The sequence below is a fragment of the Callithrix jacchus genome, chromosome 4 (assembly GCF_049354715.1).
Source record: "Callithrix jacchus isolate 240 chromosome 4, calJac240_pri, whole genome shotgun sequence".
Taxonomy (NCBI): Eukaryota; Metazoa; Chordata; class Mammalia; order Primates; family Cebidae; genus Callithrix; species Callithrix jacchus.
The window spans coordinates 61,354,334-61,642,691 of NC_133505.1; the positions used below are offsets into that span (position 1 = coordinate 61,354,334).

Below are 288,358 nucleotides of genomic sequence, written 5' to 3' on the forward strand. Positions count from 1 at the left end.
CACACACACATACACACACACACACACACACACAGATGCCATCTGTTTTCCTAGTTTCATATGTATCCTAGTTTCTTTATGCATAATCAAGCAAATCGAAATGTAAACTTGTTTTCATGTTTCTATCCACCATGTAGCTAGCATACAATACATACTGTTTTTGACCTTGTCTTTTTCTCTCTTGACAATCTGCTCTGAAGTTTCTTTCCATAAGAATATGTGGAGAAGTTTTCTCATTCTTTTCCACAATGCCTTACTGTTCTGTTGGATGGTTGTATGAAAATATTCTTAACTGGTCTCTATCAATGAACATTTGGTTGATTTTTAATCTTCTATTCAAAGAGCACTGCAATGGTTAAACTTGTCTACTCATCATTTCACACATATGCCAATGTACTGTAGAATAAATCTCAAAAGTGGAATCGTTAGAGCAAAGGGGAAATCCATTGGTAATTTTGATAAATATTACCAAATTTCCCTCCCTGTGGTTGTACCAAGGAATACTCCCACCGTCAATGTATATCAGGGCACTTGGCCACCAGGCTGTATGGTCAAAATCATGGATTGTTCCTAGTCTGGGAGATGAAAAAAGAATCTTAATGTAGTTTTCTTTTGTACTTCTGTGATTATAAGGTTGAATATCCTGAAAAAAGTTCAAAAGAGATACTGAAGTAGGATATCAAAAATAAACTTGTGTAATTCGAAAATGTATTCCAGGCTAGCCTTTAAATATATATATATATATATATATACATGCTCTATTGTGCAGGTATTTGGTCTATTGCTCAGTCTAAAGTGCAGTGGTGCAATCATAGCTCACTGCAGCCTCAAACTCCTGGGCTCAAGCCATCCTTCACCTAGTGCACCACCACACCAGGCTACTTTTTGATTTTTTGTAGAGAAGGGGTCTTCCTGTGTTGCCCAGACTGGTCTCTAACTCTTGTCCCCAGGCAATTCTCCTGCCTAACCTCCCAAAGTGTTGAAATTACAGGTGTGCGCCCCTGTGCTTGGCCTCCAGGCCTTGAGCACAATTACTTGCGGTAGCAAATACCCCTGCCAATTCCTCTTCAAGCAAAGACTGCCTTGAAAATTTTTCCCAAAATTGAAAAGAAAAGCGTCTGGGAACTCCATCCACCCCCTCACACACATACACATACACGGCAGTACTGCCTGGTTTGAAGACTGAAGTCTCACACTCTTAACTAACCATTACTCATACTCTCTCTTAGGCATCCTTCTAAGTTACCTCCTTGTATCTCACAGATCCGTTTCCTTGTTTAAGTGAGGAAAACAACATGTTCTTTATCATCATTATAAGGATTAAGTAATTATATAAAGCATTTGGCCCAAGGTCTGCCACACTCCACACTTTAAATAAAGTATTGGAATATTGAACCTCCCATCCCAACCTCCATAGAAACGTTTAGCATCTCAAAATGGAGTTTTGAACTCAGAGACTTGAGTTCCTCAAATGAACGTTCTCCAGCTCTCTTCTGTTCAGAGCAAATACCAGTGGGTCCAAACAGCCTGGAAAAAACCAGTCCTGGTCTATTGAGGGCACGTAAAAACTTGCTGTATCTAGTTCCCTGGACTGACAGGGAAGTAGATACAAGCTATTTATTATCCTCAGAGAAGAGGATAGCAATTCTGTTTTTGTTGTACTCACAAAGAGAAAAATGCTAGCATGAAGTCCTACAAAAGGAAGAGGAAGAAACAAGAACCCTCAGACTTTTACATCTTCCCCACCATCAGCCCCAAAACCCTAAGTCTCTAGATTACCATCCAATTATCATTTTATTTTAAACCAAAAGGAACACAGGTGCTCTGTGACAAATCAAAAATCCCAAGGCATAGCAGGGAATGTTTAGGTTCCAAAATCACTTTTTCCTGGCAAGGCAAAAAATATCTGGGAAAAGAACTCTCTGGAGATGTGTCTTCTCTCCTGGTCAGAAAAAAAAAACTGTTGTGGAAGGTCCTCTATGTAAATATTGCAGAATGAGCAGATAAACCGCTGAAATCACCCAGGGACTGACACTTTCTCTTTTCCCAGGACAATGCTCTAAATTTGAGGGAAGGATTCTAGTCAGTATCTGAACTTTATTCTTTCTGTTTTGAACATCAGAATTGAAGTTTAGAAATTGGTTCTGATTTTAAAATTTGCCCCATCTTTTTTCCCCTCCATCAGGACATATAATTGTTTAGCTTGTACTCTGTCTCCCTGAGTCCTCCCCTCTCCCTGCTTTTGAAGGTCTCTTTCTCTCTCACTCATCCCAGGCACTTGGGAGGACCCATTTGACCACCAAGACAGCATTTCCACCTACCCACCCAGCCCAGATGTCCAAGTCCAGTTTAGCTTTGACCCCTCCTGGTGGACTCCATGGCAGAGGCAGGTGGGCAAAAGCAATGACCGTTAAGGTGCCACCTGGGGTCAAGGCCACTTACAGTCTGGCAACACCTCAGCCAACTGTCTTCGTCCCCATCCTACCCCATTGACAAGGCCAGGAATATCTTCTCCCTTGCCTCTCAGCTCAGTCCTCTCCATTTACCCATTTCCTGATTAAATAGGACCCACAAATGAAAGCACTCCCCTAAACAGAGAACCATTAGTGCCCTCGGGATCAGCTAATAAGTCAGTAGTTTGTTGAAAAATACTGAATAGTAGCACAGCTGTTACTATTTGTATTTAAACACAAATGTTGACCAGGCATGGAGACTCAATCCCAGTGCTTTGGGAGGCTGGGCGGGAGGCTCCCTTGAGTCCAGAAGTTCGAGACCAGCGTGAGCAACACAAAAGACCCCTTTTTCTACCAAAACAAAACCAAAACTCTCCACAAATGTTATTAATCATATGCAACTAACAACATAAGCCATTAAAAATGTGAGTGTCAAATTTACATTAAGTTCGTCTAGTGATTTTTATTTCATTTTTGTTGAATTTTTCAATAAAAAACATTTGTACATGGTTAAAAAAAAATACGACAGTACAGCGTTTATACCAAAAAGTACTGCCCACTCAATGCTCCCCAAGACACAGCAAATTTAAACCTTTTCTAACTTTGGTTTTCTGAGGTAACTCTGATTATTCTAAATCACGTGCTTATTCCTCAATTTCTTATCAAATCTAGATCACCACTGAATGCCCAGGATAAAAAATGAGGCTTGAACTCGCTTGCATTGTTACTCCTTTCCCTGCCTCTACCTTCTTCCTTACTTTTTGCAGTCATATGCTGCTGTATGATTACTCTCCATGCCTCTGCTGCATATATTTGCAACTTAAAGTAACATTAAACCACTGTTTATTATTCTACCCTTAGTCAGTGTCTCTTCATTCCCTCCCACACAAAGATGTGTTGACCCTACCCAAGTCCTCTTCCACTTTTTTTCTCTTTTACTTCTGTCAACTACACCTTTACCACACTGGGATTCTGTGCTGGAACTATTGTGGGGCCTTCTGTATTTCATCTGCAGTTAAATTAAAAAGTTGGAACCCGATTATTGTGTCTACAAAAATAGCTTAGAACATGGCTGCACAGCAGCAAGGGCCATCTCTTCCTACCTGTGGCTCTAAAGTTCACAGCATCAGGATAAAATATCAGACAGGCTTCGCTTCACCGTGCCTTTAGATCTTCACCTCCAAAATGCAACAACAAAAAGTACTTAATTCTAGGGAACAAGCACCCTAGGAGAAGCCTCAGTTCCCCTAGAATAGTTCATTCAACTTCTCTTGAGACAAGTCTTACTTATAATTTTTATTATTTTTTGACTGTTTTATTTCCTGGGATGCATGTTTGGGTGAAGTCCTAATTGGTAGCAGTTGATCTGCAGAAAGCCTCTTAAGTATTGGCCCTGTTTCTGGTGACCATCTCTTCTCATTCCTACCCTTCAGCTCAGTGACATCGGCCCACAGCCTTTCCAGGGTCCTGCCTTTCCATTTCACTTCTTTGTGACCCCTCATTATAGGTCAATATATACTCCATCCACTTCTCATCTCCCAGAAATGTGTTGACATTTCTGATGCACTTACTATGTTCTCTTGGCTTATTTTTTTAATACTTCATTACTGACATTTAAGATCTTAGCAAAGGCATACATTCAGTCTGCCACCATAAGCTAAATAATAAATGACTTTTTATACTAAATAGGCAGTGAAACAAGTCCCTACTTTGGATATCTTATTCATACTACATTTTTATTAAGATCAGAATAATAGTTACAACAGTGGGTTTTGTTGTTGTTGTTGTTGTTTTTGAAATGGAGTTTTGTTCTGCCACCCAGGCTGGAGTGCAGTGGCATGATCTCAGCTCACTGCAACCTCCACCTCCTGGGTTCAAGCGTTCTCCTTCCTCAGCCTTCCAAATAGTTGGGACTTCAAGTGCCACCATCACTCCCAGCTAATTTTTGTATTTTTAGTAGAGATGGGGTTTCCCCATCTTGGCCAGGTTGGTCTCGAACTACTGACCTCAAGTGATCTGCCTGCCTCAGACTCCCAAAGTGCTGGAATCACAGGCATGAGCCACTGCACTTGGCCCAACAGTTGCTTTTGATTGGCCTTTGATACTTCTTTACATTTGGGCCATTCTGAGGCAGTTATGCACACTGAGCCTCTCTAGGAGGCTGGCATTGAGCCAGGTGCTAAACAGGAGATGATTTACACATACAAATGAAGACAGTATCAAATGTAATACATTTTAGTGCTGTAATAATATCTGTGTTTCCATTTTATTTGCCTTTCATATTTTTTTTCTTTTGTTTTTTTGAGACAGAGTCTCACTCTGTTGCCCAGGCTGGAGTGCAGTGGTGGGATCTCAGCTCTCTACAGTCTCCACCTCCCGGGTTCAATCAATTCTCCTGCCTTAGCCTCCCAAGTAGCTGGGATTACAGGCATGAGCCACCACGCCTGGCTAATTTTTGTATTTTTAGTAGAGATGGGGTTTTACCGTGTTGGCTAGGCTGGTCTCAAACCCCTGACCTCAGGTAATTCACCCACCTCGGCCTCCCAAAGTGTGGCTCACGCCTGTGAGCCACCATGCTCAGCCCCTTTTATATTTTCCTATTTGTACTTTATCTTAATTTTAACAGATTTGAATCCTGACAGTCAGGTGTAATATCCTGTAACATTCTCTAGGCCCAAGTGTGGTTCTTGCCCTCAGGCAATGCTCACTGAACAGAGCAGCCCACACAATCACAGTGCCCAGGATTAGGGCATTCTTAGGTGCTCCACGAAAATTTATTTAATACAATACCCATCTGAAAAAAGTTCCAAATAATGAGAAAAAAGAAACAAATATTTTTGAAAAAAATAAGAACATATCTAAGAGCTTAAAAATATGAATTATTATATTGAAAGCCTCAAGGCCTTATACAATGAATAAGAAATGAAAGGGCCCATCCCAAGGCTTATTGTCATGAGATTTCAAATAACAAGACATAGCAAGACTATCTAAAAGCTCCTAGAGATAAAAAGCAGGCCACACTCAAAGGACCAGAAATCTAAATGACATCCAGACTTCTCAACAGCAGCTCTGAAGCTAGAGGACAATGAAGCGGTAACTTCAGATTTTTGAATGAATTTTTTTTTTTGAGACAAAGTTTTGCCCTTGTCACCCAGGCTGGAGTGCAATGGAGCGATCTCGGCTCACTGCAACCTCCGCCTCCTGGATTGAGAGATTCTCCTGCCTCAGCCTCCCCAGTAGCTGGTCCTAAGGCGTGCACCACTACACCCAGCTAATTTTTTGCATTTTTAGTAGAGACAGGGTTTCACCATGTTGACCAGGCTAGTCTTGAACTCCTAACCTCAGGTGATCCGCCTGCCTTGGCCTTCCGAAGTGCTGGGATTATAGACATGAGCCACCGCACCCGGCCATTTTGAAGGCAAATTACTTTCAACCTAGTCTTCTAGTCTCAGGTAAATTCTGTGCCAAGTTAAAATACAAAAACAAAAACCAAGTATTTGATTAAGACATTTCCAGACATTCAAGGGCTCCAAAAATCTTTTCTCAGAGAACTAGTGGGGAGTGTGCTCTATCAAAACGATGAAATACACCAAAAATGAGAAAGACACAAACCCAATCGAGAGGAGAGGAATGTAAGCCTAAAGATGAAGGAGCAACAGCATCAGACAGGAGCCTGCCCACACTTGTTCAGAGATAAAAGCCTCCAGGAGTTGCTGGGGGCTGGGGATCCCAGAGGAAATTGACTGAAAAAAGCACAACAGGACTTTTCAGGGAACTGCCGTGTTCTATATCTTGATTTTGGTGAGGCTTCATTGTGTAATGACCACATGTACAGCATTCAAAACTCTGTAAAGTCATTTGAGTTTTATTGTATGTAAACTGTATTTCAATACAACTGATCTTTGTAAATTGCTGGAACAGTGCGTGCGAGGAGTGGTGCGTATGTCCTAAATCCTAATCTATGGTCGGAAAACAATAGATGTATAAAATCAACAGTGAGTGGGATTGGAATCCACAACCATGGCACCTTCTGTAATGCTAGTAGGTCCTATTTCTTGGTCCAGATGATGTTTACCCAAGTATGTGCTTTACAATTCTGCTGAACTGAATATATAAGGTTTTTATTGATTGATTGATTAAGACTGTCATCCAGGCTGGAGTGCAGTGGCACAATCGCGGCTCACTGATTTGATAAGCATCAACTTCCCTAACTCAAGTGATCCTCCTGCCTCCCAAGTAGTTGAGATTACAGGTATGCATGATGACATCCAGCTAATTTTTAATATTTTGTAGAGATGGGGTCCCGCTATGTTGCTCAGGCTGGTCTTAAACTTCTGGGTTCAAGCGATATACCCACCTTGGCCTCCCAAAGTGCTGGGATTACATCTGTGAGCCTCCATGCCTGGCCAATATGTTTTACAAACAAATCTAAATGTTTATCAATAGGGACTATTTAATTATAATTGTCATTTAATGCATAAAGCACCATTAAAAATGAAACAGCTGTGATCCTATATGCTTAAAAGAACCTAATGCTCAAATTGGGTCCTAAAATGACAAAATTCCATGTTAGAAATGAATCATGAATCTGATATCATACCACATATGTCATCTTTCTCTCTCTATATATGCATATTATATATAGAGAGAGACACACATGCATATATATAAAATATGTGTGTATGGGCCAGGTGTGGAAGCTCACACCTGTAATCTCAGCACTTTGGGAGGCTGATGCAAGTGGATCACCTGAGGTCGGGAGTTGGAGGCCAGCCTGACCAACATGGAGAAACTTCGTCTCTCCTAAAAGTACAAAATTAGTTGGGCATGGTGGTGCATGCCTATAATCCCAGCTACTCAGGAGGCTGAGGCAGGAGAATCGCTTTAATCCGGGAGGCAGAGGTTGCAGTGAGCCAAGATCGAGCCATTGCACTCTAGCCTGGGCAACAAGAGCAAATCTCCGTCTCAAAAAAAAAAGTGTATATTTTATGTAATATATTTCATACATATTATATATAATTATATATGCAGAGAACTTCCCTAATATCTGGAATAATAGACAAGAAACTGGTCAGTGTTGCAGAGAGGAGACTAGAAATAGGAGACTTCTTTTTTCACTTTTGAATTTTGTATCACGTGCATCTGTTAATACTTTAATAAAGGAGAAGGGATCATTTACTTTGAAAATATTTGTTTATTGCATAGTTCTCTCCAGATTTTATGTCTAGGCTTATGTTTATCATAAAGTACTTCAGCAAAGAAGAGGAACTGGCATTCAAACATGGCCGGCCAATCATTGCCAGGCTAATTGCACAAAAACTTCTCTAAGCAAACATTTCTCACCTATTACAAACCCCACATTGATATATTCAATAGGTGCCATAAAGAATAAATGGAACAAAACAAAAGCCCCTGTGCAAGGGGAAGTCGGTGAGGAAGAGGGAAGGAAAGGGGAGGTGAGGAGACCGCGTACATCACTAGTATTTCTCTTCATATGGCAATTTAACATTGCCGTTCTTTGTCTTTACGAAAAATGGGGTGACGTTGGGTTCCTTGTCTTCACGAGTCTTGGAAATCATCTAGAAAACATGTATTTTATACACTAATCTCAAACTTACAAAATGTGCGGTACTTCAGTGGTGGAATCTTCAGCTTTTCACACCTTAGGTAGTTCTTCCACTATCCATTTCTGTTTCTTCATTCTCAGTTCTCAAGAAGGCATAGAACAGATCCTAGGTAGGTGGGCATTTCACATGTCGGCTCCACTAGATTTGCAACAGTGACAATGAAAACCCAGCATGCAATGCAGATGAAGTGCCACTGGGAGCCCCAAACAATGTGGGGGAAAAGCAGAGGGCATTTCACATCCTAGACGAGACAGGTTTCCATTCCAATACTTACCAAGGGTAGAAGTATTAGAGTGAAGGAGAAGGAGCCAAAGGATTACTCATGTTAAGAAAAAATTCTTGTCAGCTGGATGTGGTGGCTTACGCCTGTAATCCCAGCACTTTGGGTGGCTGAGGCAGGCAGATCCCTTGAGGTCAGGAGTTTGAGACCAGTCTGGCCAACATGGCAAAACCCTGTCTCCACTAAAATTAGCCGGGCACAGTTGGCAGGTGCTTGTAATCCCAGCTACTCGGGAGGCTGAGGCTGGAGAATCGCCCGAACCCAGGAGGCAGAGGTTGCAGTGAGCCGAGATTGTGCCACTGCACTCCAGCCTGGGTGACAGAGTGAGACTCTACCTCAAAAAAAAAAAAAAAAAAAAAAAAAGAAAAAGAAAGCCTTGTCTACTGCTTATCATGATTCTCATTTATCTGTGGTTATGTTTTAAAAATTATTTCCTAAGGAAATTCTTTCAGCCCTTCCCCATTTTTGAGGGCTGAGGGCGCACCTAATGGAAGAGTTGAGTCATCTTAAAGGACACAGGTTCAGAAGCATCTCATTGCTGCAGTGATCCAAACCCAAGTATGTCATTTCTTCCTCAAAATCCCATTTGCTGCTCTTGCTTGGCAGTGAATATTGCTGGTGAGGATGAGAGGTGTAGGTGAAGAGAAAGGGGTCTTCCTGAGGTGAATGGTATGCAGGGGACTGGACGTAGCTGTTAAAATCCACATGTACCTTCTCTTCATAAAGATTACCCCCTGGATTTGGCCATAATGGGGGACAGCCAGTTTTGGCTGCAGATGGCTCCAGTGGAATCTGCTGGTAAAAGGGTTCTGAAGAGTTTTGGGAAGAAGAGAAGTTGCAAGACCAGCTGGTCAGAGAAAAAGGATAATTGGAATAACAGTTGTCATTAAGAGGATTTCTCCCCAAAGCAGCGTTTTTACTCCACGTTTGCAGATCGCCATGATCAGAGTAGACTCCAGAGGCAGAAGGCGGAAGCAGGTCTCCACTACTGTAGGTTCTGCTACTGGACAATTTGCGCTTTTCGTAGAGCTTCGTGGGGTCCACAGGGGAAGTCTGGTCAGTCAGATCTGTGATTCCTCCCAGACCATAACTCTTGGAGAAGGAAAAGCAATCATTTAGTGAGTTCTGTTGAGGAGTGTTAGCTATTAAATGTCCACTGTAACTACCAGGCAATTGGACACCTTCCTGGAAAGACCAAGTCAAAGGTAAACTCCCCTGACTTTGTGTTTCACCTGGAAGAGACTGGAAAGGAAAGTGAAATGCTCCTGTTAATAAGTTAAGCAAATCAAAACCACTACCATAGGCATCTATGAGTTACTCTGCACAAATAAGAGCTCAGTCAGACTTTCCTCATTCTTTACATATTAATACTTGACGTACAAACACATGCAGCAGCTTGACCACAACCATGAAACGCTTGTAAAAAGCAGAGGCAGCCAGGCGCGGCAGCTCATGCCTGACAAATCCCAGCACTTTGGGAGGACAAGGTGGGAGAATCACCTGAGGTCAGGAGTTCAAGACCAGCCTGACCAACATGGAGAAACCCTGTCTCTACTAAAAATACAAAATTAGCTGGGCATGTGGTGCATGCCTGTAATCCCAGCTGTTTTGGAGGCTGAGGCAGGAGAATCACTTGAACCCGGGAGGCAGAGGTTGTGGTGAGCCAAGATTGCACCATTGCACTCCAGCCTGGGCAACAGAGTGAAACTCCATCTTAAAAAAAAAAAGCAAAGGCTGCCTCTGTTTCCATGTTAAAATTTACTAACCAGTTAAGAGCTGACTTTCCCTACCCTCTGTAGCAACATGAGTGTGTTTAAGATGTTTCACACTCAAACACAAAACACAAATCCGATATCCTAATTGCCTTTTTTTTTTTTTTGAGATGGAGTCTCGCTTCGTTGCCCAGTCAGGCTGGAGTGCCATGGCACGATCTCGGCGCACTGCAACCTCCGCTTCCTGTGTTCAAGTGATTCTCATGTCTTAGCCTCCCAATAGCTGGGATTACAGGCATATGCCACCATGCCCAGCTAATTTTTATATTTTTAGTAGAGATGGGGTTTTGCCATGTTCAGTCTGGTCTCAAACTCCTGACCTCAAGTGGCCCACCTGTCTTGGCCTCCCAAAGTGCTGGAATTGTAGTCATAAGCCACAGTGCCTGGCCCCCTAATTGCCTTTTTGAGAAACTTATAAGGAACTATTTACAAAAAATCCAAGTAAAACTACAAAGATTTATATCATACTCAGTACAGATCTCAGGGGTCTCTTGCTCTCATCACTTCCTCCCTTGACTTTTCTATTTCTCAGTGCTGGTTGGAGTGTGAGAAACCATAGTTGCTGCTGCTGTTTTCTTTTTCCTTTCCTCAAGAGATTTTTCTCTGAATTCATGGGGATTTTGTTGAACCATAAATCAGACCTCTAGAATACAAGTGGTAGATTTTTCTAAATGGAGGAAGTATATTGTTCTTTAGTTAATCGTTAAGAAAAGAATCTGGATGAGAATTAAGTTATGCTCTTGTTTAGGTAAAAGAACTACCTATTAAGGAGATAGTTTCAGGGGCTACAAAAAAAGGGCTGTGACCAGGTAGAGTGGATGAGGGACTGAGATGCCCCTTGTCTTGTCCTATGGCTGGGAGAAAGGATAAGGGAACAGCCATTTGGGTTTGGGGGACTTACATTTCCCTACAACAGACCCAATTACAATTTTTCTTTATAAAGTACAATTAGAGTCTCTAGGAATGGACCAGCTCCATCTCTGTTCTCCCAAAAAGAAATGTGCAGTTTGAACCGTAGAAAAAGTATAGGAATTACTATCCATATTAAGCAGACAAACGTAAAACCTATGATCTGCTGCTCATAAAGCCGTGGGCTTCATGTCACAGTTTGTCTGTAGGGAGTCGCCTCCACTCCACCATTGCCACCCTGGGATAGCCATCATTTTCAGAAACTACTTGCTTATTTCATCTTGGTAGAGTGTGCTAAGAAAACAATCTGTTTGAGGATGTAAGGAAATTTGGGGGGTGGGTGGAGGCGGGTGGTGAAATGCAGGTGCCTGATAATCCGTGATTTCTGGCTTTCATGTGTCAGCAAGGTACCCTGGAAATCTACTGCCCCCAACATAGGCGTGGCAAGCTACTACATGTGTTGAACATACATGATGAAGGGTTACCCTGGTCTCTGAGCTCCCCTTCAGGCTCAAGGAAACGGAGGAAGGTGTTGTGTGCACTTTCTTCATGGCTCTTCTTGCCTCGGCTTCCAACTTGGTTTCTGGTTTTGGATGATCATGCTCTCCCTTTGACTGAAAGGAGACAGGGAAGTCAAAAGGAAACGAGGTAACACTGCTTCATGGTGCATCCATTTTTACTGTGTCGTCCTCCTGGGTGGTGTGGCAGTTGCATATTGTAACAGGACTCGATGAACCTCTGAAGAAGCTTCCAAGCCCACCGTGTTCCCGCCTGCCTGCCTCTCACCCACCCAGCAAAGCCATAATCACAGTGATAAGTAACACTTATTGAATGCTTCCTGTAGTATGGGCAGGACACTGATAAACACTCTGTGTGCCTTATATCTCATTTCATCTTCAGCACAACCCTTGAAGTACATACTATCATTATCACTCCTGATTTACAGAACAGGAAACTGAGGCATGGAAAGATTATGCCCACTGGATAACCTCCTCCAGAGGTGAGGGAACTAGGATTTCCCTCCCTGGACCTGGCCAAGCTGAGAGTCAATAGATAAACATTCAGGAATTTTGTAGGCTGATTTTTAAAAATGACTTCTGGCTTGAAATCAGCCATGGTGGGAATATTTCCATTACAGAAGTTGGCAAATGCTAGAAATCTGGACATTTTCTTTTCTGGAGAGCTGGTTTACCAGCATCCCACTAATTCAAACCCAGGTAGTCTGAGTCAGGGTCCATTCTTTACCACTGTTGATGCCCCTGCCCCATTAGTACTTCTTACACATTCTACAGAAACCTGGGACTCGGAGGAAGAAAGTCACCTGCTCAGTCAGGTTTACAGAGCGAGTGAAAAGTCAAAGCTGGTATTCGAACTCAGATTTGCTGAAGGCTAGCAGCAGCAAGCAGCATGCTTAGAAGCACTGTGCTAACCTCAGTGTGACTTCTCCTGAGGAGTGGAGGCAGAGACAGCCAGCTCCCCTTCTAGAGCTCCCCAGCACTTCAAACATCTATTAGAAGTGCAGGGGACAGACACTTGCTGTCTCAGAGTGTGAGCCCTCAGGCTTGGTGCAGGATCTCATTTATCTGTGCATCTCCAGCCTCTAGTGAAACTCCTCAGTAATGAAAGGCCCATAACTAACTCAAATCCAACCTGGAAAAATATAAAGCGTCCATCGTGTCTCCAGAAGTTGGTGACCGGGAAGCCCCCATGACCTCGGCACGGGATGAGCTTCAGAGGCCCGTCACAGTTGGGACAGCGTTTCCCTACAAAAGAGCAGAGGAAAATGACCACACCTGGCTGAACTATGTCAGTTGACTCCTATGCAGCCCTAAAGATTTTAGGCCTGACTCTAGGATGGCAGAAGATAAATCTGGGCAGAGTTTGATGGGCTTCCATCCACTAGATATTACCCCTGATCCTAGGAAGCCTGGACTCCAAAATGGCCCAGATGGGTCTCACACATGGATAGGGGAAGTGGTTGCCTACCAAGTCAGATATTTCACAGGTCAGGGAAGAGCTCTTCTGTGCAGAAAACCCCTCCCTACTTATTTAGTGATATTTGAAATTCTGGCTGGCATGGTGGCTCACACCCATAATCCCTACACTTTGGGAGGCCAAGGCAGGTGGATCCACTTGAGGCTGGAAGCCTAGGCCCAGCTTGGCCAACATAGTGAAACCCCACCTCTACTAAAAATACAAAAGTTAGTGGGCATGGTGGCGGGTGCCTGTGGTCCCAGCTACTCAGGAGGCTGGGGCAGGAGAATCACTTGAACCTGGGAGGTGGAGGTTGCAGTGAGCCGAGATCGCACCAATGCATTCCAGCCTGGGTGACAGAGCAAGACTCTGTCTTAAAAAAAAAAAAAAAAAAAGAGAAATTCTTTCACCTCCTAATTAGAACTAAGGGTCTAAGGGTCAAGAGGCCAGGGTCTAAGGGTCAAGGAGCCGAGCCACATGGGAGAGTGAATGCAGCTACTAAATTTTCACAGAAGCATAAATGACTGATACCAGGTCCTGACAGAGCAAGTTTTGAAGACAAACTACTAGAAAAAATATAAAGTAACTTGAGGTTTGACATGGGCAAAGTACAGGGCATGCTGAATATATCGATTTCATAATCCAGTGAATTTGTTTTTAAAAATGAACAAATATCTCAGCATGTGATTACAATGTGAGCCTAACTGAATGGAATTGATCTAACCTCTCATTTAATCTCACAGCTGCCACTCCACATCAATGCACACATTGAGATCACTCAGGGACCCATAAGAGGTCCAGTGGCAAGTCCAATAAACTACTTTCTTCTAAATTTTACATCAGTCGTTGATGAATTAACATTAACACCTTAAGTGATACATTTTTCCTTTTTTTTTTTGTTTGGAGACAGAGTCTTGCTCTGTCACCCAGGCTGGAGTGCAGTGGTGCAATCTCAGCTCACTGCAACCTCCACCTTCCGGGTTCAAGAGATTTTCTTGCCTCAGCCTCCTGAGTAGCTGGGATTACAGGTTCCCGCCACTATACCTGGCTAGTGTGTGTGTGTGTGTGTGTGTTTTAAAGTAGAGATGCGGTTTCACCATGTTGGCCAGGCTGGTCTCAAACTCCTGACCTCAGGTGATCCTCCCACCTTGGCCTCCCAAAGTGCTGGGATTATAAGCATGAGCCACCACGTCCAGCCGCTTTTCCTTTATTTCGGAGTCAGGATCTCACTCTTGCTTGGGCTGCAGTGCAGTGGCTCCCTTATGGCTCACTGCAGCCTTGACTTTCCAGGCGCAACCACTCCTCCTGCCTCGGCCTCTGGAGTAGCTGCAACCACAGGCACATGCAACCACACCCAACTAATTTTTAAATCTTTTGTAGGGATGGGGGTCTCTTTATGTTGCCCAGGCTGGTCTGGAACATCTGGGGCTCAAGCAATCCTCTCATCTTTGCCTTCCAAAGTGCTGAGATTACAGGTGTGAGTTACCACACCTACCATCTTCCCTTTATCAGGAGTGTTTAGTCTGGTGTCCTAACCCTTTTGGTGGTGGGCATTCTGGGTATGGCAAATATGTGAGGTCCCTGCTGGGGCACAAGAGGTCTGGTTGGTTCCTCTCCATATGCTCCATGTCAGAACAGCCTTGGCCTCCACTACACTCCAGGGTGAGCATTGCATCCTTGGGCGGTGCTGGGATACAGTGACCCATCTGGCAGGGGCATCTGCTGGGTGCCAGCTTTTTGCTGGTGCTACCAAGCTCTACTCACTCTGCTGCTTCTGCCGGGCCTTGTCACAGATGGCAGGTCTCAGGTAGATCTTGCGCCCCTCCTCTGCAAGGCAGTCGCGGCCACACACCACCACACCAAGGCAGGACTTCTTGAGGATGCGGGAGTTGTGGTTGTTGGTGTTGCGCATGGCCCAGCTGCTCAGGTGCCGCTGCGCATTCTTGTCCTCCGAGCTGTAGATGTGTTTGGCATAGGAATCTGGCCACTCCTGAAACCAGTCTGTCTTTTTCACATTCTGATAGAAACACAACAAATACAACTGTAGTTTAAGCTGGAAAACACAGCTGTCATCTGACTGGGCGCGGTGACTCATGACTGTATCCCAGCACTCTGGGAGGCCAAGAGGGGTGGATCATGAGGTCAGGATTTTGAGACCAGCCTGACCAACATGGAGAAACCCTGTCTCTACTAAAAATACAAAAAAGTAGCCAGGCATGGTGGTGCATGCCTGTAATCTCAGCTACTTGGGAGGCTAAAGTAAAAGAATCGCTTGAACCTGGGAGGTTGGGGTGAGCCAAGATCACGCCATTGCATTCAGCCTGGGCCACGAGAGCAAAACTCCATCTCAAAAAAAAAAGTCAGGGACACAGGACACTCAGTCCTTAGAGCACACATTATTTTGCTCTCTGTGCCTCTGTTTTTTCATCTATAATACAGGAATGAGACCTGCCTACCTGAAGAGTTCTTCTAAAGATTAAATAGATTATATATATTAAATACTTAGCACAGCACCTAGCACGCTGTAAGCTCTAAATAATTGTTAGTGTGATGTCATATTCCAAGGCCCTACATTGTTGCACAGATGCTGCATTTGACCCATCCTGCCCAGTTCTTAGAATGAGAGTCAGCAAGCAGTGTCAGCAGTCAAACTTAGGCTGTACCCATCCCCTACGGCTTTCAGAGACTTGGCCTGGTGTAAGAACATTTTTCATCTAGAAGGTCCTAGAAGGTCAAAATAGAAGATTCTAGAAGGTCCAGAAGAAACAACTAGGGTCAGGCTAGATGGGCTTTTATTGAGTTAGACTTCAAGTGTAGAATGTGCCAAAGAACTTTGTAACTTGAGACTCTGGGCAAGTAGCTTCGTTTTTAAAGCCTTGTTTAGCTCTTCTCTAAAACCAGGACATTGATTAAACCTGCCTCACAAAAGTGTTGTGAAGAGCAGATGTTTTGTAAACTATAGATTCCATATAATGATACTTGTTGAATGGAATGTCATGTGGCCTGAGGTGGTCTGAGGAAATATAAATGAGAGAGTTTTATGTAAATGACTGAGTTTTATGTACCTGCAGCGTAGTACTATATAGTGGTTAAGAGCTGTAGTGTGCAAACTAGGGCCCATGGGCCAAATCTTGCCCCTTGCCTGCTTTTTGTAAATAAAGTTTTATTGGAACACATCTATGTTCATTCACTTCGGTGTTGTCTATGGATGTTTTTACACCACCGCAGCAGAGACAGTACTGCCCACAGAGACTACAATGCTAACTATCTGGCTCTTCACAAAGAGTCTGAGACTCCTGGCTGTAAGCTTGGACTCTGGAGGTACACTGTCTGCCTGGGTACAAGTCTTAAGGAAGTTCTTTTCTTCTCAGTGCCTCTGTTTCCTGCTCTGTAAAATGGGGTAACAGGAGTACCCCACAGGGAGGTTTTGAGGACTTACTGAATTAACACACGCAATGCACTTGAAACAGTGCCCTGCATGCAGTGGGTTCCACCTCAGTGTTAACAGTTATTCTGCCAGATCTGGAACCACCCTCAGTCAGTCAATGAGGTTGTAAGAGTCAGTGGCTTTCGGAAAAGAGAAGAGGTCTTTTTATGCTTTAAACCTTGCCAAGCTGAATGCAAGACAAGAGTCCAAGTCCCGGCTGGCACGGTGGCCCATGCCTGTAATCCCAGCACCTTTGGAGGCCAAGGTGGGAGGATCACCTGAGGTCAGGAGTTCGAGACCAGGCTGGACAACACGGCGAAACCCTGTCTCTGCTAAAAATACAAAAAATTAGCCAGGGCAAGGTGGCGGGTGCCTGTAATCCCAGCTACTTGGGAGGCTGAAGCAGGTGAATTGCTTGAACCCAGGAGGCAGAAGTTGGAATGAGCCAAGATCGTGCCACTGCACTTCAGCCTAGGCAACAGAGTAAGACTCCATCTCAAAAAAAAAAAAAAAAAAAAGAGTCCAAGTCTCTATAAAACAAAAGCTTAATTGGTACACCTCTTGTTCTACAACCTTCCTTCTCAGGGCACAACAGTGGCTGGCCCTTTGTGTGCTGTGCTATAACTACTGTGGTTTGGGAAGGGGAAAGGGTATACATAATAGGAGGGTGGCATCTGGAGAAGTTCCCTGTGGTCCATTAGGCAGTTATGGCAGAGTTTCCTGGATGGCCAGGCCAGGATGCTGGTTGGACCATTTGCTTTTTCCAGATCATCCCCTCTGCTCCCCAATTCCCAGGTAATTCTAGGCCTGCTAAGACTCAATGCCTGGGGTGAGAGAAGTTCCCTCCCTCCCTCCCTTCCTTCTTGTGACCCAAAGCTGCAAACAACACCCCCTTTCTTTTCTGTCACAGAAATGCCATAGAATGCATATTTTATCTTTTGAAATAATAATTAGGTTAAAACATTAAAATGTGTACTTTTGGCCAGGAATAGTGGCTCACCGCTATATTCCCAGCACCTTGGGAGGTCGAGGCTGAAGGATCGCTTGAGGCCGGGAGGTCGAGACCAGCCTGGGCAACACAGTAGAATCCACATCTCGCTACTAAAAAAAATTTTTTTTGAGTGTACTTTCCTCTGATATTGGACTGTAAAAAACTACTGGCGCACTTGAATGATTCCAATAAAAAGCACAGTTAGCCTAGCAGAGATGAGGTCAAGGTGGACTTAGAGGAAACCTGAGATTTTCATGCTTTAAAGGTGAATGGCCTTTTTAGGCTGGTCAGAGCCATAGACTCCAATAACCAGAAGGGGTGGAATATGTCTGTGAGAACATCTCGGATGTTCTGATTAAAGCAAAGACTCCTTGCCTGTAAAGGAAGAAATGATCTCTACCATCCTTTAAGCTTTTTTCCTGAGAGTCCCTCCACTGGTACCTTAGTTCTCCAGTTCTATTAATAATGCAGTAATACTGGGTGTGGTGGCTCACACCTGTAGTCCCAGCACTTTGAGAGGTCAAGGTGGGTGGATCACTTGAAGCCAGGAGTTCAAGACCAGACTGGCCAACATGATGAAACTCCGACTCTACCAAAAATACAAAAATTGGCCAGGCACAGTGGCACATGCCTGTAATCCTAGTTACTCAGGAGCGTGAGACAGGAGAATCGCTTGAACCCAGGAGGCAGAGGTTGCAGTGAGCCAAGATTGCATCACTGCACTCCAGCCTAGGTGACAGAGTGCTTTGTTTAAAACAAAAAAACAGTAGGCCGGGTATGGTTGCTCATGCCTGTAATCCCAGCACTTTGGGAAGCCAAGGTGGGCAGATCATGAGGTCAAGAGATGGAGACCGTCCTGGCCAACATGGTGAAATCTCATTCTACTAAAAAAATACAAAAATTAGCTGGGTGTGGTGGCATGTGCCTGTAGTCCCAGCTACTTGGGAGGGTGAAGTAGGAGAATTGCTTGAACCCGGGAAGTGGAGGTTGCAGTGAGCCGAGATCATGCCACTGCACTCCAGCCTGGCGCCTGGTGACAAAGCAAGGCTCTGTCTCAAAAAAAAAAAAAAAAAAAAAAAAAAGCAGTAATAATTTGGACAATGTATGGACTGAGAACATCACTAGGGGTAAATATACTCACATCAAGCTAGTCTCTGGGCCATTTATTCTTGCCTAATCTTTGACCTGGATGGTTAGTGAGGTCTTTGATGTCTTTTTACACTGAAATTAAGAGAAAACCCAGATCTCAATAATGCAAAGGAATCCAAGTGTCGGATGATTGTGATCTCTAAAACCTGTTAAACCAAGGCCTCAGAGAGGTAAAAGTTAATAAGAAAGAACAATCATTTCTTCATCATGTTTAGTGAATCCCCACGAAATATTTTCTTCTTTTTAGATCCTTTGTTTGTTTTAATTTCTAACTTTTCATGAGTAACTCTTTGTTTTTCCTCTTAGTTAAGAAGTTTATAATTGAAAGGGAATATTTCTAAGGTTTCCAACATGTAGACCTAACTAATTTATATTTTATAATCTCCTGGGTAACATCATGGGGGGGCAGTTTACTGATATTTCTATGACTTTGGGGGATAGTTTTTTACTAACAGATTTAATCATCTAAATCAAAATCTTTGTAACTCTATGCACTCTTAGAACAGCCTTCATCCACACCTCATTCTAATTTATTCAACTACTTGAAGTTTTAAGAGGATACCTGAAGAAGTTAAGTATGTATTGTTATATAAAACTAATAAATTAAAATACAAATTCTGAAATGAAGTACCAAAAATATCTACATTCTCATATGATCATATTCTAAAATTGATTTGCATTTGTAATATAGTCTGTCCTCATATAATTATCTTCCAGGTTTTCATTAATTATATAAATAGCTTATTCATTGCTTATAAGTAAATGTTTCCAAATAGAACAGGAATAGCAAACAAACATACTTTAAAGCAAATTATATAGAGGTAAAAAAAGTCAGGTATCATGGAAAACAGGAACAAAAATTCAACCAATGTTTTGATTTATACACAACTTTTCAGGAACTTAACCTCTTTTGGGCCAACTGGAAATAAAACTCCAAGTGCTATCATGGAAAGAATTTCAAAGAATTACTCCTTAGGGCAGGCATGGTGGGGAATGTCTGCAATCCCAGCTACCCAGGAGGATAAGGCAGAAAGTTGCTTGAGCTCAGGAGTTCAAGAACAGCCTAGGCAAAATAATAAGACCCTAATCTAAAAAAAAAAAAAAAAGAATTACTGATTACTCATTAGACTAATCTTGGTATTTCTTAGTCAAGCCATCAAGACTCAGGACAATGTTCCTTATTTACTCTGAAAACACTAAGCTAGGCCAAGTTACCCCAGCTTTCAATCTCTGACTCTCATCTACCTGTCTTCCCCTTTCCCTTCCATTTCTACTCCACCCAGCTAAGCAAGGGACCTGCTGCAGGGTACCAGAAGAGTCCCTGCTACCACAGATACAATAATGCTCCTAACTGCATCACACCAGAAGCACAGAGTGACAGAATAATTCTGGCCCAAATAGCAGAGGCCCCAGTGATCATGGGAGCCCATATAGGTAGAGCTGTCTCAGGGAAGTTCAAATGACCTTGAGATCAAGGAGAACATTGGGCAAAGGGGACAAAGTCACGGGAACCCCCACCAGAACAATGACAACGTGACCTGCTCATGCAGGGAGATAATAATTGACAAGAAATCTGGTTTACCTGCTAGCTCCCTAGCACCAAGACACAACTGAGGACTACAATTGGCTCGTTATGACTTCATGTGGCCACATGAATTCAGAGAGAGAGCTCAGATATTCACGTTTGCTCACAATTTTGGGCTTGTCTTTTACAGAGACAAAGGAAATTTGGCTGGCTAAAATCATAGTCCAGAAATTAACTAATCAGAGCTGTGGCCCCTTTGCAGTTGACCCTGCTATTCTATACTAGAGAATGTTTTCTCTATAAAAAAATATACTTATACCTTGTAATTGTGTGAGTTAATAACTTGGTGTGGCTTTGGCCATGGGTTTAATCTGCAAACTGCTCAGTGTGTAGGAACAAAAGGATCCAGGGTGTTTGTCCGCTGTGGTGCTATTGGAACAAACTGAATTCAGAGAAACTGGCTGGTATTTGAAACAGAGTGGGTGTTCTCTTCTCTCTAGTGAAATAGGTACTATTTTAAACTAAGAAAGTAATTCTTAGAGATTCAACGTTCTCTCAAGGATTACGATCAGTATTAACGAGAGTGTGACACTCTCCAGGATCATGTAATCCACATTTAAAATCAAGACTAAATCCACATCAGACATTTGCTGCTTGGATCAAGCAAATCTTAAAGCAGTTAGATTTAAACTTTGTAAGTAAAAATGTAATTTAAGGGAAATAGGAAGGGAAAGCACAATTGGTGCTTCCCTTACATTGGCTTGAAATAAAGACACTTTTAACAATAATGGTTTTAGTTGGCTCATGTGGTGGCTCACACCTGTAATCCTAGCACTTTGGGAGGCCGAGGTGGGTGGATTACCTGAGGTCAGGAGTTCAAGACCAGCCTGGCCATCATGGTGAAACTCCATCTTTACAATTAAAAAAAAAATACACATATATATACTGGTTTAAGTTGGCCAGGCACAGTGGCTCATACTTGTAATCCCAGCTTCAGGAGGCTGAGGTAGGCAGATCACTTAAGGCCAGGAGCTTGAGACCAGTCTGGCCAACATGGTAAAACCTCATCTCTACTAAAAAATATATATATAAATAAATCAGCCAGGCATGGTACTGTGCATCTGTAGCTGCAGCTACATGGTAGGCTGAGGCATGAGAATCACTTGATCACTTGAACCCAGGAGGCAGAGAGGTTGCAGTGAGCCAAGATCACACCACTGCAACTCCAGCCCAGGCAACAGAGAGACTCTTGTCTTAAAACAAAAAAAAAAAGGTTTAAGTTGAGTGCCTGCAGTTCTGGGCTGGCTTCCCACAGATTATACTGAATAGAAATGGAATAAAAAAATAGAGGAATGGCCAGAAACAGGGGAAATGAGGATTTGTAAAGACATACGCACTGGGCGCAGCGGCTCATGCCTGCAATCCCAGCACTTTGGGAGGCTGAGGCGGGTGGATCACCTGAGATTGGGAGTTCGAGACCAGCCTGGCCAACATGGAGAAACCTCATCTCTACTAAAAATACAAATTTAGCTGGGTAAGGTGGTGCATGTAATCCCAGCTTCTTGGGAGGCTGAGGCAGGAGAATCGCCTGAACCTGAGAGGTAGAGGTTGTGGTGAGCTGAGATCATGCCACTGCACTCCAGCCTGGGCAACAAGAGCAAAACTCCATCTCAAAAAATAAAAATAAATAAAAATAAAGGGTGGCTATTATAAAATATATATATATATTTTAAAAGACATATGCAACATAAGCAACATACAGGAAACAAATACAAGAAAGGAAAGGTTTACTGAGGGCAAGTGGAGTTAGATTGAGGCCTTTCTAAGCCCTAGGATCTGATCTTGACACTTTCCAGCCCAACAAGACTAATGGCTTGCCACTAACGATAAAACAACCGAATCCTCTTAGGATGTCTGTTTCCAAACCACCAGTAGCCCCCAAAATCTTTATGCTGAACACTTGTGTACAACTCTCTAAAGTGGGAACATCTGAGTCTTCAGACCCTGGTTCCCTACAGTGACCTTGATAGTCAAAGCCCTTGCCAGGATGGTTATAAGGAAACGCCTTGGGTAATATCAAGCAGAGAGTAATGCAACTCGTTGCATTATGTTTCCTTCCTGCTGTCCGGACCAGCATGCTTCCTAAATTCAGACTGTTGCTATAGTTAATGACATAAATCATAGATGATTGATCTAATTTTTTTTCCTCTAACCTTACACAAACTCTTCTGGCTTTGCTCCCCATGCCAGAGTCATATTGAATTACATACTCCCTCTCTCAAACTCTTCTAGAATTTTTCTACATGGCATTGATTCCCTATTTGGGCAATGATCTTGTTCCACTAGCCCAGAAGATCATGAGCATTTCCATGGAAGTTAACAGAGCTTAATGGCCCCAGTATCCCTGAGCCTACTACAGTGTCTCCCATAATTCAGTTTCTCAAAAATGTCTGATATCTTAGTGTGGACATCACTGCTCACTATTGTCAAAGTTAACCCATAAATCTTGATGTATCTGAACTATTTAAAGACACTTGGAGTTTCTCAGCCCAGAGATGCAATTTGAATTTGGGTAATCATTTTGAAACTTGAAGGCCGGGTACAGTGGTTTACACCTGTAATCCTAGTACTTTGGGAGGCCAAGATGGGCAGAACTCTTGAGTTTAGGAGTTCGAGACTAGCCTGGGCAACATGGTGAAACCCCATCTCTATTAAAAACACAAAAAATTAGATGGGTATGGTGGTGCATGCTTGTGGTCTCCACTGTTCTGGAGGCTGGGGTGGGAGAATTACCTGAGCCCAGGAATTCAATGCTGTGGTAAGCTAGGATTGAGCCTCTGCACTACAGCCTGGGTAATGAGAGTGAGACCCTCTCTCCAAAAAAAGAAAAGAAAGAAAGAATGAGAGAAAGAAACTTGAAACTTGAAGCACTTGAAAAGATAAACAGAAAAGGAATTTTCCTAAATGTTGCATAAGTAATAATTATGAAATACAAACTATAAGTGATCTGGATAGATGGGACAGAGAATGAAATTCGAGAAAGTTATAATCCTCACAAGCCATCGCATTTGATCCTCTGAATCACGTTTTTTAAATGCCAAAAAGGTAGTCTGGGGAACATCAACCACCTGAAGAGCTTCAGGAAAAAAGTTTCATGGTTAAAAATAGGTTGGGGTAACACTGCCTAACAACAGCCTCCTTGGGAGAATCACCAGTGCACAGGCGGGTGAAAAACACTCCAAGCCTGCAGTCAAGAAACCTGTTTAACCTTGTTGAACTTCGTATTTTTCTTTTTCTTTCTTCATAGTACCTATTAAAATTCCATGGAACTGCCTGGCACAGTGGCTCACGCCTGTAATCCCAGCACTTTGGGAGGCCAAGGCAGGCGGATCATGAGGTCAGGAGTTCGAGACCAGCTTGGCCAACATAGTGAAACCCCATCTCTACTAAAAATAAAAAAATTGGCCGGGCAGGGTGGTGCATGTCTGTAGCATCACTACTTGGGAGGCTGAGGCAGGAGAATCACTTGAACCCAAGAGCGGAGGTTGTGGTGAGCCAACATCACGCTAGTACATTCCAGCCTGGGCAACAGAGTGAGACTTTGCCTCAAAAAAAAAAAAAAAAAAAAAAAAATCCATGTAACTTGTACTCTACAGAATATATTTAGGGAACACTACTCTAAACATCTTAGAGATTGAGGCAGGATATGTGGAGAATTACTATTTTCATTCTACAGGAGGTAACTAAGACTTAAGAAAATCAATTTCTCCAGACTCACCCAGATTCTAAACAATGGAGCCATTCATTAATGAATTCCATATTCAACATTTGTTGTTTCATACATGTCAGGCACTGTGCTAGGCACAGGGTGACATTTCTAGAATTTTAGACTATTAGAACTAATAGGTACATACCAGACCATTTGGCACAACCCCCTCATTTTCAGGGAGGAAAGGAAGTTTCAGAAAAGGTAAACAACTCAAGTCTCTACAAAAAAAAGGAGCTGGAACTAGAATTCAAATCTAGGGTATTCGCCTTCAAGTCCTGTGCTTTTCCTAGTACACTCCTCTGCCTTCAGATATGCTCACACAATACAAAATCTAATGTTTGAAAATCTTCCCAAGAGCTCAATTGTTTCTTGATCCAATGACAAAGCCAGCACAAACCCAGAGGAGGATGGTATTCTCTCTACCCAGAAAATATTAAGGAATATTTGCATTTTTGATCATTTCCCCAGTATATTTAACAAATTGAAAGGCACTTGACTACTTCCATGAGCAATCTTAGTACTTTTTAATGAACTATAAATACATTTCTAAAACCAAATGTGCATTTTTGCTATAAATTTCTTAGTTTAATTTCCTGGGTAGCTGCAAATACTTTTGGAAATTCGTGTTGGAATGTGAACTTTTGTAAACCTCAAGTTTCACTATAGGAAAGAGGTTCTTATTTCTTGTTTATAGATCTGATGAAGAATCCTGTCCCAGAAAAAAACTGCCTGTTAAGACACAGTGTCACCACCATTTTACCGGGTTCTCAAGCTCACTAAATCTCTTGCTCTAGAACGTGACATTGTAAAGTCTTCTACATATCAGGAGTTTACTTCAACTCCTGATTTTGTGTCTGTCCAACTTCGACTTGGGTGCTGCAATCACGAAGTTAGAAATAGGTGAAAATATAGGTCCTGGAGCCAAGAGTAATTAAAGTTTACTTTAAGGTTTCCCCACAACGGTGACAATAATTCTAATACAAATTAAGAGCAACAACAAACACAAATCCCTAAAATAGATATTTGCATGATTCAACTGTGGTTTATAGAACCATTCATAAATGCATGGAAAGTGGGGCATACTTTCTGTTCTCCAGCTCTTTCCCAAGACCTATCAGGAAGGGATATAGAGGAGTGGTAGGGGGCAGTGGGAGGGGTGGAGGGAATGGGATTGGAATTTAAGGAAAGGCATAAAGAGAAACAAAAGGAAGTGTTCATTAGAGAGAAATTCTGGAACAGTTACAAAGATAAGGAAATCCCTATTTCTCTTCCCTGCTTCTGATAACTCAGATTCCTTATTACTCAGAATCAGGTAGACCGAATTGATTTTTTTCATGACTTGGTACTGATGATGTCCAGTCCTAGCCTTCTAGGCACCTTTTCAAACAACTTCTAGGGAAAACATCTTAAATGTTAAGAAAGGAAAACAAGGAAGTAAGCAGTGATCCATGTGTTAAACAACTAATATGCGCCTATAATTCCAGCTACTTGAGAAGCTGAGACAGAGGGTTGTTTGAGGCCAGAAGTTTGAGACCAACCTGGGCAACATTGTGAGACTCTCCGCTCAAAAAAACTTTGTTTTTCCATTAGTCAAGTATGGTGGCATGTGCCTTGTGGTCTCAGCTTTTCAGGAGGCTGAGGCAGAAGGATCACTTGAGCCCAGGAGATTCAAGCTGCAGTGAACTACGATGGTGCCACTGCACTCTAGCCCAAGAGACCCGGCAAAACCTCGTCTTAAAAAAAAAAAAGCCAATTTCCAAAGAAAATGTGAAATTAAGTCACTGTATTTCAGTGCATGTATGGTATTTACAAAATAGGAGAAGTGGCCAGGCAGTTTATGCCTATAATCCCTGCACTTTGGGAGGCAGAAGAGGGTGGATTGCTTGAGCCCAGGAGTTCAAGACCAGCCTGGGCAACATGCAAAACTCCATCTCTAAAAAAAATACAAAAATTAGCCAGGCATGTGAGCATGTGCCTATGGTCCTAGCTACTTGGGTGGTTGAGGTGGGAGAATCACTTGAACTTGGGAAGCTGAGGCTGTAGTGAGTTGGGATTGTGCTACTGCACTCCAACCCAGGCGACAGAGCCAGACCCTGTCTCAAAAAAAAAAAAAAAGGACGAAGAAAGAAAGAGAGAAAGAAAGAAAAGACAAGAAAGGAAGAAAAAAAGAAAAAGAAAAGGAGAAAGAAAGAGAGAAAGAGAAAGAGAAGGAAGGAAGGGAAGGAGGAAGGAGGGAGGGGAATGAAAGGAAGGCAAGAAAGAAGAGGAAAAAAGGAAGAAGAGCCTGCTGTATTCCGCAAGAGCACAATATCACTTGGATTTTAGCACATGAATCTTAGTTAAAACCATCATTACAGCAAATAAGGTTGTATGAGGACTTGTGCATAACAAAGTCAATTTATGGCCAAATAAATCATCATGGATTTTAATCATACCATGTAGCAGAATGAGCACAACCTGAGTCAAGCCAACTTTGAAAGAGAGGGGAAGTAGCAATGTCTTTGCATCAGTCTAAAAGTGTGGGAGTCTGGTAAGTAAAGACCCTCTCAAATCATAGGTCTTGCCGCCTCCTCTGAAAATCCCTCAGGCAGCTGTCTAGCTGAAACTCTGGGGGAGAGGAATTTACCCAGCTGGAACCCTCACCAATTTCCTTCCAGGTCTCTGTACATTAATAGTCAAGACTTCATAGCCCAATGTTGAAAGCAGATTTTCTTTTTCTTTTGAGATGGAGTCTCGCTCTGTCACCAGACTGGAGTACAGTGACATGATCTCGGCTCACTGCAAACTCTGCCTCCTGGGTTCAAGCGATTCTCATGCCTCAGCCTCCCAAGTAGCTGGGATTACAGGCATGGGCCACTACACCCAGCTAATTTTTGTATTTTTAATAGAGATGAGGTTTCACCCTGTCGGCCAGGATGGTCCCAAACTCCTGACCTCGTAATCCACCTGCTTTGGTCTCCCATAGTGCTGGGATTACAGGCATGAGCCACCGCACCCAGCCGAAGGCAGATTTTTTTTAGCAAGTACATACCTGTGGAAGTTTCACATCATTAATATCCCAGCTTAATATTTCTTTGTCTTCAGAATCAAAGTCGTCAGGCTCCATGATAAGGTCAGGCCAGCCGAGGTTTCACCTATTTGACTCAGAAGTGCTTGAGAATTTTGTTCTCAAAGGTTCTTGATAATAGCTGGATCGGCCCACTCAAGCACCTTAGACCAGGAGACTGTTTTCTAAGGCTAAAAAGTCAGTTATATTAGTATTGACCATTAAAGAGAGGGGGAAAAAAATCAGTGTTCCTCTGCCAGAAAAACCTGTTTCACTGACATTTTTCCAAGTACCAACAAACCAAAAAACAAAACGTAGGATCCATTAGTGATTTTATTTAAAACTTGACTGTCGGGAGTTAGAAGCATGTGATCATTGCTTTTGCCCTTGGGTTTGGGCTTGCCTTCTCATTGCGAGATCTAGGTTGTAAAGGCCTTAGCAGAGACAGTTATCATCTGTAACCAATGGCTAGGACCTTTTCCTGCTAGGGCAGGAGGAAACGGGTTTGGAGTTGTTTCTACAGAAATTCCTTCATAAATTAGCTAATGTATGGCTGAAGTTGCAAGAAGGGAACATCGCATTGGATTTATCTAGAAAAACGTATATTTTAAAATCAAATCATGGTAAGGATTAGTTTTGGTTTCTGCAGTAAATCCTGTGTGCACTATATATCTTCAAATATTATCAACTAATATGCTTATAACTGATGCCTCTGAAACAGGGTTTCTTAACCTTGGAACTATTGACATTTTGGACCAAATAATTCTTTGTTGTGGGAGCTATTTTGCATGTTGTAGACTGCTTGGCAGTATCCCCAGTCTCTACCCATGAGGCGCTAGCAGCCTGTAATCCCAACACTTTGGGAGGCCAAGACAGATAGATTACTTAAGCCTAGGAGTTCAAGAGAAACCCTGTACAAGAAGTATACAACACTAGCTGGGCATACTGAGCCCAGGAGGTCGAGGCTGCAGTGAGCCAAGATTGTGTCACTGCATGCCAGCCTGGGTGACAGTGAGACCCTGTCTCAATAAATAAATAAATAAATAAATGAGTAAATAAAAGTTTGTTCAAATGGTATTTCTTTCTTCATGAGAAATATTGTTCTAATTTCTAACTATAATTGGTTAAAGGAGATTTACAAAGAAAAAAAGAAAGAAAATTTGAAATCTTCTACCCTGAGGAAAAAAATGAATAATTTTGCAGATGAAAGGTACTTGTTAGTAGGATATGAAGTGAAACATGTTCACATGTGTAACATTTCCATTTACTCTTATAACAAGAGACATAATAATGTTATGTAGAGCTATTTAAAAGTGAACTCAAACTACAAGGTAGATTAATAGTCTAAGCTTTGGCAAGACCCATGAACCCTGTTCTCTGTTCTTTAGTTTTTGGTTTGCTTTGTTTTGAGACGGAGTCTCACTCTTGTCACCCAGGCTGGAGTGTAGTGACACAATCTCGGCTCACTGCAGCCTCCACCTCCTGGGTTCCAGCAATTCTCTTGCCTCACACTCCCGAGTAGCTGGGATTACAAGCTCACACCACCACGCCCAGCTAATTTTTGTATTTTTAGTAGATATGGGGTTTCACCACGTCAGCCAGGCTGGTCTTGAACTCCTATCCTCAGGTGATCCACCCATCTCTGCCTCCCAAAGTGCTGGGATGAAAGGTATGAGCCACTGTGCCTAGCCTGTTCTTTAGTTATTTAATGTTAAATAATCGTAATACTTGTCAATCACTGAACTCTACTAAGCGAAAGTGTATGTATTTAGAAGACTGTTGACCCGAACGCATAAATGAAGCTCTTTTTCTTTTTCTTGTGTGCCCTACATGTCCAGAGAAATGTCTCTACTAACAAACTATAGAAATGATCCCTGAAAGTATAATCTTTAGAAATGGAGTTCTTGACCATTAAATAACAAGCTAATCTGAGACTCTTCCTGTCTGTTCCACATACCCATACTGAGCTACAGCCTAGTGGTTGCAGAGCACGAAGTTTCTGTTCCCCAACTGAATGTCGATTTTCAAGACGAAATCCTCATGGATTTTAAGGAAAGTTCTATGTTTAGGAAACAAACATTGGTGTTACTGAAGAAATGATGCTGCAGATTGACTAATTCAAAGGACTTAAATAACAGGTATAGAAGACGCAGATGTCAAGCAGCAGTTCCAGCTACTTACCTCTCAACAGTAACGGTATTGTCTCTGATGCTGCAGATTTTGTTATAACTAATTGGAATAGGCCTACTTTTTAAAAACCTTGGGAAATAAGGTTCATATTTTCAAAAATCAAAAACATAGTTATAAAGCCTGAGCAATACAGACATAATTCTTTTGTTTTCAGATTAAGAGAAGGATAATAAAGGAAATCTTATTACAGAACAACCATGTGTTTTTTTAGATTTTTCTCCCGATATTAACTTTTGCTAAGTGAATGAGCATTAATTTAATATTTCCCTAAAAGTTAAGAACAAAAAGTAAAAAAGAAGAAAAGACCATATTACAACCTTAAACTCTGTTTTCCTCTTCTAGGATTGAAAAACTAAACTTGTCAAGACTACTTTTTTTAAAGCAACTTGTGTAAAGTATATTCAATTTTCATCATTTCTACAGAAAAATGAACTAGAACAAATGAAACCCTGTAGGAATGGAGTGGTCATTACCGCCTCCCTTACATTGGCCTCTCCCTGGGATTTCTGGCTTCCTTACCTTCGGACTTCTTATGGAGAAGCAGACAGCACTGTGTCGTGAAAATCTTATTGCTGGTTCAAGTCCCAGCAGGTTCTGGTCATTTTCGGAGCAGACGCTGTTCCCTATTCCAGGTCAGGGTACACTATGCTAATGAGTTCTGGCAATGGTCCAATCAAAATCTAGATGCTCTCGGCTCCGGATAGGTAAGAGCAGCCTGGGAGTCACTTAACCAGCCTGATTCTTCTCAGAATGCCAGCAATGTGATGAATATTCTATGATGTGTCTCTGAACCTCCCCCCACCCGACCCCGCTTTATGTTATAAGCACATTTGAACTAAAATGGAGACTGAAAAGAACCTCATGAGGAAGTACAGATGTTTTTCTTCTTGTAATGTTACAGATTGGGCCCCAGGCAGACGATTCACACTAGATCCTAATTCTCCCACTATTTACCCGGCAGGTAATAATTTTCTCTTGTGTGTGCAAGAGAGAGAAGACAGACAGAATGAGATAGAGAGATATTACAGTGAGGAAATTTACTGGAATAGACAGTGGGTAGCCAACATCCTCTATGCCAGAAATACCAAAATGCTATCTTAACCCTAGCAATGATTTCTCACTAATTCTGAGTGTTCTGAGCCCCTAAAAATATATAATTCTTTCTTCTAGAGATACTCTCAGTGCTATTCTTTCTTTTAGAACCTTTTGCGGTACAGCCCAAGCCAGTTCAGTTCATCTGTTGTGTTCTAGGTAGTCTGCTAGGCCTTGGCAACACAAGAGAGAATGAAAGCTATTATAGAAGTTCAGTCTTGTAGGAACGATGAACGAAGCTACTAAATAAGGCCAATTTTGGCTGGGCATGGTGGCTCACGCCTGTAATCTCAGCACTTTAGGAGGCCGAGGTGGGTGGATCACCTGAGGTCAGAAGTTCGAGACCAGCCTGGCCAACACGGTGAAACTCCGTCTCTACTACAAATACTAAACAAAAAAACATTAACTGGGTGTGGTGGCACGCTCCTCTAGTCCCAGTTACTTGCGAGGCTGAGGCAGGAGAATTGCTTTAGCCCCAGAGGCAAAGGTTGCAGTGAGCCAAGATCGTACCACTGCACTCCAGCTTGGGCTACAAAGTGAGACTCCATCTCAAAAAAAAAAAAAAAAAAAAAAAAGCCAATTTAATTTGATGTATAGAATAGAAGTAATATAAATGAGAAGGCTATTAAGCTGGAGGGAGGAGAATCAGAGGAAATCCACCCAAATGGTGTTGGATGAGCCTTTTGAAAGACAAATAGATATTAATCAAGGCATGAAGGACTGGAAGAGGGTGTTTCAGGGAGTGACAATATCCTGGACAAAATAACCAGGGATCGCTACCTGTCAGGAAGGTCCAGACTCTCAGGAATGAGGCTTAGAAGGCAGAGATGAGCAGGCCAGAAGGCAAAAGGCTTGGACAGCCTTAGTTGCATTGGGTGGCCCCTAATAGCCCTTTGGCAATGCTTAAATTTCTCATTTGTCTTTCAGTTCATGAACGAATTCCTCTTCTGCCTGAAGTTTAATACCCTGCTTAATATATATATATATTTTTAGATGGAGTTTTGCTCTTGTTGCCCAGGTTGGAGCGCAGTGGCATGATCTCAGCTCACCGCAACCTCCGCCTCCCAGGTTCAAGCAATTCTCTTGACTCAGCCTCCCAAGTATCTGGGATTACAGGCATGCACCACCACACCCAGCTAATTTTGTATTTTCAGTAGAGACGGGGTTTCTCCATGTTGGTAAGGCTGGTCTCAAACTCCCAACCTCTGGTGATCCGCCCTCCTCAGCCTCCCAAAGTGCTGGGATGACAGGAGTAAGCCACTATGCTCAGCAGATTTTTTAAAAAGTCCTATTCTTATCTCCCATAGGTTTCCACTGTTAACATGTCAGTCATGTCCTTTCAGACTTTCGTTTTCTCCTGCACATACAACAAAAAGATACTGTTTTTATCTGCATAATTGTAATCCTATTGCACATGCTATTGCTTTTGTTTTGTTTTTTTGGTTTTTGTTTTGCTTTTTTTGGAGATAAGGTTTCCCTGTGTGGCCCAGGGAGGGCTCTAACTCTTGGTGTCAAGTCATTCTCCCCACTCAGCCTCCCAAGCAGCTGGGACTCCAGGTACCCACCACCACATCGGGCTATTGCTTTTCACTGTTGATGAGTGTTTGTCCTGGCTCCCCAGTGAGGCTGCCAGCTCCTTCATGGCCACGTTGGAATCTTCCACTTTCCCTCTCCTCATAGAAGACCTGCTGGGTTTCCAGCGGCAGCATCACAGCCATCCTGGTCCCAAGCACCAACCCTGCTTGGACAGAGGAGGGCGCTGAGAAGCTCTGGTTCCACATTGATTGGGCTGTGACATGATACCCCAGACTAGTAAGGGTATTTTTTTTTTTTTTTTAATAATTCGCAAATAAAATACTATTTTTTATTAAGACGGGGTTTCACTATGTTGGTCAGGCTGGTCTTGAACTCCCGACCTCAGGTGATCCATCTGCCTGGGCCTCCAAAGTGCTTGGATTACAGGTGTGAGCCACTGTACCCAGCTGGGTATTTTTGCTTTCTTAAGGCCAAGGTCCCAACTTATTACCGAAATTCTCCTAATTGTTTTTGGGTTGTTTTTTTTGGACACAGGGTCTTGCTCTGTCACCCAGACTGGAGTGCAGTGGAGCAATCTCAGCTCACTGAAGGCTCTTCCTCCTGGGCTCAACCCATCCTTCCACCTCAGCCTCCCAAGTAGCTCAGACCACAGTCACATGTCACCACACTCAACTAATTTTGAATTTTTTTTGTAGAGACAGGATCTCACTGTGTTGTGCAGGCTGACCTCAAACTCCTGCGATCCAGTGATCCACTGCCTCGGCCTCCCAAAGTGCTGAGACTATAGGCATGAGCCACCTTGCCTGATGAAATTCTCCTAATTGGATATCTGTCATTGTTTTTTTTTTTTTTTTTTTTTTTTTGAGACTGAGTTTCGCTCTTGTTACCCAGGCTGGAGTGCAATGGCGCGATCTCGGCTCACTGACAACCACCGCCTCCTGGGTTCAGGCAATTCTCCTGCCTCAGCCTCCCGAGTAGCTGGGATTACAGGCACGCGCCACCATGCCCAGCTAATTTTTTTTGTATTTTTAGTAGAGACGGGGTTTCACCATGTTGACCAGGATGGTCTCGACCTCTTGACCTAGTAATCCACCCGCCTCGGCCTCCCAAAGTGCTGGGATTACAGGCTTGAGCCACCGCGCCCGGCCTGTCATTGTTATTAATAACAATAATTATAGTAGCTTCCCTTGACTGCACACGCACAATGAATCAGGTGCCATGCTTAAATACCTGTCTGTATTATCACCCTCAATCCAGACAGCACCCCTATCAAATAGGTACTATTCTTATCATGCCTTTTTTATGGAGAAGGAGATCAAGGCTCAGACAAATAATGCCACACAGAAAAGTAAGTAGCAGAGCTGGGGTAGAACTCATAGGCACGCCTGTTGACCACGGGACTGCATGAAGACCCCTACATGCTCAGCATCTGGAGTCTCTGTCTCCACTCCTGCAAAATCCGAGTTCTACGTCACACTTTCCACTCCTTAGAGACAGGAATCCTGCCTAAAGCCAGGTGGCTAGAGGCCCTATTACTTGGTAACTGACCTCAACCACTAATGATTGGATTTCTCAGTATCTCTGCTCTTACATTCCCTGACACTCTGGGGCCTGCCTATTGAGATCATTCTGGTTTCTTTTTTTTTTTTTTTTCATCAATAGTGGTTCTTTAGGCATTTTAGGCAGGATAATTATTTGGGTCAGACTGTCCCATGCACAGAATTCCCAGACGCAAGATGCCAGCAACATCCCGTCATAGTATCAACCATAACTCACAACACCTTTGTATTTCTTCATGTTCGGGAACCCGGGAGGGAGGAGGATTGTGCTGCCTCTGGTGCGGGGTAACCATGCCAGACCCTCAGGGCTGACAAGTTTGCCTAGACTATTGCCTATGGTTTCCAATTCATACCCTCAGATACCTTGTTCTACCTAATGACGAATGTCTACATCTACAGTTCTGTCCTTCTGGTACCTACCCTAGCTCAATGGATATTCCAGGCTGTAGTTTCACCCATTTGCCCAGTGCCCAGTTCTTCTACTGTGGACTTTTTTTTTTTTTTTTTGAGACAAGAGCTGGACTGCAGTGGTACAATCTTGGCTCACTGCAACCTTCACCTCCTGGGTTCAAACGATTATTGTGCCTCAGCCTCCCAAGTAGCTGGGACTACAGGCGTGTGCCACCACGCCCACCTAATTTTTGTATGTTTAATAAAGACAGGGTTTCACCATGTTGTCCAGGCTGGCCTCGAACTCCTGATTTAAGGTGATCCACCCGCCTTGGCCTTCCAAAGTGCTGGGATTACAAGCATGAGCCACTGTGCCCGGCTGTTCTTCTGGGGACTTTTATTATCCATTTATTGTATATCTGACATTTTCCCATTTAGTCCTCACAAACACTTCATAAAATATAGTATCAACTTTTAGTTGTACAAATTTGTTGGGTACATATGATATTTTGGCTATATGCATAGAACGTGTAATGATCAAGTCCGAGTATTTGGAGTGTCCATCACGTTGAGTATTTACTATTTCATGTGTTGGGAGCATTTCAAATCCCCTCTTCTAGCTATTTTGAAATATACAATAGATTGTTACTAACTAGAGTCGTCGTACTCTGCTACTAAATATATTAAGAAATATACGGAATGCTTCACTGACTTGCATGCCATCCTTGATAGCTTTCACTGTATCTTTCCAATTTTAGCGTAGGTGCTGAAGGGAGTACTGGTATTATTAAGCTATATGAGTATGAAATTAGTACAAGATAGCCGGGCGCAGTGGCTCACACCTGTAATCTCAGTACTTTGGGAGGCTGATGGGGGCAGATCACCTGAGGTTGGGAGTTTGAGACCAGCCTTATCAACATGGAGAAACCCGGTCTCTACTAAAAATACTAAATTAGCTGGGTGTGGTGGCACATGCCTATAATCCCAGCTACTCAGGAGGCTGAGGCAGGAGAATCACTTGAACCTGGAAGGTGGGGGTTGCGGCGAGCTGAGATCTCATCATTTCATTCCAGACTGGGCAACAAAAGCAAAACTCCATCTCAAAAAATGAAAAGAAAAGAAATCAGTATAAGGAAACTGAGGTACAGAAAGGTTAAAGTAGCTTGATGTTTACAAGATCGTGTCACCAAACTTTTGGCATCAGCAAACTGACATAGGTCAAAGGAAAAATATGAACTGGAGAAGAATGATGTTAAAAGTCATTTCCTTCGTGGGAGACTATGTCTATCTAACATTCTGATCCCTGCTGGTGTCAACATTCCCCTGCCTCCTTACCTCACCATTTTTTAGGAAATTGTTTTTCCCCCGAGGCTGTCCATTAGAACGTTCTGTCCCTTCTGACATGGAGCCTGACCTATTCAGTCTTACCCTGGAATTTTCCAAATTAGAGGTGGAGGAATTGCTTTTTCATCTCAGATGCTAAATTGTAAGCCTGACCTCAGTCTTGCTGATGGTCATCTCTGCTGCACACGGCACAATCTGAGAGAATGGAGACAACAAGAGAGAGAGATGGACAAAAGGGAGGAAGGAGAGAGCACTGAATACAGGCAAGCCCGAGGCCAGCTCCAATCCTCTCTGTTCCAGTTATGTGACCCAACAAATATCTTTTATGATTTCATTCCTTGGAACTGGGTGTCTGCAACTTACCCCTAGTAGAGATCTACTAACACACTTCCCACCCTCTTAATAATCTAGGTAAGCCTGCATCTCATTCAGACTTCAAAGTAAACCACTTACCTTTTCATTGATGTTTCAATGAAAGTGAAGTGGGCATCGAAAGTGACTCATCTGACATTGCTTAAAATTAGAAAACTCTCTGTAATGTCTCACTGGAATCAATGGGCAGGACACAGGGAGCAGTCATTGTAGGCCTCAGTTTATACTCACCCAGCGTGTGCAGTTGCTAAAGCAGGTAATCAAGGTGATGCTCAGAGATCACTTTTCTGTGTTGGGTAAAACTGAACTTTGGATTTTGCCTTTAAGGTTTCTAAATTTGGAAGCCATCTGTGGCTCTCACATGGAGTTTCTACAAGTTCTGTATAATTTACTTCAGCGCTGAAGACCAGACTACATCCTCTTACATTGGATTCTGAGCTGTATCTGTTCTGAGAAACAGGTGTTCTCTTTCTAAATTTCTGGGCAGACAAGACAAGCCTGGTTGACTGTGAAAATCCCTAGTTGATTGTGGGAATGTTCCTGAATGTCATGGTCCTCTTTGGAAAATATTGTGAAACGTTAAAATATTTAATTATAAGACTTGAGAACTGTTTTACCCGTAGAAACTATGACTAACATATATGCAACATCAAATTCAGGGACCGTGAACCCAAGAGTAAACCCCCAAAAAGGAAAACATAGAAAACAAACAAGCTCCCAAATCATAGTGGTAGATATTTCCAATTCTCTGTATATACTTTGCTGTCCTTCTGTTTTGTGCTAAAAGGCAAAAAAAAAAAAAAAAAAAAAAAAAAAAAAAAATTGGGATCCTATAATAAAAACGCAGCTAAATTCAGAATTGATTCAATTTCTTAAATAATTTTGCAAACTAGGAAATCAACACCAACTTTTTAAAACTTAAAAACCATGACCAAACAAAGCGATATGATCCTACCACTTCCATGAGGGAATAACTTACACAGTCCTGGGTATTTTCCATACAAATACGAGTTATAATATCATGGGTTGTTACTGTTACTTGAGATGAATTAATATTTCAAATTATTTTTTCTAATTTCTAGCACCGTAAATATAGATAAAGCCATATAAGTAAAAGCTTTTGAAGTCCTCATGAATTTTTTTTTTTTTTTTTTTTTTTTTTAGATTAAGTCTCACTCTGTCGCCAGGCTGAAGTGCAGTGATGTGATCTCAGCTCGCTGTGACCTCCACCTCCTGGTGGAGAGAGAGCCTCCTGGGTTTAAGCAATTCTCCTGCCTCAGCCTCCTGGGTAGCTGGCACTACAGGCATGTGCCACCACGCCTAGCTAATTCGTCCTCATGCATTTTTAAGAGTAAAAACTGGTCCTGAGAACAAAAAAGTTTGAGAACTGGTGCTATAAAGTACTAAGTACTAAAGTTTTTGTTTTTGTTTTTTTGAGACAGAGTCTCGCTCTGTTGCCCAGGCTGGAGTGCAGTGGTGGGATCTCAGCTCACGGCAACCTCCACCTCCCAGGTTCAAGCAATTCTCCCAAGTAGCTGGGAGCTGCCTCAGCCTCCCAAGTAGCTGGGATTACAGGCGTCCACTACCACATCTGGCTAATTTTTTGTATTTTTAGTAGAGATGGGCTGTTTCAAACTCCTGACCTCAAGTGATCCACCGTGTCAGCCACCCAAAGTGCCAGGATTACGGGCGTGAGCCACCGATCCTGGCTCTAAGTACTAAAATATTAAACCGTCATCATCAAAGGAGAGGGCTGTTTCTGATGATATTCAGTGCTCCAAGAGTAAACTGCCCCGTCTCCTGCCTTCCATGGGCTTTTATCTCAGGACTGGAAAGACACAAGAATGAAAGGGAGGAAGACAAGGAAAAAGAGGTGTTTAAAGTGAAACTGCACACTATCAGTATCTATATGACAACATTTCAATCAATGGGAAGGAGGCCCTGCCCACAGCAAGGCTTTGGGATACCAGGACCGATTCCAATAGACACAGCACCCACCACTCCCATAGTCCAAGCTCCCACCTATCAGCAGTGGAGGCGCCCAGCACAACCCATAGGAGGTGGCACCACCAGGGGTAACTGAGGTATCTCCTTTGGCAAGCCATTGAAACCTTAGCAACCAACATCACCAAAGAGGGCTACAACAGTAGAAGAAGAACATGGTGGATGCTATGTGGTAACTGAGAAGACTCATTGACAAGCACCTAGGTATCCACTGAAGACACAATTTAAAAAACCTGGAACAGAGCTGAGGTCCTGAAGGTGGATCCTAGAGCCAGCAAAATACACTCTCAACTCCTAATATCACCCTAATTTAAACTCTGAAGCCTGGTTAAATTACAGGTTAGGTGTTTACAATTAAAGAACACTGAGAAAAATGCTTTAAAAATGGTATCTTGGCTGCGCGCAGTGGCTCACAGCTGCAATCTCAGTACTTTGGGAGGCTGAGGCAGGTGGTCACTTGAGGTCAGAAGTTCGAGACCAGTCCCATCTCTACTAAAAATACAAAAATTAGCTGGACATGGTGGTGTGCACCTGTAATTCCAGCTACTCAGAAGGCTGAGGCAGGAGAATTGCTTGAACCTGGGAGGCGGAGGTCACAGTGAGCCAAGATCACACCACTGTACTCCAGCCTGGATGAGAGAATGAGACTCCATCTACCAAAAAAAAGTATTGTGTTCTTTACATGATGGGATTACAGATAATGTTTATTTCCTTTTTTATATTTCTCTATAATTTTCTAAATTTTCTATAAGAAGCATACACCCTTTTTAATAACATGATACTTTTTAAAAGTCAATGGTATAAAGTAAAAATATGTACTATTTATATGGTATCTTAGAGCAGCAGTGCTTAATTTTTTTGGTCTCAAGATCAGTTTACACTCTTGAGAGCCTCAAAGAATTTTGTTTATGTGGTTATATCTAACAACATGTACCATATCAGAAATGAGAATTGAAAAAAATTTTTAAAAACAGTTTTTAGATTATTAATCTAAAACAACAGTAACAACACATTACATTTAAACATAAATAACATTTTTATGGAAAATAGTTTACCTCCAGAAGAATTAATGAGAAAAGTAACAATGTTTAACATATTTGCAAATCTCTTGAATTTCTAACCTATTAGAAGACAGTTGGATATCTTCTATCTCCTTCTGCATTCAGTCTGTTACAAATATCACATGTCCCATAGCTCTGGAAACTCCGTTGCATACTTGTGCAGAAAGGCAAATAGGCCAGGTGCAGTGGCTCACACCTACAGTCCCAGAACTTTGGGAGGCTGAGGCAGGAGGGTCACTTTAGTCCAGCAGTTGAGACCAGACTGGGCAAGATAGCAAGACCCTGTGTCTACAAAAGCTACAAAAAATTAGCTGGGCGTGGTGGCACGTGCCTGTGGTACCAGCTACTTGGGAGGCTGAGGTGGGAGGATCACATGAGCCTAGGCGGTTGAGGCTGCAGTGAGCCATGATCATGCTACTGAACTCCAGTTGGGGCAACAGAGTGAGACCTTGTCTCAAAAAAGTAAATAATAAAATAAAAAGAAAGGAAATAACATCTTAATATTATCGTAAAAATTGTTTTGCTCTTGGGGCTAGGTGCAGTGGCTAATACCTGTAATCCCAGCGCTTGAAGGTCCAGGCAGGATTGCTTGAGACCAGATTGTTTGAGCCCAGGAGTTTGAGACCAGCCTAGGCAACATGACAAAACCCTGTCTCTACAAAATATACAAAAGTTAGCCAAGTGTGGTGGTACACACTTGTAGTCCTGTCTACTTGGGAGGCTGAGGTGGGAGGATCACCTAAGCCTGGGGAAGTCAAGGCTGCAGTGAGCTGTGATTAAGCCACTGTACTCCAGCTGGGGTGACAGAGGGAGCCCTTGTCTGAGACAGGTGGCACTGAAGATCAGGAGCTCAAGACCAGTCTGGCCAACATGGTGAAACCCTGTCTCTACTAAAAATACAAAAAATTAGCCAAGCATGGTGGTGTGTGCCTGTAATCTCAGCTACTTGGGAGGCTGAGGCAAGAGAATGACTTGAACCCAGGAGGTGGAAGTTGCAATGAGCTGAGATTGCGCCACTGCACTCCAGCCTGGGCAACAGAGTGAGACTCTGTTTCAAAAAAACAAAACAAACAAACAAAAAATTTGATCTTGAAAACTTCCTGCAAGGGTCTGGGGGCCCCCAAGACTCACTGGGCCACACCATTGCTTTATGCTCTACAAAATACACAAATTTCATTCAACTCTCCCCAAAATATTTTAGTTGGGCATGTTTTGAAACAGATGAAGAACCTGATATTTAGAAAGATTAACCAGTTCATCCAGATCACATGCTCAGATTTCTGTGTTTATACTCTGAATCTAGGCCTGGATTCCAGATAACGACTACATCTCCCCTGTAAAAGCGTTTTCATCACTCACCTTTACCTAGATAAGCAACTGCCTGGGACACTCAAAGAATTTTTGCACAATGATTAGAGAATGGCTAATATTTTAACTCTAGAATGTGGTAGAAAAATAGAGATCCAGAGAAGTTACGTAAAACAGCATGACAACAGAAAAAAAGCACAAGTCTTGGGAGGCAGGAGTCCTGAAGTTTGGATGCCAGTCCCCCACTTGCTGTGTGACTTGAGACAGGTGGCTTTACCTCTCTGGACAGTAGGATTGCTTAATCTGAAAAATGAGCTGATGATCTCTTACCAGCCTGAAGGCATGGGCTGGATCAGATGATTGCCCATGATCCCTCCCAGTGGAAGAGCTGTCATTTACCAAAAATCCCAGTCATTTAGAAGGCTAGGAATATAATTCAACTGAGATGAACTCTCCTTTTGAAAGTGTAGTCCCTGTAACTTTGCCATTTTCTTTAATATTTGGAATTCAGGATTTCTTGAAAGCAATTTTAGTCACTTTTTCTTTAACTCCTTCAAATTTTGTCCAGAAAACTCAGGCTTCAGAATAATTTCAACCTTGAAATCACTTAAAAGCTGCTATGTAGGAATCCAATGCAATTCAACACATCCCACAAGTGTACTGAGTGTCTACTGTTGTGTGGCAGATGTGTAAGACTCCAGAGAAGCATGAACACTCATTTTCTTTTCTTTTTTTTTTTTTTTTGTTGTTCTTTTTTGAGACGGAGTCTCACTCTGTCTCCCAGGCTGAAGTGCAGTGGCACAATCTCGGCTCACTACAACCTCCGTCTCCTGGGTTCAAGCAATTCTCCTGTCTCAGCCTCCTGAGTAGCTGGGATTACAGGTGCTCAACACCACACCCAGCTAATTTTTGAATTTTTAGTAGAGATGGGGTTTTGCCATGTTGGCCAGGCTGGTCTCAAACTCCTGACCTCAGATGATCCTCCTACCTCGGCCTCCCAAAGTGCTGGGATTACAGGCCATGAGCCACTGTACCTGGCCACTTGATTTCATTTATTTCTAAGCTTTTTCTTCATTGTTTATTATGGTAAGATATACACAACATAAAATTTACTCTTTTAAACATTTTTAAGTGGCAGTAATTACATTCACAATGATGTACAACCATCACCAACATCCATCTCCAGAACCTTTTCATCAACCCAAACTGAAACTCTGAACCCATTAATAATAACTCTCAATCCCCCACTTCCCCTTTATCCCCAGCCCCTGGGAACCAGGATTCTACTTTCTGCCTCTATGAATGTGCCTATTCTAGGTATCTCATATAAGTGGATTATATTACATGTGATCTTTTGCATCTGGCTCATTTCATTGAGCAGAATGTATTTAAAGTTCACCCATGTTGTAGCATGTATCATTTCTCCATTCCTTTTATTTTTTTAAAAAAATATGGAAAAATGAAAATCACATAAAACTTCCTATCTTAAACATGTTTAAGTTCAGTAATATTGAGTACATTCACAGTGTCCTGCAACCATCTACACCGTCTCTCTTCAGAACTTCTATTTGCAAAACTGAAACTCTGTCCATTAAATAACTCCCCTTTCCTCCCTGTCCCTGACAATCATCATTCTGGTTTATGTCTCTATGTACCCCATATAGCTGGAATCATACAGTATTGGTGTCTTTGTGACTGGCAAATTTCACTTAATGTAATATCCTTAAGGTCCATCCATGCTTGTAGCATGTATCCGAATTTTTTCCTTATTAAGGTTGAATCATATCCCATTGAATGTATACTTAGTTTATCCAGTTATCCATGTATAAACATTTGGGTTGTTTCTACCACATTTAATTTTTTAAGCCTTCATTGGCAGATGAGAGCAACTCCTGAAAACTGTTAGAAGTACCAGTTTAGTCCGGATATAATGTGCTGTACATAGGTAAAAGAAAAAAACAGAATAGAGTTAATGGCAGTAGGCATGAATCAGAGAAATATGCATGGAGTTATTTCAAGTTTGAAAAGGAAATTCCAGCGTTAAAAAAAATGAAACCAGATTTTTGTCTGTTGTTTTTCTCTTTTCTCTAAAGGGATGTTACTAAATTGTAAGTTTCATAAGGTCAGAGACTGAACAACTTTTAACTGCACATTCCATATTACACCTTGCAAAGTTCCTGGAAAACACCATTAACTTATCTATAAATACACCAGCATAGCATACAATTGAGAAATATCTTCATCTAAATTACATTTGATTTTACGACAACCTGACAAAATGGGCAGGGCAAGTATTTGTGCAATCTTATGGACAAAGAAGCTGAGGATCTCAGCCATTAGCTCATTTCCAGGCAATGTGAGAGCAGGGATGCCAACAAAAGTCTTGTAATGCCATTTCTAGCTCTGTCCCTCTGTTTCCCCATCTCTCAGCAGTTGTGAATGAGCAATGAAGTCACTTCCTAAGTATAATTTCATCTTAAGACACAGAAATATAAGCTAAACAACAGCTTAAGGTCCTTCTGATCATAAAATTTGTGTGTGTGTGTGACGAACTCTCACTGTCGCCCAGGCTAGACTGCAGTGGCGTGATCTCGGCTCACTGCAATCCCTGCCTCCAGGGTTCAAGCAATTCCCCTGCCTCAGCCTCCTGAGTAGTTGGGATTACAGGCATGCATCACCACACCTGGTTAATTTTTGTACTTTTAGTACAGACGGGGTTTCACCATTGTTGGCCAGGCTGGTTTTGAACTCCCAAGTGATCCGCTTGTCTTGGCCTCCCAAAGTGCTGGAATTACAGACTTGTGCCACACCCAGTGATCATACAATTTTATTTGACAGTTTCCCTGAGGGCAAATACCTATTTTTGAATATGAAGTTATGTCTATGTGAGATTAGGCCTACTAACATATATTTAGAAAATAATGAAATGACCCCAATTTCTGTCAAAGACCCTGCAAAATAAGGGGAAATCAACAAAAAGTGACAGGGAAAGAAAAGGGGTATATAGGTTAGATCGGAAGAACATTTATTGCTCTTTGATCCTGATGCTTAGTTTAGAAAAGGTAGGTATTAAATTGACCATAGTTATGATGGTTGGTTCAAGCAGGGTTTCCGAGAGCAAAGCTATGAGTGCCCCTTGAAGGCTGCTCCAGCCTTCTTGGCTTTCCTCTCTGCAGATCCTTGGAATGCACCTTTCTCAGCTCTACCCAGGGCCTCTATACTTTCAAGCTGCCCAGTATGCCCAGCCCTCCCATGCACCATCTGAGCCCTCTTCCCAGATAAAGCCCCACTTTCTGTTTCCTCATGAAAACTTGCCTAGTTAGAACTTCTGGTTAAAAATGACCAATTGTCCACACATATCTATTTCCCCTCCTTCCCAAAACCCTGCTGGAGTAACTATAAAACAGTGTAAGTTAGTGTTAGGCATCACCTTGAACAGGCAAAAGATAGAGGCATTCCCCCTAAGAACTGGAACAAGGTAAGAATGCCCACTGTCACCACTCCTGTTCCACGTAGTACTTGAAGTCCTAGCCAGAGCAGTCAGGTAAGAGAAAAAATAAAGGGAACCCACATTGGAAAACAGGAAGTCAAACTATCTCTCTCCACTGATGATATGATTTGATACCCAGAAAGCCCTAAAGACTCCATCAAAGGACTCCTAGACATGAAAAACAACTTTAGTAAAGTCTCAGAATACAAAATTAACATACAAAAATCAGTAGCACCAATAACATTCAAGCTGAGAACCAAATAAGAATGTAATCCCTTTTACAATAGCCACAATAAAATAATAAAATAAAATACTTCAGAATGCATCTAACCAAGGAGGTGAAAGAGCTACAAGGAGAACTACAAAACACTGCTTGAAAGAAATCAGAGACAACACAAAAGAATGGAAAAACCATTCCATGCTCATGGATTGGAAGAATCAATATTGTTAAAATGTCCATATAGCCCAAAGCAGTCTACAGATTCAATGTTATTCCAATCACATTTCCAATGTAAGTCTTTTTGAGACAGAGTCTTTTTCTGTTGCCCAGACTGGAGTACAGTAGCATGATCATAACTCACTGCAGCCCCGAACTCCCTGGCTCAAGCAATCCTCTCTCCTCTGCCTGCCGAGTAGCTAGGACTAAGGTGCATTCCACCACACCCAACTAATTTAACAATTTTTTTTTCGAGACAGAATCTTGCTCTGTCTCCCAGGCTGGAGTGCCATGGAGTTATCTCAGCTCACTGCAACCTCTGCCTCCCAGGTTCAATTGGTTTTCCTGCCTCAGCTTCCCTGGTAGCTGGGATTACAGGCATCTACCACCATGCCCAACTAATTCTGGTATTTTTAGTAGAAACAGGGTGGCACCATGTTGGCAAGGCTGGTCTCGAATTCCTGACCTTGTGATCCATCTGCCTCAGCCTCCCAAAGTGCTGGGATTAAAGGCGTGAACCCCATGCCCAGCCAGCAATTTTTTTTTTGTTTGTAGAGAAGAAATCTCTACAAAATGTTGCCCAGGCTGGTATTGTACTCTTAGGCTCAAATGATTCTTTCATCCCAGCCACTCAAAGTGCTGGGATTACAGGTGTGATCCACCAGGCTCGACCACAGTTTTTCACAGAATTTGAAAATTCGTATGGAACTAAAAAAAGAACTGGAATAGTCAAAACAATCCAAAGTGAAAAGAGCAAAGCTGGAGGCATCACATTACTTGACATGAACTATACTACAAGACTATAGTAACCCAAACTGCATGGTACTGCTACAAAAATACACACACAAACCAATGGAACAGAATAGAGAACATAGAAAAAAAGTGACACATCCATAATGAATTGATCTTTGACAAAATCAACAAAAATAATCACTGGGGAAAAAGATACCCTATTCAATAAATGTGCTGGGAAAACTGGCTAATCATATGAAGAAGAATGAAACTGGACCCTTACCTATCACCATACACAGTAATTAACTCAAGATGGATTAAAGACTTAAATACAAGACCTCAAACTATAAAAATCCTAGAATAAAACCTAGGAAATACTCTTCCGGAAATTGGCCTAGACAACAGACAAAGAATTTATGACTAAGTTCTCAAAAGCAAATGCAATAAAAACAAAAATTGATAATTAGGATCTAATTAAACTGCACAGCAAAAAAAAATTAACAGAGCAACAATTAACCTATAGAGTGAGAGAAAATATTTGCAAACTATTCATCTAATGACAAATATCCAGAATCTAGGAACTTAAACCAACAAGAAAAAAACCAAATAACTCCATTAAAGAGTGGACAAAGGACATAAACAGACACTTCTCAAAAGAAGACATACAGGCCAGATGTGGTGGCTCACTCCTGTAATCCGAGCACTTTGGGAGGCCGAGGTAAGTGGATCACTTGAGGTCAGGTGTTCGAGACCAGCCTGGTCAACATAGCGAAATTCGATCTCTACAAAAACAAAACAAAACCCAAAAAACAAAACCCACAATGAGATACCATCTCACACCAGTCAGAATGGCTATCATTAAAAAGTCAGAAAATAACAGATGTTGGGAAGGTTGCAGAGAAAAGGGAATGTTTATACACTGATGAGAGGAATGTAAATTAGTTCAGCTTTTGCAGAAGCAGTTTAGAGACTTCTCAAAGAACTAAAACTCGAATTACCATTTGACCCAGCAGCCTCATGACTGGGTATATAACCAAAGGAAAATTAATTTTTCTACCAAAAAGACATCTGCACTCATGTTTATGGAAGCACTATTCACAGTAGCAAAGACATGTCATCAACCCAAGTGCCCATCAATGGTGGATTGTATTTTTTAATACTACACAGCCATAAAAATAATTAAATTATGTTCTTTGCAGCCACATGGATGCAGCTGGAGGCCATTATTATAAATGAATGAATGCAGAAACAGAAACCAAATACTGCATATTCTCACTTAAAAGTGGGTGCTCAATGTAGAGTACACATGGACACCAAGATGACAGGAACAGGCTGGGCGCAGTGGCTCATGCCTGTAATCCCAGCACTTTGGGAGGCCAAGGCAGGTGGATCACCGGAGGTTAGGAGTTCGAGACCAGCCTGACCAGTATGGTGAAACCCCATCTCAACTAAAAATACAAAAGTTAGCCAGAAATTGCTTGAACCCAGAAGGCAGAGGCTGCAGTGAGCTGAGATTGCACCACTTCACTCCATCCTGGCTGACAGAGTGAGATTTCATCTCAAAAAAATAAATAAATAAATAAGGTGACAGCAATAGACACTGAGGACCCCAAAAGAGGAGAGGGTGGGAGGGAGGAAAGGGCTGAAAAACTGCCTATCAGGTCCTATGTTCACTACCTGGGTGATGTGATCAATAGAAGCCCCAGCTGCAGCGTCATGTAATATATCTGCATATGTAACAAACCTGCACATGTGCCCCTTGATCTAGTTTTTTTTTTTTAAATGGTGTTAAAGCTCTTCCAAAAAGAGGCTAGAGGGTCACAGTGGAAGAAAGATTTCAATGTTTTTGAAAGACAAAGTAGACACCAGAGGAGCCAACTGACAGGGGATAATGTTACAACTTAAGCAGAGCTAGATATGGAAGAGGATAAAGCCGGTTGGTTCACTGACTTAGTGCCTGGATTTCCCAAGTGCCGTGAAGGAAACGCTGAAATGAAACTAAAGCACTGGCTGAATGTTGAAGGTCTGAGCAGTTGGGTCATTCTCCCTATCCATTCATAAAACAGTAGTCCCTCCGTGACCCGTAGGAGAGCTGAGCATTGTTCTCTTGGGAAACTGAATAACCAAAGCTTTGGATTTGGAAAAGTTCTGAATTTAGGGACATAAAGAACAGGGAAAGCCAGGCATGGTGGCTCATGCCTGTAATCCCAACACTTTGGGAGGCCGAGGCAGGCAGATCATAAGGCCAGGAGTTCGAGACCAGCCTGACCAACATGGTAAAACCCCAACTCTACTAAAAATACAAAAATTAGCTGGGCCTGGTGGTTCATGCCTGTAATTCCAGCTACTCAGGAGGCTGAGGCATGAGAATAGTTTGAACCTGGGAAGCAGAGGTTGCAGTGAGCCAAGATCATGCCACTGCACTTCAGCCTGGGTGACAGAGTGAGACTTTATCTCAAAAAAAAAAAAAAAAAAAAGTTGGCCAGGTGCAGTAGCTCATTCCTGTAATCCCAGCAGTTTGGGAGGCCGAGGATGGTGGATCACCTGAGGTTGGGAGTTCAGGACCAGCCTGATCAACATGGAGAAACCCTGTCTCTACTAAAAATACAAAAATTAGGTGGGTGCGGTGGTGGGCACCTGTAATCCCAGCTACTCAGGAAGCTGAGGCAGGAGAATTGCTTGAAACTGGGAGACAGAGGTTGCAGTGAGCCAAGACTGCACCACTGCATTCCAGCCTCGGTGACAGAGCAAAACTGCATCTCAGAAAAAAGAAAAAAAGTCAAAGGCAAGAAATGTAGAGGATCAGAGCAGAAAGTCCACTCAGCTAAACTTAAAAGCTATCAGAGAAAGAAATCATTGAAAGTGAAAAAAAGAAATTAATAAAGTGATACAAGACATTTTCTTGATGGACATGAGATTCCAGAATGAAAATTCTACTGAGTGCTCAACATAGTAAGTGAACAAAAAAACCTGCCCCTGACATGTAACTGTGAAAATTAAGGGCACTGGGAATCAAGAGGAAACATTCTTAAACTCTCAGAGAGAAGAAGGAAGTTGTAAGCAAAAGGTGGGAAATCAGAATTTCGTTGGATTGTTCAAAAGCATGAGCTTCAGAAAAGAAGAAGAAAATGGCTCAATTCCAAAATTCCAAGGGAAAAGTATCTTCAACCCAGAGCTGCCAGAGTGAGCTATGATTCTGGAGTGATCCATGGCAGTTAAGTGTGAGGGAAGAATAAAAATATTTTGAATTTTTCTTCCAGGCAACTTGGCAAAGAAAAAAAAAATTAATAAAAAGAAAAAATATTTTGCAACATACGATGGCTTTGAAAATTCACTTTCTGTGCACTGGAAGCTATTGGAGGATATGTTCCACCAAAATGGGGTAAGTGATTGAAAAGAAAGCATTCCAGAGAGCACTGAGGAGAAGCTCGGGATGTTCCAGCAGGGCAGGAATGCAGAAGGCCATATTCACGAACAGGGAATCTGGGAGAGAGGTCATGATGGTTAATTTTTTTTTTTTAAAGCTACAATGGTTGATTTTATGTGTCAACTTGGATAGGCCATGATAAATAGATATTTGGTCAAACACCAATCTAGATGTTGCTGTGAAGGTGTTTTTAGATGTGAATAACATTTAAATCATTAGACTTTAAGTAAAGCACACTACCCTCCATCACGTGGGCTGATCCAATCAGTTGAGGCCTTAAGAGCCTTCAGAGACTGATGATCCTCAAAGAAACAGAACTTCTGCCTCTAGGCTGCCTTTGGACTGGAGCTGTAGCAGCCAGTCTTCCCCGGGTCTCCAGTCTGCAAGCCTACCCCGCAGAGTTTGCACTTGCCAGCCTACACAATCATGTGAGCCAACTCCTCAAACTGAATTCCCCTTTTTCTCTACCACCGCCACACACCCTCCCACTGCTCCCCCTTCCCACAACACACACTCCATTAGTTCTATTTCCCTGGAGAACTCTGACCAATACAGAAGTATATATAGGAAAAAAAAAAAGGAAAGCAAAGCTTTGAGAGTATAGAAAATATTACTGCTGGGCCAGGCGCAGTGGCTCACTCCTGTAATCCCAGCACTTTGGGAGGCTGAGGCAGGTGGATCACCTCAGGTCAGGAGTTCAAGACCATCCTGGTCAACATGGTAAAACCCCGTCTCTACTAAAAAATATAAAAATTAGCTAGGTGTGGTGGTGTATGCCTGTAATCCCTGCTACTCAGGAGGCTGAGGCAGTAGAATCACTTGAACCTGGGAGGTGGAGGTTGCAGTGAGCTGAAATTGTGCCACTGTACCCCAGCCTGGGTGACAGAGTGAGACTCTGTCTTAAAAAAAAAAATTATTGCTGGGCATGGTGGCTCATGCCTGTAATCTTAGCACTTTGGGAGGGTGAGGCAGGTGGATTGCTTGACTCACGGTGTCTCAGGAGTTTGAGACACCATGTCTCTACAAAAAATACAAACTTGGCCAGGTATGGTGGCTCATGCCTGTAATCTCAGCACTCTAGAAGGCTGAGGCGGGTAGATCACCTGAGGTCAGGAGTTTGAGACCAGGCTGGACAACATGGTAAAACCCTGTCTCTACTAAAAATACAAACATTAGGCATGGTGGCAGGTGCCTGCAAGCCCAGCTACTTGGGAGAGGAGGCAGGAAGAATTGCTTGAACCTGGGAGACAGAGCTTGCAGTGAGCTGAGATCCCACCATTGCACTCCAGTTACTTGGGAGGTTGGGGTGGGAGGATAACCTTAGCCTGGGGATGTTGTGCCTAGGCAACAGAGTAAGATGAATAAATGAATGAATGAATGGAAGGAAGGAAGGAGGGAGGGAGGGAGGAAGGAAGGAAGGAGGGGGGAGGGAGGGAGGAAGGAAGGAAAAAGAAAGAAGAAAAAAAGAAAATGAAAGAAAATATGATTGCTCAATATGGGTCAGAACGTCACAAAATTAAATTAATAATGTATACATGGAAAAGTAGGTAAATGAAAAAGTGAGGCAATTATTAATTCCAGGAAAAACAAAGAATCATATCTTAGCAATGAACAGTATTTGTCAAAGTGGTGTAAATGCTAACCACTAACTAACAAAAGTATTTATATAATTATCTTGGGAGGGGCAAATGAATCAGTAAAGTCCAAAACTAACAAGTTGAGAAACACAATATGAGTACATTATTCAGAAACATGAAGATAAATGCTTAGGGAAATTGCTAAAAGAGATAAGGATAATTTTCTGTGGGTGCAGGGCTACGAGATAAGAAAAGGCAGTTAGCTGGACAGGTGTGGCAGCTCACACCTGTAATCGCAGCACTTTGGGAGGCTGAGGCAGGAGGATCACCTGAGGTCAGGAGTTGGAGACCAGCCTGGTCAACATGGTGAAACCTTGTCTCTACTAAAAATATAAAAACTAGCTGGGCGTGGTGGTGCATGCCTATAATCCCAGCTACTCAGGAGGCTGAGGCAGGAGAATTGCTTGAGGAGGCAGAGGTTGCAGTGAGCCAAGATCACACCATTGCACTCCAGCCTGGTCAATAAGAGCAAAACTCCATCTTAAAACAAATAAATAAAATAAAAAAAGAAAAGGTAGCCATCTGAAGTTTTTCATGACAAGCCTTTTTCACTACTTGAATTTATATGCAGGTATTGCTTTGATAAAATATAAAAATAACTTAAAAATACTTGCCCACTTGCAGTTCTGTCTCTTCTGGGCTGTGGCATCAGGTAAGTAATCTGATATATTAGTAAAATTAAGTCTGATATATTGTCTAGCCCTATCAGATAATTCACTTAATTTTTCAAGGACTCCAATACTTCTATGCTAAAATGACTAATTGTAAAAATTTTAATAAACACAGAAAATAAGTGTGAAGAGTGGAGAATATGTGACGTTTCCAAAACCAAATCACCAGGCAATGAGTCCATTATCCAGAGCCCGGAACATCATGGATTCTCAACTAACATCTAATGGGAATTGTGACAGAAAAGCACAAACCTCATCACTCTGAGTGTGGTACCCCATCTACGGGGTAGGATACTGGGGGCAGTGCAGACCCTTGCGTCTAAAATATTTCAGGCATTTGTATACCACAGATGCTTGAAATTCAATGACTATTTCATTTCGTTGGTTCTCGAGGGCTTTTTGATATTTACAGTTGTCTGCTAAAATGGGAACTTTCTCAGGAAAGCAACACCTCTTAGTAAGGGGGGTAATTTGCTTGATACTGAGAATAAGAAGGGAACGAGGTATGGCAGCTGTGGCCGTAATTTAAGTCACTTGTGAGGCTGAAGCAGGAGGATAGCTTGAGCTCAAGAGTTTAAGTCTAGCATGGGCAACATAGCAAGGCCCTCGTCTCAAATAAATAAATAAACAAGAGAAAAGAAGCCGGGCGTGGTGGCTCATACCTGTAATCCCAGCACTTTGGGAGGCCAAGGCAGGTGGATTACCTGAGGTCAGGAGTTCAAGACCATCCTGGCCAACATGCTGAAACCCAGTCTTGAAAAAAAAAAGAGAGAGAGAAAAGAAATATCTATAAAAAACTTATTTTAAAAATAAGTAAAATAGAGTAAGAATGGAAAAGTCAGCTGGGCACGATGGCTCATGCCTATAATCCCAGCCAGCACTTCGGGAGGCTGAGGCCGGTGTTTCATGTCAGCAGATCGAGACCATCCTGGTCAACATGGTGAAACCCTGTCTCTACTAAAAATAAGAAAATTAGCCGGGCATGGTGGTGCCCGCCTGTAGTCCCAACTAGTTGGGAGGCTGAGGTAGAATTGCTTGAACATGGGAGGCAGAGGTTGCAGTGAGCTGAGATTGGGCCACTGCACTCCAGCCTGGACAGCAGAGTGAGACTTCGTCTCCAAAAAAAAAAAAAAAAAACCAATGGAAAAGTTAAGGGTAGGGAAAGGGAGAGGTAATAGCCACACAAGACTTGCCTTTGGTAGGTTCATCTTTTCTACTAGTCACCAACTCAGGGCACTGAGAAGTCCAGCAGCGCCTGTAAGCCTCGTGTATTTGCAGTAGCAGGGACTGGCCGGGAGATGGCAGCCCTGTCCTGAGTGGCGCCTCAGCCGCAGTTCCCGCCAGAGCCATCAGGAGGCAGTGCAGGAGCACGCAGATGTGTAGCAAATCAGCCTAAAAAGCAGTTTTATTATAATACATTGCTGCTGTGATAAGCACTCAGCGAATATTTGTTTGAGTGAGTTGACTATATGTCAGTCATTAAGATCACTCTCTTGAATGCACCCTTAACACCTTTGCAGGTACCGCAATCCTTTAAACCCCCGTCCATAAACTTTACCCTATATTCCCCGAGTCCATTCATTCTCACACCGTTTCACACTTGCAGCTTACTCAGCTGAGCTCCTCACTCTGCTCATGGCCTTGCTTTCCAGTTTACTGAGAAAATGAAGCAGATAGACGGAACTTCCATAGCACCCTACCATGACCGTCTTTATGGTCGGCCTTCCTGCTAGCAAAGGTAGGTGAACTGTTCTGGCTCTTAAGGGCAACACTTCCCATGCCCTAGGTAAAATCCCTGCTCACTACCATCGAAATACGACTCCAGAAAAATTTCACCCTTTCCCCACATCATCAATTTACCTTTCTCTACTGGGTTAGCACAGAAACCTGCTGTTATCTATCCCATCATCATTTATGATTTCTCTTTGGTCCCAATTTTCTTTTCTTTTCTTTCTTTCTTTCTTTCTTTTTTTTTTTTTTTTCTGAGACAAAGTCTTACTCTGCCACCCAAGCTGGAGTGCAGTGACGTGATTTTGGCTCACTGCAACCTCTGCCTCCTGAGTTCAAGCGACTCTCCTGCCTTAGCCTCCCGAGTAGCTAGGACTACGGGCTCACGCCACCATGTCCAGCTAATTTTTGTATTTTTGGTAGAGACAGGGTTTCACTGTGTTGGCCAGGATGGTCTCGAACTCCTGACTTCATGATCCACCTGCTTCAAATCTCCCGAAGTGCTGAGATTATAAGTATGAGCCACTGTACCTGGCTGGGCCCCAATTTTCTATCAGCTATGAGCCTATTTTTGTTTTCTTTTTTCCAGTAAAATTCTTGGGGTTGAGCCGGGCATTGTGGCTCATGCCTGTAATCCCAGAACTTTGGGAAGCAGAGGTGGGCAGATCACCCAAGGTCAGGAGTTCAAGACCAGCCTGACCAACATGGAGAAACCCTGTCTCTACTAAAAATACAAAATTAGCTGGCTGTGGTGAAGCATGACTATAATCCCAGCTACTCAGGAGGGGTGAGGCAGGAGATTCACTTGAAGCCAGAAGGTGGAGGTTATAGTGAGCTGAGATGGTGCCATTGCACTCCAGCCTGGGCAACAAAAGCGAAACTCTGTCTCAAAAAAAAAAAAAAAAAAAAAAAAAATTTCTGGGGTTTTCCATACTTGCCAATACTCACCAACTCCAAAACATTTCCTGCTATTCTTGGCTACACCCACTGTAATCAGCTTTTGTTCAGACCATGCCAAAGGAACTTCCCTTGCCCTCTCCATCACTTACATCCATTGGTCAACCTGTCCTCATCTTCACCATGTCAGCACTTGATTGCTGGTTCCTTCTGAAGACACATACTTCACCGATGGTGCCTTGAGGCACCATCAACTGGCTTCTCCTCTCCTCTTAGTTCTTTATGGAGTCTGCCTTTTCTCCACAATCTATCATTACCAAGTTCTCTAAAGCATGGTCCTCGTGCTTAATTATAGCTCTAGCTCAGACTTCTCTGACACCCAACTGTTCAACTTCTTCACATGACCATTTAACTACTCCCAAACTGCTATCCTCATTTTCCCCTGCTCTGTCTACAGTCCTTCCTATCTCAGTTAATGACAACCCATCCCTCCAGGTTCTCAGGCCAAAATCACTGCAGGTATCAGTGATACCTTTGTTTCTCTCACACTCCATAATCAACTTCCTCAGGAAATACTAGTGGCTGTACCTTCAAAATATATTGGGATTCAAGTCAGGTGAGGTGGCTCATGACTGTAATCCCAGCACTTTGGGAGGCTGAGGTGGCTGGATTACTTGAGGTCGGGAGTTTGAGACTAGCTTGACCAATATGGTGAAACCCTGTCTCTGCTAAAAATACAAAAATTAGCCCAGTGTGGTGGAGCGTGCCTATAGCCCAGCTACTTGGGAGGCTGAGACAGGAGAATTGCTTGAACCCAGAAGGCGAAGACTGCAGTGAACAGAGACTGTGCTTCTGCACTCCAGCCTGAGCAGCAGAGTGAGACTCCATCTCAAAAAAAAAAAAGAAAAAAAGAATATATATATATATATATATATATATATATATATATATGGATTCTGACCATGTCTCACCACCTCCACCCACTACCTTCCTGACATAAGCCACCAATACGTCTCCCCTGGATTACTTAATAGCCTTCTAAGTGGTCTTCCTACATTATTGTCAATTGAGCAGCCAGAGTGATCCCTTTTAAAAAGGCCAGATCAAGTCACTCCTCTGCTCAAAACTAGCTACATGCTCCCCAAATCAGTCAGAATAAAAGCCAAAATCCTTAGAAAGACACGCAAGTTTATAGAGCAGCAAAGTCCAATCGAAATGGAATGCAAGCCACATGGGGCATTTTAAATTTCCCAGGAGTCACAATGAAAAAAGTAAAAATAAACAGGTGAAATAAAGTTTAATAATATATTTCATTTAATTCCGTATCTCTAAAACACTATTTTCACATGAAATCAAAATTAAAATTGAGACAAATCACCACTCGTTCTCAAAGTCTTTGAAACATGGTGTATCATTTCCTTTTGGCTAAGATCAAGTGTAGTATCTGTTCTTAAAAAAAAAAAAATGATGCAACAGGCTGGGCGCGGTGGCTCAGACCTGTAATGCCAGCACTTTGGGAGGCCAAGGCAGCTGGATCACCTGAGGTCAGGAGTTCAAGACTAGCCTGACCAACATGATGAAACCCCATCTCTACTAAAAATACAAAAATTAGCTGGGTGTGGTGGCATGTGCCTGTAGTCCCAGCTGTTTGGGAGGCCGAGGCAGGAAAATTGCTTGAACCTGGGAGGCAGAGGTTGCAATGAGCTGAGATTGCACTCCAGCCTGAGTGACAGAGTGAGGCTCCATTAAAAAAAAAAAAAAAATTATGTAGCCCATGTCAATTTGGGCTAGCCAGATTTCAATGCTGAGAGCCACCTGCGGCCCAGAGATTACCATATCAAGCGGCACAGCCAGAGACCACATTTCTCAGATCATCTCTCTGATGGTGCCTTCAGCTACCCTCTACCTGGCTCACTCTGCTCCAGCCATGGGACATGCTTGAGACTCAGCATTGACTGTTCCCTCTGTCTCTACTGTTCCTTCCCCCAATATCCATAGCACTTTCCTCTTGACATCTCATTGTCTGCTCACATTGCCCATCTGTTTAAATGATAGCCACCACACCCCTGCTTCTGACACTCCTCATTCCTCTTACCCACCCTATTTCTCCCTCTAGCATTTATCATCGTCTAAAAGAGTGTATATTCACGATGTAATCTCTGTTTTCTCATGGTAGAAGATAAATTCTGCAAGAGAAGGTGTCTATTTTGCTTAGCAATATGGGCCCAACACTTACAACAGTGCCTGGTACATAGCGGGCACTCGATAAACGCTTCTTGACTGAACAAATTAATGAGAGGCTAAATCAATCTTCCCAGAGGGTTTTCAGGTCAGGGCTCAGAGCCAGCATCTCACATAGCACAAGAGCAACAGTGACCTTGGCATGATTGAAATGCTATTTTGTTAGGAATCATTGCAAGAAAGGGCAAAGCTATATTCAATGCAGCAAGCATTTTCTGAGTGTCCACTGTGTGCAAGGCTGTAACTTTCACACATGCCTGTGGGGAGCCATCACTAGGATGTAGCCTCACCTTCAGGCTGGTACTGGATTTCCTCTGGGCAGCTCCAGAGACGAGCCCCAGCACCAAAAGCATGAAATTGATAGAAAATCGATTTCAATGTTTTTTTTTTTGAAATAGGAACTTTTGAGTAACCAGCTCTATTCAAAATGAACTGGACTGTCTTAGGTACAAAGATTGTCCCAAATCTAGAAATAACTATTACTGAGAAGATTCCGGCACTGAGTGGGAGGTTAAATCAAACCTCAAAAGCCAACTCTAACTTTAATATTTGAAGATATAGTAGAAATAATATGGGTTTTAGTATCACACAGTCTGGGTCTGAAATCCTCTTCCATCACCTAGCCTGCTTCTGCTTAGCCTTTTGCATATGTTACATTTTTTTTTTAGAATGCTGCCTATCCCCAAGGATTTTTCCAATATCAGATGAGACAATGTATATAAAACTGTCGCCAGGCACAGTGGCTCATGCCAGTAATCCCGGCACTTTGGGAGGCCGAGGTGAGTGTCAGGAGATTGAGACCATCCTGGCCAACATGGTGAAACCCCGTCTCTACTAAAATACAAAAAATTAGCTGGGTGTGGTGGCGCATGCCTATAGTCCCAGCTACTTGGGAGGCTGAGGCAGAGAATCACTTAAACCCAGGAGGCGGAGGTTGCAGTGAGCTGAGATCGTGCCACTGCCCTCCAGACTGGTGACAGGAGCAAGACTATCTCAAAAAAAAAAAAAAATTGTCTTCCATATGAGTTGACATATAATAGAAAATAAACAATAAACTTTACTTGAAAATGTTTCTCTTAGGTTCCAAGATTTCCAAAACTTTTTTTTTTTTTTTTTTTAAAGATGGGGTTTCACCATGATGGCCAGGTTGGTCTTGAACTGCTGACCTCAGGTGATCCATCCACCTCGGCCTCCCAAAGTGCTAGGAATACAGGCGTGAGCCACAGTGCCCGGCCCAAGATTTCCAAAACTTTTAAAGGTTTTGCTTTTTTAAAAAAGTTCTGGTTTCCAACAGCATGGCCTGGGGAACGGGTGATAGGTGTCATGTCTGGCTTCGAAGTGGGAAGAAGAAACCCCTGAAACAACCCAGGAAGCAGGCCAAGGAGATGGCCGAGGAGCGTGAGGCCTTCAAACAGAAAACAGAAAAAAGGAGAAGCAGAAGAAACTCAGGAGCTAAACGAAAGCCAAGGCTATAGGGAAGGACCCTCTCCCTCACCATGGGTGAAACCTGGCAATCCCCATCTCTTTTCCTATCAATAGGAAGAACAAAGTGTTAGGTGCTATGTCATTTAATCTTTGCAAAAGGCCAAGAGATGTTGGCCAAAGTCAGTCTCATTTACATGAGGAAACTAAGGTTCAGAGAGGCTAATTAACTTGCCCAAGGCCAGTATCTGGGTAAATGGCCACAACTAGCCTAGGAGATTCCTAAGGTATCCTTTCACTACTTTGTACTCATTAATTCACTCAAAAAGTATTTATTGGCCAGGCGTGGTGGTTCATGCTTGTATTCCCAGCACTTTGGGAGGCAGAGGTGAGAGGATCACTGAAGCCCAGGAGTTTGAGACCAGCCTGGGCAACATAGGAAGGGCCCTATATCTACAAAGATTTAAAAATTAGCTAGGGCATGGTGTGCTCCTGTAGTCCCAGCTACTCGGGAGGCTGAGTCAGGAGGATCACGTAAGCCAAGGAGGTCAAGGCTACAGCAAGCTGAGATTGCACCACTGCAATCCTGCTTGTATGACAAGGTGAGACCCTGTCTCAAAAAGAAATATATATATATATATAACATATATTAATATATATAAATATATAATTATATTTAGATAGATCTCCTGCATCAAGAGCTCTGTGCAATTGAAGACACAGTTGTGCACAAACGTCTTCTCTGCCCTCTGGGAACTTAGTCCCTAGCGTTAGGCTGGAGGGTCCTTGACAGTCACCCATTCTCTTTTGTTGCTTCCCCTCCAGGCCTCATGTCTGTAGATACTGTTGGTTTTCTGCTCTTCTGCTATGTCTGTAGCATTTTCCTGAAATTATTTTACCTTATAATTATGCAACTAACTTATGGAAATAAGTTGGAAAGAATCATTTTCCATTTGTGATTGGATGCTAAGATGGATGTTACTTTTTTTTTTTTTTTTTGAGACATAGTCTCGCTTTGTTGCCCAGGCTGGAGTACAATGGCATGATCTCGGCTCACTGCGACCTCTACCTCCTGAATTCAAGTGATTCTCCTGCCTCAGCCTCCGGAGTAGCTGGGATTACAGGCTCACACCACCACACCCGGCTAATTTTTGTATTTTCAGTAGAGACAGTGTTTTGCCATTTTGGCCAGGCTGGTCTCAAACTCCTGACCTTTAGGTGATCCACCCGCGTCAGCCCCCCAGCGTGCTGATATTACAGGCACGAGCCACTGTCCTCAGCCTATTTTATCTTACCTGGCCATACATCTTAGCCAGCATCTTGAAGAGCAAACTGGAATTTGGAAAACTAACTTAAGCCCCCTCCATGTCCTCCTTCAACTTCCAGTTTGTTTCAAAATCCCAGTCACATCCTGAATACACAGTGTGGCAGGGGGGCGTGTACACACTTAAGCAGTGCAGAGTCCTTCATTAGTAAAAAATGTCGGCTTGCTCCTTCCCTCTCCTGAGGGGCCTGAACCTACACCTCCCTGTTCAGGTCACAGACCAAGGGCTTGCTGACCTCTCCCTTAGCCCTCCTCAGAACAACCTTACAGTACCAACCACACCTATCCAATGCATATTTTAAGGAATCAGCCTTCCCCTTTTCATTCAGTCTGATTTTAGTCATTTGTTTTAAAAACAAAGAAGCAATTGGGGGGAAAAGGGGAGGGTCAGTGGGAGGGGGAGGTGGGGAGGGATAGCCTGGGGAGAAATGCCAAATGTGGGTGAAGGGGAGAAGCAAAGCAAAGCACAGTGCCATGTGCGTACCTACGCAACTGTCTTGCATGCTCTGCTCATGTACCCCAAAACCTAAAATCCAATAAAAAATTAAAAAACAAAAAAAACAAAGAAGCAAAAAAGGCTGGGTGTGACGGCTCACGCCTATAATCCCAATGCTTTCCTAGGCCAAGGTGAGAGGATAACATGCGATCAAGAACAGCCTGGGCAACATAGTGAGATGCAGTCTCTACAAATAATTTTTTTTTAATTAGCTGGGTGTGGTGTTGTGTACCTGTGGTCACAGCTACGCTAGGGAGGCTGAGGCAGGAGGATTGCTTGAGTCTTAGGAGGTCAGAGCTGCAGTGAACTGTAATGTGCCACTCACTGCACTCCAGCCTGGGTGACAGAGTGAGACCCTGTCTCAATAAACAAACAAATAAATAAGAAGGAAAAGCAAAAGACATGTCCTTATTTTCTTTTTCTTTTTTTTTTGAGACAGAGTCTCACTCTGTCACCCAGGCTGGAATGCAATGGCAGGATCTCAGCTCACCGCAACCTCCGCCTCCCAGGTTCAAGCAATTCTCCTGCCTCAGCCTCTTGAGGAACTGGGATTACAGGCGCCCACTACCATGCCCGGCTAATTTTTTTATTTGTAGTAGAGACGGGGTTTCACCATGTTGGTCAGGCTGGTCTTAAACTCCTGACCTCATGATCTGCCTGCCCTTGGCCTCCCAAAGTGCTGGGATTAACAGCTGTGAGGCCCTATGCCCGGCCCTCTTATTTTCTTAAAAAATAAAAAAAGCAACCAGAAGACTATGAAGGCCTAGAAAAAACTCTCCACAGTTTTTCCAATCCCAATTTACGTGATTCTATAACACACATAAAACAGAGGTATAGGCCAGGCGCGGTGGCTCAAGCCTGTAATCCCAGCACTTTGGGAGGCCGAGGCGGGTGGATCACAAGGTCAAGAGATCGAGACCAACCTGGTCAACATGGTGAAACCCCGTCTCTACTAAAATACAAAAAATTAGCTGGGCATGGTGGCGCGTGCCTGTAATCCCGGCTACTCAGGAGGCTGAGGCAGGAGAATTGCCTGAACCCAGGAGGCGGATGTTGCGGTGAGCTGAGATCACGCCATTGCACTCCAGCCTGGGTAACAAGAGCGAAACTCCGTCTCAAAAAAAAAAACAAAAAAAAAAACCAGAGGTATAGTTAATGCTCGAAACCCCTGTAGCAAGATTATACAAGGCAATAAAACCAAGAACATGCACTTGGAATGTCTTACCTGGAGCTTTGGAATTAAAAGGCTCAGGGACTAGGAGAAATATGTTTTGAATATTTAAAACACTCTTAAATTCAGGTATGCCAAATAAGATGGAGATGTGCTGATTTAATTGGGTTTGCTATTTTCTTTATAGGAAGGAGGGCACTATTAAACTTAAATTAGTGATACTAAAATTTCTTAGCATAACATTCAAAGGCCTCCCTAATCTAGAGGACTTTGTCAGCCTCTGTGCATTCCACAGGTCACCCTAGATTGGAACACTCTTTATTTTTTTTGAGATAGAGTCTTGCTCTGTTGCCCAGGCTGGAGTGCAGTGGCATGATCTTGGCTCACTGCAACCTCCACCTTCCAGGTTCAAGTGATTCTCCTGCCTCGGCCTCCTGAGTAGCTGAGATTACAGGTGTGCACCACCATGCCCAGCTAATTTTTGTATTTTTAGTAGAGACGGGGTTTCACCGTGTTGGCCAGGATGGTCTCAAGCTCCTGACCTTGTGATCCACCCGCCTTAGCCTCCCAAAGTGCTGGGATTACAGGCATGAGCCACTGCACCCAGCCTGGAACACTCTTACTAATAATTTTTATTTTGTGTTCCTACACAGCCCTGGTCATACGATAAGCATGCAGCTATTTCAGTCATTTTATGGCATTATCAATACACTATCCCTGTAGACGAATCCTCTGAACCCTCAGTTCCTTGAATTCCTTACCTCCAATGATCTCCTCCTCCGCCCAGTGCCTCCCACTAACCCTCATGGTTGGAACCTAAACCTTATCATGACCAGTAACTGCAACTGGTCAAAATGTCGAAGTCAAGCATCCGATCCATGCCTCCCATCTTCTATCATTTCAGATCAGCCTTTCCAGTAACCCGATAGCCCTCTTCAAAAATCTGCCCCGACTAGAACCTCGAATCCATTGATCCTCTAACTCATAACACTCCCTCATCCGCTTCACATTCTCTCCCTCCTAACCATGGAACACTAATTTTTATACTAAAAATTACCGTTTTTCTGAAATTCACATTTAAGGAGGGATCTTGTTTTGTTTTGAGAGGCAGGTCTATGATGCCCAAGCCAAACTCGAATTCACGGGCTCAAGCAATCCTCCTGCCTCAGCTTCCTGAATAGTTAGGGCTACAGGTGTGTGCCACTGTACCCGACTACTCTATTTTTATCTGCTACACCTGGCAACCCTGCAATCACTGTAATCACTCCCTTACAATAACTCCCAACCTCCTTGGCTCCCTCTGACTTGAAACTCCTTCAGCAAAACCACAGCTGAGGTTAAAGCCCAGCTTCCTGACCACTCTGTGTCCCCCTCATTACAGCAGACTGGCTGCAGGAAGGTGAAACCCGGCTGGGCAGGTCTCACTTTAAATTCAGGATAGCAGCCCTCAAATGGGGGCTTCCCGCTGCCTGGGGAACCGTCCTACTTAGATTCCCCTACTCCATTTACACATATTTCATGCCTGTGCCTCTGTCCTCAGATCTCTCCCTCATCCCCATCCTGAGTCCTATTCACTGGGAAAACTGAAGCACTCAGGAGAATTTCCTGATTCCTCTCACCACATTCATCCAACGTGTTTGTACTCATCTATGTTAACTTCTTGTCCATGACGTAGATCAGTGTCAGTAAACTATTGGCCATGGGCCAAATCCAGCGCAATTGCTGGTCAGCTAAGGATGGCTTTTACATTTTTAAATAGAGAAGAATTTTTTTTTTCTTTCTGAGACAGGGTCTCACCCTGTTGCCCAGACTAGAGTGCAGTGGTGCGATCTCAGCTCACTGCACCCTCTGCCTCCTGGGTTCTAGCGATTCTCTCACTTCAGCTTCCCAAGTAGCTGGGGATACAGGTATGCACCGCCATGACTGGCTAATCTTTGGATTTTTAGTAGAGACGGTGTTTTGCTATGTTGACCAGGCTGGTCTTGAACTCCTGACCTCAAGCGATGTGCCTGCCTCGGCCTCCCAAAGTACTGGAATTACAGACGTGAGCCACTGTGCTCGGCCTATTTCTCCAATCTTTAAACAAAACAAACTCTTCCTTGGCTTCCCCCTGCCACCATCAGTTTTTGGCATCATTTTTTGGCAGCAAAAAATCCCTAAAGAATCATCTTTACCTGAGGTCCACAATTCTCCAAATTTCTCTGAAACCATCCTCCATCACTTTACGGAAACTGCTCTCTAAGTTACCAGTGACCCCCACATTGCTAAATCCCATGGCCATTCTCGGTCTGCTCTCACCTTACCTGATCGATGGGCAGGCAGCGTGTGACACGGTGGCTCACTCTTTCTGCTTCCAAGCACTTTCTTCGTGCTGCTTCCGAGACACCACGCCCTCTTGATTTTTCTCCTCGTTCCTGGATGCTTCCTTGTTCCTCTTTTTCCCTTGTTATCACTGGAGGGCTCCAGGACCTCTTGTCAGACTCTTCTTGCTCTCCCCTTCATAGACTCTTTCTGTCACACCCTTTAAATTCTCTGTCTCATGCTGACAACCCCCAAACACATGCCTCCAGCCCAGACCTCACTCCTGAGCTCCCTGCTTCACTGTTCAGCCGCCTACCTGACATCAGCACAGGGACCTCTGCCAGACAATGCAAAAATCGCCATGCCAGGAATGACCGGGGCATCCAAACTTGATTAACACTCCACTTTCACCCCTGACACTGTAGCCCCATCCCCTAAAAGGATCACTGCCCCCAAATAAAGTATTTCAACACTGTGATGTGATTTTTTTTTTTGAGATGGAGTCTCACTCTGTCACCCAGGCTGGAGTGCAGTGGCATGATCTTGGCTCACTGCAACCTCTGCCTATTGGGTTCAAGTGATTCTCCTGCCTCATCCTCTCGAAAAGCTGGTATTACAGGTGCCCTTCACAGTGCCTGGCTATTTTTGCATTTATAGATGGGATTTCACCATGTTGGCCAGGCTGGTCTAGAACTCCTGACCTCAGGTGATCCGTCTGCCTTGGCCTCCCAAAGTGCTGGAATTATAGGTGTGAGCCATTGCACCTAGCCTGTGATGTGATTTTTAAGATTTTCTTTCTTAGGCAATTTCCAAGCAAAGCTTAATTGGACCATCACACCACATACCACACTGCATATTTTCCATATTAACATTGTGGATGATTTTTAATCAAAAACTGGAGATTTCCTCTCACCTGTCTCTCCACTTGCCCAAGCTGCCAAAAACCTGTGGTTCTATGTGCCGGGCCTTTACTTTGCAGTCAAGGATGAAGTGAGGGAACTCCAAGGGCCTCAGAAGGTGGGTGCCAGAGAGGGGACTGCAGGGCTTACCAGTAGGCAGCCCCACCTGGTCCAGAGGAGCTGGAGGCAGAAGCAGGGTCTCTGTCCTCTTGACTGTCTGGCTAACTTCAGGCCCTGAGGTGCGTGTGCAGAGCTCAGGGCTCCTGTGGTGAGGGGAGGATGTTCTCGACTCTGAGCATTCAGGTGAAGCTGATGTGGGAGTGCTTACCAATTCGAGCAGCAAGAGAGGGGGTTCTGGGAGCTTCCAGCCCAGTATAGAAACCTACCTGGTTTCCGGCAACTGTATGTCCAGACCCAGGTAGTAGGGTGATTTTGTTGACAACAGCATGCCCGTCCCATTGAATGTTATTCCCCTGAATGGAGATTTGTGGGGTAGGGGTGAAGGACTCAGGGCTGGACCTATGTGACCTGATGTGAAATTTCTGTCAAACAACAAAACTTTTCAATGGTTTGCTAGGATTATTTCTATATTGACAGTTTCTGGCTGGGCGAGGTGGCTATTGCCTATAATCCTAGCACTTGGGGAGTCCAAGGCGTGTGGACCATTTGAACCCAGTAATTCAAGACCAGCCTGGGCAACATGGTGAGACCTTGTCTCTACAAGAAATAAAAAAAATCAGCCAGGTGAGGAGGTGTGTGCCTACAGTCCCAGCTACTCAGGAGGCTGAGATGAGGGGATCACCTGAGCCTAGGGAAGTTTAGGCTGCAGTGAGCTGAGATTATGCCATTGCACTCCAACTTGGGTGACAGAGGGAGACCCTGTCTAAAAAAAATAAAGCTTCTAATAATACTTTAAAAACTGCTAAAAGTTCAAGCCGTTCCCTCACCAAAAACACAAAACAATATTCTAGTCCAACACTTAAGTCCAGTTTCCTCTCATCCCCAACCTGCCTTCTTTCCCTCAAATACTGGCAACCATCCATTATTCCCCACTCCCACATCGTTGCAATCTTCTCTGGCCACTTTCGCTCAAACTCCACCTAGCATCTGTGAGGACACTGTTGACTCTCCATTCACAATGTATGCAGCGCCCCACATTTCTCACCTGATCTCGCCTCACCTCATCAGTCTGGATGAGTTCAGATGACTGCAATCCTTCCTAATAGTTCTCCCTGCCTCCGCCTTTGTTTGGCAGTCTCCTCCCTGCCAGAGTAATCCTTTCAGAAGGACATCAAAGCCACATCCTGCAGTGGCTCCCCATTTCACTCAGAGCCAACGCCCAAATCCCTCAGATGGCGCCCAAATCCCTCAGATGGCATCCAAAGCCCTGCTCCATCTGGCAGGCAGCCCTGCCAGCCCTCACTTCTTCCCGCCCTGTCATCCTCCCTAACTCACTCAGCAGGACACGATGGCCTCCCTGCTGCTCAGGAATGAGACAGGCCAGCCTCCACCTGGAGTCCTTTGTGCTGGCTGTCCCACCTGCCTGGAATGCTTTCCCCTAGACAGCTGCCTGACTCGCCTCTTCAGCACCTTCCAGTCTGCTCAGATGTCCCCTTTCAGTGTGACCTACCTTAGCCCCCAACCCCTCAGCCATGCCCACTGTTTTGACATCACTCTATCAACTCGTAATATATTACACAGCATACTTACTTATACAGTTTAATAGAAATTATCTTTACAAGGCCGTATGTTTTTATCTATTTTGTTCGTTTTGATTATTTTGGTCCAAGTGCTTGGAACTAGAAAGCATTCAATAAATATTTTTGGAATGAATGAATTGAATGTCTACTTGTTGAATGATTTCACCTTCATGCTTTTACTTAAATTTCAGGCACCTTGAGAGGTATGTGTTACTCCATTTTACCTATAAGGATAGCCACCTTTGGCCGGGCGCGGTGGCTCACGCCTATAATCCCAGCACTTTGGGAGGCCGAGGCGGGTGGATCATGAGGTCAAGAGATCGAGACCATCCTGGTCAACATGGTGAAACCCCGTCTCTCCTAAAAATACAAAAATTAGCTGGGCATGGTGGTGCGTGCCTGTAATCCCAGCTACTCAGGAGGCTGAGGCAGGAGAATTGCCTGAACCCAGGAGGCGGAGGTTGTGGTGAGCCGAGATGGAGCCATTGCACTCCAGCCTGGGTAACAACAGGAAAACTCCGTCTCAAAAAAAAAAAAAAAAAAAAGGATAGCCACCTTTAAAAGGTTTAAGTAACTTGTACAAGTCACAAGTTACTAAGTTGAAAAGTGAAATTGGGGACCAAGGTCTTTTTCTAAAATCTCATAACTAGTGTCGTTTTCAGCTCTCTATATGGCTGCCTCCCACGTTGGTATTTGTGAGACTCAAAGGAAAATCAAATTCATTCACACCAAACTGTTGCCCAGGAGTAAAGCAGATTTCTGTAAATGAAGGCAGAACTCCAAATAACTGCAAGAAAAAATTAGAAATGGGCACTTACTCATAACTGTATTTGTTCTTAAAATAATTTATACATTTAAAAAACAAAAATTTAAAAGTATTTAAAGTAGAAATTATAAAGAAATATATAAAGAAGTAAACATAGAACAAACCACTTACATTCATCAGGTTTAAATATTTCCTTGGCCAGGTGTGGTGGTTCACACCTGTAATCCAAGCACTTTGGAGGCCAAGGCGGGCGGATCACCTCAGGTGGGGACTTCAAGACCAGCCTGACCAACGTGGTGAAACCACGTCTTTAAAAAAAAAAAATTCCTTGATAAGAGTTGTGGTTGAAAAGAATCAAGATAAACTTCATGGGCTGGGTACAGTGGCTCACTCCTGTAATCCCAGCAGTCTGGGAGGCCTAGGCTTGGTGGCAGGCACCTGTAGTTCCAGCTACTCCGGAGACTAAGACAGGAGAATTGCTTGAACCTGGGAGGCAGAGGTTGCAATGAGCTGAGATCACACCACTGTACTCTAGCCTGGGTGACAGAGTGAGACTCTGTCTTAAAAAAAAAAAAAAAAAAGAAGATGAACTTCATGAGGCTTGACTGGAGGGATTTTGGGCAAGGGAAAGTGATACAGAATTTTTTTTTAAGAGTGAAGGAAGATGAAAAGAATAAACCAAAAAAAAGGTCACCTAAATAATTTGGACAGATGATATTCCCTAGTCTGCTGGAGGCTGATGATCTCAGAGAATCTTCCTTTGTTTTAAAAAATCTAATGCCTTATTAGCCTTTGTCTTTGGGACAGTCAAAGGATGTATGGTCCAAATAGAGATTATCTTTACTTAGAATAGAAAACTTGCACAAAGCCAGTAGAAAAGCTATTACCCTCTCATCCCAGAGCCGGTCAACCCCAAACCCAAGCTCCTTCCATTCCTGTGCCTGGAAAGCCCTCACATTTGCATCAGAAACTATGGAGCAGGTTTCCCTTGGTTAATCTGGCAAATTGAAAGTGGCTATGCTAAAGGGTACACACATCCCACCAATTTGTAGGTATGGCTATGATTATAGGTATGGCGATGATTAATTTGCCCCAAGATTTATAGGAAAAGGGGAAGGAGACAGTTTTTTTGTTTTTCTGGTTTTTCTTTTTTTTTTAAACAGAGTTTCGCTCTTGTTACCCAGGCTGGAGTGCAATGGCGCCATCTCGGCTCACCACAACCTCCGCCTCCTGGGTTCAGGCAATTCTCCTGCCTCAGCCTCCTGAGTAGCTGGGACTACAGGCACGCACCACCATATCCAGCTAATTTTTTGCATTTTTAGTAGAGACGAGGTTTCACCATGTTGACCAGGATGGTCTCGATCTCTTGACCTCGTGATCCACTGGCCTCATCCTCCCAAAGTGCTGGGATTACAGGCTTGAGCCACCGCGCCCGGACTGTTTGTTTGTTTTTTGAGATGGAGTTTTGCTCTTGTTGCCCAGGCTGGAGTGCAATGACACGATCAGCTCACCGCAGTCTCCGCCTCTCAGGTTCAAGTGATTCTTCTGCCTCAGCCTCCCAAGTAGCTGGGATTACAGGCATGCACGACCATGCCTGGCTAATTTTGTATTTTTAATAGAGACAGGGTTTCTCCATGTTGGTCAGGCTGGTCTCGAACTCCCGACCTCAGCTGATCTACCTGCCTTGGCCTTCTAAAGTGCTGGGATTACAGGCATGAGACACTGTGCCTGGCTGTTTTGTTGTTGCTGTTTGTTTTTTTGAGACAGAGTCTCGCTTTGTGGCCCACAGTGGAATGCAGCTCACTGAAACCTCTGCCTCCGCCTCCCAGGTTCAAGGGATTCTCCTGCCTTAGCCTCCCGAGTAGCTGAGATTACAGGTGCCCACCACCATGCCCAACTAATTTTTTTTTAGTAGAGACAGGGTTTCCATGTTGGCCAGGCTGGTCTTGAACTCCTGCCTCAGGTGATCTGCCTGCCTCGGCCTCCCAAAGTGCTGGGATTACAGGCGTGAGCCACTGTATGTGGCCTGAAAAGGAGTTTTATATGTCACCATGACTTCCCACTTAAAATCAATATAAAAACTGTAGCATCTCTGCTGGTTAATAATTAAATACAAGAAGTATTACTGGTATAACAATATTGGTATGATGCCTTTTTACATCACATGCTGCTAACTGAGTTAATGCAGCTATTGCTGTAACAATGCAATGCATGAAAGGATAGCCAGGACACTTGGCTGGGCCTCAAGAGCCTCTAGCTGTCGTTCTTCCTCATTCCTCCCAAGCTTACTTGTTGCAGGTAGAAAATCAAGAGGCAGCTACTTGGGAGGCAGGAGAATCACTTGAACCCAGGAGGTGGAGGTTGCAGTGAGCTGAGATCGTGTCATCGCACTCCAACCCGGGCAACAAGAGTGAAACTAGAAAAGAAAAAGAAAAAAACGAGAGGCAGCCATCTAAGTAACTCAATGGGATAGGAGGGTGTGGGGTCAGGGCCATTTAGCCTGAACTGCCCCACCTGCCTAAGATAATTGCATTTGAAGGGATCCTTGAAATAGTTAAATACGCACATTTCGAAGAAGAATTTAAGTGATTTCCAACCTGGGACTGCGGATGCTTCAATTTCCCTACCCAAGGGAATGAGACTGGACTATTACTGACAATGCCTGTACTCAAAACCACAGTAATGCCTGCTTCTCCGTGGTTTCAGTTACCCAAAGTCAACAGCAGCATGAAAATATTAAATGGAATATTCCAGAAATAAACAATTCATAAGTTTTAAATTGCACCCCATTGAGTAGTGTGATTAGTTCTGCTGTCCCGCTGTGTCTTGCCCAGAATGTGAATCCTCCCTTTGTCCAGCATATCTACACTGTAGAGTTCCTGTCCCTTCCCTCCGGCCACTTAGTAGTCCTCTGGGTGATAAGGTGTCAAGTATCTCAGAGCCTGTGCTCCAGTAACCCTTATTTTACCTAATAATGGCCGTAAAACCCAAGAGTAGTGAGGCCAGCAATTCAAAAATGCCAGAGAGGGCCTGTAATCCCAGCACTTTGGGAAGCCGAGGTGGGTAGATCACCTGAGGTCAGGAGTTTGAAACTAGCCTGGCCAACATAGCAAAACCCCCTTCTCTACTAAAAATACAAAAATTAGCTAGGTATGGTGTCGTGGGCCTGTAATCCCAGGTACAGGCAGGAAAATTGCTTGAACCAGGGAGGTAGAGGTTGCAGTGAGCCTAGATTGCACCCCTGCACTCCAGCCCAGGTGACTGAGCAAGACTCCGTCGTTAAAAAAAAAAAAAAAAAGTCAAAGAGAAGCCGGAAGTGTTTCTTCTAAATGAAAAGGTAAAAGTTCTCAACTTAATAAGAGGAAACCATCGTATTTTGAGGTTGCTAAGATCTGCAGTAAGAAGGAATCTTGTATCCCTGAGATAGCGAAGAAAGAAAAAGAAATTCATGCTAAGTTTTGTTGTTGCATCTCAAACTGCAAAGCTCATGACAACAGTGTGTGATAAGTGCTTAGTTAGAAAGAAAAAACCTGTGCTCACTTTGGCAGCATATATACTAAAAAAATTGAAACGATACAGAGAAGATTAGCATGGCCCCTGTGCAAGGATGACACACAAATTCGTGAAGTGTTCCATATTTTAAAAAAAGAAAAAACAACAACCCATTAAAATGTGGGGGTGGAAATCATAAACAGAACTGTGTTCCACTTGATGGCGATGAGGTTAGGTACTGCAGGCAGTTTCAGGCTCTGAACGGATCCCCTGTGGATAAGGGAGCAGGAGGGCTACCCTAGTCCCTGTTCAGCAATCAGTTGTAGAGGAGACGTCTCCAGCACTCCTCCAACCAAGGCGAAGCTCCACCCAAAGCACCAAGAACCATAAAACTGGTATGTCTGATCTGCTTTTGTTTTTGTTTTCATTTTATTTTATTTTATTTATTTATTTATTTATTTATTTTGAGACGGAGTCTGTCACCCAGGCTGGAGTGCAATGGCGCGATCTCGGCTCACTGCAATGTCCGCCTCCTGGGTTCATGCAATTCTCCTGCCTCAGTCTCCCGAGTAGCTGGGACTACAGGTGTGCACCACCATGCCCGGCTATTGTTTTCATTTTAGAGACAGATTCTCACCCTGTCACCCAGGCTGGAGTGCAGTAGCAAGATCACAGCTCACTGCAGCCTGAAACTCCTGGCTCAAGAGATCCTTCTGCCTGAGTCTCCCAAGTAGTTAGGACCACAAGCATGGACCACCACACCTGGCTAATTTTTTATATTTTTTGTAGAGAGGGGGTCTTGCTTTTGTTACCCAGCCTGTGATCTGTTTATTAAAATATGTTACTAGATGTTAGAGCTACATCTCCTACTACCCTGCCTAACAAGCATAAATATTCACTAAGTATAATTAAGTATTCGTTTAGTGAAATAACAGAGTAGGAATCTAAGAACTAGGTGCTGACCTGATCTGTACCTAATGTGTAAGATATTACATGGGATCAGATCCTTAGCAAATGTCTTTAGATTGATCCACAGTAGACCAACAGGATATATATATTTTAAAATCTGTTCAAAATTTTAGACAACATTTAGGGCCAGGCCCAGTGGCTCATGCCTTTAATCCCAGAACTTTGGAAGGCTGAGGTGGGTGGATCACCTGAGGTCAGCAGTTCGAGACCAGCTTGGCCAACATGGTGAAACCCCATCTCTACTAAAAATACAAAAATTACCCAGGCATCGTGGTGCATGCCTGTAATCCCAGCTACTTGGGAGGCACAGGTTGCAGTGAGCTGAGATCACACCACTGCACTCCAGCCTGGATCACAGAGTGGGACCCTATCTTAAAACAACAACAAAAAAACCCTAGATCTTAAAAAGTTAAAATATAACTTTCTTGAGAGTCATGATTATATTTAGCAACCTTAATCATTGCCACTGAAAAGCTTGGCTTTAGTTTTAAGCAACCACTGTAAAAGCTACGGCACAGAGCTTGCAAGGGGTGGGCTCTAAAGGGTTACATTACATAGCTAAATCGTATAGTTGCTTGGCTGCCTTTATGCTAGACATCATGTCAGACAACTGGAATTCAACTATCTACTTAGCTCTTAGACAAGTCACTTAACCTCTTTGCATTTCATCTGTAAAATGGAAATGATAATACATTCCCGTCTCATTCGCTGGACCAATGTAGGTCAAATAACATAAGTACGGAATTACTCTAAGAGTCTATGGCTCTGTGCAAATGTTAATGGTTTTTAACATAAACTACAATGATGGTCAAAATGGCCAATATTGGCCAAAGTCACGCAGGATTCTTCCCAATCCCTTGAAATCACCTTCTGATCACATTCTGTATTATTATATTTTATATATTTCTAGTAGATGGACAGTAAGACTAATGTCTTTCAACTCTATTTATGACCCTTCAAAGAAAACAATGTGGTAGTCTTATGTTTTCATTGGAGGTATAAGTGACAGTAAAAGCTTGGAACCAACCTAATTGTCCATCAGCAGGGGCTGGTAAAAGAAAGTATGACTATTTCATCCTACAGGATGCTATTCAACTTTCTGCCATCCAAGTAATAACCAGGCCCGACCCTGCTTAGCTTCTAAGATCAGGCGCGTTCTATGGCCATTCAGATGAGATTGGGTGCATTCAGGGTGGTATGGCCATAGACTCAACTTTCAAAAAGAAACTAGGGAAGCTCTTTAGGTATAGTTATCAGAAGACCTCAAATGTATATAGTTAAGTGAAAAAAGCAAATGCAGACCTGTGTATGTAGTATGCTACTATTTAGGTTTAAAAAAAGGTGAGTAGGCTGGGCACAGTGGCTTATGCCTGTAATCCCAGCACTTCGGGAGGCCGAGGTAGGCAGATCACCTGAGGCTGGAAGTTCGAGACCAGACTGACCAACATGGAGAAACCCTGTCTCCACTAAAAATACAAACTTCGCTGGGTGTGGTGGTGGATGCCTGTAATCCCAGCTACTCAGGAGGCTGAAGCAAGAGAACTGCTTGAAACCTGGAGGTGGAGGTTGCAGTGAGATGAGATCTCGCCATTGCACTCCAGCCTGGGCAACCAGAGCAAAACTCTGTATCAAAAAGAAAAAAAAAAATATGGGAGCATGGTGGCCAGTGTGGTGACTCACGCTTGTAATCCCAGCATTTTGGGAGGCCAAGGCAGGAGGATCACCTGAGGTCAGGAGTTCAAGACCAGCCTGGCAAATGTGGTGAAACCACATCTGTACTAAAAATACAAAAATTAGCTGGACATGGTTGTGGGTGCCTGTAATCCCAGCTACTCAGGAGGCTGAGGCACAAGAATCACTTGACCCCAGGAGGCCAAGAGTGAGCCAACATCATGCCACTATACTCCTGCCTGGGCCACAGAGTGGAACTCTGTCTCAGAAAAAAAAAAAAAAAAAAAAAAAAAGACAAAGAATAACAGATGCTGGTGAGGTTGTGAAGAAAAGGGAGCATTTACATACTGCTGGTGGAAGTGTAAATTAGTTCAGCCGTTGTAGAAAGCTGTGTGGCAACTCCGCAAAGAACTTAAAATAGAGCTACCATTCAACCCAGCAATCCCATTACTGGGTGTATACCTGAAGGAATAGAAGTAATTATTAAAAATATCCATGCACTCATATGTTCATTGCAGTGCTATTCACAATAGCAAAGACATGGAATCAACCTAAATCAACTGGAAAAAGAAAATGTGGGTTGGGTGCCGTGGCTCACTCCTATAATCCCAGCGCTTTGGGAGGCCGAGGTAGGCGGATCACTTGAGGCCAGGAGTTCAACACCAACCTGGCCAACATGGCAAAGCCCTGTCTCTAATAAAATTTTTTTAAAAGGCTGGACATGGTGGCTCATGCCTGTAATCCCAGCACTTTGCGAAGCCGAGGCGGGTAGATCACCTGAGGTCAGGAGTTCGAGACGAGCCTGGCCAACGTGGTGAAACCCTGTCTCTACTAAAAATATAAAAGTTAGCTGGGCATGGTGGTACACGCCTGTAATCACAGCTACTCAGGAAGCTGAGGTGGGAGAATTGCCTGAACCTGGGAGACGGAGGTTGTAGTGAGCCAAGATTGCACCATTGCACTCCAGCCTGGGTGACAAGAGCAAAACCTTGTCTCAAAAAAAAAAATTTACCCAGGTATGGTGGAACATACCTGTAGTCGTAGCTACTAGGGAGGCTGAGGCACAAGAATCATCTGAACCCAGGAGGCAGAGGTCTCAGTGAGCCAAGATGGTGCCATTTATATTCCAGCCTGGGCAACAGAGTGAGATTCTGCCTCAAAAAAAAAAAAAAAAAAGAAAAGAAAAGAAAAAGAAAGGAAAAGAAAAGAAAAAAGCTGGGTGTGAGGTGGCTCACACCTGCAATCCCAACACTTTGGGAGGCTGAGGCGGGCAGATCACCTGAGGTCGAGAGTTCGAGACCAGCCTGACAACATAGAGAAACTCCTTCTCTACTAAAAATACAAATTTAGCCAGGCATGGAGGCGCATGCCTGTAATCCCAGCTACTTGGGAGGCTGAGGCAGGAGAATTGCTTGAACCTGGGAGGCAGAGGTTGCCATGAGCTGAGATCGCACATTGCACTCCAGCCTGGGGAACAAGAGAGAAACTCCATCTCAACAACAACAATAATAATAATGATAGAAAACCTGGTTACATATATACCATGGAATACTATGCAGCCATAAAAAATAGATCATGTCTTTTGCAGCAACATAGATGGAGCCAGGGCCATTATTCTAATCAAACTAATGCAAAAACAGAAAATTAAATACTGCATGTTCTCAGTTATAAATGGGAGCTACAGAACAAGAACACCTGGACACTAGGAGGTAAACAGCAGGCACTGGGGTGTACTTGAGGGTGGAACGTCGGAGCAGGGAGAGGATCAAAAAAAATACCTATTGGGTACTATACTCATTACCTGGGGACAAAATTTTCTGTACACCAAACCCCATGACACACGGTTTACCTATATAACAAACCTGCACATGTATCCTGAACCTAAAATAAGGAAGAGTGGGAGGAAGAGAGAAAAGAATCTGGTGGGTCAGGTGAGGTGGCTCACGCCTCTAATCCCAGCACTTTGACAGGTTGAGGTGAGCTGGGCACAGTGGCTGGAGTGCAGTGGTATGATCTTGGCTCACGCCTGAAATCTCAGCACTTTGGGAGGCTGAGGCAGGTGGATCACCTGATGTTAGGAGTTCGAGACAAGCCTGGCTAACATAATGAGACCCTGTCTCTACTAAAAATAGAAAAAAATAGCTGGGCATGGTGGTGCACACCTGTAATTCCAGCTACTCTGGAGGTTGAGGCAGGAGAATCGCTTGAACCCAGGAGGTGGAGGTTGAGATAGGCCAAGATCACACCACTGCACTCCAGCCTGGGCAACAAGAGTGAAACTCCGTCTCAAAAAACAAAACAAAACAAGAAACAATTTAAATATGAAATGAAAGTAACTTTCTTCTAAATTTTTTTTTTTTGAAACAGAGTCTTACTCTAATGCCAGGCTGGAGTGCAGTGGTGCGATCTTAGCTCACTGCAACCTCTGCCGCCCAGGTTCAAGCAGTTCTCCTGCCTCAGCCTCCTGAGTACCAGGGATTATAGGCGCCTGCCACCATTTTTTTGAAGTAGAGACAGTGTTTCACCATCTTGGCCAGGCTGGTCTTGAACTTCTGATCTCATGATCTACTCAACTCAGCCTCCCAAAGTGCTGGGATTACAGATGTGAGCCACCACACCCAGTCCTAAAATTCTTATAGTGTGGTTTCTTGGTCACCTAAACTCTTGTCACAAGAGGCAGTATTTTGTTAACAAAGTGGTTTATTTTGCTGTTTAATCAACTTTAAGTCTTTATTTATTTATTTTTATTTATTTATTTATTTATTTATTTTTGAGATGGAATTTCGCTCTTGTTACCCAGGCTGGAGTGCAATGGTGCAATCTCGGCTCACCACAACCTCCGCCTCCTGGGTTCAGGCAATTCTCCTGCCTCAGCCTCTGGAGTAGCTGGGATTACAGGCACGCACCACTATGCCCAGCTAATTTTTTGTATTTTTTTTAGTAGAGACGGGGTTTCACCATGTTGACCAGGATGGTCTCGATCTCTTGACCTCGTGATCCACCTGCCTCGGCCTCCCAAAGTGCTGGGATTACAGGCTTGAGCCACCGCGCCCGGCTGACTTTAAGTCTTTAACAAGTACACTTTGATCTCTTGAAAATGACAACTCAGCAAAGGATTCAGGGTTGTAATTCAGGATGAAATGAACAGATCGTGAATAGGCAACAAGAGCAAAACTCTGTCTAAAGAAATGAGCCTAATAAAGTTTTCTTTCTTGATCTAGGATTATAGGATTATATTCACTTTAAGAAAAATTATTGAGCAAATCACGTACAGTTTGTGCACTTTTTCCTCTAGAAGTATATACTTTTAACTCCTGACCTCTGATGATCACATAATCCTGTAATCCTAGACAGATTGTGATTAGACAGCTCCCCTGTCTGAGGGGTGTCCTGAGAGAGTCAGAGGCTCCAGTCTAGGGAGATATGAAATGCATTCACCAAAATAGAACTTTAAAAAATGTTTAACTTTTATTTTAGATTCAGGGGATGCATGTAGATTAGTTACATGGGTATATTGTGTGATGCTGAGGTTTGGGATACAGATGATCCCGTCACCCAAGTAGTGAGCATAATTTTTCAAACCTTGTCCACCTTTCCTGCCTGCATCCAAAATAGAAATTTGAAAATAATTCTCCACACGCCGGGATGGACGTTGGCAAGGGAACACCGTTATTTCCTACTTAACCCTTACTGGATGTTTTTTTAAGAATTGTTACCAGATTGCTGGCAGTAAAAACACTAATGTATTCATTCATTCGTTTACTTAGATCAGTACAATCCGATTCTTTGCCAAAACCCCTGTGTAACTGATTGTCCCATCTCTGAACAGGCTGTTCTGGTCAAATCAAGAGGAGATCAAATGTCCAGCCCTCCACTTTCAGCAGCCGGAACTGAGTTCGGAGACTGCCCTCTGAAGCGAGACGGTGGAACCAAGGTGAAGGGAGAGGGCCACCAAAGGAAAAAGGGAAGCTGAATTTATCTTCTTGTTTTTCTCCCTGAGGCGATGGAAACAGATCTCCAGGCGGCTGCTGTGCTTGCCTGTCAGTGTGCCCAGAGTGCTCTTCCTCCAGCCCCAGCTTCCTTCCTCCAGCCTCCCTCCGTTAGCTCTTGGCTTCATTGTTTTTTTTTTTTGTTCGTTTTAAATTGTTTGTTCTTCATTCTGGTTTTTTTTTTTTTTTGTTCTAAAAGACAGGTTTATTAAAATCTAACTTACATAAAGTGAAATTTACCCTCTTTAGGTGTACAGTTCTATAGTTTTATAACCACCCAGACATAGAATATTTTCTTTCTGGTCAGGCGCGGTGGCTCACGCCTATAATCCCAGCACTTTGGGAGGCCGAGGCGGGTGGATCACGAGGTAAAGAGATCGAGACCATCCTGGTCAACATGGTGAAACCCCATCTCTACTAAAAATACAAAAATTACCTGGGCATGGTGGTATGTTCCTGTAGTCCCAGTTACCTGGGAGGCTGAGGCAGGAGAATTGTTGAACCCAGGAGACAGAGGTTGTGGTGAGCCGAGACCGCACCATTGCACTCCAGCCTGGGTAACAAGAGCGAAACTCCATCTCAAAAAAAAAAGAATACCATTCTGTAGTTCCAGCTACTCGGGAGGCTGAGGCAGGAGAATCACTTGAACCCATCTCAAAAAAAAAAGAGAACAAAATTAATATACATAATATACACTAACATACGCTAAGATACATAAGTTGTCTTCAAAGTCAGAGTTATTGTGCAATTAATCATGTTTATACAAGGACGTCAGCTGTGGAAAATGATAAAAGCATCCCAGTAAGCATTTCTAGAGACGTGCTTTACTTAAAAATCTTGTTTTGGGATTAAGATAGTAAAAGATCCATTCCATTTCTCTTCTACGATGCAGCATCTTTTTATTTTAAATCCAATGATTCCTGAAACATAAATATCCAAACATAACTCAATCAACTCTTCTCTCCTTTTCTGGTTTGTACGGATTGGAAGAGCCCTTTGAACTAGCTGCACAGGCACCTTGGGCCTTGACATCACTTACATCATCACTGGACTCCAGGTTCTCAGATATGGCATTACTCTGCCCTTCCCCACAATGCCTAGCACACAGCAGGTGCTCCCTTAAGAAAGCAGGAAGTGTGTTGGCTGGACGTGGTGGCTCACACCTGTAATCCCAGCACTTTGGGAGGCAGAGATGGGTGAATCACCTGAGGTCAGGAGTTTGAGACCAGCCTGGCCAACATGGTGACACCCCATCTCTATTTAAAAATAAAAAAAAGAAAGAAAGCAGGAAGTGTGAAGAAAGCAAATGGCTTGTTTTATAGAGCTCTAAATTTATTCAAAGTGTTAAAAGATTTCACTCTCCCTTTCAAAATATTTTACAATTAAAAATAATCAAGGTCAGGCGTGGTGGCGCATGCCTGTAATCCCAGCACTTTTGGGAGGCCGAGGTGGGTGGATCATCTGAGATCAGGGGTTTGAGAACAGCCTGGCCAACATGGTGAAACCCTGTCTCTACTAACTATACCAGAATTAGCCGGGAATGGTGGTGGGCACCTGTAATCCCAGCTACTTAGGAGGCTGAGGCAGGAGAATCACTTGAACCCGGGAGACAGAGGTTGCAGTGAGACAAGATGGCACCATTGCATTCCAGCCTGGGTGACAGAGCAAGACTCCATCTCAAAAAAAAAAAAAAAATCAAAACTATTGTGTATTTTGTCAGCCAGTGTATGAGTTCCTTTCTCACTCAGCACCAGCTCCTGCCTCTCCAACTATTTCCCTCCCTCTCTCTGCTCTCAATATTGCTATTTCCTCTTCTCTCCCGGAAAGCCCTCCTCAGAGTGGCTTCTCCAGTTTTAGGCTGCAGATGAGGCTGCCTGCAGAGACGAATGTTTGAGGGGCAGAGAATTCTTTGACTTCTGAGAGAACAACTCACTAGTTTTTTTTTATCGGTCGAGTGGGGAATTATTGTCCTTTTTGTCTTATGGACACTTGCCCAGAGCCAAATATTTGGTTTGGAGTTGTTGGGACTCAGAAAATGATACCCCAAAATACGGAACTAAAGAAACGACCTTAAGCCGGGCTCCATGTCTCATGCCTGTAATCCCTGCACTTTGAAAGGCTGAAACAGGAGGATAACTTGAGGCCAGGAGTTAGAGACCAGCCTGGGCAACATAATGAGACCCCATCTCTACTGTTAAAATAATAAAAAAAAGAAGCAGCCTCAAGGTCTCTCCGACCTGCCCCCTTCCTGTCTCTCTGATCTTTTGTCTCTTCCTAAAGTGCAAAATGAGACCATTCTCTGAAGTTCCCTTATCCTAGAAACTGGGACCCTGAAGAGGAAACATAATTACCTTCAATTTCTTCCTTGAAATTTGTTCTTTTTTTTTGGAGATAGGGTCTTGCTCTGTCACCCAGGCTAGAGTGCAGTGGCGTGGTCACAGCTCACTGCAGCCCCAACTTCCAGGGCTCAAGCAGTCCTCCCATCTCAGCCTCCTGAGTAGCTGGGACTATGGGTGCATGCCACCACACCTGGCTGATTTTTAAAGTTTTTTGTAGAGGCAGGGTTTCACCATATTGCCCAGGCTGGTGTCACACTCCTGAGCTTAAGCGATCTGCCTACCTAAGCCTCCCAAAGTGCTGTGATTACAGTGTGAGCCACTGCACCCGGTTTGAAATTTCATTAACAAGAGAAGATTAAAACTCATATCACAGAGGAAGAGTCTGTGCCACAGCTGGAGCCCAGAAAAATTATCCGAAACCATTGTTCTCCAGTCCCATTCAATCCCCAAAGAATATGATTTACTTGCCATTCTCTGAGCATTGGGTCCATTCTTTCCCCCTGAAAATCATTTTCTCCTGGACCTCCCATCTTCCCTTCCCCTATGAAGTAGGGCATATAAGTACCTGTACCCTGCGGAGTCACTGGGTAATCATTCTCTTGTGATTCCCCCATGCTATGCACATTGAAATGAACTTTGTATGCCCTTCTGCCTATTGTCAGTTCATCTTCAGCAAACCTTCAGAGGATGAAGTAGAGACTTTTTCTGTTTTTCCCTACAGGGTTCCTCTGCCTCTGGTCTCCTCAGGCATGGGTTCATGACGGCTGAGTCTGATGATTGTACCAGGTATCTGCCTGTGGCTGTTAGGGACAAGACAAATGGCACATGGCTAGAGTGTGGCTTGATCAAGCCCTGGCTTCTGAGAGCATGGACAACAAACCCCCAGGGGCAATGTAATGTTTTGATTTTTTCTTTTTATTTGAGATGGAGTCTTGCTCTGTTGCAACCTCTTGGCTTACTGCAACCTCTGCCTCCCGAGTTCAAGCAATTCTGCCTTAGCCTCCCAAGTAGCTTGGATTACAGGTGCAAACCACTATGCCTGGCTAATTTTTGTATTTTTAGTAGAAACAGGTTTCACCATGTTGGCCAGGCTGGTCTCGAACTACTGACCTCAAGTGATCCACCTGCCTCGGCCTCCCAAAATGCTGGGATTACAGACTTGAACCACCGTGCCCAGCCGCATTTTGATTTATTGATAGGCGAAGCCAGAACTGCTGGCACCATGAAAGGTAGGGACATGGGAGGAAACTTCTAACCACTTAGCTCTGGGGTGAGCAATGCTCCTTCTGACAAACTCCATCTCTTCTTTCATCCCCTACTTCATCCTACAGGTCCCAGGATTCCAGAAAGAAGTAAGAAAAAGAAGAAAAGGATTCTGTTGTGCTGATGGGAAAAAGGCAGATGACAAAGTGCTCAGGGAGAGGGAAGGCCTGCAGGAAACTGTAGCTGTCATTGCTTCCCTGTTCTGCATGGAAGGTTCTGGGGCCATGAACCAGTCACTCAGAGGCTCTATCAGCTCCACTCCTTGCTTTTGACTAATAGAGGACCACACGGTTCTCCAGCGCTTTGTCTATCACCTCCACCAAGCTGCAGGCACCTTCATCCTGTCCAGAGCCCAGCTGGTAGTTGCTGTCCATGTCCCGGGCAAAAACACATCCATCACTGATCACAGTTTACCCCACAGAGGCCCAAAGCCACTGAGGAGACAGCACCAGCCTGGAGATGAGGGTGGGCATGTTCTTCTCCTTAGCACCCATGAAAGGCCCACTGTCTATATTCAGCCTGACCCAGGCTTCGTGCTTTCCCTTCTGAATCTGTGAAGACTGTATGGTGCTGCCACCAGCGACTCCCACCTGGCCTGGGTAGAGTTCTAGAAGCATCCCAGGTTCTGGGGTATGAAGCAAGAATCTCTGCCTGGGGTTCCAAGCTGACGGTTGTTGAAAAGGCCAAAGCCATATACTGTGTATGTACCCCTCACAGGGGATGGAATGGTGAAGCCGGGGCCACAGAAGGCAACCTGGAATCTCATACGGTCCCAGCTTCCCCGGAATTTCAGCATCCTATCCAAGGGACCAGGAATCATGCCCTGTTGGCCATCATGGTTGGCGCATAATTCAGGCACAGGGCCCAGATGGCCCTGCGCCCACAGCGCAGGGTACAGAGGTCGCTGTCAGCTGTCAGCATCACCAAGTGGCCATTTCCTGGGGCCACCCTCACAGTGAGCACGTCCAGCTGCACTTGCACAAGCATCACTCTCTTCTATGTGGGTTCCAACAGCCTGATGACCCTGTAATTGTTCTGGAAACAGCCCCAGAGGAAGACACAGCCATCTTCGGTGAGGACCGCTGTGTGACTGTCTCCTGCTGATACCTGTATTGTCTTCTTTTGCAGTTCCACTTCCCCGGGGACCATCCCTGAGCCCTCCACTGATGTGCCCCTTCCCACAACACCCTCATCATGGCAGCTGAAGCACTAGACCCGGTCATTTTGCTCAGACACATGATGGTGTGCATGTCCCCACCCTCAGCCTACACAGCATCCTCTGAAACCAGCACCAGGGCTGGCTACTTTCTCTTTTGAAAGTTGATTATGCAAATTGGGTCATTCTTGTGATACCCAATTAAATCAGAGAGGACAGACTGGAAAAGCATCAGGGCGCATAGCACTGATCCAATAACTGAATTCTCCACAAGCCCAGTTGCTGCTGTAGGTAAAATCAGTTTCACCAGTAGTTGCTGAAATGTCCTGCTGTGACTCTAAAACTAGCTTTACCTACCACTGTCACTCACCAATCAGAGCTTGCCAGCTCCCAAAAGCTTCTCCAATGCCAACAAGCTTTCTTTCAAAACACATGTAATATTTCCCTTTCTTTTTTTATTCTTTTCCTTTTGTTTTTTTCATTTTTTTTAAAGATGGGGTTTCACCATGTTGGTCAGGGTGGTCTTGAACTCCCGACCTCAGGTGATCCACCCACTTTGGCCTCCAAAGTGCTTGGATTACAGGCGTAAGCCACCACGCCCGGCCCTAATATTTCCCTTCCTAATAAAACTCCCAACCTTCTCTTCGTCCTTCGGACACACTGAAGACCACCTCATCTGTGTGTATGCCCCAAATTGCAATTCTCTGATTCCCAAGGGAAAAACATTACATTTAGAGATTTGTCTTTATATTTTTCCTTTCACTTTGACTCTCTGTCATACTCTCACCCAGCTCTGGTGGGCCCACATTGCCCTGGCCCAGTGTTCAGCACCAAGCCTGATTCAGTTTTACAGGGTCTCTGTGAGACTGAGGGGTGAAGAAGGTGGCCCTGGTGAGGTTTCCTGTTCAGATGGGCTCAGCTGGAAGGGGGAGGAGCTAAAAGCATGCAGGAGGCAGTGCCCCTCACTGCCTGGGTACAAGGGTCCTTCAACTTCTTGCTTTTGGGGACGAAATCTTCTGGGAGTGATCCTCTCTTAGTTACATACTTGGGTGAAATATTCTGGTGCTCAGCACAGGTTGACCTCAAGGAATGCCAGTGCTCACCAGCATGGCCACTGACCACCCAGAGCATCTGCTCTGCAGGCCTCATCCCAACCCTGGATGAGAAAGGACATGTATATGTTCTTAAAGATTTTCTTTTCTGTTTTTGAATTGAGACGGGGTCTTGCTCTGTCACCCAGGATAGAGTGCAGTGGCATGAACAAGTCTCACTGCAGCCTCAATCTCCCCAGCTCAAGCAATACTCCCACCTCAGCATCCTGAGTAGCTGGAATGACAGGCATGCGCCACCACGCCCAGCTGATTTTTCTATTTTTGTAGTGATGAGGTTTTACCATCAAATTGTACCTGGCCAAGGTTTTCTTACTTAAGCTTTCCAAGTCTTAAAAAATGCCTACAACTAACTGGGCAATGGTGGCTCACACCTCTAATCCCAGCACTTTGGGAGGCTGAGGCAGGTGGATCACCTGAGGTCAGGAGTTTGAGACCAGCCTGACCAACATGGTGAAACCCCATCTCTAAAAAAATAAATAAATAAAAATTAAAACAAAATTGCCTACAGCTACTGAGTGTGCTCTCTCTCCTATTCATGCCCAGCTTGGCAAACATTAGTTCTACTTGAATAAACATGTTTACACTGTTACAGGCTCCGTTTATTTGATTCTTGAACAAGTTTGGATTGTTGTATGCTATCTGGAGACAAGCTGGCAATACATATCATCAGAGGTCAAATGTTCTCCTAAATTCACTTTTTTTCCCCCTTTCATTTATTCTTTTCTTGATATTAAATTTATTTTTATTTTTTAAAATTAATTTTTCTAGAGACAGGGTCTCACTATGTTGCCCTCTTCCCTGATAAGAGGTATCGATAAACAAAGCAGATACAAATCCCTGTCCTCAAGGAACTTATATTCTAATGTCTCTAAGGGTAACATATATAAGGTCAAGCCTCTCCTTTTCTTTTTTTTTTTTGAGACAGAGTTTCACTCTGTCACCAGGCTGGAGTGCAGTGGTGCGATATCGGCTCACTGCAACATCCGCCTCCCATATTCAAGCAATTCTCCTGCCTCAGCCTCCCAAGTAGCTGGGATTACAGGCGCTCATGCCCAGCTAATTTACCATCATGCCCAGCTAATTTTTTTATTTTTAGTAGAGATGGGGTTTCACTATGTTGGCCAGGATGGTCTCGATCTCTTAACCTCGTGATTCGCCCTCCTCAGCCTCCCAAAGTGCTGGGATTACAGGTGTGAGCCACTGTAGCCAAGGTCAAGCCTCTCATATGACACCTTATGCTAGTAAGGATTTGAATTTATAAATGTTTGACTGTAGAATGCTCTGAACCTTAGGGAGAGCTTGAAAACTTCTCAGGGGCGTTAGTGCAACCTAGATACCAATGTGAACCACAAGAAACACTAAAGAGGAAGCTGCTACTGTCTGTATAACATGCTATTTTCACAGTAAGTGTGTTTTAGAATTTAAGTTTTTTTTAAAAAGCACCTTTACAATGATATCATAGAAAGTATATGAGAACAACAGGAATGGCTACCTCTATCCATTGCCCCACACCTCAATCCAATTTGTTTTGTTTTTTGTTTTTGAGATGGAGTCTTGCTCTGTTGCCCAGGCTGCAGTTCAGTGGTGCAATCTCAGTTCACTGCAACCTCTGCCTCCCGGGCTTAAGCTATTCTCCTGCTTTAGCCTCCTGAGTAGCTGGGACTACAGGCACAGGCCACCATTCCCAGATACTTTTCGTATTTTTAGTAGAGACGGGGTTTCACTCTGTTGACCAGGCTAGTCTCGAATTCCTGATCTCAGGTGATCCGCCCACCTTGGCCTCCCAGAGTTCTGGGATTACAGGCGTGAGCCACAGCACTTGGCCTCAATCTAATTTGGAATCAGGAATATAGGACATACTGCCCTGAAGAGTCAAACTCTGTACCGAACAAGGGAAATGGGAAAAGTTGGTTAGATGCTGCTAAGTACGCTGTTTAATTGTGTGAACACAACTAAAGAAAGAATGTGTGAATCAGAAGGAAGGGGGCTTTGATCAGCAATGGTAGTGAGGGAAAGAAAAATGAAAGAAGGAAATATTTGCAGTGGAAGGAGAGGTGACAGGCACAGTTTCAATTCTCAAGGCAGGTGTTGCCAAGGAAGTTTTAGAACATCCTTTGCGGATTGGCCTTTGGAAATGGGTTCAGTACCAAAAAACATTTGCTGCTATTGAAAGATAAGCTTAGGTACATTGCAATTTTATTGAGTTTAGAGTATAAAGTTACAGTTAGTAAGAGAAACAAGTTCTGGGTTCTATTGCACAATAGGGTGACTATAGTCGATGATAATATACTTCAAAATAGCTGGAAGATGGCCAGGTGCAGGGGCTCACACTTGAAATCCCAGCAGTTTGGGAGGCCAAGGCTGGTGGATCACTTGAGGCCAGGAATTCAAGACCAGCCTGGCCAACATGATGAAACCCTGTCTCTACTAAAAATACAAAAATTAGCCGGGTGTGGTGGCACATGTCTGTAGTCCCAGCTACTCAGGAGTCTGAGGCAGGAGAGTCACTTGAACCCAGGAGGTGGAGGTTGCAGTGAGCCGAGATCACTCCACTGCACTCCAGTGAGACTCTGTGTCAAACAAACAATCAGAAATAGCTAGAAGAGAGGATTTACTTATTTTAATTTTTAATTTCTAATTTTAAATATTTATTATTATGGGTACTTAATAGGTATATATATTTACGGGTACACGTGATGTTTTGATACAGGTATGCAATGCGTAATCATCACATTGGAGTAATTAGAGTATCCATCATCTTAAGTATTTACCACTTCTTTGTGTTAGGACCATTTCCATTTCAGTTCCACTTTTTTTGTTTTGTTTAGTTTTTTGAGATGGAGTCTTGCTCTGTCACCCAGGCGGAAGTGCAGTGGTGTGATCTTAGCCCACTGCAACCTCCTCTGGAGTTCAAGCAATTCTGTGTCTCACCCCCCTCAACCCACCGAGTAGCTGGGATTACAGATGTGCACCATGATGCCCAGTTCATTTTTGTATTCTCAGCAGAGATAGGGTATCTCCACATTGGCCAGGCTGGTCTTGAACTCCTGGCCTGAAATGATCTGCCCTCCTTGGCCTCCCAAAGTGCTGGGATTACAGGCGTGAGATACAGTGCCCAGCCAGTTATTTTTAAGTATACAAAAAATTATTATTGACTATAGTTACCCTGCTGTGCTATCAAATTCTAGACCTTGTTGATTCTATCATTTTGTACCCATGAATCCTCCTCACTTTATTCGCTCCTCTCCACTACTCTTCCCAGCCTCCAGCAACCATTATTCTACTCTCTCACTCCATGAGTTTAATTTTTAACTCCCAGATATGCAAAATTTGTCTTTGTGTACCTGGTTTATTTCAGTTAACATAATGTCCTCTGGTGTTGACTTGCATTTCTCTGATGATAAATGATGAGCATTTTTTATATACCCATTGACTATTTGTAATGTCTTCTTCTGAGAAACATCTATTCAAATCTTTTGCTCATTTTAAAATAAGATGATTAGATTTCTTTTTCTATTGAGTTGTCTGAGCTCCTTATTTATTTTGGTTATTAATCCTTTGTCAGATGTGTAATTTGCAAATATTTTCTCCCATTTGGTGGGTTGTTTAGAAGATTTTGAATATTCTCACCACAGAGGAATGACAAGTGCTTGAAGTAATGAAGATGCAGTTTATCCTGATTTGATCATTACACAATGTATGTATGTATCAAAACACTGCACTGTATCCTATAAGTATGTACAATGAAGTGCCAATTAAAAATAAAAAACTTTTTTTTTGAGTTGGAGTTTCACTCTTGTAGACCAGGCTAGAGTGCAATAGCATGATCTCAGCTTACTGCAACCTCCACCTCCTGGGTTCAAGCAATTCTCCTGCCTCAGCTTCCTGAGTAGCTGGGATTATAGGCACCTACCACCATGTTCAGCTAATTTTTGTATTTTTAGTGGAGATGGGGTTTCACCATGTTGGCCAGGCTAGTCTTGAACTCCTAACCTCAGGTGATCCTCCTACCTCTGCTTCCCAAAGTGCTGTGATTAAAGGCCTGAGCCACTGTGTCCAGCCAAAAGAAAACTTCTTTATTTGCGCATATAGCAATGCATGAATTGGGCAGCACCAGATTGCATGTGGTTCAAAGGTGCCACCAAAGCGGGATCAGGGAGGAAGACTTTTATGAGGTGAAAGCAGAGAAAACATTTGATTGGCTAAAGTGAGCAAGCCTTATTTGAGTCATTCTGGTGGAAAGTCCCTAGCTAAAGTCTAGTTGGTAGTTTCTGATTGAAGCTTAAGTTTTTTTTCACTATTTATACCTAGCAGGATTTCAGTTTGTTTCTGTAGGAACCCAGGTGCTGGAGCCACCTCACCCTAATGGCCTCCAATTAATTATTTTAACACCTTCTGTGTGAATGTTCACCAAAATGTGTACCCACAGGGAAGGCTCTTAGTAATGAGGTTGAAAATAGGCCAGGCACTGGATTCTAATCCAGATTCTACATTTACTAGCTGCATGGTCTTGGGCCAATGGATTTAGGAACTCTGTGTTTATCCCTCTAAAATATTAATACCTTCTCATAAAGTTTTAGTGAGGATTAAATGAGGAAATAAATATAAAGCTCTTAGAACAGCTTTATATTTATTTGGTTAATGCCATAAGTATTTGCTATTGTTAGTACTAATGTCTGTCAGGTACTCTTTAGTGGAGCTTGCACTCTCACTGTGAGGGGATGGTGGGAGACAGCAATAAACAATCACAGTGATTACACAGTACAGTATATAAGAAGAGAATAGTGCTGAGGGTAAACCATCACAGTGATTACATGGTACAGTATATAAGAAGCGAATAGTGCTGAGGGTAAACAATCACAGTGATTACACGGTACAGTATATAAGAAGCGAATAGTGTAGTGCTGAGGGTAAACCATCACAGTGATTACACGGTACAGTATATAAGAAGTGAATAGTGCTGAGGGTAAACCATCACAGTGATTACACGGTACAGTATATAAGAAGTGAATAGTGCTGAGGGTAAACCATCACAGTGATTACACGGTACAGTGTATAAGAAGTGAATGGTGCTGAGGGTAAACCAACACAGTGATTACATGGTACAGTGTATAAGAAGTGAATAGTTCTGAGGGTAAACCATCACAGTGATTACACGGTACAGTGTATAAGAAGTGAATAGTGCTGAGGGTAAACCATCACAGTGATTACACGGTACAGTGTATAAGAAGTGAATGGTGCTGAGGGTAAACCAACACAGTGATTACATGGTACAGTGTATAAGAAGTGAATGGTTCTGAGGGTAAACCATCACAGTGATTACATGGTACAGTGTATAAGAAGTGAATAGTTCTGAGGGTAAACCATCACAGTGATTACACGGTACAGTGTATAAGAAGTGAATAGTGCTGAGGGTAAACCATCACAGTGATTACACGGTACAGCATATAAGAAGTGAATAGGGGCCGGGCACGGTGGCTCAAGCCTGTAATCCCAGCACTTTGGGAGGCCGAGGCGGGTGGATCACGAGGTCAAGAGATCGAGACCATCCTGGTCAACATGGTGAAACCCCGTCTCTACTAAAAATACAAAAAATTAGCTGGGCATGGTGGCGTGTGCCTGTAATCCCAGCTACTCAGGAGGCTGAGGAAGGAGAATTGCCTGAACCCAGGAGGTGGAGGTTGCAGTGAGTCGAGATTATGCCATTGCACTCCAGCCTGGGTAACAAGAGCGAAACTCCGTCTCAAAAAAAAAAAAAAAAAAAAGAAGTGAATAGTGCTGAGGGTAAACCATCACAGTGATTACACGGTACAGTGTATAAGAAGTGAATAGTGCTGATGGTAAACCATCACAGTGATTACACGGTACAGTGTATAAGAAGTGAATAGTGCTGAGGGTAAACAATCACAGTGATTACACAGTACAGTGTATAAGAAGTGAATAGTGCTGAGAGAAAGGTAAAGGAACTGGAGGTGATAACTGCTCACAGTTGCCCATCTACACTAACATTCTCTTACTACTGGACTGTCTTAACTAACATAGCTTTTCTATTCTGCTTTTTCTTTTTTTTTTGAGATGGAGTTTCGCTCTTGTTACCCAGGCTGGAGTGCAATGGCGCGATCTCGGCTCACCGCAACCTCCACCTCCTGGGTTCAGGCAATTCTCCTGCCTCAGCCTCCTGAGTAGCTGGGATTACAGGCATGTGCCACCATGCCCAGCTAATTTTTTGTATTTTTAGTAGAGACGGGGTTTCACCATGTTGACCAGGATGGTCTCGATCTCTTGACCTCGTGATCCACCCACCTTGGCCTCCCAAAGTGCTGGGATTACAGGCTTGAGCCACTGCACCCGGCCCTTCTGCTTTTTCATCAATATGATTTTACTATTCCAGGAAACTCTTGCAAAGGAGACACAAGTTGCAAATAACCTTATCTTTTATTTTAGGAACTTCCCAAAATACCCACTTAAGTAATGGTTTGATCAAAGACTACTGACTTAACTCAAATGTTGGTTCATCTCAAAGCTTCACCTTGCTGTGTCCACCAACTGTAAATTATATCATAATATTATGCGACCCTAAGCAAGCCGGCACAATAAAACATCTGCCTTAAACCTGACTCGCATACCTCACAAACATCCCAACTTCACCCCCTGCAGGTTCCAAGACTGTCAAGGTAGTGTACACTCTTTCTGTCTTATTGTATTATGAATGTAGTCAGCTTTGTCTTATCAATAGGTTATTTCTGTGATAGTTTTTGCAAGCCAGTATTTGACAGGGATACATCGCAGTTTTAAATATAGTCATCAAAGTAGGCCTTGACAGGGTTCAGAACATGCAACCCCAAAGTATGACACTTTGACATTTGAGAAAACAACAGAAGCAGAAAGGTCCCTCTGCCCTCCTTCTACTGTTCTCTCCTGAGACAGGCCATAAGAGAATTCTCGGACCTTCCTTTAAAGCAGGTCATAAGACCCTCATTTCCGAAAGGTCCTCCCTGTACCCAGAGGAAATGAATGAAGACACAGAGAAAAATCTGAACAAATAGGCCTTGCTAAATCCCTCCCAGTTAATTACCATTAAATCAAATCCTTTTGTTCTCCAATCATACTTCTGCATGACCATCCACAAAAATACAGTTTTCCCTGTTTCCCTAGGTCTTTATTTCCGAAGTCTCCCATGCCATGTAAAACTTACATTAAGTATATGTATACGCTTCTCCTGTTAGTCTGCTTTTGTTATAGGGGTCTTTGTGATGGGTGAGAAAAAGTTGTTACTTTTTTTCTTTCTTACAGCCTCCTTAAGAACGTGGTATTTGGACAAAGACTCAAAGACAGTGAATTCACTCTAGGGGGAGGGTGTTCCAGGAAGAGAGAATGGCCAGAGCAAAGGCCCAAATGGGGCCAAGGCCTGTCTTGATTGTAGCCTAGTGAAACAGAAGAGTCATGAGATATGAGGTCTGAGATTCTGTGTGAGCCTCAATGCGTGTGTATGTGGAGAAGCTATTTATGTAGGGTCTTGAAACCAAGAATATGTTTTGTTGTCGTTGTTTTTTGAGATGAAGTCTTGCTCTGTCACCAGGCTGGAGTGCAATGGTGCAGTCTCTGCTCACTGCAATCTCCGTCTCCTGGGTTCAAGCAATTCTCCTGCCTCAGCCTCCTGAGTAGCTGAGATTACAGGTGTGTGCCACCACACCCAGCTATTTTTTGTATTTTTAGTAGAGACAGTGTTTCACTATGTTGGCCAAGATGCTCTCAGTCTCTTGACCTTATGATCCACCTGCCTTGGCCTCCCAAAGTGCTGGGATTACAGGTGTGAGCCACCATGCCCGGCCAAGAATATGTTTACATATGTTTCCTTAAAATTATACCTAATAATAATTTTCTCTTTCAGGAGATGGATTACTTAGATCCAAGCCATCCTAATTTTTATTTCTCTTAGTATTTTGTCCAGCTTCCTGCAAGCCTCAGCTCCCTCAGAATTTCCCCACCTCTACTACTGTATTTTCTTTGCACATTTAGCCCGGTCCTGTCTCCAGGGGCATCACAGTTCTGTCACTTGAAAAGCACTTAGTGAGTTTGGTAGAAAACTAGGAATTAATAGTATCACAGAAGCTGAAAATTAGTTTCAATACAAAGAAAATGGTTACAGTCAAGTCCCCTTTTAGGGCTTTATAAGGCAAGCCCAGCATCCTTTGGTTATAGAACTAACATTTCTATTTGACAGGGAGGATTTCATTAACTTAAAGAAATGAGGGCCTGTGGAGCAAAAGATGAAAACCAGAAAGCCATATTGTCTAGAATTAAATGGTTAAAATAGAGAAAATAACCATGAAATGAAAAGAGATGGGGCATCAACTGGAAAGACAGAAAATCTAAAGATTTTTCTAAATAGGTAACTTAAATGTATTAAAATATGATTAAATGTTGCATATTAAATATGGAACAGAACAACACTGATGACTGACAGTTTGGGTGGTTCTAATAAAAAGATTTTAGTCTATTTTAATAATTAAAATCTTATTTTGACTGATATATTCATTACTGGTTCAGTGAAGTTTTAAAAGGGTCATTTTCATTTCCAAATATGCTGACCTGGAGCACGCCTGATCTGGGTAATATAAGACTCATCCCAGAAAGTTCAGTGGTGAGAAGGTTAAACAAAAATTCTAGCAATTAACTGTCAAAAAGTTTCACAAAGGCTTCTGGGCAGAAAATCTAATTATATCAGATAAAAATGCAATGCTATCAAGAAGAGAAAAAACCTTGTTGATGTTGTAGACTGAATATTTATGTCCCACCAATGTTCAAACGTTGAATTCTAACCCTCAATGTGATGGTCCTAGGAGGCGGGGTCTTTGGGAGGTAATTAGGTTGTGAGCAGAGCCCTCATGAATAAGATCCTTGTTCTTATAAAAGATACCCAAGAGAGATCCCTGCCCCTTCTGCCATGTGAGGACATAGCAAGAAGATATTCATCTATGAACCAGAAAGTGGGCCCTCACCAGACACCAAATCTGCCAGCGGCTTGATCTGAAGACTTTCCAGACTGTGAGAAACTTCAGAACTGTGAGAAATAAATTTCTGTTGTTTAGAAGTCACTCAATCTATAGCATTCTGTTATAGCAATCTATGTGGACTAAGACACTTGATATGTCACATATATCATATCATATGGAAATGTTATCAAGAAGATAAAAGTTGATGATATGGGCTGAATATTTATATTGAAATTCAATTTTTTTTTTTTGAGATAAAGTCTCACTCTGTCACCCAGAATGGAGTGCAATGGCATGATCTTGGCTTACTGCAACTCCACCTCCCAGGTTTAAGCGATTCTCCTGCCTCAGCCTCCCTAGCAGCTGGAACTACAGGCGCCTGCCACCACACTCAGCTAATTTATGTATTTTTAGTAGAGATGGGGTTTCACCACATTGGCCAGGCTAGCCCTGAACTCCTAACCTTGTGATCTGCCTGCCTCGGCCTCCCAAAGTGCTGGGATTACAGGCATGAGCCATGGCACCTGGCCAAAATTTAAATTTACATTGGAAATATAGCTGAAGAAATTCCTCTTCTTTCAAAAGAACAGAGAGCAGACAGGTGGAAACATAAGTACACTGTGAGGAAATGTGATACGTCTCAGTAGAGGCCAAATACAAGGTGGTCTCCTTGAGGAAACATCCCCTGCATGTTCCAGCCAGACCAGATGATCGATCCTGTGTCTCATGGTGGCCCTCTGGCAGCATATTCCACATTATGCTGACTTTGCCTATTTATGTGCTTGTCTTCCTAGTCAGAGTGTAAAGTCAAGGTCAAAGTGTGTCTTATTAATTTCCTGGTATCTAGCCCAGTGCCTGATCCATGATAGGTAACCTGCAATGGAAGGGGAACTGAAGTGAGTAATACTGACAGAGGTCAGTTAGGGGAGGTCTTGCACTTCCCTTGAATCTTTAACCTACCTCCTTATTGACCCCGAATTAGAAGCATTTACATAAAAAAGAAACTTCCAACCATTATATTCATGTTTTTCCTTCAGCTCATTTATGGGCAAGTATTTCTAATGCAGGAAACTTAAAAAACTTGAGGCATTCTAATGCCTGTTAAACATACAAGTACAAGCTAAATGATTTGCTATATATTTTTTTACAGTCTAGCTAAGGTATCTACATTATAAGCAGAATGGAAGATGGCCGATTGCTAACATCCCGGGATTGCAGCTCTCAGGGAAGGCGTGGAGCACTAGAGGACGCCCCACTTTCAGACAAATTCTGGTTGCTCATGGAGCAGAAGATCCCCCAGTGGAGGAAACACATGGGTGGCCAACGCGACTCTCGTGGCCTGCACAGCGGTTCCGCCGACACCTCGGCGCGGCAGCTCTCGGAGCAGAGTAAACAGGTTCGGAGGACCCACAAGGGCCCCCAGCAGGACACCAGAGCCCGGCGCAGCGGCTGTGACGGCACCTCCGTGCGGCAGCGCTCGGCGCAGAGTAAACGGGACCGGTTCCCCTTCTGACCGAGGTTTGGAGCCCTGGAAAGGCAGAGTCACCTACTACGGACACAAGAAGGAAGCCAGACAGGAGAATCCTGGGCAGAAAAGCACCATCAGTTTTAACGCCGCTGCTCTGGCCCTGGGAACTAACAACCTGGACGTCCACTCAAGAGACCTAATCTGAAAGTTGGTAAATTCAAAGATGACAGGAGGATAAATTTACAATGACGGGAAGAAACCAGCGTAAAAAAGCTGAGAATACTCAAAGTCAGAACGCCTCTCCCTCTAAAGATGATCACAGTTCCACATCAACAATGGAACAAGGCTTGATGGAGAACGAGCACACCCTGATGACAGAATCACTCTTCAAGGAATGGATAATAACAGACTTCGGTGAGTTAAAAGACCATGTAGTAGCCCAATGTAAAGAAACTAGGAACTTTTTTTTTTTTTAATTTTTTATTGGATTATAGGTTTTGGGGTACATGAGCAGAGCATGCAAGACAGTTGCGTAGGTACACACATGGCAGTGTGCTTTCTTTTCTTCTCCCCTTCACCCACATTTGGCATTTCTCCCCAGGCTGTAAAAAGTCTAGGTCATACAATTATGTATAGTACATAATACTTGATAATAAATGACTATGAATGGCTTATGTACTTACTTTAAAAAAAAAAAAAAGAAACTAGGAACTTTGAAAAAAGGTTTGATGAAATCCTATTGAGAATAGACAACTTAGAGAGGAGTATGAGTGAATTAATGGAACTGAAGAATACAATACAGGAACTCCGAGAAGTATGCACAGGTTTAAACACTCGAATTGTTCAAGCAGAAGAAGGGATATCAGAGGTCAAAGTCCAACTTAATGAAATAAAACGTGAAGAAAAGATTAGAGAAAAAAGGATAAAAAGGAATGAGCAAAGTCTCCAAGAAATGTGGGACTATGTGAAAAGACCAAATTTACGTTTGATAGGTGTACCTGAATGCGACGGACAGAATGAATCCAAGCTGGAAAATACCCTTCAGGATATTATTCAGGAAAATTTTCCTAAACTAGCAAAGCAGGTCAACATTCAACCCCAGGTAATACAGAGAACACCACAAAGATATTCCTCAAGAAGAGCAACCCCAAGGCACATAATCATTAGATTCACCAGGGTTGAAACGAAGGAGAAAATACTAAGGGCAGCCAGAGAGAGGTTAGGTTACCCACAAAGGCAAGCCTATCAGACTTACAGCAGATCTCTCAGCAGAAACTCTACAAGCCAGAAGAGACTGGGGGCCAATATTCAACATCCTCAAGGAACAGAACCTTCAGCCAATAATTTCATATCCAGCCAAACTAAGCTTCACAACTGAAGGGAAAATAAAATCTTTTATGAACAAGCAAGTACTCAGAGATTTTATTACCACCAGGCCTGCTTTACAAGAGCTTCTGAAAGAAGCATTACACACAGAAAGAAACAACCAGTATTAGCCTTTCTAAAAATACACCAAAAAGTAAAGAGCACCAACATAAAGAAGAATTTACACCAACAAATGGATAAAACAGCCAGTCAACATCAAATGGCAGTAACCCTAAATTTAAATTGACTAAATCCCCCAATCAAAAGACACAGCCAAAACCCAATGGCATGTTACATCCAGACCTGTTTCACATGCAAGGATACACAAAGACTCAAAACAAAGGACTGGAGAAAGATTTACCAACCAAATGGAGAGCAAAAATAAATAATAAATAAATAAAAAGCAGGAGTTGCAATTCTCGTATCGGATAAAATAGATTTTAAAGCAACAAAGATATAGTGGTAAAAGGATCAATGCAACAACAAGAGCTAACGATCCTAACACCCAGATACGAGTCTTAGATTCAATGAGACAGAAAATTAATAAGGATATCAAGGACTCGAACTCAGATCTGGAACAAGTAAACTTAATAAATATTTATAGAGCTCTCCACTTCAAATACACAAAATATACATTCTTGTCAATACCACATCACACCTACCCATAAGTTTAAATGAAACATTGATTGGCCATTATTAATACCCAATTTTTTTCAAAATAAAGCAATATTTCCATTTACTCTCCGTCTTTTTCTTCCTCTTTCTTCCTCTCCTTTACTTATTTTTTTTTTCTTTCCTTCTCTCAAAAAAAAAAAAAAAGAAATCAACTTGTAAATCTCTAGATCCAGGTCGGCAATGTCTCTCTCATTGCTTGATTTCCTTCCTTCCCTTCCCTCCCTCCCTCGCCGCTTCCTCCCTTCCTTCCTTCCTTCTTCCCTTCCTTCCTGCCTTCCCCCCCAAAAAAAATAAAAATAAAAAAAATAAGCAGAACGGAATCCTAAACTTTGGATAGTAAAATAATTAGCTGGTCTATGAGTATGTATATATGTATGTATTGATTTATTCTGAGACAGTCTCACTCTGTCATCCAGGCTGGGTGCAGTGGTCTGACCTCGGCTCACTGCAACCTCTGCCTCCCAGGTTCAAGTGATTTTCCCACCTCATCCTCCCAAGTAGCTGGGCCCACAGGCATGCATCACCACACCTGGTTAATTTCTGTAATTTTTGGTAGAGATGGATGTTTCACTATGTTGGCCAGGTTGGTCTTGAACTCCTGGCCTCAAGTGATCTGGCCACCACAGCCTCCCAAAATGCTGGGATTATAGGCATAAACCGCTGCACCCAGCCTATGAGTATTTATTGAGGGCCTGCTCTGTGTGGTTCTCAGTACTAGGTACAATACGACAAGATAAAGTCCCTGAGCTTCATAAACTCGCATTCCAGAAAACAAACAAATGAAGAAAATTTCAGATCAGGATGTGGCCATGGAAGTTGGAATCCACTAAGGAGTGTGTAACAACTCACCTTCCTGAAAAAAAAATTCAGATAATACGAGCTGTGAAAAGAAAAATGAATGACTTGAAGGAAGAGGTGCGACAGGGAAGAACTCTTGAGGAGTTGATGTTTGGCTGAGACCCAAGTAAAGAGGAGGCAGCCACATGATGACTCATAGGAAGACCGTTCCGAGCAGAAGTCCCAACAATTTGAAAGCTCCTGGGGAATTTGAGGGATAGAAGACCAGTGTGGCTGGAACCTGGTGGGTGAGCAGAAGAGTGTGGCGAAGACTGAGCAAAGAAGGCACGGTCAAGCCACGGACCATGCCAGGGGCTTGGTTATTACCTAACACATAATTGGAAGCTATTGGAGGAATAGCGATGTGGTTAAGTAAATTTTGTTTTTATTTCTTTTGAGACAGAGTCTTGCTCTGTCACCCAGGCTGGAGTGCAGTGGCATGATCATGGATCACTAAAGTCTTGATCTCTTGGGCTCAAGCAATCCTCCCACCTTGCCCTCTCAAAGTGCTGGGATTACAGATGTGAGCCACTGTGCCTGGCCTAGTAAATATTATTAAAATATTACTCAGACTGTCATCTGGAAAGGGGGCTGCTGGGAGGGCAAGAATGAAAGTAGGAAAAGAGGACTCTAGGAGGATTCCAGGAAGAGAGGACTCCAGGACTCTAGGACTCCAGGATTCCCTGAAGCCTAGAGAAGAAAGTGCTTCTAAAAGGATGGAGTGGTCAGCTTGCCACATCCCACAGAGAGGTCTAGTAATGTAAGGACAGAGAATGGATCATTGGCTTTGGCAAGATATAGGTAGGTCACTGATGACCTCAATAGGAGCTGTTTAGTAGAGGGATGGCACAGAAAGCCTGATAAGAGTGGACTGAGGATGTGAATAAATCAACTACAGCCAACTCTTTTGAGTTGGAGTCCAGTTTCATGCCTAGTCTGAAATTCAAGATTCATAATGAAGAGTTTACTTTTTTCAAGCATTGACAGGAGTTAAGCATGCCTCAAACCATATTTTAAAATACAGTCACATTACAATGTTATCGGATTCTGTGGTTGCCGATAACCCGATTCATACTAGTGACAGTCAGCACTTGGACTAGAGCACTCAAGCTGCTGAGAAGGAAAACTGCCTCCAGGTTCTTTGCTTCCTACAAAGATGCACCAGGACCAGAGAAGAAAAGACCAAGTTCTGAGAGTGTTAAGAGGAGTGCTAGGAGATGATGCCCCACCCTAAGACCTTTGACCAGAGGTTCTGAGAAGGCTTGGAGAGGGACAGGGATGCTGGGCCCTGCAGCTGGTGACAAGAGAGAAACTTTAATTATATTGGGTGAAATTCTCCTGTAGAGAAAAGAAGGTAAAACTATATATATATATATATATATATATTTTTTTTTTTTACCAGAAATGCCCAAGAGAGTTCTGCTACCCTCAAGAATCTATTCTTCCTGAAAATGTGAAGACAATGGCTTAGATCTGGAGACCAAAAGTATTCTCAGATGTGGCTGTGCATTTTAGTGGATGGGCAATGTGGGGTAGAGTGGGGATGCAGGGCTACTGTGGAAAAGGCAGCCCAGCCTGCTCAGAGGTGTCTATACAGACCCACATTGCTGGCACAAGCAACTCATTTTAACTACCATATAATGCTTTTTTTTTTTTTAGACAGAGTCTTACTCTCTTGTTTAGGTTGGAGTTTAGTGGTGTGATCTCAGCTCACTGCCACCTCTGCCTCCTGGGTTCAAGTGATTCACATGCCTCAGCCACCTGAGTAGCTGGGATTGCAGGTGTGGAGCACCATACCTGGCTAGTTTTTATTTTTATTTTTGTATTTTTACCAGTGTTTCATCATGTTGGCCAGGCTGGTCTTGAACTCCTGACCTCAAGTGATCTGCCCACCTCAGCCTCCCAAAGTGCTGGGATTACAAGTGTGAGCCACTGCGCCCAGCCACAATGTTTTTTTGTTTTTGTTTTCTTTGAAACAGAGTCTCACTGTTGCTCAGACTGGAGTACAGTGGTGCAAACATGGCTCCCCATAGCCTAAACCTCCTGCACTCAAGCACTTTCACCTGCTTCAGCCTCCTGTGTCGCTGAGACCACAGGCACACATCACCGTGCCTGGCTAGCTTTTGATTTTTTTTGTAAAGATAAGTTCTCACTTTGCTGCCCAGGCTGGTCTTGAACTTTTGGGCTCAAGTGATCCTGCCACTTTGGCTTCCCAAAGTGCTGAGATTCCAGGTCTGAACCACTGTGCCCAGCCTTTCTACAGTTGAAAAAAGACCAATGAGCTGTAGAGGGAGAAATTCCACAAGGCAAACAAATACACTAATCTTATATCATCCAGGGCTGCAGAAGAGCCACAGTTGAGGAAACAGGCTATGGCACACAGTGAGGGAATTCATTCTGCTAACTAAAGCATCTCCCCTCTGGGACTGTCATTGTGAGGGTATGGCCTGGCCGGAGTTGAGACTGTCAAGTGGCTCTCTGGATAGTTGCAAGGTCTAATAGAGAAGGAGCTAATGAACAGGGAAGTTGCTCATGAATGCTGACCCACTTACTTTAAAGAGGTAAGTCGACAAGAACACTAGGTGGGATGGCCAGGAGATAGGATAATTGTTGCTGATTCAAAAGGAAATTTGCAAAATTGTTAAAATAAAGGCTGGAAAATAATCACTTATGGTGGATGTATGACTGCTTATTTAGGTTTTCCTCTACTGTTAGACACATAGAATGTTTCCAAACCTTGTTGATATGGCCTCAGCGTGGTTATCATGCTGCTGTGGAATGGCACAGAGAAGCAGATGTGGCAGTAAGACAGGCAGGACCACTTGGACATGCACTCTGATTGCAGCAATGTGAAAATCTCATGGAGAAAGATCAGAAAGGGACATTGAAAAATGAAAATATTGGCCAGGTGCAGTGGCTCACATCTAATTCCAGCACTTTGGGAGGCCGGGGTGGGCAGATCACGAGGTCAGGAGTTCGAGACGAGCCCGGTCAATATGCTGAAACCCTTTCTCTACTAAGAACAATACAAAGCTTGGTGTAGTGGTGCATGCCTGTAATTCCAGCTACTCAGGAGGCTGAGGCAGGAGAATTGCTTGAACCTGGGAGGCAGAGGTTGAAGTGAGCCAAGATCGCCACCATTGCACCCTAGCTTGGGCAACAAGAGCAAAACTCCATCACAAAAATAAAAAAAAAAGAGAGAGAGAGAGAGAAAAGAAAAATGACTGTGGGCTTATGTATATTTTGAAAAGTTTAAATTAATGTTATGTATTTAAATGTTCAATAAATTTTTCAGGCAACTGTTTTTTGAGACAGAGCCTCACTCTGTTGCCCAGGCTGGAGTGCAGTGGCAGATCTCAGCTCACTATAACTGCTGCCTCCCACATTCAAGTGATTCTCCTGCCTCTGCCTTCCTAGTAGCTGGGATTACAGGTGCGCACTACCACGCCCAGTTGATTTTTGTGTTTTTAGTAGAGATAGCGTTTAGTCATGTTGACCAAGCTGGTCTTGATCTCCTGACATCAAGTGATACACCTGCCTTAGCCTCCCAAAGTGCTGGGATTTCAGGTGTGAACCACTGAGCCCAGCCCCCAGCAACTGTTTTAATAAATAGTTTTGGTAATGGTAGTACATGAAGTTGTGAGCTGCTGGGCAAATGGCAGTGTGAACTCATCCTTGTTGCCTTTGCCCACATCTCCAGTCCAAACTCTGTACTTCTCCTGAGCCCAGAGGATGCTGGGGCCTGGGACCCTCCTCCACAGTTTCCTTCCTTGGCTGAGCCTGCTGAGAACTGAAGATCAGCCATGGAGAAGCCCTGAGGTGAAAATCAAACCAAACTCTAGATGCTTGAGAGATGGGAAGGGGTAAGAGCTATGCTTGTCCACTCAAGAATTCTTATTTTTGGCCAGGTGTGGTGGCTCATGCATGTAATCCCAGCACTTTGGGAGGCCGAGGCTGGTGGATTACCTGATGTTAAGAGTTTGAGACCAGCCTGGCCAACATGGTGAAACCTGTCTCTCTCTATATATATAAAAAGAATAATAATAATTATTTTTATTTTATTTTTTTTGAGATGGAGTCTCACCCTGTCACCCAGACTGAAATGCAATGGTGCAATCTCGGCTCACTGCAACCTCAATCTCCTGAGTTCGAGAGATTCTCCTGCCTCAGCCTCCTGAGTAGCTGTGATTATAGGTGCGCGCCACCACACCTGGATAATTTTTGTATCTTTAGTAGGGTCGGGGTTTCACCATGTTGGCCAGGCTGGTCTCAAACTCCTGACCTTGTGATCTACCTGCCTCAGCCTCCTAAAGTGCTGGGACTACAGGTGTGAGTCACTGCGCCTGGCCCACTTGAGAATTCTTTAGGGATTGCTCTCCTATGCCAAGGAGTGAGGGAGCTGAGTTCTTTCTTTCTTTTTCTTTTCTTTTTTTTCGTTTTGAGACGGAGTGCTGCTTTTGTTGCCAGGAGTGCAATAGTGCGATCTCGGCTCACCACAGCCTCCGCCTCCAGGGTTCAAGCGATTCTCCTGAGTAGCTAGGATTACAGGCATGTGCCACCATGCCCAGCTAATCCTTTTGTATTTTTAGTGGAGACGGGGTTTTTCCATGTTGGTCAGGCTGGTCTCAAAGCCCCAGCCTCAGGTGATCCGCCTGCCAAAGTGCTGGGATTACAGGCATGAGCCACCGTGCCTGGCTGAGCTGAGTTCTTTCTACCCCCAAGGCCAGTCAGCTGAGGAGACTAGGGGGAGAGATGCTTCCTCCTGCTGCTCAGGTGGGCTCTGTCACCTGGGCAGTGGGTGCACAGCTGAACCTTGCGGGCAGATAGTAGTGTTCCTTTCACCACTCATGGGACTGCTGCCTGCTATGGTCTGAATGTTCATATCCCTTCCTGACAAAGTCACATTTTGAAACCTAATCCCCAGTGCAATTGTTTTAAGAAGTGAGACCTTGGGAGGCGAGCCCTCATGAATGAGATTAATGCCCTTTAGAAGATACCAAAGGGAGCTCATTCACCCCTTTTACCATGTGAATACACAGATAGAAAATGCCTTCTATTAAGCAGAGAGTGAGCTCTCACCAGACACTGAATCTGTTGAAATCTTGTTCTTAGAATTCCCAGCCTCTAGAATTGTGAGAAATAAACTCTTATAAGCCAGTTAGTTTATGAGACTATATAACCATAGGGAAAATAAAAGGCAATCAATAGTGGAATAAAAACATTACAATAAAACCATCAGGTCAGTGAAAGGAAAAAAGAGAATGAAGAGCAACTTGTCAAAACCATAAAAGCAAAGACAAAGAAAAGAGAAAAATTAAGTAAATAGTAAATATGATGAAAAAAAGAGCCAGGCGCGGTGGCTCACACCTATAATCCCCGCAGTTTGGGAAACTGAGGCGGGTGGATCACGAGGTCAAGAGATCGAGAACATCCTGTTCAACATGGTGAAACCCCGTCTCTACTAAAAACACAAAAATTAGCTGGGCATGGTAGCGCGTGCCTGTAATCCCAGCTACTCCAGAGGCCGAGGCAGCAGAATTGCCTGAACCCAGGAGGCGGAGGTTGCGGTGAGCCGAGATCGCGCCATTGCACTCCAGCATGGGTAATGAGAGTGAAACTCCGTCTCAAAAAAAAAGAATAAAATTAAAAAGTCAATTTTACTAAAAATGAAGTAAATTAATTTTTATATTAACAAATGCTAAAATATTTTAACAGAAAACAACCTCTATCTCTAAATTATTTATGAAAAAGACATTTTACATGGGGTAAAAAAGTTCTGAAAACAAAGTGATACACCGAAGTAATAAAAATAAAACAATAGAAAGCTGGACATTATGTTAGTGTATAGCTTACAACGTATAAAGGAATTACTACATCGTAAACCTGTATGCATCAAACAACATGGAGCTAAATTTAAGGAAAGGAAAGGTGATAAAATATGATGATTTTTAAAATTGTTATTGGGAAATTTTATTTTATGGGAGATTTTAATATACATTTTTGAGAATCAGAGAAACTTAATAGTCTAAAGGTAATAAAAGGCTGGGCATGATGGCTCACGCCTGGAATCCCAGCACTTTGGGAGGCCAAAGCAGGTAGATCACTTGAGGTTAGGAGTTCCAGACCAGTTTGGTTAACATGGTAAAATTCTGTCTCTACTAAAAATAAAAACAGCCAGCATGGTGACACATGCCTGTAATCCCAGCTACTCAGGAGGTTGAGGCAGGAGAATCGATTGAACCTGGGAGACAGAGGTTGCAGTGAGCCAAGATTGCGCTTCTGCACTCCAGCCTGGGCAACAGAGCGAGATTCTGTCCCAAAACAAACAAACAAACAAACAAACAAACAAACAAACAAACAAAGTGAAGACACTGAGAAATTGAATGATACACTCAACAATTTCAAGTTAGTAGATATGGTCTTTTTGTCTTTTAAGTAAGGGTGTGTGTGTGTGTGTGTGTGTGTGTGTAATGAGAAGAAATGTATATTTCTTCCCATATGTCCATAGATTATTTATAAAAATTGTTTGGTAATTAGTCTCAAAGAAAAACTTCTAACAAAATTTAAAATTTTTAACAAAGTTTGCAGGCCTTAAAGAAAATCTCACACCAAATGTTAGAAAGCTTAGACTATAACATAATAAAATTAGACATAAGTATAAAAAAGATAAACAAAAAGACTTAATTACCTATAAATTAACACATTTCTAGGCCTGGTGTGATGGCTCATGCCTATAATTCCAGCACTTTGCCAGGCTGTAGCAGGTGAATTGCTTGAGGTTGGGAGTTTTTGATCAGCCTGAGCAACATAGTGAAAACCTGTCTCTATAAAAATTAAAAAAAAAAAAAAAATTAGACAGGCTTGGTGGTGCTACTTGGGAGGCAGAGGTGGGAGGATCACTTGAGAACAGGCGTTCAAGGTTACAGTGAGCTATAATCACGTCAGCTTGGGTGACAGAGCAAGAATTTGTCTAAAAAAAAGTGAAAGAAAGAAAGAAAGAGGGAAAAAAAGGAAACACATTTCTAAAAATCTTGAATTAGTGAGAACATCAAAACAGATTAGACATATGGAATGCAATAAAAAGGAAAATACTTTATGCAAAATGAAGGGAATAGAATACAGTAAAAGCTGTTTTCTGAAGGAATTCTATAGTGTTAAATACATTAATTTCCAAAGAAGAAAGACTAATAAGAACAAACTTGGGCTGAGAGTGGTGGCTCACGCCTATAATTCCAGCACTTTGGGAGGCCGAGGCAGGCAGATCACGAGGTCAAGAGATCAAGACCATCCTGGCCAACAGGGTGAAACCCCTTCTCTACCAAAAATACAAAAATTAGTCGGACATGGTGGTACATGCCTGGCATCCCAGCTACTCGGGAGGCTGAGGCAAGAGAATTACTTGAACCCAGGAGGCTGAGGTTGCAGTGAGCTGAGGTTGCACCACTGTACTCCAGCCTGGGAGACAGAATGATACTCCATCACTCTGTGGAGAAAAAAGAAACCCAAAAAAATCCCCCCAAAAAACCTGATAGTAATCTTAATAAATTAGAAAAATCTATAAAATATTCTTTTAGAAAGTATGAAGGGAGAATAATTAAAAATAAAAGCTAAAAATAATAGCATATAAGTAGAAAAAAATAATTTAAATGTTGATTCTTTGAAAAAATAGTAAGAGAGAGAAACTTTTCCTAAGCCAGATTAATTTTTTTAATAAGGAGAGAAGGAAGCAAAAATACAGAATAAAGATGAAAAAGAAGATAATCACAGACTCCTCACTGATGAATGAAATTACAAGTAACAGCCAGGCATGGTGGCTCACACCTGTAATCCCAGCACTTTGGGAGGCTGAGGTGGGCGGATCTACTGAGGCAATTTTGTATTTTTGTATTTTTAGTAGAGACGAGGTTTCTCCATGTTGGCCAGGCCAGTCTCAAACTCCTGACCTCAAGTAATCTGGCTGCCTTGGCCTCCCAAAGTGCTGGGATTACAGGTGTGAGCCACCAGGTCTGGCCTCAAGAAAGATTTTGAAAGGCTTGATGCACTATCTCATTTTTTTTTTTTTTTTTTTTGCCTCCAAAGAACTATACAATGTGAACTACATTATGTTATTCTGACTTCCCCTAAGTGAGACTAGGATGGGATTTCCCCCAGTCCTCTGGTTATTCTAGTCCCAAGCATTTTTTCCCAGAGCCTACAATGTCTGAGGCACTGGCCTATGCACTGGAGACACAGTGTCAAATCTAAACAGATTCACCTCATTCCCTGCCCTCATTGGAGGTAAGGTTCTTGTGAGGAAGACAGCTCACCACACAACTAACTTGTGACAAATGTCACGAAGCAGACATTAAAGAGGCAACGAGAGAAGTGATCCTAAGCTGAAGAAGTGATATTGAGCTTTGGTGACTTTCAGCTGAAGTTGAAGTGATACTGAGCTTTAGTGCTCTTCAGCTGAAGCAGAAGTGATATTGACCTGCGATCTTCAGCTGAAGTAGAAGTGACATTGAGCTCTAGCGATCTTCAGCTGAAGTTGAAGTGACACCGAGCTCTAGCGATCTTCAGCTGAAGTTGAAGTGACACCGAGCTCTAGCGATCTTCAGCTGAAGTTGAAGTGACACCGAGCTCTAGCGATCTTCAGCTGAAGTAGAAGTGATACCGAGCTCTAGTGATCTTCAGCTGAAGTTGAAGTGACACCGAGCTCTAGTGATCTTCAGCTAAGGTTGAAGTGATATTGACCCTTAGCATGTGAACAAGGTTCCCAACATTGTATCATGGCAGTGGTCTTCAAGTTGTACTTTCTAGAATAATTTTTGGATCCATAAAAGAGAGTGGGGAAAGGGGAAGAGACCTGACAGCTCAAAGTAGGGTAGGGTTGAAAGGCAATAGATGTGTTTACCCAAGACTTACTTTCTCTGAGACTCATAGCTGCAGCAGAGATGGGATGAATTTGCCACATCTGAAAGCAAAAAGATATGAGAGTTGCTCATAAGGGAATAAATAAATACAACCTGATCTATTCCCTGGTTTTGTGTCACCAGCTTATCTATAAACTTAGAAACTTCTCATGATTCCTGGAACCTCTCCTGGTCTCTGGCACCCACACCTTCAACTCCAGTTTCCTGGGTTACGATATGCTTATTCCCAAAAGCCTAGCTGCGTTAGGACACTCTGTCCTACCAAAATGGAAGAGTGTCCTGGTAGAACTGAAGCTCTGCTTCTCCTGCATCATGCTGCAGCACCTTCAAGTCCTGCTGTCTCCAGAAAGCCACACTTGCCACTTAGGCCTTCTTTCTCCATCTCTCTCAGAAAGGGGGCTTAAAATAAGAGGAGGTGGTAGACAGTCTCTTTGTTAATAACAACCACTTCTATTTACTGCATGCTTACTGTGTCCCAGTATTTTATTTTTAATATCACAGCAACCCCATGAGAAAAGAAGTATTAACCCTGGGACCTAGTTGTGAAACCTGAGGTTCAGAAAAGTTAAGAATCTTGCCCAAATTTAAACTGCCAGTAAGTGACAGTGCCAGGTGTAAGCCCTTTGTGTGTGCTCCAAACAATTCAGTGAAAAAAACAAGAAGTCAGCTGGGTGTGGTGGCTCACGCCTGTAATCCTAGCACTTTGGGAGGCCGAGGTGGGCAGATCATGACATCAGGGGTTGGAGACCAGCCTGGCCAACATAGTAAAACCCTGTGTCTACTAAAAATACAACAATTAGCTGGGCATGGTGGCACATGCCTGTAGTCCCAGCTACTCAGGAGGCTGAGCCAAGAGAATCGCTCTAGGTATGCCACTTCTCTAGTGAGGCAGGAGAATTGCTTGAACCCGGGAGGCAGCGGTTGCAGTGAGCTGAGATCATGCCACTGTACCCTAGCCTGAGTGACAGAGTGAGATTCCACCTCAAACAAAATAGGCAAGAAGTCTTCGGTCACCTATCTAGTGGTAGGCACAGAGATTCATTCAGATAAGGCCATTAAAAAAGAAGGTGGAGAGGGAACATTGAGTTAGTACTTGAAATTCTGCTGTCTTGACACAAATAGCCTGTCTCAAAATGATAAATGTATTTGTTAATGGAATTTACACATTTTCTACATAGCACATGTTTTGTATGTGGTGTTGAGCATAGAGGTCTTCATTATGACTCAGGAAATGGAAGTTCCACTTCCAATATGTGCTGCGTCTCTGTCACAAATGGCTTTATTATTCAAAATGTCCAGACCCCAGTTTCTGTCTTCACTTGACTGAGAAGAATTCAAGGACAGAGAATGTTCTAATCTCCTTTGTATCTCTAGTATCTAGTACAGGGCCCCAAAATGTTTGAGGGTGGAATGACTAGGGAAGGAGGGGAAAGAAGGAGGAAGAGACTTGTGTTGTAACATCAGTCCTGGTGTTAGCAATATGAATTAAAACAGTTTGCAGGGTTTGTTGAAAAGGTCTATTGTCCATCTTGGTGGCAAACTAGGAGGAAATGGTACCTAGCAGGGGCCTCTTTTGCATTAAAGGCCCAGAATGCGAAACTGACATGTACACACAATGGAATGCCTTTTTTTGGCAGCCTTTCCTTTCCCCTTGTTCTTTCCCAAGCAACTGACACCCAAATGAGAAGAGGTGGAACAGGAGGAAGGCTTGCCATAGTGACTTATCTGACTGCTTCCTTTTCAGTTACCTTTGTGGACAGACACAAGAATGCAGAGGTCGGAGCTGCCCCTAACACAATGTGGACTTGTGAGCTAGTTTTGTGACACTAAACTCACCTGATACATGTTCTTCAGTGTCCTCAATTCTTTTTACCTTTGCAGAGCTAACACTTATTTTAGGATTGTGCCAGGATTTAAACTGGGAGCATCAGCTGCAGAGGGCAAATAAGTCGAGCTAATAAGCTCCTCCAGTTCAGCTTCTTGCAGACTGCTTCAGTTTTGAAGGAGAAGTCGTTATTTTTAGAATTCCTGCTTGCGTTCACCCTGTGCCCTGAATGATTAACTCGTAGTGTGTCCCTTAAGTTTAACCCATATTCCCCCTGTGCTCCTGGGAATGTGAGCACGCTTTCCACCCAATGACCAGGATTTTAAATTTTAAATTATTTTCAATCTGCCTCCTCTTCCTCTCCCACCTCTCCAGTGGCAGCCCTCACCCTCCACCCCTCTCCTATTAAAATCATGTCCGTTCAATCTCCAGACTTGTTTGGGGAGGTGGCAGCATTGTAAGATAAACCTTAAGTAATTATTATTTTAAGTTCCAGGGTACCTGTGCAGGATGTGCAGGTTACATAGGTACACATATGCTATGGTGGTTTGCTGCACCTATCAACTTATTGCATAGGTATGAAGCCCTGCATGCATCAGCTATTTGTCCTGGTGCTCACCCTCTCCTGGCACCCTGGCCTGAAGTTATTATTAAAGTTCAGTTCAACTCTTCTGGTGTCTACAAAGTGTGCCTTTGTTGAGTCTTCAACAGACTGTAGCATTACTCACCTTATGTCATCCAACTGCAGAGGCTGGGGTGATAGGATAAGGGAATCACACAGCTCAGCATGTGGGGAGTTTATTTCAAACTCTAGTGGTCTTTCATTGAGCAGGCATATGAAGTCATTGCTGACTGATAAATCAACAAAATACTTTTAAAATGTAACCTCCGGCCAGGCATGGTGGCTCAAGCCTATAATCCCAGCACTTTGGGAGGACGAGGTGGGCAGATCACAAGGTCAGGAGATTGACACTATCCTGGCTACCATGATGAAACCCTGTCTCTATTACAAATACAAAAAGTCAGCTAGGTGTGGTGGCACGTGCCTGTAATCCCAGCTACTCAGGAGACTGAGGCAGGAGAATCGCTTGAACCCAGGAGGTGGAGGTTGCAGTGAGCTGAGATCAGGCCATTGCACTCCAGTCTTGGCAACAAGAGAGAAACTCCTTCTCAAAAAAAAAAAAAAAAAAAAGTAACCTCCTTTCATGGTTTGTTATAACTTACCCTTGACTACTCTTTAAAAAAAAATCACAAGAGAAAATTATAATTTTCCTTCATTGAGTTCAATACCTGTGAGCATCTTTCAGGTAAATTAAGATGAAAAATATATACATACAGTTACATTTTGGAAATATTTGCACCTACAATAATAGAACATGTTCTATGAGAGTAATGAGTAGTTCCTAATGTTGACTTATTTACATGTATTTTCTTTTTCTTCTTCTTTTTCTTTTTTTGAGACAGACTCTTGCTCTGTTGCCCGACTAAAGTAGTGGCGCTGTCTTGGCTCACTGCAACCTCTACCTTCCAGGTTTAAGAAATTCTCCTCCTGCCTCAGCCTCTAGAGTAGCTGGGATTATAGGCATGTGCCACCATGCCCATTGGCTTTTTTTTTTTTTTTTTTAATGAGACAATCATGACCAGGAAAGGAGCCCAAAAAAAAAAAAAAAAAAAGATTTGAAAATAAATGCAAAACTTTAAGTAGCGCACACCTGTAATCCCAGAAATTGGGCCCGGGGAGGTGGGGCAGTGGCTGAGGCTGGAGGATGGCTTGAGCTCAGGAGTTTGAGACCAACCTGGGCAACATAGCGAGATCCTGTCTCTTTTTTTTTTCCTTCGGATCTGCATCTTCTTGCAGATCCTGTCTCTTTAAAAAAGAAATAAATTGGCTGGGCGTGGTGGCTCACACCTGTAATTTCAGCACTTGGGAGGCCAAGGTGGCCAGATCACCTGAGGTCAGGAGTTCAGCATGGATGACATGGCAAAATCCCATCTTTACTAAAAATACAAAAATTCCAAAGTGAGTTGGGTTTGGTGGCAGGCTCCTGTCTGCCAGCTACTAGGAAGTCTGAGGCAGGAGAATTGCTTGAACCTGGGAGGCAGAGGTTGCAGTGAGCTGAAATCTGGCCACCCCATTCCAGCCTGGGCAACAGAGCAAGATTCTGTCTCAAAACAACAAACAAACAAAAACAATAGATAAACAAATAAGGAAAAAAGGAAGAAGGCGAGAACTTGCAATGAAAAATGAATGCATTTGGTAACACTGCCCAAATTGGGTGATGTGTTTTTAATTTTTTTTTTTTTTTAACTTTTTACTGGCAAGAAAGATTCTCCAGCATGAACCAAAGGTGCTCTCTTTTCTGGGTGGTGTGTTCCGCCCCGCCTCCCTCGACGGAGTCTTACTCTGTCCCCAGGCTGGAGTGCAGTGGCACAATCTCAGCTCACTGCAACCTCGGCCTCCTGGGTTCAAGCGATTCTTTGCCTCAGCCTCTGAGTAGCTGGGACCACAGGCGCATGCCACCACACCTGGCTAATTTTTGTATTTTTAGTAGAAATGAAGTTTCACCATGGCCAGAATGATCTCGATCTCTTGACCTTGTGATCCACCCACCTCAGCCTCCCAAAGTGCTGAGATTACAGGCGTGAGCCACCACACCCGGCCTGGGTGGTGCATTTTAACATTGTACTGAATCTGGTTAGGGTGGCTCTTGAGAAGATCATATATATATATATATTTTTTGAGAGAATCTTGCTCTGTCAGGAGGCTGGAGTGCAGTGGCACGATATCAACTCACTGTAACCTCCGCCACCCAGGTTCAAGCAATTCTACTGCCTCAACCTCCCAAGTAACTGAGACTACAGGTATGTACCACCATGCCCAGATAATTTTTGTATTTCAACAAACCCTGCAAACTGTTTTAATTCATATTGCTAACACCAGGACTGATGTTACAACACAAATCTCTTCCTCCTTCTTTCCCCTCCTTCCCTAGTCATTCCACCCTCAAACATTTTGGGGCCCTGTACTAGATACTAGAGATACAAAGGAGACTAGAACATTCTCTGTCCTTGAATTCTTCTCAGTCAAGTGAAGACAGAAACTGGGGTCTGGACATTTTGAATAATAAAGCCATTTGTGACAGAGACGCAGCTCATATTGGAAGTGGAACTTCCATTTCCTGAGTCATAATGAAGACCTCTATGCTCAACACCACATAGAAAACATGTGCTATGTAGAAAATGTGTAAATTCCATTAACAAATACATTTATCATTTTGAGACAGGCTATTTGTGTCAAGACAGCAGAATTTCAAGTACTAACTCATGTTCCCCCTCCACCTTCTTTTTTAATGGCCTTATCTGAATGAATATGCCCACCACTAGAGGTGACCTAAGACTTCTTGTCCCCCCCTCCTTTGAGACAAGAGTTTTGCCCTTGTCGCCCAGGAGGGAGTGCAATGATGTGATCTCAGTTCACTGTAAGCTCCACCTCCTGGGTTCAAGCGATTTTCCTGCCTCAGCCTCTCCAGTAGCTGAAATTACGGGCATGCGCCAACACGTCCGGCTGATTTTTTTGTATCTTTAGTAAAAACAGGGTTTCACCATGTTGGGGGCTATGGTTGGTCGTGAACTCCTGATGTCGTGATCTGCCCACCTCGGTCCCCCAAAGTGCTGTGATTACAGGCATGAGCCACCACTCCCGGCCTTCAATATTTTTAAATTTAAAAAAATATATAGTATTTACTTAGAAGCATTCAGAATGTCAACAAAACAGCTGCAACTTTTTTTTTTTTTGCAATTAAAGTGGTATTCAGTTAATGGAACAACAATTATTTTGTATAAGCTGCATCAAAGACAAGATGAAAAAACTACCATCCTCATATGTAACTAATTTGTGCTGTGCACCAAGATGAACCTGCTTTAAATTTCCATGGCAATTTACAACCCCCATATTGTACCAGGCAAGGTTAGTGGTTATTGAATATACCATCAGCGCGTGCTGGCTCAGGCCTGTGATTCCAGCTACTCAGGAGATGAGGCAGTAGAATCTCTTGAACCCAGAAAGCAGAGGGTTGCAGTGAGTCAAGATTTCGCCACTGCACTCCAACCTGGGTGACAGAGTGAGACTCTGTCTCAAAAAAAAAAAAGAGAATACCACTAGGACGAGGCTATCTAAAGACACATTTTGGTAGTATGTTAATTACATAAAAAAAGACACTGTACAGTTTAAAAACAAATTTTACACAGCCTTACATTTTAATTTTTTTCTTTAAAAGGAGTGAGTTGTATATGGGGGGTTAAATGCTTTATAGACAAGAAAAAAAACTTCAAGAACCAGCTTATTCATTATCACCATCTTCTTCATCTTCCTTCTCCTCATCCTCTTCATTTTCCTCAGCTTCCTCCTCTTTTTCTTTTCTTCAGCCTTGACCACTCCCTTTTTTGCTGCATCAGCCTTGCCTTTAGCTCTATATGCAGCAAGATCCTCTGTATTTATCCTTCAGTTTCGCAGCTGCTTTTTCTTTTTCTTTCTTTCTTTTTTTTTTGAGACGGAGTTTCGCTCTTGTTACCCAGGCTGGAGTGCAATGGCGTGATCTCGGCTCACCGTAACCTCTGTCTCCTGGGTTCAGGCAATTCTCCTGCCTCAGCCTCCTGAGTAGCTGGGATTACAAGCACGGGCAACCATGCCCAGCTAATTTTTTGTATTTTTAGTAGAGATGGCGTTTCACCATGTTGACCAGGATGGTCTCGATCTCTTGACCTTATGATCCACCTGCCTCGGCCTCCCAAAGTGCTGGGATTACAGGGTTGAGCCACTGCGCCCGGCCCGCAGCTGCTTTTTCTAAGGCTGCTTGTCATCTGCAGCAGTGTCATTCCACGTCTCTCTCAGCTTCTTCCAAGCATCACCAATGGACAGGTCAGGATGTTCTCCTGTAACTTTTGGGCAATACTCAGAACAGGACAGAAAAAAGGCTAAAGGAGGCCTCTTGGGTGCCTCGGGATCCTTGAACCTCTTTTTTGTCTCCCCTGTAGGAGATAACGGTTTTCATTTCTCTTTCATCATGGGCCTTGTCTGCCTTTGCCGTATCTTCAAATTTTTCTTTCTCTTTAGCAGATGGTATTCCACCTCTCTGAGGACTTCTTAGAAAACTCTGAGAAATTGACTGAAGCATCTGGGTGCTTCTTCTTATGCCCCTCTAGACAAGTTTGCACAAAAAATGCATATGATGACATTTTGCCTCTTGGCTTCTTAGGATCTCCTTTGCCCATGTTGAGTTTTTTTCCCTCAGTAAGGCAGAGTTGCCCAGTGCCCGACCAGCTCTCACTTGCCCTTGTGCTATCTCTATGGAAAGGATAATAATTTAAAAGTTTTAAATAAGCATGTCCTATCCTTCAGTTATCTAAAGCAGGTTTTTGTTTGTTTTTTTCTTTTTTAAATCACTGCTTTGTCTTTATTAAAGAAACTTAGAAAGAAACCAGACCTGGCAACCAAGGGGTGAGGTACTGCCCAGGAAGGTGAAGTGGGTGCAGGCTCTGGGGATTTCAAGTGCAGCCTGATGGCCTGGGAGGGGCCAAGGAGACCAGATCCTGGCAGCAGCTGATGAGGTACCCAAGGGCACTTTCAGGCATTGGGGACATCAGCTGGTTCTGTGGGCAGGGGTTGGGGGTTGGGATGCAGGGTAGGTTGGGCTGGCCTGGAATCTCCCTGAGGCCACCCTGCCTTGTCTACCCAGATCATCCACTGGTCCTGATTCTGTTCATTGCCTTCCATGTCCATCTCATTGACCTCTCTGTCATCAGGTGACTCACTGTAGTCATTCATCTCATCCATGTCCTGCATGTCCTCATCGTCCTCTGAGTCCTCTTCACTATCCTCATCATCTTCATCATCCTCTTCTTCCTCATCATAGTGCTCTGATGCTGACTTGCCAATAGGAACCAGGTTGTTTGTTGTCTTTCTCTGCGATGCTTTGGAGCAAGGCCTGATGCTGCTGTTCCTGATGCTGCAGCTCTGTCCCTTCCACACAGGGTCAATCCAGATTAAACAAGTGTTTCAGTCACACGAGGGAAGAGTGGGGGGAACAAAGTGGACATGGCTCCTAAATAGCTGTTTGACCTTGGCTGAGTCACTTAACCTCTCTGGGCCTCAGTGTCTTCATCGCGTGGGGAGGCGACCTAAAGCAGGTTTTGCAGGAAATCTGAATCTGACTGAGAATCTGACTGTTGATTGTTTTCAAAGTTCCAAGTAGTCAAGCCACAAAAGGAATTTCTCAGTTTCTTCGGTATGGCTCAGGCAAATAAAAACTGGTGGCTAAGACCTAAAGAACACAGTTTTAATCTCTGAAACACAGATGACTTCAGGCAGAAGCCCAACTGGGGAGGGAGAGGGAGGCAAGGGGAAAGATTTCTCTCCCATGATCACATTGTCCCAAAAAGGCTCCTTGTGTACAGTTTATAAGGTCACATGTTGACACAATGGTTGTTAAGACCTTGATGAAAAGAGTTGGAGGAAGCCAGTGTAAAATACCCAAAGACATATCAGTGGTCAGGCCTTGAGGCATATAAAGAAACCCGGCAAAGTTTGCCATCTCTTTTATCTGCTCTTGCCCACCTCTGCCTAGATGTTACAAAGGAAGGAAATACTTGTTGAGAATATATTGCACTCCACAAATGAGAATGTTGCATTAATGAATAACATATATATTGGCTCTTTCAACACGAAGGACCTTGTATAGTCCTTTACTAAGCTTAAGGCTTGTCCAGACAAGATTAAACACACACAAGTAGCCTCCTCCCTCCTCTAGTAAACCCAAATAAATCTAATTAGCTTGGAATGATTCCTACAGTTGCTCTCACGGCTATTAGGATTTAGTTTGATCTCCTGGCAAAGCCAACCCAGTCCCGCATGAGCCCCCCACACTCTGCCTCCATCCTTCTCAATCCCTTACTCCCTGCTGATGTCCCCGCCCCCTGCCACCATGTTAACTGTGAGGTCCTTGATGTGCACACTCCCTCCTCATACTTTCAAGCCTTTCTTTCTCCTATTCCTTTTACCTCCATGTCTGTTTACCCTCACCTGTCCTTCCACATTTAATTCCAACATCACCTCCTCCTGAAGGCCCTCCTGGATTGTCTCCTTGTTCATATCAGGCCTAGTGCCTCACCAGTCTGTGCCCATGCATGCTGTCCAGGCCTCCACCACAGGGTTCAACTGAATGGAAACCCTTTGTCTTTTCCTGTTTACTGTTTCTTTTTCTTGTTGTTGTCGAGAGGCAGTCTTGAGCTATTGCCCACGCTGGAGTGCAGTGGTGTGATCTTGGCTCACTGCAACCTCCACCTCCCGGGTTCAAGCAATTATCCTGCCTCAGCCTTCCAAGTAGCTGAGATTACAGACATGTGCCACCACACCTGGCTATTTTTTGTATTTTTAGTAGCGACAGGGTTTCACCATGTTAGTCAGGCTGGTCTTGAACTCCTGACCTCAGGTAATCTGCCCACCTCAGCCTCCCAAAGTGCTGGGATTATAGGCATGAGCAACTGCACCCAGGCTCCTGTTTACTGTTTCTTTTCTCATAATACAAAACCTGTCACATAGCAAGTGTTTAATGTACATTTGGTGAATGAATGGTTTAATCAGAGTTTGTTTCTAATCTTGTTTCCAGCCCACATTAGCTTATTCACTTGTGTGCAAAAGTGGGTGAGGACAAATAAATCTTAAATCATTTGCTTGACTAAGAATGTTTTCCTGATAGCAAGTTGGCAACCTGAAAATTAGTGGGAAAAGTAACGATGGTTACTGAACAGACTGCCAATTGGATGCTGATTATCTGCTGTGAATCATTTCTTTAACCTTCGAAAGCTTTTGAAATGATTTTTCTGGGTATAACAATAATGTGACTAACTAAAAATGATGAAGATCATGTTTACTGTAGATGTGTGTGAAACATCCTTGTTTTGTCCCAAGTGCTACAATTGCAACCCCTAAATTTATCTCCTTTCTCCACTCTACCCACTCCTAGTATACATGCAGGCACTCACACTCGTGTGTGCACACACACAACCCCCTAGACTAACCCTTACCAGATTTAGTCTTTTTTTTTTTTTGAGACGGAGTTTCGCTCTTGTTACCCAGGCTGGAGTGCAATGGCGCGATCTCGGCTCACCGCAACCTCCACCTCCTGGGTTCAGGCAATTCTCCTGCCTCAGCCTCCTGAGTAGCTGGGATTACAGGCATACGCCACATTGCCCAGCTAATTTTTTGTATTTTTAGTAGAGATGGCATTTCACCATGTTGACCAGGATGGTCTCGATCTGTTGACCTTGTGATCCACTCACCTCGGCCTCCCAAAGTGCTGGGATTACAGGTTTGAGCCACCGCATTCGGCCCCAGATTTAGTCTTTAATGGAGTTCAATAAGACACATTTCACCACATTTCCAAAGTTATAATGGATCTTGGAGGGGAAAGCTATGGAAAACAGTGACAGAGACACACTTATCACACAGCGATAGAGCTTCCTTTTTGTCTCTTCAAACAAATCAAGAAAAAAAAAACGAAAATTATCTAAGAATTCCAAACTGCTGGACTATTCCCATTGCACCGAGTCATGTGGATCTGGGTCAATTACACAATCAGTTGTGCAAGTCAGCTGGCAGACAGAAACGAGTTACTTCAGAAAGATCATCTCAGGGAGCTTATTCTATTCCCTTTTAAGTAATGAGTCTAATGAACTCAAACAGGAGACTTGAAGTCCCTGATTTCTGCTGTCACTGGAAAGGAATTACTTTTGACAATTTTCTATGTAATTTATTGGAGAATGACAAAAGCAGTTGAAAACATTATTAGCTGGAATCTTGGCCTGTTTTGATAAACAACAGATAAAAAGTTTTAAGGGTGGAACTTGCAAGTCTAATTATACAACATTAAAAACAAAAGTCTCCATATCAAACATAATGTGTACATGTAAAATGAACACGAGGAACTGTTAGAACACTTACCTAAAGCAGTTTCATGTTGCAGAAAAATGATGTTATAGATCTGGCATACATTTAGCATAGAAACTCTTCCTACAAGTATAAGGAGAAAGAGAATCAAAACAAGGAGACTTAAGACTCAGTCTTAGCTCCAGTTTGGCCTTTGTGACCCTGGCCGAGTCACTTCAACATGAACTTGGTTTCCTACGTCTACAAAATAAAACAGTTGAGCTACTATTGTTGCTGTATTACTACTACTGATCTATTTGTGCTGGATTAGTCTATATCTAGATAAAGGAGGCCAAGTGTTTTTGGCATCACCAAACACCATTTAAACAAATAGCACTCCCTCCATAGGGGAGGAGGCTGCACACATCTCTCGCTGTCCTCCACTTTGAGAATGTGGATGAATTCCAATCAGCAGCCACCAGCTGACTGATTTGCCCACAGCCCGCTCTGGGTCCATTGGCTGGGAGGCTTCTGGAGGCAGCTGGGTCGTGTCACCCTGACCCAAACTGGTGATATGAAACAACAGTCAGATGTGCGAGCAGGTGCATAATCCATCCTCAGGAGGGAGAATGGGGTGAGGGAACAGTGGTTTAGGAGTGACTCATTCAGGTTATTCGTTCTGTGTAAAACCCAAGGCCTTCCAACTGACCCTGACCTACCTTCCCTGACTCTTTCTTCTGCTTTTCCGACACTTTCTCTGGGCCTCTATTGCCCTTCTTGCTAGTACAGCTGGCCCTTTGATGGCTTATATAGAAGATAAATTACCTAAATCATTCATTACCCCAACCCTTGTGAATAGATTTTCCTTGTTGCCACAACCTGGATTTTATCCCCAGCCCTATGTGATAAAGTGAAGAACTTCCAAGCTTCAGCCTCAAAGGAAAACCAGTCACTCAGCTCCACTGGTAATTGGTCTAAGCCAATCACTGTGCTCCCATGGGTAATCGGTCTAAACCAATCACTGCATTCCTTCTCCCAGTCTGCTTACCAGTGTTTGTCTTAGGTATGGCCATACACTGCAATTTTGGCTAGTGGGGAGTAAGTCAGTTAAGAGGTTTCTGGGAAAACTCACACTGTCCTCTCGGTATGAGATGCTTAGAATGATGCTGCCATCTTTTGAAAAAGAGAACAATCAGCTGACAGGCTGAGTGAGCCTGGCTGAGCAGAGAAATGAAGAGAATCACCTGGGGCCTGAGTGAGCTCACTGGGCTGCTTTGTTAATCAACCCTGGATGCTCTCTACCTGTTGAATTCTTGTTTTGTGAAATTACAATTTTTTCTTACTGTTTGAGTCAGAAGCCCAAACTATGTTTCTATTTCTCATGCTGGCACACTGGAGAGGCCACAGGAAAGCCCCAAATGGGGTTAGTGGAGGAATCAGTTCCTCCACTTAGAATCCAGTACTGAGGAACAAATTACTTCAAAATGTAGTGGTTGAAAATAGCAATAAGCATGTATTGTCTCTCAGTCTCTGTAGGTTGCAAATTTTACAGCAGCTTGAATGGGCAGCCTGGCTTAGATTCTCTCCTCTCATGAGATTGCAGGTGGGTGTGGGCTGGGTATGCCTAATCTGAAGGTTCAGCTGGGGCTGGTGGGTCTGATTCCAAGGAGGCTCACTCACTTGGCTGGCCAATGGGGGCTGGCTGTGGTGGGAGGCCTCATTTTCTCTCCATATGGGCTTCACCACATGGTACTTGAGTGTCCTCTGTTTTAAAATATATGTTTTACTGTGTGTTCTCACTCGTAAGTGGGTGTTGAACAATGAGAACACATGGACACAGGGAGGGGAACATCACACACCGGGGCCTGTCAAGGGGTGGGGGGTGGGCAGGGGAGGAATAGCAGGAGGTGGGGGGATTGGGGAGGGATAACATTAGGAGAAATGTGTAATGTAGATGATGGGGTGATGGAGGCAGCAAACCACCATGGCATGTGTATACCTATGTAACAAACCTGCACATTCTGCACATGTACCCCAGAACTTAAAGTATAATAAAAAAGAAATAAAAAAGAAAAAAGTACATTCCTATTGTTATACAATATACAATCAATTAGATATTAAAAACAAAACAAAAAATAAAATAAAATATAGGTTTTATTATCTAGGTGTGGCAAGGCCATCGGATCAGGAGTGACTACTAATAAAAAGACAGTTTGTTATGCTCACAGATCTCATGAGGAAGGGGTGTGTCACACCATGGGGCCACATGGGAGATGCCAAGGTCAGTCAGGAGGCAGAGAGGGAGCAGAGTAAAAACAGGGGCACGAACTTTTATTGTGGTTTCTGTGGGAAGGAATGAGTGAGGGAGGGTGATCGGGCTTAGGAGTGAATAGTTTGAATCACTGCAGCATGCTCTGGGGCATACTGACTATCCCTAGTTGTCTAGTTCCTACTCCCGGGGTGATTAGGGCAAGCGGATAGTGGCCTGGAGTGTGAGAGCCCATGAAGCACGTGGTGGTGTGTGGGTTCTGGATTGATTGTTTTACATTTGTAAAGCATCCTCACAGTTGTTTGCTATTTCTAAAAACTGGCTAGTCCTGGGAGGGGCATAAAAATAAAAAATGAAAGACATGGTAAATACATTCTCACAGCATGGTGCTGGCTTTGCCCAGAGTAAGCAATCCAAGAGAGCAAAGCAGATGCTGCAATGTCCTTTATGCTCTTCGATTCAGAAGTCACATATCATCTCTGGTGAACTCTACACAGACTGGTCCTAATTCAACATGGGGGGAGACCATGCAAAGACATAAATACCTAAGAGGTAAGGATCACTGGGAGCCATCTTGGAGGCTGGGTACTGCACATCTGGCAAGTTCCTTAACCTCCAAGCATCAGTTTCTTCACTTAAAAAAGATGGTAATAACATTGTGTTACTCTGACGTCTAAGTTGAAAGGAAACACAAAATGCCTCTGGCTTGCTTAGGCAAAAGAGGAATTTATTGGATCAATTTTGGACAATTCACACAATAGAAATCTAGGAAGGCTATAGAACCAGGCTTAGCAGAACCTACGGGAGCTCAGGGAGCAGGGAAAGTCATGCAGGGGGAAGCCTCGGGATTGGCCGGCTGGGAAACTGGTGTTGACATCAACTGGATTGGCCACCAAATACTGTGACCAGAGCTAAACACTCAGCACCACGGCTTTTGAGCAACTCTCAGCTGCCTGTGCCTTGAAGCTTCCACAGTGTAGGGAGAGTGGGGAAACGAAAATCAGGTCCCTTCTGCTTCTGGGATTACAGCAGATGTCCGCTACAAATACTGGCTTCATGGGATTCACCAAAAATATATGAGCACCTTCTTTGGAAAATCAAGAGTACTCAGTAATGGTTGGTTGCTTAATAGAAGGGAGAAAGCAGATAACTTGGGATGGAGTAGAGTGAGTTTGGAGATCTCACGTTGAGAGTGAGAGTGAAGCAGGCTCATAACATTTCCAGCCACACTGAGCATTTCTAATCATACCCTTACTCTGCCTGTACTTTTACGCACATTTGCAAATTCTCAAATTGCTGAGACCTGTACAGATCCTATCTATATACTCTAACAGCCCTGTGAACCAAGTTGGAGGCAAGGAAACAGTATGTTATTATGAAAAGGTAAAGTGAAAGCTTCTTATGCAAATTGCAGTACTGGCCGGTTGCAGTGGCTCACTCCTGCAATCCCAGCACTTTGGGAGGCTGAGACAGGCAGATCACTTGAGGTCAGAAGTTTGAGACTCCTGCCTGGGTAACATGGTGAAACCCCATCTCGACTAAAAACACAAAAATTAGTCAGGTGTGGTAGCGCACACCTGCAATCCCAGCTATTCAGGAGGCTGAAGCAGGAGAATTGCTTGAGTCCAGGTGGCAAAGCTGAGATCAGACTACTGCACTTCAGCCTGGGTGACAGAGTAAGACTCCACTGAAAAGAGAGGAGGGGAGGGGAGGGTGAAGGAAGGGAAGGAGAGAATTGCAACACTGGCCTCTTGGTACCTTGACACAAACCATGATTAACCACATTCTCTAAGTGGTGGTGGCATCCATTTCTGTCATTGTTACCTTTGTAGTACTTCTATCTCAGTTTGAATTGCCAACATAGCCAGACACCGTTTCTCACAAAGTCTGTGCTTTGTTAGCTGTGGGCATGAGTCTTGCTGTTCTAGCTCAACTATTTCATTCAAAGTGTTTTAACTTGCTTGGGTTTACAAATTCATTGAGGTTGAATGTGTAACTAAGTTCAGTGATTCGAAAATGTTAGTATATAAGGAGTACCAGGAGGGCTTGCTAAAACACAAGTTGCTGGGCCCCACCCCTGGAGTTTCAGATTCAGCAGGTCTAGGGTGAGGTCTGAGGATGTGCATTTCTAATACATTCCCAGGTGGTGCTGAGGCTGCTGGTCTGGGCATCACATTGAGAACCACTGACTTGGGTGACTTGATGCTGTTGCTGGCCTGCTTTGTAAACTTTAGACCCTACCCAGTAATCTATCTTTCTTTCCTTCCTTCCTTCCTTCCTTCCTTCCTTCCTTCCTTCCTTCCTTCCTTCCTTCCTTCCTTCCTTCCTTCCTTTCTCTCTCTCTCTCTCTCTCTCTCTTTCTTTCTCTTTCTTTCCTTCCTTCCTTCCTTCCTTCCCTCCTTCCTTCCTTCCTTCCTTCCTTCCTTCCTTCCTTCCTTCCTTCTTTCTTTCTCTCTCTCTCTCTCTCTCTCTCTCTCTCTCTCTCTCTCTCTCTCTTTCTTTCTTTCTTTCTTTCTTTCTTTCTTTCTTTCTTTCTTTCTTTCTTTCTTTCTTTCTTTCTTTCTTTCTTTCTTTCTTTCTTTCTTGAGACAGAGTTTTGCTCTTGTTGCCCAGGCTGGAGTGCAATGGTGCCATCTTGGCTTGGCTCACTGTAACTTCCACCTCCCAGGTTCAAGTGGTTCTCCTGCCTCAGCTTCTGAAGTAGCTAGGATTACAGGCATGCACCACCACACCTGGCTAACTATTTTTTGTGTTTTTAGTAGAGACAGGGTTTCACCATGTTGGCCAGGCTGGTTTGGAACTCCTGACCTCAAGTGATCCACCCGCCTCAGCCTCCCAAAGTGCTGGGATTACAGGCATGAGCTACTGTGCCCGACCAGAGTCTCCTGTTCTTACTTGCAAAACAACATCTGTAGGTGAGCACCAGGATGCATCCCAACAAAGCAAAATTCTGCAGCTTCACAGCTCCTAGAAAGATCAAAGCGATGTTTGAATAAATTTTTGGTAATGGGAGACAGAGGATACATGCACTCCTGTTGGGCAACAGAGTGAAACTCCATCTCAAAAAAAAAAAAAAAATTAAAATTCTTTTAGAAGTCAAGAAGAGTTTTGGGAGGAAAAATCCCTTAATGGAGGATTAAAGCTGTGAGAATGCATTGGTTTTCTCTTGCTGCTCTAATAAGTGACCACAAACTGGGTGGCTTAAAAAAACTATGACAAATTTATTATTGTACAGTTCTGGAGGTCCAAAGTCCAACATGGTCTCACTGGTGTCAAACCAAGCTGTCAGCAAGGCTGTATTCTTTTCTGAAGGCTGTAGGGAAGAATCCATTCTCTTCCCTTTTCCAGTTTCTAGAGCCCACATTCCTTGGCTCATGGCTCCTTTTCTCCATCTTCAAAGCCCTCAACATTGCACCTCCAACAAAACTTCCATGGTCACACCTACCTCTCTGACCGCAGCTGAGAACACTTCTCATTAAGTACAGATGTGTCTATGTGCTATAGATGGAGACCCTGAATAATAGGGTCAGACTAACCCTAACATTGGAGAGTCACAGAGGGCAAGAGTATGAATGGAGGCCTACCCATCAAACATCCAATTTGGTTTCTTTTGAGACAGGGTCTTGCTCTGTAGCCTAGGCTGGAGTGCAGTGGTGAGATCATGGCTCACTCCAGCCTGGGTTCAAACCATCCTCTCACCTCAGCCTCCCCAAATGCTGAGATTACAGGTATTAGCCACTGTGCCCAGCAAATGTCTAATATTTAAATAAAGTTCCTTCCATGCTTGTACCTTGGAAAATATTATTTCATAGCAAAAAAAAAAATGTGGGGAAAGTGAAATTTATGGTTTTTATATGACTGAAAGCTGGCAAAAACAAGAAGAAATAGCTGGACTTCATTATTACACACCTGTAGGTGTTCTGTTAATGGGCTGACATGTTTGAATGAATAATAATGACATATACAATTCATGCATTATAAATTTATCCATAAAATTAATGTTTCTTGCTTTCATTTCAGGAAAATTACAATTATGTTGTTATACTCAATATTTTCACATACTTTGTGTTCTATTGACAGAAATACCTAATTAGATTACCTTTCTTGAATCTTAGTTTTTCTTTTCATTTTTTCAAATTTCCATTTAGAGAAACTGCTCTGCAGAGGCAGTAGCAACTGCAATTGTCATTAAAAGTCTTAAAGCAACCCTTCAATTTGGAAATGAATCATGAATTTTATGTCAATCATCATAATTGGGTTGCATATGGTATATTGCCATTATCACAGGGACTATCACAAAATAGTTTAATTTAATCCCATAAATTGCTATCATTTATATAACGATGTTTTCAAGATTTCTTATACTATCTTAAAAATCTCGGCCGGGTGCGGTGGCTCACATCTGTAATCCCAGCACTTTGGGAAGCCGAGGTGGGTGGATCACGAGGTCAAGAGATCGAGACCATCCTGGTCAACATGGTGAAACCCCGTCTTCTACTAAAAATACAAAAAATTAGCTGGGCAGGGTGGCGCGTGCCTGTAATCCCAGCTACTCAGGAGGCTGAGGCAGGAGACTTGTCTGAAACCAGGAGGCGGAGGTTGCGGTGAGCCGAGATGGCGCCATTGCACTCCAGCCTGGGTAACAAGAGCGAAACTCCGTCTCCAAAAAAATAAAAAATATAAAAAATAAAAATAAAAATAAAAATCTCTACCTAGTTTTGTGCTACATGTTTCATGCTTACATGTGCAAACTACATATACACACGTTTAAGACTGACATAAACTGTTATGAATATTGTTCCGATTCATGAGTAATTTCAGAATCTTACATTGGAACATGAAGGGAAACAAGACTCTTGCATTCAGGCTGAGAGGACGATTTTGGAGAGCTAATTGTCTTTCCTCTTACCAAGGAGCTCCCATTTCCCCAACCCTCCTCGCTCCCCAAGGCAGTATCTGTGTCTGATGTCAGCAGAAGTAACAACCTACAAACCTTCACAGCTTGGAATGTCATCACCTTTTGTTTGGAGAACACGGGGCAAAAGATGAAGAGGTCCCCAGGGATCTAAATATGTTAGTCATGAGTGCTGTTCAGGGTTACAAGTTGCACTGAGCCAATGGTGGATGTGAAGTGACTGACGACCTTCTAAGTGTGGGCCCAGGATCCCTCTACCCCAGTCCTTTAAGACCAATGCTGCACTCCTTGCTAAATCACCATACAAATATTACTGTAGTGGGTTGAATTGTGTCTTCCATTAGAATGTCCACGTTCAAATCCCTGGAACTTATAAATACAACCTTTTTTGGAAAAAGAGCCTTTGCAGATGTGTTAAATTAGGAATCTTGAGATAAGCTCATGCTGGATTATCTGCATGGCTCTGACTTCAGTGACAAGTGCTTTTATAAGAGACAGGCAAGAGGAGAAGGATGGGGCAGGGAGTGGAGTGATGCAGGCACAGGCCAAGAATGACAGTCTAGTTATGATATCATCAGAAGCTAGAGGAGGCAAGAAAGCATTCATAGGCTTCAGAGGGAACAGACCCTGCCAAGAGCTTGATGTTGGATTTCTGGCCTCTGACACTGTGAGATCATAGATGTCTGTTGTTTTAAGCACCAAGTTTGTGGCAATTAGTTACTGCAGCCACAGGAAACCAGGGCTGATGATAACAATGACTAATAACCATGAGCATTTACTGGGCCTGATGATGTGCCAGGCCCTCTGCCAAGCCCTTTAACAAGCATTATCCTATTTGAATCTCATAACAGCCTCATAAGATTGACACGATTATTTACCTCAATTTACAGATGAGGAAATTGAGGTTCAAATGGGACAAGCAGCTTGCCCGAGGCCACATGGCTAGTGAGTGACTGAGTTGGGATCTGAACCTAGATCTGTCTGATGGCAAGACCTACTTGAAACACATGCGGAAGCCTGGCTGCCTGGTCACATATGCAGCTGTTATAGACGAGCCCTATTCTTGGTAGTTCCGGGTTGAGAGTTCTGTGTTCTTTGGCCTCCTCCTTAAAGGGTGGTTCAAATCTTTTAGCACTCGCTCGCCCCCTCAACCCTCAGCTCTGTGCTACCCCTCAGAAGTGATACATAAATTATAATCAACAATTTTTTTAACTCAGGAGACCAAGGGAAAATTTTCCTTGCTACAAAGAAACATTTTAGCCATTCTTAGTCACATACAGTTCTTTGCAGCTGTTTCACCTCTGGGTCATTCGGGTTTATTTGCAGATATTGCCAAATAAATCAGAAATCTTGGGAAACGGTCTGTGGAAAAGGACAGCGATCAGAATGATTTTTGGTTAGTTTTTTCTCCCAGGAGAAACTTTTATTCAGAAATAAGTTTGTTTTCTTAAGATTTAAAACATGTTCTCTGAGCTCGTTAAACTATCAGAACACAAAGTCTAGACTCTGGTAATAGTATGAGTCAGAAAGGGGCTCTTTCCTTGTCTATTTCTGTCCAGCCTTTTGGGGACTAGAAGAGATTGTTCTCTATCTGCTGGACAGCCCAAAGACTCGTGTGTGTGTGTGTGTGTGTGTGTGTGTGTGTGTGTGTGCTGGAGGCGGGGGGGGGGGTCTGAATGAGGTGGTTACTTTTATTTTGTTATTCTTTACTTCTTTCAAACAAAATCGACACCCCATTTTACAGGTAGAAACATTGCTTGTTTCAGTGACTCATAAGATTGACACGAATCTTATGTCAGTCTTAATGACATAAGATTATGTCATGATGACTCAACTATGTAGACTTATTACAAATGCTGTGCTTGTCCTCTCAAGAAATCATTCCATTTAGTGAAAACAAGAGCTGTTATACAATGAGTTTTGAGGCTAATTTTAAAGCAAGTCATGTGGCCCTCCCATTGCTCTGACCCAAATATGAGACAGGGATTCAAAGCTGCACACAAAGAAAACCAAAATCAATCAGGAGGTTCTAGACGAACAATTTAGTGGATTACAGGAATGCAAGCTTCATTTTTCAGCCGCCGCAATGCTTTATCACTTGGAATTTATTTAGTGTTCCAGTTAGCGTCTGGGAGACTGCTGGGAAGGAACCCTGAGTCCCAAGCTGGAACCTGGGGCTGAGCTTGGGTCACTGGTTCTCTCTGCACCTGGGTTTTCAGAGTAGTAAAGAGTTGCTAATTTAACGTCTCTTGCAAAGATGCCTTTGTATTGTGCTAAACAACCGCTGCTAATAAAAGTTTGAAGCCGTGATCAGGAGCATTGGCTTGAGGGCCGACGGTGAAGGGAAAGGATAGAACCAGGGCTGCAGATAATGCTTAATGTGGCCAGGGCTGAAGAGGGGTTGCTGCAGACAGAAGGTGCCAGTGTAGACAAAATGGAAGTTCATCCCTGATTTCATTTGTCTGAACCGTTTCTTTCTGTCCAAAGCTGTTTTAATGCAATCACTGGGCTAGGGAGCTTTCCTCCTCTCTTCTTCCTCCAAACCAAAACCTACTCCCAGGAAATAATCCGATAAATTTATTTGCATCTAAATAATCTGATAAATTTGTTGCGTGGAGAATGGACAGTCATCTTCTGCAAGATAAGTTGAAAATCTTAAGCAAAATAGTGTTCAGTGTTTAATTCCAGGCCACAGAGAAGATGGGGAAGAGAGGTGAAACCTGTGCTGGGGTGGGGAGTGTTGGAGGTGGTCGGGGAGTTTAGGGTCCCAGCAGGACAGGCATTGCCAGAAAAGCAGGTGGAAGTCATTAGCAAGGTATCCAGTGCCTGGTGAAGCAGACCGTGGAAGCTAAGGAGATGAAGAGCAGAAAACCTTGAACAAAAGCTCATAGGGGAAGTGATTTGCTTTTTCCCTCGAGCAAAAGATGCAAGAAAAGCAAATGTATATATAAAGCTCATTCATGCATTCATTCATATAAAATTGTATTTACTATGTTCCAGGTGTCAGAGATAGGAAAAAGATAAAACTGTCTGCATGGAACTTTCTCTCAGGCTAGTAGGTGAGGCTAAGAAAACCAAATAATTTCAGGTGGTTGTTTTGAAAAAAAGTAAAGCAGGATGAGAGAGTGATGGAGCTGGAGGAGGGGTTGGAAAAGGATTCTTATGTATGGCTACCCGAGTTCGCAAATACAATTACAGGACCCCTAGGTAAATCTGAGTTTTAGATAGATGACAAATGGTGTTTTCTTGCTTTTTCTTTTTTTTTATTTCAATAGGTTTTTGGGGAACAGGAGGTGTTTGGTTACATGGATAAGTTCTTTAGTGCTGATTTCTGAGATTCTGGTTCACCTATCATCCAAGCAGCGTACACTGTACCGAATGTGTAGTCTTTTATCACTCATCCCCTCCCACCCTTTCCCCAGGGTCCCCGAAGACCATTGTATCATCCTTCTGCCTTTGCATCCTGGTAGCTTAGCTCCCACTTATGAGTGAGAACACATAATGTTTGGTTTTCCATTCCTGAGTTACTTCACTTAGAATAATGGTCTTCAATTCCATCCAGGTTGCTATGAATGACATTATTTCATTTCTTTTTATTGCTGAACAAGATTCCATGGTATATATACCACATTTTCTTTTCTTTCTTTCTTTCTTTTTTTTTTTTTTTTTGAGATGGAGTCTTGCTTTGTTGCCCAGGTTAAAGCATGCACAGTGGCGCCATCTCGGCTCATGGCAACCTCTGCCTCCCGGGTTCAAGCCATTCTCCTGCCTCGGCCTCCTGAGTAGCTGGGATTACAGGCACAGACCACTGCGCCCAGCTAATTTTTGTATTTTTAGTAGAAATGGGGTTCCACCATGTTGGCCAGGCTGGTCTCCAACTCCTGACCCAAGTGATCCACCTGCCTTGGCCTTCCAAAGTGCTGGATTACGGGTTGAGCCACTGTGCCCAGCCCCTATATATCACATTTTCTTTATCCACTAGTTGATTGATGGGCATTTGGGCTGGTTCCATTTTTTGCCATTGTGAATTGTGCTGCTATAAGCATGCGTGTGCAAGCGTCTTTTTCATATGATGACTTCCTTTCCTCTGGGTAGATACCCAGTAGTGGGATTGCTGGATCACATGGTAGTTCTACTTTTGGTTCTTTAAGGAATCTCCACAGTTTTCCATAGTGGTTGTACTAGTTTACATTCCCACCAGCAGTATAAAAGTTTTCCCTTTATACCACATCCTTGCCAACATCTATTATTTTTTAATTTTTTTTATTATGGCCATTCTTGTAAGGTGGTATCACATTGTGGTTTTGATTTGTATTTCCCTGATAATTAGTGATGGCCATGACAAATGTTTTTTTAGTATCAATATGTCCCATGCAATATTTGGGACATACATGTGCTAAAAAATTACTCATTTATCTGAAATTCAAATTTTACTAGATGTCTTGAATTTTATCACATAACTCTATTTCCATGAGGCCCCCATGAATGAGGTGAGGTTGTGTTCCAGGAGATAACAGTAAGTGCAAAGTTTTCCAGGCAGAAGTGATCCTAGTTTGCTCAGGAAGAAACCCTATGTGGCTGGAATAGAGGGAATGGCAGTGGTAAAGATGACCCAGTGGAGGTGGGCAGAGGCCAGATCTTGCAGAGCTCCAGGCAAGAAGAGTTTGCATTTTATTTTGCTCTTTGGAGTTTTAAAGAAAGCTTGCAGTACTGCAAAGTATTCATTTCCATGAGTATTCCAATATAGTATTGTATTTCACAAAGCAGTCTCCACTGACATCGTTTTAAGAATAGACTTTACAATGGGAGAGAGTAGGTGCCTCGGCCCTGAAAGAAAGAGTGACATCTCCTCTAACTCCACCTGACCTCCCTCCTCCCCCTCCACCCCATTCACAATTTCTTCAGCTTTCCTAACACCATTTCACAAAACCATAATAAATGAGCTTAAAATGTTACTGGGAGAAAAGACTTAGGGGTTCAAATTCTTACTAGAAGGTAAATGACTACTAGACAATGTTTTACAAGTGAGTAAGGGGAGAGCATATAGTATAGATTAAGGGAAGATGAGAAAAGAATGAAAAAGGGAAATTTGACAGTGCTAGTCAGGTGCTGGCAGCTTGGCCAGTTTGCCTAGCTGTGACCCTGAGAGTGAGAGTGTTTGCTGAGTAGAAATGAAATCCGATTCTCCTATTCTCTGTGGTGAGATGGCTAAAAAGCTCTCGTGGAAGGGGGATTCACTGGGAACCAGGCTGGCTTGGAACTCATACTGCCAGATGGCAGAGTATTCAAAACATTTAGCTGTAAAGCCCACACTGTTTTGGAAAAGGCTGAACTTGCATCCGTGCCACAGACCTCTGTGGGCTCCCATCTGATAATGTTTCCTGCCTCCTCTGCCTTTTGCCTCAGTTGATTGTGGGTGACTCACTGCTCATCTCTGGCAATTCGCTCCTTGCAGGGATTTATCTTTCTGAACCAGCCTCCTCTCTGGCCTTCTATTAAAAGATACTCTACTATGTCAAAAGAAGAATCTTGAATGTATTTCTGTGAGAGTTGCTCTACCTTACTTTTCATGCAATGTGGGGTTTTTCAGACCTAATAACAATCTTTTTTTTTTTTTTTGAGACAGGGTCTCACTCTGTAGTCCAGGCTGCTGGAAGTGCAGTGGTACTCAGCTCACTGCAACCTCTGCCTCCCAGACTCAAGTGATCCTCCCACTTCAGCCTCCCAAGTACTTGGGACCATAGGCACATACTATCACACCTGGCTAATTTTTGTGGTTGTTTTGTAGAGACAGGGTTTCACCATGTTGCTCAGGCTGGTATTGAACTCTGGACCTCAAGTAACCCACCGACTTCAGCCTCCCAAAGTGCTGGGATTACAGGCGTGAGCTGCTGTGCCCAGTCCTAATAATAATCTTGTTAGCTAAACGGAAGAGTGACCATGTTCTCCATCTTACAGATAGGGGAAGTGACTGAGAGAACTGACTTGCCTCAGATTGAAAGGGTAGTTAGAGGCAGACCATAAATTTGGACCTCTTATTTGTCTTTCCTAACACAATAGAGGTTGTCAATTTGTTTGAAAAATATTTAATGACTTGAGCAAGATTGCATGGCTTCATGCCTCCCTCTAAAATCAAAATGTTCTTTTTCTATAGAAACCAAGAGGAGCAGCTACAGTGGAAAGAGCATTGCTCTCATTTTTTAAAAAGGTGTTTATTTCAAATAGATTGAATCCCTAGGTGATGGGATGATTGATTCTTTCATAAAATTTAATGATCCCCCCTGTTATTCAAACAATAAATGTTTATTGCAGTAACTTTGGAAAAGTTAGAATGCCACAAAGGGAAAAATAAAAATCATCTCTAATCCTCCCACCCAGATATAATTGCTGTTGACATTTTGATATATATTCTTACTAGCTTTTTCATACACATATAAATGTAGTTTAACAAATTGGAAGAAATGTGCTATAAAATGGTTGATAACTTACTTTTTTATTTAATGATATTTCCATGACCACTTTCTCATGTTGTTAAATTTTTTCCAAAATATGTTTGCATACTGTTTAACCTATGAATGATACATCTACTGCACATAATCTATTGGTACTTCGAGATTATTACCCTTTTTTTAAAATTATAAACAACACTATAGGCTGGGTATGGCAGCTCACACCTGTAATCCAGCACTTTGGGAGGCCGAGGTGGGCAGATCACTTGAGGTCAGGAGTTTGAGACCAGCCTGGCCAACATGGTGAAAGCCCCTCTCTACTAAAAATACAAAAATTAGCTGGGCCTGGTGGTGGGTGACTGTAGTGCCAGCTACTTGGGAGGCTGAGGCAGGAGAATTGCTTGAACCTGGGAGGCAGAGTTTGCAGTGAGCTGAGTTTGCACCACTGCACTCCAGCCTGGGTGACAGAGCAAGACTCTGTCTCAAAAACAACAAACAACAACAAACCCGAAGGAGAACCTGCAATGAACATCCTTGGTCTCATAAAAACTTTGTGGCGTTTCCACTTAGTGATTTGTCTAAATCTTACTTGGAGAAAAGTAAACAATGGGTGAAAAAACAGAGAACATTAATTGACATTAGTTTGATTTTGTCAGTTGGAGAAGGGAAAAGAACGAGGCCGCTGATTTCAAGTATCTGCTCTGTAAAGGTCATTTCCTCCCCCTTACTCTTAGTTCTATTTCCGCTAACTTGGCTCTTGCACTGTCATCCCGGTTGCCTCTACAGTTCATTCCCCAGCTTTCCGTCCTTCCACTGCCTTCAGCAGCAATTCTCTGCTTTTGCCCTACTCATCACCTTGGAGCCTACCTCCCAGGTCTCACCAGCTGCTAATGGATGTTTTCTCTCTCACCTCAGTGCCTGAAAACTTATTTCTCAGGGCAGCTGATGAAGGATCCTTATCACAATATCTGGAGTCATGCCAGTAAAGCTCTTTGGCAAATCATTGAGTACTGTTTTACCTGTGGGCACATCCCCACAACCTGGCTATCATTGACCTTGTTGGGAGTGCTAATTCCAGCAGGTAACAGTAAGCGCAAAGGGATTATTCCCAATAATGTGACTTATGGATTTCTTTCATTTCTTCACTGGACTGAGCTACCATCTCTCCATTCCCTTCTTATTAGGAGCTGTTTGTTAATTCTAATAACAACTAGAAAAACTGTGGTGATCATTATTCCCAAGCTATAAATTGAGGAACAGTTAAGAGAGGTCATAGAATCAAATAAGGCTAGACTAAGTGCCTTTAAAAAAACATCTCATTTGTTGCAGGGTTCTAAAAATAGTTTCCAATGCCATCCTTCACCTTCACAATTATTTTTGTCTTCAGTTCTAAATCTGAAAGGTACAGAGCAGCAGAATTTATACATTAACTTCATAGGAGAACAGAAAGCTCATTAATTCTTAACATTGGTGGGATTTGATGGTTCACCATCATATGCTCTGTTCCGAAATATGTCTGGGTCCACTTTTCTGAGATGATTCAGATGTCCTATTGACAACCTCAGGGTTTTTAAAGTCACAGTGCCCTTCACATGAAAGATAAGGTTATACAGCTCTCACAAGGGAGGGTTTGGGCAACATCGACATTAATCATTGCATGTTCATTCATTCACAAATTCATTTATTACAATATTTGAGACTCTCCTATGTGGCAGGCAAAAGAAAAAGCCCTTTGATTTCAAGGGAGACAAATAAATATGGCTACAACACAATGAAAATATTACAGAGAAAAATAAAACCAAGTCAAAGAAAGGTGTGTGTGGGGAGGGATATAAGGGATGGTATTTTAGACCTGGTAGTTGGGAAGGCCTCTCTGGGGAAGTGGCATTTAAGTGCTGGGACAAGCCATGCAAATAAATATCTAGGGGTGAGGACAAAGGCCTTGAGATGGAAGTGGTTCCTCTAGAGAACCAGGCAAGAGGTAAGGGTAGCTGAATGTGGTGAGCAAGGAAGAGGGTGGGAGACATGAGGGGCCAGGGCCAGCTCCAGGAGCCTGTAGGCTATGGAGAGGCATAGGATTTTTATTCTCTGCAAAGCAACTGCCTAGAGGTGGCCCCAAGACAGAGGGAAACTAACAACCTCAAGGTTGCTCCATCCCAAGAGCTGATTCACTAGACTTTTGCAGTCCCTGATCCCAGCAGTTACAACCTTGGATTCCCAGGAAACTGGAAGCATTTAGTTAGGGATTCTGGGGAGAACCTGTGGGTCCTGTGATAAGGTCCCTGCAGCTACCAGACTCACATTTCGGGAGGTTTTATGATTCAGATCAGCTGCTCTGGCACTCTGGGTCCACTAGCAGCTGATAGAATTTTTAACAGAAACAGATTTTATTCCCACTGTGAATAAAATCTGCTGCGAGGAGATTTTTATGGCCTCACGTGACCATTAACTGTTGTGTGGGGATTGTAATTCTTTCTAAGAGACACCCCGGCCTCCCAGAGACCACATGATCTGTATCTGTTTTCTTGAATCCTAGAGCCATGCTGAGGTTTAGGAGGTTAGGTAACCTAAGAAGGGCACATGGTTATTGAGTGATGGCAGGATTTCAACTCTGATCTAATTGGCTGGTGATATGTTTTGGCTCTGTGTCCCCACCAAAATCTCATCTTGAATTGTAATCCCCATAATCCCCCATGTGTTGAGGGTAGGTCCTGTTGGGAGGCAAGTGGATCATGGGGCAGTTTTCCCCATGCTGTTCTCGATAGCCAGTGACCTCTCATGAGATCTGATGGTCTCATAAGAGGCTCTTCCCTGTTCACTTCTTTCACATGCTCTCTTGCCTGCTGCCATGTAAGTCATGTCTACTCTACTTCCCCTTCTGCCATGATTGTAAGTTTCCTGAGGCCTTCATAGCCATGCAGAACTGTGAGTCAATTAAGCCTCTTTGGTTTATAAATTACCCAGTCTTGGGTAGTATCTTTACAGCAGTGTGAAAATGAGCTGATACAGCTGGAAAGCTTGTTTTTCCCATTATGCGCCATACTAATATTTCCCAAATACTTCCATTCATTCATCAAAACATTTATTGAACGTCTCCTATGTATCCAGTGCTGTGTTGGGCACACACCAGGGATGCAGAGAAAAATGAGACAATCATGCCTCAAGGGTCTTGGAATCAAGTGGGTGGTGTAGAATCTATACTCTATCTTCCATAACACATGAACCCCACACCCTGATTTTAAACTTTCTGAATGGAGATTTATCTCATCCTCATTAAAGAACTTTGCCAGCCGCTAGGCAGGACATGACATACCTGTCCACATCTGTCATTGTCAGTGCATCTGCTGCTGCCATGCATGAAAATCACCCATTCGCCCATCTGTCCTTAGTTACCATTGGTATGTACTACTATTCAGTTGCATTTCACTTACATCTGGATCCTTGTCATTTAAAAAAAATCTTCACGAGATCAGAACTAAACTGAAAAGTCATCAGTGTAGAAGTTGACCATCACACAGGGACAATGCAGCTGCAGGCAGTGGAAATTGCAAAGTCTCTGAGTGCTCACAGAATTGTTAGGACCAAGTATAGGCCTGATTTGTGCATGATGCACTATCATTCAGGTGGAGAACAGAAGCTTCAGATAAAGAGAAGCTTCCAGATAATTTTTTAGAGATGTGAATATTGGTAGAGACAAAAGGAACTACCCATTTAACCACATAGGTAAAACTCTAATATCTTTTCATATGCCTCAAAATTATCTTTACAATGTGGACTTCACAAATAATTTAAAATCACATTGATGTTACTGTAGACAGACTACTGTCCTGGTTAGAAATGAAATTGCCAATAAGAAGAGCTAACTATCCTAAATATATACACACCCAATACAGGAGCACCCAGATACATAAAGCAGTTCTTTTTTTTTTTTTTTTTTTTGAGACGGAGTTTCACTCTTGTTACCCAGGCTGGAGTGCAATGGCGCGATCTCAGCTCACCGCAACCTCCGCCTCCTGGGTTCAGGCAATTCTCCTGCCTCAGCCTCCTCATAAAGCAGTTCTTAATGACCTACAAAGGGACTTAGACTCCCACACAGTAGTAGAGGGAGACTTTAACACTCCACTGTCAATATTAGACAGATCAATGAGACAGAAAATTAACAAGGATATCCAGGTCTTGAACTCAGATCTGGACCAAGCAGACCTAACAGACACATATAGAACTCTACACCCCAAATCCACAGAATATACACTCTTCTCGGCATCACATCATACTTAGTCTAAAATTGACCACATAATTGGATGAAAAACACTCCTCAGCAAATACAAAAGAACAGAAATCATAACAATTTCTCAGATTACAGTGTAGTCAAATTAGAACTCAGGATTAAGAAACTCACTCAAAACCGCACAACTACATGGAAACTGAACAACCTGCTCTTGAATGACTTCTGGATAAATAATGAAATGAAGGCAGAAAAAAAGACGTTCTTCGAAACCAATGAGAACAAAGACACAATGTACCAGAATCTCTGAGACACATTTAAAGCAGTGTCTAAAGGGAAATTTATATGCCCACAAGAGAAAGGAGGAAGGACCTAAAATCGACACCCTAACGTCATGATTAAAAGAACTAGAGGAGCAAGATCAAACAAATTCAAAACCTAGAAGAAGATAAGAAATAACTAAGATCAAAGCAGAAATGAAGGAGATAGAGACCCAAAAAAATCCTTCAGAAAAATCAATAAATTCAGGAGCTGTTTCTTTTGAAAAGATCAGCAAAATAGATAGACCACTAGCCAGACTAATAAAGAAGAAAAGAGAGAAGAATCAAATAGATTAAGTAAAAAAAGATAAAGGGGATATCACCACGATTCCACAGAAATACAAACTACCATCAGAGATTACTACAAACACCTCTATGCAAATAAACCAGTATATCTAAAAGAAATGGATAAATTACACCCTTCCGAGACTAAACCAGGAAGAAGTAGAATTTCTGAATAGACCAATAACAAGGTCTGAAACTGAGGTAGCAATTAATAGCCTACCAACCAAAAAAAGTCCAGGACCAGACGAGTTCACAGCCGAATTCTACCAGACGTAGAAAGAGGAGCTGGTACCATTCCTTCTGAAATGATTCCAAACAATAAAAAAGAGGGGATCCTCCCTAACTCATTTTATGAGGCCAACATCACCCTGATACCAAAACCTGGCAGAGACACAACTAAAAAAATTTTAGGCCAATATCCCTGATGAACATTGATGCAAAAAGCCTCAATAAAATAATGGCAAACCAAATCCAGCAGCACATCAAGAAGCTTATCCATCACAATCAAGTCAGCTTCATCTCTGATATGCAAATCAATAAATGTAATTCATCACATGAACAGAACCAAAGACAAAAACCAGATGATTATCTCAGTATACACAGAGAAGGCCTTTGACAAAATTCAACAGCCCTTTATGCTAAAAACTCTCAGTAAACTAGGTATCGATGGAAGGTATCTCAAAATACTAAGAGCTATTTATGACAAACCCACAGCCAATGTCATACTAAATGGGCAAAAACTGGACACATTCCCTTTGAAAACTGGCACAAGACAAGGATGTCCTCTCTTACTACTCCTATTCCAGTATTGGAAATTCTGGCCAGGGCAATCAGGCAAGCAAAAGAAATGAAGGGTATTCAGTTAGAAAAAGAGGAAGTCAAATTGTCTCTATTTGTAGATGACAAGATTGTATATTTAGAAGACCCCATTGTCTCAGCCCAAAATCTCTTAAGCTGATAAGCAACTTCAGCAAAGTCTCAGGATACAAAATCAATGTGCAAAAATCACAAGCATTTCTATACACCAGTAACAGACAGAGAGCCAAATCATGAGTGAACTACCATTCACAATTACTACAAAGAGAATAAAATACCTAGGAATATACCTAACAAGGGATGTGAAGGACCTCTTCAAGGTGAACTACAAATCACTGCTCAAGGAAACAAGAGAGGACACAAATAGATGGAGAAACATTCCATGCTCCTGGTTAGGAAGAATCAATATCATGAAAATGGCAATATTACCCAAAGTAATTTATAAATACAATGCTATCCCCCTCAAGCTACCATTGACTTTCTTCACAGAATTGGAAAAAACCACCTTACACTTCATATTGAAACAAAAAAGAGCCCACATAGCCAAGACAATCCTAAGCAAAAACAGAAACAAAACAAAGCTGGAGGCATTACACTGACTTCAAACTATACTACAAGGATACAATAATCAAAACAGCACAGTACTCATATCAAAGCAGATGGATAGAACAATGGAACAGAACAGATGCTTCAGAAATAATGCCACACATCTACAACCATCCAAGCTTTGACAAACCCGACAAAAACAAGCAATGGGGAAAGGATTCCCTATTTAATAAATGATGTTGGGAAAACTGGCTAGCCATATGCAGAAAGCTGAAACTGGATCCTTTCCTTATACCTTATACAAAAATTAACTCCAGATAGATTAAAGATTTAAATGTAAGACCTAACACCATAAAAACCCTAGAAGAAATGCCATTCAGGATATAGGCATGAGCAAAGACTTCATGACTAAAACACCAAAAGCAATTGCAACAAAAGCCCAAACAGACAAATGGGATCTAATTAAACTTAAGAGCTTCTGCATAGCAAAAGAAACTATCATTAGAGTGAACCAGCAACCAACAGAATGGGAACAAATTTTTGCAATCTACCCATCTGACAAAGGGCTAATCCCTAGAATCTACAAAGAACTTAAAACAAATTTACAAGAAAAAAAACAAATAACCCCATCAAAAAGTTGGCAAAGGATATGAACAGACACTTCTCAAAAGAACACATTTATGCAGCCAACAAACATATGAAAAAAAGTTCACCACCACTGGTTATTAGAGAAATGCAAATCAAAACCACATTGAGATACCACCTCATGCCAGTTAGAATGGTGATCATTAAAAATCTGGAGACAACAGATGCTGGAGAGGATGTGGAGAAAAAGGAACACTTTTACACTGTTGGTGAGAGTGTAAATTAGTTCAACCATTGTGGAAGACAGTGTGGCAATTTCTCAAGGATCTAGAACTAGAAATACTGTCTGACCCAGCAATCCCATTACTGGGTATATACCCAAAGGATTATAAATTGTTCTACGACACATGCACACATGTTTATTGCAGCACTCTTAACAATAGCAAAGACTTGGAACCAACCCAAATGCCCATCAATGATAGACTGGATAAAGAAAATGTGGCAAATATACACCATGGAATACTATGCAGCCATTAAAAAGGATGAATTCCTGTCCTTTGCAGGGACATGGTTGAAACTGGAAACCATCATTCTCAGCAAAATGATGCAAGAACAGAAAACCAAACACTGCATGTTCTCACTCATAAGTGGGTGTTGAACAATGAGCACATGGACACAGGGAAAGGAACATCACACACTGGGGTCTGTTGGGGAGTGGGGGCCTAGGGGAGGGATAGCAGGGGGTGGGGTATAGGGGAGGGATAGCATTAGGAGAAATACTTAATGTAGATGACGGGGTGATGGATGCAGCAAATCACCATGGCAAGTGTATACCTATGTAACAAACCTGCACGTTCTGCACATGTACCCCAGAACTTAAGAGTATTAAAAAAAAATGATGTTGCCAGGATGATGTGGGTCCCTGTAGCTGTAATTGTGTCTAGAGGGGCGGGTCTGAAGGGCTGTTTTCTGTGCTGTCTCCCTGCCTAGTGAGCTCCAATGCCTAATATCAGCTTTGGACCAGGCGAGCCCATTTGAACACCAGCATCACACTTACCTTGGGCGGGTCATTTATCCTCTCTGGATTTCAGCTTCCTCAGCAAAATGGGGAAGACAGCTGTCAAGAGAGCTCCTTCCTAGATACTGTGAGGAAGGCACCTTGGTGTCTCACACTGCAGAGGCGCTCTGCATCTGACTTCTTTCCAGAATCACTCTGGAAACTGTGTTCTAGATAGAACACCTTCTGAGCCAGCAGTGACTCCCTGGTGAGCCGGCTAGTGGTTCTCAATGATTTGGAAGGCCACTAAGAACACCATTGCTGTTTAATTCAGATCATGAGAAAAACTACTGTCTCTGGAAAAGCACTCCTTCTCTGGTAGTTATTTCATCAACATTTCAGTTTTTTCCTTCTATTTGAATGTTGTACTTCCATCTATTCTATTCCTACCTGTACTTCCTCAGAAACTTCAAGTCCCAACGCAGTTCCTGGGACACAGTCTATTCTCACTTGGATCTTGGGCCACTGTGGACACTTGGGAGGCTGTTTAATCCCTTGATCTTATTCCATAAAGAAACACATTTAAATCACCTCGCATCAATTCTTTTCCCCAAATTGAGGTAAATTTAAAATGAGTTGTAAAGAATTATATAATATTCTTTCCTAAACGTATTCTCCAAACGTTAGGAACCAATTTAAAAGAGCCACATGAAAGTGTGATATAAAGTCAATACAGTGGCAGAGAGTCTCACTTAATTTCACATTCACTTATTTGCCTGCAGGCAGCTTTCCCAAGGAGTGCTGTGGTTCACACAGTCCCAGAGCTGCAGAGGTTCCTGTGTGCAGAACTCCTTGCATTGTGCCCTGTGTGTAATGTTTAACCTTCCAGATGTATAAGAAGCATGTTCTTTTTTTTTTGAGATAAGAGTTTCACTCTTTCGCCCAGGTTGGAGTGCAGTGGTGTGATCTCTGCTCACTGCAACCTCCACCTTCTGGTTTCAAGTGATTCTCCTACCTCAGCCTCCCAAGTAGCTGGGATTACAGGCACACACCACCACACCTGGCTAATTTTTTATCTTTAGTAGAGACGGGGTTTCACCATGTTGGCCAGGCTGGTCTCAAACTCCTGACCTCGTGATCCACCTACCTCAGCCTCCCAAAGTGCTGGGATTATAGGCATGAGCCACCGTGCCCAGCCTACATGTTCTACTTTATGTCAATGTCCTGAAAAGGAAAGGAGGTAGAAGCAAAATAGGGCTATGCTGGAGTGGTACTTTGGAATCACAGAATGTTCCAAGATAGAAGGAAACGGGGCACTCCCATAACCCCTTGTTTCTAGAGGAGACCCAGAGTCCATGATGTACCTTATCAGAATCACATGCCAGTTAGTGTCAAAACAGATAATTTTTGTTCTTGGGTGACCACTTACGACTAGATAATTCTCATATTAAAATCATTTTTGCAAGTCAATTGAATTTAAGACACTCAATTCATCCCTTTTTTTTTTGAGAAATTTGAGTTATCTTACTAAATGCTAGTATTAACAGCTTTAACCAAGGATATTTCAGTGAAAATAATGTGTTCAGTAATAAAATTTTAAATCTGCTGCCAAAGTGATTAACACACATCTTCTTCCTTGCTTACCTAATTGGGAATAAGCCACTCTTGATGATAAGTGACTGTTAGGGTAAAGCCCTGTGCTAAATGCTTTCTGTTTCATTTCTACACTTAATTCCAGCCATAGCTAAGCATTGTATCTCTTTTTTATAGTTGAGGAAACTGAGGTTCAGAAGAGAGGTAACTTGCTATTTACTACTGTGGGACCACAAGCAAGTTACCTCTTTTCTGAGCCTGGCCAATATGGTAAAACCCTGTCTCTACTAAAAATACAAAGATTAGCTGGGCGTGGTGGTATGTGCCTGTAGTCCCAGCTACTCAGAGGCTGAGGCAGGAGAACTGATTGAACCCAGGAGGCAGAATTTGCCGTGAGCTGAGATCGCACCACTGCACTCCAGCCTGGGTGACAGAGTGAGATTCCGTCTCAAAAAAAAAAGTCAAGGATAACAAAAATGGGTTTTAAGTCTACACCTGGAGTAAGAACTAATGGCCAATAATGCAATGCTAAAGAGCAGAGCAAAAAACTGACAGCAACCGCTATTTTGCTCCATCTGCTCCACTGAGGACAATCATCTCCAAATTAAGTGTAGGACAAACTTGCTTAGGATTTGAAGTCCAAGAGTGATAAGGGGATAGCAGGAGACACTTGTTTTAAATGAGTTCTCATGAGACATATCAGTCACTGAAACAACCTGCGGATATGACTGCAGAATTGTCATAGCTCCAGAGAAATAATGAACAATCGAAGTCCCAATACTGATAATACCTGCCCTATTTTCCAAAGTAGACTGTAAAAACTGCAGAATGGGGAATTTAATGTAAAACTATGGCAAAATCAGGAATAATATAGATGAACATTTGACTCCCAAGAATTGCTGATTTCAACGCTGATTCAGCAAAGAAAATGTCACACAAATAACTTCCTTGTCTTTTTTTCATAGGATTACTAGAGCAGCCAACCAGGGAAATAACAGTGAAACAATAGCTTACAGCTGAAAGAGACCAGTGGGGTGAGTTGAGATCACAATCCTGAAGGTTATCACTGATACATATAATTGACTCTGAGCTAGACGTGGTTCCAAAGGCTTTCTTTATACAGTATCATTAGTCATTTATTCAATCCTTTCAAGGACCCTATAACACAGGGACTGACAATATTCCCATTTGGCAGATGAGAAAACTGAGGCAAAGTTTTCTTGCCAAAAGGACCTACAGGTAGGATTTCAATCCAGGCAATGTGGTCTCCAAGTTGTACTTCTCATATTAGGCTACACAATAGCGAGGCTGCTAAAAATAGAGGGAGAGGGGGATATAGGAATGGCCCCTTTTCCATATAGGAAAGAGGAGAGCAGAACACATCCGGTCTCTCTCTGGCCTCTCATCCACTTGCTTCTCTGAAGGGAGGAGGGAAGACTTTGATTGCTGCTTGGGAGATGCACTAAGCACACTTTCTTAGCATGGTAAGGTCATCAGGGTAGAATCTGCCACTACTAGGGGAGTTTACAATTTAAGGCAGGTAAATTTCAGGTCTGATATTTAATATATTTTAATAACCACTTTATCACCAGACCAACCATCAGAGCAACCACTGGTGTACTACTGAGCCCTGGTAAGTTAGGGTAATAGAGTTATCAGGAAGGGTTAGAGAGCCACACGGTAGTCTTCGTTTCACTAATCTAGCCTTCTTAGTAAAAAGCTGTTTTGATTCCTACTGGTCCGATTCCCATGTCTTATTTTTTAAATTTGTTCTTAACTTAGAGGGAAAGACAGAGATGTAATTTATTACCATCAACTCCCCAACAATCCTCTTGAACCTTCTGGATAATATCCCAAGTACTAAAGGCAGTTTTAGGTGACATTTCTCTGGAGTTCTCACAGTTCTGCAGCCATATCCACAGGTAGTTTCAATAACTGACATGTCTTTCATGTGAACTCATTTAAAACAGTATAGGCTCAGTCTTGGCTCTAGGGTGCCTTCTAGTTTGTCAATATCACCATTTTAAGGTGATAATGACAATTTTAAAGTGATATTGCCAAACTAGAAAGCACCTAAAAGCCAAGACTGAGCTTTTATACTGGGACCATATGGTATGAAGTAGATGGAAGGAAGATGGACCATCCATGTCATCCCTCCTGTTGTAGACATGTGTGTACCTGTTTAGTCAAACAGAGTGGGATAGGCTGGGAAGGGCCACAACCTGGGACACAAAATGATCTTTGGGAAAGAAAATGATTGAGCTTTAGGTCAAAGGGGAGGGAACCTCATTACTCAACAGCAGAAAACTATGGGCACAGGCCTTCTGTTTTGTAAGTAAAGATTTTTTTTTTTTTTTAAAGAGATGGGGTCTCACTCTGTTGCCCAGGCTGGAGTGCAGTCACATGATCCTAACTCACCATAACCTGGAACTCATGGGTTCAAGCGATCTTTGGCTTCATCCTGAGCAGCTGGGACTGCTGGTGTATACCACCATGCCCAGCTAATTCAAAAATTTTTTTTTATAGAGATGGGGTCTTGCTGTGTTGTCCGAGCTTGTAAATAAAGCCTGATTAGAATACAGCCATGCCCATTCATTTACATATTGTCTCTGGCTGTTTTTGAGCTCCACGATGACACAGTTAAGTGGCTGCAACAGGGACTGTATGACCTGCAAAGCCTGAAACATTTTCCGACTGGTTCTTTCCAGAAAAAAATTTTGCAGACCTATGGTCTAGACCTAGGAAAATAATTCTAACATTCTTGGGGTAAGGGGAGAGATTGGGACAATGACAGGAAGGATAAAGGAGCATGTTTAGTGCTGGAACGTTTAGTGGGATTACCTGGAGGAGGTAGAGAGGACAGCCTTAGGGTGGAACCTCCACTCCGCCTTATTATGCAGGGTCCCTCCTCATGAGAACTAAGCAATAATATGACCTTTCAAACTGAATTATTTACATCCATTTGTGTTAAGTTCCTAGAGGGTGAACTAAGTGGGTTTTTCTCCAGTTCTTCAGAATTGGCAGCACAAAAAATGTAAAACGCAGGCACAGGTAATCAAAAATGTTTTAATGATTACTGTTTAGACATTTAACAATGTGGGTATATTCAGGTGAGCTAAGCACACTTTGACAGCACACTATTGAATGTTATAATTTCTGTATTGAAATATGTAAAGACACCTGCAAATTAGTACCTAGGAATGAAGACATACATTTATAAATATACACATTCTAAGTTTGATAAGGTAAATGTAAACAGATGCCATGACTCCTTTTCAAACAGAAAACCCACAAGACTAACAGAGAACCAGTAGATTCCCTATAATATGAATGTGCAAAATTAAAGCATGGTAAACTGATATTTACATAAATATCAAACCAACAATTAGTTTATACATTGTCAATGACCTTCTAAGGTATGTCATGAGTGGTTCCATGAATATCTTTCCCCCAGTGGAGAAGGTATTCAGAGGCTAAATTCCAACACTTTAAAATGACACACATCATAGGCCTTATCTGTTTGACTACCGCCTCAAATGTATAAGACATGATTTTATGATAAGCAGTCTATTATTTTTAAACAATAGGTTCTAAACAAATCTTTAGATTCTAAGCAGAAAGAAATTACAAGTACTATTAGATATACATTAAACAAATCACCCCTATCAAATTTCTCAATTCTCTTATGCTGTAGCTATGCTTGATTTTACCTTAAAAATTTTTAAAGTCCTTTTCCCCCCCTTTGTTAATTTTGGTAAACTAGGCACATTTTACAAGGAAGTCTGTGTCAAAACAGATTAACAGTACAGAAATCAATCCAAATTTAGACCCTGGCAACCAGTTCCCCATTGCTCATCTATGGGACTCTATCAAATGGTAAAGACGCAATCATCTCTGCTGAAAAGAATACATCCTCTCTCGTACTGGTGGGAAAGCAAAATGGACTTTTTGTTTGCTGTATAAAAACACTTAGCACTTCAGAAATTAAAAATGGCCTACTCGCCCTACACTCTTCCTAAAATCTTGAGGACAAAGAATATATATTTAAGTTTCATCAAGACTGCTTTAGAGGCCCCCCTTTTTACATTATTAATAGCTGCAATCAAAATAAAAAAATAAGATCTGTTAAAAAGTTAAACTGACTGTTCCACTAGATTTGAGCCTGCTTGATTCAAAGCCAATAGTATAAAACTGAAGGTGCCGTGTCTGGTTTCACATCTACAAGTCACTGGAAATAATATGTCACATTAGTTTCATAAATCACGGTCTTCGATTTTTTTCTAAACAGAGCTATTACAAATTAATACAAACTTGAAACATACCCTAATTTAAACTAATAAGCTTTGGGCCCTGCTTTTTAAACTTTAAGGCATGTGTGTTTCTCTACCACGACAACATTATACAAATTTACATTTACAATCACATGCATGATCTACAGTTAAAAAAAAAAGTTTGGATTACAGTGTTTTTAATTGTGAATCACAATTCAGCACCTATCATGTTATAACTAATAAGGCAACAGCAGTGTTGTATACTACAATAATACTCCCTTTCCACAGTCTAGTGCAGGGGTCAGTGAGAGCCCAGAAATGTTAGAAATCTTATCCCTACTTATATAATCTGTATATGTTTTCTAGGGGTTTTGAATTGATGAAAAGGTCCTACATGAATCACACTATTGTAGGCCAGACTAGTTACAGCAGCTGTTAACGAGCATCGGGGCACAACTCATATTGTGCTTACAATCAGATAACGTGGTCTGGAGCGTTTCATTCTTTGTCCTCAATCCTTCCGCAGCTTCCTTGGCCTCACATTGTTTTCCAGGGGTGAAAAACTGTTGGTGTGTCCGTTCACAGCAGCCACGGACCCATTCTGGTGGTCCTTCAGGTGGTCTTTCCTTCGGGAGGCCTCCTTCTTGTTGTAGGTCTAAAATGTGTAAGGACAGATGAGAGCCAAATGGCCACGGACAGTTTTCTTTACAGGGAACTTTACTGCCAACTGCAACCCTAACACTAGAGCTAGTTTCCTTTTAAGATCAAATCTTATCAAGGAGAAACTCCTGTAGTCAAGTACCCATGATTAAATTTTTTGTCACTGGTTTCAATCATTTTTTTTTTTTTGAGGCTTAGCCTGAGGTAAGTTAACTGAATCATAGGCTGCAAAAGAAATGCCATTTAAAATGTCACATAGAAAATTCAATTTACACTTACTCTGCTTTGCCTTTTAGTATCTGGATGGAGATGACAAGGGTTATGTGGCCACACTGGTCTTTCCCACCTGGCAGTAGCTCTCTCAACACCCACATCCCTTGTTTGTCTTCAAATTTCCTCACTGCCTCAGTGACTATCTCAGCCTTCATGAACGAAGTGCTGTGCTGCTGTAAGCAGTTAGAATAAACGTGACTTCAGCTTCATTGGCTCCTATCCTTTCACCTTCCTTGTACCTGGTATATGTCCCACAGTGCAGCCATGAACTACGAAGCCCATAAGTATATGGCCTCAACTTGAACTCATGCCACACACAGGTGCCTATGGGCACACAGGAGGAAAGGACAAATGTTCTGAGCCTCAGGACTTGCAACTGCTGCCCTTGGTCCTGACCTCCGTGTTTTGCCCAGATGAACAGGCCTTACGGCTACAAGGCACTGGCAACAATGGCAGGACCCACGTCACCTGGGCGTGATGCATGGCAGGAGAATCAGCAGTGGCTGCAATGTGGTCAGGCTCTACTGGAGATGATCTGCCCTAAATGGACCTTACTGTGAGCAAGACCTACGTTACCAGATCAGATGCTTAGGAACGAACTGAATCCTTACACCTGCGGGCTGAATGTGTAAGAAAGCTGGGACAAAAAAGCAGGTCTCAGTATTTGAGGTCTGTGATAAAAATCTCCAAAATTTCATTTAGACATGATGTTCAGGGTAGTGAACTGAGAGATTTCGGACTGAAATCACCTCTCCTGTCTCTGCTGCAGGTCAGAGGGAAGCTACACAGGGTTCTGCTGCACAGTTTTCCATTTCTCAGGGGAATCCCAAGACTTCCTCACCCAGGCTCTACAACAGGGCTTGAGCTGTGAGATCCTAGAGGCAGGGGCTGCCCCTGTCATAGTGACTCCATGAGAGGCCAGAGCCTGTCACCCAGCAAGGGCTCCACATGCCCAATAAGTGAACAGATGAGGGCCTTTGTTGGTAAAGGCCCCAGATACCGAGTGCCAGAGAAGAGTGAGATTTACCTGAATGTAGAAGTTTGTGAAGAGAGCAATCAGGGAAATCATGTATCCAATCTGGAAATACAACCAACCAAGAGGGAACGTGCATGGCCAGATGACCCCGCAGCTGGTCTGGATGATTGTCAGCACAAACTGAAGCTAGGGGAACAGAGGAGATGCAGCTGAGTAGGGACAGTGCATGCAGGAGACCCCACACAAGGCAGACTTTTTACCCAGCATCATCTCAGTTTCTGAATTACTACCCTTTCTGCAGGTACAGCAGTCAGTCACTTCATGAACAAAACACATACACTTATCCTAAACTCTAGGTGTGTTTGTCTTATACATATTCTTCCTCTGCCCTCCAAGCTACTTAAACTACCTTCTCCAAAGTTCAAGGACACAGTATAGAGAGATGAAACTTTTTGTTTTGTTTTTATTTTTGGAGAAGAAGGAAGAGTGAGCGTGTATGTTTAAAGAGCACTGATAACATCACTGCAGGATGTGCCATCTGGCTGGACATTCTTCCAGCTTCTTATCCATGTACTCTTCTGGTTTGGTGAAGGCTGATGAGTAGATTTAAACCCTTACTGGCAAACAACGTTAAGTGCATTGATTATTTTTGATGAATAAAGCTTGAAATGCATGTGAACTGCTTAGGGAAAGGGTGGAAAAATGTTTTAAAAGGTCTAGACTCTGCACACTGTATTTTTGGCAGCTCCAATGTTTCTATGTAGAGTTTTTTTTATTTTTTATTTTTGAGACAGGGTCTTGCTATGTTGCCCAGGGTGGCCTTGAATTCCTATGTTCAAGATATCCTTCTAACTCAGCCTCTCGAGTAAATGGGACTCCAAGCCATAACCACTGTGTCTGGCTGTCTGCCTTCTCTTTTTTAAGGTTAGTACTGCAGGCTGAGGAGTAACTAGGAGTGCTGCTTAAAATAAATCCTGATGACCTGGGTAAGGTTAATCTTCCATCTAAAAGTACAGAGCCTAACAGGAGACCAACTTTGCCAGTTTGTTTGTTAAATTCTGCTTCCACCAGACCCAAAACTGTGTGGTATAAATCAATTTCTGCATCGTTTCTCCGTAAGTATAACAAGGAGCTTAGTCAATGTTTTTCCTTTTTCACAGGTGGGTGAGAAAAAATTAACAAGGACTGTCCAGCAGCTGGCAGAGAGGTGATAATGAAATGTCAAACACTTAAGTTGCTCAGAAGATTTTCTCAGAACTTTTTTTCAGATTGTTATTTTTAAATATTGGAAAATCATAATTGACTTGAAGGGATCTGAATCAGCTTTGTCTTTTTAGAAAATGTGTAAACAAGGCAAGGCAAGGGCAAAAGGTTTAAGGTCCACACCCCTCAGACAGCTAGCTTTGGCCTATTGTCTCAGTGTCATCTATAAAACAGGAACAATAATATAGGGTTTTTTTTGGTAGAGACAGGGTCTCTATGTTCCCCGGGCTGGTCTTAAACTCCCGGCCTCCAAAAATGCTGCAATTACAGGCGTGAACCACTGTGCCTGACCTGGGGACAATAATATGAAATCAGGCTACTGGAACAATCTATGCAAAATAATTTACTTAGTATGAGTGCCCAACATGTGCTCAACACTTAGGGACTGTGAGTGTTTAACATGAGCAGTAGTAGTAGTAATTAGTTCATAAAAGAATTCATGAGAGGACAGAAAGAGGTTACCTATAATATACTGATAAACAGAGAAGGCTTAATAAAGGATGGGGAGAAGTATCAGGTGAAGTGGCCTGGCCCTGGCAGTAAACCAGGGCAGAGACCTGTTAACTGGAGCAAACATGCCATCCTCACCAACAGGTATTCCACTGTATGGGGGCTGAGGGGTCACACATATCTGCCAGACAAATATTCTTGCTGCCCAGTAATAGGCTACAGAGACCCTGGACTCAATACTACTCTACAGTTCCCTCTAAACCACCCAGGAACACGTAATTTTCATTTTGGATTTTGGACTATAATTAGAAAACACACACACACACACACACACACACACGCGCGCACGCGCATGCGCGCGCGCGCGCACACACACACACACACACACACACACACAGAGACATGCATATGTGCTTATGTGCACAAACTCAGAAGAGGTGAACTTGAAGTTGGCAAATTAGATTCTAGCCCTCTTTATACAATTCAACTAGCTGTACACCCATAGTTACAGTTTCACTATCAATTCAAAATAAGAAAATTCCCTAATCTACCCACTTCAAGGAATTTAATTATATCAAATGAGAAAGGGTGGAGAAGAGACAGATTTTTAGATACTATTACATAAGAATAAAGCCAGGAAGAGGTCAGTATCCACCAGGAAGCAACTCCTGGGGGAACGAGGCCAAGTCACTCACCAACTGCCCCTGAGTGATGTACTTCTTCCACCAGAGGTATGGGCGCATGGAAGGGATGGACGACAAACCATAGTACGAGTACATGAGGACATGGATGAAGCTATTAAGTGTGGCACCAAAATAAGCTGCAGGAACAGAGGGATATGGAAAGGAGAATGTATCAGTGTTTTAAACAGAACGGGAGGTGAGGGGGAATCCAAGATTCTTTTTGAAAAAGAGATGATTTCCGACAGGGCTGACAAACACTGCAGCAGTGAGCACCGCATGGATGCATAATGAGAATTACATTTCCATTTGGGCAGGCAGCCACCAGGAGGCTTGGAGTCCAGGGGTCAGCTGTAGCTGCTAGTGGGGCATCTGACACGAAGCCACAACACCACCTGCACCACTCCGGTACCTACAGGCTTTGTGGCCAGATCCCCCCAATTCCCAGAGGCAGCTGCTTTTCTTTACGTGCATAACTGCCTCAGACATGCTCTCTGAAGGCTGGGGGAAGACAGCTGATGGGCAACAAACATACTCAAAAATGGCTGTTTCTATACATTTGCTGGAGTTTAGAGAGGTCTCTGAAGCCAAATTCTAATTATTCCCCAGGACTGCAGTGCTGAGGTCATACATTTTTATTAAAAATAAAGTCAAGAGTCTAGCTCCTTAGAGATAAAAGAGTCATCTTATCACATCATTTTCAGTATCTAGTAGGACCACTAATTCTTTTTCCAGACCCTGTCCTCCTCCACAGTCAACAACCAATCAAAGCTATCTTGCTTTTCTCTGTGCAGCTGGTGTTAGGGAAGTTTCTAAAGCTGGCTATGACAGGAGCTGGCTGTGTGACTTTGGACACATCACATCCACTCCCTGGTTCAGTTTCTCATGGGCCAAGTGGAGCTAATTAAATCTGTCCTCCTAATAGGTCTCCAAAAATTTAAAGCTCTCTTCAAATGTTAGGGAGGGGCTGTTTATATTAGAAAGTTAGGTCAGTTAATCCACCATCACGAGCTGTGACAGTGGGAGGGAGAGGGAGCAGAAAGCCCCAGCTCTACCCACCTTTCGGTGGTCTCAGTTTCCTCCCAAACCCAAAGGATCTGTATTTAGAAAGTTTTTTTTTCCTAGTTCTAGAATTCCATGACATTGTGAATCCTGATGAGCTCAGGTAATCAAGGGCAGTGCTATCCTAGAGAAAAAATATCCACAAATAGACCCATAGGTTCTCATTTAAATTCTTCAGTGTTGGGAATGACAGGATTTTTGATTGAGACATCTGCTAAAATTCCCAGACTAAATCTGAAGGTGGCAATCTCTGAAAATTGTAATTAACTTTAGACTACAAGCTTTCCAAAAACCAGGTACAGCCTTAGATAATTTATATCAGGTTTTGGTGCTTGTTATAGAAGACACCCAGATCACCATGCTTCAGGGAATATGAGGGTTGTGAGAACATGTGGAGACTTCTTAATGCATGACAGCTAAAGCTGTATTTCAAAATGAGCCCTGCTCCCTGGTACTCATGCAACAGTGTGATCCTATTTTCCTTGACACACTGTAGAGAAGGATCAGAAAGAATATGGAACAGTTGTCCTCCAAGACAGAGAATATTGTACCTATTTCTTTTTTTTTTGAGACAGTCTCACTCTGTCACCCAGGCTGGAGTGCAGTGGTGTGGTCTCAACTCACTGCAACTTCTGCCTCCCAGGTTCATGTGATTCTCTTGCCATAGCCTCCTGAGTAGCTGGGATTACAGGTGCTTGATTTTTTGTATTTTTAGTAGAGATGGGGTTCCACCATGTTGGCCAGGCTGGTCTTGAAGTGCTGACCTTGTCATCCGCCCATCTCGGCCTCCCAAGATGCTGGGATTACAGGCGTGAGCCACCACGCGCAGCCTGTATCTATTAATATGTCCCAGTGGTATCTACCTCATCTTGCCCAATCAGCACAGAAAAGTTTACTTTACCAAAAAAAAAATTTTGTGTGCATAGGTACATAAACCATCATTAAAAGCAACTTGAACACAAAGCTGAAAGCCTGACCTAGACATTTAGAGAAACAGCACCTTTTCTGAAAGCCTTTGTTTCAACTCTCTTCCCTGCTCACACCTGCTCCCCAAGTCCCCATGTCTAATACTTACAGTGGCCACAGGGAACCCAGTTCATCACAAACCACCAGATGTTCAGCATTGAGGTGTGGTGGTAGACGTGCAGGATCGTGATCTGGTGGTTGTTCTTGCGCAGGATGAAGAAAAAGGTGTCCATAAACTCTATGAGTTTGGAGAAGTAGTACCACCAAAGGACACGGATAATCTAAGAGGAAAGGGTCAAAGATTTAAGGCTTATCCTCATGGCTTCTCTGGAATATTGCAGCTGACATGTTTCACTAACATCCAAAAATCTGATGTCACCTCGGAGAAGCCCGAGTGGCCCAACGGCTCTTAATGTCCTTCAATGGCTGGACCTCTGGTCACTCTCCAAGTACCTTTAACCAAAGAACATGACTGGGTTGGGAAAGCAGGAGGGGTTTGAAACGACTTCAGGGAATGTTTTAAAAGGGTCCCTGGCACACTTTGAGACTAACAAAAACAGGAGGCTCAAGGTTCGAAACCTTGAAGTCTGTCTATTCCCTCTGGAAGCAGCCTGCAGAGCCATTAACAGAGAAAAAACATCCGAAAAACGCTTTTGATTTCAGGGGCTGGCATGGGGCAGCTGACCTGATATGAGACACAGAAGAAAAGGAATCAGAACCTTCAGTCAGGTCTCTGCCCAATTAAACATGTCAAACAGGTGCTCTAAAGAGATGACTGCCCATGCTGAGCTGTGACTATCAGCCTCTGATTTAAAAGAAACATCAGGAGTGGAAGTCAGATTTTATTTTTAACACCACTACTTGGAAAAAAAGAATGAATGATTTTTTAATTTTTAAAATGATTTAATTTAATTCATTTAATTTTTAAAATGAATGATTTAAAAAACTTAAGACATTGCTCTTATGATTCTGTTTGTGTAAATATACTGACAAATGCATGTGATTTTCCCTGCCAACAGTTAACAGGAGTTATTTTTAGAGAGGGATGCTTTAGTTTTTATTTTATACCTTTCGTGTTCACATATTCATACCACATTTATATATTGCCTTTTTTATTCTTTTAAAAAAGTCAACAGGGATTGCTGGGGCAGTGAGGTTACAGGCCATTTTGTATTTTATACAATTTCTTTATTTAAAAAACCCAACATTTATAAAGTTTCTGAAAAAGAGACAGTACCTTCATATCTGATTCTCCTGCGGTGCGCGTGCCCTGACAGAAGAAGTTGTATTTGCCTTCCCACACTCCTGTTACTAACTAAACAAGAAGAAAAAGCCAGTCACCAACAGTATCAGAGCCATGTAAAGTCCTGATTGAAATTTATTAGTTGCAGAATCTGTGAAAATTTACCTTGGGCTGTGCTGAGCCAAGTTTGCTCTGAGAGAAAACAATTGTAGGGAAGTATAAACAAAAGAAATGCTCTAATGACTTTAGCCTCAATTTCCTAGGGGGTGGGCTTGAAAGGCACTCCCAGGCTGCTGCCCTCAGAGACCCTCCTTTACCATGCTGCCTTTCTGCAAGAACCCTCAGCCTTTCACCCTCTTGGTCCTAGCACATGTGCTCAGACCAATCCAATTACGGGTGACCTGCTCTGCCTCTCAGAGGCCTCTGGCCGCTTTCCCTAAGCCAGTCTTCCTCAAACTTGAGTGTGCAGCATCAGAATTACCTGAGGGTGAGTTATTAACAAAACATGGGTCCCTGTGACTGTATCTGATCCAGTAGGTCTGGGGGCCAAGAATCTGTATTGCTAGCAAGGTCCAGATGATAGTGATGCTGCTGATGTGGAAACCATACTCTGAGAACCACCGCTGCAGGCCCAGGGATAATTTAGTCCAACTTTATCATCATCATTTTCTGTTGTACAATCATCTGGATCCATGAATTAGGCTTCACAGACTAGAGAAATTGGGCCCATGACTCAGAATCACTTGCAGCACAGTAGGCACCGTGCTATCATAGAGAGGATCCCAGAATTGGGGTGCAGGCTCTACATGACAAACTGGCAGTTACCACTGGCCCACCTCCTTCAATGGGCCAGAGATAATTGCAGGGCTGTGATGTAGAGCCTGCACCCCAATTCTTGTGTTCCCTGTCCTGAACACAAGAGTTTAGCTTGGCAAGCAACAGAGATTCTTCCCAGGGAACAAGAGGCGATTATGAGGATCTGAAGATACCATGTAATATTTCCACCCAGTAAGACCCTAGAAATAAATGCCGAAACTGGGTGCAGCTGCTACACTCACACTGGGTATCCTGCCTTCTATCTGATTTTTCTTTGGTTATCTTTCTTCTTGCCATTTTCCTTCTGCTTTGTCACCTTCTACACATAAAAAAGCACTGAGAGTTAACAGGTTTTTCACGGCCAAAGAAAAGCACAAGGATTTAGCACAGGGGAAGCTCAGTTCATGATGAAGAGTCATGGATTAGGAGGATGGCTTGAGTGCTGGCCCAGCACCTAGGGCCAGTCAGCTAATTCCCGTGGGCTCTTGTGTTTACTGTAAAAGGATGAGGTTGAACTAAATTATCTCTGAAGGGTCTGGTCCAATCTTCTGTAACTTCGTGTTAACATTTGAAAAAGAGATCAGTACCCACATGATAATTCGTTAGAAGATATATTAACTTTTTGGTCTTATACCACTTTCTGAAGTCATGGTCAGTCAAGCAGGATCCATGCAGGCCAATGAGAAGTTCTAAGAAGCAAGACACAAAGCCTGAATCCAAAGTGGGGTGGAGTTGGGGGAGGCTGGCATGTGCTCTTGACACCTGGGGTCGAGAGGAAAGGGTCAGCTTAGCACAGAGCACTCTTCGCTGCCCTTCTTTCCACCCCAGGAGGAAACTGAAGAATCACCTCCTGCGGTTTGAGGGTACAGAAAGGAAACTGGGGCTTCTTGATGAAACATTCACAGGATGACCGTGAATGAGAAAAATAAGGACAATGCAGCAAGGTTTTCATGAAGATAAATTCGTGCAATGTAAAAGATATTCTTTTTTTTAAAACAGCAGCTTTTCTTGGCAAAATTAAAAACGTACTAACATATGACTGTCTTCATCAGAGATATTTTTGGAAATTTTACCATTTTATGAATCTTAAATCTGGAACCTACCATCACTGTTTTTTCCAGCGACTATTTTGGTTTATGGTGTCCTGAGACATCCTGAGTTGGTTTTGCTTTTGTCAGTTTTAAAATAGGATGGCTGGTGTGTGCGCACGCGTGGAGGTGTGGATGACTGCATTCATGAGTGTCTACCTTGGCAGGGGTGGGGAAAATCAAGGGAGCTCTCTGGAAAAGAAAAGGACAAATCCCCTTTTGTAATTCTGCAGGTGCCTCAATCTCAGGGATGAGTATGAACTGAAGGAGTCTTGTTAACTCAGCAGAAGGGACTCTTGGACACATGCTTCCTTTCTTTTTAAGAAGGAATCCAGGTGGGATTGCCTTGACTCTTTAAACTAGTTAATCTAAAATTCCATTTGCTGCCCCCACCCCATAAACGGGGAAGGGGAATCCATGTATAAAACACCTGCTGTCTTTGGAGGCTAAGGAACTCAAACCCGGGTATTGGGTGGTAAGCCTTTTTCACTCCTGAAGCATACCAGTTATACACACAAGAAGCTGTTCACCTGGTGCCACTCCACTTGACCTAAGCCCACCATTCCTCTGCCACCTGTTGAGGTTCTGCAGGAGCTCCGTCATGCTTCAATGCAACACTCCCTCCATTGCTACTGCCACCTAATACTTCTACTAGGGCCGCTGTGCCCCTCAAACCGCTGAATTCCGTATTTCCATATTTGAAATCCTCCAGTGATTCATCATTGCCTTTGGAATAAAACCCTGAATCATAGGTGCAGTGTGCAGGTATTTAGTCTTCCATAATGTGCTCCCAAGTTTTTCTTCCACTCCTCCCCTCTCTACAGGCAAACTGGACCTCTTCCTGTTCTCCAAACATGCCCTTCCTTAATCACTACACAGTGGCCAAGGGGAAAGATCATGGGTTTGAGTATTTCCCCATTAAACCCTAGCTTTCTCATGTTTTGCTAGGTGACCTTGGGTAATGTATTCCAAAATTTTAAACTTCAGTTTCCTCAGTCTTCAAATGGCATAAACAGAGGCTCCTTCCATGAAGTACGTAATGACTGTCTCACCCAATGTGGTACATAGGATTAAACCTAAGTGTTGGTAGTGACCATTATTTAACTCTTCTCAACTAGAATGTTCTCTGTACCCATGTACCCCATCTCCAGCACTCAAAATCCTATCTATTCTTCAAAGTTCAGTTAAAATTCTATTTTCTTCATTACTTCCTTGAGCAATAGAGCCTGAGGTCTATTCTCCTTCCTCTACCCTCACCTCTCCAGGACCTGTAGCTGTTTGCTCACATGCTCCCTTTGTTAATGGGCCTGTCTTGTGCTCTTCTGTAAGATTTCTAAAGGAGGTGACTGTGGCTCCTGCATCCGCATCAACATATTCCAGCACAAGGATTAATGCACCAGAGATGTCAAACAAATATTTGCTAAACTAATGACAAAGAGTTCAAGACTGTCATTTCTTTCCCCTAAATCTAGGCCTAATGTTTCATGTGCAACAACAAAAGAGAGCTTCATTTCATTTCTGCTTTGTAAATGGAAAAATTAAAATACCAGAAAATATTTTAAATGAGGCTTGACTTTGTGATGGCATTCATCTGAACCCTGTTCACTAGATGAAAACTCTTCATCATCAATTTCATAATGGGGACATGGAAATTCTCAAATCTCCCTGGCTTCAGAGAGGATAGAATAATTTAACAAATCAAGAGCAAGGACCTGAGTTGAAGCTTATCCACCTAAGATCCTCATCAAACCTCCATAAAATGGGATAGTAGTAGAGGGCTCTGCTCCCTCCATTCCCCCTCAGAGGGTAGCAACGTGTCCATGGGTAGTGAACTCCAAAGGTGCTCAAAGCAAAGGACTGACCCCTCCTCTTGCCCCACTAGGAGCACATCACAGGAGACAACCCTCTAGTCAAAGTCACCTTAGCCAGCATTCCCTTAGGGGCTCAGGATTGACTTCTTTCCAAAGAGCTGTTTTGGTCAATTTCCCAGAAATTCTTCAAGTTGCACGTAAGTAGACACTACAGGGTGACAGGACTCAGCAGGCTGGAGAAAGTGAAGTACTGAAAATAAGGGCAGGTGTCTGTCTACCTTGGATTTCTGACCATCAGCTCAAAGGAGGGCAGGACTATACTACAATGAAAAAGCAGGCCATCACAAACACCTACGCGATTTTCCATACCATTGCCAAATCCAAGAATCACTGAGGGGCATTATTTTCATGGCTTTTTCAAAGAACTGAGATACAAACGGTACCACTGCAAAGCTTTACGTGCTTCTTCCACCCTTGGAGTAAAGCAAACCTTAATTAGGCCAAGAGCATGTGAAGAGCTATAATTAAAAGCTAGCTACAAGCTTTCTTTTCTCCATATGATATAAAATTAATAACCCTAATGGTTTCATGCACCTTTTAAATGAAAGCAAAAAATTGAGGTGAGTACCACACCTGGTTCTGGATGACATTAATTCATGGAGTGAATCTTTTTTCTTTGAGATGGGGTCTGGCTGTGTTGCTCAGGCTGGTATGCAGTGGCACCATATCAGCTCACTGTAACCTCTACCTCCTGGGCTCAAGTCCTACCTAAGCTGGGACTACAGGTGTACGCTGTCACCCCCAGATAATTTTTATAATTTTTGTAGAGATGGGGTTTCAGCATGTTGTGCAGGCTGGTCTTAAACTCCTGAGCTCAAGGGATCTGCTTGCCTTGGCCACCCTAAGTGCTGGGATTTCAGGTGTGAGCCCCTGCCCAGCCAGGAGTGAATCATTTTAAATGCTAAGTTGACTTTTCCCATCTAATAACAAATTCAACCACAAACGATTTGTAACCTTTAGCATGATAACCATTTCCATGGCACTTTCTGGAATGCTACTGAAACATCTCAGGAAACAAGATCACTTGAAACACTTAAAGAAAAAGTAGGGAAACATCACCTTGGGTGGCCCTTCTTAGCCATTAACATCAGCATCCCAAGACATCAGAGCAACAAGATAACTCCTTTCCAAAGAAGGCTGGCTGCTTTGAGTGATAAGAGCTTGATGAGCTGTATTTGTACTACCCGCTGAGCAGAAAAGGTAATGAAAAATAGACCATCCATACTCAAGTTCAACTACATCACAGGACCTAAGGTGCTTTTCTAGGCAATATCTCCAAGAATACGTAGGCTTGACCCTTTTCATAGCTTTGTTTCTGTGTGAGTCCTCAAGTGTGTATTTTTTAGATCTGATACAAGCTTATATTTTTAATGTAAAAACAGAGACTGAGAAGTGCGGCCCAGGTCACACAGCTTTTTGGTACCACTGGCATTAGCACAAAGGAATCCTGACTCTCAGTCAAAATGCACCACAAACAGCAGTTCCAAGCATCTTTGCCCTTCTTCATCTGTTTCTGAATCCTTAGTAAGAGCACGGTAGGGATACTCTGTCCATGAAGAATTCTGTGGTTAAGTAGACCTTTAGCTGCATCATTTTCTTCTGCAGATGTTTCGTTTGAAATTAACAATGAGCAACTCAAAACTGAAAGTATCTACTTCCTCTAGGGTCTAGTTGGTCAATCTTGGCAGTGCCATTAGGGAGTGCCAGGTCAAAGCATGTGGTTTTTAAATTTCAAATCTTTCATGTCGAGAGCATAAGGATGCCCATTTAGATAATTTCACACCCATGATCTCCAAAGGTTTTTTTTTTTCTTCTCTTTGTGACCAGGAACACCCTTGGGTTTCAGCTGAATGTAGTACTCTTGGCTAAGTCAAAAGGACAGGTTCTGTACCCTTTAGAAGTCTTTAGAACAAAGCACAAAGAAACAGCCTATCCTCAGCCCAACCTGAAACAGGGATGTCTGGCATTTTCCCTGAACACTCAAGCCCTGCCCTCTTATGCTGGCAGTTCTTCTCCCTGTTCAGGCCTCCCAGAACTTTCCTTCCATAGAAAGGGAATGGTAAGAGTGCAATAAGCATTAGATGAGTGAGCCCAATATGCGGCATACAGTAGGCGCCATCTGTCTTTGCTATGATCTTAGGCAAATGTTAAGTATTTCTGCTTCCAACTAGGGCTAAGGTGGTGCTCGATGTCCCAGCCAAAGTACACTTTGTGTCATTTAAAGGAAGGTCTCCAGCCTACCCACTAACTCCTGCTTTGCAGAGTTAACCCCTTTAGTTGAAGATCTGTAGATGTGCTCTTAGCTACACCAGCTGCAGAGCCAGTACCTCCAGGGGTTGCAAGGCCAGTTTAGAGGAGTGAAGCCTGGCTCTGGACCAGCCGGAAGGCTTCCTCTCTGCAGACAGCATTCCCTTTCCCTCCCCTGGGTAAGGGTGAGGAATGAAGGATGTCTGGGCTATGTCCTTCTCTCCCTTCTCCCTACTGTGAGGCATTCTCTCAGGGCAGTGTCAGATACACAAGGGACAACTAACTGTTTACTTTCAGGTCCTGAGAAAAGTTACTTTCTCAGCAACAAATTTTAGTTGTAAGGAAACTAAGACTGAGAAGTATTTTAGGCAATGATCAGATGTTCTTGTAAGTACTAATTTCACCAGATATTTCAACTATACCTCTGCTACATGGGAAAAAGAACAGCAAAAAGCTTTTTCAAAGTATTTTGGTAAACAAAGTAATTTTTCAAATAAAATTCAATAATGAACTGCCAGGTTGTTTAAGTGTTTTTCCAAAACCTATTTTCCCACAATAACATATCTATTTTAAGAAAGCCTGAAGGGAAAGAAAAACAACGAGACAGTTTAGAATATTGTTTCCAAAGCAACTGCTCTGTGGTTCCATCAGATGGCCTTCAAAGCCAGAGCCGGAGGAGATGCTTTCACAGCCCACAATTACAGAGGTTAGAAAGTACCAACAAGCATCCAGTCACTAAATGCTCAACTTCTTTCATCTTTCCAATAAAAAACCATCAGAAATGTTCAAAAGAAATTCAAAGGAAAGAAAATGACTTCTGGTTCTAGCAATGTAGCAAACTGAACAAAAGCAGAACCAACTCTGTCACTATAAACACAGAAATGTGGTATAAAACGCAGCAGAAACCCCAACACTACCTATAACGTGAGGTCCCCCCAACAAACTCTTCTTTAGAAAAGAGGAAGTCAGGCCGAGCGCGGTGGCTCAAGCCTGTAATCCCAGCACTTTGGGAGGCCAAGGCGGGTGGATCACGCGGTCAACAGATCGAGACCATCCGGGTCAACATGGTGAAACCCTGTCTCTACTAAAAATACAAAAAATTAGCTGGGCATGGTGGCGCGTGCCTGTAATCCCAGCTACTCAGGAGGCTAAGGCAGGAGAATTGCCTGAACCCAGGAGGCGGAGGTTGCGGTGAGCCGAGATCGTGCCATTGCACTCCAGCCTGGGTAACAAGAGCGAAACTCCGTCTCAAAAAAAAAAAAAAAAAAAAAAAAGAAAGAAAAGAGGAAGTCAGCTTAAATTCAACTCCTACCAAAATTTTTCTTTATGTAGAGAAGGCATGTGTACCTGAGATGACTCCAATGATACTAGTTTGGGATGCTTACACAGATCACTGGCAAACCTTTACTTCTGTTTCAGGAGGTAAAGAGATTTAACATAGACAATAATTATCCCAGAGGTGTCACCTCACAGATGTATCTGTAAGCAAACTTTTAACAGAATACTTAAAAGGCAACACATCAAATGGTTACATTTGGAGATCACTGTCATCTAATCTGCATCATGGGGGAGGGGACAATACTTCCATGTTATGGAATAAAAAAAGAGCAAGCAGTGAACTTTCAGAAGTAAAAGATACACAGCCATTTAAACTAAAAACAAAATAGATGGATGAAACAGATTAGAAACAAATGAAGGAAGTAGGAGTGACTGGAAATTTTCAAAGTACCTAAAAAGAAAAACGATTACCTACAAATGAACAAAAGTGGGACCATAGTAGACTTCTCTGGAATAAATCTTTAAAGTGCTGAGGAAAATAACTATTAATCTAGAATTCTATGCCTTGATAAATATTATTTAAATGTAAAGTCAAATAACATGACACTCAGACTAAGAGACTGCCCTTCATAGAAAGAACTACTTAGAAGGCTAGGTGCGTGGCTCACGCCTGCAATCGTAGCACTTTGGGAGACCGAGTTGGGTGAATCATGAGGTCAGGAGATCGAGACCAGCCTGGCTACCATGGTGAAACCCCATCTCTACTAAAAATACAAAAAATTAGCTGGCCGTGGTGGCAGGTGCCTGTAGTCCCAGCTACTCGGGAGGCTGAGGCACGAGAATCGCCTGAATTCAGGAGGTGAAGGTTGCAGTGAGCCGAGATCCCACCACTGCCCTCCAGCCTGGGCGACAGAGCAAGACTCCATCTCAAAAAAAGTGAAATCTTTTCAGGGATGCATGTACATGCTTGTGTACACATACACACACACACCTCACAGGCAGTTAAAAAAAAAGGAGGGCCAGGTGCGGTGGCTCACGCCTATAATTCCAGCACTTTGGGAGGCCGAGGTGGGTGGATCACGAGGTCAAGAGATTGAGACCATCCTCGTCAACATGGTGAAACCCCGTCTCTACTAAAAATGCAAAAAATTAGCTGGGCATGGTGGCGCGTGCCTGTAATCCCAGCTACTCGGGAGGCTGAGGGAGGAGAATTGCCTGAACCTAGGAGGCGGAGGTTGCTGTGAGCCGAGATCGTGCCATTGCACTCCAGCCTGGGTAATGACAGCGAAACTCTGTCTCAAAAAAAAAGAAGAACTACTTAAAAAAAAAATTGAACCAAAAAAGAACAAATCTTTTCACTCTAGCCTAAGCCAATGAGTGTCTGTGGGGCAGGGATGGGTTGCTAAGGGGCGTATCATCAAAGTACTTTGAAAGGAATGCATCCTAGTCCTTGGGAACAATGAGATGGCCAAAAAGGCTGGGGAAAAAAAAAATCACTCTACTGGTACCACTTTTCCAACAGCATGTGTTCCCTTTGTGTTACTGTGTCACGTTTGTAATCCTCACAATTATAAAATATTTTTCAAAATATTTCAAAATTTTCACTCTTATAATATCTGTTATGGTGATCTGTGGCTATTGAACTTTGATGTTACTATTGTAATTGTTTTGAAGTGCCATGAACCGCACCTATACAAGACAGCAAACTCAGTAAATATTGTGTGTATTTTAGCTGCTCCATAGACTCGCTGTTCCCCCCAACTATCTCCTTCTTCTCTGGCCTCCTTATTCCCTGAGATACAACAATATTGAAATTGGGTTAATAATCCTACAATGACCTCTAAGTGTTGAAGTGAAAAGGAAAGTAGAATGTCTCTCACTTTATATCAAAAGCTAGAAATAATCACACTTAGTGAGGAAGGCAGGTGGAAAGCTGAGATAGGATGAAAGCTGGGCCTCTTTGTACCAGGTTAGCCACGTTGTGAATGCAAAGGAAAAGTTATTGAAGGACATTAAAGTGCTGCTCCAATGAACACAAAAATGATGAGAAAGCATTAATAGCTTTATTGCTGAAAGTGTGACTGGTCTAGGGAGAAGATAAACCAACCATAATATTTCCTTAAGCCAAAATCTAATCCAGAGCAAGCCGATAACTCACTTCAATTCTGTGAAGCCTGGGAGAGGTGGTGAAGCTGCAGAAGGAAAAGGAACACTCATGGCTTCACAGAGGAATTAGATCCTTCTGCACGGTCCTCCAAAGTGAGAGGGAAACTAGGCAAAGGATGGCTCATAAGGTTTCAGGGAAGAAGTCATCTCCTTAACACAAAAAGGCTAGGTCCAGCAGCAAGTGCTGCTACAGACGCTGCAGCCAGAATGATTGAATCTCACAGTCTCTTGTCTTTCAATGGGGAAATTTCATTTCATTTTCATTTAGCACGTTAATATTTTATACCTCGGTTTAGTTGAAGATCACTGCAATGAAATGAGTATTGCCATAAAGTAAGTCACACTATTATTATTTTGCTTTCCCAGTGCATATAAAAGTTATGTTTACATTATAGTCTATTAAGTGTACAATTGCATTTTATCTAAAAAACAAATAAACATACCATAATTCTAAAATGCTGGCCAGGCACTGTGGTACATACCTGTAATCCCAGCACTTTGGGAGGCCGAGGCGAGAGAATTGTTTGAGGCCAGGAGTTTGAGACCAGCCTGGGCAACATAGCATGACCCCATCTCTACAAAAAATTTAAAAATTGGCCAGGCATGGCTTCAACTTGTAGTCCTAGCTACTTGGGAGGCCGAGGTGGGAGGATGGCTTGTGCCCAGGAGTTCATGGTTACAGTGAGCTAAGATCACATCACTGCACTCCAGCCTGCGTGACAAGAGTGAGACCCTGTTTCTAAGAAAAAAAAAAAAAAGATAAATTAAAAATAAAAATGCTGCCTGACACAGTGGTATGTGCTAGAAGTTTAGTGTAGCCTGTTCATCAATGATCTTAGTTAAATCTTCCAGATGTCTGACTGCAGCTTCTATAGCAGTACTTGCTGCTGCACCTTGCCCTTTTGTGTTATGGAGATGATCTTTTCCCTTAAACGCTTGAGCCATCCTCTGCTACTTTCCAGCTTCCTTCTGCAGCTTCACCACCTCTTCCAGGCTTCACAGAATTGAAGTGGCTTGCTCTGGATTAGACTGAATGAATGACTGCATTCCCTATGCATTTATCTGGTCAAAAACCTTACCATATTTGCATAAGGAGATATGTCTAAGAAGATTTTACACACACTATTAACTACACAACCTGCATAAACCTACACAGCTGGGCACAGTGGCTCATGCTTGTAATCCCAGAACTTTGGGAGGCCAAAGTGGGAGAATCGCTTGAGTCCAGGAGTTTGAGACCAGTCCAGGCGACACAGTGAGACAGTGTTTCTACCAAAAATAATAAAAATTAGCCATGTATAGTGGCACATGCCTGTAGTCCCAGCTACTCAGGAGGCTGAGGTGGGAGAATGACTTGAGCCCATGAGTTCTTTTGTGTGTGTGTTTGTTTTTTCTTTTAATTGCATTTTAGGTTTGGGGGTACATGTGAAGGACATGCAAGATTGCTGCATAGGTACACACGTGGCAGTGTGATTTGCTGCCTTCCTCCCCTTCACCTATATCTGGCATTTCTCCCCATGCTATCTCTCCCCAACTCCCCACCCCCGGCTGTCCCTCCTCTATGTCCCCCCAACAGACCCCCATGCGTAGTGCTCCCCTCCCTGTGTCCATGTGTTCTCACTGTTCAACACCCGCTTATGAGTGACAAAATGCAGTGTTTGATTTTCTGTTCTTGTGTTAGTTTGCTGAGAATAATGGTTTCCAGGTTCATCCATGTCCCTACAAAGGACACGAACTCATCGTTTTTGATGGCTGCATAATATTCCATGGTGTATATGTGCCACATTTTCCCAGTCCAGTCTATCATCGATGGGCATTTGGGTTGGTTCCAGGTTTTTGCTATTGTAAACTGTGCTGCAAATGAACATTTGTGTGCATGTGTCCTTATAGTAGAACGATTCATAATCCTTTGGATATATACCCAGTAATGGGATTGCTGGGTCAAATGGAATTTCTATTTCTAGGTCCTTCAGGAATCACCACACTGTCTTCCACAATGGTTGAACTAATTCACTCCCATCAACAGTGTAAAAGTGTTCCTATTTCTCCACATCCTCTCCAGCATCTGTTGTCTCCAGATTTTTTAATGATCGCCATTCTAACTGGCATGAGATGGTATCTTAATGTGGTTTTGATTTGCATTTCTCTAATGACCAGTGATGATGAGCATTTTTTCATATGTTTGTTGGCCTCATGTAGGCCTTCTTTTGTAAAGTGTCTGTTCATATCCTTTGCCCATTTTTGAATGGGCCTGTTTTCTTCTTGTAAATCTGTTTTAGTTCCTTGTAAATTCTGGATATCAGCCCTTTGTCAGATGGGTAGAGTGCAAAAATTTTTTCCCATTCTGTTGGTTGCTGATTCACTCTAATGACTGTTTCTTTTGCCATGCAGTAGCTGTGGAGTTTGATTAGGTCCCATTTGTCTATTTTGGCTTTTGCTGCCAATGCTTTTGGTGTTTTGGTCATGAAGTCGTTGGCTACGCCTATGTCCTGAATGGTTTTGTCTAGATTTTCTTCTAGGGTTTTTATGGTGTTAGGTCTTGTGTTTAAGTCTTTAATCCATCTGGAGTTAATTTTAGTGTAAGGTGTCAAGAAGGGGTCCAGTTTCTGCTTTCTGCACATAGCTAGCCAGTTTTCCCAACACCATTTATTAAAAAGGGAATCCTCTCCCCATTGCTTGTTTTTGTCAGGTTTGTCAAAGATCAGATGGTTGTAGATATGTTGTGTTGCCTCCGAGGCCTCTGTTCCATTCCATTGGTCTGTATCTCTGTTTTGGTACCAGTACCATGCTGTTTTGATTATTGTAGCCTTGTAGTATAGTTTGAAGTCCGGTAGTGTGATGCCTCCCGCTGTGTTCTTTTTACTTAGAATTGACTTGGCTATGCGGGCTCTCTTTTGGTTCCATGTGAAGTTTAAGATGTTTTTTTCCAGTTCTGTGAAGAACGGCATTGGTAGCCTGATGGGGATAGCGTTGAATCTGTAAATTACTTTGGGCAGTATGGCCATTTTCACAATATTGATTCTTCCTAACCATGAACATGGAATGCTTCTCCATCTGTTTGTGTCCTCTCTTATTTCGTTGAGCAGTGGTTTGTAGTTCTCCTTGAAGAGGTCCTTTATGTTCCCTGTCAGTTGTATTCCCAGGTATTTTATTCTCTTTGTAGCAATTGTGAATGGCAGTTTGTTCTTGATTTGGGTCTCTTTAAGTCTGTTATTGGTGTATAGGAATGCTTGTGATTTTTGCACATGGATTTTGTATCCTGAGACTTTGCTGAAGTTGCTTATCAGTTTCAGGAGATTTTGGGCTAAGACAATGGGGTCTTCTAGGTATACAGTCATGTCATCTGCAAATAGAGACAATGTGGCTTCCTCTTTTCCTATTTGAATACCCTTTATTTCTTTTTCTTGCCTGATTGCTCTGGCTAGAACTTCCAGTACTATATTGAGTAGGAGTGGTGAGAGCGGGATTCCTTGTCTAATTCCAGATTTCAAAGGAATGCATCCAGTTTTTGCCCATTCAGTATGATGTTGGCTGTGGGTTTGTCATAAATAGCTTTTATTATTTTGAGATACATTCTTCAGTATCAGATAAACCCTAGTTTATTGAGGGTTTTTAGCATAAAGGAGCCCACAGAGCTGGACTCTGTCTCAAAAAACAACAACAACAAAAATCTTAACCACCTACATATCCATCCAAAGAAACACTTATAAAATGGTGTAATAAATTCCAACACTGAAATACTACAAAGCAGTTAATATGAATTAATTTAATTTATAATTAACTATAATTAACATAATTATATAATTATAATTAAATTAGATTTATATGACTCAAGATAAATTCATCAAAAATGACTGAAAACAATTGACTTGAGTTTAATTATATACCATTCATGTATAGTTTTTAAAAAAACTATCTTAGAATATGCTATGTATTGTCATGTATACAGATATATGCAGTAAAAATATATCCAGAGGAAAACTGTACAAACTTTAGAAGAGGTCTGGAAAGGGACTGTACTTTAGATGCATTTTAGTAATATCTTCTTATTTAAATAAACAAAAAATCAAATATTTATCAGGTGCACAGATATTATCTATATGATTTTATTTTAATTATTTTAAAATAGTTCCAAAATTACAATTTAAAATAAAAATTTTAAAGGAGAAGAAAGAATAAGTTTGGATTTATGACAAGCCAGATGCAGCCATCAACTATCATTTTTTTTTTTTTTCAAAATTACATTTTAAGTGTGCCAAATATTTTAAAACTCATTCTCTCACACTATTCACAACATAACAGTTTTAACTGCAAGGGAGGAAACATACATAGATACTCAAAAAATAATCTTGTCTGTAACCCATGATTTATCTTTGACTGCTAAATAACTTGAAAATGTCATTCTTATGTTTACTTTTTTTTTTGTATCCTAATACTCAGGATACATTTGAAGGAGTAATCACCTATAGTGACAATGGGATAAAACAGATGGGGAAAACACCTTTTCATTCCAGCCTAAGCCAGTGAATGTTGGTGGGGCAAGGATGGGATGCTAAGGGGCATATCATGAAAGTACTTTGAAAGGAATGCATCCTAGTCCTTGGGAACAATGGGATGCCAAAAAGGCTGGGGGGAAAAAATCTCTCTAGAGTTGAGTCGTCTTCCTCAGTACACTCATGGCTTCACAAATGAATTGGATCCTTCGGCACAGTCCTCCAAAGTGAGAGGGAGACTGCCAGGCAGAAGAGGGAGTTTTAAGAGGTAGAGCCCAGAAGAATGAAAGAGCCTGGTGTTGCTGGGGTTTGAGTAGAGCTGAGCATAATGGACTGACTAAGCAAGGCCAGAGTGCCTCCTTCTGAGGAAAGGAGCCAACCATCCTTTCAACAGTGTTCCTGGGGGATTCAAAGCCATGTGCACTGCACAACACTGACCCTGTTTCCTGGCAGCTGCTGCTGAGTCCAAGGATCAGTGTATGAGGCACAGGTGGATCGACGGGGTTGCTCCCTTTTGGACTGTAACAAACGCAATTAGATCCTCTCTGCTTAGGGTCTAAGAGGTCAGAGGCACAGCAGGAGAAGAATAGGCACATTAAATGGCTTCACATGAGGACAGAGCAGCTGTCTAAGAGGGAAACCACCTGTAACATTCTAACAAAGGAGTTAAAAGTGGCTTTGATAGCTCACTGGGCGGGTCGGGGAAACCTGGTCCAGCAGATAAGGCAGAGTGAGGAAAAGCCGCCGTTTGGCACCATATAGGCAGAGGTTCTCAATTTTCAGACTGGAGACAAGAGAAAAGACAGATGGATAGTCTGAAAAATCAGGCTTCTCTTCAGAAGACATATGCCCTGAATCTCAGGGGGTTAAAAGGCACACAAGATTTTTATATTTGCTGTAAAGGCACAATTTTACAAAGCTAAGTAACTAATGCAAACTAAGTTGTTTCTCTTCTATAACTTGAAATTTCATTTCTGAGCCTTCACCATGAATAGTGATATTAGACAACCCCTAATAAGCAAAAGCGAAAAGGATTGCTATAAATCCAATACTTTCAAATTAAAACATACTACTAATTCAAATATGTTCCAAATCAGGGATCAGTGACCTTTTTCCTGGAAATAAACACTAAAGTTAATGAGATAATTAGAAGTAATACCTCCTTCTCTCCGTTTGTTTCTAACAAATACACAAACTATGAACAAGTCTGTATTCCTTCTACATTTTATTCTTTTATTTTTAATTTTTTTTGTTTTGAGATGGAGTTTCGCTCTTGTTACCCAGGCTGGAGTGCAATGGCGCGATCTCGGCTCACCGCAACCTCCGCCTCCTGGGTTCAGGCAATTCTCCTGCCTCAGCCTCCCGAGAAGCTGGGATTACAGGCACGCGCTACCATGCCCAGCTAATTTTTTGAATTTTTAGTAGAGACGGGGTTTCACCATGTTGACCAGGATGGTCTTGATCTGTTGACCTCATGATCCACCCGCCTTGGCCTCCCAAAGTGCTGGGATTATAGGCTTGAGCCACCGCGCCCGGCCTACATTTTAAACTCAGTTTCAAAGTTTTAAAATGTGGATTTGGTTATTTTCCTTCTAGTAAATTTAAAGTTTCAATGACCCACTTTCATTTCCTTCCGATTATCTCCCTTCTTTTTTTTTTTTTTATCTTCTCTTTTATATATATATATATTTTTTATTGCATTTTAGGTTTTGGGGTACATGTGCAGAACATGCAAGATAGTTGCATAGGTACCTACATGGCAGTGTGTTCTGCTGCCTTCCTCCCCTTCACCCACATTCGGCATTTCTCCCCAGGCTATCCCCTCCCCAGCTCCCACCCCCCGCTGTCCCTCCCCTATTCCCCCCAATAGACCCCAGTGTGTAGTACTCCCTTCCCTGTGTCCATGTGTTCTCACTTTTCATCACCCGCCTATGAGTGAGAATATGCGGTATTTCATTTTCTGTTCTTGTGTCAGTTTGCTGAGAATGATGCTCTCCAGATTCATCCATGTCCCTACAAACGACACGAACTCACCATTTTTGATTGCTGCATAATATTCCATGGTGTATATGTGCCACATTTTCCCAGTCCAGTCTATCATCGATGGGCATTTGGGTTGGTTCCAGGTCTTTGCTATTGTAAACAGTGCTGCAATGAACATTCGTGTGCATGTGTTCTTATAGTAGAACGATTTATAGTCCTTTGGATATATACCCAGTAATGGGATTGCTGGGTCAAATGGAATTTCTATTTCTAAGGCCTTGAGGAATCGCCACACTGTCTTCCACAATGGTTGGACTAATTCACTCCCACCAACAGTGTAAAAGTGTTCCTATTTCTCCACATCCTCTCCAGAATCTGTTGTCTCCAGATTTTTTAATGATCGCCATTCTAACTGGCATGAGATGGTATCCCAATGTGGTTTTGATTTGCATCTCTCTAATGACCAGTGATGATGAGCATTTTTTCATATGTTTGTTGGCCTCATGTATGTCTTCTTTTGTAAAGTGTCTGTTCATATCCTTTGCCCATTTTTGAATGGGCTTGTTTTTTTCCTGTAAATCTGTTTTAGTTCTTTGTAAATTCTGGATATCAGCCCTTTGTCAGATGGGTAGAGTGCAAAAATTTTTTCCCATTCTGTTGGTTGCTGATTCACTCTAGTGATTGTTTCTTTTGCCGTGCAGAAGCTGTGGAGTTTGATTAGGTCCCATTTGTCTGTTTTGGCTTTTGTTGCCAATACTTTTGGTGTTTTGGTCATGAAGTCCTTATCTCCCTTCTTTAAAGACTTCTTCCTATTGGCCAGATGTGGTGATTCACATCTGTAATCCCAGCAGTTTGGGAGCCAGAGGTGGGTGGATCACTTGAGCCTAGATGTTCAAGACCAGCCTGGGCAACATGATGAAACCTTGGCTCTATGAAAAATACAAAAAATCAGCTAGGCATGGTGGCATGCTCCTGTAGTCCCAGCCACTAGGAAGGCTGAGATGGGAGGATCACTTAAGTTCAGGAGACGAGGATGCAGTGAGCACCACTGCACTCTGGCCTGGGCAACAGAGTGAGACCCTGTCTCAAACAAACAAACAAATAATAATAAAAAAAAGCCCCACTTCTTCCTGTCTTCTTTAAGTGACAGTTAATTTTATTTGTATTAATCTAGAACTCACTAAAGCAGCTGTGAATTTATGCCACAGAATTAAATAACAAAAATACCTAAGACTACTTGTTAAAAAAAATCTTTACAGCCCCAAATATGCAGATAAGCAGAAAGGTAAATAAAAACTAAAATAATGACCATTACAGATGTGTGCCAACAAGAGAATGGCTCTAACTCCTGGGACATTTCTCTAAAATGAGTTCCACGGTAAAACTCCATGACTGCCCTTCTGTGTCTTAAGCATTCAATGGAGTAGAAATGCTAAGTAAAAAAAGAAAAATGGTCGGGCACGGTGGCTCACCCCTGTAACCCCTGCACTTTGGGAGGCCAAGGCGGGTGGATCACCAGAGGTCAGGAGTTTGAGACCAGCCTGGTCAACTTGGTGAAACCCTATCTCTACTAAAAATACAAAATATTAGCTGGGAGTGGTGGTGCATGCCTGTTCCAGCTACTTGGGAGGCTGAGACAAGAGAATTGCTTGAAACTAGGAGGCGGAGGTTGCAGTGAGCTGAGATTGTGGCACTGCACTCCAGCCTAGGCAACAAGAGTGAAACTCTGTCTCAAATAACAAAATGAAAAAAAAAAAAAAAAAACAGAAAAAGAAAAAGGTATAGCTAAAATGAAATTCAAAGCTTGCAAAAGGACACATGATAATGGATTTACTGGGTTTTACACATGTATAGGAGAAAAATCAAATGTAAATACCACCAACTTGGAGCACTAGGGCTTATTTTCAACGTGGGCATATCTGATTGGATAGCTTTTTGTAAACTTGATTTAAGGAAACATTGCCTCGTCTATTCCCTCTTATGGACTCAAAACTGTGAGTTAAAAATGTAGCTTCCCTATTCTGTATATTTCTTAAATTTCTGAATTCAGTGCTTAGTCACTGCTCAAAGTCTTCTGTTCACACCAAGCTATCAGAGGAAAATCTATACTTTCTATTACAATGTATTTAGAACCCCCTACGTCCACTCAGATACACACAGCTGTAATTTATACAGCATCTTCCTTCTCCTCTTTACCAGGAAACCATCCGCTTAAGAGGGGATAAATGATTGAATTATAGCTATATATCCAGGGCTTAAGAAATATGTAAGGCAAATGCTTAAGTTCTCTAAGAATTAATCATATGAAATATTTTTCTCTATAATGTTGCTATGTGCAATAATAAACTCTTACATAAGAGTTTTCTTAAAGAAATGGTTCTATTATCTATCAATTATGGAAAAGTAAACAGTTCACTCTGAGAAACCTGACAGCTTGCTGTGGTTTGTCCCTTGAACACAGAGATGTGCACAGTGCTGGGGCCAGGAGTCACTCCTGTGCACTTCCCCTGCCTCCAGTCCTGCAATCTCCATCTTGGAGGCTAATTAAACTGCCTTCATTCTAGAATAGGACAGAAAAAAAGGAAAAAAAAGAAGGAGTTGTAAATGTTTCTTGGAGTGTCAAGCATAAAACAATGCTAGTAGTGTCTACCATTATAGTCAGAATGTACCCTGGCTTATGAATCATACATGGGAGAACAAGACACAGATATCCCACAGCTGCAACACCTCTGATAATCAAACATGCTTGCACACGCCCACATTCCTGCACTCTACCGCATGCAGCCAGGAAGACACCATCACGGCCTGAGGCTGATGGAGAATTCATTTTTTCCTCTGAACACTAATTTTAAGATTCATGTTTGTATCCACCCTTTCCCTCCCACCTCTACCTTATTCTTTACTACTCCTTGAAGAACTAAAACCAAAATAAAACACTGAAAACCTATACAGAAATGCTTGAACATTTGTTTTATCCATAGCTTAATTCTCCAGAAGACTTGGAAATAGGTTTGTGTTTTAAGCATGAAAAGTGAGTAGGCTTTCCCAGAAAAATGTATACAAACTGCTTACCACCGGAGAGCAGCTTTCCTCCTCCTTATAGCTTTAAAGGCTATAGTGTTATCCCTTCAAAATAGGGAGAAGGGTTTATTCTGATTTTTCTTCCATTTTTAAGCTATAATATTTGCCTTTGAGATCATCAAATGTGATTTTCAACATTCCAGTAATATAAAATAAATAACTGGGCCTGAACTCACACAGACAATTCAAAACCTAAATGTAGATATCACCAGTCACTCTTCTTAGCTTTTAAAACACAACTGTAAGATTTGCCAAGTTATCAGAGCAGAGGGTGATATGCCACAAAACATACCAAACACAAGTACCACCCACTTCCTTCCTCCTCTACCTTCAAACAAGAAGCAAGCACTTATTAATGCTTAATAATAAAATGCTCTCACATGTGTTTTTCACATTTTGTTCATTTTTCACTCTGTATTTTGCTTGCATGAAAGTATTGCTAAAAATATTTTAATTTTGAATATCATATGAAACATAACAAAAGAATCAATAACAAAGGCTTCTATTTTAGCTATTCTAGAAGGCCTACTTGCATAAACAACTCTGACATTTTGAAAAATCAATTTTAAAACACACTCAAAATGCATTAAGATACTTGCTCATCCAGTTGTCTCTACACCCCAAGTGGCCACCTTTCCTCATTTAGGAATACAATTTGGGACAGCAATATGAGTGCATTTAAGTGAGAGGAAGACTATATTAACCTTTGACTTACCTCACAGAACATATAGAGAGACAGCAGCGTGAGTCCAAGGTTATACACCACTAAAATCCCCCGGCAAGAGAATGGCTGTTTATTCCTCATGTATTTTGGTCCCAGCCATACAATTAGTAAATATATGACAGAGCAGATAAATGTAGGTATATAATTGTCCAGTAGAAACCATCCTTTTACTCTGGTATCTGAAAAAAAAATTATATATAAACATAACCACAACTTTTCAAACATTAAAAATAATTTTCTAACCTCGATGATATAAAAGTCATCTGGTGTTAATGTTCCTAATTCCAATAAAGCAATCAGGAGAGGAGGCATGAATTTTCAATACATATCAAACAAGGTGAAGTTCCTTATTACAGCTCTGAATAACAACATATTATTCATGATTTTTGCTCAGTAAAATCATAATAAACATATTATTTCCAAATAATTTAAGAAGAAAACAAAGAAGGCTACATTTCCCATTAACTGGATTTATTAATCAGGTTTACTGGATTACACATAGGGTGATGAAACCCAAGAAATGGCCGTCACTGAACTCGGAAGTCCTCGATCATCTCAGTCGAGTGTCAGCAAGTGTGGCTAGCATGTGCAGACTCAGAAAATGTGCCGCTTAGCCAGGTTAGTGACACTGGTACTGATCAGAAAGGCAGCATCTGCTATGAGTATAATGGTCAACAGCAGAGGGGACAATGATTTATAAACAAAACAAAGGTCGGATGCAGCGGTTCACACCTGTAATGCCAGCACTTTGGGAGGCCAAGGCAGGCAGATCACCTGAGGTCAGGAGTTCAAGACCAGCCTGGCCAACATGGTGAAACCCTGTCTCTACTAAAAATACAAAAATTAGCTGGGCATGGTAGCACGCACCTGTAATCCCAGATACTCGGGAGGCCTAGGTGGGAGAATTGCTTGAACTTGGGAAGTGGAGGTTGCAGTGAGCTGAGATCGTGCCACTGCACTCCAGCCTGGGCAACAGAGCAAGACTCCATCTCAAAAATAAAACAAAAACAAAAACAAAAACAAAACAAAACATGAAGGTGAAGCAGCAATAATCAGATAAGTGCCTACTTAAAGTGCAGTATTTAAGGAACTGAGGAGTAGTAGCTTGAGAGAGACCTAGGTGGATCCAAGAAAGCTACTGGTATAGGAAGGGCCTCCCCTGCCCCATTCCTTTTTGTAGGCAGGGAGGAGGAGGGAGAGGAAAACAGTGTCAAGTAGCTGCCAGCAGCAAACTGACAGCTCTCCTTGGATGGCGGGAAACTCCTTGGCAGCCAGACACCCTAAGTGTTATCTGTCCCCTGAAAAATTCAACTTCATCCTCTGGATGACCCCAGAGAGCTGCCTCTGAAGCATGCTTCCCTTTACAGCCTGCTACGATCATCCCCCAAAATCTGTGGCTCCTCCATCTCAACTACCTGCCAAGGCTCACAACTCCAGAGCTTGAGGCACATGCAGCATTCACCTCCTGCGTTTACGGAGAAGCGGCAGTTGGGAGGACTTTGACCCCTCCCAGGCTGGATCATCTTGTAACTCTCTCCACTAGTTTTCTCCTTGGTTTCACAGAACAAGGCTCAATAAAGCATATGTCCACGTGAGGAACTGACTGTCAGTCTTCCTTTCTTGCACTGTACACACTAAACTTGCCCAGCATTTCTCTCATGGTTTGCTTTCTTTGGCTTCAGAGGAACTTGCCCTCTACACCCTCCCCATTAGTTATGCTAGGGTCACGTGTTACTGTCAGTTCTGCAGAACTGGTTGTTCTTAGAAGTTGTCAGGGAAGTGGCTGGCCCAAGGGACTGACTTTAAGGGGATGCTTAACACCTTTTGTTCTCAGCTTTGGGCCTTGGCTGTCATTTTAAGAAAACCAGTTCCCACTGAGCAACTAACATTAGACTGTTACATGTTTTGTGTGAACACATATATCAAAAACAATAAACACACACAAATCTCTTTTTTTTTTTTTTAAACTTAAAGCTCTGATTTACACTTTGCTTTATTCATTTTGCCACAGATCTTCATCTTTACAAATTGGCAGGTATTCATCCTTCCATACTGCAGAGTGCTTCCAGGGCAGCTGACCCGAATTCCAGCCCCAGGTGGAGAATCCTTAGGATATATAGTCAATCTGTGGCGGTACTAAACCCCTCTCTGGCGACTGGTTCAGGCAGGAGCATGTGAAGCAACTGTGGCCAGTGAGTTTTGAGGGATGACAGCTGGCAAAGGGCTCTGGGAAATGGCTTCCTTATGTTTAAAATCATAGAAATGAAACATTTTTTGCTTCCTCTGGATGTGCTGCTAGGAGCTACCACAGCCATCCTACAACTATATGAGGTGGGGGACACATTCTGAGGACAGAGCTGCTGATACTTGGGAGTGGCAAAGTAGCAAATGACAAGAACAAGGATCCTCGGTTGTATCACATAGTCCCTGAAATAACTAAGGAATTGCCCTGCCTGCTAATGAAAGCTAGTAATTTTCATTATTGTTTTAGCTATTTAGAGTTGAATTTTTTTGTCCCTTATAGCTAAAGTAAGGCACTATCCCAACCTAAGCACATACAGATGTATCTGACTTATTCTTTTTTGTTCTTTTCAACTGGCCATACATTAGTTTACTTAACTTGTCCCCTACTGACAGACATCCAGATGATTCCTTGACAAATAATGCTGTAATGAGCATCCTGATCTGTATCGTTGCTTAACTGATCAAGGATAAAGTTTAGGAGTAGAATGGCTAGGTAAAAGGGCACGTGCATTTTACTTCCATCAGAAGGCAAACAGCCTTTCAGAGAGGTTGCATCAATTTTGACTTTCCCCACACCTTCACTATTATGGCAGGTGACATATTATTTCATCTCTGCCATGCTAATAGACTAAGTCCTTTTATTTCTTTTGTATTTTAAAAATCATGAGAAACTGAGACTCCTTTTGTCTGTTTAAAAGCCATTTCCAGTTTTTCTGTGAATCTTTTGGTTAGCCTAAGAAGTTCTTTCTTTATAGAAAAGACTTTAAAAAACATTTATAGATGAGATCAAAAGAAGGCAATATGGAGCTGATTTACTTTCTAAAACATACAGCAAGTAAGGTCCAGGTGCATATTTACCAGTGAGTTGCCCTGATATAAAATAAGAGGACCTTAAAAAGCCCTTAAAATTGTAAAAGGGAAAGAGTTTTAAACTCCTATTGCAACACTGTATTTTGGAAACTAGTTTCTTTTAGAGACTGCCAAGAATTGAGAAAAACATGCCACTGATAATGGTGAAATCTACCGTAGTCTCATGTAAGCTTTACAGCATATTTTTGACCTCCAGTTCAAGTCAACGAGGACCACCCACAGCAGGTGTCTCTGTCAGAGACTTCTCCAAACCCCTTGTTATCCAGGATAAAGTTTTGGACTTATTATAGAAATACTAACATTTTCTAGAATCTCCTTATGCAATATTTACAAGTGACTATAGGCAAAGAGTAATGCCGCAGAAGGTAAGCGAAACCAAAAACCACCTTACCTCGGGGGCCTAGCAATGCCTTGAAATAGGTACTAAGTGATGCATCAAAATGTTCCATTTTAAAACCTATTAAGAAAAAAAAATACTGATTAATCTCTACTCAAAATGTTTTTTATACAGTATTTTTTTCATAAAAGAATAAATTCTTTTCAAAGAATATGTTACAAACAAGATTAAGTTCCTTAGGTTAAAAGAATTTTTTAAAATTCACTAAAGTAACTTCTGTGCTAGCTCCAACTTGAACATCAAAAGGAAAGACACAATTCTGTGAAGTCACTTTATAAATGAAGTGCCAGTTTTCTGAACTTCTTTTCTCAGTTCCATAAAAACTCTTTCTGTGAAACTGAAATCTCAGGGGGGAGAAAAGTGGAACTAACTGGAATGAGAGGTGGCAGACAGGAAAAGATCCTGTCTGGGCAGCAACTGAGGACTTGGGGTAAGACAAGAAAGAGCCATATGAGGGAATGGAATAGCACAGTGAAAAGACAGTTTTCTTCGCTTCTTACTGTTATCAATTATTATTTTACAGAACTTCCTGTCTACAATTAAAAACAATTCAAATATTAAAAATGAAAAAAAAGGGGCAAAAATCTCATTAGTTCCCTCAACTGCAATCCCTAAGCCACGCGTCACAAGGAACCTAATGGTAACATTTCTGCAGTATACTTCCAGAGATTTCTCCTCTTTTGAGCACCAAGAGGTCATGCTAAATGGGTGTTTTCTCAGTTGTGGGCTGCAACCCATTAGCAGATGATCATGCCAACTTAGCATTAAAAATAATAACCGATCAAAATAGAGAATCAGAACGCTTTGCTCCTAGTGAGAATGAATATAGTTTCATAAAACTTTAGTTTTATTATAATGATGTACTCTGCTGTGATGTAAAATATTTCTTACTGTGGGGATCACAGTAAAAAAAAATGAAGAAAAATACTATTATATATAGAAGTATATATATATTACTTGCTTATTTTCACTTAATAAAATATCTTAGAGATATCAGTTAAACATTTACCTCCATCTTCTAAGATTCTATAGCTCCCTACCTTCTCCCCATTTAAGGTTTACATTTAGAGGGTAGCTAAGCAACTTTTCATATGCATATTGACTAGATTTTCTATATTAAAGTTAGGAGACATACATTTCCAACTTTCCTGGCCATTCTTACAGGAACAATCATCAATATTATAACTTCCCAGGGCAAAGGCAAAACTGATTTTATTAACTAAGCTGTTAATCATTTGGCAATACTTCTCTTCCTTGGCTTGCCACACTGAAGCATATGTATTTTCTGGCTAATTTTAAGATAAACTACTTTATCCACAAAATTATCTAATGGTTGTAGTAGTTACAATTAAGTCAATACAGATGAGATGGGAGGTAGGGATAGGAGGAGCCATAAACGACACTTTCAAAGTAGGTAACAGGGTTCTGTCCTGACAGCTTTCCTGCCCAAGGGAGATTGGAGAGGATGCTGACACCAATTCATGCCTGGAAACGAAGACACTAGCCCCCCTCCCCTACATATCTGCCAACAACCAGGTCAGCCACCTTTGTTCCTCAATAGTTATACAACCTATTGAGGGACACAAGGTCATTTCTGCAGTCCAACAAAACTTTAACATACAGTAGTCCCCTCTTATCCACAGTTTTGCTTTCTGAGGTTTCAATTACCTGCAATCAACCACTGTCTGAAAGTACTAGGTGGGAAATTCCAGAAATAAACAATTCATAAGTTGTAGGTTGTACACCATTCTGAGTAGCACGATGAAATCTCCTGCGGTCCCACTCCATCCTGCCTGAGATATGAATCATCCCTTTGTCACTGTATCCTCACTGTAGACACTTCTTCACCCTTGAGTCACTTAGTAGCCTTCTGGGTTATAGGTAGACTGTCTCAGGATCGCAGTGCTCATATTCAAATAACTTTCATTTTATTTTACTTAATTGTTCTAAGTTATTACTAGTTATTGTTGGTAATCTCTTACTTTGCCTACTTTATAAATTAAACTTCATTATAGGTATGTATGCATAGGAAAAAAACACAGTAAATATAATATAGTGTTTGATACTATCTGCAGATTCTGGGGTCCATTCCGGGGGTCTTAGAATGCACTGCCTCACAGTGAGAGGGTACTAATGCACTGTAATCCTAAGAAAGGCCATTTTGGTCCTAGCCATTTTCCTCTCCTAGATCAAACCACTTCAGAAGAGACAAGAGATTCTAGAAAATCCTGGTGCTAAAGAGAACAGGTTTAGCTTTACATTTAGTAAAGAGTATTCCTTTTTAAAACACAGTTAAATAAAAAATGTCTTATCTATTAAGGGCTATAAGTTCTGCCCAAGGGGGGTTCAGGAAGTGCATTGGCTAAAAGAGAATTTGGCTATGTCTATTTGTTCAACGTCTATTGAAAATCATCTAGAAAATCCAAGTTTTGGAAGACAACCATCATGATTTTGTGACGTCAAAATTACATGAACGGAATTTAACTTTATCCGTGATGTATGGTGGGTCATGTTTATGGAGGTAGCAGGGTTCCCTGCTTCCCACTGGCTGCATCCCAAACAGCCAAAAGGAAATAAGGAGGAACAAGGTCATAAAGGCTATGACTAATGGACTGAATAACTGATGGACAAGCTGCTTGCTGGGGACAGACACCTTCCTCCAAGGTATTTTAAAAGCTAGATCCTGGCCGGGCGCGGTAGCTCACACCTGTAATCCCAGCACTTTGGGAGGCTGAGGCAGGCGGATCACGAGGTCAAGCGATCGAAACCATCCTGGCCAACATGGTGAAACCCCTTCTCTACTAAAAAATACAAAAATTAGCTGGGCGTGGTGGCGCATGCCTATAGTCCCAGCTACTCAGGAGGCTGAGGCAGGAGAATTGTTTGAACCTGGGAGGCGGAGGTGGCAGTGAGCTGAGATCGAGCCACTGCACTCTACCCTAGCGCCTGGCAACAAAGCAAGACTTTGTCTCAAAAAACAGAAACAAAAAAATCCTAGATCCTATTAGCAAATGGGCAATATTAAGTTACTTACTAATGGGTTACATCAAATGTACAATAATCAGGTATTAAGCATGAAAGGATTTTAAGCAGGTTCAATGCTAGGCTCTTTATACGAAACTAGGGTTTGAAACTTTCCATTTTTTTCACTTATTAGCAATGTGACCATGGACAAGTTATTTCACCTTTCTGAAAAATGGGGAAAAGACCAAACTAACTGCCTTTAAGAAGATTAAATAATTTAATATAAATAAGGCCCTTAGAGCAGTGCCTGGCATGTAGGAAGCCCTCAACAGAAGTTTCTCAATGTGTGTCTGCCACAGGACTGGCTCCATGATGAATACTCTCAACCACCCATGGCTGTCTTTGCTTCTCAGCAAGGACACTGCTGCATTCCAGTGGAAACAATCAATGTCCTGTATATTGTGGATCATTAATTGTCCTTGGTCCCTGTTCACTAAATGCCATCAGAAAGCCCCATTCTGACAACCCACAATGTCCACTTCAAAGCCCCAACACATACCTAGAGGGACAGGAATAGAAGGTGGCAGGGTGGGGGAAGTTAATAATCTATCAGGAGAGGAGAGAAACTTATCAGAAAGAGACATTATCTAAACATGAAAGATAAAACTAAAACGAATGTACTAATTAAAGACACAAATATCTAGCACCTACTGTGTATTAATACAAAGGATTGTCAAAATAGGGATAAAGGAGCATACCTGGTGACCTAGAAAAAAATGAGACATTCATAAGAGGGAAAAGAAGCCACATACAGTAAAGCAAAAACAAAATCCAGTTTATAAATGAGCAGACAGTAGAATGATGTACACGAAAACAAGCTGAATATATGTTTAAAACCATGCTGTAACAATAAAATTCAAACAACATTATTCCGAGATCAAACAGGATGAGTATGTCTAACAAAAATAAGGGAATCAATCATTCTACTTTTTAATTATGGGATCGTTCAGAGGGCTGTGGTCAGGGTCAGTTTCTATGTAAGAAGAAAATAGAGAAGCTGAGAACGATAGTGAAGAAATGTTTCAAAGTGACAATGCAGATTGGTGGGGCAGGAGTGGAGAGGGATATAGTGGCCCCAGAAAAATACGAGGCCCAGGAATTGCAATAAATGACCTATTACCATAAGGACAAATGCCTAGGACACAGTCCAATTTGAGAATCTAGACTAACATCATGGCAACAGAAAAGCAGCTTGATTAAACATAAGGTAAAATTTCAGTCCAAGAGTACTGAACCAGCAGCAGGCTACCAAAAGAGACTGTGGAATTTAGTATTTGGAGATATTGAAGAATCCTGTTACAAGCCATCTGTCCCGAATAATCTGAGTCTAAACCATCTTGAACAGAGGCCCTGCGGAAGCTGGCAGGCACAGGAGCACTCTTTCGTCTCTATAAAATGAAATGTGTTCTCTACAAAAGCACACGCGAGAAATGATTTTTGTCAAAAATGGTACATCTGTTCTTAGGCTGCATTTCTTCTCAGCTTGAGAATTTTCCTCTTAGGTTTGCAGAACTTTGCACAATCAAACTTAGGAATATACTGAAATAGCCAGCAAAACATTCTCTAAAAGAACAGATATTTGGGGGGGGAATTATAATAGTTTTCAAATCATTGCTCCTGCTTACTGTTTCTGAAATGACTACAACGAAAAGGGAGAAGGGGCAGGTAAAGGTAGCACCTGGACAATAGGCCCTAATCAGGAGAGTCCTGATCTGTGAATTCCAAGCCTGATTCTGACACATAAAATATTTCCCCCAAACTCTCCCTGACCACACCCACAACTGGACATACACTGTAATCTCAGACAAGGCTGTTTGTTTCTGCACAGGTTACTAAGAGACATCTTCACCAAAAGCTTCATTATTTACTCAATCCAATATCATGTTTGTCAAGGCAGCCACATAACCAGTGTCCCTCAAAATCATGTACTCCCTTTTCATTCATATCACACATGTACCAAATGCCTACCACAAGCCAGGTATGGAGGCCTGAAAGCCCTGGGATTGCAGGCTGGTGAGAAAGACCATAAACATATATTAATTGCAGAAAGAAACACACACACAATATGATATGCAAAATAACTTAGCAAGAAAAAATAAAGCAGAATAAAGGGATGCAATCATGGAGTGGGAATTTATTTTTGAAAACATAGAGAAGGCTGCCCGAGAAGGTGGCAACAGAGCAGAGCCTGAATGGTGACAGCAAGCCACATGCCTACCAAGGGAAAGGGTGTTCCATTTAGAGGGACAAATGAGCACAATGGCCCTGGGGCATGCATAAGGATCAGAGGCCAGGATAGGCATAAGCTGCAATATGGGAGGCCTTCTGTCCTCACCGCCCTACCTGGTGCCCAGGCCTTGCTCAGCAATAGACAGAGGTCAGCCACGAGATACACCTTGCAAAGAGCATGTGGCCAACGGGCTGGGAACAGAAGAAGGTGCCAATCCTATCTGCACACACTGCCACCATCCCCTAACCCTCCTGCCTGCAGCCCTACTGCCAGCAACATGCCCTTTTCAGTCTCATCTTCCTTGCTGAGCCTCATCTGCTATGCCACATGAACAGTACAAAGGTCTCGGCAAATGAATTCTTCATCACCAGGCTGGGCTGGCCTGCCCTGTTAAGTAAATTGGGCACTTGCTGAGTGGTCTGTGAGCTGAGCTATACTCTTTTGTACTAAAGGAATGGGAGGCAGAGGGCTATGCAAAACTCTTGACACTTTGCCTAGCAATCCAGATTTATGGGAACGGCATGACCCACTTTGCGCAAGATGCCCAATCACACTGCCAGGTCTGCAGTAGGCCTGACTGGTGTGGTTTCCCATCTTCTGAGCTACGTGAGCCAATGACATAACTTCTCAATAACCCAAATCATACAACAGGCAGCCTGGGTGAGCCGGGCCACGTGGGAACACAGCTGCTCTGTACAATTGTACTAGCAGGGACCAAGCCCAGGCACTAGGCCCCATGGAAAAGGAGCTTTGGTCCTACATGCAGCAAAAGAATAAGCTATTCTTTGATCTGGCTGGTCTCCCACATACAGGAAAATGGACAGGGCTGGGAGTGGTCAGCATGTCCCAGGAACCAGACCATGCTGACACCAAGCCAAAGCATTGATTCCCATCCTCTTTAACCAGGAGTCTCCCACCCACATTCAACCTAGGGGGTTTCTGCGAATTACAGGTCACAACAGGGAGTAGTAATAGGGCCCAGTGAAAAAAAATCCCAACAAAACAGTCTCCCAAAGCTATTCACTAGTTCATGAGCCACATCCAGAAAATAATAACAGTAAAATAGGATTGTGGGCAGGTAAATTAAACCAATTTTAAAGAATTTCTTTTTAATGCACATTTTCCAAAAGATACTCCTAGTTTAAAAAGCCATTTCCCATTACAAAATTCTGGAGTGTTTTTGGTAACCATGCAACTATATTATAATTGTATCTCATTTTAAGTATCTCACTATAAAACACTGATTGGAGCTGATTATTCTCTTTATAAACTACCCTGTATTTAAAGACAGAACTCAAAGGGGCATGAGAGTGTGAGGTTCAGCACACCTTCATCTGAATCACCCTCCCCACCTTGGATCATTTCTGTGCTCCTGGCTAGTTCCTTCCCCATGTACTAGACTAAGGGTTTCAGAATTTCAGGATCCTTGGGCCTGAATTCGAGAGAAAGACTGGAGCTACCACAGCCTGGAATACAAAAACCTGGAAATGCTAACAAGAACAGAACAAAGTGCAAAACCCAAAGCCCTAGAGAGAGTCCTGCTCATGTGGAAAATTTGTCTGTTCACTGCTGAACTCCCTCCAGGAGCAGTAGATGCCCAGGTGAATCACGTGGGGGAGGTTAAGTCAACATTAGTGCTCACTTTGAAGGAATAATCAAACTAGTTGCTAGAAGCATGTTTGAAAAAAGACAATGCGATAAGCTTTACAGCAAATCAGTCCCCCTCCTCCTCCTTTCCACTTGGCTCCCAAGGAAAACAGAACATGAGGGAACAGGGGTAGGTGGCAACAATGGAAGGAGGTGGCTGGGGTTAATAAGGAGAAGGCACAGTCACAAGTAGTCTCAGGGACAGTGCAAATATTAAGCGTCTTGGCCATTTCTACCTGGAGCAGGTGAGAGTGAGAAAGCTGCCCAGTAAAGGAAAAGTACTGGGATCTTAAGGTAAATATATTTTAAAAGGTATCAAGATTTTAAAAAATATTTATTGTAGTAAAGAGCTGTTATAAGAATTATATCAAAGAAAAGTTTATTTCCTAAACCCACAACCAGGCTGTTTGTTGATCTAATGCAGTAAAGATCTTTTTAGGGCCAAGTCTTGGTTTGTCTGGCTTCTAAGGCAGCAGTCAGCTTGCTTTGAAAGCTCCCTTTCCTGTGAAATCAGTCAAGTCACATTCCTTTTGGTTTAAAAATGTGTTTATTAAAGAAATTTAGCTATTGTCTAGCTTAACTTCATCATATCCTGCTTTATTTTTTTAAATGGTTATTGTTCACCTAAAAATGAGTCAGCTGAGTTCACAAACCCATGTGCTACAAGGTGTCTGAGGAGATTTCCTTGCATTTTCTCTTCTCTCATTCCCGTCACTTTTTTTTTTTGAGACCGAGTTTCACTCTTGTCACCCAGGCTGGATGCAGTGGCATGATCTCAGCTCACTGCAACCTCCGCCTCCCAGGTTCAAGCAATTCTCCTGCCTCAGCCTCCCAAGTAGCTGGGATTACAGGCGCCTGCCACTATGCCCAGCTAATTTTTGTATTTTTAGTAGAGATGGGGTTTCACCAAGTTGGCCAGGCTGGTCTCGAACTCCTGACCTCAGGTGATCCGGCTGCCTTGGCCTCCCAAAGTGCTGGATTACAGGCATGAGCCACTGTGCTCAGCCTCTACCCATTACTTTTATCAGTCAACTTGTGTCAGGCAGGCTTGGGAACATTCTTCAAGTTGGTGGCCAATTACACAAAATGAAAAATTAAACCGTGCTTTAAGTTGGTAGTCACAACTCTGATTGTTGAATATAAAAGGCTTTTTCTAGGTTGGGAAAATCAACTCCCAAATAAAACCACATCTTGCTCAGGAATGTTAAAATACAAAATGTCATCATGAAGACCATAAAGGAAAAACATCCAAATAGTAACCAGCTTTAGAAATGAGAGTAACTTGACAACAGAATCCCTGTTAAAGTGTTGGCATTTAAATAAATGATAACTCTGGATTAAATCTTGGCTCAAAAATATCTACCACACCAACAATGGTACATCTGACTGTGTACTGTCATCCTACCACTGAATCTATCTCTTTTCCCCCCACTGGAGAATTCCTATACTTTCTAACCTTCATCCTAAGGAAAAAACAAACTCTTGTAATTCTCTGATAAAGTCACTTTTTCCTGCCATATATTATACATAGAGGGAAAAAAATCAGAGCCCTATTTGGGGTTTTAGATGAGTCACTGCTAAACTGGGGCACTGATATGTTCTACAAAGCATGGCCACAGGTTAGCTCCACAGTTGAAGAAGGCAGAACAACTTTATTCTGGTATAATGGATAACTGGAAGGGAAAATTTTAAATGTTGCAACAATCAAACTGTTGTACAAACGTGAGTTTAGGGTCAAAAGAGAAGCCTCCAATTCCTGCTCCTTGGTTGCCACTAGTTAATTAAAAAGCATTTTTTAACCATTGCTGGAGGACATTCTTCTAATGAAGTGGAGAGTCACTGCAGTGGCTGTTATCTGTGGTACTTCCTCCCTGTTCTCTCTTGCCTTCATTTCCAACCTTTTCTCCAAGGCCCAGACTATGTGTTACGAAGCCTACCTCCACTCCGCCACCTCTTGTTGCTGTCCTGACGCCTCATTTAGCATACAGGAACTTCAACTAGTTCTTCCCCCAGTTCTCCGCAGAGTCAAGACAAAGACCACTTACAAAAATCCACATAACAAACGAGCACGCAGAAAAGGGTTCACAATGGTAGAAAATTACTCGTCTAGAGTTTTACCATCTTAACGCTGCCCACTTAGTTTTCTCTCGAAAATAGAAGAAATGGTGATAAACTTTTAATTCGGTGAAGCACTATTGTTTGGAAAAGGACACACAGAATGCTCCTTGCTGGTGGGTGAAGGCCGGATTGCTGCAGGTGGACTTAGAACTCTACTGTCACATAGAACTTTGCTGACAATAACTAATTAATGCCCACAAGGCTGCAGTGAAGCAAGGTAAAAAAATCCATCAAGTACAGGAGTCAGTCATCCTCGTGACTGGTTTTTCTGTGCGTTCAATGATTCTCAGAATGACTGCTCTTCGTGCTACCAGACATTTGAAAAGCAGTTGACTCACTGAGTTAACAAATATTTAATGAGTGTTTACTACGGTCAAGCAGTATTGCTTGTAAGGAACAGGACAGTGACAGAGACAGACAAAACCTCTGCCACAGTACAAATTAGTAAGCTGTGGGCAAAGACACCTGTGGCTCAACCACTTCTGGGCAGTAGTGGTTAGCAACACACACTCTGGAGCCAGAAAGCCTGGGTCCAATCCCTGCTTCACCATTTACTAGCTGTGAAACCTTGGACAAGTTACTTAACATTTTGTGCCTTCGTTTATTAGACTGTAAAATGAGGGTAATTACATTAACTTCCTCATGTGATTAAATGAGTTAAGATATGTGAAATGCTTAGCCTAGTGTGTGGCACAGCAAGTGCTGTAAAAACGTTTCTATTATTATCATCATTACATTATCATCATCAGACCTTTGACAATGATCAATTTCATATTCATTGTTCATGGAAGAGTTTTGCTTAGGCATAAACTGGAGTTCCCTGCAAGGTCCATGGGCAGTGAAATGTGCTCACATCTATACCTCACAGCTCTGTTATTCTCTATTTGGCATCAATTCACAATGCCATAATGATTCTTGTGAATCTGGGGATTTGTAAAAGACCCTAAATTCCTCTGGAATGTCAAGAAGATGCTGGTCATTGACTTCTCTGTAAGCAGAAGAGTAGACCCTATCCCAACCTTAGTACAGAGCAGAAATGAATCTGCATCTGATAAACGGTTTTTTTTGGACTCCTGGCAACTAGCATATAGTAGATGGCCAATAAATTTATTCATTTACCATAACTGAAAAGGGGGCTGAGTTGCCAAAGGTCACAGAGCTTGCGAGGAGCCAGAATTTGAACTAGGTCTCGAACACTATTGCCTACCACTCTTAAAATACCCCATGCAGTCTCTCAAGAGGACATCTTCATGTATTTATGTAAAAGATGGTGACAACATGTGTTAGTATTGCCTGAATTCATATAGTTTTATGAGAAAAAGATACAGAACTAATGTAGTTTTAAAATAAGATTATCAAGTTAAAAAAATTTTGTTCATCCAAGATTTTTGGTAATACAGTCCTTAAAAATCTCTGTAATTAAGACCTAGATGGGAAGTAAAGGGGTGGCAATCCCCCCTGACCTCATTTTCATACTCTCATCATCACTTCTACTGTATCTCAATCAGTGATAAAATTACAGGCTTATTTTTTAAGGGCTGTGATTATGTTATATACTGCAATTATCTGTTCATCTGTCCACATCCCATTAGGCTCTAAGTTCTTCAAGGGCAGAACCTCTGGTGTTTCTATTTTATCTCTAAAGTGCCTGGATCTGTGCCTGACCAACTGTTGATTGCTCATTGAAACTATGACAGAATGAATGAATAATGAGTGGATCAACAAATGAATGCCTTTCTAGAGTTTCATATCAACGGGCTCTCAAACCTGGCTGCATCTTAAAATCACCTAACAGCTTTAGAAACAGGTTTCTGGGATCCACTCCTAGAAATTCTAATTCAATAGATGCTGCGAAACATCTTTTTGAAAAGTTCCTTAGGTAATTTTGGGAAACAGCCTGCTTTGGAAACCACTGCTATATATATAAATTGAGCTTTTGGACTCTTAATAAAATCCCCTGACACCCTTTAATTTTTATCACCCAGACAGTATCCATATACTGTATTACAGAGACAGAGTCTAGACTAGGATGATGGTCTCGAGGACAAGTTATTTTTTATTCCAACAAATTCTGTTGCAATTTCCCATTTCCTCTAATTCCACCAGCTGGGGGAAGTAGATGGTAAGCTCTTTTTTGGGGGATGCTGTTGTAGAAAAATTCTGTCAGTAGAGGAGATCCCTAACACCATTACTACTAGGAGTCAACAGTGGCCAAGTCTATAAAGCTCAGTGAGGACAAGGAACATATCTGTCTCACTCCCTGTAATCCCTAGCAGCTGTTCTTGGAACACAGAAGGAATTTAGTAACTCCCTGTTTCATCATATTGATCTCGGGCAGTGTGGAACACTGCTGAGAGGCTGCTGCTGCCAAATCATGGCACATGCTTGGCCAAGGGCAATTTCACACATTTCTTAGAAGGAGGCAAGGTGGGTGATAGGAAGAACCTGAACACTGGTTAAGAAATGTGGGCTCTGGCTCTATTTTAATCAATTCTAAGCTGAGCTGCTTCCTACTATGCTACTTTGATTGCAAAGACTATATGACCTCAAGCTTTCTTCAAGTAAATACGGTATCTATGGGAGGCAGAGTCTCAGAAGCCCTCAAAGATCCTGGTACATCTGATACACCCTTATGCAGTGCCCTTCCCCAATGAACCAGGGTTGTGTGTGTGACTAACAGAATATGGCAAAAGGGATGGTATGTCACTTCTGGGATTAGGTGATAACAGTAATATTGGGGCTTCCATCTTGGTCAGCTGGCATGTTTCTGTCTCTGTTTCTAGAACCATTAGCTCTGGGGGAAGCCATCTCTATGTTGTGAAGAGTCCTAGGGAGAGGAAAATATGGCAAGAAACAGGCCTTCTGCCAAGAGCCACCTGAATGAGCTCAGAAGCAGATCCTCTGGCCTGGTCAGCTTCAGATGACTGCAGCCTCATGGAAGACCCTGAGCCAAAACCACCCAGCTAGGCCTTGCTGGGACTCCTGACCCTCAGAAAACATGTGAAATAGTAAATGTTTTTGCCTTTTAAGTTGGCAAATGCAGGGCTAATTTGTTAATAATAGATAAAAGGCTTAGAAATTAACAAGGTCAGTGAAGTTGGAAGAAGTGGTTCTTACAAGTCAACTCTCCTTCCCCTTGCTAGCCTTCCTTTTGGTTACTACACATAATCAAGGCATCAATTATAAGCATGGCCTAATAAAATATAAATGCTCCCCCTTGATTTAACTGAAACTGGGAAGAAAAGTGAAAAGGCTTATTATCTAAAGCATAGAATTTGGTTATGAAAACAATACTACACTTGTGTTACTAGCCTGAGACAAGGGATCCAGCATTTACTAAGAGCCTACAGAGTACCCAGCTTTTCAAAGACTCAGTAAGGAATTATCCCTATTGTCTAGATGAGGAAACTAAAGTTCAGAGATTTTTATTAACTTGCTCAAACAACAAACAGAGCTAGTTAGTTAACTCTAGGTTTATAAGGCTTAGGGTAGCCAATTGTCCGGTTTTTTTTTTTTTTTTTTTTTTTTTTGTTGGAACTTTTCCTGGGATGAAAGGCTTTCAGTGCAAAAATCAAAAAAGTTTGGGGCATACCAGGAAAAGTTAATCACATTACTTACTATTAAGTAGCTCACAAAGGTAACTTACTTAAATTTGTAGTTGGTCCAAAATTTATGCCTTAACAATGATCACAAGTTGATTTTTTTTTTTTTTTTTTTTTTAATTTGGAGACAGGGTCTCGCTCTGTTGCCCAGCCTGGTCTGGTCTTGAACTCCTGGGCTCAAGCAATCTGCCTGCTTCAGCCTTCCAAAGTGTTAGGATTACAGGCATGAGCCAATGCACCCAGCCAATCACACAGTTAATTGTTAAAAGTACATCTTAAAGCTATTATTTGGCAGCTTATGATTGGCAATGAATTCCAAACTGTCACCTATTAAAGAGAAAACTACAAACGTCCCCAGGCTTTATCTCATATTATACTCAGAAAAGACAGTCGGTTTTTTTTTCTGTGAAAGGGTAAAACAATTGCTATTCATATGATACATACTAGCATGGAAAATTTTCAGCTTAAAGGATTCTGCAAATTTCTGTTCCAAAATAGCAACTAAGTCCACAAAGGACACTGGTAACTCCCCCTGCACCTCAGCAGACTCTCGAGTGTGGCTAAATGAGATGACAGGTGACTGGGTGGGCTCTTCACAGAACTTTACACCAAGTCCGATGCTCTGGCAGGAGAGGTAGGCAGTTACACAATTTTCTCTTCCACAGAAGCCCAGAGACGGCCACCTGACACCACTGTAAACTTCAACATAAACAATGCCCCTAGGGCTGTCATACCTGGTAGGTAAGCGAGGCAGTGTTGCTAAAACAGCTGTTTTTAAAAAAGACCCATGTAATAACCACTGGGGTGGCTATAATCGTAGAAACTGACAGTAACAAATACTGGTAAGGATATGGAGAAACTGAAATACTCAGGCACTTGCTACTGGCAGGACTGTCAAATGGTACATTGCTGTGGAAAATGGTTTGACAAGTCTTCAAAAAGTGAAACACAGAATTACCATATGACCCAGCAATTCCACCCCTAGGTATATACACAAATAAATGAAAACACATATTCACTCCAAAACCTGTACACAAATATTCACAGTAACATTATTTATAATAATCACAAAGTAAAAACAACCCAAAATTTGATCAACTGAAGAATGAATAAAAATGTAGTACATCCATACAATGGAATGCTATTCGGTCATTAAAAGGAATAAAGTACTGACATTTGCTATATCATGAATGAATCTGGAAAACATTATGCAAAGTGGAAGACGCCAGACATGAAAGGCCATAGATGATTCAATTTATGTGAAATGTCCAGAATAGGCAGATCAGTGGTTGCCAGAGGCTGGGGAAACAAAGGAATGGGAAGTCACTGATACTGTTTATGTTTCTTTCTAAGGTAATGACAATGCTCTGGAATTAGATATACTTAAAAAATTAAAAATAAACTTTAAGAAAAGGAGAGGAACTTCAAAAAATAATTAAAAATGTTATACACTCGAGCCCACTTCTATAACTCTATACTAAGGAAATAAAAGCAGATGTGCACTAAGATTGTCTTATGATTGTCATCAGCGGTATTTGTAACAAAAACTGAAGAGTGGTTAGCCTTTAAATATCCATCTAGAAGTAACCTGCTACAGAAATTATAGTAAAGGAATATAATGAAATATCATGCCATAATTCAAATGAAGTTATTGGGTATTTATTTTAGAGAAATGAAAACTTTATGTTCACACAAAAACCTGCACATGAATGTTCACAGGTTTATTTGTAACAACTAAAAACTAGAAACAACTGAGATGCTCTCCAACAGGTGAACTGTTAAAACAAGCCATGGTACATCCACACCATGGAACATGACTCAGCAAAAGAAAAAACCTGATACACACAACAACCTGAATTGCTAGCATTAAGCTAAGAGAAAAGAGCCATGCATTTATAAACACTTCTGAAATGACAAAACTATGAAGATGGAAAAGACATTAACAAGTTGTCTGGGGTCACAGAGGGTGTGAAGGCAGGATGGAAGAGGATGTGGTTATAAAGGCCACATTTGCAGACAGAAATGTTCTGTATCTAGACTGCACTAATGTCAGTATGCTGCCTGTGATAATGTGCTGCAGTTCCATACAATGTCGCCACTGGGGGAAACTGGGTAAAGGGTATTTGGGATTTCCTACAACTGCAGCATATGAATCTACAATTCTCTCAAAAAGTTCAATTTTTAAAAAATCTACAACCATGAGAAAAATAAACCAACAAGACTATTTGATTTTTTAAAAATTCAACTTCCCCAACACAATCACATGTGGTGGTGACTTTTTTGGCATCTGTAACTGTAAAAGAAGGTTTGTGTTGGAAAGGAATAGTCTGAACTATGACTCCATTCACTAAAGTTTAAGGCTTTACTTAAATGCTGGTGTTTCAACTATTCATTTTCACCGAGGTCTGATGAAGCTTCCCAGTAAACATTTATTTACTCAGACTACTCAGATGATGGGGATACTGTTTTGATCAACCCAATGATCTAATTCACTTCAAAGAAGCATACATCTCACAAAGAGGCCTGCTGTTAAACAGCAAGAAAATCATGAAAGACACCAAACAAAATCCTCCTGAATAAAATGTAATCTTTGATGATTCAGAGGCACTTTGTGATTCTGACGTATTTCAGAGTAAGAATTATAAAAGTCAACTCTCACTTTACAGTACTGTAAGGTGAGTAGGCACAGATAATTGGAATTAGAGTCTATAAATGACTGCACTGCTTTATATAAGTTCCTGCAATTAGTTTTCTTGCCATTTTCCTTTCCAATACATAGAACATAGAAAACTTAGTTTTATTTCATTTTTAAGATACAATGTCACTCTGCTGCCTAGGCTAGAGTACAGCAGCACAATGATGGCTCACTGCAGCCTTGACTTCCTGAGCTCTAGCAATCCTCCTACCTCAGCCTCCTGAGTAGCTTGGGACTACAAGCATGTGTCACCACTCCCAGCTAATTAAAAAAAAAATTGTAAAGAAGGGGTCTTGCTATGTTGCCCAGGCTGGTTTTGAACTCCTGGGCTCAAGCAATCCTCTTGACTCAGCTTCCCAAAGTGCTGGGGTTACAGGCATAAGCACCCATGCCCAGCTGAAAACTTAGTTTTAGATTGTCAGATTTCAGATGTTTTTGAAAATGAAAAATAAAAGTTTACCGTATTATAAAAACAAATAACTGTGCTTTCTTTCATCTTTTGGATCATTTTCTTGCAATGCACTGAGCAACAAAAAAGGGTTAAAGCAGCACTTTTACAATGTGCAGTCACCATGTGACTGCAGTTTACTGCAGAGTGATGCCACACTTGTGCTCTGCTCTGGGCTTTTTGCTGCCTGTCATCAGCAAAGAGTTCAACCCCCACAGCTCTTCAGAGCACAGTGGATGTTTCAAAAGGCTGAGGTGACTTCTGTAACACTCCTTGGAAATTCTCCAGCAAGATTAGATCTCTTCTTGGCAATGCTTCTCCACTTTTTACCTAGTGCTACTTTCAACAAATGTGCCACTGTGTTTAAAACCTCCTTGACAATCACTAAAGGTGAAGTACTGGGAATTAGGTCCTAAGGTGATTACATTTTAGTGGAACTGCAAGGATTTTAGCAACTCAAGTTAATGTAACTGAATATTTTAACTAGCTAATATGATTTTTCCTTCACTTCAATTCTTTCTAAGTTCGAATACTTAACTCTAAGCTGTCATAGAGGCATTTAGCTGTAACAAAACGAAGGAAAGCCAGTGATCAAATTAACATGAAGTCAATTAGGTGCCATCTACAGCCAGTACACCAAGGGAGAGACACCAACAGGTCCCAAAATGAAAAGTAAGGACATAGTGAAGGAGAAACAAATACCTATTCCTGTATAGAAATTATAGAAATGCATTCCTGGAGAAGTCAAACGTGAAAATTTTAGGCAAAGAACTGAGATTGTACAATGGCATATATAATCCTTTAACAGTATGCCTTTACTGAGCACTAAATGTGTTTAAGGTTAGGGACAGAGAACCTGGTCCTTTCCTTTCAGCTCAGAAATCTAGCTATTCCTCCAGTCAGGACTCATATTTTCAGTTCATTTCAAAACATAGACATTAATGTCTTGTGTTACAATTTGAGTGAAGAAAAGAAACTAAATTAAAAAGAAAAAAAATCAGCACAAATTAACAGCTTAACACGCACCCACCCTCGAAGGCAAGAACATTTTACTGGTTGGGAGTTAAGAGGATGGATTATAAAATAGTGTATAATAACAGATTTGGAAAAGCTACCACATAATTCCTATGCAGAATTCAATGAAAACAATTATTTGAAGAAAATTAATGTAACTATAGAAGCAGTGACATGTTTAAATGTATTATGTTTTTCTCCAATGATTTTTTTCACATACATGAACAATTTAATAAATTGCAACTGGGTTGGAGAAGAAAAGGACAGGGTCTTAGCTAGCTTGTGCTGCTATAAAGAAAATACCACATGCTGCTAGATTAAACGTTTACTTCTCAGGGTTTTGGAGGCTAGGAAGTCCACAATCAAGGTGCCAGCAAATTAGGCTCCTGATAAGGGTCCTCTTCCTGGCTTCAGATGGCTATATCCTCCTAGGAATTGGGGACTTAGGGACATGGGGACGGGTGGAGAGAGTACTGGCTCCTCTTCCTACTATAAAAATACTAATCCCATCATAGGGACTCCACCCTCATGACCTCATTTAAATTTAATTGACTCCCAAAGGCCCCACCCTTCTAATAGCATCACTTTGGGTGTTAGGGTTTTAAAATATGAATAGGGAGTAGGGGGACACAAACCTTCAGTCCGTAACAGAGAGGTAGTTTTCCATTTAAGAGATAAAGGAACAAGTATTTATAAAGTCTAAAGAAAATTTTCACTTTTAAGAAACCTAGGTCTCTAAGGTGAATCGTTTTCATTCATTTAGTCAAGTTATCAAAACACATAATCTTCATTTTATGAAATTAGTCATCTGGCCTTTGAAAAATAATTTTCAGAAGAAATGTTACATTAGTTGTTCTTAAATTTCTGGGGGTTCTACATTACTTGTGAAAATCTGATTAAAACAAAAGGGAAATTCTGTCTATCTCAAAATGACAGTTTGGATTAAACTGACTGACATTTACAAGGTCCCGCAAATACCAGTAGTCCTCAAGTTAACCCTAGTTGTCAGTGGTGGACAGATCTCCAGACCAGCCCTAAACTACTTAACTCATAATGAAGTGGCACCGACAGGACTATAGATTCTCACCATCTCTATGAGAAATACGTAATCTGTAAAATGTGTAATTTGAGTTAGAGTCCTCTAGGCTCTGAAACTACACTGCAACAGCATACACTGCAATATTACCTTGGGCAAGCTGCTAAACCTACATAGACCTCAGTTTCCCAACTCATAAACCTGAGGACAATAATGCTTATACCTTATCGGGTTGCTGCAAGCATTAAATGAGATCATAAAATTATATGAAGTGCTTGGCACAATGTATAAGCACCTCAATGTGTGGCAGCTATTTTTATCATCATCAGCAGCAAACATTCATCAAACATACATTGTCACAGGCATTGGAAACACAGAAATCCACAAGACCACAAATTTGCCTTCAGAGAGGTCAAAGGTCTCTAGCAATGGAAGGAGAAACAATAAATAACTGTAATAAAGTGATAGATGTGCCATGACAAAGTATGTACAGGAGAAAAGGATGGGTGGGGTTAGGGCATGAATAGAGAGCAGTCAATTCTGCATGGGGACCAGTAGGTCAGGTGAAGCTCTGCGAAGAGGAATGTTTAAGGCTTGCTAGTGGGGATCAGACAGAAGGCAGAGGTGAAAAAGTGGAAAATGATGTTGGAGAAGGAGGTAAAAGCTCCAGAGTTTGTTTTTAAACTGGGGGGTTGGGAGGGTTGGTAAAGAAGGGATGAGAGTGGGGGCAAGAGGCTGAAAAGTGGGTGAGATCAGCGTCAAGTTGTTTTAAAAAGGACTGCAAGAGCCGAGATGAGAGATGGGGGCCCTCCAAAGGCACAGTAGGAGAGGGAATGCAGGAGCCACACAGGAGAGATGTTCAGGGTGTGCAAGGTGAGGGAGAGGAGGGAGTCCAAACTCCTGGTTTCTCACACTGCACTCTGGAGGGTGGTGCCATGTGGTGAGTGAGGAAGCATGGAGGCTGTGGGCATGTGGAGGGGTGGCAAGCAGACTGGAATAAGAGAATATGGAAACTTCTATTTGCCTAGAATTTCACCACTTTACTAATTTTATTAATAAATTGATTTATAGTCTCATGTGTATGTTTCATAGCCTGTTGGAACAGGAGGCATGTCACAGATTTTAAATTAGTGGAGTGCAAATTAGTGAAAATTCACTGTATTGACATATTCTCTTATAGGGAAAAATAAGAAAGATGAATTGTACATTTAAGTTCATAGTGTTAAATGTAAGAAGTTCATCCTTAAGCTAGGACCTCCACCACACATTTGTTAGGGACTTATGTATTCTTGCTGTCCTAAGAAAACTTTAAGCCAGCTATGTAACACACTTCAGGAGGTTGAATTATTTAGCAAATTGCTATTTCCTTCACTAAATGGTCTGCTAATGACTGAATGCTTATAAGGAAGCTTTTTAAAGTGACTTCTCTCATCACATTAATGTCTCTCCAGGAGAACCAGATAACCATTTAAAACCTAATCCAGCCCACTACTTCAAATCATGGGTCCCCCCAACCTGACAGCCTTATTTTCAAGTTCTTTTCTTTTCAGATCATGATAATGATAATAGCAACTAACACTCACTCCGTCCTGACTACGTGCCAGTCTTTCTGCCGTATATCTTCAAGGATAACTTCAGTCCTATGGCCAGCACCCTCACAGATGAGTACACTCAGGCAGAGATCACTGTCACTCGTTCAAGGTTACAATGAGAAGAGGCCAACTGACTCCAGAGCCTACCCCTTGAACCACTACATTCTATTGCCTCCCCATGTTACAATAACATTTTTTTCTACAGTAAAATGTCTACTATAGAAAATATGGAAAGCAGAGAAAAAATACTTATTTCATTTTGAAGTAAAAACAAAACGGTACGAAGAGTGTGGCTGAATCCATGTCACCCCTTCTACCATCTCTAATTAAGTGGAGTGATCTTCGGTGAGTACATGTCTGCAAACCTCAATCTCCTCACCTGGAATATTCTCCTCAAATGGAAATAACAAGAATACCTAATGAGATAAGGTGGTTTGTGTACAGCATTTAGCATAAAAGCTTTGCTGTTACCATATATAAATTTACATAAATAAATACAATTTTATTTCTTGTACCTTTTTTTATGCTTTAAAAAAGCACATGCTTCCAGCCTGGGCAAAATGGCAAGACCATGCCCCATCTCTACAAAAATTACAAAAAATTAGCTGGGAGTGGTGGTGCCCGCCTGTGACCCCAGCACCTCAGGAGGCTGAGTTATTTCCAATAACATTACCTGTGACAAGAGGGTTAAATGCTACAAGCAGGGTCAGTCCTGCAGGTGTCATGCACATCACCATCCACAGTTCTGCATTTGGATCATTTACCTGAACAAAGGCTGCCAGCAATCATTTTCACAAACGTAATTTGACTTTTGGAGCAATATTTATATAAATACTTTTATTTATTCCTCTAATATTAGACATTTAAGGTTTCCAAGGTTTAATTATTTTTAGATAATGCTGCAAAAAACATCTTTACACATAAAACTTTAGCTATATATTAAAGTATTTCCATGGGTGACACTCCCAGAAATTGGCCAGTCTTTTAGGATGCACTGTGAAATTCGTTTTCAAAACATTTTTATCTATTAATGTTCACACTTGCAAGGTCTATGTAAACAGCCTATATAACTGCATCATTGCCATAATTGGACCATCTCATGAAGAAAAAATTCTTCATTAATTTGGTCTAATATAAAACACTATACAAGTCAGAAATATAAATCATACAGAAATCCCAACAGCTGAATACAAATAAACACTAAATATACACACTGAAAATTTGTGTAAATAGCCATTTCAGCTAACATTGGTAAGAGAAAAGTGAATGGCAAATTTTGTGTGCTCTGCTTGCCTAAGGATTAATTTGTGAACATAATCTGGTATTTGTTAACAGGTCACCTATGTTAGGAGCCTTTCTTTCTCTCAGGTTATTAGTATATAGTAAATAGAACTATCTGCATTCCACAAAAACTTCCCCTCAAACCAAGGAGCTCAGTCTAGTTACCAATTTTTAAAACCTCTAAGAAGTATTAAACTTCACATAAACAATAGCAATCCTTGAGAACAAGTATGGATTTTTAAAAAGCACAGTTCAAGCTCATTTGTTAAATACCTATTTTGTCTGGGGACATGGACTGCCTTTTAAAAAACAATCTACAAAGCCATCCACAGCTTTATAGAAACCCTGTAGAAAAATAGAAAATCCACTTCTGGTGAGAGGGGCACAAAAATACCTTTAAAAAGGCCAAATTTGAAGGCTGGGTATGGTGGATTATACCTGTAATCCCATCCCAGCACTTTGGGAGGCTGAGGCAGGCAGATCACGAGGTCAAAAGTTTAAGACCAGCCTGGCCAACATAGTGAAACCCCGTCTCTACTAAAAATGTAAAAATTAGCTGGGTGTGGTAGCACACACCTGTAATCCCAGCTACTCAGGAGGCTGAGACAGGAGAATCACTTGAACCTGGGAGGCAAAGGTTGCGGTGAGCCGAGACCACGACATTGCAGTCCAGCCTGGGCAACAGAGCAAGACTCCATCTAAAAAAAAAAAAAAAGACAACTTGAAGTAAGAAGACTCCTCTAGTTGTTTTTTTAATCATATATATAACATTTTGCAGAAGACAGGCTATTTTTCCTAATCAGTAGCTGAGTCAGCCAAATTTGGTTTATGTTATTAGTATTATTGTCAATAAAGCAGCATAAAACAGCTTGATTTTTCCAATCCCATGTGGAGGCACTAAGTGAGCAGTTGGAAAAATATTTATACTTGCTCACAGAGAGATTTCATACGCATGTCACAGGACACAAATGAGAAACCCCAAAGAGTCCTCTTGCCTGCACTTTTCGGCTCAATCGCCACAAACAGCACAGGACACAACAACTTCCATTTAGAATCAACCAACTCCTACCTGGGCATTAAATTCTCATAAGAACGACCAGCCCACTATCTGGGAATTACATCACACTGAAAAAGAAGACTCCACCAGCAAAACGTTGGGCAAGCACTGAGATAAGCTATCCAAGGTTAATAGGATGAAATGGCATTAACTCTGGCCTAATTTGTTCCAGCATCAAACAAAGCTTACATCATTACAGACCGTAATGCTTCACTAACGAGTTAAGAGGATTTCATTATGAAACCATAATATTCTTCCTTTAGTGAGTCCCTTGCTTCAGGACCATAACACCATTAAAAATAGGAAACACACCAAGGATAATAATCATAGTAGCTAATATTGAACACAATGTGTGCTAAGCATCATACCATGCACTTCATATGTACTATTTAATTTCATCTTCTCAATAAGCTCAGTTACCGAGCCTGCATTTGGTGGAAAATGGGATTCAAACCCTGGATGCTGGCTCCACAACCTGCACTTTTAACTGTCACTCATATTGAGATTAGACTAAATTTAACTTTGCTAGGAAAATACAAAAATGCATCAAACTGGCAACCTACAGATACCTGCAACACACTACTAGGTCCCAAGTAGTCATCTAAGATTTAGGCAAGGAATACTTTATGCCCAAGACAACCTAAAGGGAAGAAAATGGTGTACAAAATAGAATGTCAGTGAGTCAATGGTTTTATTAATTACAATGTTTACGTGACACTTAATTTGGTTTTTCTTTCCCATTCAAATGAATCATCAGATTTTGGCATCCTAGAAACAGGATAAATGAGGTCATGTTAATTCTCGAGTAGTAGGCCTGCTCAGAAATGACATAAAAGCAAAAATAGTGATAACATGATTTTAGTGAAGCTATGACTAAAAAAGTCTCTATAAATAGAAACTTCATGGAAAGAGAAATGGCTCTACCATGTCCAGTATTAGTTTCTAGAGTCAGGACAAGTAACAAGCTTTTCCCGTACCCTTTTAAAATACAGATATGCAGCATTTAAGAAAATCAGTTATGAGTCAGGCACAGTGGCTCACGCCTGTAATCCTAGCACTTTGGGAGACTGAGGCAGGCTGATCACTTGAGGTCAGGAGTTCGAGATCAGCCTGGTCAACATAGTGAAACCTTGTCTCGACTAACAATATAAAAATTAGCCTGGCATGGTGACATACACTTATAATCCCAGCTACTCAGGACGCTAAAGCAGGAGAATTGCTTTAACTTGGGAGGCAGAGGTTGCAGTGAGCTGAGATTGTGCTACTGCACTCCAGCCTGGGTCACAGAATGAGACTCGGTCTCAACAACAACAAAAAAATAAAATCAGCTACAGATCTCTATGGATACTGATTACATAAGTTTATGTAACTAAAAATACATTTAAAAACATAGATTAAGTAGAGTTAAAAGAATGGCAACTGGGCATGGTGGCTCAAACCTGTAATCTCAACACTTTGGGAGGCTGAGGCAGGTAGACTGCTTGAGGCCAGGAGTTTGAGACCAGCCTGGGCAACATGGAGAAACCCCATCTCTACAAAAAAATAGAAAAGTTAGCTAGGTGTGGTGGTATGTACCTGTGTTTCCAGCTACTCAGGAGGCTGAGGCAGGAAGATGGCTTGAGCCCACAAGGTGAGGTTGCAGTGAGCCGAGATGGTACCACTGCACTCCAGCCTGAGGACAAGACAGAGATCCTGTCTCAAAAAGAAAAAGAATCAGGAAAGAGGGCAGAATACTGTTCTACAGCAATGAGTCTGGAATAACTAGTTAGTCTTAGATTGAGAAAGAAACCAGAAGAATGGGCTCGCATTAAAAAAAAATATATCAGAATGTCTTCATCTCCAAAGTGTATCAAAAAGGAAAAGAATTCACTTGAGGTTTGACAGCAGACACTTACCGAAATTCTAGAAAAGGCCTAGAGCAATATTGCATAAGTACGTATCCACCTTTCTTTAACTGGGGCCTACGGATTAACCCGAGGCCAAGGACTTTTTTTGGGGACACTGTACCCCTCTTCCATCTAGACTGAAACAAGGTAGACTAGACTTTTAGCACTGTGCTTAAAGTCACCTGGTCTCCCTGACTCAGTCTAATACCCTAGACCCACTCTCTAACGTGAATGTCCTACCCTACTAGTAAGGTTTCAGGGAAGTTCCTCCACAATTTACTCTCCAAAATGCTACGTTTCACACTCGATTGACTAATGGCCACTTTGGTCACTTCACATGTGTCTAGATGTCCTACCCAAGGACAGAACAATTTATAGATAAAGACAGCCAAGGAGAATCATGTATGATTCTTCAACCTAAAACACAACTTCTAGGCTTAAGATACCCATTACCGAGTCATAAGCCAAACATCTGACACTTGTGTCCAAATGTTGCTTTTTTAAAAAAGTGCTCATATCTTACCTATCATTCATGGAAAACCATGAAGGTGATGTGATGCCCCACCCTGTGGATATTTATGTATTCATAAGCACTCTTCTGGATGCAATGAGCCTGACAGAGTCTCTAACTGTCCAATACAACTAGACTCACATGAAAAGTTAATATCTTACTAGCACCCAGTCAGAGATGGAGAGCCACAGAGCCAAGAGCTGTGCTCAGGAGGGAGATCCAGGCCATCGAGAGTCTTCGCCAGAGGAAGGGGCCTTCAACTGTCACAGAAGAGACTGGTAGGTTTGGGTAGACCAAGGAACAGGGAAAGGAAATAAGGAAACTGCTATTCAAGAAGAGGAGGCGGGAGTGGGCTGCCACAATCTGGGAAGAATTGTGACACTAGGTAGGCCTGAAAAGTGTCTCAAATTTTACCTCGACTTTATTAAGCAGCCACGTTAATTGGCTGGCACGTGTTAAACATTCCATTCGAGCAGAAAACCAAGTCAGCAATGATTTAAAGCACATCAAAATGTGGATGCTCCATAAATATTTGTTAAATGAATTAACTCTGAACACAGCATCAGGGAAGACTTCATGCAAGTGGCATTTGGCCAGGTTATTAAGGACTTCACAGGGTGGAAGGCCTAGGAGGCAGAATGGTTGATGGATATTTCAAGCAGAAGGCACAGCATGAAGAGATATGAAGGTGTGAAAGGACACAGTAGACAGAAGGGATAGGGTATCAGAATAACTCAGTCATCTCTTAGCCTGCTGAAGCTATCCCCTTGAGCATCTTATAAATATCCACTTCTTCCTAGCTGTACCACCAAGGCCCATTTTCTTTCCTGTGGTCTCCCAGCTGGCTTTCAGGCACTCATTCTTGCTCTCTTCTATCCACCTCCACATTATACCTGAGTTCTTTTTAACCACCAAAATCGATGGGGCCACTCTTGCCTGAAGCCTTTTGACCCCTTGCACTGTGGATACAGCCTACAATCCCTCACTTGGCTTAGAGGCCCCTTCACGCCCAGGCCCACACCTGTTTTCCCTAGCCCAACTTCTGCCCCCCTCCCTCCTGCTCACTGCCCCACAATCCCACCTGTTTCCTTTTCACTTTCTCTAGCATGTCCTTGACTCAGGCAGCTCCTACGTGGGGAAAGCTCCCTTACCCTCCTGTCCCACTTCTCCCCTGTCTGTGTACACCAGAGAAATCTTCCCTAATTCCTCCCACAGAGTCTCAGACTAGTCAGATCCCTCTGTGTACATTCTCATCATACCCCAAATACAAATGATTTAACCTATGGTTAACATTTAAGTCCTGGAGGCATTATATATCTGTGGGATAACTGTGAGGCTGGAAAGCAGCCTGGAAAGCAGCCTCGTCCTAACCACCAGCAAGTACGGTGACTCAGCCATAATGGCTTTCCAGAGAAAGCAGAAAGAACCCAAGGTCTGCTTTCCCCACACTGCTTCCAGCAGAGTAGGAGGCAATCACAACAGGCATGCAGCACCATTACCCAGCAGGGCAAGATTATAGAGCTTTCCACCTCACTTGCAACTTTAGAAAGTGTGTGTCCATTACTACTGCAACAGGCAGTTATGGGTGGCGCTGATCTACGAAAAGACGAGATGAAACCTACTTTAGATGAGCTCATGTTTCCACACGCATTCTCTAACTTAGGACCCTAAATGGGCCCAAATCCTTTGAAATAGGACATTCTGCTCCCTCTTAAGACAAGTTTCTATCCAGTCACTCCTCCTGTCTGCCTTCACTAGCAGTCAATCTGCCATCACCAAAGCAGATCTTTGTCCCTGTCCTCCTTGCTCAGGCTGGACCTTACAGTCACAAATACTCTTGATGCCCCATCTACCCCCTCACCGCTAGATAAATCCACCTAGCAGAACTGATGGTTTTGCTGAGATCTGGACAGTCCCTATAAATCCCTTAAAAGTCCTCCTCCTTCAATGGCCACTCTTCACATGCTACAACAGGGGTGGATGAAACTTGAAAACATTATGCTGTGACAGAAGCAAGATACAAGAGGCCACATATTGTATGATTCCATTTATAGAAAATATTCAGAACAGGCAAATCTACAGAGACAGAAAGCAGATGAGTCATTGCCAAGGGCTCAGGAGAAGGAAGAATGGCAAGTGGCTGATAACTGTCAGTGGTCTCCTTTGGGGATGTGAAATGTTTTGGAATTAGAGGTGACTGTGGCAAACAACACTGTGGATGTGCTAAATGCCACTGAATTGAACATTTTAAAAATGGCTAATTTTATATTACGTGAATCACACTTCAATAAAAAAATTTCATATAACTTTTTTAAGAGTCCCTCTTTCCCCTCCCAATTCACAGAGTATCTTTCCATCCCTCTACTTGTACTCTGGATCTTTTCCCATTTCTTTCAAGAATTTAGTCATCTCCCATTTGCCTTTTACCTTCCATTTCTTCTCTCTACTGATCCTTTTTTTCTGCTGACGAATCAGCTCCAGGGTCCAACCTAAAAATCCTTCCCTGAAACTTTTATTTTCCCCCCAAATCTCATTTACAACAATCCCAATACCTCATAAAAATCAGCCAATATTAATAGCCTCCACTTTTCTACCTTCTATATCCCTTTAGTTCCGTTTCCAGCAATAAGGCGGCTACAGATAGTAAAAAATCTACCTGCTACCACACATACAAAAAAAATGAATGAACATACAAATTTAAAAAGAAACTTCCAGATACCCTTGGCATTGCACTGCCCAATGAGACAGATGGGGCAAAGTAGCTATTTAAATTTAAGTGAAATGAAATGAAATTAAAACTAAAATTTCTGTTTTTTTGCTGCATTAACCACATTTCAAATACTCAAAAACTAGTAATAGTGACTACTATACTGGATAGTGAAAAATATATCACATTAAAAAAACTGAACATCTGGAAATACAGCAGCTCAACTGTATTGGTACCTGATTTAGGTATCAAGGAATCTAAGGTTATAAAAATATTAAAAGAATTCCTTAGAGTAAAATCAAGAGGAGGCTAATGTTCTATTTACAGTCCCCAAAGTAGAGCTCTACCTGATCTGACATTATACAAAAAAGGCCCAAAGAAATCTTTTCGTAACACATAGAATTAAAGGTTAAATGGTTACATAACAAGATGGAGATGTGGGACATGATGCAGCAAATTTTTATTAAAACAAAGGCATTTTCCAAAATCAACAGTTTAGAAAAGGTCAAGCGGTATCTATCCAACGGACAGGAACAAAAAAAGAAATCAGCTATTTTAAAACTATTTCAAAAGGTTGCTGATCTGGAAGCCTAAATCCTGTAATATATATATATAGCAAAGAGAAAGGGATGAATTAAAAAAATAAAATGAACATCTACAAAGCTTTTAATGCTACACTGAGACCTTAATGTCTTCATTTACTCCTTGCTGTTTTGGATTTTTATTTTAAAAATTGACCACTACAGCCTTCTTACAGAGCACCAAAGCAAGCAACCAGTGCTGTTAAGAGGACATGAGCTTGCTTTTAAATACTGTCCTATCTACACAGAGTACCCTACAGATACGTTCATTTGATAAAAAGACCAAAATATTTTCTTTATACTCATCCTGTAAGCTTTTTTCTACCTGGAAAAGTTCACAGGTGAAGGTGACACACATAGAGCCTGTGGCATAAGTCAAGAAAACTTAGGCAGAAGGAAACAGGAGGCAATGGCTGTTAAAGAAGGAAAAATGTTTTTATAACTAAGCAGAAGGGTGGTCCTTCTTTAAAAATGCAACAAATAGGACCTATTACAGGGATTCCCAAAGAGAAGTCCAGACATCCCTGAAAGTCCCCAGGCCTTCTACAGTTGCTCTGTAAGATGGAAACTATTTTCATAATACCACCACTATGAGATTACTTTTTCACTGTCACCCAAGTTTTTCAGAGGCTGCATGATGTATGCTATCTCAAAGGACTGAATCAAAAGCAGCTAAGAGAATGCAGCTGTCTCCCATTAAGCCAAATATTTAAGAGACTGAAAAAATGTCAAGTGTTTCCACCAATTTTTTTCTTGCTTTGAAAAATTTTTATATTTTGAAATATATTTTGAAAAATATATATTTCATTATCATACAACAGGTTATTTTTAATGTTTTCTTAATTGTTTTAAACTTGTATTTTAAAACAATTTAAAACTGATTTCTAATAAGGTAAATACCAATAGAAATAATCCACATAAACAAAAGCTCTGAGTTTCTTGGTAATATTTAATAGTGCAAATTTTATCTGTTTTTCCTTTTGCTTTTTTTTTTAAAAAAATGTTTCTCCCTCAGGCCACTTTGTCTAATAGTATGTCTTCAGATCAAAAAGTTTGAGAGCTGTTGTATTTAAAACTGCACATAGAATTTTCCTCTTCTCTCAGGTTTTATTTCTAAAAAGACATTATATATTTAGTTTCTTATCTTAATGGCAAATATCCAAAATACACTTTAAAAATAATAAGCCTCTACACACATGTCACTTAACAATGGCAACACATTCTTAGAAATGTGTCACTGGGTGATTTCATCAGGAGAACATCATAGAGTATATTTACACAAACCTAGATGTATGGCCTACTACACATGCAGGCTATACAGCATAACCTATCACTCCTAGGCTACAGACCTGTTTGGCATGTTACTATACTGAACACTGCAGGCAATCACAACATAGCAGCAAGTATTTGCATAGCTCATCAAAGAAAAGGTATAATAAAAATAGATTTAAAAGATAAAAACCAATACACCTGTACAGAGCACTTACCATGAATGGAGGCTGCTCTAGGTGAGTCAGTGAGTGAGGGGTGAATGACTCTGGTAGCCTAGGACATTACTGCACACTGTAGACATTATAAATACTACACTGAGGCTAAACACTACACAGAGGCTATGCTAAATTTATTTAAAAATTTTTTCTTCTTCAATAACAAATTAACCTTAGCTTATGGTAACATTTTTCTTCTTTATAAACTTTTTTTTTTTTTTAGGGACAGGGTCTATGTTGCTTGGTGGGGCTATCCACAGGTGTAATTATAGCTCACTGCAGCCTTGAACTCCTGACTTCAAGTGATCCTGCCTACTCAGCCTCCTGAGTAATTGAGACTACAGGTGCATACCACCATTCATGGCTTTTACAGACTTCCACATTTTAACTTTTGACTCTTTTGTTATAATACAACACAAACACACTGTACAGCTGCACAAATATTATTTTCTTTATATTAATTCTGTAAGCTTTTTTCTATTAATTTTTCTTTTAAAACTTTTTTTCCTTAAAAACTAAGACAGAAACACACACATTAGCGTAGGCCTATGCAGGATCATCAATATCACTGTCTTCCCTTCTACATCTCGTCCCACTGGAAGGCTTTTAGAGGCAATAATATGTGGTAACAATGCTTTCTTCAGGAATACCTCCTGAAAGACCTGCCTGAAGCTGTTTCACAATTAACTTTATTTTTTGGTAAGTAAAAGGAGTAATTTTTAAAATAATGACAGGCAGTGGCTCATGCCTGTAATACCAACATTTTGGGAAATCGAGGCGGAAGGACTGCTTTAGCCCAGGAGTTCAAGATTTGCCTGGGCAACACAGTGGGACCCCACCTCTACCAAAAATTTAAAAAGCCAGGCATGGTAGTCCCAGCTACTCGGAGGCTAAGGTGGGAGGACTGCATGAGCCTGGGAGATCAAGCCTGCAGTGAGCTGTGATTACACCACTGCACTCCAGCATGAATGACAGAGCAAAACCCCCATCTCCTAAATAAATAAATACAATTTTTAAAAGGATAAAAAGTAAATGCATAAACCAGTAACATACTTATTATCAGTATCAAGCATTGTAGATGGTTCGTAATTGTACATGTGATATTTTTATAGAACTAGTAGTGCAGTAGGTTTACACCGACTATCTCCACAAACGCATGAGTAATACACTACCCCAGGACATTAAGATGACCCTGACTTCACTAGGCAAGAGGAATTTTTCAGTTCCATTATAATTTTATGGGACTACCATTACACATGCAGTTCATCACTGACCAAAATGTGGTTATGCAGTGCCTGACTAAACTTGTCCTTTAGCAGTTAAATGAAACTGGAGTACACAGAGTTTGAAGTTTGTTAAAATGGTCATTTTGGAAATAAGCTAATAATAATGAATACATCTTACACTACATATACCATAACTGTATTAGTCTGTTTAGTGTTGCGATAAAGAAATACCTGAGACAGGGTAATTTATAAAGAAGTTTATTTTAGTTCACAGTTTTACAAACTGTACAGGCAACACAGTGCCAGCATTTGCTTCTGATGGGGTCTCAGGAAGCTTTTACCCACTGTGAAAGGTGAAGGGGGAGCAAGCAGGAAGCAAGAGAGAGAAAAGCAAGAGAGAGATGGAGGCTCTTTTACACAACCAGATCTCACATGAACTCTTCACCATGGGAGGGCACCAAGTCACCCATGAGGGATCAGTCTCCATGACCCGAACTCATTCGAGTAGGTCCCACCTCAAAACATGGGATGAAATTTCAGCATGAGATTTGGAGGGGACAAACACCCAAACTACATCAGTAACTGAAAATACTCTGTGAAATAAGTTTTTACTAGTTCCCTACTAACTCGTCAGGTTACATTTAGTATGGTATTAAGAGAAATTCGACCCAATCAGCCAAACAGGAGTGAGGTGATTTTCACATTATTGGTAGGCATAAAAACTGAGTTTCTTTGGCCACAGTGTGATACTAACTCTCCTTCCAAATGAGGACACTCCTCGTGGCGACTTAATCACCAAAAACTAAAACTGAAAATCATAAAAAATGAGAAGCAAGTTTCCTGTGGTTAAATCACATTAGATAGTACTGCAAATAGAATGTATTCAATTACCAAACACTATGTAAGTGCTGAAGTGTTGCTATACATACAAACATGGACACAGAAAGGAGGGGGAGGAGGAGAAAGAGTTGGGAGAGAGAAGGGAGAGGGAGTAAAATGGAGAGGACTACGAGAGAAAGAGAAAAGGGAGTGGGTAGAGGAGTGGTCACTGATAATGAAAGACAAAAATTCTTCTGACTTCAACTTGCCACAACACACACTTCTTAGAAAGCAAACTTTCATTTGCCTACCATGTCAGTCAGTTTTCAGCAGGTACTAGTTTCTTTGGCTCACTTTGCTAATCAGTTCAAGCTGCTTCATGTAAGAGGTTCTTTAAAACGTTACAAAAACATGAAATCCCCCCCGCAAAAGGATACAAGTGCAGGGCAGCTTGAGCCACTATGTAGCCCCAGCATCAGTGGCAGAAGCTCAGCTGACTCCTTAAAGCAACCACCTGGCTGAAGGAAAAAAAGCAGGTCAGTAAGGCAGAAGGGGGAGAATTAATAAATAAGGTAGGGAGAAAATGACATGACACTCCCTTCTCTAAAATAATCTGGGAGTGACAGTCCACCTCTCCAAGCATGCCTCTCAGGTTTGGGAAGAGTATTCCTCTGCAAGAGGACAGTGTTAAGGAGAGAACAAATCCTGTGTGAACTTCACTACTTAACTGCTATAAAGGTGCATTACATATCCTCATGAGTCATGAAGAAACTCAGTGCTTTTCAAGACCTCTGAGAGATCATCATTAGTTCACAGCCCACAGAAATTAGTTCACAGCCTTATTTCCTTTCTGGAAATAAGATTAATGACAATTGTAATTGAAGCAGTTTTTATGTGTGGTTTATGGAAGTCATTACTCTATTAGTCATACCCCATATCGTTATAGGATTTAATTTTTTGAATTATACTTGGTACAGTATTCATTGAAAAAGTCTTTATCATCTGTAAGCTCAAAGTCCATAGTGAAACATTAGGTACAAGGACAGTGATCAGGGAGAGATAAAACAAATATGATACCACATTGCCTGTCTACTGACCTCTCTGTCTATGGTATCATAGAAAGCAATCTCAAATGTCAGTATGTTCTACAGTTGCTCTAAAACTGTTTCTCTCTCATTTCCCAGGAAATAGGCTATACTTTAATCACTGCCAACAAGTTAATTGTGAAGGACAAAGGACTTCTGAAACCAAAAACTCTTAGGATATAAAATGTCCAAAAAGTGTCTGATGCCAAACTGACATTTTAAAAATAGAAGTTAACGTGTTATAGCAATAGCATCCATCTCCCCTTTTCCAGCACAAGCCATCAAGTTTTGTTTGGGGCTCCACACTTTCAAACTCAGCTGGAGAAATCTTACAGTATGAAAACATAGGAGAGAGAGGCCAGAGCCTAGCCCAAGAGACCAACCAGAGCCAGAAAGGATCCTGGGAAGACCTGCAGCATAGAGTAAAATATACAAGGGAGGGCCACATAACTTTTATCATTACTTATTTTAATTTACTAATTTTTAAGTATTAACCTATTTTATTTTTATTAAATTGTTTGAGGGTACAAAGAATTCAAATTGCAGCAAAAAATCATTCAGGGCTAACACTGGAAAAATCCCTTACTTCTAAGGTACATGACACATTGGACTCAAAAACAGTTGTTGAGTCCCTTTCACTGGAGAAATTTAAAGAAAGGGTATAGAAAAGTTTTGACTAATTCCACCCAACCCTGCATCGCCAATTCCAATCTCAAGGACCAGTTTCTATCTGATCTCTCTCCACCTACACATGGCAGTCCTGAATCTCAAAATCAACAAACTAAAAACTGAATTCATCATCCTCTCACAACTCCCTCATTTCTGTTACCTGCCTTATAACTTTCCCAGGAATCCAGCCCAAAAGTAGGGTGGACTCCTCCCTCTGCACTGGGCACTGGGCACCAGGATTCAGGTCCTGTTTCTGGCTCAAAAATGCCCACAATGCCCTATTCACTCAAATTAGCACATTCAACAGTGACATAAAGGAAAGAGTTTAGATAAGAGAAACGATTTCTGGTGCTGTTCCACAGCTAGCTGTGTGACTCTGGGCAAGCCATTTAAATTCTCATTCTTAATTTCATCACCTGTAACATGAAAAGGCCAAATTATTTCTAAATTCCCAAGCTCTATGAGATTTACAGGATTTGCATCCACTTCTCTTGATCCCCAAAGCCACTATGTAGTTGAGACCACCATCATCTCCCAACCAGTTTAGTACACTCTCTCCTAGAGGATCTTTCTTGCCTCCAGTCTTGTGTTGCCCCTCATCTGCTGAAAGTATCTGTCCAGGTTACTCACCTGCAGAAACCAGTTAAAGACTCCTGGGAAAATGACCAAAACCCTCCCTGAGCCCCAGGTTGCATGTGATCAGAACCCTATTTCCCTCTGGCTTTCCTTGGCTACTTTCTGTTCCTCACATGCTCCTCCATTCCCCAGCTACCTGCCCTCTTTTGCCTCTGAGGCTTAGCTTCAACACTCTGCCCATTTCCTCAGTTCAGAGAGTCTTGCTCAGTCTCCAGGCAACCTTTCCTGATCCCCTCCCCCCAGCACCAGTCTGATTTAGGTGTCCTTCCTGTTTACTCCCATATCACACCTTTGCAGACATCTCAGAGGCCTCGTCACTGTAAATATCTGTTTATTTTGTCAGTATCCTCCCCCTGACTCTCCCTGTTCCAAGTGAGTGGGGGCTGCTGGTCTCATCCACCACTTACCGCACAGACAGCCGGTTCTTGCCCAAATTCTATACACAGTAGCAGTACTTTTAGCTGCACATGGCCACCCAGAATCAAGATGAGATTTTCCAGCCACTTGCAGCCACAAGTTGATATTCTAGCCAATGAGACATAAGCATAGTTGCCTGGAGGCTGTTTCTGGGAACTTCCCCTAAAAAGAAAGCACCATCCATGCTTCTACTTTCTGTTTCTTCTTCTATCCTGCTGCTTGGAAGATGGAGCCTAGACTAAACCTGACAGACGTATGATAAGCAGGAATTTATGCAGGGTCATACTAGCCTGAACGATCTGCGCAGGCTTTCGTAGGAGATACATACTTCTTTGTTTCGGGATCCCATTACTGGAACCACTATTATTTTGGCATGCCCATCACTGCAGCTGAACCTAACTGCAACATACATAGCCACATCCACAGTATAACAATAAATCACCTGTTCATCCTAGTATATACCTCATCATCATTCCTATTGGGTCTTTTTACTGGTAACTGTATTGGCATGTGTCTCTGCAGGGTCCACATCCCTTAGCAGAGGCTAACACAGACAAATGATCAACAGTGAGTGGGTCTGAGTAACCAACAAATACTGACCAACTAGCTACTGAAGCAGATAAGCATCATCCAACATGTATGGTCTACTTTAGCTTGGACTCCATGTTGCTGCCAACCAAAACAAGGTTAAATCACAGTGCCAGGCCAGGAACAATGGCCCACACCTGTAATCCCAGCATTTTGGGAGGCTGAGGCAGGCAGACTGCCTGAGGCCAGGAATTCAAGACCAACCTGGGCAACATGGTGAAACCCTGTATCTACTAAAAATATAAAAAATTAGCTGGGTATGGTGGTGCATACCTGTAGTCCCAGCTATTTAGGAGGCTGAGGTAGGAAGACCACCTGAGCCTGGGAATTTGAGGCTGCAATGAGCTGAGACAGTGCTACTGCACCCCAGGCTGAGCAATGGGAGTGAGACCCTGTCTCCACAACAACAACAACAATAACAACAACAAAAAAGAGTACCGGTTTCCACTATCATTTTATTATGGAGTATCCGAGTGCCTAGACAGCAAAGTTCACTCTATACTGTCCTTGGGAACAGTGCCACCAGACTGGTCTATCATTGGCATATTCCTCCTGAAAGGCCTAACAGGTAATATTCAGGTAAGCAAGGCCTTTAAAATAATAGCACGTGTCACCTCTGCTTCTAGGGCAAGTAGGATGGCTAGCATTTTTTTTAACCTTAAAGACCTTCAACCATTTTTACTATACAAGTAAACTATGATGTTTGTGATGGGCTTACTGGTAGGATTTCTGGTAGAGAACATGGGCACCAGCGCCTTCAGATTTCTTGGATTCATAGCAACAGGGGTCAACTTCCAGCAATGTCCAGTGAGGGTGTCTTTGATCTCTTTGGAAGCCTCATCTACCTATTTTGGGTAACAAGGCACCAGGGCTTTGGAGATGTACCAAAGGAGAGCAAAAGTCTGGACCATCTGACCACTACCCATCACACGAACATGGATGTCCATTCCAGCAAACTGTTCCTTATCCAGAAGCAGACCTAATTCCAGTAGCTTGTAGTGTGAGTAGCTTGATCATCTCCAGCCCCCCGCCCCAACCCGCCCTGTTCACCTTGATGAGGCCACTGTCACATCTGCAGAGCACCACAGCTGTGGCCATTTCCTTGTATCTGAAGATCTACACAGACTGTAGTCAGCGAGCCCTTAGATGGCATGTCTCCAGGAATGGGTAAGTAAGAGCTCCTCATTGCACCATGCCACAACCAGAGAAGGTGTCTAGCAATTTGTATGGTCTGAGAACTGTTGGTATTCTATTCCTTCAGGCTGGAAGCAAGGCAACTGGCCTTCTAAAGTCTCCTGCCCAGGTAGGGTCTTCATTTGTGAAGCATTATATATTCTCAGGCTATCAAAGCATACTCAGCTTCACACAGCCATTGACACAGATTATAGGACTGGTAATATTTGAAGGGTACATATGTATTTAGAAAAATATTCAGGCAAATAATTGCTAGATACTGACACTACATGCCAGACACCATGCAAAGCACTATACAGGTACTGCCTCATCTAATTTTTAGGAATCAAGAAAAGGGAGCCAAGGAGCCAAGGAGAAACGAGGTCTTCCAGGAAGGATCTGATGTGTTATGGTAGGCTGGGGCAATGTGGGGAAGGGGAATAAGCTTAGAAGGACAGAGAGGAGCCTGAATGGGTGATACTTGGTGACTGACAGTTGAGCAAAGTTGGTAAAGAGCATGGTTGATGAGAGAAAAGAACACAAGCATTGCTTCCAGCTGAATGGCTTGGGCAAATAGGCGGAGGATGGTGCTCCAGACTACGTTGGCCAATAGGAGAGGTATGCGGATCATCCAATGATGAAAAGTTGAGTATGGAGCTCAGAAGAAAAAGATAAGAATGGACAGTGGGTGGGTGGATGGGTACTTGAACCCATGGGGCAAGTAGGTCATGCAGTGAGATTTGGTCTTCTGACAGTACTTTGCAATTGTCCACCTACATTTTGAATTTTAGGAGGTGTTTTAAAATATGTCAGTCTGATTTCTTTAAAAAATGGCTAAGTTCAAGCGTGAACTCTGTACCAGGGGGTCAATGAAAAGTACTTACCTTATTGTCACTGTCACTTCTCTTGGGGTCACACTGAGCACATTCCAAGCCCTACTACTCCTCGCAAAGGGAACAGAAAGGAGCTGCTCTGAAATTGAAACCACTCCAGTGTTCACAGCATTCTCCTAGGAACATGAGGTCCTGGGATAATGTCTCTATGGGGCTCTCTGGAAAAGCTCCCACCTGTTTCAAAGGGCCACTTCTTTCTTGGATGAGGCATCCTTGAAGGATGCTTGAGAAGACAATCAATGGCCGAGGCAGATAACAGACACCAAGATACTATACACTCCTCCAAGGGTTCCCTTAAAGCCTGGGCTTAAGCAGTCTGGGCTCTACTTCAATCATATTCTGAACATCTAAACCGAAAGACTGCAATTGCAATAACTGGGAGACAAATATTCAAAAGGCATTTAAGCAACATTTTCTGCTACGGGAAGCTGCTGCTGATTCTTATCTGATTGCAGTCTCTTAACTGATGTGATTACTTGAAATATTCAAAATAAATTATCATTTGAGGAAATTATCACTTGAGTTCTCCAAGCTAATGTGCACAAAATATACAAAGGCAGTGATGCCCTCAGCTGAAATTAAAAGACGGTGGAGAAACATAATGAAGACTAGCTATGCAACCCCTCAAAAGAAAATGTCTTGAAAGATTTTAATTCAAGCCCGTGTAACATAAATAAGGTAAATAACACGAAAACACATTTCTTTTTTAAAACTTGATCTGCATACCCACATTTTATAACTGTTCTTTGAGTGTGAGGGTGAGTGAGGAGAGGGAGAAGCAGAGTTAAATGCGTAAAAAATAGGAGAAAAAGAAGCCTGCTACAATACAGCATTTTTTAAAGGGACACAGTCTAGTAATTGTGTATTCATCTCCTCTATAGAGTGTCTCTGAAACCAACAGTTGTTTTATCACCTGTTCAGATTCCACGTGAATATATAAGCCACCCCATGAATTTTGTGATTCTCTTATTTTAGGAATGCTGATGCTCACAGCCATTGCAATGTTGTCAAACCTAGTGCTTGACATCCAGAAAGAAAACTCAGTTCTGAAAGGGTCTAAGAATCCTAAGAGAACTGAAGGTGGTGGAAAACTTGTCTTTTTAGCCTGAACACCATGGCCCAGCACAGCGACCCTTAATGGGGCCTGTATCAGAACGTTTTCAAAATACAGTCATGCATTGCATAATGACCTTTAAATCAACAATGGATCATGTATAAAATGATAGTCCCATAAGATTATAATGGAGCTGAAAAATTCCTATTGCCTAGTGACGTCATAGCACAATAACTCACATTTGTGGTGATGCTGGTGTAAATAAACCCACCACATAGACCGACTTGTAATAGTATCACCCATAAAATTACGTACAGTACACAATACTTGATGCTGATGATAAACAGCTATGTTATCGGTTTATGTATTTACTATATGATACATTTTATCATTAGAGTGTATGCCTTCTAATTATGTATTTTAAAAAGTTAACTATGAACCAGCTTCAGATAGGTCCTTCAGGAGGTATTCCAGAAGAAGGCATTGTTGTCATAGAGATGACAGCTCCATGCATGTTACTGTCCCTACAGACCTTCCAATGGGACAAGATGTGGAGATGGAAGATGGTGACCTTGATGATCCTGTCTTGTATAGGCCTAGGCTAATGTGTATGTTTATTTTAGTTTTTAACAAAAAAGTTTAAAAACTTCGAAAGGAGAAAAACATGTTGAAGAATAAGGATACAAAGAAAGAAAATATTTTTTATGCAGCTATATAGCCTATGGTTTAAGTATCACAAAAGTCAAAAACTTTAAAAAATTTTAAGTTTATAAAATAAAATTGTTATAATAAGCTACAGTTTACATATTAAGAAATATATATTAAAATTTTATATATATATATATATATATATTTAAACTTTTATTATAAATAAGTAGAGATGGGGTCTTGAGATGTTGCCCAGGCTGGTCTTAATTGCCTGGTCCCACCTTAGCCTCACAAAGTGTTGAGATTACAGACAGGAGCCACCACACATAATCGAAAAATATTTTTTTATAAACCTAATGTTGCCTACGTATACAGTGTTTATAAAGTCTAGACTGTACAGTAAAGTTCTAGGCCTTCACATTCACTCACCACTCACTGACTTACCCAGGGCAACTTCCAGTCCTACAAGCTCCATTCATTCATGGTAAGTGCCCTATATAGTTGTACCATTTTTTATCTTTTATACTGTATTTTTACTGTATCTTTTCTTTGTTTAGATATATAGTTCCTCGCCATTGTATTACAGATGGCTACAGTATTCAGTAGAGGAACTTACTGTACAGGTTTGTAGCCTAGGAACAATATGGTATTATCATATGCCCTAGGTATGTGGTAGGCTATACCATCTAGGTTTGTTTAAGAACACTCTATGATGACCACACAACAAAACTGCCTAAGGATGCATTTCCCAAAAAGTATTCCCACTGTCAAGCTATGCATGACTTGTATGACTTATATACCTGATTTACATTTTTACCCAAGGGAAATCAGACGATCTGGAGATGGAGGTTCCTTAGGGAATATGGATGTCCTTCCCTCCCAGTCCACATTTCTCCAGATTTATATACCTTGTAAATCAAACCCTGATGGGGCTAGAACCAGGTAAAGAAACCAATGCTGGATGCCCTTGACCAGTCACACTAGACCAGTCAGGCTAGTGAACATTGATTCAACTGGGCTTTTGAACATTGATTTGTTACACTAACAAATATAAAGCTATTCTGTTTACACTTCTGAATCTCTCCAAAGAGGTTTAAGTTCAAAATATCTAAAATAAGGAGTAACAAAAGAAAGGTCACCCTTTCAAGTACTGATGATAAATACCTATTAGCTTTCTTTGTCTAAACCTTTAGTTACTGTCAACAGAAGCCATATGTTGATCATACTGTCAACCTTCCACAATGTAACAATGAATAAGAAACTCAACCTTGTTTCCTCTCATGTGTCTACAGCTGCAAATGCAAAGATCACTACTTAGGTGTGACAGGCATACAGCATAGGAGGGTGGCCAAGATTAGAGTCTTTATGCCAGTCTGCCTGGGTTTGAATCCTGGCTCTGCCACCTACTAGCTGTGGATATTTGGACAAATGACTTAACCTTTATCTTAGTTTCCTTATCTGTAAAATTGGGGTCTCTACCTCATGGGCTTTTGTGAAGCCACAATTAATTAATATATGTTGAGCACTTCAGTAAAGTGCCTAGTATGTGGTACCGAGCAGCTGTCTTGAGCACCCACAGAACGGTTTCATTCTCTTTAAAATTTCCAGAGCATTCCATTGCCCAGCTGTAGCACAATTTATTCTTCACAAGGACATTTACTCTACTAAGTCTTCCAACCTTCTGCTATTATAAACAATGCTTTGATAAACATCCTACACAACAGAGAGCTGTTTTTACTGTGCTAATCAAATCAAGTCAGTGCCCCACCTAACTTTCAAGGAGAATACTGATGGTTTTAACACCCTCCAAAGTAGACACAGGACTATCACCTTCCAAGTTCAAGACAGATCCTAGAGTCTCAAGGAGGTAGAATGACTTACCCGCTGAATCCCTCACAGCCATAAGTGGCAAAGGTGGAATCCCACATAGTGCATCGCTGCCAAGTCAATCTGCTTTCTACAGCTTTCCTTACTTAAAAGAAATATAGGAGGTACTCTTCTAAGTGCACCTCAGATCCACAACAGAGATAAATATGCAGAAGCTCAGACAGAAGCAAACTCAAATTTTCACAGAGATACTTATCAAATAACATAGGCTGATGGAGGTGTCAAGGATTTCTGTAAACACTGAAGTATTATTTCTTCTCCCAAAGACTGAAGCAGAAGTACCCTGAATATCACCCCTAGGGAGATACGCCACATTTTCAAACTCTCAGGAAAGCAAATGAATAATTACTGAATTTGGCATCATGAGAACTATTCTTTGGGGAAGGAGAAATTCATAACATTCACTTTGTTGTAGCATTTGCCACGCCAAGATCAAAAAGAAACAAGAACTCTGGGGTTCAGAAACTCTTAAAAAACACAGACCTGAGAGGCCAATTTGCCAGCATGGCTTTAATTAAGTCTGTTCAGCATGGGCTTCTAAGAGATTAATTCTGACAGGATGAAACTGCTGACATGAGGAAAAGGATGGAGTAAATGTGGAACTTAACGGAGATGGAACCTATAATCAACATGTGCTAGCAAGAGGGTGCCTACCTAATATAAAAGATTATAGTTTAAAATCACAGGTATATTTCAATAAAATCATTACTCTCCCAATTACAGAAATCATGCCAGTATCAGCACTAAAATCTTAAAATAAGAAACTTTTTCCTAAATCCCAGTCAACAAATAGACATCAAATAAATGGTATAAAGTCCAACCTAATATCAAAGAATACTAAGACATACTCTTGCCTGAATGCAATTACAACTGTACTTGACACAGAACAGGCAGAAGTGACTAGAATAGCAGAGTGGGAATTCAGTCTTTCTAAAAGGTCACCAAGTATGAATATTCTAAATCCAGGGACCACACAATTGTAAAAGTGAATGTCTTCAAGTCAACTAAAAATGTTACCATAAAGGAAACAAGGTAGTGGGAACCAAAAAGGCTGGTAATAACATTTATGGGTTGAAACTGGGGTCATGGGTGAGGGTTCCTATTGCCGAAACTCAAAATCAGGTCAGGTGTTTCCTGAACAATTCACTTTGCTAGGCCAGAACATTTCCAGCAGTTACATTTTAATCTCATAAAGAGAAAGCCAGCAGCAGGCTGCTGCTGCTGCTGTTGCAATCTCCATCACCAATTCTGACATTTACCTTCCTTTCTTTCTTATTTTGGGACAGGGTCTGGCTCTGTCACCCAGGCTGGAGTACAGTGGCACATGCAATCATAGCTCACTGTAACCTCCACCTCCTGGGCTCAAGTCATCCTCCCACCTCAGTTTCCCAAGGAGCTGGGACTACAGGCACATGCACCACACCCAGCTGATTTTTGTATATATGGGGTCTCACCATGTTGCCCAGGCTGGTCACAAGCTCCTGACCTCAAGTGATCTGCCCACCATGGCTTCCCAAAGGGCTGGGATTACAGGTGTGAGCCACTGTGCCCAGCTGACATCTATCTCTCTAAGATCGAAATGATCTCACTTTCATTCTCTATCCCTGGCCAAACAAAAACAACAACAAAAAAAGAAAAATTTGCTTTGGGCAAAAATGAAAACAAAATTTGATATTTCATTTGAAAGGAAAAGAGACCAATGCTCAGAGCTGATTTTCTTATGGTTGGTGGCAAGTTAGGACAAGAAACCAACGCAACCAGGTTCTATACAAGAATGAGACACTCTAAACAATTACGCCTTCCAATCTTCTCAAATTACTTCAGTTTTAATAAACAGACAAAAATGTATATGCTTTACTATAAACCTGTAACATGAAGCTACATGTGTTTTAAGATCTATTATGGGCCGGGTGCAGTGGCTCACACCTGTAATCCCAGCACTCTGGGAGGCCGAGGCGGGTGGATCATGAGGTCAAGTGATCAAGACCATCCTGGTCAACATGGTGAAACCCCGTCTCTACTAAAAATACAAAAAAATAGCTGGGCACAGTGGCGCGTCTGTAATCCCAGCTACTCAGGAAGCTGAGGCAGGAGAATTGCCTGAACCCAGGAGGTGGAGGTTGCGGTGAGCCGAGATCGCACCATTGCACTCCAGCCTGGGTAACAAGAGCGAAACTCTGTCTCAAAAAAAAAAAAAAAAAAAAAAAAATCTATTATGTGAGTGGAGGTAACCCAGCTGGGTAAAAGACGTCCAGAAGCCTGGCTCTGCCAGCATCTGGCTGCATGACCTTTGGTAATATTGGAGATTTCCTTTTCTTACCAGGGACAAGTGTAGGAGGCATCCCAATTCTGTAATATTAAAATGTGGAAAGTTACCTGCAGCGACCTTAAGATGCCACTGATTATAAGCTGCATCTCTACCCAGATGTGAAATGTGAAAAGCTGACAATGGATGAAATGTGGTAGAAACATGTACTTGCAGAAAGGCAACGAAAAAAATGGATCAGACAAAGGTTGGCCGTGAAGGAATTGGAAGAAATAGCTAGTCTGGATATCTATCTAGGCTGTGGGGCTATTTCTATCTGATCATAAAGCTCCGTCTTCTCTTTAGAAGAGTAAGATCCAATAAGTCTTCAGGTCCTATCCTGGACAGTCTCCCACAATTACCTCTCTCCAGTCTGTGCTCAATTTCACTGCCCTGGCTATCTCTAAAAGCCCCACACCAATCTACCCTACACTCTGACAAGACTGTCTTTCTGGAGCACAGGACTCATCAAATGTTCTCATTCTCATTCAAAAGCTTATTGGTGGTATTCTACCAAACACCTTAGGAGAGGGAGCAGGCCAGGGGGTCAAGATGATCTGAGCTGGAATGCTCTGTGACCTCAATCAAGTGTCTAAACTCTGGGCCTCTATTTCTCCACCTGTAAAATGGGAATGCTCTAGCACCCATTAATAATAGAAATAAGTTATCGGGAGGGGCTCGATGCAGGGTCTGACATACAACAGCTCAGTAAAAGCCATATTACTACATCAATAACTTACCTTTCTCACCTTTTCTTCCACACCTGCCTTCTCAACCAGCTTCTGCCAATCGTGCTATTTGCTTTTTGCTCAATGATTCCACACTTGCTTACTCTCCAAACTCCTTCTTGCCTAGAATGCATGTCCTCCTATTCCTGCCTGTCAACTAAGAGTCCTTTATGAACTGTAAGGCTAAATCCTAATTCAAGTCAATTTAGTTTAATGCAATCATCTGTTCGGTTCTTTCAGTCCTTATAACAGACACTGTAGCTGACTTCCTGTGTTCTGCAGGCCCTTCTTGAGGAAATGTAACTCCACTTCCCTGGTTCTGGGATGGGACCCCAGCTTACCAAACGTCCACTGTTCCAGTTATTGCTTCAAGTAACCAAGGCCTAAGTCAATCACCTCACGGCAAACGACTCTTTGGAGGGTGGAAGTTGGGAAGTCCCCTTGTGAGACTATGGTGGCAGTTGCTGTCAGTCATCTTGGAAAATCAGCCTGGGATATAAGAGACATCTAAGGGGACTGCAGAGAAATGGAGCAGAAGTCCTGCCCTCAGGACTTTTCAGGTCAGATGCACAGGTAAGTCGGGGTTGAGTGTTCTGTTTCTTGCACCAAAAGCATCCTGACCAATTCAGCAGTGCTAGGCCCTGATATATCTAACATGGATAGCTCTGCCATAAAGCTCTCTTAAATATAAAAACACAAGTTTCCCAGAAATCTGCTTCTGACTCTCTTTTGGTCCAAGGTGCAGATTAAGTATGTGTATACACGGCTTAAAGTATGTACCAAATCAGGAAACCCTCTGGAATCCAGAACTGCTGTCCTTCATCTTTGTAGCCAGCCCCTTGCACCCATAATCAGTAACTGAGAAGTCAATTGATTAATTTTAAAAATGAATCAAGTGTGGGATACAAGAAAGGGAACAGATTTCAGGCAGATTTAAGAGACAATAAATTGTTAGTCTTGGATGAATTAAGAGGAACATTTAAAGGTTAGATTTTAAGTTACAGAGTAACAGTGTTACATAATGGCACAGAGCTTACTGGACAAATAATCCTGGCAGCACAGGGATATATGAAGGAGCAAGGATGTTGCAGGAGACAGAGCTACTGGAAATTTGGACAAGTCACTTGTCATCTCTAGAGCTTACGCCTTATTTCCTCAAATCTTTTTTTTTTAGTTCTGGGATACATGCACTGAACGTGCAGGTTTGTCACATAGTATACATGTGCCACAGTGGTTTCCTCCACCTGTCAAGCCTTAAAACCATCACCTAGGTTTTAAGCCCCACATGTATTAGATATTTGTCCTAATGCTCTCCTTCCCCTTGCCTCCCACCACCCCAACACGCGTGTGATGTTCCCCTCCCTGTGTCCATGTGCTCTCATTGTTCAACACCCACTTATGAGTGAGAACATGCAGTCTTTGGTTTTCTGTTCCTGTGTTAGTTTGCTGAGGATGATGGTTTCCAGCTTCATCCATGTCCCTGCAAAGGACATGAAGTCATTCTTTTTTTTTTTAAGGCTGCATAGTATTCCATGGTGTATATGTGCCACATTGTCTTTATCCAGTCTATCATTGATAGGCATTTGGGTTGGTTCCAAGTCTTTGCTATTGTAAATAGTGCTGCAATAAACATACATGTGCATGTGTCTTCATAGCAGTCCTCAATTCTTAAAAAAAACCGGGGTGAAAAAACCTCACAGGAATGTTATAAGAATTACGTGTGGAAAACAACCGTTTCGGTACATGTGCATATCAGTAAGTACCTGACACAGAAAGCATTCAAAGAACGATTTATTTATGGATAACTAATGAGAGGATTATCCTTTTGACACCAGAAGAGCTGGGAGACAATGAAGAAGAATCCAAAAAATAATTACAAAATGTTTCAAAAGAGAGGAACGTGGACTGGAAAAAAAGAGCTAAAACTCTCTCTTCACACTTTCTACTAACTACCTAGGCACCAAAGTTACCCTAAAGAAAAGTAAACAGTTTTGCTTTTATTTGTATAATTCAAGCTGGAAATAAGACACCCAAGGATGGAGGCTCACCTCTAGAAGCAGAAAGACAAGCAACAATTATGCAGGGAGCAAAACAGGAGGCGGTGTAAAAAAGATTCTTGCAAACACTGAACATCCAAAAATTAAGGTCTGTAACCAAGAAGAAACTCTGATCTCAGGGACTGAGAAGGAAACATTTTCAAATCACCATTTGGCAGACCCAATACTGAGCTCTCGCTTGTATTATCTCTTGAAATTCATAATAATTCTGCCACATAAAACCCCCATATATAGACAAGGAAACTGAGTCAAGGAGGTAAGGTCAATGTCTGAAATTACAAGATATTTTTCTTGAAAAACGTATCAAATTTTATTAGACTTTCTACGGTCACTTTTCAGCAAAGTTCTGTACTACATTCTGTAACACCTATCTGTAACCATCAATAAAAATTTTCCCTTTGTCTTCAGTTAGAAACGGAAATGCAAAAAGAGAAACAGTTACAAAAAAGTTTCTGGCAATAAGAAGTTAGAATCTAGGGTAAAAATCTAAAAGGAAAAAGAGTAACATGTCCCTTTCAAGTACAGAGCTTTCCTGGAGAATCCCAGGCAGTGTCTGAGCTACTAGAAAAGTAATCCCACTTGTCCCCAACCACAGACGGAAGATTAAAACGTTTGTCCACGGCCATCTAATGCAAAACCCCCTGTCTCTGTAGATTCTGCACCAAATGCTGTTGACTGAGACATGCAAGTAAAACAAGTGCAGACCAACAGGTTATCTGCCAAGTGGTTAGGAGAACGAGTTCCAAAATCTGACAAGCAACATCAGCTCTTCCATACAATTCTATAAAGCACTTCCTGCCACGGTCCCACTATTTAAAACAAATAAGACTGCTCCCTCCCCACAAATCCCCTCCAGCACCTCTGGGTTCTTCAGTCCAGCTAATAAACCATGCACTGGTTTCTTCCGAAAGAGAACCCCCCCCCCCGCAACCCCGACTTTGCATAACTTGGCCAAATTTTGCAATCAAGGAGTCTAATTCACAACTGCGGATGGGGCAGGAGGTAGGTTTGGGGCGGGGGGTTGGGGGGACTGCCAAGTGCAAGAGTAAGACACAGTTCAGCAAGAACCACTCTTGCCCTAGGCATTACTCCCTCCACCCGAGGTAGCTGTGTGGGAGAGTGGCGTGTAAACAGTACAAAGGCACTTTTCCTTACAACTCGCAACACAACATAGACTCCAGCTCCACAGGCCCAGGGAAGGGCCGCCCGCGCGCTGCGCGCCTCCCCTGCCACCGACCGCTCCCGCCTCTCCAGCGATCAGGCTCCCTGAAAGGGCCGCCCCGGTGGCCCCTGAGTCCCCGCCCTCTCGCTTTACCACCAGCCTCATCCCTCCCTGAGTACCGAGGGCTGCCGTTGTCTGGTTTTAATAAAAACTGAAGTGGTCCCGAGCTAGCAGGCTTCCCATTGAGGGGCGGAGGGAAGGTCCGAAAGGCTAACGGAAGCGGTGAGAAGGGGAGAACAAGAAAAGGCCGGAGCGTCCCCACAGCGGCGCCCGAAGCCCGCGGACCCGCTAAGGCTCTTCGAACTCACCCGGGTTTCGCCGCCTCCAAAGAAAGCGCGCTCCCTCCAAGAGCGCTCCCCCGGATCTCCCGCGCGCTCCGGCCGGCTGGGCTGGAGGACCCCAGCGCAGAGACCCATCCCTCCCGCGTCCGGTCCGGGCAGGGGGTAGTGCCCCGCGGCGCCTGTCAGCGCGCACAGGTGCGACCGCAGCACCGAAGCCGCTCCCGATCGCCTTGCCTCTACCCCAGCGAGGGGCGACCGCCCGGGCTCGCACCCCTTTCCCCGCGCCCCAGGAGCCAGGCTGTCCCCCGGGGCCAATGGGGCTGGCGGCCGCGGGCAAAGCGCGGGCCGCCCCAGCAGCTCTTCCCCGGCACCAGTCCGAGACCTAACGGCAGTTCCCTGCCCGCGTCCCGGCCGCGCGCTCGCGCGGGTGTCATGGCCGAGCGGCGGCCCCCGACGAAGTTTCTCGGAGCGGATGGTTTTACCTCTTGGCCCGAGGGGCGGCAGCAGCTCTGAGCAGCAAGGCGGCCGCGGCGGCGGGAGCGCGGGTGGCTGCCGGAGCCGAGGAGGATGTAAGAGGAGGCACCGGCGCGAGGACCCGCCGCGATGGGAAGAGGAAGGCGCCGGCTGTCTACAATCAGAACGTGGGCTGACCGTGACGTCACAATGGCGCGGCCAGCCAATCAGGACGCGAGAGATGAATCAAGCGCTATGATGTCATGAGGCCCCGGAGCCAATCGCGGGACAATAGAACTTTCGTGATTGTAAATTCCAGAATCCGATGCGGTGGGGAGCCTACGCCGGGGCTGGCCCCCCTCGAGTTCACGTGTCTCTGGGCAATATTTTCCCCTTTCTTCCTAATAAGCCTGCGTGGATCGCAGAGCCTGCGCAATAGCCTCGGTGAAGTTCCCGATGCCCTGAACTCTGGTTCTTTTACTGCCAGGCGTGGCAGGAGTCTGTGGCCGCGTTTGGGTGACAGAAGCCCACCCTCGCTACGGTCTCCTCTGTGACTTCTACCATTCTGAAGGGGATCGGCTTCTTGGTTTAAGCTGAAAGGGTTAAATGCGTACGGAGTCCGCCGGAGTGAAGGTTTGCAGTTGAACGAGATAAAGCAACGAGAACAAAACCACTCAAAACTGTTGTAACCTTAACTCCCTTGCAAAGGATTTACCGTGTATTTTTCTTAGGGATTCTGATTTTTCTTTGGAAGTCACTATCAACTCCATTCCTCCTCTAGAAATTATTTTAAAGGATTGTTAAATGAGGAAAGATGGAATAAGTGTCTTTTGAGCTAAGCAAATTTAAGCACTGAAGATAAAAGGGATTCAAAGCATGGACGGAAGATCCTTGCTGTTTTTCACTGATATTTGGATAATTAAAGACCTTCCTTAGCCTTGTATCCTACTGTTCCTTCATTCAAACCCCAGAGATTTAGCCTTCATTTGTTCCCCTCTTGTTGTATTCTTACTCTTCCATGTCCATTCACCTAACAGTCGACTATTTAATGTAGGCTTTTTTTTAATTTTTTTTTTTGAGACGGAGTCTTGCTCTGTTACCCAGGCTGGAATGCCAGTGCCCAAGTAGCTGGGATTACAGGCACGCGCCCGCCACTTGGCTGATTTTTGTATTTTTAGTAAAGATGAAGTTTCACCATGTTGGCCAATCTGGTCTCAAAGTCATGCCCTTAGGTAATCCACCCACCTCGGCTTCCCAAAATGCTAGGATTACAGGCATGAGCCATGGAGCCCAGCCACCAAATTTATTCTGTTACATATTTACATTGTATGCAAGTATACAAATGATGTACAAATTAAGCAAATTAAACATATACTAATAATCGAGATTGTGGCAGTCAATTATTCAGCTCCACAAACACTGAATGACTTCAATTTGCTAGATACTATGTTAGGCATTCGAAATTTAAAACCTTCAAAGACTTCCTGGGGCAGTAAAGTGGTGCAGTCAGGACAATTCCTCACTCTTCTGCCAGTAGTCCAAGGTCAGGGCTCATCTCTGTTATCTAAGTTTTGTCTTTCCAGGTGTTAAAAGTTTCTAATTTAACTTGAGATTCAAAAAATCTTAAGTTTTACGCCACACTTGTTTGTATTATGCTTACCTGTCAATAAAATGTTTTAAGCCCATTCAACCAAAATATGTTGATTTTAAATTCAGACTTAAATAACTGTCAAGCTCTGCATTAAATATCAAGTGACTTTTTCTTGTTGTATGATTAAATATGAAGTTTTAACATTTTCTTCCCATCCCCCAAAGGCTGCCTTTTTCTACTGTTCTTTGTTGATTGTGTGTATTGTGGTTTTTATTATAGCATCACCACCCTGTGTTGTAGTTACTTTCTGATGGCATCATCTCACTCAATCCCTGGGGTATATAGATCCCACTTTAAAGACTACTACTGCTTTAGGTTGTAAACTCTGTTGAAGGGGAAAACATGTTGAGTTTTGCTCCTTATTGAGCTGTAGATCTTAGTACAATCCCTGGTGTATAGTAAGAGCTCAATAAATATATTTTAGATGAGTGAATGTGCGAACTCTTATTCCCCCTCACCATCACCACCACTTTTCAGCCTCCCAAGTAGCTGGAAGTACAAGTGCCTACCACCACACCCAGCTAATATTTTTGTATTTTTAGTAGAGATGGAGTTTTACCATGTTGGCCAGGCTGGTCTTGAACTCCTGACCTCAGGTGATCCACCCACCTTGGCCTCCCAAAGTGCTGGGATTACAGGCGTGAGCCACTGCGTCCAGCCTTCTATTTATTTTTAAACATTTTTCCTTTTGCTCTTAGTTTTCATCTTTCAGCCCAAATCTCCTCCAACCACACACTTCTAAGTGTATTAGAAGGTTGCTTCAGTATTGCTTTGAAAAGGAAAGTATTTAACATCCTGGGCAATTTGTTTTATTGTTATAGCAGCTGCGGTTGAATTAAAAAATACAGTTGGAAGTTTCATTAGAATACAATTCTGATTAGTGAAACTGTTGTTTCATTGGGAAGTATTTGCATGACATCACGAAACACATCTTTTCAGAAAAGATATAAGCCAATGTTTGCCTCTGGACATGTCAAAGTTGACTAAAATACAGGCCAAGTAGCAGTTATTTTATGCTAAAGATGACACTGCAGCCTCTGTTGGTTCCTACCTTTCTATTTTCCCCTGTAATCTTTTTTTCTTCTGTTCTGATTTGTGTTTTCTATTATCTTGCTGCCCAGAATTCCCACAGGCCTGGCTTGCCTCCATCGGAGGCAGACACGGATTAAAGGCAGTTTCTTGTTCTCAGACCTTGGAGTCAGGTCCACACTTCCATTGGTACTTTGCTACTCCTTCTCTTCACTGCTGTTCAACAATATGCACTGCAGTTCATCTCTATCCTTGTCCTTGAGTGTTCATCTTGATTAACATCAACTACTTGAAGACACTGCCTATGCCTGGTCTGCTATGTTATTTTCTTAATGGCTGGCAGAATTTCTGGCAAATCACAAATGTTCAAATTTTATTAGTGAATAAACAATTTGTACGATTTCTGGCTTCTGTAGCTTTTTCCTTTCTACTTCCTTTTATACTCTTTAGTACTCTCTCCAGGAGTGACTGGGCAAGGAAAGAAGTCTGCATTCTCAGCCTTCTCTATCCACATTTGCTTCGTAGGTCATATCATCCCCTTTCATGAGTTTGGGTTTCATCTGTAGTCTGATGACTCCCAGATGTATTTCTCCAGCCCATATGTTTTCCCTGAATTCCAGACTTACATTATTTGACTATTAGTGACTTCTCTAAATGAGATACATTCATGAATGAGATATCCAAAAGACATCTCCAACTAAGCATAACCAAAAATGAACTCTTAATTGGCCCTCAAACCTGATCTTCCCACAATAGTCCCTAGATTTGTAAATGACAGTTCTATGGACCCAGTTTCTCAGATCAGACACCTTAGAATTACCTTTAGTTCCTCTTTTTTCTAACCTACTGCATCCAGTGCATCAGCAACACTCTACTACTTGACCTTTGAAACACGTGATGAATCTGTTTGCTTTTCGCCATCCCTATCATGACCACCTGGTTTAAGTTACTATCAACAATTGCTTAATGTTGTAATGGCCTCATAACCAGACTTCTACTTCTGCCTTTGCCGCCTACAGTCTATTCCCAAACCAGGTGCCAGAGTTATCCTTTTAAAACCAAAGCCAAATCATGTCACATGTCTGCTCAGTGTTGTCTAGCAGCTTCCCATCTCCTTGAGAGTGAAAGTAAAAATCTTTACAATGGCCTATGAGATCCTTCACGATTTTGCACCTTGCCATTTCTCTGACCTTGGATAGCTGCTCTATCAGACCACCCACAATGGCCTCCTTATTTCTTGAACACACCAAGCACTAGACTGCCTCAGGGCCTTTGCATTTACCCTTTCCTTCATGCCTAGAATGATCTAATCCAGAAATTTCCAAGACTTATGCTGGTTGCTATATTCCTGTCATTTTCTCAGGAAGTTCCCCTGGATCATTCTCTTTAAATTTGCAACACCTCCCTCCCTGCCTCCGACACTCTGGAACACTTTGACTCTGCTTTATGCTTCTCCTTAGCACTTAACATTCTAGCACACTACAGAGTTACTTTTTAATATTTGTGTATTATCCCCCCAACTCCATAAGCTCATTGAGGACAGAGACTTTGTTCTGTTCACCACTGTTGCCCCAGCACTTAGAACGCTGCTTGGCACTTTGGTAGAAGCTCAATAAATATTTATTGAATTAATAAAAGAACAAATGAATTAATGTAAAATTGAAATGCAAGTCAATAATGTATGTTTTTACTAGGTATCATTTGGTCAAAAATTAAGTCAAAGAGAAAGAAAATACTAACTACAATCGTTTAAAAAATACTATATGTGAGTATAATTTTTCTGTTCCCTGTTACAGTAGAGATAATAAATTTCTCCTTTTGCCTTTCTGAAATTTGAAAATCTGAAAAATTAATATGCTCTGAAGGAATATCTAACATTTTAAAGTGCTATACAAAAAGAAGACTGTAACTATAGTTTTAATGAAAAGGAAACATTATTTAGCCTTAAATTGCTATGAATTTGGGATATCTTACCCTTTCCATGCATGCACCAGTTATCTTGAATATCAAGCATGTTCTCTTGAAATAGAAACTGTTATATTTATTTCAGTGATGAATCCAATTTGGTAACAATTCTTTCCCTTTTTATTATGCATTTCTATGGACTTTCTCAACAAACTCATTTTATGCTTTCAACATTATAATAAGACAAACAAATTGAGCCACAGAAGACTTAAGTGACATGACCAAGTATACAAAGCCAGTTAATGCAGAATTAAGATTTAAAGTCTCAGTTCTCACCTTCTTTATATGCTAAGATATGCTGAAGATAAGATTTTAAGACAGATGGTCAATGTGTTGTTACTTTGCTGGTTATTCAAAGATACATTTCATAATTGATTTATTTCATTCTGAAACATATTAAAGAGCTAAAAGATTTCCAGGTCTTTTAGCTCTTTAACAAAAGTAGACAAAAGCATAAGATAAACTTTTAGCCAAAAAACTAGCTGTGCACAACTGACAAAGAACAGCAATGTGGTTTCTATTGTTAAGGAGTATGTTCTGGTTAGGTAGGAAGTTTTGAAAATGCTTTGTGAGATTTTTTGCAGCTGGCTATGCTTTGTGCTAATTCTGTCATTTGAAAAACATGTTTTTTTAAAACTTAGCCATAAGTGAATTAGTTATTCTAAGTTATGGGATGTTTTAGTTATTAGTATAATGTGTCATAAAAGGCATTGCTTTTGTGTACTTGCAATATTAAACATGATCTTATATTTCAAAAACTGGTAGTGCAACTGATTTTCACAGTCTCAAGTTCACTTTTGCCAAGAGTGAATGTGGCATGTTAAGTTTCAAGGGAAATTCTACAAGTTTGTGTTGCAGTTTATTTTTGAAAACTATTTCTTGGCCTTTGATTGTAAAGCACTTTTTTCTTCCCAAATTCATATATCCCTTAGTTCATTCTCTGTTGGGTTAAATAGCATTCTATTGAAATTCTATTGTAATACATCTGATAGAGAAGATCTGAAATTCTATTGAAATACATCTGATAAGAGAAGACTGTTACAAGGTATAAAACGTAAAAGTTTTCAAATACCCTAGGAGCATAAAATTGGGAAAATTTTAGATGGTTTACAGTCTAGAAAATATAGAATACTATTTGTTAATACTTTTTTTGAGACATGGTGTCACTCTGTCACCCAGACTATAGTGCTGTGGCACCATCTTGGCTCACTGTAGCCTCTGCCCTCCAGTGATCCTCCTACCTGAGCCTCCTGAATAGCTGGGACCACAGGTGTACTCCACTAAGCCCAACTATTTTTTTTTTTTTTTTAGTAGAAAATGTTGGTGAGGCTGGTCTCAAACTCGTGAAGTCAAGGAATCCATCCACCTCACCCTCCTAAGTGCTAGATTACAGGCCTGAGCTATGAGGCCTGGTCAACTTTTACTGAGTCTTTTTTTTTTTGAGACCAAGTCTCATTTTGTTGCCGAGGCTGGAGTTCGATGGTGTGATCTCAGCTCACTGCAACCTGCACCTCCCAGGTTCGAGTGATTCTAGTGCCTCACCCTCCCGACTAGCTAGGACTACAGGTGTAAGCCACCACGCCTTGCTAATTTTTGTATTTTTAGTCGAGATGGGGTTTCCCCATGTTAGCCAGGCTGGTCTCGAACTCCTGATCTCAGGAAATCTGCCCATCTCTGCCTCCAAAAGTGCTGGGATTACAGGCATAAGCCACCCCGGCCCAGCCTTTACTACATCTTAATTTAAACATAATCTTTTCATTTTTTTCTTCACTTCTCTGAACACTTTTACTTCCCTGAATGTGATGTAGAACAAAATGTTCCTTCCTTCTTTCCCCATGACCAATGTGCTCTGCGCAGGCTTTTATCATTTATAATATTAATGTTATAATTGTTTGCTTATACCTCTCTTCCCCAAGTCAAGTGACGAATATGTGTCATTCATCTTTGTGCCTCTAGCATGCTGTTCGAGTTACATAGCAGGCATTCAATAAATGTTTATTGAGCTAGTCTCTCAGAAGACAATTTATTTTCCTCATGATAAAGATAGCAAGTTAGACACAGGCTGTTTCAGAATGTACAAAAAAAAAATGTTGAAGCACCCAGTTCATAACATAGTTTATCGTACTTTAATGACAAGATAGGCAGCTTCTGACATGGCTCCCAATAATCTTTGCCAGCTGATATTTATGCTGGTGGGTTGGACCTAGTAACTTGTTCCTAACAGATAGAAAGGCAAAAATGATGGAATGTCACCTAAATTGTTAGAAAAGAAGGTGTGACCTGTATCTTATTGGCGCTCCCTCTGTAACTTCTTGGCTTTGTGTACTTTCATGAAGGAACGTGCTATGGAGGTATCTCTATGTCAAGGAACTATGGCTGGTCTCTAGTCCACAGGGAGCTGGGAAGTGAGGTTCTGAAACTAACAACGCTTCAGAAACTAAATCCTGCCAATCACCACATGAGTGAATTTGGAAGTGGATCCTTCCTCTGAAAAGACTTGAGATTACTCCGTGCTCGGTGTATATCTTGACTGCAGTCTGTGAGAAACTCTGAGGTAGAGAAAGCTGCTAAGGTAAACAATGCCCCAATTCCTCATCTGCAGAAACTTTGAGGCAAAAAATGTTGTTCCAAACCACTAGATTTTGAGATAATCTGTAATGTAGGAATAGATAACACTTTTTAAAACAGAATCAGACATGGAAGAATTGAAATAAAGTTTATTTACTTTACTTATCAAAACAATCAAGTTATGCCTAGTGTTTGATAACTATGTCAATATATCAGTCATGAGAATTTACTTTTCACAAAATGATTTCCTCATATCATGAAAAACATACACACATATGGGTATAGGTTACTCAATTTTAAAAAGAAGAGGTCAAGGCAGGCCACTTTGTAAACAAATTAAGCAGCTTTTTCATTGGTTAGGGAACTTATTGGTAAGGAATCCTCATTCCTCAACCCATGTCCACCTAATATCAGTAAACGTTTTCTCAACTCAGGGATAGTCAAGTGCCTCAATTTCTCACTTCGTTTATTATTTTGAGTTAAGGCATTGCAGCTTACTATAACACAAACCAAAACACAAACTTTATATGAGGAAGATAATGCATTGAACTTTCATTCACTAATGGGTAGACCCAATTACTTTATTAGATCAGCCAAGCAAGGAGTGACTAGACTCTGAAAGTCTGAAAGCCTGGAAAGTTGTGTTGTAAAGAAAAATTCCCAAAAAGTAGGGATAAAGATAAAGGGGGGTACAGTATGGAACAGGCATTAAAGGACAGAATTACTTTTCAGAAAACATTCATTCATGAATGGATTCACTTGTTAATTTATCGTCTGCACATAGCAAGAAATCTGGAAGTCAGTACATGTAATGACTATTCTCTGGGGACTCGGTACGTGCCAGGAATTGAGGTGATAAAACTTTTTACCAATATATGGTAAAAGGTGATGTGCCTTAGGAAGTATAGAAAAAGTGCTATGGGAATCCCGATGTCAAAGAGGATGAGGAAAGGGCGGTGTAGCAGTGGGACATTTGCAAAGGCTGTATGCTCTCTCTTTAAAACTGCTCACCTCTCCCCTTCCCAGGTCTCAATTTAGAAATCATCTTTTTAGATAGGTCTTTCCCATACCTGTCTAAAATCAGTTTCTCCTCTTTCGATTTCCTCTTCCTTAGCCACGACCGTACTTTGTTCACAGCACTTAGCACAATCTCTAATTGTTTTGGTTACTTATTTTTACCTCCTACTTTCCCTATTACCCTTCAGGATGGCAGAAATAAGTTTGCCTTGTTCACTGGGGTGTGCCGGGCATAAAGTGTGCGAGCATTTTTTTTTCCTGTTTTTAGAGACAGGTCGCTGGATCGCCAAGGCTGGAGCGCAGTGGCGCGATCGCCACTCACTGCAGCCTCGAAGTCCTGGGCTCAAGCGATCCTCTTCCTTGGTCTCCCAAAGCGCTGGGATCAGGGGCGTGAGTGACTGATTCTAAAACAAGGAGTCACAAAGGGGTACTGGTGTAGGAGGAGAAAAAAACTAGGGGTCCAGACACGAATTCCAATCAAAAGAGCCGGGCCTTCTTGGCAAGTCCCGCTCCAAGAACCCGAGAGGGATCCACAGGGGCGGGGACGCCCTTTGTCGCCGGCGGGAGGGGCGGGCGTGGGTTCCCCTTGCACCCTCCCGCCCCCCCATCTGGACTGTAGGCCCTTGGGGGCTACCATCACGTCTGGGTCCCCAGAACGCGGTGGGCATACTCGCGCCAGGCCCGGATACCAGGGCCTGCCCGGGGGCCCCCTCCTCCAATCGCGCAGCGTGGGGACCGTTAACTGCCCGCGGCTCAGGGCGGTGCCGCCGCCATCCCAGCGCCACTCGGCTCCGCTCTCCCGCCCGACGCGCCCTCGGCGGCCCCGCCCCGCTCCCCCGCGGCGGTCACCCCATTCATCCCGCGGCCGCACCCACCAATCACCGCGCACCAACAGCGCCGCATCTGGCGATGGGGCGGGGCCTCGCCAGGCGCGCGCTCGCCCCCTCCCTGCCTGGAGCTCGCGCCCGGGCCGGGTCATTCCCGGGCAATGACCGGACCTTGTCCCCGCGCTGACCCAGCTTGGGGACATCGAGTGGGGGCGGAAGAGGCGCTAAGCCAGGGAAAGGAGAGTTGTGCGGCCCGGACTGCGCAGCCTTGGGATCGGAGGGTGGTCGAGGCCTTGAGGGAAGAATGGAAGGCGGCCTTGACTTCTAGTGCTCCCACGCTCTCAAGATCCACAGCCCAGAGTGTCCAGGCTGGAGCCTAGGACGTTCCAAGTCCCGAGACGCTCGAGTGGGTGGAATCGCGCGGGGCGAGAGAAGAGACGGAGATGGGCTGCAAGAAAACGGTCCCCTTGGGCAGTTCAGTCTAAGCCTGGAGCTGGGGAAGGGCCTCTGGAGAGAAGCCTTAAATCGTTACTCATCTTTCATAGTCTTTTATAATCGTGAATGAGCCCTCCGTTGTAGACTGTTAATGCGTGTCCAGGTTGCCCGAGAGTGAGGGTAAAACAAAGACTGCTGCGCTTGTGATTAAAATTATATTTGCTTTTGTATCCTCATTAGTTTCATGATATTGAAAATGTTTATTTTTAATAATTGAGCTTTAAAAAAATTCTGAGATATTTGCCAAAAAGTATCACTTACTCACCAGGGAAGGTAACAAGAGGAAACCTAGTGGCTTTTTTGTTGATGCCAAAGGTTACTCCCTCTTCCTCACCAAAAAAAAAAAAAAAAAAGGAAAAAGAAAAGAAAAAAAAAAACCTTAAAGGCACAGAAAGCAGTTTGGTTTGATCGTAAAGTCTTGCTAGATATTTTTGCTTCTCATAATCCTTTTAACAAGTCTGTAGGAATAGATGGGTATTACCACCAGTTGTAGATGTTGAAACAGGCTGACATTCATCTGGCCATAGTTTGTAAGTAACAAAGTATGGGCCTGTCACCGGTAGAGGGTCATGACTGCAAGTTGTCCAGGTTCTTGACGTTTTGAACAAAGAATTGGACAAGACGCCCAACAAAGCAAAGAAGGAAGCAACAAAAGAACGAAAGCAGGGATTTATTGAAAACGAAAGTGCAATCCACAGTGTGGGAGCTACCTGGGAAGCGGCTCAAGGGCCTGGATACAGAATCTTCCTGGGTTCAAGTACTCCCTAGAGTTTTCCCATTAGCCACTTCATGCTCACCTCATGTAAATGAAGGGGTAGCCGGCAATCAGTCTGATTGGTTGTGACAACAACCCTTCCAGAGGCTGGAATGAAGTTACAAAGTTGCAAAGGAAGTCTAGACCAGAAATCTGTCTGATTTGTTGCCCCAATCTTCCATCTGCCCTAAGATGAAAGAAAGTGAGTGGTCTCTTCCTTTTGTCACTTAAGAGTGGAAAGTTAAGGTTTTCCTTTCAATTTAGTTCTAGGAATTCCGTGTGAAACAGCTTTAGGTTCTCTGTCTCCTGCCTCAGGCCCTTTCCATACTTCTTTCCCTTAGATCATGAAATTTTAACCCACAATAAAGGCAAGGTGAAAAGGAATCTAATGATTCTGGTGTCCTTAGCTAAGGACTCTGCAGCTAGCCAAGTACAAGCACCTCTTGGAGATAAGTTGTGCATTTTGGGAATTCTGCTAAAGTACATAGTTTTTGTGCCGATATTATGAAAGGTAGAAGGAGAGTCCTTGAGATTCTGAAGTGCCAGGTCACACAAGTTGATGACTTTTGTAACACTAGGCTGACCTGAAACAAAATAAGACCTCTTTTGGTTGCTAGGTATTGGCTGCCAGGATGCTGGAGGGCTGCCCAGGTCTTGTTCAGGACTTCAGTCTTTGTGGCAAGTAGAGTATAGAGCAGTTGGATCAAAGACAGAGTTAATTAGGTCACAGAAGGCTTTTTTATGGGGGTAAAGCAGCAAACTATGATGGGACTTTTAGCTCAATCTGGTTGAACAGATTGGCCAACTGTATCTGCTCCATGCACCGTGCTGTGGGCACACAATGATGACTGAGAAATCTTTTCTGCCCAAAGGAAAAGGTTACAGTTGGGGTAGGGTGCACCGTGAGTCAAGTCTATGAATAACTAGGAAAGGAAAGCAGCACATAAAGTAACAATAGGGAAGTATAAAGCAAGAATTATAGTGGGTGCAATGAGTTTTGACAGAGCAACTGAGGTCAAAATCCAGAGCAAAGAAAGGAGACCCCTTTAGGCTGCAAGTTGAGGAGTTAGAGCTTTTCTGCATCAAGCTGCCAGAGTGGCCTTTAAAAAGAAATGCCAATGCAACATCCTGAAACAACCTTTAATAGCTTTCCCATTGCAGTTGGTACAAAATCCCAAATCATTACTGTGGCCTAAAGACCTGCCTGAGCTGGGTCCTTGCTTACCTGCCCAGCCTCCCTGGCACCACTCTCTACACGTGTGCCATACTATTCCTCTCCCTGTGAGTTTAATCTGGGTCTTTTACACATGCTGTTCCCTCTGCCCAGTCACCTTACCACCCTGTCCCACTTTTGTACCCCTTTATCCAGGTCATCTTTCTATCTTGGCTTCAAACTACTTCCTCTGAGAAGCTTCCCTTCAAAATAAAGTCCACTGTCATCGTATCCTTTACTTTTTTCCCCATGCACTCATCGAAATTTGTAAGATATTGTTATTTGTGTGATTATTGATTACCTCTTTAAATCTGCCTGTTCCTTAATGACACTCTTTCCCCATAGATCATATAACAATTTATAATATATATTTATTTGTGCAGTTATCGTGCTTCTGTCTGCTGGCCTAACCTGTTTTTAGGCTCTATGTGGATGTTGTTTCATTTCTCATGATATCCAGTGTTTAGCACAATGCTTGGCATATGGTCAATGCTTGATAAATATTTGTCAAATTAATATTCCAGATCATTTGGTCTAGGACACATGTTATGGAATGGTGGGCAACAGGCTGGGTAAAATAGGATGAAGGCAGATTGCAAGGGGCCAAGCAGAAGCTTTTCTTTTTCTTTTTGTTTTTTTTATAGGTATGGGGTCTCACCATGTTGCATAGGCTAATCTCAAATGGTTGGGCTCAAAATGTCCTCCTGCCTCCGCCTGTCAAAGGGCTGGGATTACAGGCGTAAGCCGCCACACCTGGCTCAGACAGGATTTTCTACCCAATTGGTTAGACCTGTGCTGTTCACACAGAAGCCACTAGCCCCACATGCAGCTACTGAGCACAGAAAATGTAGCTAAGGACTGAGGAATGGAATTTTACATTTTATTTAATTTTAATTAATTTACGTGTTCTAATGGGTATGTGAATCTACTTTTTCAAGTATAATTTTATGAAATCTATATACAGATCAAGGGTTTCTGGTGAAAATTTAGTGTCTGAATTGAGAAGTACTATAAATGCATTGGAATTTGAGACCTTAGACAAAAAAAATGTAAAAAATCCTCGAATTGTTTCTATTAATTATATGTTGACATGGTAATAGTTTGGCTACATTGGGTTAAGTACAATATGTTTTTAGATTAATTTTACTTATTCTAGGTATTTACCCAAAAGAATTAAAAGCAGGGACTCAAACAAATACCGGTACAGGAATATTCATAGTAGCATTTTTCATAATAGCCCGAAGGTGGTAATACTCAAATGACCATTAACAGCTGAATGGATATATTAGTTCATTTTCACACTGCTATAAAGCACTGTCTGAGACTGAGTAACTTGTAAAGGAAATAGGTTTAATTGACTCACAGTTCTGCATGTCTGGGGAGCCCTCAGGATACTTAAAATCATGGCAGAAGGCAAAGGAGAAGCAAGGCATGTCTCACACGGCAGCAGGAGAGAGAGAGAGAGCAAAAGAGGGGAAGTGCCACACTTTTAAACCATCAGATCTCATGAAAACTCAATATCATGAGAACCGCATGGGAGAAACTGTCCCCATGATATAATCACTTTCTATCTGGTCCCTCCCTTGACATGTGGGGATTACAATCTGAGATGAGATTTGAATGGAGACACAGAGCCAAACCATATTATTCCACCCCTGGTCCCTCCCAAATCTCATGTACTTTTACATTTCAAAACCAGTTATACCTTCCTAACAGCCCCCCAAAGTCTTAACTAATTCCAGCATTAACTCAAAAGTCTAAGTCCAAAGTCTCACCTGAGACAAGACAAGTCACTTCTGCTTATAAGCCTGTAAAATTAAAAGCAAGTTAGTTACTTCCAATATACAATGGGTGTACAGGCATTGGGTAAATGTTCCCATTCCAAATTGGAAAAATTGGCAAAAACAAAGGGGCCATGGGCCCCATACAAGTCTGAAACCCAGCAGAGCATCCATTAAATCTTAAAGCTCCAAAATAATCTCTTTTGACTCCATGTCTTACATCCAGGGCATGCTGATGCAAGGCGTGGGCTCCCAAGGCCTTGGGCAGCTCCACTTCTGTGGCTCTGCAGGGTACAGCCCCTCTTTTGGCTGCTCTCACCAGCTGGCATTGAGTGCCTGTGGCTTTTCCAAGCACATGGTGCAGGTTGCTGATGGATCTACCGTTCTGGTGTCTGGAGGTGGTGGCCCTCTTCTCACAGCTCCACTAGGCAGTGCACCAGTAAGAACTCTGCGTGGGGTCTCAAACCCCACATTTCCTTTCTGCATTACCCTAGTAGAGGTTCTCCATGAAGGCTCTGTCCCTGCAACAGACTTCTGCCTAGACTTCCTGGCATTTTCATACATCCTCTGAAATCTAGGTGGAGGTCCCTAAAGCTCAATTCTTATCTTCTGCACACCAGCAGACCCAACTTCATATGAGAGCTGCCAAGTCTTGGGGTTTGCAACCTCTGAAACAATGGCCCAAGCTGTACACAGCCCTCTTTTAGCCACTGCTAGAGCTAGAGTGGCTGGGATGCAGGGCACCAAGTCCTGAGGCTGTACAGAGCAACAGGGCCCTGGACTTGGCCCATGTAACCATTTTCCCCTCCTAGGCCTCTGGGCCTGTGATTGGAGAGCCTGCTGCAAAGATTTCTGACATACCTTGGAAACATTTTCCCCATTGTCTTGGCTATTCACATTCAGCTCCTTGTTACTTATGTAAATTTCTGCAGCTTATTTGAATTTCTCCCCAGAAAATGGGTTTTTCTTTTCTACCTCACTGTCAGGCTGCAAATTTTCAAAATTTTATGCTCTGCTTCCCTTTGTTTTTTTTTGAGACAGAGTTTCACTCTATCGCCAGGCACCAGGCTGGAGTGCAGTGGCGCAATCTCAGCTCACTGCAACCTCTGCCTCCCAGGTTCAAGCAATTCTCCTGCCTCAGCCTCCCAAGTAGCTGGGACTACAGGCACATGCCACCATGCCCAGCTAATTTTTGTATTTTTAGTAAAGACAGGGTTTCACCATGTTGGCCAGATGGTCTAGATCTCTTGACCTCATAATCCACCTGCCTCAGCCTCCCAAAGTGCTGGGATTACAGGCATGAGCCACCCAGGATTACATGCATGTGCCCGGCTGCTCTGCTTCCCTTTTAAATATACATTTCAGTTTCAACAGTCTTTTTGTAAATGTGTATGACAGGATGCTTTCAGAATCAGCTAGGTCACCTATTGAATGCTTTGCTGCTTAAAAATTTCTTCTACCAGATACCCTAAATCATCTCTCTTGAATTCAACGTTTCACAGATCTCTAGGGAAGGGGTAAAATGCCTCCAGTCTCTTTGCTAAAGCCTAGCAAGAGTGATCTTTACTCCAGTTCCCAATAAGTTCCTCATCTCCATCTGAGACTACCTCAGCCTGGACTTCATTGTCCATATCACTATCAGCATTTTGGTCAAAAGCCATTGAACAAGTCTCTAGACAGTTTCAAACTTTACTTCATCTTCCTGTCTTCTTCTAAACCCTCCAAACTTTCCCAACCTCTGACCATTACCCAGCTCCAAAGTCACTCCCATTTCGAGATATCTTTATAGTAGTCCCTAACTCCGCATACAATTTTTCTGTCTTAGTCCATTCTCATACTGCCATAAAGAACTGCCTAAGACTGGGTAATTCACAAGCAAAGAGGCTTAATTGACTCATAGTTCCACAGGCAGGGGAGGCCTCAGCAAACTTAAAGTCATGGCAAAAGATGAATAGGAAGCAAGGCACATCTTACATGGCATCGGGAGCAAGAGAAAGAGAGAGAGTAAAGGGGGAAGTGCCACACTTTTGACGTATCAGCTCTCATGAGAACTCACTCAGTAACACAAGAACAGCATGGAGGGAACAACCCTCATGATCCAGTCACCTCCCACCAAGTCCCTACCTTGACACGTGGGGATTCAAGATGAGATTTGGGTGGAAACACAGAGCCAAACCATATCGGTGGATAAATACACAATGGAATATTATTCAGCCTTAAAAGGAAATGAAATTCTGCCACATGCTACAATATGGATGAACCTTGAGAACATCGCTAAGTTAAATAAGCCAGATACAAAAGATCAAGTATTGTGATTCCACTTACATGAAGTACCTAGACAAGCACATTTGTAGAGCCAGAAAGTACAGTGGTCACCAGGGGCTGGAGGGAGGAGGGAATGGGTAGTTATTGTTTAATGAGTATAGAATTTCTGTTTGGATGATGATAAAGTTCTGGAAATGAATTGTAGTGATAATTTCATAACATTGTGAATGTACTTAGTCCACTGAATTATACATTTTAAAATTGTTAAAATGGTAAATTTTATGTTATATACATTTTACAGCAATGAACACATTTTTTAATCAGTTTATTTCTTTTTATTTTTAAAAACTACAGCCACTGTCAAGGTACAACTTGGGCCATTGCTTCCAAGGGTGCAAAATTTAAATTACATATGTGACTTTCCACCGTGGGCCTGATACATAGCAAGAAGAAGAAGGACTATTCTCCCATCAATGAGGTGGTGACCCAAGAATACATCATCAACATTCACAAGGGCACCTTCAAAAACCATGCACCTCCAGCAAATCAGATAAATCTCAAAATTTGCTGTGAAGGAGGTGAGAACTCCAGATGTGCATACCAGGCTCCACAAAGCTGTCTGGGCCAGAAGGTTACGGAATGTCCCATACCACATCCATGTGCAGTTGTCTGCAAAAAGGTAATGAGGATGAAGAATCACCAAATAAGCTCTGTATGTTGGTAGGTATGTACCTGTCACCATCTTTATAAAATCTGTAGACAGTCAATATGGATGAGAACTAACTGCTGATTGTCAAATACAGTACCACTGCAAAAATGAATAAATAAATACATGATATGGCTGTCTCATTGTATTTTCTCACTTTTTGTCTCCCTTCCTTCCTTCTTCCTTTTACCCTCCCTCCCACTCCCCTCCCTCCCTTCCTCTCTTCTTTCTTTCCTTCCCTCTCTCCCTCTCTGCCTCCCTCCCTCCTTCCCTCCTTCCCTCCCTCCCTCTCTCTCTCTTTCTTTTCTCTCTTTCTTGGTGGAGTCTCACTCTGTCACCCAGGCTAGAGTGCAATGGCATGATCTTGGCTCACTGCAATCTCTACCTCCCAGGTTCAAGCAATATCCTTGCCTCAGTCTCCCAAGTAGTTGGAACTATAGGGGTACACCAGCATGCCTGGCTAATTTTTGTATTTTTTGTAGAGACAGGGTTTTGCCATGTTGTCCAGGGTGGTCTCAAACTCCTGAGCTCAAGTGATTGGCCTACCTCAGTCTCCCAAAGTGCTGGAATTACAGGTGTGAGCCACCGTGCCTGGCCTTCTCATTGTATATCTATTGGCATTACTGGGTTAGACAATGGGGAACTCTGGGAGAGGATGAGTAAATTTCTGTGATGAAGTTTCTCGCTAATGTCTGTGGCACCAGGAAGGCTGCTTGTAGGAGAGCAAGAAGGCAGAAGATACTGATATACCCAAGCATTGAGGATTTGGTAAAATATGTCATGTATAAAAAGGCACATGTGGAAAAACCTGGTGGGAAGGAATTTAATCTGGGCAAGGGCTTTCCTTGTGGCTGCAATAAAAACCTTCTAGAGATAATGTTTTCTCTGCTGTAATGGGATAACTTGGCAATAAGCCCAGTGCGATGTACCTTATTTGTTGTGGGATCAAATGTGTTAACGTGGGAAAGGGCCCTTTAATCTGAGCTGAGAGGTACAGATAAGGTGTCAGTTACGGTTAATCACAAGTACAAGATTTCTTCAGTGTTTTCATGGTGATGTGTCCTGTCTGTTCTAGATCTTGCAGAGAAACCCTAGCTTTTGGGAGATTTTCTGCCAGTGACATATTTTCTATTTCATATAAAACTGTTTGAAGGATTATCCTTTATGACTGCCTGTTACCTCAACTCCTCCAAAACTGCACGATTAACTATTTTAAGAATGTTGCCCTTGGAGAATGATTAGCTGTGTGTTCAACATTGTCCTGCTATTTGTGAGATTTTCAATCACTCAGAAGCAAGGCAAGTACTGACCCAAACTCAGAAATGTCCTCTGTGTCCAGGGACCAAAAGGCTGTGGGAGAAGGTAAATGGACAATGATTGGAGAAAAATTTGATTGTTCAACTTAGTCTGATGCTCAGGGAAGCCAATGTGATACATGACCAAGAACTATTACAGGGTTCATCTTATGGGTTCTCCGAGGTTTGAGCCACATTGGACCCTTGACCCTGGCTTCTAAACATCCTTACAATCCTCCACACAGTTTAGGAAACAGTCCAGCTCCTCAGGCCTGCCCAGATTAAGAATGGCTTATGGTCAGAATGACTTATGCCTCTTCAGAATTAAAATTTCACTTGAGTGGGCTGAAACTGGCTCTTACTCTGGGAATATCAGGGGGAAAAATGTTCACTGGAGAAAAATGAAAATATGAGTTTAATACTCTACAATATAATGCTGGGGTGTTCTCTGCCCAAATGAAATCTGGAGCATAGGAAGTGCTGAAAAGTTTGCATCAAATAAGTTTTATTTATCTTGATTGATCTATCATTTATCTATTTAGATATTTACATTTATTACATGTTTTGATTAATTTAGGGTAGCTTAGTTCTTTTTAAATATCCCTGTAAGGCCCAAGATTGTGTCTTGGCCTCACCACTCTAGTAATTATCAAAGGTCCATTGCTGCACTCCCACTTCTATAGCATTGCTGCTGATCTGAGATGAGGTATGTATACTTTTAAAACCATCTAAATTCCTACACCCTACCCTGGATAAATAGTGTCTTTGATGAGACGTTCTCTGTAGCCTCTACTGTGATGGCTGATCATGGCCAGGATTTTGCACTGTGTTCCTAGATATCAAAGGTAATGGAGTTACTAAAGTATTCCTTTTTATTAGACTGAGAAGAAAGCTATTTCTATTTCTGTGCTCCACTATATCTAAGGCATTCTATGGCTATGTTTGTTCTAGACAAAGTAGGAATTAGAGATAGTTATCTACAAAAAAGCCTAAGGTTCATTTTGACCTGAATCTTTTAAGTAACAATTGTTTTAACTTAACCTGGTGATGAGTCTAGCATCTGCCATCCACTTTAATGAGAAATATAAGCATTACACAGTTTCTCAGGGAAAAGAATGAGGCATGGGGAAGAGGTGCTCACCCTTAAATGCTTTAATTGCCTGAAAATAACTATTACTATGTGGCTTTTGCTGGCCACAGTGGCATTCATCTGTAATTCCAGCTACTTGAGAGGCCGAGGCTGTCGCATCCCTTGAACCCAGGAATTTGAGGCCAGTCTGGGCAATGTAGTGAGATTCTGTCTAAGAAAAAAAAAAAATTTGCCTGCCAGCAGACTATTACTAGTCACTATTTTATAGGTTAACAAGCTTCTTGACTCATTTTTTTCCCATGTGATGCCAGAGAATGCATTTCAGCTAAAGGTATTAAAGACATTAACAGATACCTAAACCTTTAATCTAGAAGTACCTATTTTCAATGGATGTCAACGCTCTTTAATCTTTTGGATGGTTCTGAGGGAGCCACAGTGGTATTTTATGTATTTGGCTATAATGTCTGCACCCTAAATTGCCATGGTGTGAACATTTCTGGGTTCTAAATTTGTGGTAGCAGTTGCTATAGCTGTGGGTTTGTTTTTTTCTGACAGAGGTAAATTATGATTCTGAATTGTGTCCCACCTCCGTGTCTATTGAACAATATAAGGTATTTCTGTAAAGCCAAGTATTAATATTTACTAACGTTAAAAAAATTATGGGGGGGCAGAAACTACAACCATTGGCTGTTCCTTTTTTTCTAAAGTATGCATAAAATCCCAAATCCACCTATTGATTGGTCTGAATGAATACAGATTTCAAAATCATCTAAGCAACATTGTAACATTTAGTCCAAAAAATAAAGGAAGGCAATTGACTCCCAGTATTCTAGATTAATAACTCAAACTGTTTTAAAAAAATACATCCCATACATTTCTTTACTTGAATATACATCTTTTCCATGGTTTTGCAATTTTGTTTCTGTTTTTTTAACTTAATAATTACAATATTTTTCCATGTTGCTACATTATCTTTTTAAAATGTCCATTAAATGATTATACCACAGCCATTGCTTTAGCCATTAGTGTTCAATGCAAATTTCTAGGCCTTGAATCTACTCTCAATATTTTTGAATCAATAGGTTTGGTTCAAGAACCTTCATTAAATAAATTCTTCTGTTTTACCAAAGGTAAAGCCTGAGATTCAAGGATAGGAGTGGCTTTAGGAGTGCCTCTACTGCTGAATAGGAAAGGCATCATTTCCACCATTGTAAATAATATTGCAATGAATATTGTTGTGAACATAGCTTCTTCCTTCTTTGAATAATGTACTTTTTTTTGCTATGTCATATTTCTTCCTAAATAGGAAGAACCAAAAGTCTGTAGCATTTTAATCTACATTCCTGACTTTCATATATTCTTTTCCCTGATTAATTTATCAACAAGTATCTTCAACAATGGTAAACCTGACTTTAGCTACATTTTAAATTGTAAATATGAGACAGCCAATAGTTTCAAGTTGATGAAGTTAACAGAAAAGATCAAATTCTTCCATACTCTACCTAGTGGACTAAACAGAATGGGGAAGAAGGCCGTGAAGGTGCGGGTGGATCTGCAGCCATTGGTGAGGAACTGATAGGTGGTCATACGACAGCATTAACTCATGTTCGTGAATGTTCTTTATACTTAGAGAGCCATTTCACATCCATTAACTGATGAGGTTCTCTCCACTCTGTGAGTAGGTATGATTATTCCCATTGCATTTTTGAGGAAACCAAGGCTCAAGATTGCTAAACAATTTGTCCTGAGCAGCTGGTAATTGTTTGAATATGGAAGATTTTCTGCCTTGCATCATACTCAAGTAGTTATTTACTGGGGATGCCCTTTTCGTAATATACTATCCAAAGAGCTTTTCTTCTTTATCTCTAATTTTACTGCTGTTTTAAAAATTAGGCAATTACAGTTCCATCAGCTCAATTCAAAACCCAGGTAATAAGCAACATTTAGTTTCAAGGTACTCTAGGGAATACAAAAATGAGAGGGCACAGCCCTGGGCTTTTGGGAACTTTCATCCGGTAAATGTAAACAGCACATTTAAAACAAGACAGAACCAGGGACTGTAGAGTATTTTCTAATGCCTTCCTTTACAGTTGAGGAAACAGGTCTGGCTTCAAGGATTCCCCGTTTGAGTTACTGCAAATAATCCTTTGGTGCTAGTCTCCTGCTGTGGACTGCAAGCTCCTCTAGGGCAGGGCATGGCTTCCTTATACCCATTGCTGCGCCCAGTGTTTGTGCACGGGCAGGTATGGAGTGGGCATACATCTGATGCATCTTGGCCTCAATTTTTTCCAAATGGAATATGCCTCATGATATTTTTCTTTATACAACAGGTATTTACTTAGTTTCCGTTATGTGGCATGTACGTTTTAGGCAGTTCTTCCAAAGTCAAAAGGTATAATCAATCTTTTGCCTTGCAGGAGTTTGATATCTATATGGTATATTATATCATAGGAATAATGATCAGAGTGTCTCTGCTTCTGGCTTTAGTTCTATACTCTTAGTGCTAAAGAGGCACATGACTTCTAACAGCTGAAAAAGTTTCAGGAATACTCCCTTTACCTCTTTCTCTTAATCCCAACTCTACATAACTCTGAACTGCATGTAGAATTTTTGAAATTGTAGGGAGCTGTCAAGGCAAAGACATAGAGTGGTAAAAATGTACAAAATGTTGGGAGCTGGTAAATGAGCCACATGGCCATAGTTTAGGGCTCATGGAGACTTTAACTGGAGATGAGGTCAAAGGGTCAGCTTGACACCACAGCAGAGGGCCTTGGGAGAAGCCATTTAGATTTTCGGCAATTGAGAATGTTTTGAGGTTTTTGATAAAGAAAATGAATACCAACGTGCTTGTGTTTAGGAAGGTTATTGTGGCAAGGGTGAGAAGGATGCACCAGGTGGAACAAGACAAATGAGGAGGGTTTTACGCAAGCATGTTATAAGATAATGAAGTTATAGCAAGACAGTAGGAAGGAGAGGAGGGATGAGAGACTGCAGAAGTGGAAACAACTCATGATGGCTGATGGGAAAGAGGAGAGAATTCTTGAAGGTGATGGGTTGTTGATGATAGAGAGGCTGTTGGTGACATCACTCAAAATGTAAGGCAATGAGGAGACTTTTGATTGATGGATGCGAATGATACTATAAATGCAATTTGGACATTTTCTACCAACTAGCTGGGACAGCATAATTTATATCATTTATATCAAGTAATTATATTCAATTCAACTCAACACGTACTTCTGGTGTCCTTACCGCTTGCTAAGTGGTAGAAACGATATAAGCATGAGAAGAGAAAGGCTGCTGTAAATGGCCTTCAATATAATAAAGAAATAAATACAAGCATGAATAATAACAAAAGGTAAAACATTGTATGATATATTATGACAGATATAAGAGCCATTAAGACCTGAAGAAGGAAAAGAATATAGTTATTTAGGGCAAGTTGTAAAGTTTAGAACAGGATAGGATAGAAAATACATTTAAAAAAAATTGAAATGCTATATTTTCAATAAAAATATAATAGATATTTTTCAAAAATATATCTTAAAATAATCAAATTCAGAGAAATTGAATAAAGTTGACTTAGTGTGCAACCAAATGTAATGGATATACTGTGACAATCCTAGTGAATTCCTTCTAAGGGGATGGTAAAAGATGTGCAGGTGAAAATCTATGCCTATAAACAACTAAGAAAAGGAGATTAGCAAAGACGATTTGTGATACTTCAACTTACTGTAGAGTATCATTATAGACTTGAGCTCTACACACTTTGGCAGTCTGTTGATTCTATGCCTGAACATTTTGAAATACCACAGCCTAGGATTTTGGTGGGCTGATCAGTTCCCAGGCAACTTGGCTAATGAGAGCAGCTTCTAAGGTACTGCAGTGGATCTTGTAAGCACGAACAGCTTACAAGTAATTCTCAAAGTGTACAAAGTTAAATAGGTATATATCCTCGTTTGTACAGTGGTGAGTATCCCCACCTGTCACACGGGAGACTGGGGTTCCTTTCTCCGAAGGGGAGAAATAAATAAATAAATAAATAAAAATAATGAACAAATAGGTATTTAACTACACACATATATTAATAAGAATGTACATATGTATGTACAAGGGGTCATTTTTGTAGCATTGATTTTTTATTGCTCGAACAATGGTGACTAGCATTTATTATGGTTTGCTTGTTTGTTTTGAGACAGGGTTTTATTTCCATCACCCAGGTTGGAGTGCAATGGCATGATCTCAGCTCATTGCAAACTGTGCCTCCTAGGCTCAATGATTCTACTGCCTCAGCCTTCGGAGTAGCTGGGACCACAGGAGTGCACTACCAAACTTGGCTAATTGTTGTGTTTTTAGTAGAGACATGGTTTCACTATGTCGCACAGGCTGGTCTTGAACTCCTGAGCTCAAGTTATCCACCTGCCTCAGGCTCCCAAAGTGTTGGGATTACAGGCATGAGCCACCATGCCCAGCCTCATTTATTATATTTAAGAAGAAATTTTATTAAATTTACATTTAATAAAAATTTGTCACAAATACACACACATACCCATACACAAGACCTTCTCTATTTCTGAGCATTCTTCCCAAGAAACAACTTCCAGGGCAGTTTTTTGTTTCTAGAAACAGGCTGGAGTGCACTGGGTATTCACAGGCTCACGTGGTCCTCCTTCCTTAGCCTCCCAAGTAGTTGGGACTGCAGGTGCACACCATTGCACCTGGTGTTTTTCCTGTTAAAGCATGTCTCAACCCAGGTTCTCTAAAAAGCAGAGCCTGAGGCAAGAACAAAGTGCTGACACTTTCTTTGGAATGTCCAGATCTAAGGATTTAAGGGTTAGCAATAAAAAGAAATAAGGCAAGAAAAATTGTGAAGCAAAATGCAGTGATTCCTCATTGGCTACTGCTTTACAGCAAAATGCAGAGACTCAGCAAGTGGCTGGGCAGGCACCTTGACCCAGCATGCAAGATTTCTCTGAAGGAGTTAGAAGGAAGGGACTACATTTTCAAGCAGGCCACAGAAGAGAGAAAAATCAGATTTTTTTCTCTCAAATTTCCAAGAATTTTCACAATCTGAGAGAATTTTCTTCCTGGCTGTCCTTGGTCTCTCATTTCTCATTTCTCATCAGTCAAGGTTTACTCTGCCAGGACTCCCTCACACTTCTGGGTTGTGTCATCTGGCTTTTTAGTGGCTTCTAGAGAAGGCAAATCCCATGCCCCAGAGTGTGACACTTCAAGTCTGAAAGGAGGCCAACCTGGTGGTTGGTTTCAACCTAGAGGAAGAAAGAAGGAGGCTGTTAAGAGGCCCTACAATGCAGACTAGAATACCCCTGCCTTGGGCATGCACATATTGCTCCTGACAATAGCGAACCCTCTGGCCTATCTCAGGAATGGCTCTGTAGCTGAAAAGCTCTGAGAAATAATCTTTCTCTCTCTATCTTTTTTTTTTTTTTGAGACAGAGTCTTGCTCTGTCACCCAGACTGGAGTGTGATGGTGTGATCTTGGCTCACCGCAATCTCTGCTTCCTGGGTTCAAGCGATTCTTCTGCCTCAGCCTCCCGAGTAGCTGGGATTACAGGTCTTTACCACCAGGCCCGGCTAATTTTTGTATCTTTTTAGTAGAAATGGGGTTTCACCGTGTTGGTCATGCTGATGTCAAACTCCTGACCTCAGGTGATCCACCCACCTTGGCCTCCCAAAGTGCTGGGATTACAGGTGTGAGCCACTGCGCCTGGCCTGAGAAATAATCTCTTAACCTACAAATCAGTGGAGCAGCCAAGCTATAAAGACACTTTCAGTTAGGAATATTTGGCCTCAGTGAATGCAGGGCAGCACGCAGCTATTTAACTGGTTTCCTTTCCAATGCCTGGCACATCCGCTAACTCTGCTGGCTGTAGAGAGGCTTGTCGAGCTGCTGTTTGCAGCCCTGTTTGCAATAGCAAAAAGTTGGAAACAATCTGTTTAAATAAATTATAGAATATCCAAACAAGGACATTCTACCCAGTGGTTTAAAAAGAATGAGGTATTTATCTGACACAGTAATGTAGTTGTCTTTTTAAAAATAGATTTTAAAAAATTAGATTACATAATGTATATATGTTACGATTCTAATTGTGGAGGGAAAAGAAAATATTATATATGCTTGTACATGCATTAAAAATTTCTCTAAGGGTACAGAAAAACACGTTGAAAAATGTTATTAGCATGAAAGATCTGAGGAAACCAGGGCAAGGGTAGAGAAGAGCTTCACTTTTTACTTTATGGACATCTGCATAATTCAAGTTATTTTTAACAAACACATATTATTTAAAAAATGAAAATAAGCAAAATGAACAACTATAACTGAAACATACTTAAAATAGAAACTCTTAAAATATTTTTAAAAGTCCAAGGCAGAAAAGAAAATCCACCGGAGATTCTACTAACTAGAGGTAACTATTAATGTTTCGTGATGGTCTCCATTGAAGATACACAAATGGATAACAGGTATATGAAAAGATGTTCAACATCAGCCATCATTAGGAAAATGCAAATCAAAACCACACTGAGCTATCACCTCACACTTGTTAGGGTGACTACAATCAAAAAAACAAAAGATAGCAAGTGTCGGTGAGGCTACAGAGAAACAGAAACTATATGCACTATTGGTGGGGGGTGTAAAATGGTGCAGCTAACGCGGAAAACAGTATGGAGGTTTATTTGTGGAAAAACGAACTCAAACTGTGTGTTTCTCTGTTCTTACACCACAACGATCAACACAGAAGACTTCTGTGACCATTCAAGTGGGGATTTTTCCCGTGCACCAAGCAAGCAATCAGTTCTGCAGCAGACACCAGCTCGGTGTCCTCCAATTCAATTCTGACACTATCTACCTGGAGATAGCCTCAGATCCTGCAGGTGGAGGGCTCAGTCTCCAAGGTTCCCTCCCATTCAGACACCAGTCGCAAGTCTGTGCCTCCAGAACTTCTGACTGACTGGCTTCAAGTTGGGGTGCCCATGACCTCCTCTGAGTTTTATTAATGTGCTAGAGCTGCTTGCAGAACTCAGGGAAACACTTAGATTTGCTGGTTTATTATAAAGGATATTACAAAGATACAGATAAAGAGATGTGTAGGGAGAGATATGAGGAAAGGACGTGGAGCTTCTATGCCCTCCCCAGGTGCACCACTCTCTATAAACCTCCTCTTGTTCAGCTACTCAGAATTTCTCCAAACTCTATCCTCTTGACCCTTTAATGGAGACTTAATTGGATAAGCATAACTGAAGCATGGACAGTGCTGGCAAAATGTGATTGGACAAGAAGGATGTGATCTGATGCTAACAGTCTGAGTGAGGAAACCCAGCAATGGCTGTGTGTTTAGATTCTTCTCAGCTTCTCTGCAGCTTTCTTTTCTCCAGGATAGGGAGCAGGATCCCTTCTGGAATGAGGTTATAATGATCCACAATCAGCAAGGCAGTGAACATTAGAGTCTTGCTTTGGGCAGGTAAAAGGAGGTTCTGGAGAAAGTCAGAGAAAGAAAGAAGGAGATTGATTCTGTTTTCTGTGGCCTAAAGCACTCTGACATTATAATAACGGCTGTGGGAGTTGTGAGCTGGGAACTACAGATGAAAACCTCTCTCTCTCTTGCTCTCTCACTCTCATAAAATCACAGCATTCCTCAAAATTTAAAAGCTGAATTTCCTTTTGGTCCAGCAATCCCACTTCTGGATAGATATCCAAAAAAACTGAAATCGAGATTTCAAAGCAACATTTGCCCTCCCATATTCATTGCAGCATTATTCACAATAGCCAACATATGGAAACACACGAATTTGTCCATCAACAAATGGATAAAGAAAATATGACATATACATACAATGGAAGGCCTTCATTACTCTAGCTTTTTACCCAGCATTGTAATATTCTTGCTGCTGTTGTTAACAGTAGTGGTGGTAATGTCTTCTACACTGGTTTAGCTGATCATGCTGTCTCTGTCTTCATTTATCATCTGTCTTCCCATCTGGGTTGTAAGCTCCATGACAGCAGGGCTGTGGTGTGATTTTGTTCCCTACTGTATATACCCTGTGCCTAGATCAGTGTCAAGTTCACAGTAGATTATCCATAAATATGACCATAAAGGAAGGAGGAGCTTCATTGCTCCTATTCCTCTTTTCTATTAAGGGAATTGCTGCTCAATTCCCAAGTCTAAATACTGTCTAAGCAGCCCTTGTGAAACCAGTATGAAGTATTTCTTGGGTCTCTGCTGTTTGCTGTTAGAATTACCAAATGTTAGACCTAGATATGGGAGCCAGTAGGTGATCTAATCCATCCTTTTATAGATGCTAGGACAATTTAGGCTCAGCACAATAGCGATGGTTGCAGAAACCAGGGTAGGAAAGAACAGAAGTATTTAACTTCTCAAGAAATTGACAACCTAGATAGAAAGAGAAGATTAAGACACATGAGAAAATGATAAATAATTTGAGGCCACATAACTCTATGTGTCAAATTGTGTGTGTAACCTTCAAACATTTTATAATCTTATAAAAGACTATTTAAACAAAGGATATATTTACAATGTTAAATAAGACAGAAGCAATAAGAATTGCTCTAAAGGGAGAACTGCAAAGCCAAGGGATTTGGGAACAGACCAGAGGAATCTCATTTTGTCTGGAGGACTTGAGTTGGTTTCATGGAGGAACGGACATTTAAGCTGGTGTTGAGGAGGCTGTAGAGTGCTGGTTAGAGGTTGAGGTGTAAGGATGAAGGCATTAAAGGCAGAGGGAACTATGTAGGTAAAGGCATGGCCAAATGAAAATACTTGGCATGTTTGAAAAATCATAACTGTCCTGCACCTAGAAGACAGGGGGCGAGGGATACAGGGGTGCAAAAGGATGAAGAGGGCTGGCCAGAGAGAGAAGGAGGTATTGGGCCAGATTATAACTGTGCTGTTGGTTTGGACTGTATCAGTTGGACTGTAACAGGGAGACCCTGAAGGTTTTTTATTAGGGATGTGACAAGATCAGATCTGCATCTTAGATAATTCTGACAGCAGGATGAATGGCATATTGGGATGGGGTGGGAGGAGAACTAGAAAGAGTGAAATGCTTAGGAAACCTCTGCAATTGATGGATGGTTACAGAGTGAGCTAGTGCAGACCTAAATTAGAGAGCTCCCTGGAAATGAAGAGAAGGTTGTAGAGATAATTCAGAATTAAATCAGAAGTAAACTGTTTGGAAGTACTTGGGGACTAACGAAAGTGCTAGGAATGTTTACAAGTAAGATAAGTACTAACTATGCCATCAGGTCACAAGAATCCCCAACACATTCCTAGGACCCCAACACAAAAACTGTACTTTGAAATGCCCAGATCCTCTAATTCATTGTTTCTGAACTCCTCCCTTGTCCTCATCCCCTGGCTCCCTTCTCAGAAGTTACTCTGAAAAGTCTCAGCCTGAATCCAAAAAACCTTTCCCAGTCTTCACATAATCCTCCTGTGGACGGGGCAGACTTTTCACAGTCATGTTGGGAAAGAGACCATTGCAGTTCAGTATGGCAACCCTTAAGGGATGCTCTGGCATTCCCTGGGTTACAGACTTTCTCACAGACTTGGATTCACTCCCAATACTCCCTCTTTCCTTTCTTTGTAGCCCTTATCCTTTCACTCTCACTAAACTTGTCTGCTGCTTAAACCATACCTATGCACACCATTGGTTTCCATTGCTGATAAGGTTGAGACTGGTTGGATGTGACCTTTTGCTCTTTTTTAAATTGTATATGCCCTCTTGTTGTTTTCTCAAAATTTCACATTTTCAAAAGACTTTCTTGATCAAACTCTATCATTCTGCTACAATATCTCTTGCCTACCTCTTGCTGGTATGCTGTAGCAGGTGTGTGCCCTGCCTCCACGATTTGATTGTCAGCCTCTTGCAGGCTCCGCTCTGCTCAATCCCTTTTTGGTGACTCCTAAATGTGTCAAAGATAAACAAAGCTGAATACTAGTTAAAGTGGTAAAGACAGATTTTAATCAGTAATGTACTATTGCAACAGAAATAGCAGTACAGTGTGAATTGAACTCAACTTTGATTTGTCCAGAGGTGACTGGGTATTTTAAATGGAGAATAAGGGAATAGGGAGGAAGAGAGGCTCAGCAAATGTGGGAAGTGAATAAACTTACAAAAAGCAGGAAAAGGGGGTTGTCCATGTGAAGCAGGAAAGGGGGGGTTGTCTACTGTCCAAACAGTAGATTGTTTGCAAGTCTTTGTTCTCATATTGGACTCATTTGCCACTTCAAACGGCTGTGCAATTAATAACACTTCTCATATTTGGTCAGTTCTTACATTAAAAGAGTGGCTAAGTTGCTGTGAGAGACACTCAACAATTCTATGGCTTAATTATTATAGGTATTTTTTATTATTTATGTCTCATATATTAGACTCAAGGTGTGGGGTTCAGATCAACAAGATGCCTCTGTTCCACATAGTCATTCAGGGATCCAGGTTCTTCCAATCTTGTCCTGCCATTCTCAAGACATTGTTCTCATTTGTATGGTTGAAGTTGGTCATAGACAAATCTGTGTTCCAGCTTATGAGAAAAAGGGGAAGCGTAGATGAATGCATGCTGATTACCAGTTTCAGACGTGGCACATATCCCTTCTAAGCCACACTAGCTGCAAGTGAGACTGGTCAATATAGTCTAGCTGGACATCTATGTGCCAATTACAGTTTATTGCAATGGACAAGGAGGTCAAAGGAGAGAGTAAATAATTATTAGACTGTCATATTTTCTTCTTCTTCTTTTTGAGATGGAGTCTCACTCTGTTGCCCAGGCTGGAGTGCAGTGGCGTGATCTTGGCTCACTGCAACCTCTGCCTCCTGGGTTCAATTGATTCTCTTGCCTCAGCCTACTGAGTAGTTGGGATTACTGGCATGTGCCACCAAACCCAGCTAATTTTTGTATTTTTAGTAGAGACAGAGTTTCACCATGTTGGCCATGATGGTCTTTTTTTTTGTACTTCAGGTTCTGGGGTACATGTGCAGATTATGCAGGGTTGTTGCATAGGTATATACATGGCAAGGTGGTTTGCTACTTCCATCCCCCCATCATCTATATCTAGCATTTCCTCCCACATTATCCTTCCCACCCTCCCCATCACCTGCTGTCCCTCCCCTAGCCCCCCAACCTAATCCCAGTGTGTGATGCTCCCTTCCCTGTATCCATGTGTTCTCATCGTTCAACACCTGCCTATGAGTGAGAACATGCAGTGTTTGATTTTCTGTTCTTGTGTCAGTTTGCTGAGAGTAATGGTTTCCAGATTCATCCATGTCCCTACAAAGGACACAGACTCTTCATTTTTCATGGCTGCATAGTATTCCATGGTGTATATGTGCCACATTTTCTTTGTCCAGTCTATCATCAATGGGTGTTTGGGTTGGTTCCAGGTCTTCGCTATTGTAAACAGTGCCACAATGAACATACATGTGCATGTGTGTTTATAAGAGAATGATTTATAATCCTTTGGGCATATACCCAGTAATGGAATTGCTAGGTTAAATGGAATTGCTAGGTTAAACCGGCAACCTGAGACTTGAGAGGGCTGGACTTGAGACTGAACGAGACTTGGACAGTAGGCCAGCCCAGGGGATTGCAGGGATTGGGATACCCAGTGGAATGAACAAAACCGCGATTTCAAACTATCCTGAGCAGACGGTCCGAGACGCTCTGTGGGGGAGGGGCGTCCACCACTACTGAGGCAACCCGCCCCAACTGAGATACACGCCCACTGCAGATGCAGCCAGCCGTTGACGAGGCAACCCGCCCCAACTGAGATACACGCCCATTGCTGACGCAGCCAGCCGTTGCCGAGGCAACCCGTCCCTACTGAGATACACGCCCACGGCTGACGCAGCCTGCTGTTGCTGAGGCAACATGCTACAATGAAGAGACTCCGCCGCAGGGCGTGGCGGAGACCACAGCAGAGCCGGCAGGAACAGCGCGAATCACACAACAGCAGGGCGGAGCCTCGGCAGCCAAACAGTGGCTAGTCTGCCTTCTAGCTGGGCAGGACACCTGATCGGACATCCAAAAATAAAGCCCAAACCCCTCAACACAGAGCATTTGAGAAAAAAAAGGGTTTTTTAATGAGTTCTGTTGCAGCAGAATCAAACATAGCAGCCTAACAGCCCTGAATGAACAACAGAGTGCACAGCTCAGCAATTAAACCCCTATAAAGTACAAACTGTCTCCTCAAGCAGCTCCCTGACCCCTCTATATCCAAAAGACTGACATTAGGCAGGCATCATCCTGGGACAAAGATAGCAGAAAAAGAAACTGGTAGCATCCCTCGCTGTGCCACAGCTACTAGAGGTGCACCCCAGACAAGCAGGGTCTGGAGCGGACCTCAGCAGTCATACAGTGAAGGGCCTAGACTGGTAGAAGGAAAACCAAGCAACAGAAATACTTCATCATCAACATTCTGGGTGTCCACTCAGAGACCCAAACGAAAAGTCAGCAACTATGCAGACGACCAGCGGACAAATCCACAAAGATGGGAAGAAACCAGCGCAAAAAGGAGGAAAACACCCGAAACCAGAACACCTCGCCTCCTAGAAAGGACCAAAACTCCTCACCAGCAAGGGAGCAAAGCTGGACAGAGAATGACTGTGATGAAATGACGGAATTAGACTTCAGAAGATGGATAATGAGAAACTTTTGTGAGCTAAAAGATCATGTATTAAATCAATGCAAAGAAACTAAGAACCTTGAAAAAAGATTTGAAAAAAGATTCGAGGAAATGATAACAAGAATGGATACCTTAGAGAGGAATATGAATGAATTAAAGGAGCTGAAAAACACAATACGAGAACTTCGCGAAGCAAACACAAGTTTCAATAGCCGAATTGACCAAGCAGAAGAAAGAATATCTGAAGTCGAAGACCAACTCAATGAAATAAAATGAGAAACCAAGATCAGAGAAAAAAGCGCAAAAAGGAATGAACAAAGTCTCCAAGAAATGTGGGACTATGTGAAAAGACCTAACCTACGTTTGATAGGTGTACCAGAAGGGGACGAAGAGAATGAATCCAAGCTAGAAAATACTCTTCAGGACATCATCCAGGAAAATTTCCCCCACCTAGCAAGACAAGCCAACACTCAATTTCAGGAAATACAGAGAACACCACAAAGATATTCCGCAAGAAGAGCAACCCCAAGGCACATAATCGTCAGATTCAACAGGGTTGAAATAAAGGAGAGAATACTAAGGGCAGCCAGAGAGAAAGGTCGGGTCACCCACAAAGGGAAGCCCATCAGACTCACAGCAGATCTCTCGGCAGAAACACTACAAGCCAGAAGAGAGTGGGGCCAATATTCAACATTCTTAAAGAAAAGAACTTTCAACCCAGAATTTCATATCCAGCCAAACTGAGCTTCAGAAGTGAAGGAAGAATAAAATCCTTTGTGAACAAGCAAGTACTCAGAGATTTTGTCACCACCAGGCCTGCTTTACAAGAGCTCCTAAAAGAGGCACTACACATAGAAAGGATCAATCAGTACCAGCCATTCCAAAATCACACTGAATGCTAAAGAGCTTCAACATAATGAAGAATCTACAACAACTAACAGGCAAAACAGCCACTTAGCATCAAAATGGCAGTATCAAATTCACACATAACAATATTAACCCTAAATGTAAATGGACTAAATGCACCAATCAAAAGACACAGACTGGAAAATTGGATAAAAATCCAAAACCCATCAGTGTGCTGTATCCAGGAAACCCATCTCACATGCAAGGATACACAAAGGCTCAAAATAAAGGGATGGAGGAAGATTTACCAAGCAAATGGAAAGCAAAAAAAAGCAGGAGTTGCAATTCTCATCTCTGATAAAATAGACTTTAAAGCAACAAAGATCAAAAGAGACAAAGAAGGCCATTACATAATGGTAAAAGGATCGATACAACAAGAAGAGCTAACGATCCTAAACATATATGGACCCAACACAGGAGCACCCAGATACATAAGGCAAGTTCTTAATGACTTCCAAAAGGACTTAGACTCCCACACAATAATAGTGGGAGACTTTAACACTCCACTGTCAATACTAGACAGAGCAACCAGACAGAAAATCAACAAGGATACCCAGGGCTTGAACTCAGACCTGGAGCAAGCAAAGCTGGTGGACATTTACAGAACTCTCCACCCCAAATCCACAGAATACACATTCTTCTCAGCACCACATCACACCTACTCTAAAATTGACCACATAATTGGAAGTAAAGCACTGCTCAACAAATGCAAAACAACTGAAATCATAACAAACAGCCTCTCAGACCATAGTGCAATCAAGTTAGAACTCAGAATTCAGAAACCGACCCAGAACCGCACAGCTTCATGGAAACTGAACAACTGGCTCTTCAATGTTGACTGGGTAAACAACGAAATGAAGGCAGAAATAAAGAAGTTCTTCGAAACCAATGAGAACGAAGACACAACGTGCCAGAACCTCTGGGACACATTTAAAGCAGTCTCTAGAGGAAAGTATATAGCAATAAGTGCCCATATGAGGAGAATGGAGAGATCCAAAATTGACACCCTATCGTCAAAATTGAAAGAGCTAGAGGAGCAAGATCAAAAAAACTCAAAACCCAGCAGAAGACAAGAAATTACTAAGATCAGAGCTGAGCTGAAGGAGATTGAGACACGAAAAACCCTTCAAAAAATCAATAAATCCAAGAGCTGGTTTTTTGAAAAGATCAACAAAATACACAGACCACCAGCCAGATTGATTAAAAATAAAAGAGAGAACAACCAAATAGATGCAATAAAAAATGATAAAGGGGAAATCACCACAGATTCCACAGAAATTCAAACCATCATCAGAGAATATTACAAACAACTATATGCGCATAAACTAGTAAACCTGGAAGAAATGGATAAATTCCTGGACTCCTGTGTCCTCCCAAGCCTAAACCAGGAGGAAGCTGAAACTATGAATAGACCAATAACAAGGTCTGAAGTTGAGGCAGCAATTAAGAGCCTACCACACAAAAAAAGCCCAGGTCCAGACGGGTTCACAGCCGATTTCTACCAGACACACAAGGAGGAGCTGGTACCATTCCTTCTAAAACTATTTCAAACAATCCAAAAAGAGGGAATCCTTCCCAAATCATTTTATGAGACCAACATCATCCTGATACCAAAACCCGGCAGAGACCCAACAAGAAAAGAAAACTTCAGGCCAATATCCATGATGAATATTGATGCAAAAATCTTCAATAAAATATTGGCAAGCCGATTGCAACAGCAAATCAAAAAACTTATTCATCATGATCAAGTAGGATTCATCCCGGGGATGCAAGGCTGGTTCAACATACGCAAGTCTATCAACGTAATTCACCACATAAACAGAACCAAAAACAAAAACCACATGATTATCTCAATTGACGCAGAGAAGGCATTTGACAAAATTCAACAGCCCTTTATGCTAAAAACCCTCAATAAACTCGGTATTGATGGAACGTATCTCAAAGTAATAAAAGCTATTTATGACAAACCAACAGCCAATATCATACTGAATGGGCAAAAACTGGAAGCATTCCCTTTGAAATCTGTCACTAGACAAGGATGCCCTCTCTCACCACTCCTATTCAATATAGTACTGGAAGTTCTAGCCAGAGCAATCAGGCAAGAAAAAGAAATAAAGGGTATTCAAATAGGAAAGGTGGAAGCCAAATTGTCTCTATTTGCAGACGACATGATAGTATACCTAGAAGACCCCATCGCCTCAGCCCAAAAACTCCTGAAACTGATAAGCAACTTCAGCAAAGTCTCAGGATATAAAATCAATGTGCAAAAATCACAAGCATTCGTCTACACCAATAACAGACTTAAAGAAAGCCAAATCAAGAGCGAACTGCCATTCGCAATTGCTAAAAAAAGAATAAAATACCTTGGAATACAACTCACAAGGAACGTAAGGGACCTCTTCAAGGAGAACTACAAACCACTGCTCAACGAAATCAGAGAGGACACAAACAGATGGAGAAACATTCCATGTTCATGGTTAGGAAGAATTAATATCGTGAAAATGGCTATACTGCCCAAAGTAATTTACAGAATCAACGCTATCCCCATCAAGATACCATTGACTTTCTTCACAGAACTGGAAAAAACCACCATGAACTTCATATGGAACCAAAAGAGAGCCCGCATAGCCAAGTCAATTCTAAGCAAAAAGAACACAGCGGGGGGCATCACACTACCGGATTTCAAACTATACTACAAGGCTACAGTAATCAAAACAGCATGGTACTGGTACCAAAACAGAGATATAGACCAATGGAACAAAACAGAGGCACCGGAGGCAACACAACATACATACAACTATACAATCTTTGATAAACCTGACAAAAACAAGCAATGGGGCAAGGATTCCATGTTTAACAAATGGTGTTGGGAAAACTGGCTAGCCATGTGCAGAAAGCAGAAACTGGACCCCTTCCTGACACCTTACACTAAAATTAACTCCAGATGGATTAAAGACTTAAACATAAGACCTGGCACCATAAAAACCCTAGAAGGAAATCTAGGCAAAACTATCCAGGACATAGGAGTAGGCAAGGACTTCATGAACAAAACACCAAAAGCATTGGCAACAAAAGCCAAAATAGACAAATGGGACCTAATGAAACTCCACATCTTCTGCACGGCAAAAGAAACAGTCACTAGAGTGGATCGGCAACCAACAGAATGGGAAAAAATTTTTGCAGTTTACCCATCTGACAAAGGGCTGATATCCAGAATTTACAAAGAACTCAAACAGATTTACAGGAAAAAAACAAACAAGCCCATTCAAAAGTGGGCAAAGGATATGAACAGATACTTTATGAAAGAAGACATATATGAGGCCAACAATCATATGAAAAAATGCTCATCGTCACTGGTCATCAGAGAGATGCAAATCAAAACCACATTGAGATACCATCTCACGCCAGTTAGAATGGCGATCATTAAAAAATCTGGAGACAACAGATGCTGGAGAGGATGTGGAGAAAAAGGAACACTTTTACACTGTTGGTGGGAGTGTAAATTAGTTCAACCATTGTGGAAGACAGTGTGGCGATTCCTCAAGGCCTTAGAAATAGAAATTCCATTTGACCCAGCAATCCCATTACTGGGTATATATCCAAAAGAGTATAAATCGTTCTACTATAAGGACACATGTACACGAATGTTCATTGCAGCACTGTTTACAATAGCAAAGACCTGGAATCAACCAAAATGCCCATTGATGATAGACTGGATTGGAAAAATGTGGCACATATACACCATGGAATATTATGTAGCAATCAGAAATGATGAGTTCGTGTCGTTTGTAGGGACATGGATGAATCTGGAGAACATCATCCTCAGCAAACTGACACAAGAACAGAAAATGAAACACCGCATATTCTCACTCATAGGTGGGTGATGAAAAATGAGAACACATGGACACAGAAAGGGGAGTACTAAACACTGGGGTCTATTGGGGGGAAAAGGGGAGGACCAGTGGGAGGGGGAGGTGGGGAGGGATAGCCTGGGGAGAAATGCCAAATGTGGGTGAAGAGGAGAAGAAAAGCAAAGCACACTGCCATGTGTGTACCTACGCAACTGTCTTGCATGCTCTGCTCATGTACCCCAAAACCTATAATCCAATAAAAAATTAAAAAAAAAAAATAAGTCCTTTGTCAGATGGGTAGATTGCAAAAATGTTTTCCCATTCTGTTGGTTGCTGGTTTACTCTAATGATTGTTTCTTTTGCTGTGCAGAAGCTCTGGAGTTTAATTAGATCCCATTTGTCTATTTTGGCTTTTGTTGCCATTGCTTTTGGTGTTTTAGTCATGAAGTCCTGGCCTATGCCTATGTCTTGAATGGTTTTGCCTATGTTTTCTTCTAAGGTTTTTATGGTGTTGGGTCTTATGTTTAAATCTTTAATCTATCTGGAGTAAATTTTAGTGTAAGGTGTCCGGAAGGGGTCCAGTTTCTGCTTTCTGCACATGGCTAGCCAGTTTTCCCAACATCATTTATTAAACAGGGAATCCTTTCCCCATTGCTTGTTTTTGTCAGGTTTGTCAAGGATCAGATGGCTGTAGATGTGTGATATTGCTTCTGAGGCCTCTGTTCTGTTCCACTGGTCTATGTCCCTGTTTTGGTACCAGTACCAAGGATAGTCTTGATCTTTTGACCTCGTGATCTGCCTGTCTTGGCCTCCCAAAATGCTGGGATTACAGGCATGAGCCACCATGCCCAGCTCCAGACTTCGTCATATTTTCTAACTTCTTTGGAAGTTCAGCAGAGATTACAATGGGCAATTTAGAATCTGTATGAACTTTCCATTTACAATAATCTTGAACATGAATAATGCAATTATCATATGCAGTATGAGTCTTTCCCATGTAGCTCATAAAATAGTAGGTATTTGTGTTCTAAACAAAGAATTAAAAAAAATTTTTAATATGAACTTTAGAACAAGAATAATCTTTGTTTTTCAATATAGATTGAGAAAGAACAACAAAAGAGAGGAAAGGAAAAAAAAAAAAAGAAAAAAAGACTTCCAGGGAGTTCATAATCTTCAATAATATAGGTATCCCATACAATCAATTAAGCCCTCCACAAACCCACAACAGGGAACATGTCAGAGTCCAAACTTAATGTTTGAAACTGTATGTTTTCATACTGTTAAATGTGACTGTGCCTTTCCTGTTTCTATTTATATCTTATACAATTTCTTACTCACCCACTCTATCCTTCTCTTTCACTTCTATCATCATTGATAATGTTCTTTCAACCATCTATCTTTTTTCCTCTTAGTACTCTATTTGTTTTTAAATTTTACTTTAGGTTCTGGGGCACATGTGTAGATCATGCAGGATTGTTGCATAGGTACACACATGGCTTAGTGCTCCATTTTAATCCCCCCATGTTTCTTTAAACGGAATCACACTTTATCACCAAGGCTGGAGTGCAATGGTACAATCTCGGTTCACTGCAACCTCCGCCTCCCAGGTTCAAGCGATTCTCCTGCCTCAGCCTCCTGAGTAGCTGGGACTTAATCTCCTAATTTTTATCCTACAAACCATAATGTTTTCTCCTCTAGTAGACTGCAAGTTCTTTCAGAAGAACAATCATGACCATGTGACCAACAAATACTGACAAATAATTGATACATAGGAAATCCTAGGTGAGTAAAGCAATGAAAGAAAAACAAAATCTAAAATATACATCTCCATTCTTACCTTATCTCTTAACGTTCAAGTCACATTTCATTAGTTTTAATTTTACCTGGGGTAGATCTGGGCCAGAGATTATTTTTCATGAACCTAAGTATTTAGTGTCTAGCATATCCCTACATAAAAGTGGGCACACTTTTAAAAAATATTATAATACTGATTTAGAAATGGTAAATAACTCAAGGTTATATATATGAATAGTTTGAGGACATACTTTTACAGAGAGATGAATGATTATTTCTTAATTTTAGGACTCTTTAATAGCAGCCATCCAATATAATGCCTGCGAAGGACTCCCTGTCTTCCTTTGCAAACACAAAGTTCTGCTGTCTCATCTCATTCCTGATACATTTTGTCTCAAGAGATGTCCCTTTGTTAAACTATCCCTGGTGAATACAGATAGGCAAATCACACTGAATTCTTCTTCCCTCTAGGACACATCAGTTTTGGTAAAATGAAATCAGATTAAAATGAATGTCAAGGAGAACATTAAAAGCGGGGAGAAGAGGAGGCTTAAAATGAGGATCAAAGACAACTGATGGTCTTTTATCTTCAGTCTTTATACTTTTTCTGGGCAAACTAATTCATGCTTATGGCTTCAGTATCATTCAATGTTGACAACTCTCATCTCTCAGACCAGCTGTCTCTCAGATTAAACATGTTCAAAACAGAGCTCACTGTTTTGTCCCACTCCCCCAAAATACATCTATTTCTGTATTTCCATCTCCCCAGTTAGCAATGAAAGACACCATTTGATCTCTTCCTCTGCTACAGAGTCTATTGAGTTCATTCCTAAATTCACAGTCTTTTCTCTTTGTCCTCTTTCCCGTTTCTCCTGCCTTAATCCAGGGTTTCATCATTCAGTTGCAATACTTTACTCACTGGCATACATGCTTTGCCCTAATCCTGTGCACCTTCACTCATTCAAAACAAAAATATATGGCACTTGTTGGACGCCAAGAAGTGAGCCAGGTCCTGAAGGTATCAGGAGCATTAAGACACAGCTCCGGCTCTGAAAGTGCTCCTCGTCTGATGCAAAGTGTAGATACACAAACAGATGGCTGGAGAATCAATTGAATTATCATAATTGCAGTGATAGAAATATGCCCGGTGTATTATGGAAACATCTGGAAGGGCACAGGACCCAGCTTGGGTGATATATATGTATATGGATGTGTGTGTGTTCCGATGAGCAAAGACTCTGTAAGGTGGCTTGGCTGGGATTTAGGGGAGGAAGTGAAGATTGAGGAGAGGAAGAGAGATTAGAGGGGAAGGGCAGGGCATTATGGCCTGAGGAACTATTCTAGCAAAACCACAAGAGCAAGGAACAACATGATGTGTATGAGGATCTGCAAATATTTTATATTCTGGCACATAAAGTGCCCAGTAGAAGTGGTGAGAGATGAGACTGTATAAGTGGCAAAGACTAGATCACAAAGGCCCCACACTAAGAAGTTTATACTTAATGTAGAGAATACAGCAGTTCCATTGAAAAATCTATGCGAGGAAGTAACATGGACACATTATTGTTTTAGGTAGATTATTCTGGTAACGATGTAGAGGACAGATTTGCAGCAACATCTGCTATAGTAGAAAACCTGAACTAAAATAGAAGTGGGTATGGAGTTGGGAAATATACAGGCAATCAAACTGATTCAACGTCTTGTTTTGAGGAAGGGGGAGGAGTGAGGGTGATGGTTTTCTAGGTTGGGTGATGGTTTTCTGAGATGCCATCTTAGAGCTAGAGAATGTGAGAAGATGAGCAGATTTGGTGGAGAAAATGATGAAGTCACTTTTGGATGAGCCTGAAGTGGTGTGCGATGTCCAGCAGGCAGCTGGAAAAAAAGTCTGAAAAGGAAAGAACCTGGCTTCAGAGCTCCCTGCCAGCAGTCATCAGTCACCTGCATCTGGTTATCCCTGCAAGGTGCCAATGGTGGCAGGTGCAGCCCTAGGGGGACAGGTGCAAAGTGAAAGAAATGTCCGTCCTCTGGAAGTCCTTCTGTGGGTTTAACATAATTCTTGCTTGTCAGTCTACTCCTGCAAAAACGACAGATCTGTTGGCTAGTTAAAAGTAAATTTTTGTTAATGACTCTAGTACCTTGGACCTAGAAAGACAATGAATTAAAAATATAAAAGATGTCTTAAGACTTCTTTTCATATAACAGACTTATTTCTGATGGTTTTTGCCCCTGAGACATACTTATTATAATGTATCCAGCCTGTCTGGAGGAGGAATAAAGTGGACCTAAAATAAAGACAATTTCTTCCTTGATTGAAGGGGGAGTTTGGGCAACATAGAGGGAAGAGAAGCTGGTGCAGAGGACCTTCAAGCAGTCAGATTCTCTATTTGTTTAATCTGGTCTTCATTGGAGGCGGTAGTGTTTCCTCAGTCTTTTTCTCATTGTCCTGGAGTTAGATAAAAATAAAGAGTTCTGTCCTTATAATGTCATTAAACATTCAACTTCATTGGGATCTTACTATGTGCACAGTTCTGTTGTATGTGCTTGGGATATTATAATTACCAAGACACAGCTCATATATTTAAGAAATTCAGCTTAGAATAGCAGTTCTCAATGCCAGCTGCACTCTACACCTGGAACTTTAAAAACATCCAAGTGCCTGGGCCTCATGCTAGATCTGTTAAATCCAAATCCCTGGGGTAGAGTTTCAACAGAAGTGTTTAAAAAACCCTTTTACTAAAATTCAAGTATATATAAAGACACAGAGAATAGTATAATGATGGCTTCTCCCCCATGTATATGTCACTCATATTGAACAACTATCAACTTATGGCCAATCTTATTTCTTTTATAACTTCCCTCCCTCACTCCCACTATGAAATTATTTTATGGAATAAAATAATTTAAAAAGTAAAAAAGTCTATAATCTCATTTTTATTTATTTGATATGAAGCTTTAGAAATTGTTTTTAAAATGCAGTATCTTGATTATACCTAAAACAATAAATGAAATTGCTCATGTCATCAATAACCTGCCAGTTGTCAAATTTCAATTGTCTTTTTTTTTTTTTTTTTTTTTTTAGATGGATTCTTGCTCTGTGGCCCAGGCTGGAGTGCCGTGGTGCAATCTTGGCTCACTGCAAACTCTGACTCCAGGGTTCAAGATATTTTCATGCCTCAGCCTCCCGAGTAGCTGGGATTACAGGTGTGTGGCACCATGCCCGGCTAATTTTTGTATTTTTAGTGGAGAGAGAGTTTCACCATGTTGGCCAGGCTAGTCTCCAAGTCCCGACCTCAAGTGATCCACCCACCTCGACCTCCCAAAGTGTTGGGACACGGGCTTGAGCCACCACATCTGGCCCTCAATTGTCTTAGAAACAACTATTTGCAGTTGTTTTGCTTGAATTAGGTCCAAGTAGTACCCATACGTTGCACTTCATTAACATGCCTCTCACATTTCTTTTAACGTACAGGTTTCTCCTCACTCATTGTTCCCTTCTTCACAAGTTTTTGTTTTGTTTTGCTTTTTTTGTAGAAAACCTGGTCATCCAGGCTTTCTTTAATGATGACAAGAAATGGGAAGCTTTTGCCTGTTCATATCCTTGAATGCTATAGGATTTTCTAAGTTGAAGATTAGAAAATTCTTTAATTTGAACTCTGAAACATTTTCAGCCAAAAGCAACATTTCATGGTCATTGTATGCCTTGAATCTTGGCACTGTCTTGGATGTGCAATGAATGTATGTATGCTCCTGCATACACTTTCAGAAAAAGTTTGTTTCATTGGCATTAAACGTTTGTTCTGGCAAATATTTCTCATCCACAATTATCTGATGCATCTATTTTTTAAAAAGCTTTAGGACCTTCAATATGGCACTTGCTGCCTCACTGCTGATCTTCACATTCTGAAAATTATGAACCATTTGAAGCATTGGAACCACTTATGACTTGCTATAAATATTTGCATATAGGTGAGATCATCAGCAAGTTTGTTGCTGTATGAAAGAGAGTTCTTGCCGTAGCCTGGATTGTCGGTAGTTTAAGTGGTACATAAACTGTACCTGGTACTTCTGTATGGTCTTCCATCCATGTGACGAGTATTTTTTCATATTATCTGCTGGCCCGGCTCTTTTTTTCCTAACAACAGTGAATTTAACCAATATGGACAATTTCACAGAATCACTCATTCACTTCATATCCTTTGAGATGGTTGAGATTGTGGATGTGAAAGTCCTAATTCACATGCAAATGTTATTACTGGCTTGCCACCTTCATGCTGGGCAATTACTCTTGAGTTTTATCTTGAGAAACCTAGAAGTAATTTACCTTCCTCTTCTCATCAGAAGCAAGAGAACGCAGATGGACATTTTGTAGACATGATAAGATTTGGAAACACAAGACTCAATGTTCAAAAATGCTGGCAACACAGTAGCACAGCAGAGTGCCGGCTGTTTACCCCGTGACTGTGTGGTTGGCTGCGAGCTGTGGCTCGCTGCTGCCACCCAGCATTGCAGGTGAGAATTGTATTACATACTGTTAGTGGGGAAAAGATCAAAATTCAGACAGTTCCTACTGAATGTATATAGCATTTGCACTATTGTAAAGTTGAGAATCAAGTCAGGGACTGCTTACATTTTCTTCTCTATAAAATTCATATTTCTTAATTGTTCACAGAAAAGGCTTATACAAAATAATCAATTCAGGAGCAATGACACTTTTAAGCCCAGGCTGTAGTCTCTAATCATCATTTCTCACCAAAAAATCCCCAAACATTTTGGAGAAATGGACAGTCCAGGTCTGGAGCAGGAAAGGGGATAAGCCTAGAATTTCTCTGTCTTCCCTGTATGAACTGTACCTCAAGATACACAAGGAGTGGAAGAAGAAAAGTTCTTTTTAGAAAAATTCCAACTAATTTTGAAAATTGAATAATTTAAAAAATGAATAAAAGAATTTGATTATGGCCATTTTCCAACTTTTAATGAGATAATGAATCTAAGTGAAATATGTTTAGTTTCATCTTACTTTACTATTTTATTCTAAAAGTAGTAATAATTTTGGGATCCTTTCTATCTCTGTCTTTAGGATGGTCTGTGCCTGCCCCTAATATTCCTCTGTCTTGAGAACTAAGTGGTCAGGCTGAAGTGAAAATTCTTTAGTTATCACAAGGTGGTTGTGTTGTTATCATGGGTGCTGGTTCAGCCTTCTCATCAATGGAGCCACCCCCTCCTTGGAAACTCCTGCCACGTCATTAATAACAAAGGAATTCTATTCCAGGAGGCCTTACTACCTGGTTCTCCTGTTGCTGAAGACTTTATGGGATTTCCATGAGCAATTAGTGATTAGCTATCCCAACAGCTGGCCATGTTGCTCCATGAGGATCTGTCCTATTACCTAGTTGGACTTTGATCCCTGATCTGTTGATTTCTGCTTTAATACATTTTGTGCTGCTCTAATAGGATACCTGAGACTGGGTAATGTATAAAGAAAGAAATTTCTTTCTTTCTTATAGCTCTGGAGGCTAGAAAGTCCAAGATACAGAAGACTGCAATTGGCCAGGGTCTTGTGTCATCGTATGGTGGAAGGCAGAAAGGTGAGAGGGAGAGAGGGAAGAGGGGGAGGGGAGCTGAACCTATCCTTTTATTAAGAACCCTCTCCCACAAGTCCATTTATGAGGATAGAGCCCTCATGACCTAATAACCTCTTAATACTCCCACCTCTCAACACTTGCACTGAGGATTAAGTTTCCAACACACAAATTTTGGGAGAAAGCATTCAAACTGTAGCAATTTCCTTCCAGAAAGGTATAGTGGCTGTTTGGCCAGATGCCCAACTCACTGCACTAGTTAGTGCAAAAATGGATAAATGGACACATAGAGTGTATGTCAGGTTTAGTAGCATAGGATCCACAAGAAAACATTCCCGGACACAGAGTTGGTGTCTAATTGTCCATCCTAGATAGAGCTACACACCAGATATCCTTTCCTTGTACTGTGAGGCATTTAAGATGAAGTATTGGTCCATCCCCCATGATCAGGCCTGGGTGCCACAGCAAGTGGGGTGGTATCACCTGGTCTCTGGTCTTACCCTGTCAGATCAGTTTCCAGGTTGGGAGAATCACCAGCCCCTTGTCATAGTGCAATCAGTTGGCTGGGGTCCAAGCCTAGCAATTTTTCCCTTTTATATACATACAATTGGTAAGATTTTCCAGGTGAATTTTCAGGACTGAAGGACTTCCAGCCCCAGCTCTGGAGTCATGTGGGTGAGGGAGATTCTGGAATCTAAGTCAGCCAGAATTGACTGCCTGAAGCACAGGGTCACAGTGGTTTCCAGGGAGCTTCACAGGAGGTCCATTCATTTCTGGGAGACCAGCCTGTTGGGGGTTAGTCTTGGGCAAATTAATTCTTTCCTCTCTGGATACTTGGGTTGTTTCTAGGAATTTACTGTTGGAAATAGTGCAGCAATGAATAGCCTTGTGCTCACTTCCTTTGGGAAATGTACTGTCATATCTTTGATACTGAGTTCTGGAAGTGAGATGATTAGGTCAAAAGTCTTGTGCAAATTTTGTAGATATTGCCCATTTCCTTGTTTAGGGGTTGTGCTATTTCATCTGAATTTTTAAAAGTTCTCTACGTGATTCCAACACGCAGCCAGTATTGGGAAACACAGTTCTAGAGTAGATTTTCAAACGTTTCTTGTATCACTTGAAAATTACTTGGGCTCTTTTGTTTCTTGGTAAATCTCTGATTAGGTCTTCAGTTAAAAAAATTCCCTCTAAGGCATGAGTACTGACGTTACAGGCCCTTAAATCTGTCTTAATTTAATAGTAACACCCTCCATTCATATAGCAGTTTCGCCAGTGCCATCTCATTTCATTCTCACAGCATTTCAATGACATAAAGAAAACTGATCTTATTATCTCCATGGTATGGTTTTAATACACAGAGGGGATCCAACGAACTATACTGCAGAGCTTCTTATTCTGGTATGTTGGACAGGGTTTCAACGGGGACCTCTGAGCCCCCTGGAATTATGTGCAGTATGCATGTGAGTATATTGTGGTGGTCGTGGTAACGGGTGGAGGATTGATTCATAGTTTTCATCAGGTTCTCACAGGGTGGCTATTGTCCCAAACAGGCTAAGTGGAAAGAACATGGGATTTGCAATCAGAGGAAAAATTATCTAAGTATTTTCTGGCTATGTGATTTGTTGTGAGGGAGACTTGGCAGAGACACTTGCTGCCTGGGCTGCTGAGCCAAGTTGATGAAGCTGACTTGGCTTTTCCTAGTCTAGGACTTTGACTCCTTGCAAGAGTTGGGGACAGGGTAACCTAAGACCAGGCTGCCAAACTCCTGGACAAGTTTATAAACAGCACAGGCCCTCACTTAGTTGTCTTTTGCAGCGTTTACACATTTTGAATTTGAATAATTTTAGTGGGATACATTCTCTGGTTCTCTACAGGTTCCACCATTCCCTATTGTTTCACAAACCCATGCTTCACAATTATTATTAGGCCAGTTTCTCCTGTGATTCCTTCTTCCTGGAGAATGCTTCTCTAAGATCTTCTTACAGTTAAGATCCTTCTCATCACTCAAGTCTCAACTCAAATGTCACCTCTTCTGAGAAGCTATCCTTGCTCACCCTAGATCAGTGCCATCCAAAAGGCACGTCATATGAATCACAAATGTGAGCCACTATGAAGGTTTAAATTTTCTAGTAAACATATTTAAAAAAAGGTAAAAGGAAACACGTAAAATTGATTTTATTTATTTATTTTCTTTAATCCAATATGTCTAAAATGTTGTTTAAACATGTAATCAATTAAAAAATTATAATTGGGATATCTCACATTCTTGTTTTTGTATACTAAGTCTTCAAAATTCAAAGTGTTTTTTGTTGTTGTTGCTGTTGTTTTTGCTTTTTGAGACGGAGTCTCACTCTGTCACCCAGGCTAGGGTTCAGTGGCACAATCTCAGCTCACTGCAACCTCTGCCTTCTGGATTCAAGCAATTCTCCTGAGTATCTCGGACTACAGGCACATGCCACCATACCCAGATAATTTTTATATTTTTAGTAGAGATGGGGTTTCACTATATTGCTCAGGCTGGTCTCAAACTTCTGACCTTAGAAGGTCAGACCTTGATCTGCCTGCCTTGGCCTCCCAGAGTGCTGGGATTACAGGCGTGAGCCACCAAGCCCGCCTCCAATGTGTATTTTATACTTAACAATACATCTCCCCTTGGACTGGCCACATTTTAAATGCTCCATAGACAGATGTGGTTGAATGGCTACCATATTGGACAATCCTAGAGCAAGGAAGCCCCTTCTCTACTCAAAAGGCCTGTTTTGAGTAGTAGTGTTTTTCAGAGCACTTATCACAATCTAAAGTTATCTTATCTATTTCTTCTTTGCACACTTACTGTTTGTCTTCCTTCCTGGAATGTAAACTCCAACAGAGAGATTTTATTCCATTCACTGTTTCATCCCCACCCATCAATAAATACTTTTTAGGTGGACGAAGGAATGAATGCTTAATTGTTGAATAGATGAATGAGTGAATCAATGATTGAAAATGGATGAAGTGGACTGATCTCTATAGGTATTTGAACATGTGATCCCTGCCTTAGGTGAATCACTGGACTTTTCAGAGCCTTTACAAAATGGGGGCAATTCCATCAACTTCATAGGGTCATAAAATTTAAACAATAATGTGTATGAAATTGTTTCATAAACTGTAAAGTCCTCTGTAAATGGCAGTTATTATTACTAAATGACTTGCCCAAAATATGTAGTCTGTAAGTAGTGTAAGAGAGGGATTTTGGAATCACGTGGGGCTGGCTCTGCCATTAGCCAGTTGCATGACTTGGAGACATTGTTTACTCTCTGTGACCTACTAGTGCAGAATCTCCTTGGAAGTGGCCTGGCAAGCTGGATTTTTAACAAACATCCCAAGCAATTCTTATTATCAAGCAGGTTTGGGAAACGTGGGATATGAAATTACTGTTCTACCAGGGCTGTCTGTGATTGAAGTTGAGAGATGGGCAGTATCAATTCCGGTGATCAATGGAATGACAGATGCTGCTGCCAAATCACACTCCTTCTCTCACCTGAAGGTTGATGTCAGCTCTAGCATCAATTACCTGGGTCACTGTGTGTTTTTCAGGTCAGAAATGAAAATCAAGACAAAGGACCTTAAGAAGAGAGGAGCAGAATATCTCAGTCATCTAAAAGAGGAATCCTACCCCAGTGGCTACTGAGAGGGCATTTCCTGGCTACCTACTGACAGGCCCCCAGACAGAAAGGACCTCAGCGAGGGTCTTGTAAGTTGTTCCAGCCCTTTTGAACTCCTGGCCTCAAGCAATTCTCCCACCTCAGCCTCCCAAGTAGTTGGGATTACAGGTATAAGCCATCATGCCCAGTGGAATTACATACTCTTACACTTGGTGATATGAGTATAAACGAGTCCAAATCCTTCAATGAGATGGGAAGGTGTGCAATATGGTGATAGACATAAAAATAACAGATATATGTATCCTTGAATCCAGTAATTCCATTTCTATTATACAACATGTTAACATATAGGAAAATACCCTGAATGTATACATACACAGGAATATTACTCAACTTTAAAAAAGGAATGAAATTTTGATACATAGTACAACATGGATAAATTTTGGCTGAGTGAAATGAGCTATAAGTGGTATATAAATAAGTAATTAAGTATAATAAGCCAACACACACACAAATATTGTATTCTCTCACTTATATGAAGTACCTAGAAAAGTTAAACTCATAGAGACAGAAAGTAGCATAGTGGCTGCTAGGGGCTGGAGGGAGTGAAAATGGGGAGCTATTGTTCAATGGGCGTACATTTTCAACTTGGGATGATAAAATCGAGATGGATGGTGGTGGTTGCATGACAATGTGAATGTGCTTAGCCACTGCCGGTACACTTAAACATGATTAAGATGTACATTTTAATTTATATTTATTTTACCACAATTAGAGCAATTGTATGTGCAAGTTTGCTCATTACGGTGCTATTCATAAGAAGAAGATTGGAAACAACCTCAATATCCATCAGCAGAGAACTGGTTACGTGTCAATCATAGTTTATTCATACAACAAAATTCTATGCAGCAGGTAGAAAAGGGAATTTCTTCTTTTTTCTTTTGTTCGAGACAGAGTTTCCTTCTTGTTGCTCAGGTTGGAGTGCAATGGTGAGAGCTCAGCTCACTGCAAACTCCACCTCCTGGGTTCAAGTGATTCCTCTCCCTCAGCCTCCTGAGTAGCTGGGATTACAAGCATGCACCACCAAGTGTGGCTAATTTTGTGTTTTTAGTAGAGACTGGGTTTCTTCATGTTGGTCAGGTTGGTATCAAACTCCCAATCTCCGTTTATTCACCCACCTTGGCCTCCCAAAGTGTTGGGATTACAGGTGTGAGCCACTGTGCCTGGCCAGGAAATTCTTTATACATCAGACATGTATGTTGGATAGTGTTTGTTTTCCCCCTCCAAATTCACTATTTGCCATCTCTGCCTTATTTTGTTTGCTAAAAGGCTGCCCTCTATGGAATGAATCAACTGGGCTCCATTTTCCTCTGCCTTCCATTTGTAAGACATGGAGTTTCCTGGTGCCCTCTCACCTCAGCCTCAGACTGGTGGTGTCTTTGTTCTTTTCCCAAAGGTCACAGCTCCTATTGGGCAGAGTTCTAGCAATATCTGCACTCCTACCTTACCTCTTTGAGTCTGGCATCAATGGTGACATGCAATCACTGAGGTTGATATTTTGGAATGTCCTTGGAATACTGTACAGGTAGCATATCAAAGGCTTAGGAAGAAAGAAATGCTTAAATAGACTGAGTACAAGCTGCTAAGCCACCTGCTACCAATACGTCAGGGAGGTCTGGAGGTCTTTTTTCCTAAGACATTAGGAAATACATTAGTGAAAGGAAAGGAGCACCAGAATCCTTGAAAAGTTCCGTGGCTGTTTTCTGTGGGCTGGAATGAGGGTAGGAGACTCTGCAGTGGAGTTAGGTGCTTGATTTCAATGGCAATAATAGAATCCTGGAGTGGGGGAGGCCAGGCAGCAGCAAGACAAGGAGAGTGCATTACTCTAATAAGCCACAAGGATTCCTGCATAGAAATAAGAGGTTTGACCTGTAGGGATCTGTGAAGGTGGCTCATTGGTCATGGGATCCTTAGGAATAAGAAATAGGCAGAAATCACAAGCCTTCCTCTACACCAATAACAGACTTAAAGAGAGCCAAATCAAGAACTAACTGCCATTCACAATTGCTACAAAAAGAATAAAATACCTTGGAATACAACTCACAAGGAACGTAAGGGACCTCTTCAAGGAAAACTACAAACCACTGCTCAACGAAATCAGAGAGGACACAAACAGATGGAGAAACATTCCATGTTCATGGTTAGGAAGAATTAATATTGTAAAAATGGCTATACTGCCCAAAGTAATTTACAGAATCACTGCTATACCCATCAAGCTACCATTGACTTTCTTCACAGAACTGGAAAAAACCACCATGAACTTCATATGGAACCAAAAGAGAGCCCGCATAGCCAAGTCAATTCTAAGCAAAAAGAACACAGCGGGGGGCATCACACTACCGGATTTCAAACTGTACTACAAGGCTACAGTAATCAAAACAGCATGGTACTGGTACCAAAACAGAGATATAGACCAATGGAACAGAACAGAGGCATCAGAGGCAACACAGCATATCAACAACCATACAATCTTTGATAAACCCAACAAAAACAAGCAATGGGGAAAGGATTCCCTGTTCAACAAATGGTGCTGGGAAAACTGGCTAGCCATGTGCAGAAAGCAGAAACTGGACCCCTTCCTGACACCTTACACTAAAATTAACTCCAGATGGATTAAAGACTTAAACATAAGACCTGGCACCATAAAAACCCTAGAAGGAAATCTAGGCAAAACCATCCAGGACATAGGAGTAGGCAAGGACTTCATGAACAAAACACCAAAAGCATTGGCAACAAAAGCCAAAATAGACAAATGGGACCTAATGAAACTCCACATCTTCTGCACGGCAAAAGAAACAGTCTCTAGTGTGAATCGGCAACCAACAGAATGGGAAAAAATTTTTGCAGTTTACCCATCTGACAAAGGGCTGATATCCAGAATTTACAAAGAACTCAAACAGATTTACAGGAAAAAAACAAACAAGCCCATTCAAAATTGGGCAAAGGATATGAACAGACACTTTATGAAAGAAGACATATATGAGGCCAACAATTATATGAAAAAATGCTCATCGTCACTGGTCATCAGAGAGATGCAAATCAAAACCACATTGAGATACCATCTCACGCCAGTTAGAATGGCGATCATTAAAAAATCTGGAGACAACAGATGCTGGAGAGGATGTGGAGAAATAGAAACACTTTTACACTGTTGGTGGGAGTGTAAATTAGTCCAACCATTGTGGAAGACAGTGTGGCGATTCCTCAAGGCCTTAGAAATAGAAATTCCATTTGACCCAGCAATCCCATTACTGGGTATATATCCAAAAGACTATAAATCGTTCTACTATAAGGACACATGCACACGAATGTTCATTGCAGCACTGTTTACAATAGCAAAGACCTGGAATCAACCAAAATGCCCATTGATGATAGACTGGATTGGGAAAATGTGGCACATATACACCATGGAATATTATGCAGCAATCAGAAATGATGAGTTCGTGTCGTTTGTCGGGACATGGATGAATCTGGAGAACATCATTCTCAGCAAACTGACACAAGAACAGAAAATGAAACACCACATATTCTCACTCATAGGCGGGTGATGAAAAATGAGAACACATGGACACAGAGAGGGGAGTACTAAACACTGGGGTCTATTGGGAGGAAAAGGGGAGGGCCAGCGGGAGGGGGAGGTGGGGAGGGATAGCCTGGGGAGAAATGCCAAATGTGGGTGAAGGGGAGAAAGCAAACAAAACACACTGCCATGTGTGTACCTATGCAACTGTATTGCATGCTCTGCACATATACCCCAAAACCTAAAATGCAATAAAAAATAAAAATAAAAAAATAAAAAATAAAAAATAAATAAAAAACAAAAAAGAAAGAAAGAAATAGGCAGATTTCTAAGGTACTGCTTGATCTGAGAAGCAGAAAAAGCTCTAGGAAAGATGCGCAAAAATCTGACCTGGTCTCTTGTGCATTTCCCAGAACGGAGATAGTACGTCGGCTTTGGAGTTCCTAGGTTGAGGAGGAGGTGGAGGAGGAAGGGCCTATTAAGGAAGGACTCTGCAATGAGACCACAAACCTTCCTTAGGGGAACTTAAAATCCTTTACCACGGTGAGTATACAATGGAAAAGTTTATGCCCAAACTCTTCTGGAATTACTAGATATTGGCTCTAAAGTTATGTTAGCTGGGTGCAGTGGATCATGCATGTAATCCCAGCACTTTGGTAGGCCGAGGCTAAAGGACTGCCTGAGCCCAGGAGTTTGAGTTTACAGTTAGCTATGCTCATGCCATTGCACTCCAGCTGGGACAACAGAGTGAAATCCTCTCTCAAAATATATTTTTTTAAATGTTAAAAAACATGATGTTAAGGTCCAAGGACGCAAATGCTGCTATGGTCCAACAGGAAAGCAGGTATGGAAGTTGGGTGATAGGTGGAGTCTTGTTTTAAGTCTATCATAGTGTGGGTCCAGTAAGGTCCTTGTGCTAATTTCTCTTGTCTCAGACTGTAGAGTGGTAACAGGTATACTCAGCAAATCAGTGAACCCCTATCATAGCTCCCTGACCCATGGAATGGATGCTATTATGTAGGATGGGTTAAATAGAAGCTCCTGGAACTGCCCCCACCCTGACCTCCAAGCTAAGATAGGGAACCAAAATCAATACCATATTCTTGGGGGAATTACAGAGATTAATGACTCAATCAAAGACAAAAAAAAAAAACCACACATAATGGGTGATTTCTGCCATATGCTCCTTTAACTCATCTGTTTGGATAGTGCAACAGCCACAAGACTTGGAGAATGACCGTAGATTATTGCAAACCTATTCAGGAGGTAATGCCATAGCAGCTGACGGTCTGGATGTAGCAACTTCACTGGTGCAAGTTAGCATTGCCTCTCATCACCCATGACCAGTATTCTACTGTTTGTTTATCATAGACTTTTGTTTATTACTATCAGCAAAGATAGTCTGAAGTAGTTTGCCCTCATGAAGAAAGAAGAGTAATAAATTTACTATTTTATCTCAGGGCTCTGTCAGCTCTATTTCTGTTACAATATAGTCCGGAGGAAGGAAACTTTATCCTCTTGACATCTCACAGAGTATCATGTTGGTCTGCTGTATCAAGAAGGCTGTATTAACTGGACCTGGTGAATGGAAAGTAGCTAGTGCTCTAGATACTGTAATAAAATATATGATGCTGGAGCATGGAAAATACACCTGCCGAGGGACTTGCCACAGCAGGTATGTTTCTATGGACCTCCATGGATTGGGACATATTCACATGGCTCCCCTACAATGGGAAGTAAGTTGCTTCACTTTGTATCTTGCACTGTGAAGAAAGGGGCACAATGCTCTTTCAGTTTTAGTGGCAACATGTACCACATTTAAGTGTGCTGCTCTGACCCATGTACTGGGTCCATTTTGGTGGAGTTCAGTGAGAAGACTCTCCAGCAAGTTAAGGCTGTGGTTCAAAATGCCCTGCCTGGCCAGGTGCAATGGGTCACTCCTGCAGATCCAGCACTTTGGGAGGCCAAGGTAGGCACATACGCTTGAGCTCAGGAGTTTGGGACCAGCCTAGGTGACATAGCGAAACTGTATCTCTACTAAAAAGTTTAAAAAACTAGCTGGGTGTGGTGGCATGTGCCTGTAGTTCCAGCTATGCAGGGGGCTGAGGTGGGAGGATGGCTCAAGCCTGGGAGGTGGAGGTTGCAGTGAGCTGAGATTGCACCACTGCACTCCAGCCTGGGTGACAGAGAGAGACCCTGTTTCAAAACTGAAATAAAATAAAATGTAAAAAAACCCAAAATGTCCTGACAGTTGGGCCTTATGACTTAGAAGATCTGACATCTGTGGCACATAGAGATGTTGCGTGAAGCCTCTGATAAAACCCAATAGAGCAATCACAGCCCAGTCCCTCACATTTCAGAGTAAGGCCATGCTCTCTTCTGACAACTGTGCTCTGTTTGAAAAACAGCTTCTGGCTTACTTCTGGGTCTTGGTAAAGACTGAATGAATGTCTTATTATGGGATACTAATTAGCCCTGTGCCCCAAATTACCCATCATGAACTGGAAGTTGTCTGATGCACAGAATCATAAAATTGGACACGTGCAGCAGCATTCCAATCTTAAGTGGAAATGAGATACTCAACGCCAGGCAGAGGAAGTCTGGAAGACAGAGATAACTGGGTGATAACTCAAACTCCATAGTACGTGAGCCTCTCATTCAACTTATACTGAAGGCCACTTGGGTATTCTTTTTTTTTTTTTTTTTGAGGTAAAATGGTTGTTTTATTCCTTGTACTTAAACCAGTGAAACTAGAAAGATGTCGTCATGATGCAGCAAATACAAGACCTCTTTCTATCTTTCTATAAATATTAGCATAATCAGGAAATTAGGGACTAGAGAAAAAGGCAGAGCCAAAAGGGGCTGAGGAAATCAATAAAGTATGTTACAACTTAAACCTTCACCTCAATAATTGAGGTTTTTAAAAAAATAAGCAAAGCCTCCCAATCCCAGAAAATGGGAATATACCTTCATCACACCAATTTGTACTTTTATTTTCTATTCTTGAGGTTAGACTCCGAACCCTAAAGATATTCCAACTAGTATCTCTATTTCTCTATAGCCAGAGACAGCTTCTATCCTTTGCCCTTATCAGTAAAAGTTATTAAAACATCTTTTCTACAGGAAGATCCAATAAGAAAAAAAGAAAGCCCTCTGATTAGGCTACAACCGTACCCTACCCTTGACCAGATCGACTAAATAGGCATAATGGAAACCAGATCACGTGGTTTCCAAACGAGAAAAATCCTATGGGCAAGGGGAGGAGGAGAGAGGAAGGATTCAGCCAGTGGCCTGACTGACATTGAGTAATACCAATTTCACTTGTCTTCACCCATCTTCAGGTTGCATGTTTGTGGAGTAGTTTAGGAATAAATCCGTGGTTTCTGTAGCACTAAAATACCGGGTGGTCTGCTGTATTACATTATGGTTTTCCCCAGCAGTTTCCAAGGCAGCCACCAAGTCACTGGCAGGAGAGAATTTTGCTGGAACTGCTTGCAGGACTGCAGAGATTCCCCTCCAGTTATCGAAGGGATTGCTCCAGGCCTCATTGTCCCAGGACTGGGTATACGAGGTCTCAGTGTTCCAGGAGTGGTTGTTTTAGGACTGGAGGTTCCAGGTCTGGCTGCTCCATGTTGAATTGCTGCAGTTCTGGTTGTTCCACATTGGAAGGTTCGCAGTCATATTCACCAGGCATCAGTAGGAAGAGTAGAGGTAGGTAGGTGCTGAGGCCTTCTGAGTCACACCATTGCTACCCTTCGGCTGATTGCTTTCCTGAAACCTCTTAGATTTTATTCTCTGGTTCTGGAACCAAGTCTTAACCTGTTTGTAGCTAAGGTTCAGGATACTGGAAAGTTCTTGCATCTACTGGAGGCTGAGCTATTTCTGTCTCTGAAATCTGTCGCTGAGTACACACAGCTGGGTGGAAGAGAACACCGTTCTGTTCTTCTGTTTCTTGACCGAGACCTTGTCTTCCTTTTTTATGGCGCTCTTCACTACAGCAGTGTGTTGTTTGCCTTTGGGTCTGGTGGAAGAATCAGGGCTGTCCAGTCTTGTGTGAAGCATTTCAGCAGAAGACATTTGCAAGGATGGGTAGTCTTCTTCAGGCCCACAAGTCACAGGTGTTGGTGAAGAGTCTTTACAGTTGGCTGCTTCAGAGCAAGGCAGGCTTTGGGGACAAGCTGGATCCACACTCATGTTATTATTGGGAAAGAGGGGGGAAAATTTAAGAGCTGGACTGTTAAAAAAAAAAAAAGGCCAAGGCTTTAAGACTTTATTTCCTGGAAGATCTGAGAGAAATATGACCTCCAGAAGTGAAAGTATCAAGAAGCTGAGATGAAGTGAGTCGCCTCCAAAATAACAGGAGGCGATCAGCTCAGTCCAGCTGGGTATTCTTTATGAACAGTTAACAGAGGAGGAAAAGCTGCATGCCAGGTTATGTATGGGCCTTTATGACGTGCAGGCACCAGCAGATGCCGGTGGTCATTGGATTCCGGCCTCACTTACAGATGGTCAAGAAAGTGTAGTGAAGGGAAATTTTCCCAAAGGACAAAACTTCAGGTGGTGCATTGAGTTATCCACTTTGCATGGAAAAAGAAATGGCCTGAGGTATGGATCAGTGCTAATTTTGGCGTAGTGGCCCACTTTTCAGAGAAAGAATGAGACTAGAAGGCTAGGGCAAAGAAATCTGGGGGAGAGGTATGTAGATAGAATGGGCACAGAGTGAGCTTTTTGATCCCTGTGAATGCTCACCAAAGGTCAAGCGCTGCAGAGGAGTTTTGCAGTCATGAGATGGACAAGATGATTCCTTTCATGCATGTCAGTTAGCTTCTCTCTCCAGTCATTCTGATGCTTCCCCAGTCGGATAAGGTACCATATGACCATGGCAACAGGAATGGAGGCCATGGACTTCCCTTCCCTCAAATGATCTGGTCACCACAGCTTGAGTGCTTAACCTACTAACAGCAGAGGTGATCTTATCATGTTGCATTATTCCCTCAAGGGATCACCCAGGCACCTGTGTCAGGTTGATTCCATCTGAACACTTTTATCACGGAGGGGGCATCAATTTGTTCTTAATGAATAAATACATATTCAGGGTATGGATTTACTTTCCCTTCTCAGGGCACATCAATTTGTTCTTAATGAATAAATATGTATTCAGGCTACGGATTTACATGATACTTCTTACAGCATATGTTGACTTAAAGGTTTGTTTATCTTTTATCATGGTGTCCCATTCATCATTTGCCCTTACCAGAGGCACATTTCATGGCAAAGATGTGCAACAATACGCTCTCAGAACATGTTGGTCTAACCACATGTCTCATCCCTCAGAAGTAGCTAGCTTGAAAGAGTGATGGAAAGACCCACAAACTTTGAGGTGCTGTTCTAGAGAATGCAGTACATGCATGCCTTAATCCAGGGACCACTCTACAGTGGTGACTGCCTTATAGTCAGGATCCAAGGGTTCGAGAACCAAAAAGTAAGGTATTTCATTATTATTCCTTACAAATCCTAGAACTTTTCCCTTTAATCCCCATAACCATGGATTTGGTGGGTTTGCGGGGTCCAGGAGCCCAAGGGAGGAATGGTTTTCCATGCTATACAGTCAGGCAATCCTGTTAAATGGAAAATTGAGCCCTCCTCTCTGGCCATTTTTGGCTCCTGTGCTACTTAACTTAGAGGGAGCTAAAGGGGTGACTCTTTTGGATGGATGATAGACACCAATTAATAATGAGGAAATGAGTTGCTACCTTATAAGATGTTTGAAACCCAGGGAATTCACTGTAGCAATCAATGAGCACCCCCAAAGACTAAGGTATGACAGGAAGGAGTTTTGGGTCACCCTATCAGGTAAAGAACCCCACCCAGCTAAGACTTTAGCAGAGGATAAAGAGAATGTGGAATGAATAGCGGAAGAAAAACGTCTTGATTCTCAAATTAAAGTTTGTAACTGGTTAGAAAATTGAGCAATGCAGCAGCTGTTTTGTACTCATTGTCTCCCCTATCTCCCTCTCTGTTAGTTTTTTGCAATCTTTTAATAAAACACAATTCATATAACATCAAATTCACCATTTTAAAGCACAAAATTTAATATGTTTTTTTCTATATTCATAGCACCACCATCTAATTGCTGCACATTTCCATCATCTCAAGAAGAAACCTCTGTCAGCAGTTATTCTCTATCATCTCTTCCCCCATCCACTGGCAACCACGAATCTACTTTTTGTCTCTATGGATTTGCCTATTCTGGACATTTCATATAAATGGAACCATACAATATGTGGATCTTTGTGTCTGCTGTATTTTAGAATAATGTTTTCAAGGTTTATCCATATTGTAGCCTGTGTTAGTACTTCATGCCTTCTTATGGCTAATATTCCCTTGTATGAATATACCATATTTTGTTTATCAGTTCATCAACTGATAAACATTAGTGTTGTTTCTACTTTTTCCTATTATAAATTATGCTGCTGTAAACATTCATGTACAAATTTTTGTTGACGTATGTTTTCTTTTTTTGTTGTTTATATACCTAGTAGTAAAATTTCTGGGTCATATACTAAGAAGTAACATCTTTAACGTTTTGAGCAACTTCCAAACAGTTTCCACAGTTCTATGCCACTTTTAAATTCCCACCAACAACATATGAGAGTTTCATTTTCTCCACAGACTTGTCATTAAAAATTATTATTATTTTTATTATAGCCATCCAGTGGATATAAAGTGACATCTCATTGTGGTTTTGATTTGCATTTTCCTAATGACTAGTGATGCAAAATATCTTTTCATAAGTCTTTTGGCCATTTGCACGTCTTCTTCGAAGAACTCCCATCAAATCCCTTACCCACATTTTAGTTGGGTTGTCTTTTAAATATTGCATTGTAAGAGGTTTTATTTTTGTTAGGAATTTTGGATACACTAGACCTTTAGCAGAGACATGATTTACAAATATTGTCTTCTATTCTGTCAGTTGTCTTTTCACTTTCTTGATGGTGTCTTTTGATACTTGGAAGTTTTACATTTTGATAAAGTCCAGGCAGTGTGTCTATTTCTTCCTTGGGTGCTTGTACTTTTAGTGTCATATCTAAGAAACCATTGTCTAATCACAAAGATTTACACTTAAGTTTCCTTTTAAGAGTTTTATAGCTTTTGTTGTTGATTTATGTCTTTCATCCATTTTGAGTTAATCCTTGCATATACTGTGAGACAAGGGTACAAATTCATTCTTTTAATGTGGATATCCAGTTGTCCCAGCACTATATGTTGAAAAGATCATTCTTCTTTCCCCATTCAATGGTCTTGGTACTCTTGCTGAAAGTCAGTTAAATATAAATGTATGAATTCATTTGTGGACTCTCAATTCAATTCCATTGACCTTTATATCTATCCTTATGCCAGTACCATAATGTCTTGATTACTGCTGCTTTGTAGCAAGTTTTACATTTGGGATGTGAGTCCTCCAACTTTGTTTTACTTTCTAAGAATTATTATCATTCTTTTGTTCTTTGGGGTCCTTTTCATTCTATATGAATTTTAGGATTAGCTTGTCCAGTTTTGAAAAAAGGACACTTGGAATTTTGATAGAAATTGCATTGAATTTGTATATGTTCCTGCTATTTTAAACAAAGAGCAATGTAGTGGCTAAAACTTCATGTTTTTGGAATATGACTGAATGACATTACCCTATTGTGGGGTATAGCTGATGGGATTTTGTATCTTCCCTGTTTTGGGGATACAAATTTCTCATCTAAAGAAATGATACAAGCAGATGCTAAGAAGTAACTGGGTAGACAGTGCTGGATATTTTCTACTTTTCTAGATGCATGCTGCACATTTCCATTCTGCTTTGGGCCCCAGGAGGCTGACCTTTGTGGACTGCATCAACCAAGCCCCCCTGCCCTCCAGGTTTTGGTTGCAATCAGCCAATAGGAGGCACCAGGAGGAGACTGGAAAGTAGAAAGAAAGAGAGGTTAGGATATTAGGATATTAGGATATTCCGACAGCTCCGTCTCTGCTGAGGTGAAAGTTGGTAGTGATTGTGTTTTTCTTTTAGCGGTACCATTCCTTTTGGGTCACCCTCTCCTGTAGCAAAAGATCTCTCTGGGTTCTGGTCAACAGTCCATCTACTTAAAATTTCAGGTGTAAGGTTGCTAGTGGCTTCTCATGGTTGCTAGCCCTGGGGTGCATCATCTTCATCCTTTATTGGTTTCTCCTAACCTTGCCAAAATCTTCATAAATAGTCCTGTTATTAAACTCCCTTTAATTAGCTGTTTCTAGTGTTACATCTGCTTTCTGTCTTCCCTGATAGTACAAAATGGAAAGATCTGCAAGATATAAGTCCAAGAAGCAAGGTGCAGAGCAGCGCAATATGAAATCTGTAATATTCTATTATTTGTAAGATAAAGAATAAGGAAAATATATCTTGATCTCTTAAATACTGTATTAGTTAGGAATTAGGTTTAGCATTAAATAATAATATCCAAAAAGAACCATGGCTTTAAAAAGATTGAAGTTTTTTTTCTTCTTCTTCTTTCTTTCTCATTTTTCATTTTTGTTTTTGGACTCTCAATTCAATTCATTGACCTATATTATTTAGCCTTATGCCAGTACCACAGTGTCTCACTTATAGCAAAGCTGCAGTAATCAAGACACTGTGGTACAGAGTCATGCTCTGTTGCCCAGGCTGGAGTGCAGTGGTATCATCTCGGCCCACTGCAACCTCTGCCTCCCAGGCTCAAGTGATCCTCTCACGTCATCCTCCTCAGTAGCTGGGACTATAGGCAAGTGCCACCATACCTGGCTAATTTTTGTGTTTTTTGTAGCAATGGGGTCTCGCCATATTCTCCAGGCTGGTCTTGAACTCCTGAGCTGAAGTGATCTGCCTACTTTGGCCTCCCAAAATGCTGGGATTACAGGCTCTTTCTCTCTGTAAATGTGTGGGGCAGGCTGTCCAAGGCTGAGGGCAAGCGCTGTGCTCCATAACACACTCAGGGAGTCAGTTTCTTTCTAGTTCACCAGCCCTTCATCCTTAGGGCATGGTCTTGTCCTCCAGTCTAATGTTACATTCACTTTCCAGGCAGCAGGATAGAGGACTGGGAGAAGAAGGGGCAAAGGGCATCTCCCAAGGAAGGTTCCTGGAAATTGCCTCATAGCCTGTTTGTCTGTATCCCATCTGGTCACATCTAACTGTAAGGGAGCCTGGGGAACATCGTTTTAATTCCTGACAGCCAGGTGTCCAACTAAAAATTCTAACAGTATTTAAGAAGAGAAGAATGAAAATTGGAAGTAATTAACAGTCTTTGTCACATATGTGCATTTAAAAGTAACCTGAGAAGAATATTAGGAAACTGATAGCAGTGGTTATCTGGGGAGTGGGGAGGAGGTGGCAGGTGAGAACACAGATGAGGAATAATAGGTGCAGTCTTCACTGTGTCTCTTGCTACATATTTTGACTATGAACCATGTGTAGGTATTACCTATTTCTAAACTTAGATTAATTTAAAATTCTTTCCCAAAGATAAGTAAATAAGAGAAAATAAAGAAAAAAATATTCCAACCTGTCTCCATTCTGGTAAGAACAAAAGAGCCGCGGAATTGAGTGAGCTAATGGCCCCAACTATAGAACCATTAATGACCTAATCAGAAAAGGTAGGTATTACCAGGGTGTATTAGCTTTCTATTGCTGTGTAGCAAAAACTACAAACTTAGCAGCTCAAAATAACACAAATTTATTATCTCACAGTTTTTGTGTTGTGAGTCTGGTTTTAACTAGGTCCTCTGCTCAGGGTCTCATAAAGCTTAAATTAAGATGTTGTATAGCTATGTCATCCTCAGGAGGTTTAATTAGGGAAAGAGCCGCTTCTAAGCTCACTTAGATTGCTGAGAGAATACATTTTCTTGCTGTTGTTGGCTGTAGTCTGGGGACACTCCCAACTGCTAGAGGCTGCTCTCAGGTCCTAGACATGTGGTCCCACCATTTCAGCAACACGCCTTTATCAAATTTTGCTCATACTTTAAATCTCTGTTTTTTCTTCCATGACAAGTTGAAGAAAACAAACTGCTCTTAAGTGGCTAATATGATTAAGATAGGTACACATAGTCATCCTTTTCTTTTTCTTTTAAATATGGAACACTTCATGAGTTTGTGTGTCATCCTTGTGCAGGGGCCATGCTAATCTCTGTATAGTTCCAATTTTAGTATATGTGCTGCCAAAGTGAGCACAAGACACTTTTTGTTTTTTGAGATGATGTCTCGCTCTCTTGGTCAGACTGGAGTGCAGTGGTGCAATCACAGCTCACTGCAACCTCTGCCTCCTGGGTTCAAGTGATTCTCCGGTCTCAGCCTCCTGAGTAGCTGGGATTACAGGCTCCTGTCACCATGCCCACCTAATTTTTGCATTTTTAGTAGAGATGGGGTTTCACCGTTTTGGCCAGGCTGATCTTGAACTCCTGACCTTGTGATCCTCCTGCCTCAGCCTCCCAAAGTGCTGGGATTACAGGTGTGAGTCACCATGCCTGACAATAGTCTTCCTTTCTTAAAGTTAACTGTATCCATAAAGATCAGTGGAAGAGAATAGACAGCTCAGAAACAAACCCTCACATATTCAGCCAAATGATCTTCAACAGGGGTGCCAAGACACTCAGTGGGAGAAAGGACAGAATCTTTAACAAATGGTGCTGGGAAAACTGGATGTCCACATGCAGAAGGATAAATCTGGATGCTTATTTTGCAGCATACACAAAAATTACCTCAAAACAGATTAAAATCTAAATTTAAGGGCCAAAACTATAGAACTCCTAGAATAAAGCATAGAGGAAAACTTTCATTGGATTTGGCAATGATTTCTTCGATATGACATTAAAAGCACAGAAAAAACCAAACATAGATAAATGGGAATACATCAAGCTTAAAAACTTCCTTCTTTGCATCATCAGACACAACAGAATGAAAAGACAATATATAGAATGGGAGAGATATTTGCTAATCATATATTTGTAAATGATTAATATCCAGAACATATAAAGAACTTTTAATACTCAACAACATAAAAAACAACCCAAATAAAAAGTGGGTAAAGAACTTGAATAGATATTTCCCTAAAGATGATATACAGTTGGTCATTTCAGTGTCATCTTAGAATTCTGTCTACCACCCAGAGGTACTAAAAGCCCCTTTTTGCGGGGACAATTCCTATCCAGATTTTTACTTCCTAGCTGTAAGTTCTGGAGGTTCTGAATTCTATTTCAAGAGGGACAGGATTTTCTTTTCTTAAATTATATTCAGTGATGCCTGTGTGAATACCATTCCTGTTGGTGAGTGGAATAACCTCTCATTCATGGTGTGTTCTTTATGTTAGATTGACCAGCTTGTGGAAACTCTGGTTTCATTTGGTTGAGATGATCACCAAAGCCTATGTGGGAAGACCTTATTTTTAGTCAAAAAATATTTCTTAAGAGTTAATCATTTCAACACACATGGAAATAGGGAGCGGTAAAGACTTGAAATCATTGTTGGTAGCATTTTTAACTTTGTCCCAGAACTCAGTAAACAATGTCCATGGGAAATTTGAATGTAAATAATATGGTGCCTAAGCAATATTCGTTTTTAAAAGTAACTTTTTTTTTTTTGAGACGGAGTTTTGCTCTTGTTACCCAGGCTGGAGTGCAATGGCGCGATCTCGGCTCACTGCAACCTCCGCCTCCTGGGTCCAGGCAATTCTCCTGCCTCAGCCTCCTGAGTAGCTGGGATTACGGGCACACACCACCATGCCCAGCTAATTTTTTGTATTTTTAGTAGAGACGGGGTTTCACCATGTTGACCAGGCTGGTCTCGATCTGTTGACCTCATGATCCACCCGCCTGGGCCTCCCAAAGTGCTGGGATTACAGGCTTGAGCCACCGCGCCTGGCCAATTTTTTATTTTATAACAATTTTAGATTTACAAAAAAGTTGTAAAGGATTCCCATATACCGTCTCAGCCACTGTTTATATCTTATACCAGCATTTGTAATTTACCAGGACTGAGAAATATTGATATATTTCTATGAACTAAGCTTCAGACTTCATTTTTATTTCTGCAGTTTTTCCATTAATGTCCTCTTTCTGTTTCAAGATCCAAGCTGTGTATCTCGTATTGCATTATGTCTTTGAGAGTTCCTCGGTCTTTTTTGCTTTTCATGACCTTGACAGTTTTGAGTTGTTCTGGCTGGGTATCCTATAGAATGTTCCTCTATCTGAGTTTGTCTGATGCTTTTCCCTTCAAACGAAGGAGAAAGTTAACCTCTAGATATTTGGAATCCTTCTGTAAGAAATATTTGTCTCTTCTCCATTTATTTACTCATTCAATCATTTACTTAAATCAGTATGGTCTCGTGGATACTTATTTTGAACTTATATAATTTATTTTGTTATTAAATTGTTCTAGCTTTGGCTATTGGGAGCTCCTTCAGGTTGATTTCTTGTCCTTTTTAGGCAATATATTTAAACAGTGACAAGCTTAAGAGGATTGTGAATACAGTTTTTATTGAGCAAAGATACACAAATGAATCCATTAACAGATGGCTTGCAGAAAGAATTTAATCATAGTATGTAAAGCATACTTTATCTGCAAGAGAAGTAGATAATAAACCTAGCAATTAAAACTTAATTTCTAGCATCTAGTATTCTAAAATCAAAGGAACAACTTTGTATATATCACATACATATGTGTGCGTATATACATGTTATATATATAACTTCTGTCTAGAGAGAGAAAATCCCTCTATACCTTCTTCATCTTAGTCAGAATATGAACTTTAGTTTAAGGAGCATGCAAGCTGCCCAGTTTTGCCCATCTCAACTTTTCATTCCTAGCTTCCCCATTTTTAGAAGTCAAATGACTGACATTATTCTTATGGGAAGGAAGATTAGCATCGCCCATTTAATAATTTGAACCATTAACCTGTTAGGTGACCTCAAATTTCATTCAGCTTAATATTCCCAAAATATCACAAGAAGTCTGAAGGGTCATTTTTCTTAGCTAATGAAAGTCCAAACAGACTATATCTTGGCTGTTTGCCTGGCCAGCTAGTGAATGCCAGAGGAGAGTACCTGAGCTAGAAAAAAGAGCTAATGCCTTTTTCCCAGGCAAGATGCTTTCAATTTTTCAGGAACACTCAGTGATTTGTTGCTGAGAGCATAACCCAGTTTCCAAGCTATTCTTGCCCAGGCACCACTTTAGTGTTTTCAAGCAGTCCATTGCTTGGTACCTGGGGTTGTCAACTACTGCCTGCCTCATATCCGACCAGACTTTCCATACTGAGAAATGGAAATACATGAATGAAGTGCCTTAATGCATCACAGTCATGGGGCTGTTAATAGGAGCTTTACCTGGCAGAATGGTCTGCCTGTATAATAAAGAGTGAGACTGTGTAATCTGTGGACATGGATATCACAGGATAAATTGTCTTCCACTCCAAAGTCATTTATTCTTTGGCTTAACCAGAGGACTCTCAGAGCAACCACCAAACTCCGGAGACATTGTCTAAATTGATCAACACCTTAAATGACTTCTTCTTGGCTTGTGCCCAGCGTATATGTATATGACAAGAAAGCAATGGTTTATTCAGATCAGCCTCAGGAATTTTTCTGAAATCATTTCTTTTCAAACACTTTGAATGTGCTGTCTGCTTTCTGTCCTACCGATTTTGCATTTAGATGCTCCCCCTCTCTCTGCCAAGTCTTTTCTGGCTGTCAGTTGATAGTCCAGCAGGTATCGGGATTCAACTTCTCCCTAAAAGCTCAGACTGGCACCCAAAGTGTTCAGGTGTGGGCTGGTCTGGGAGGGAGGCCTGAACATTTTGATTTTTGTTTCTGATAAATTGCTTTCTGGAAGCACTTGCATTCTTTTTGTTCCTAGTCCTGTCTGGGGTGGAAGGCAATTCTCCATGGAATTCCTACATGTTTTGGACTATCTGTTAAAAGATGTTTGCAGAGCAAAAAGCCTTGGACGCTAGAGATAATAAAGTATAGAAATGTTTCCCTTCTTAGAGGCATTCCAGGATACTGAATCCTCCTCCTCTCCTGGGAGAGAATTGCTTAGATTCCAGAGTAAATATGTCTTCCCTCTCTCTCTGGAGGGAAGGAGGGGCAGGTCACCAGCAGCCCTCCATAAATCAGTTTTTCCTCATTTTGCGAGTTCTCTCCTGTGCTATACTCCAGTACCTGCCCCAGGTAACATCTGGTCCTCATTGTGACACTGTGTGGGGATTAGGGCTTTGGGAACTGACACATGATATTGCTCTGGATGCTGGTTTTGTTATGATGAGTAAATAATCTTTGTCTCTGATGCAAAGCTCTTCCGTTCTGTCAGTATATGTATATAAAACTTCATGTGGCAGGCTCACCTGTAAACTTGCAAATAGGATAACATCCCCAACCCTTCAATCTCTGACTTAATAGCTTTTTTTCAGTATTCTGATGAGACTCCAAATTCTGGAGTAAACGAATGCAGCAATGAATGAAATCCCAAGTTCTGGAAAAGAATGAAATTCGGGCTCCATTCCAGATTCGTATAACATGGGTATTGGTATGTGGGAAGACCCACTCTCTAGATTAAAAGATGATTTATGTTTCTCATCATCTGTACTAAGAAAAAGCCTTTATGAGGACTAACATCCCAGAAATAAGTATGGTGGATGAGACCAACAAAAGGAGATTTCCATTTAAAGCATGGAGGAAAGCAGTTTATATTGTCACGGAAATGAATTAAACGCAACAGTAAAATTTGGGGAATATTGCTCAGAGGGTTATGTGAAGCTGAGTTCAGTAAGCCAATTAGGGAAAAACAAAACAAGGACATATTTTCTAATGTGCAAATATGCAGACATATTTTCTAATGCACTATCTGATTTCAAAATATTTCAGGATATTCAAAATATTCACATACTTCCTAATGTAAAACGCATTTTCCAATGTGAAAATATGTTTAATTAGTTGAGCTATAGTATAAAAACTATGGAAATACTTTTTTTTCCTTGGAATAGAAGAATAACAAAGTCTCTGGAAAGAGTGAGAAACATTTTTCTTCATAGAAATGTTTTGCACACCACCAAATGAGGTCTGGGCTCTGCAGCTTCTTAAGCATTCATACATCTTTTGTACCTGCCTTCTTTGCAAAATAAATTAGAGCTTCCATTTTCCCTTGAAGCTCTGAACTTCTTGGGCCCAAAGTAAACAGCACAATATTAAGTGGTAATTGATCACACATGCTTTTTAAAGCAAGCTAACCACTTGGATTTATGACTAGATTTAGGGAGAAAAAGGCATATTTAGTAGGCTATAGGATCTGTAGCTCGGAGCTTCAAAAAAAGATTTTTTTAAAATTTTACTTTAAGTTCTGGGGTACATGTACAGATCTTGCAGGATTGCAACATAGGTACACACATGCCATGGTGGTTTGCCGCCTCCATACCCCCATCACGTACATTAGGTATTTATCCTGATGTTATCCCTCCTTAATCTCCCCCCCCGCTATTCCTCCCCTAGTCCCCCACCCCACAACAGACCCCAGTGTGTGATGCTCCCCTCCCTGTGTCCATGTGTTCTCATTGTTCAACACCCACTTATGAGTGAGAACATGAGGTGTTTGGTTTTCTGTTCTTGTGTCAGTTTGCTGAGAACGATGGTTTCCAGATTCATATGTCCCTGCAAAGAACATGAACTCATCCTTAAAAGATGTTTTAAATCAACGTAACTGATATGGTTTGAAAGTTTGTCTCCTCCAAATATCATGTTGAAGTGTTACCCCCAGTGTTGGAGGTGGGGCATGGTGGAAGGGGTTTGGATCATGGGGATAGGTCCCTCATGAATGGCTTAGCACCATTCCCTTGGTGATGAGTGAATCCTTGCTCTGAGTTCATGAGATATTTGGTTGTTTAAAAGAACTTGGCACCTCCCTCCTCTCCCTTTCTTGCTCCCTCTCTCTCCATGTGATGTGCTGGCTCCCCCTTCACCTTCCATCATGATTGGAAGATTCCTGAGGCCCCTAGAAGTAGATGCCGGCACCATGCTTTCTGTATAGCCTGCAGAACCATGAGCCAAAATAAAATCTCTTTTCTGTATAAATTACCAAGCCTTAGGTACTTCTTTACAGCAATACAAGAATGGAATAACACATTAACTCACCACTGTGTTAGGAGATTTTTGGTGTAGTCACTAGAAGTATGCATCTTGCATGCAAAACAAATAAATATGAAAGTGACCTTAAAGACTACATAGAGGAACCAGAGTAACCATGGTTTGCAGGAGTCCCACAGCTAGCTTAATAGCATGGCCAAGAATGGAAGAGTATGTGCCTTCTATGCTGTGCAATGTTGCTGCATTTTTACCCACTCACATTAACTAGTAGATGAAGTAGTCAGGTGGATACCAGCACTTATCTATGGAGAGTTTACAAAATAGTTTTAGAATTAAGTTTTTCTTTGGTACTCATGATCCTCATGCCAGTATGTCCAAGCTGACTGTTTTCTGTACCTGACATCACATGATGTCCTGGCTAGAAGCTTGGGCTTCAGTGTCACCCAGACCTGGATTTAAACCCTGTCTCTGCCACATACTAGCTTGTGACCTTGGGTAAGATATTTTACCTCTCTGAATCCTCAGTGTTCTTGTCTGTAAAGGGCACATAATAAGAATCTTGTTTATAATGAGTAAATAAGATGATATAAACAAAGGTCTTAATATAATGCATGGCATGCAGTAGGCATGAATGAGTGATTACTTTTCTTACAATGATCAGATAGTCAACAATGGACCAGGAACATTCTTCATATTCATTCAACCTGCTTTTGGTGTACACCTCAATATGTGTTCTCTTCTCTTGATCAATCTGTTGTTTCACTCTGTCCCCATCTGTGCTTCTCCTTATCTCCAAAGACCTATTTTATGCTCAATTTTGTCTCTTTGACTTTATGCTAATTTTTCTCTCACTCTGAACAGCAAGAATAAAGCTAACTCTTTGTCCCATCTCAAATCTTTCTCCTCCATGAACTTTCCTCATATGCTGTAGTTCCCAAGGAGTCTTCCCTTTCTGAACTACTGACCTATCTCTTGCATCTATCAGCCAATTCACTGATTGCTCCAAACCTTCACACATGCTTGTACAGTCTCCCCAAATAGTGCAAAACTCTGTAAGAGTCTCTTCCTTTGTTGGACTGTCTCAGCATCTGCCATAGCAGAGTTCTGAGGCTATAAAAGAGGCTCAGTAAATAATTTATGGATGGCTTGATAGCTCATGCTCACCAGTGATATAAGCCTAGTTCAAGAGCAATTCGGGGTTATAGGGATCCATAGTTTCCAAACTAAAATTCAGGATATGTGATTTGAGCAAGTACAAGCTGACTCCGGGAAAACTGTAGGAAAAGATTTGAAATTGGGACTGTCCCAGAAAGTGCAGATGACCTCATCATGGTTCAGCTAGAGAACAGATGTCAATGTAGAAATTTATTTTCCTCAGTGATTTTTATTAGTATGCATAACATTTTAAAAACTCTAGTTCATAAATCCTTTGTGACCAATGAAAGCCTGATGACCCCCTCTTGATGGTTTAAAAAAATTTGTTTTGTGGAGAAGAACTGGGGCAATAACACTGATCAGAGACAGATATACTAGTTGACTACTGCTGTGCTATGTAAAAAAATCACTCTGAAATTTAGCAGCTTATACAACATTTATTGTCTCATGGTTTCTGTGGGTTAGAAATCTGGAGCAGCTTATCTGGGTGGCTTGATAGATCATGCTCACCAGTGATATAAGCCTAGTTCAAGAGCAATTCGGGGTTATAGGGATCCATAGTTTCCAAACTAAAATTCAGGATATGTGATTTGAGCAAGTACAAGCTGAAATTATGAGGCTGCCCTCAAGGTGTCAACAGAGTTGTAGCCATCTCCAGGCTCAATTGGAAATGTGTCCATTTCCAATTCACACTCACGGCTGTTGGCGGGAGGCTTCCCACAGTTCTTTGCCTTGTGGGCCTCTCCATAGGGCAGCTCATAGCACGGACACCTGCCTTATCAGAGCAAGCATGAGAGCAGAGCAGAGATAGGGGCTGGTGAGGGAGCAGCAGCAAAATAGAAGTCACAAGGATATATGACTTAATCTCAGAAGTGGCATCTCATCACTTTTCTTGTATTCTATTTATTAGAAGTACCTTACTAGGTTGGGCACAGTGACTCACACTTTTAACCCCAGCACTTTGGGAGCACTTGATATTCATGAATATTTCAGCTTCCCATGAGAGTCCTGAAAGTTTCACAATATCCAAAGTTATCAAAAACCTCCATTCAAGAACACCTGTTTGAGTTCTATAGCTGATTATAAAAACCACCTTCTAAGGAGGACCAAAATAAGACAAAAATTGTTTATGGATGACAAAAAGCTTT

General features: G+C 42.0%; 2 protein-coding genes, 1 long non-coding RNA gene, 2 other non-coding genes and 2 pseudogenes across 9 annotated transcripts; 1 reads left to right on the top strand and 6 right to left on the bottom strand.

Annotated features, from left to right (window-relative positions):
- Positions 1–7,627: 7,627 nt before the first annotated feature.
- GCM1 (glial cells missing transcription factor 1) lies at positions 7,628–63,994 on the bottom strand. 2 transcript variants are annotated; one of them, XM_017971166.5, is made up of 5 exons: positions 26,908–27,928; positions 14,780–15,032; positions 12,692–12,804; positions 11,527–11,655; positions 7,628–9,602 (listed from the first exon to the last, which is right to left on the bottom strand). In XM_017971166.5, exons 1-5 carry the CDS (start codon positions 26,980–26,982, stop codon positions 8,862–8,864), a joined length of 1,311 nt encoding a protein of 436 aa, XP_017826655.1. In that variant the 5' UTR covers positions 26,983–27,928; the 3' UTR covers positions 7,628–8,861. The 2 variants fall into 2 exon arrangements, with proteins under 2 accessions (XP_017826655.1, XP_078225513.1); XM_078369387.1 differs by lacking the exon at positions 26,908–27,928 and adding an exon at positions 61,754–63,994 and having other exon boundaries at positions 8,742–9,602.
- Positions 63,995–68,648: 4,654 nt separating this feature from the next.
- On the top strand, positions 68,649–68,758 carry LOC118153245 (U6 spliceosomal RNA). Its single transcript, XR_004742502.3, has one exon. It is a non-coding gene; the product is annotated as a U6 spliceosomal RNA (small nuclear RNA).
- A 7,255-nt stretch (positions 68,759–76,013) lies between these two features.
- LOC118152685 (uncharacterized) lies at positions 76,014–115,949 on the bottom strand. Its single transcript, XR_004741414.3, has 4 exons — positions 114,184–115,949; positions 113,523–113,653; positions 103,353–103,401; positions 76,014–78,376 (listed from the first exon to the last, which is right to left on the bottom strand). It is a non-coding gene; the product is annotated as an uncharacterized LOC118152685 (long non-coding RNA).
- On the bottom strand, positions 109,966–111,363 carry LOC118152684 (anaphase-promoting complex subunit 15 pseudogene; annotated as a pseudogene).
- A 24,211-nt stretch (positions 115,950–140,160) lies between the features above and the next one.
- On the bottom strand, positions 140,161–219,446 carry ELOVL5 (ELOVL fatty acid elongase 5). 4 transcript variants are annotated; one of them, XM_035295902.3, is made up of 9 exons: positions 219,297–219,446; positions 193,474–193,595; positions 172,205–172,270; positions 168,691–168,878; positions 148,947–149,024; positions 147,819–147,990; positions 145,697–145,821; positions 143,340–143,474; positions 140,161–142,034 (listed from the first exon to the last, which is right to left on the bottom strand). In XM_035295902.3, the coding sequence occupies exons 3-9, from the start codon at positions 172,260–172,262 to the stop codon at positions 141,891–141,893; spliced, it is 900 nt and encodes a 299-aa protein (XP_035151793.1). In that variant the 5' UTR covers positions 172,263–172,270; positions 193,474–193,595; positions 219,297–219,446; the 3' UTR covers positions 140,161–141,890. The 4 variants fall into 4 exon arrangements, with proteins under 4 accessions (XP_035151793.1, XP_008992831.1, XP_008992832.1 ...); XM_008994583.5 differs by lacking the exon at positions 193,474–193,595; XM_008994584.5 differs by lacking the exons at positions 193,474–193,595; positions 219,297–219,446 and adding an exon at positions 218,842–219,269.
- A 53,647-nt stretch (positions 219,447–273,093) lies between these two features.
- On the bottom strand, positions 273,094–274,157 carry LOC100389151 (homeobox protein NANOG-like; annotated as a pseudogene).
- A 5,900-nt stretch (positions 274,158–280,057) lies between these two features.
- On the bottom strand, positions 280,058–280,161 carry LOC118153252 (U6 spliceosomal RNA). The gene has a single exon (XR_004742508.1). It is a non-coding gene; the product is annotated as a U6 spliceosomal RNA (small nuclear RNA).
- Between the last annotated feature and the right edge of the window lie 8,197 nt (positions 280,162–288,358).

Coding starts and splice junctions, on each gene's coding strand:
- GCM1 (XM_017971166.5), bottom strand. CDS start 26,982: ATGGAGCCTGACGACTTTGATTCTGAAGACAAAGAAATATTAAGCTGG. Junction 15,033..26,907: donor ATGATGTGAAACTTCCACAG/GTATGTACTTGC, acceptor TGTTTCTATCAG/AATGTGAAAAAGACAGACTG. Junction 9,603..11,526: donor AGGGGAGCTCAGAGACCAGG/GTAACCCTTCAT, acceptor TTTCCTTTCCAG/TCTCTTCCAGGTGAAACACA.
- ELOVL5 (XM_008994583.5), bottom strand. CDS start 172,262: ATGGAACATTTTGATGCATCACTTAGTACCTATTTCAAGGCATTGCTA. Junction 149,025..168,690: donor CTCTCTATATGTTCTGTGAG/GTAAGTCAAAGG, acceptor CTTCTTGTTTAG/TTAGTAACAGGAGTGTGGGA. Junction 145,822..147,818: donor CTGGGTTCCCTGTGGCCACT/GTAAGTATTAGA, acceptor CTGTTCCTGCAG/CTTATTTTGGTGCCACACTT.